A 236,812-nucleotide genomic window follows, 5' to 3' on the forward strand; every position below is an offset into this window, starting at 1 on the left:
TGCATAATTTCCTGTGCCTGTGTTTACATTACACAGGCACAAGACATTCTGTGATTTGCCATAAATCATTGGCCTGGACCTGACGAGTGATTGGTCTGGAAGGAATCTGATCACCAAGGGTCAGTGATATAGAAAAGAGGGAAAGCGCCTCTTGAGTGCGGTATACAATTTATTGACAAAATTTATAATAGTGACTCACATCTTAGTACTCATTGGCATGTGTGGTGTGGTGTTATGGTCCGGTGGCGGGACGTCTGCTCTGTTCTGATGCGGTCTGATAGTCCGGGAGAGGTCTGGAGGTTTTCTCTGACGACTGATTGAGTCGTCAGAGAAAACCTCCAGACCTCTCCCGGACTATCAGACCGCATCAGAATAGAGCAGACGTCCCGCCACCGGACCATAACACCACGCCACACATGCCAATGAGTACTAAGATGTGAGTCACTATTATAAATTTTGTCAATAAATTGTATACCGCACTCAAGAGGCGCTTTCCCTCTTTTCTATATTCATGATACAGAGCCGCTTCGCTCCTCCGGACAGCTGCCCTGAGTGTCCACCAGTCCATCCTCTCATCCATCCCAAGAAAACCTTGGATACACATCTCTCCCCTCTTCCCCTGAATTAAGAGAGCACACCACCACAGTTTGCATTGAACTGGCACACGGACTCTTAATCCCAACCTTGTGCAAGATAATCCATGTATCCACTCATGCTATATCCCCTATGTGCTGGTGTCTCTATCTGAATTATTGTGCCACCGGTTCCCATTTGCAGCTTTTTTAGTGATTAGCACCTCCTGTGAGCGCCATAAAACATTCTCTAATACCAAGGGTCAGGGGGCGTGCGTTGTACAGGTAAGTCGATTCGTGCTGCCGAACCACCTTGCCGCAGTAAATGTGCGGCGGGTGGTTGGCAACTGCTTAACCACTTAAGCCCCGGAAGATTTTACCCCCTTCCTGACCAGGGCCCATTTTGCGATTCGGCACTGCGTGACTTTAACGGACAATTGCGCGGTTGTGCGACGCTGTACCTAAACAAATTTGACGTCCTTTTTTTCCCACAAACAGAGCTTTCTTTTAGTGGTATTTGATCACCTGTGCGATTTTTTGATCATGTGCTATAAACAAAAAAAAGAGCGTCAATTTTGCAAAAATAGCAATATTTTTCACATTTTTTTATATGAAATTCCCCCCCAAAAAAATGTAAAAATCAAAATTTTTTAACATTTTCGGCCAATTTGTTTTATGCTACATATGTTTGGTAAAAAAAATCGCAAAAAGCATATTTTGATTGGTTTGCGCAAAAGTTATCGCGTTTACTAACAAAGGGAAAGATTTTTGTCATTTTTGTTGTTTTTTTTTAACGCGTAATGGCGGCGATCTGCGATTTTTTTTGCGGTACTGCGACATTGTGGCGGACAGATCGGACCCTTGACTGACATTTTTGACACTTTTGGGGTTACCAGTGACATTACTGCAGTAATCAGTGCTATACATATGCACTGTTACTGCAAAATGACACTGGTAGTGAAGGGGTTAACTTTATTTGAGAGGGAGGGGCTGTGTGTGTCCCTAGGGGCGTGATTCTAACTGTGATTGGCTGTGGCTTGAGCTGTAGAAACAGTGATCAACGGTCCTACATAGTAGAACCGTGTGATCACTGTTTCTACACAGGGGAGAATGACAGGCGGCTTGTTTACACTAGCCGCCTGACTTTCTCCCTCTGCATCGACGATCGCAGAGTGACCGGCGGACATCAGGTCTGCCCGTCACACGCGCGGGGGGGTCCGTAACCACGCGGGAGCGGGAGCGCGCCTCCGGGGGCGCGCGCTCACTCCCTAGACCCTCAAAGGCTAGCGATGTAGATCTACGTCACTCTGCCTGTGAGGGGCTGACAGCCGCAGTAAATATACTGTGAGCAGTCAGCAAGTGGTTAAGGACCCTTGGGTGTAAGCCATCTTGTCCTGGTGACCAATTTATGTTAAGTTTTACAAGTCTATTTCTGATAATGTCTTATGTTAGCCATGAGGGTGCATTCTGTGACATTTTATTTAACACTACAGTCTTGGTTATTATATCCCCCTTTTTCCTTTGTGAAAATTGAGGAGAAAAATGCATTTAAAACCTTTGCCTTCTCTTTGTCTTTTGTAACCAAATTCCCTTCATTATTCTTTATGGGGCAAATATGTTATGGTCTAACTTTCTTACTGTTTATATAGTTATAGAATTTCTTGGGATTTTTGTACTCTCCTCAGCTATGTGCCTTTTCGTGTTCTATTTTACCTGCCCTGATTGCGTTTTTTACATTTCTTATTGCATTCTTTGTATTGTTGGAATGCTGACAATGACCCCTCAGCCTCATATTTTGTAAAGGCCTTTCTTTTGCTTTTATATGCATTTTTACATTAGCGTTTATCCACCTAGGATTCATTTTAGCTCTTTTAAACTTATTTCCCGATGAAATGCACTGGCCAATATCTTTATTTCGTATGCTATTACAGCACTCCCATTTTTTCTCCATGATTTTTGTTCCTGGGATTTTATCCCATTTTGTATCATTTAGTAAGAGCGCAGTTTAGGAAGTTGGTCCTTTTGAAATTCAGTGTACTTGGGCTTCTTATTTCTATGACTCTGTGATATATACTAAATCTAATTGACCTGTGGTCACTGTTTCCTAACTTGCCCCGTATTTTCACATCTGCGATAAGGTCTGTATTGTTTGTAATCAGTAGGTCTAGTAATGCGTTATCGCTAGTTGTTGGATTCACCAACTGACCCATTAAATTATCCTGCAAGACCTTTAGGAAATAGCAAGCCTTAAACGAATGCACGGTTCCTTCTGCCCAGTCTATATCTGGATAAATAAAATCACCCATTATCAGTGCCCATCAGTGCAGCCTCTTCAGTGCCCATCAGCGAAGGAGAAAACTTACTTATTTACAAATTTTGTAACAGAAATGAAGAAAAAAAAAATTTTCTGTATTTTTTAATTTGTTTAGAAAAAAATTAAAAACCCAGTGGTAATAAAATACCACTAAAAGAAAGCCTTATTTTTGGGAAAAAAATTATAAAAATTTCATATGGGTACAGGGTTGCATGAGCGTGCAATTGTCATTTAAAGTTCAAACAGCACTGAAAGCTAAAAATTGGCCTGAGCAGGAAGGGGGAAGGAAAGTGCCCTGTATTGAAGTGGTTAAATTGGTCTACTGAAATTACTTTAGGTAGCAGAAGAGCTTGTGACCTTGTTGGAGTTCATGAGAGAAAACAACATGTATATGTATCCGCTGTGTTGAAACTCGGGTGTAATATACTGTATATTAAACACTATTTAATATGTAACACCCTCCTAGTTAGGTTGCTAGTAGTATTGAGGCAAATTTAGTTTTCTGTTCCTCTGTAGCCAGTGGAGCCAAATTTGATTGCTTTTGGCTGTTCTGTGTTCTGCTGGTTGCAGGCTCAACTTCTTCCCTCTGATTATTGGTGAGCTCCAGAATTTAGTGGGTTGGAAGAGGCAGACCCTTAACCTGCATATTTATACAACTTCAGTCAATCCCTGAAGACAGTGTGACCAGTATGGGGTGAGGTGTGTATGAATAGGCTGGAGCCTGGGACAACAAGGTAACAAGGTACTTGTCCTGTTAGAGAAGACCCAGCATGAGGGCTGTGGCCCTCTCAGTCACTTAGCTGAAGTTTTCAAGAGGCCATCAGGGTCCCAGCACAAGGAGCGCTGAGGGACCCAAGTCTAAAGTAGCTGGGAGCAGTTTGGAGGAAGCCTTCAGAGGATCTGGCCTGGAGGCTCACAGTACAGAAGCTGGTTGGTACTGCAGAAAAGCATTCAAGCTCACCAGGCACAGTCAGTGCAGGCCTGAGAGAGATCCTAGAGACTGTCCTTGTTAACCCTTGACTGCTTCAGATTTTCTGGTCCAGGTTTGCTTTTGCATTGAGTCCACTGGTCTAGTCTCAAGAGGCCCAGAGTCTCCTCAATTATACTTTGCATTAAAGACATGCTGTGACTGGACTGTGGAGATGCTGTGTGCCTGGCTGCCGTGTACTTTATGGGAAATGGAACATGGAACAATACTGCCAGCCTGGTCTGGGGTTTGTGCTACAAATATATAGCTAGCATACATCTTATTGGCAGAAAATGATTAAAAACGAAAAATGTTGTTCCCTGTACATTTATGCAAACCCCAAATAAGCAATATCTAGGGAGTTACTGAACCCAGCCAATAAACAAATAAATATTATTTTTGAGGGGAACAATACATAATCCAACAAAGGCCACATAACAACTTATCAGTCAAGTCTTCTTTTCAATTTTAATGATTCAGATGCAATATGATTAGCAAAATATTGTAGAGCAAATGAAACACTTTCACACTTCCTTTGTTGTAGGTGTAGCAATGTATCAGCACCTTTAGAGAGGCGTGAAGAGATCTGTATTCTGCATACAGTGTAATCTGAAATACCATAGCTACTTCCTACACTTTCTCAGGCATCCTCCTCCTTTACTGTGTCAAAATAAATCAAATCAAGCATCTGAAAATTATTACCTTATTTTCACAATTAACAGTTCACAATGACAGAACAAGGAGAAGAAGATACGGAATGTTGTATTTATGAACAATTGTGTTGCTCTCAGCTTTGCAAGGCCATTTCTACCATGAGGAGATGTGAGAATCTTGTCTCAAGTGGAAACCACTAAACCTTTATCCCTCTTGCTCATGTGGTTATACTGTAAATGAAACTGTGCATTGATGATATTGTCTGTATTAATACATTGAGGAAGGTATGAATGTGTGCTCCTAAAGGTACCTGGCCAGTTCCTACACTTGCCCCATTTATGGGATGCAGTAAGACAATGTGTTACGCCATTTATGATATTGTGGTAAGAGGGCATGATATAGTAGGAATGGTTGGGGCTTCATGATCTACAATGTAGCTAAATACAACTCAAACAGGTAAGCAGCAACACAAACATAAACCTTGTTGCTAGTTTTAACAGAAGATGCAATAAAGATGGCATGTTTGTTAGTTGGCATCTTTCTCTCTTCTACAGGGTTTAATGACCATATAGTTCACCCACAATATGGAATACTGACATTTAGATAATGTCAGACAAATGGCAGATATTAAACAAGTCCCACAGTCCTTTGGGACTGTACCATATTGGTACAGTGCAAGTAACCTTATTTATTTGTGAAATGTACTAACAATGGTGCAGTGGTACCATCAACTGATGTAAAATCTGCTTTCACCAGGTTACTTTATTAGTGACCTTATTTATTACTGTCTGTAAGAACTGCCTGTGTTTAACATAGCACTACCAATTCTCTCTTTAGTGTTATAATCTGCTCTGCAAAAATTAAAGAAACAATCTGATTTCTTGCTAGAGGCAACACATTCTTTTTTAGAACTGAGAAATTGGTTTATGCACTTAAAAGTACAGGTGTATTGTTTTATAAAAATCTTAGTATAGGTTGCCCAACTCTACCCTAGTTAGTATACCCAAAGACCAACCTCAGATAAGGTGCAGTCTCCCTTTTTAACTGCCTGGCTTTCCAGTGTGTTAGACAATGTTTCGTTTTAATTTTACGGCCAATGCCTAAATGTTGGTGTTGTGAACTAATTGCATAAGTCATTTATCTTTTACAATATCCTGCTTTAAAAGCAACTGATCATGCGTGATATATAGTACTTTTGGTATAAAGGCAATGCCAGACTGGAGCTGGCATAAAAACCCAGAGACTCATACCTGTACATATACACTATATTGTCAAAAGTATAGGGATGCCTGCCTTTACACGCACATGAACTTTAAAGGTATCCCAATCGTAGTCTGTAGGGTTTAATATTAAGTTGGCCCACCCTTTGCAGCTATAACAGCTTCAACTCTTCTGGAAAGGCTGTCCACAAAGTTTAGGAGTGTGTCTATGGGAATGTTTGACCATTCTTCCAGAAGCACATTTGTGAGGTCAGGCACTGATGTTGGAAGAGAGGGCTTGGCTCACAGCCTCCACTCTAATTCATCCCAAAGGTGTTCTGTCGGGTTGAGGTCAGGACTCTAAGCAGGCCAGTCAAGTTCCTCCACCCCAAACTCACTCATCCAACCATGTCTTAATGGGCCTTGCTTTGTGCACTGGACAAAATCATTTGGTGGGGGGTGGATTATTGTGTGGGGCTGCTGTTCAGGCATTGGGCTTGGCCCTTTAGTTCCAGTGAAGGGAACTCTTAAGGCGTCAGCATACCAAGACATTTTGGACAATTTCATGCTCCCAACTTTGTGGGAACAGTTTGGGGATGGCCCCTTCCTGTTCCACATAATTGCACACCAGTGCACAAAGCAAGGTCCATGAAGACATGCATGAGCAAGTTTGGGGTGGAGGAACTTGACAGGGCTGCACAGAGTCCTGACCTCAACCCGATAGAACACCTTTGGGATGAACTAGAGCGGAGACTGCGAGCCAGGCCTTATTGTCCAACATCAGTGCTTGACCTCACAAATGCGCTTGTGGAAGAATAGTCAAAAATTACCATAGGCACACTCCTAAACCTTGTGGACAGCCTTCCCAGAATATTGAAGCTGTTAAAGCTGCAAGGGGTGGGCCTACTCAATATAAACCCTACGGACTAAGACTGGCATGCCATTAAAGTTCATGTGCATGTAAAGGCAGGCATCCCAATACTTTTGAAAATATAGTGTATATGCTGGCATTGTGTCACAATGTCAGCAAAGCTATAGGACATATTCATAAAGTAGCAAATGATTGGTTCACCCGTCATACACTGTTCATTCATCTCACATTTTCATATAGGGTTGATGGCTGTCGTTCACTGATGACAGGTAAATCTGGATATCTATTTTTTAAAGTTTAACTCTACTTTTGTTAAGTAAAAAAACAATCCCCCTGTGTGATCTATGTACATTGCAAAGATTTAAATAAACTTGCAGAGCAAGTTTTTACTACTTCTCAAGAAAAAAGATGTTTGTTTCACTATGTCCTTGCAAGACTGACACCTGAATGAGTATGTCCGGTCCATTTTCACCACCTAGTGTACCTCAGTGTCCTCATGAGGAAAGCTGAAGTGTCTGTGATGCTTTAAAAGCAAATAATACTTATGGAATCTCACCAAAAATGAAATTACTTATGCAGAGGATGCCTAAATTTGACTTTTATCTTAGTACAGAAGTCTGAGAAAATCAGTGAGCCAATCACACAAGCAGGACATTACATTGTTGGGGGTTTTCTGTGTACTAATGGTGTACAGATACCGCCAAGTTGCCATATTGCATTGAATTTTTGGGCAATTTTAGAAAAGCACAGCTAATTCAGTTTGAAGTGGAAAGGCAATTTGTTTTAATGTTTGATTACAAAATGACTTGCATGGCAATTTTACTGTATATTCACATTTTTTTTCTTTAAAGTGTTAATTCACCTTTTTCAGAAAAACGAAAAGGGGAACTAACACTGTACCCTTCTCTAACCCTAGGCCCCTGCTGTACTTTTAATGCCCAAGCAATCAGTGTAGCGGTCTGAGGATTTTAAATCCTCGCTCTTCTCCTTCTTCATTCTGCAATACTTCTGGGACAGATTTAAATGCTTCAGATCTTGTCAGCACTGGCACATGCATCATCATCTAATGCCCCCTCAGAAATACCCCTGATTTCTCATTATAGAGAACGTGTCTTAAAATTTTTAGATCGCATAGAGGACTTTTTGTCTCCTATGACATATAAATAAAGCTTTAATGAAAGAAAAAAAAATAATGTTACGCTGAAGCACTTAAAAACCTCCCTCAAAAACTATTTAGCCAGCCTTGTCCCACATGCACGCAAGAACGTAAACGCACCCATCGGGGCGCCTATGTATGAAAACCTCACTTGCGATACATATCTTTCATACTGCCATGTACACCGAAGCGGGAGCAATAATTTTAGGTCTATTATTCACAGTTAACTTTAAACTGATGACCTATAGGGCTTTTAAATTGTTCCCTTTAAAAAATATATGGTACCAAAATTCTGTGTCATTTTGCAGGCACATGCAGATTTAAAGCTTGACATGTTGGGTTTCTATTTACTCAGCGTAACCCCATGTTTTATATTTTAAATGTGTGATATAATGTTCTTGAGTGCCCTAAATTAACTTTAGTGTATTTTTTACTTAAATTTTGTGCTTCATAAACTGTTGTGCAAATATTGTGCTACATAGAAAAATTGGAACTACCACCATTTTATTCTACAGGGTCTCTATTTTCAAAATATATATAATTTTTTGGAGTTAAATCTTCAGGCCTAAAATTATTTTTTAAGCATGTGTGTAAAAAATAAATAAAAATGGCTCTGGCAGTAATAAGGGGGTAGAATAAAAGGCTGTATTATCTGACTCCCTACACCAGCAGGCTCCCGAGTTGCCATCTTCTCCCCTAAGCTTTGGCCTGTGGGCACTCCCTCAGGGTCATTATGTGTAATGTGGGGCCAATAGACCCACAATGTATGTGGGGAGGCTAAGTTTTATCTTAATGGCACCAAGAGCAGCTTAGAAAGAAGGTTCCAGGGGACCAGTTGAGCAGGTTGAAGGAAGCCTGCCTGAGCAAGGAGAATTTTAGTAATGTTGTCTCTTCCACAACCCTATGGACTAAATGAGCTTTTAACTCGTACAGAGTGTGTGTGTGTGTGGGGGGGGGGGGGGGGGGGCGGGTTCTGCAAGGGTATTTTTTTATTGTGTCTGGTGTTGGGCTTTAAAGGCACATCCCTTATACATTTAAAGTGGAGCTCCACCCAAAAGGGGAAGCTCCGCTTGTTTGCTCCCTCCGCTGCCACATTGGCCACCTTTCAGGGCGGGGGGGGGGAGGGAGTAGGTACCTGTTTTTGAAAGGTACCCATCCCCACTTCCGGGTGACCTTGCCACGGCAAAGTCCCCCTTTAGCTCCCCTCCTCCTTCCCCTGCTGCCAGGTCATTCACAAAGCACAGCGCACTTCGCGCATGCACAATAGGCAACTGACTTTGAAGCCGCTGAAGCTGTTCGTTTCCTTTACAAGGAATGGCGGTGGCAGCACCCAAGAGCCGATAGACCGACATCGCAGGGTCCCTGGACAGGTAAGTGTCCTAATATTAAAAGTCAGCGGATACAGTATTTATAGTTGCTGATTTTTAGCTCCTCCTTAACTACTTGCCGACCGCCCGTCGCAGATATACTGCAGCAGGCTGACTCGGCTGCGCGAACCGCCGTACATGGGAAAGCCAATCCGCGGGGCCGGCGGCAGCAATTGCTTCCCGTGGAGAGAGAACGACGGTCTGCTGTTGTCAATACAGCAGACGGTTGTTCTCTCTGGAATTAACACAGAACGCCTGTGATCCTCCTATTTGGAATCACAGGTCTCTGTGTTGATTCCACAAGTCCCCCCCCCCCCCATACAGTTAGAAAGCCCTCCCCTAGGCTCACACTTAACCCTTTGATTGCCCTTGGGTTAACCCCTTCCCTGCCAGTGTCATTATTACAGTAACAGTACATATTTTTAGCACTGATTACTGTAGTAATGTCACTGGTCCCCCCAAAAGTGTCAAAAATGTCAGTTTGGGGTGTCTGTCCGCCACAATGTCGCAGTCCCTGCTAAAAAACGCTGATCGCCACCATTACTAGTAAAAAATAAATAACTAAATCAAAATGACATAAATCTTTCCCCTAGTTTGTAGACGTGATAACTTTTGCGCAAACTAATCAAAATACGCTTATTGGGGGGGTTACCAAAAATATGTAGCAGAATACAAATTGGCCTAAAAGGATGAAAAAATTTGATTTTTAAATTTCTTTTTTGGGGAATGTTATATAGCAGAAAGTGAATGAGAATTGTTGCTCTCTTTTTGCTTATAGTGCAATAAATATAAATTGCACAGGTGGTCAATTACCACCAAAAGAAAGCTCTATTTGTGGGAAAAAAAGGACATAAATTTTATTAGGGTACAGCGTCGCACGACCGCACAATGTCCGTTAAAGTAACGCAGTGCCGAACCGCAAAAAATGGCCTGGTCATTAAGGGGTAAATCCTTTTGAGGCTGAAGTGGTTAAGTAACATCCAATGCCGAGACTGTATTACCCTACATACTGGCCTCCCAGGGTGGCATCACTGAGTGTGATGTCAATAATGTAAAGAAGGTTTATGCACTTTTTGAGTCAATGCAAGGTGCAAGTGCAGGCTGGGGGTAAAATTCCAGGTGGTTATGATCCTGAGGTCTTCAGAGTTCTGTGTGTATGTAAGTAAGTTTGGTGGTGGAACCTTATGTTGGATTCTGTAAAAGGAGAAGTATGGCCTGTTGACACCAGTTTTGAAAAAAAACTGAAATTGAGTAAAAAGCTCTGAGCCCTTTGCAGCAGTTTCCCACTCTCCTAATCTGGGTGAGAATCGTGAATCACTGTGTTAGGATTACAACTGCTTTTGTCAGTCACACCAACATACTACCAGTGAGAGATCTTAGTCATGTACGTTCTGACATGATCTATATTTTGGGATGCTTTTTTCTCTATAGCTAGTCAAGCACATTTATATTTACTGTGAGTGCTTTTCCTTCATGATATTTATGCCTTCACTCAGCAACCTTGATATGCCTTTGCTGATCAGACCACATTTAAAAAGCAGCTCCTGTGGTTTTTCTATTGTTTCCACAACAGAAACCTAAAAAAGCACATCCGCAAGTTGGCCTAGATCTGTATTACACTGCTGAATGAGAATGTGAATGAGAAATAAAATGTTGCTATACTTTTACGTTTAAAGTGATATGAAATTGTTATAAAACATTTTTTAAATTCACAGATTTATCAAAGTTGCAATGCTTTGTAGGTTCAAATGCAAAAAATAAAAAAAATAATAAATGTACAAGTTTTCTTTTTTTCAATATGGATGGATTTATTTATTATTTTTTCAAATGGAATTTGCATTAAAAACAAAAACACATATTAATAAAGAAAAAAGGGGCAGCCAAACATGCGGACCTTGCAATTTGGTGCTAGGTCCACATATGTGTCTGCCACCACCTCCTGTTCACAAAATACTGTATTAATTATTATTATTTTTTTTTAAATAATTGTTTTTATTAAGGATTTTCAAGAATACAATATAGAGAAAGAAAAGTTCAGGTGGACATTCAGACATGCTACTTGACATACAAGCATTCTTTTATCAATTTACAACTGGTTATGAACGATACTCAATTAACCTCCCTGGTGGTATTCCCGAGTGTGGCTCGGGGGTTAACTTTCAGTACCAAAAGCGGTAACCCCGAGCCACACTTGGGATTACCCCAGAATGATACTCACCTTCCCCTGCGATCCCCCGCCGTCCTCTCCACCATCCTCACACTCTCTCCCCGCTCTGTGCTCAGCAGATGCCGGCACTTGCCTTCCGGTTCCCTTCCCTGCGAGCGTTGCGGCAAATTCAAAAATGGAAATACACTTTAATTTTGTTTCCATTCCCCTATCACAAACATTTTATCAACATACAAGTTTACATGAACTTACATAAAAACGGGCCCTGATCATCCACAATTAAATGTGTTCTGCTACCCTCTTTGTTGATATGTTGATGACGATCTATGTGGACATTGTTAAACACTGCTCTGTTGATAACACATGTCATTTGACTGCTTTCTGTTTACTATATGTTTGCTTTCCTTAAAAATGTACTAATAGCCATTGTATGAAATTTTCATGCTTGTATAACTTTTTGTATTTATTCAATAAAACTCTATGGAACAAAATGAAAATACACTAAATGACATGATACAAAGCTGTGATCCTGCCTGTGCTTTTCCAGTGCTTTGTGCCTGGAAAATAGAGAACGACCATGGTGTCCAAAAAGCGTTTTTCTTTTTTTTTGAGCAAAAGCGATTTTAGACGAACTGGAAAACAGAGACAGTGAAACGGAGTTACTTGAAGAACTGAGCGATAGCGATTTGTGTGAAAATTCATCATCAGGTACAAAAAGTGACGACAGCGACGATTCTGGTGTCTCTTTCTGGCACACAGCTTGTGGAATTTAAGAAGTATATCAAATGATTCTTCAGAATTTCCAACAGAGCTATGTGCCAGATAGAGACATCAGAATCGTTGCTGTCGTCACTTTCCTTACCTGATGATGAATTTTCCCACAAATCGCTATCGCTCAGTTCTTCAAGTAACTCCCTTTCGCTGTCGCTGTTTTCCAGTTCGTCTAAAAGCATTTTTGCGCAAAAAGAATACTTTTTGGTCGTTCTCTATTTTCCAGGCACTAAAAACTGGAAAAGCACAGGCAGGGCACTAAAAAAGTCACCAAGTGAAATCCTGTGGTGAAATGACATGATACAGTGTAATTCGTTAGGATCACAACTTTATATCATGTCATTTAGTGTATTTACATTTTTAAAATTGCTGCCGGTTTCACCCCGCTGCTTCGCAACGCTCGCAGGGAAGGGAATCGGAAGACAGGATGCCGGCATCGGCTGGGAGGACAGCGGGAGGATGGCTGGAGAACGGCGGGGAAGGACAGCGGGGGGATCGCAGTGGAAGGTGAGTTTTAAAATATAAAACAACAGATTTCCATGCAAAACAATATACCGCTTTTAGCACAGAAATCCTGACATAATCAGACTGCCAGGGAGGTTAAGAAAATGTAAAATAAATTGAAAGAAAATGCATTAAAAATACTCACCTTACTCCCAGGATCTAACCACTTCTTGCTTCCTGTTGCTGATACCACTGGGGATCTTTGATGCCTTAGAGCAGGGATCTCCAAACTACGGCCCTCCAGCTTGCGGGACTACACGTCCCATAAGGCATTGTAAAACTCTGACATTCACAGACATAACTAGGCATGATGGGCATTGTAGCTCCTGAACAACTGGAGGGCCATAGTTTGGAGACCCCTGCCTTAGAAAGATCTTGCGAAAGCTTAAGAAAGTGGGAGCACACTAACGCACTGCACTGTATACTGTACACTGAAATGTAACGTGCATGTTCTCCCACATTTGGGGTCCTCAACTTTCCCAGGGACCCATAATGCTGGGTTTTTGGAGTAGGGGCAGCCAAGCAGAACTTGGGTGTACTAACTAAAATATAATCCGATCCTTTCTTAATAAAAAAAAGTGATTAGAATACACATAACTTTAAAAATGTTCTCTATTTAGGATCCATTTCATTGAGCAGTGACAAAATATTGCCCCCATGCTCCCTGAGCATTACACTTGCTATGGGTCCCCATTGTTAATACATCAGCTCAGCTTCATTACTCACTGAATCTCTTTTCAACATTCAAAATATTCTTGTATTGTATGTAATTGTAATAAATAAGATCATCTTCCCAAATTCAATAGCCAGTCCTCAGCATGTTCTTATTTCTTCTCTTGTACAGGCCATATATTTAACACTGATCTTCATGGGAAAGGTCTGGGATTCAATTTACAGCCCCTGGCCCTCTAGTTTACCACCCGCTGTCTCTTTTGTAATTCACCACTGGCTAAGAGATATAACAGACCATCTGTCATGCTGGACCCAAGACAAATGTCCACTCTGTCCATTAAACAAATTTAGGTTGGCTCACCATGCCATATCTAATAATTTTGCCAACCATTGCTTTCCTTGTTGTTACAGAAAACAACAGGAATTTCCTAAACTAAATGTCCTCGTAGATAATCAAACTTGTTTGACCATTCAGATGGTTTATCATTGTTTTTGGATTTAAATAAACCCTTTTCATGGCTTTTTTTCATATAGAACACCAAATCTTTTAAAAAGAAGGATATTATTTTAAAAAGAGGGATTACCTAAACCATTTGTAACCCCAATAGCTAACATTTCAAACAAGTTTTACATTTATTAATTTATAATTTTTTTTTTTTTAACTTTGTAGCTTTAAAAAATACCTGGTGATTTTGTTATAAAGCTCCTTGTTCATGCAATTATTGTTAAAGGGTAACAATGCTTTGTCCTGTCTCCGAGACTATAAGTGCCAATTTCTACACCCAGTATGCAGGAAGCGTCCACTGTTATATAAAACCTGCCCTGAAAAATGTAATTTAGACATTGTTTGAGTGCATGCATATAGCCAGGATGTGCTGCAAAGTGGCTGCGGAAGATAAGCATCGTTAAGATACAACAAGGAATAAAAACAGATAAAACTAATTATTTTATTTACAAAGGCACACAATCTTTAGGAAATGTTATTTAATCATGGTTTACACCGGTGCCGCTTTGAAATCCCGCTACTTCAGTGCAATTTCAAAGCTGCAGATCAGTGCGATTTGCACGTCCGATTTCATTGTGGCTTGCGACTTAATTTAACAGAAGTCTGTGCAAGTCACAATAAAATTGGAAAAAAAAGGTTGCAGGAACCTTTTTTCTTTCAAATAATTTTTATTGAGCATTTACAAATTACATTTTCAACAACAACAGAAGGTTACAGAAGGTTACAGAAAGTTATAGAACAGATTTCCTTCTTGTACATGTGATCTGTAAACAATATAAACCATAGAGTTTTCTCTGTAAGTCTAGTTGTTTTATAACCAAATAACTCGTAACCTATTTACCGTTTATCCTCAAAGTGTCTATATACTGATAGGTCGACCATAATGCAAGAACCTTTTTCAAAGTCGCTGCGACATGAGTCACGGCAATTTTACCGGTTCCATTGCAGGCAAAGGGGTACGGCTTTGGAACTGTCAAATCGCATGACTAATCACACTGGTGTGATCCAGGGTTTATAGAGGACTTACATCTATATCATTTACTGAATGCAAGAAAAAGATACTTTGTAAATTTTCTTTGAACTTGTGGTTCAATACTCAACACCCTCTCATGCTTTGGGTTTTTGCCCACCCACACTACAAAATCATCCTGATTGAAAGCTAATAGGGATGGGCAGCAGAGACACCCCCTGTTCGGCTTGTGGCAGAACTTTTGAACATCGCAAAAGTTCGGAACTGAATAACGAACCCCATTGAAGTCTATAGGACCCAAACTGGAAAAATCAAAAGTGCCCATTTTGAAGGCTTATATGCAAGTTCTTGGGGGGGGAGGGGGATCAGCAGCAGGTACTAAGTAAAAGTCTTTTTAAATAAAACAAATTGTGCCAAATTCATAAAGAGTGGAAAAAGGAAAAGCAATGTGTTGCTCATAGTAAGCAATCACAGCCTTAATTCTATTTTCTCAGATCTCTTGAAAATTGAACCTGATTTCAGTTTTGCCGCCTTCCAGTTTTTATGAACATTGCCCAGTGAGGGAGATCACTGTGCTAACACACGCGCTGTTAGTACAGCAATCTCCTCCGCTGTGCGAGTGTGTTCTGACAGGGGGACGCCCCCCCCCCCCCCACCAGAACACTGTGGTCAGTGCTCTCAGACATTGGACTGCCTATCACAGGGTGGTGCACTGTAATAGCCAATCTTACTGGGCAGGTGTAACGGGCACCATCTTGTGGAAGACAGCACTCACTGATTTCTTGTTAACCCAGCATACCAGGCAAGAGAAGTGGTACTGTGCAGAGTCCTTATATACAGAACAAACATCCCAACTTTCGAACTTGAGAATGAGGGACATGACAGGAAAGTAGTGACCTGTGGCGGGCGTAGCGCGCAGCTGCAAAAAAGTCTGTGTGGCCAAACATGATAGTGGGAGGGGGTTAAGGGCAGTGGTTATGTAAAACCTGGGCTTCCTCGTACCTATGAAATATCCCGAGGCTAAGTCCTCCATAATTGCTGTCATGTTAGTCTGTTAGGCCCTGACTGTTATGATCTTAAATGTAGCAATTTGGAATCATGGGCAGAATATCGCTGTGATTCTGCCCGCAATTTCTAATCACACTGCAATGCTGGCAAAACCAGCACATGTGTTTGTTTCATTCATTTTAAGTGGCACCAAAACACGGTGTGATAAATCGCTCACCAATCACAGCAAAAAGACACCACATAACCAGAGATAACCAGAGACTGCAGATGGACAAAGGAAGGTAACCGTAGATTGCGGACAGACTACAGGAGGTCATCAGAGACTGCGGGCAGACTACAGGAGATAACCAGAGACTGCGGACAGACTACAGGTGATAACCAGAGACTGTGGACAGACTACAGGGGATAACCAGAGACTGCAGATAGACTACAGGGGATAACCAGAGACTGCGGACAGACTACAGGGGATAACCAGAGACTAGGGACAGACTATAGGGTATAACCAGAGACTGCTGACAGACTACAGGGGATAACCAGAGACTGCGGACAGACTGCAGATGATCAAGTAGCAATTTTCTATCTTTCAGCAATACACAGCTATACAGGGGAGAAGGTAAACAACACTATCAGGGAGACTTTAGCATAACAGTGGGTCTACAGGCAGTCTATATGGGAAGAAAGACCTACCTGGCCAGCTGGGCTCACCTCCTGATCTCAGAGTTCCAGGGGCGGGGCTCTCAAAGGTCCGGGCGGAGCTCTCAAAGGTCCAGGGGCGGGGCTCTCAAAGGTCCAGGGCTCTCAGCTCTTCCACTTGATCTCTCTGCTTTGAGAATACAGGCTGCATGGAGCAGGGTCCCAGCATGAGTGGAGCTCCCAGTCCCGCCCCTCACTGCAACCTCCCTGCTGATAAGGCCTCCTCAGCCCAAGCCGAGTCCAACAGCCTGAGCAGCCCTGGCGGCCAGGCGGTGTAACAGCAGGCCAGGACCAGGCAGCACACAACAGCGTTGGAGAGTCAGTACTGAGTGCGGTGGCGGCACCGACACCTGCATGGCCCACACCACTAAAACACATATAACTACTGCAACCTGCACTGATGCTCTGGGGGGGTTCCAACTATCCAACCCCCCCCCCTTACCTACGTCCCTGTTCGGCATACAATGGGTATATGGGTCTGGGTACTGCCCTTAATTTTTAAATGAGCAGTGATTTCCTGATCTTTAAAGTGAAAGCATCAAAATGAGAAATAACAAAAAAATTAAAAAATCCTCTCAATATAGTGCCTTGGGGGTACCCTTAGTCTACCTGTAAAGTGGCACATCTGTACTGTGTATAGAAGCTGCTGCAGAAATAATTGCATTTATAAAGCCAAAAATATGACATGTTCCCTGCAAGCTTTCTTTATTTTGTAAACAATGGCTTGGGGAGCCAGTCTGTATAATGAGGTCAGCCATAATGTAGTGCACTGGGAACAAGATTCGAGATTTTTTGGATAAATTCTGGTGTCTCTTCTGTAGACTTTGGATAGAAGTAACATGAGCAGAAAAATGGGTCTTTACTTGTTGAAGGTGCCTTTACACCGTAACTTTATAGAGCAGTGGCGGCCGGACTGTGTGCTGGGTATGGGGGAGTGGGGTTTTTGACCCCACCCTCGGCCAGCAGAGGCGCCGATTGGCGCTCTTCAGGGGGTCATCGGGGCGCAGAGCAATGCGCCCCGACACACCCCACTTTTCTGATGTCCGGGCTGTGATTGGTCCAGACTCCAGCCTGGACCAATCACACTGGGACATCATCTGGTGACCTGACGCGTGGGGCGGTGCACTGCCCCGGCGTCACGATCACCGCTTCCACCTTCCGGCTTCCGTTCCCGCGGCCCGAGCAGTGTGTCCAGGAGGAGACGGACACCAGGACTCGGCTCGGAGTCGGATCGGGCGGTGGCGGGCCTTCTTTGTGGACGGACGGCGGCAGAGAGAGAGACCGCAGGGCATTCGGAATCGGATTCAGGCCGCAGGAGCAGCAATTCCGCAGGCCGCGCAAGGTGAGGAGGTGACGGACGGTCACGGTCGGGTGGGAAGAGACGTCTCACAGTCCAGCCCTGTGCAGCAGCAGCCCGGTAAGTGAGTCCTCTCAGTCCTCCTCCTCCTCAGGCCTCCGTCCACAAAAAAAAATGCATGCCAGCAGCCCAGCAGCCATTGCCATTGCCGCCATCCATGATGAAGCACAGCACACTAGTCTGGTCTGGGCCCAGCCTGGATAACTTGATACATCTTGCACCATTACCTGCCTGTACCTACCTGTTCTGGCCTGGCCTGGGTCCATCCATCCATCCATCCATGATGATAATCATATCTGCACACTCTGGTCTGGGCCCGGCCTGGGTAACTTGATAAATCTTGCACCGTGACCTGCCTGTACCTACCTGTTCTGGCCTGGCTTGAGTCCATCCATCCATGATGGATGGATGGACCCAGGCCAGGCCAGAACAGGTAGGTACAGGCAGGTCACGGTGCAAGAATAATATCAAGTTACCCAGGCCGGGCCCAGACCAGAGTGTGCAGATATCATTATATATATCATCATGGATGGATGGATGGATGAAAGGGGCATGTACGCTGGTCACTACATTGGAAGGGGCATGTACGCTTGTCACTGCATTGAAAGGGGGCCTGTACGCTTGGCACTACATTGAAAGGGGGCTTGTACGCTTGTCACTACATTGAAAGGGGGCATGTACGCTTGTCACTGCATTGAAAGGGGGCATGTACGCTGGTCACTACATTGAAAGGGGGCCTGTACGCTGGTCACTACATTGAAAGGGGGCCTGTACGCTTGTCACTGCACTGAAAGGGGGCATGTACGCTGGTCACTACATTGAAAGGGGGCCTGTACGCTTGTCACTACATTGAAAGGGGGCCTGTACGCTTGTCACTGCATTGAAAGGGGGCCTGTACGCTTGTCACTGCATTGAAAGGGGGCATGTACGCTGGTCACTACATTGAAAGGGGGCATGTACTGTGGGATTAGTGCTAGGGGGTCTGTACTGTGGGGTTTGGGCTAGGGGGCCTGTACTGTGGGGTTTGTGCTAGGGGGTCTGTACTGTGGGATTAGTCCTAGGGGGTCTGTACTGTGGGGTTTGTGCTAGGGGCCTGTACTGTGGGGTTTGTGCTAGGGGGTCTGTACTGTGGGATTAGTGCTAGGGGGTCTGTACTGTGGGGTTTGTGCTATGGGTCTGTACTGTGGGATTAGTGCTAGGGGGCCTGTACCGTGGGGTTTGTGCTAGGGGGTCTGTACTGTGGGGTTTGTGCTAGGGGGTCTGTACTGTGGGGTTTGTGCTTGGGGGCCTGTACTGTGGGGTTTGTGCCACTCTCAGTCAGTGTATCCCATAATAGGGTGTCTCTCACAGTATATCCCATAATAGGGCCCCTGCTCCCTATTATGGGATATACTAGTACTGATGGACCCCTTAATATGTGATATATTGGGAGAATTTGTTCACGCAAGCAAAATACAGGGGGCAAAATGGGTGGAGTCTGTAAGGGGTGGGGCTTCTGAGAAATGGGAGGGGTCAAAATAGAAGGGCGGGGTCTTGCCCCCCCCCCATCTTAAAACTTCACCAGCCGCCAATGTTATAGAGGTACTCTTGATGAAAGCAAGAGATGCCTTGCTGTCAAAAATTGAAATGATAAGCACCTGTCAAACAGGTGCCGAAAAACTGGAAAAACACAAAAAAAGTCCAGGTGGTTAAGCCACTGTCCTATCGGGAGAAATATAAAGTCTGCTGAGAGGTTGATGCTATCCCAGATTCATAACCAATGAAATCAGAAGAAAAAAACTAAATAGGGAAAAAAGTGCTATATCAAGGCAGAGTTAAGACATCATTCAGATAATAACATATGTTTATTAAACAGACCAAGGCTTAACAGAGGCAGAAGGTAGCCAAAAGGACTATTGCCAACAAAGATAAAATACCTGTTCCTGGGGGCTGCATGAGTAACAGGATTGTCGTTTTTACATTGTTCTGTTTAATCACAATTCATCATCCCATAGGAGCAACCCAACCAGACACATGTAAGCATGAGAGCATTGGTGTCGTGGTGCCTCCAAATGTATATATTAATGTGTGTATTCATACATATACACTTTTTTTATACTAACAACAACAAACAATGATAATTTTAAAAAGATCCTTTTAATTCTTCCATTTATTATATATGTATATATATATATATATATATATATATATATATATATATATATATATATATTATTTTGGGGTTTTTTTCCTTGCATATTGCATCTCATTTCTTTCTTTCTGTTTTGTGTTTGTATTTTTCTGTATTTTCTTTTTTCTTTTTTTTGTCTTTTCCATTCAACCAGTAATAATAATGTTAATTATCAATATTAATGTTACAGATATCATGTTTGACATTTTTTACCATATATACAGTATACAGGCTCAATTGTTCACTAGAGTCTGTATAACTTTTAAATGTCATTTAAATCTTTTGAGGATGGCCCAGCATAAGTGACATGGTCCTCTGGCCCATCTTCCCCTCCCCTTCCTTTGGCCCTCCCCTTCCTTTTCTTATTTTAACTATTGCCGTCGTTTTTTTTCCAGTTAGCACTGTTTGACCTTAAGAAGGCCATCTCCACCTGCCTTGGGGTTCCCAGGCAGCCGCATTGCCACAGACAGGTCTCCATCAATGGAACCGCATTACCACTGGATTGATCTATGACCTCTTCCCCTTTGGTGTTTGGCTGTATTCATCTTCCACCACACAAACCACCTGGTTTTCCTGGATCAACTTAATGTCACCCTGTCACTCATGCAGCCCCCATGACCAGGTATTTCATCTTTGTTGGCAGCGCTCCTTCTTGCTACCTTCTGCCTTTGTTAAGCCGCGGTCTGCCTTGGTATAGTGCTTTTTTCCCAATTTTGTTTTTTCTGCTGAAAAATTGGTCTTTGATGTCTGTGGTGCCCCCACACCGTAACCCTATAAAGGTGTTCTTAATGAAAACAAGAATTGCCTTGCTGTCAAAAATTAAAATGATATGCACCTGTCAAACAGGTGCCACAAAATTGGTCTTTTGGTGTTAATTGTGCCCATGAAACCTACACCAAAAAAATTATTCCAGATTAAATCAACACCCACAACACTAGGCAGCCTAGAAGTCTTGCAGAGATTCCACATCCCAAAAACACTTAATCAGTGACATTGGAATCAGAGGCTTCCTAACTGCTGGTAATCCAGGACTGATTCATTTTGATTAATGCGTGACGGTCAATGGAGTCTGTGGACAGACGCGTTCTATTATCAGTAACAAAACCTCCAGCAGCACTGAATGCCTGTCAGAAAGCACACTGGATGCAGGGCAGCCCAGCAGCTCAATCGCATACTGGGCAAGTTCTGGCCAGTGGTCTATTTTCATGACCCAGTAACCCAGTGGGTCATCGACTGGAAAGCTCTCCATCTCTGTTTTCACCCCTAGATAATCGTCCACCATATGATGCAAACGCTGCCGATAGGATGCGGAGAGCCCTGGGTGGCGAGGATTAAAAAATTGTGAAATGCATCACTTAGAAGGCCCTCTTCTCCACTGCTCCTCTCTTGACCAACAGAAGCCTCAAAATTAAGTTTTCCATGACACTGTAACCTACCAGAGTGGGGAAAAGTATTAGATAAACTCCTCTTTAAAGTGTCCTCAAATGATTTCATCTTCTGCACCCTCTGTGGGGACAGGATGAGCTCTGAGACTTTCCCCTGGTAACAGTGGTCAAGGAGGGTTGCCAACCAATAGTGATCCTTCTGCTTAATGCCACGTATTTCTTTCGCAGGCTTTGAAGCATGAGGGAGCCCATGTATCGCAAGTTTACAGAGGTATGAGAAGCAGACTACTTGGGGTCACTGAGGATTACAGTATCTGGAACTGCCTTCTCCCAGCCACATACTACTCCCAAGGGTTCTGAGGATGGAAAACCATCTGTTGAGGGTTGATGTGCTTGAGACAAAGTTTGCAAACTGCAACAGTGCGATCAGCTGCACATGTGCTAAAAAATGCCCAGACAGCTGAGCTGTGGGAAGGGTGAATGATGGAATAGGGTGGCTGCTCTCTACTCTTCCATAATAGCTGCCTTGTTGGGGTTGTTCCTCACCCTCACTTTCCTCCTCTGCTCTATCCTGCACCCAAGTCACATCGGTGAGCTCATCATCATCATCTCTTCCATCCTCATTACCACTGGAGACAACTTGGCAAAATGACTGGGGGAACATGACTGCCAATTTGTGTACCAGTGTTCTCCCCTCTCTGTAGGCTCATTTTCCTACTTTTCTCAACCTCAGAACCAACAAATTGAATCAAGTAATGGCTGTGCATCAGCAAGGAGCAAGTGGCTGACACTGTGTTCAAATAACTCAGTGACTCCTCCATGCCTGATGCTGGGGATATGGCAGAAATAGCTGTGGACAAGGGGGCAGATTTAGCCATTCTGGCAGCTGCAGTGGTCTGTGCACTAGTCCCTGCTTGGGTGATGGAGGATGAGGATGGTTTAGTAAGCTGGCCCACCACCTCTTCTGCATGCTGTGGCTGGATAGCACACATAACGTACTGAAATATACTCTGTTAAACATGCAGTAACACACAGAAATATACTGCGTTAAACATGCACTAACACACTAAAGTTTTCTGCGGTAAATGGCAGGTAACGCACTGAAATATACTGCATTAAACGTGCAATAACACACAGAAATGTACTGCTTTAAATGTGCGCTAACGCACAGAAAAATACTGTGTTAAAAGTGCAGTAACGAACTGAAATATACTGTAATAAACGCGCACTAACACACAGAAATCATGCAGATCAGCTTCCCTTGTGGCGAACGGGTGTGTGCGCGCGCCCCCACTTGCGGTCCCGGGAAGCAATGTACAGTTACGTCGTTTTGCAGGACAGAGCCAACCTGCCGCAGTATATGTACTGCTGGTGGTCGGTAAGTGGTTAAACATGTGCTAACGCACTGAGCTATAATGCAGTAAACCTGCCCTGACAAGATAAACTGACACTAAAGTAAAAATAAGTGGTCACTCACACTCACTGAACTGTCACTAGATTCACACTAAAGTGACATTAAAGTAAAAACTACACTCACACTGACTGAGCTATTATTAGATTAACACTAAACTGATATTCTACACTGACAAAAGAATCAGAATAGCACACTATAGCACAATAACTCTCTAGTAGCACTGAACAGAGCCCTGTTCTATCTCTCTTCACACCGATATCACACTACAAATGGCCTCTATTGAAAGTATACTTTTATAGTGTGGGGTCGGACTAAGAGCAATGAGCCATGATTGGATAGAGTCATCATTACTTTCTCCAATCATGCCTCTGACAGTGCTCTGTGCCCTGATTGGACAAAGTTTTCATTGTTTCAGCCAATCAGGGCTTCCAATGCACTGTGCAGTAGCGATAATTCAGGTGTCTGTAGAACGGGCACATAGCCAATGTTCGGCCCGAACTCATGCTCGGCCAAACCGTTTACCCATCCATAAAAGCTAATTAGGAAAAGAATATATGGAGCACTTACTGCATCATGGGAAATTTTACTTACTTACTGGTTCAGACTAAAAAAAGTGCTAAATGGCTAGGGAAAAAAAAAAAAGACATGGAAAATATATACATAACTTGATATTTAACCACTTAAGCCCCGGAGGATTTGGCTGCTAAAAGACCAGGGGGTATTTTGTGATTCGGCACTGCGTGACTTTAACGGACAATTGCGCAGTCGTGCGATACTGTACCTAAACGAATTCCTAAACGACGTCCTTTTTTTCCCACAAACAGAGCTTTCTTTTGGTGGTATTTGATCACCTGTGCAATTTTTTGATCATGCGCTATAAACAAAAAAAGAGCGTAAATTTTGCAAAAATAACAATATTTTTCACATATTTTTATATAAAATCCCCCCCAAAAAATTTTTTTATTGGTTTGCGCAAAAGTTATCGCGTTTACTAACAAAGGGAAAGATTTTTGTCATTTTTGTTGTTTTTTTTTTAACACGTAATGGCGGCGTTATGTGATTTTTTTTGCGGTACTGCAACATTGCGGTGGACAGATCGGACCCTTGACTGACATTTTTGACACTTTTGGGGTTACCAGTGACATTTCTACAGTAATCAGTGCTATACATATGCACTGTTACTGTAATAATACACTGGTAGTGAAGGGGTTAACTTTATTTGAGAGGGAGGGACTGTGTGTGTCCCTAGGGGCGTGATTCTTACTGTGATTGGCTGTGGCTTGAGCTGTAGGAACACTGATCAACGGTCCTACATTGTAGAACCGTGTGATCAGTGTTTCTACACCGGGGAGAATGACAGGTGGCTTGTTTACACAAGCCGCCTGACTTTCTCCCTCTCCCCCGACGATCGCCGAGTGACCGGCGGACATCGGGTCCGCCGGTCACACGCGCGGGGGGCCCGTGACCGCGCGGGAGCGGGAGCGCACCTCCGCGGGCGTGCGCTCGCTCCCCAGAGCCTCACAGGCTAAGAACATAGACCTACGTCGCTCTGCCTGTGAGGGGCTGACTGCCGCAGTAAATATACTGTGAGCAGTTGGCAAACGGTTAATGAGGTTACATTATAGGGGGATTTACTAAAACTGGTGCACACAGAATCTTTGCAACTGTGCATAGTAACCAATCAACATTAGTTTGCTCTATTAAGCATTGATAATAAAACCTGGAAGCTGATTGGTTACTATGCATAGCTGCACCAGATTCTGTGTGCACCAATTTTAGTAAACCTTCCCCTATGTATGAATACTAAAGTACCAAAATCAAAAACAATCAGTACATTGTATAGCCGCTTGCCAACCGCCTCACATAGAAGTAGGGTGGCAGGGTGGCTTCCCTGTGCTGGGTCATGTAGCTAGTTGGGGTGTTGAATATAATTGCAGCATTGATGCATCGTGATTCAGACGTTCGCGATTCTGCATCGATGCTGAGAGTCGGCCGAATCGATTGCCGATTACGTCATTTGGCACTCCGTGCAGTGCTCTGCCTCTCCTGGAGAAACACAGAGACAGAGCCTGCCTGGGGACTAAAGCCCCCTCCCATTTCAGATGAACACGGTAGCAGAAAGTCAGCTGAAAAGCTGACAGCCAGTAGAGTGAAGGAGGAGGAGCTCAAGGAGACCTTGCATCAGCAGAAGCATCACTGAAGGCAGTGGTGTAGCGTGGGGGGTGCAGGGGGGGCCGGCCGCACCGGACGCAACATCTGGGGGGGGGGCGCATCCGCTCCGCAATGTCATGTCAGATGTCACTCACTCTGTCATAGGCTGGCCGCCGCCCGCTGAGTCTACTCTCGACTCTGCCCCCTGGCTCACTGTCACTGTCACTGCTTCTGCTTGGCAGCTCGGCTCCCCAATCCGATCCAGCCGGCATCGCCCACTGTGGAGTGGTGGTGGGGGGAGACAGGCCAGGCCTGCGCTGTGCGGTGCGGAGATGGACTGTCTGGGGGAGGGACTAACCAGTGCAGCGGCCGCCCAGCGCAGCGTGGGAGACGGGGAGAGAAGAACCACACCAGGCCAGCAGAGCAGCAGAAGAAGACGGCGCGGCGAGGAGGAGGGCGACAGGACAGGAGTCACAACAGGACAGTAAGCAATTTCAGCAAAGAAGGCAGGTGAGACGAGGCCAGAGAGCCTGGTGACAGTGGTGCTGCAGCAGCCAGGAGGAAAACCTAGCCTGGGGTCGGTCGGGACAGGTGAAAAAAAGGTAGGAGTAGTGTACTGGCTCTGGCTGTACTAGTCACTGTCTGACTGAGTGACTGTGAGAAGACTATGTAAAGGGGATCTATTTTAAGGGGAACCCGGCCTGCTGTAAGGTGGGAGATCTAAATGGGGAACGGGACCTCACCCTGGCCTGCTGTAAGGGGGGATCTATATGGGGGACCTCACCCTGGCCTGCTGTATGGGGGGATCTATACTGGGGACCTCACCTCATCCTAACCTGCTGTAAAGGAAGATCTATGGGGGACCTGCCCTGGCCTGCTCTAAAGGGGATCTATGGGGACCCTGCTCTAAAGGGGATCTATGCCATAGATTCCCCCTTTAGAACAGGATCCCCATAGATCCCCTTTAGAGCAGGCCAGGGTCCCCATAGATCCCCTTTAGAGCAGGCCAGGGTCCCCATAGATCCCCCTTTAGAGCAGGTCCCTATAGATTCTCCACTTTAGAGAAATGTCCCCATAGATTATATGGGGACCATTCTCTAAAGGGGCATATATGGGGACCCTGCTCTAAAAGGTGATCTATGGAGACCCTTCTCTAAAGGAGGTTCTATGGGGGACCCTGCTCTAAAGGGGGATCTATGGGGACCCTGGCCTGCTCTATAGGGGGATCTATGGGGGACCCTGCTGTAAAGGGGGATCTTTGGGGACCCTGCTCTAAAGGGGGATCTATAAGGACCCTGCTCTAAAGGGGGATCTATAGGGACCCTGCTCTAGCTCAAGTGCTAAATTCCCGTGGGTTAGGGGGCACAAATTACTTGCCTTGCCCCGGGTGCTGACAACCCACGCTACGCCACTGACTGAAGGCACCAGAAGGGAGAAGAGAAGCACAGACACACAGAGCATGGAGGAGGGGGAGTTGACTGACACTGAAAGCAAGTGAGTGCCAGTGTCACTGATCTCATCCCTTCACCATCATCCCTCTGCCTGATCTCATCCCTCCACCACTATCCCTCTGCCTGATCCCTTTCCTCCCACCACCATCCCTCTGCCTGATCCCATTCCTCCCACCACCATCCCTCTGCCTGATTTCATCTCTCCCATCACCATTCCTCTGCCTGATCTTATTCCTCCCACCACCATCCCTCTGCCTGATCTCATCCTTCCACCACTATCCCTCTGCCTGATCCCTTTCCTCCCACCACCATCCCTCTGCCTGATCCCATTCCTCCCACCACCATCCCTCTGCCTGATCCCATTTCTCCCATCACCATTCCTCTGCCTGATCTTATTCCTCCCACCACCATCCCTCTGCCTGATCTCATCCCTCCACCACTATCCCTCTGCCTGATCCCTTTCCTCCCACCACCATTCCTGTGCCTGGGTTTTTTTTTTTTTTACCATTTATTGGATAGGTTTTATAGCTGGAAAGTAAAAAAAATTTTTTTTTTTTTCAAAATTTTCAGTCTTTTTTCGTATACAGGGCAAACAATAAAAAACCCAGTGGTGATCAAATACCGCCAGAAGAAAATTGTAAAAAAATTATATTAATTTGTGTACAATGTTGCATTACCGTGTAATTACTGTGCAAAAAAAATGGTCTGGTCATAAGGGAATAGTCAAGGAAGAAAGGTCTGAATAACAACCTTAAAGTGGATCTTCACAACTACACTACAAACTAAAATTGCTTTTTAATTCATTTTTAGTATTCAAAGCAAACTCCCCCATCCTTCCATATCTCCATGCTTTATTTTGGTGAAAAACCACTTTGAAAAACAGCCCCTAGTATTTCTGGCCGTGGCCATCTAAGTATGGGCAAATGATTCATACAGCATTTACTTCCTGCCCTTAGCTCAAGTAATGCATGCAGGAGAGTGTGCTGAGCTGAGAAAACCCCTCCTCCTCTCCTCCCCTCCTGAAGACTCCTGGGATGTATGACATCATTTGTCTAGGCATAGAAACCAAGAAGTAACAAGAAATTAAAAAAAAAAAAAGTTTAAAACAAGTAACAATGATATACTTTCCTATCTATTTACTAATGCTAACAGCATGAGGATTAAAAATAATAAATGTTGATTGGGAGAGTGAAGTTCCACTTTAAGGGCCAATTTAAATTTTTGTGGTGCGTTAACATACACGTGTTAATGTACATTATGCTGTGGGTTAAAGTGCATTGCATTAAGATAGCCCAATTAAAGATGAGAAGCTAACGAAACCAAAATGTTCTGAAAATTGGATGTGTCACAAAATTTGTAATGCTGCAATAGATGTGAGTTGCCTTGGTGCGTTGGGTTGTCATTCAAAATGAATGGCACCGCAACGCAGCAGAACATGTAACATGCATTACGCAAACATGTAAATGGGCCATAAAAGACAGGGAGCTAACCCTTCTATATTTATTACAATCCAATCTGTTAAACACAACTACATTACTAATGTACAAGTATAGAATTTAATATTTAATGTTCTGTTCATGAAAAGGTAAGCTTTACATACACATTTGTGAAACGTGTTATTAGTTTATTTTAGTTTAACTGGGAGTTTAAGAGTTAAATACCTTAAGAAGATGAAGGAAAGTGTTTAGATCATATCAAGTGTGTCAGGAAGATTCTCTTCCTCCCTTCTGATATCCTGTTTCTCAGGTTTCTATCTAGGTGTCAAGTTTAAATTTGGAAGCTGAAGTCTGCAATGCAATTAGCTAACATACATCAGAATCTCTGATTAAGACATCAGAAGTAGATTTTGTGATAAGTGTGAGTCTGAGATTTCTCTTCAGCTTTCCAAACAGCTGTACAGGGGCTCCAGCAATTTTGGTAACAAAGCTAATATTATTATGGTACTAGGCATGTGTCTGCACAATGGTGGATAACAATTTAACACTATTTATTTAGAGCTTTCCATGGAAACCTTTGGCAGAAATGCCAGCACCGGCAGAGTTGGAGTCAAAGGTGCTTGGTGTGGAATGAAGGCTTGAAATTAGGTAAAATCATCCCCCTCCATAACATTATCCTAAATATTTTACCCCTACAGGTCACCGAAAGGACATAATAATTCAAACAATAAAACATACACATTTTAACATTTATTTACAATATTTAGATGCACATTTCGATTAACCAGAAGGTTAACCGGAAGGATTTGCCCCCCCCCCCCTTAACCACTTTACCACCGGAGGATTTTGCTGTCTTACGTCTGGGCCACTTTTTGCGATTCGGCACTGTGCGACTTTAACTGACAATTGCGCGGTCATGCAATGCCGCACCCAAACTAAATTTACGTCCTTTTTTTCCCCACAAACAGAGATTTCTTTTGGTGGTATTTGATGACCTGTGCGATTTTTACTTTTTGCGCTATAAACAAAAAAAGAGCAACAATTTTGAAAAAATAATAATATTTTTCACATTTTTTATATGAAATTCCCCCCCAAAAAAATGTAAAAATCTAAATTTTTTATAATTTTAGGCCAATTTGTTTTCTGCTACATATTTTTGGTAAAAAAAATCGCAATAAGCGTATTTTGATTGGTTTGCGCAAAAGTTATTGCGTTTACTAACTAAGGGAAAGATTTCTGTCGTTTTTGGTGTTTTTTTTTAACGAGTAATGGCGGCGATCTGAGATTTTTTTTGCGGGACTGCGACATTGCGGCGGACAGATCGGACCCTTGACTGACATTTTTGACACTTTTGGGGGTACCAGTGACATTACTACAGTAATCAGTGCTATAAATATGCACTGTTACTGTAAAAATGACACTGGCAGGAAAAGGGTTCATTTTTATTGGTGATCAAGGGGTTAATGTATGCCTGGTGTTTACTAACGTGTGTGGGGGGAGGGGACTGAGTGACACAGGGACAGATTGCAGGTTCAGCTATGCTGAATCCTGCAATCTGACCCTGCCTGTCACTTAGGAGATCCGCCCTCTTTGTTTACACAAGCGGGCGGATCTCCACACTCGATTCCCCGACGATCGGGGAAGAGCGGCGGTGATCACCGTCGCTCCTCCCCTGGCCCGACTCCCGCTGTGACTGAATACAGCGGGAGCGAGCCTCCGGTGGCGCGCACGCGCCACCGAGAGAGGGGAATGTCTGGCGACGTAGGTCTACGTCGCCAGACGTTATCGAGCCACTTTGCCGCAGTAGAGCTCTAGTGAGCAGCGGTAAAGTGGTTAATGACCAGGCCATTTTTTGTGATTCGGCACTGCGTTATTTAACTGAAAATTGCGCGGTCATGCGACACTGTATCCAAATAAAATTTATGTATTTTTTCCCAATCCCCTCTGCGATTTTTATTGTTTGCGCTATAAACAAAAAAAGAGTGACAATTCTGAAAAAAAAAAAAAAACAATATTTTTCACATTCTGCTATATAACATTCCCCAAAAAATAAAATAAATAAAAATCAAATTTTTTTCACCATTTTAGGCCAATTCTGCTACATATTTTTTGTATAAAAAAAAAACGCAATAAGTGTATTTTGATTGGTTTGCGCAAAAGTTATCACGTCTAGAACCTAGGGGAAAGATTTATGTCATGTTTATTTATTTATTTTGTTTTACTAGTAATGGCGGCGATCTGCGATGTTTAGTGGTTGACAGATCGGACCCCTAACTGACCTTTTTGACACTTTTGGGGGGACCAGTGACATTACTACAGTAATCAGTGCTAAAAATATTCACTGTTACTGTAATAATGACATTGGCAGGGAAAGGATTAACCTAGTGGGTGAGCAAGGGGTTAAGCCTAAGGGAGTGTTTGCTAACTGTGGGGGGGGGGGGGCTTTTGAATTGACCATAGAGACCTGTGATCCTATATAGAAGGATCACAGGCAATCTGTGATAATTTCAGAAAGAAGAAAGGTCAGCTGTGTTTACAACAGTTGCCCATCATTCTCTCTCAGCGGGTAGTGATCGCGGGAAGCCGGCATCCCCATTGCCTAGTGGGGGAGGGGCGCCTCCTAGCACCACGCGCGCGACCGACGTAGTACTACGTCGGTTCACGCAGCCGAGCCGGCCTGCTGCAGTAAAACTGTATTTTTCACTCCATAAGACGCACTTCCCCCCCCCCCCCCAAAAAAATGGGGGGAAATGTATGTGCATCTTATGAAGCTAATACTGGCGAAATCCCTACATGTTGGGTAACGGGCAGTATCCCCGAGGCTCTCCGTGGTGTCCCTGAGGCTCCCGGCGGTGTCCCCACTCCCGGCTCAGCTGTCTAGAACGAGCTGCTACTTCCGGTATAGGTCCGGCTCACAGGCGAAGTGATATCAGATGCAGATGAATGGAGGAGCCATACACAGGAAGCAGCGGCTTTGCTCTATACTGCAGCCGCATGCCTACCGGGCTCAGCCACAGACAGACAGAGCCACCGCCTACAAGCAAATCTCTGCAAGTATCCCCACTATTATTGCTATTACTGTTTACTGTGTGTATGTATATATATATATATATGTACTGTATATACACACATATACATATACTGTATATATATATATTTGCTTCAGAATATTTTTTTTTTCTTGTTTTCCTGCTCTATAACCTAGGTGCATCTTATGGAGCGAAAGATACGGTATGAATATGACCTGGATTCAGTCTCTTGCAGTCCTTGTACAGAAGGGCTCATTGTGAGAGGATGAAGTAGCACAAGGAGCCAATCAGTTCATGTGCTGACAAGGAATGTGCTAATAGGATGAGAAAGCACTCCACAGAAACTTCTCTCCAAAAACTTACAAATTACTTACTAACAGTTAAAACCAATGGTCACTACTCTGTACTCTTACTCTTGGACCCCTCTGCTGCCTTCAATACTGTTGACCACCCCCTCCTTCTCAAAAAACTCAATTTGCTTGGTCTCCGTGACAGTGCTCTCCATTGGTTTGAATCTTACCTATCTCATCGCACCTTCAGTGTCACTTACAATTCCACTTACTCCCCTGCAACTCCTCTTACCGTTGGGGTCCCCCAAGGTTCTGTCCTTGGACTGCTACTTTTCTCAATCTATACCTCCTCCCTGGGTAAGCTAACAGCCTCCCATGGCTTCCACTTCCATTTCTATGCTGATGACACCCAAATCTACCTCTCTACCCCTCAGCTCACCCCATCAGTCTCGTCCCTCATCACTGATCTACTAACAGACATATCAGCCTGGATGTCTCACCACTTCCTCAAACTGAATCTATCTAAAACCAAGCTCATAATATTTCCTCCTCCACGTGCCCCTTCTCTAGAATACTCCCCTTTTTAACAAACGACACCGCCAAGCTTCTAATTCACACCCTGGTTATCTCTCGCCTCGACTACTGCAACTCCCTCCTCATTGGATTACCTTTACATAGACTGTCCCCTCTTCAGTCCATAATGAATGCTGCTGCAAGACTCATCCACCTTACCAACCGTTCAGCCAGGCACGGGCTGGGCCGGGGGGCAAGGTGGCAATTTCCCCCCGGGCCGATCTGATCTGATCCCCCTCAGAAAAGGCCGCTCAGTATCTTGTGTCAGTCGGTAGTCGGTACTCGATTGAAAATGGGAGGTGCTCAGGCACTTACACAGTCACACGCAGCGCTGACACTGTCTGTCACTTCCTGGAAGTTTCTGGCGACTGCCCTGCCCTGGAGACCTAGTTGCTAGATCACAGCTTAGCGTCTAGCAACCAGTGACGTCACGGTCTCCAGAGCAGAGAGGAGGACCCATGTAAAGCGCCGCGGTCAGCCGTCCTCCGCGCCGATTACTGGCCCCAGCCGCTCGGCCCCACCCACCTCCGGCTCCTCCCTCCATCCATCAACGTGGGGCCGATGCAGAAGAGTGGGCTGGCCTGGCCTGGTAAACTTACGGCGGCAAATCGGCAATCCAGATTTAAAGTGAAGTTACCTGCTGGCTGCTGCGGTGGACACAGTGTCTGTGAGGACGTGGTCGGGACTCGGAGAAGAATTTCCAGTGAGTGACAAAAAAAAAAAAAGTGTCATGTGATGTGTCATGTGATGGACAACAAAGTGTCATGCGATGGACAACATGTGGAGCATTTTTTCCCTGTACTTACCCCCTGGCACTGTATACAGCCTGTATATTGATGTCTAGCTGTTCCTGGCACTATATACCTGTCTCATACCTGTATTATACAGGTATGAGACAACTATTTAGAGCCAGGAGCAGCTAGACATCAATATACATGCTGTATACAGTGGCAGTTAAAGAGGTTGTAAACCCTTTTTTTTTTTTCTTTTTGACCCTGCAAGAGAAAGACATAATGAGCTAGTATGCATCGCATACTAGCTCATTATGAAATAATTACCTTAGAACGAGCCCCCGCCGTGCCGCCCGCTTAGTTGGATGACGGGATCTTCCGGGATCGCGGCATCCGGCCATCTGATTGGCCGGAGCCGCGGTGACGTCGCGCGGGAGCTGACGGTCACGGCACCGGACTCTGAAGGAACGGCACCAGCGGCCGTTCCTTCAGAGCGCATGCCCCAGTGACGTCACTGGCTGCATGTCAGGTAGATATCTCCTAAACGGTGCATGTTTAGGAGATATTTACAGTACCTATAGGTAAGCCTTAATATACAGTGGGTACGGAAAGTATTCAGACCCCCTTAAATTTTTCACTCTTTGTTATATTGCAGCCATTTGCTAAAATCATTTAAGTTCATTCTTCTTCCTCATGAATGTACACATCGCACCCCATACTGACAGAAAAACACAGAATTGTTGACATTGTTGCAGATTTATTAAAAAAGAAAAACTGAAATATCACATGGTCCTAAGTATTCAGACCCTTTGCTGTGACACTCATATATTTAACTCAGGTGCTTTCCATTTCTTCTGATCATCCTTGGGATGGTTCTACACCTTCATTTGAGTCCAGCTGTGTTTGATTATACTGATTGGACTTGATTAGGAAAGCCACACACCTGTCTATATAAGACCTTCCAGATCACAATGCATGTCAGAGCAAATGAGAATCATGAGGTCAAAGGAACTGCCAGAGACAGAATTGTGGCAAGGCACAGATCTGGCCAAGGTTACAAAAAGATTTCTGCTGCACTTAAGGTTCCTAAGAGCACAGTGGCCTCCATAATCCTCAAATGGAAGACGTTTGGGATGACCAGAACCCTTCCTAGAGCTGGCCGTCCGGCCAAACTGAGCTATCGGGGGAGAAGAGCCTTGGTGAGAGAGGTAAAGAAGAACCCAAAGATCACTGTGGCTGAGCTCCAGAGGTGCAGTCAGGAGATGGGAGAAAGTTGTAAAAAGTCAACCATCACTGCAGCCCTCCACCAGTCGGGGCTTTATGGCAGAGTGGCCCGACGGAAGCCTCTCCTCAGTGTAAGACACATGAAAGCCGGCATGGAGTTTGCTAAAAAAACACCTGAAGGACTCCAAGATGGTGAGAAACAAGATTCTCTGGTCTGATGAGACCAAAATAGAACTTTTTGGCCCTAATTCTAAGCGGTATGTGTGGAGAAAACCAGGCACTGCTCATCACCTGTCCAATACAGTCCCAACAGTGAAGCATGGTGGTGGCAGCATCATGCTGTGGGGGTGTTTTTCAGCTGCAGGGACAGGACGACTGGTTGCAATCGAGGGAATGATGAATGCGGCCAAGTACAGGGATATCCTGGACAAAAACCTTCTCCAGAGTGCTCTGGACCTCAGACTGGGCCGAAGGTTTACCTTCCAACAAGACAATGACCCTAAGCACACAGCTAAAATAACGAAGGAGTGGCTTCACAACAACTCCGTGACTGTTCTTGAATGGCCCAGTCAGAGCCCTGACTTAAACCCAATTGAGCATCTCTGGAGAGACCTAAAAATGGCTGTCAACCAACGTTTACCATCCAACCTGACAGAACTGGAGAGGATCTGCAAGGAGGAATGGCAGAGGATCCCCAAATCCAGGTGTGAAAGACTTGTTGCATCTTTCCCAAAAAGACCCCTGGCTGTATTAGATCAAAAGGGGGCTTCTACTAAATACTGAGCAAAGGGTCTGAATACTTAGGACCATGTGATATTTCAGTTTTTCTTTTTTAATAAATCTGCAACAATGTCAACAATTCTGTGTTTTTCTGTCAGTATGGGGTGCTATGTGTACATTCATGAGGAAGAAGAATGAACTTAAATGATTTTAGCAAATGGCTGCAATATAACAAAGAGTGAAAAATTTAAGGGGGTCTGAATACTTTCCGTACCCACTGTAGGCTTACCTATAGGTAAAAGTGTCCGAGGAGGGTTTACTTCCATCTTAAAGAGGAAGTAAAGACCCCCAAAACACCAAGAAAAAAAAAGCCCTGTAAAGAGAAAGGCATAATGAGCTAGTATGCATCGCATACTAGCTCATTGTGAAGTACTTACCTTAAAACGAAGCCCCCGCCGTGCCGCCACCTTAGCGACAGGACGGCGACATGTCCGGCCGTCCTGCTTCCGGGTTCGCGTCCTCCGGCCATCTGATTGGCCGGAGGCGCGATTACATCACTCCCGCGCCTGCGCGCGGGAGCTGCCGTTCACGGCACTGAGCTCTGAAGGAACGGCACAGGTGGCCGTTCCTTCAGAGCGCCTGCGCCGATGACGTCATCGGCAGTATGCACTGTAAATATCTCCTAAACGGTGCAAGTTTGGGAGATATTTATAGCACCTATAGGTAAGCCTTAATATAGGCTTACCTATAGGTAAAAGTTTGTGAGGTGGGTTTACAACCTCTTTAAAGAGGAAGTAAACCCTCCTCTGACACTTTTACCTATAGATGATCCTATGATAAGGCTTACCTATAGGTACTGTAAATATCTCCTAAACATGTACCGTTTAGGAGATATTTACCTGACATGCAGCCAGTGACGTCACTGGCGCATGCGCTCTGAAGAAACGGCCGCTGGTGCCGTTTCTTCAGAGACCCGTGCCGTGACCGTCGGCTCCCGCGGCTCCGGCCAATCAGATGGCCGGATGCCGCGATCCCGGAAGACGGGTGACTGGACATGTCGCCCGTCATACAGGTAAGCGGGCAGCACTGCGGGGGCTCGTTTTAAGGTAAGTATTTCATAATGAGCTAGTATGCAATGCATACTAGCTCATTATGGGTTTCTCTTTCAGGTTGCAGCAAAAAAAAAAAAAAATTGTTTCATGGGTTTACAACCTCTTTAAAGGTATTGGGTCCCTGAGGTCCCCTAGGGCTCCCCCTTGTGTCATGGGAGCGTAAGCCGGCCGCAAAGGAGGTCACATGTGTAGATCTCAGCCAGGGTTCATGCTGGGACTTGCAGTCCTTTGCTTTTGGGGATGTAATCCCCCCAAAAGTGAAGGACTACAGGTCCTAGCATAAGCCCCTCAGAGCTCAGCATGTGTCACCCACCCCCGATCCCCCAACTAGTGAAGGACTTCAGGACCCACTCATCCAGCTTAACCACTTCCAGACCGCCCACCACATATATAGTGTGGCAGGGCGGCCTGGCTGTGCAAAATCACATACCGATGCGTGATTTTGTGCACGGGTTCTAGGGGACGCGACACAGCGGGAGCCAATCAGCAGGTCACCTGCGATCATGCAGGAGAATGACAGAACGGCGGTCTGCCTTTGTAAGCAAGGCAGACGGCTGTTCTGTCACAGGAAGATGGAGATCTGTGTTTCAGCTGAGCTGAAACACAGATCTTTTTATTTTCTCTAGTACATCCATCCCCCACACAGTAAGAAAGCATTCCCTAGGAGCAAACTTAACCCCTTGATCACCCCTAGTGTTAACCCCTTTCCTGCCATTGTCATTTATACAGTAGCAGTGCATTTTTTTAGCACTGATCACTGTATTAGTGTCACTGGTCCCCAAAAAGTGTCACTTTGTGTCAGATTTGTCCGTCGCAATGTCGCAGTCCCACTAAAAAGCTGGGCATGGATGGTGAGTTGATTCGGTAGTTCAACGGGCCACTTGACCGGACTTGCCCCCCAGGCTTAAGGCTGCCAGCCCTCCCCTGCGTTCAGCGTCCTCCACCCCTCTGTGCCAATCCCTCCATTGGCTTCCACTCACCCAACAAATAAAATTCAAAGTGCTAACAATAGTTTACAATGCCATCCACAACTCTGCCCCCAGCTGCATCACTAACCTGATCTCAAAATATCAACCAAGCTGCTCTCTTCGGTCCTCCCAAGACCTCCTGCTCTCTAACTCCCTTGTCACCTCCTCCCATGCTCACCTCCAGGATTTCTCCAGAGCTTCTCCCATTCTTTGGAACTCTCTACCCCAAACTGTCCCACTGTCCCCTAATCTATCCATCTTTAGATGATCCCTGAAAACCCGTCTTTTTAAAGAAGCCTATCCGGCTACTAACTAATACACTGTTTCACTTTCCCCATCAGCTCATCCCCCACAGCTATTACCTTTTGTATCAATTGACCCTCCCTTTTAGATTGCAAGCTCTAAGGAGCAGGGCCCTCTGATTCCTTTTGTACCAAATTGTATTGTAACTGTAATGTCTGTCCTTATTTCGTTAAGCACTGTGCAAACTGTTGGCGCTATATAAATCCTGTATTATAATAATAATAATAATAATAATAATAATAATAATAAAAAAGCAGAGTGACAGTATGATGAGTTCATCATAGTGGTGCTTCTTCTTCATTGTCCAGTCACAGTCTGAGGTGGGTACATGACAGCCTAGGCTGAAATGGAGTGGGTTGAATGATGCTGCCACCATTTAACCCAGAAGACTGAAAAAAAAAAAAAAAATATATATATATATATATATATATATATATATATATATATATATACACACATTATATTACCAAAAGCATTGGGACGCCTGCCTTTACACCCACATTACCTTTAATGGCATCCCAGTCTTAGTCCGCAGGTTTCTATATTGAGTTGGCCCACCCTTTGAAAGCAAGGTCCATAAAGACATGGATGAGCAAGTTTGGGTTGGAAGAACTTGACTGGCCTGCACAGAGTCCTGACCTCAACCCGACAGAACACCTTTGGGATGAATTAGAGCGCAGACTGCGAGCCAGGCCTTCTCTCCAACATTAGTGTCTGACCTCACAAATGCGCTTGTGGAAGAATGGTAAAACATTTTTTCCATAGACACACTCCTAAACCTTGTGGACAGCCTTCCCAGAAGAGTTGAAGCTGTTGTAGCTGCAAAGGGTGGGCCAACTCAATATTGAACCCTACAGACTAAGACTGGGATGCCATTAACCACTTGCCGACCACCTGCTGCAGATATACTATGGCAGGTTTGCTCGGCTGCATGAATCGCCGTACCTGTATGTACGTACCTTGCTCCCGCCAAGTGCTCCCATAGCAAGCCACTTGCTATGGGGGCATTTGTGCATGCTCGCTCCATAAGACACACAGAGTGCAGCCTGTCCCCGCCCCCAGCTCCCTCCTCACTGCTGTGATTGGCAGCAGCAGGAGCCAATGACTTCTGCTGCTAAGTCTAAGCCACTGAGAAGGGAGAGAGCTGAGAGAGCCTCTGCTCTAATGCACATCGATGTATCAAGGTTGGGCTCAGGTAAGGGAGAGCTGCACATTGAAGGTTTTTTCATCCTAATGCGGGCAATGCATTATGGTAAAAAACAGCCTTTAGTGCCACTTTAATATTTTTGGGGACCCTAGGTTTCCTGTAGATCTGTTATTTTTCCACTTTCTGTAAAAGGGTGACAGTGTTGTTCATTCTGCAGTGAAATTGTACAGCAGCATTGTCACCTGGACTTCAAGGAGCAGACAAACAAATTAAAGCCCATATCCAGCTAACACCTTTCAAACAGGCACAGAAACATATCATTTTTTTCTATTTATTATTTATATTTTGTTTATTTTATCATTTATTATTTTATTATACCCCTTCCTAACCAGGGCAATTTTCAGCTTTCAGTGCTCTCACACTTTGAATGACAATTACTCACTCAAGCAACACTGTACCCGTATGAAATTTGTCCTTTTTTTTTCCACACAAATAAAGCTTTATTTTGGTGGTATTTATTCACCACTGGGTTTTTTTTATTTTATGCGCTATAAAAAAATGCACTTTTATTTGTTTCTGTTAATACATTTTGCAAATTAGTCATTTTTCTATATACATTTTTGCCAAAAATTACTCTGCTACATATCTTTTGTAGAAATAACCCAAATCTGTGTATATTATTTGGTGTTTGTGAAGGTTAAGGAGTCTACAAGCTATTGTTCTAATCATTGAAAACTGATCACACCTGATTTACAAAAATAAAGAGAATTTTACTGCGCTAGTGAAAAAATACAAAATGAAAATCAAAGCTACTAGAAACACAATCGACCAAAAATTGTATAAACAGATTATAAATACAAGTGCAGAGCTACAAAATATATATTTGTGTGATCATATATACACATTCATGAAGAAACTATATCTCCAGGTTTAAGTCAGTATGTGAAAACAAGCCAAGTAGTCACACATAGTGTAAAACCATTGAAAACACATTTATTTAGAAAATTATAGAACACTTACAAAAATCTGCAGAAAAATAGTGGTTGTGGTATGGAAATACCTCAGCGGGAAATGTACTCCGACGCGTTTTGTCATACATGACATCCTCATAGGGCTGCCCTATTGGTTTTACACTATGTGCCACTATTTTTTCTTTATTTGTTTTCACATACTGGCTTAAACCTGGAGACACAGACCATCTAAGGCAAGGTCCATTCCCATCAGAATTGTGGTGATACATTGTGGATATCCATACTGAAGATTCCTGAGCGATCGGGGCTTCCAAGTTGTTGTTAACATTTACTGTATGGTACCTGGGTCCACAGCTTCTGGTAAGCGCAATACCCTTATCCGTGGTGGTGGGATTGTCACGCTGGTGATCATTTGTATCTGGATATCCTTTTCTTTGTTTGACTTTTAACCACCTGCTGACCACCCACAGTATATTTACTGCGGCAGTCAGCCCCTCCTGGGCAAAGCGACGTAGTACTACGTCGCTTGCCCAGGAGCGTGCAGGGGGCGAGTGCGCGCTGCCGGAGGCGCGCTTCCGCCCCCGCTCGTTCCTGCACATCCCCGCGCGTGTGACCGGCGGACCCGATGTCCTCCGGTCACTCGCGATCTCCCAATGGAGAGGGAGAAAGGCTGTAATTCTCCCTGATGTAACAGCAGAGATCATACAATCCTGCTATGTAGGATCGTATGTCTCTGTGGTTACATCAAAAGCCACACCCCTTTACAGTTAGAAACACGCCCCTAGGGACACACTTAACCCCTTGATCACTAATAAAATTGACCCCTTCCCTGCCAGTGTCATTTTTATAGTAACTGTGCATATGTATAGCACTGATTACTGTAGTAATGTCACTGGTACTCCCAAAAGTGTCAAAAATGTCAGTCAAGGGTCCGATCTGTCTGCCGCAATGTCGCAGTCCCGCAAAAAAAATCGCAGATCGCCGCCATTACTCGTTAAAAAAAAATGACATTAATCTTTCCCTTAGTTAGTAAACGCAATAACTTTTGCGCAAACCAATCAAAATACGCCTATTGCAATTGTTTTACCAAAAATATGTAGCAGAAAACAAATTTGCCTAAAATGTTAAAAAATTTTGATTTTTACATATTTTGGGGGGGAATTTCATATAAAAAATGTGAAAAATATTGTTATTTTTTCAAAATTTTCGCTATATTTTTGTTTATAGCACAAAAAGTAAAAATCGCACAGGTGATCAAATAGCACCAAAAGAAAGCTCTGTTTGTGAGAAAAAAAGGACATCAATTTAATTTGGGTACAGCGTTGTACGACCGCGCAATTGTCCATTAAAGTCACGCAGTGCCGAATCGCAAAATAGGCTCTGGTCTTTGAGCAGCCAAATCTTCCGGGGCTTAAGTGGGCACTTTAATTTAAGCACTTTTCTTAATGTTGGATATTATATGGACACTTTTTTATTTGTGATTATGTGGACTTTTTTTCTTCTTCCTTTTTTTTCTCATGAACTTTAACATTCCTTCCTGAATGTGTATATATTGTGACAGGAAGTCAGGTAAATCTGTGGATGTTGTCACAGACAGGAGATACATGTCTGCTTGGTTTAGACAATTCACCAAATACTATAGGGTGTCGGCTGCAGAGGTAGCCAGCAGGAAGTTGAAAAACATTCAGCTATTCAGAATGAGGAAATTAAGGCCTCTATAATTTGTCCAGAGGAAGTTTATTGATTGCTGCCTCCTGACGCTGTGTGAGTAGAGGAGGATAGTCAGATGTGTGCCTCCTGACGCTGTGTGAGCATGGGAGAGGAATGCCACCTAAAGCGATGTGCGCTGAGGAGGGTAAAAAGAGTGAAGACTTCTCAAGGTGAGATCTTGGACTGTTTTCTATGTGAAGAGAAAAACCAATGGATGTTTTCTATGCGAAAGGAAAGTCCAATGAACACGTGCTGTGTGAAGAGAAAATAAATTGTTTTCTATGTGAAGAGAAAAACCAATGGATGTTTTCTATGTGAAAGGAAAGTCCAATGAACATGTGCTGTGTGAAGAGAAAAGGGACATTCTCTATGTGAAGAGAAAATAAATGGACTATTGATAGTCTGCTGTATGATCAGCCAAGTCTGCCCAACAGTAGGTTGGGGACAGACTCCTTAGGTAGGTTCCTGTGTGTGAGAAGGTAGCCGCCCACAGTGGCAAGGATTTATTTTGTGTTTTATTTTATTTTGGATGTTTTTGACGCTTGCACTTGTGTGAAGAAAATTGCATGAATAAACCAAACTGTTGTTTGCAACCACTTCTTGGCTATCTCCCTGTGTAACGAACCCCCCGAAGGGGTCATCCACACCCGCCACCGAGCTAGTCCCCTCACAATATGATCACACATATATATATAGTTTATAGCGCTGCACTTTTATTTATAATCTGATGTACTGATGGCCTATCTCATTTCTACTAACAAGCCAGAACAAGTACCCCCCCAAATTACCCCTTTTTGGAAAGTAGACATTTCAAGGTATTTAGTAAAAGGCAAAGTAAGTTTTCTGAAGTTGTAATTTTTTCTTACAATTCTTTGCAAAAAAATGAAGATTTTTTTTTTAACAAACTTGTCATATTAACAGGTTATTTCTCTCAGATTGCATCTGCACCCCAAAATACATTCTGCTACTGGATAAGGCGATACCACATGTGTGAGACTTTTCCACAGCCTAGCCACATACAGAGGCCAAACATCCAAGGAGCACTATTAGGTGTTCTAGTCACATAAATTACACATCTAATTATTACACTTTTGAAGGCCCTGGAGCACCAGGACAATAGAAACTCCCACAAAATGACCCCATTTTGGAAAGCAAACACCCCAACACATAATCTGGGAGGCGTAATGAGTCTTTTGAATATGTCATTTTATTCCAATACGTTTTTTGGAAATGTGGAAAGAAAATGAAAAAAGCTATTTTTTTTCCACACAAGTTGTCGATTAATAAGATATTTCTAACATACAGCATGTACATAGCAAAAATGACACCCTAAAATACATTCTGCTACTCCTCCTGAGTATGGTGATACCACATGTGTGAGACTTTTACACAGCCTGGCCACATACAGAGGCCCAACATTCAGGGAGCACTGTCAGGTGTTCTAGGGACATAAATTACACGTCTAATTTCATTATTACCTATTACACTTTTAAGAAGCACTGTAGGGTACTGTAATGGCACTGATGAGAACTGTAGTGGCACTGATGGCACTGTAGTGGCACTGATGAGTACTGTGATGGCACTGATAGCTAGGCACTGTGATGGCACTGATGGGCACTGTGATGGCACTGATGTGGCACAGATAAGCATTGTGATGGCACTGATGAGCACTGTGATGGCACTGATGACAACTGTGTTGGCAATGATGTTGCACAAATGAGCACTGTAATGGCACTGATGTGGCACTGTAATGCCAATAATGGGCACTGTAATGGCACTAATGGACACTGTGATGGCACTAATGTGGCACTGATGGGCACTGTGATGGCACTGATGGGCACTGTGGTGGAACTGATGTGGCACAAATGAGCACTGTGATGGCACTGATGGGCACTGTGATGGCACTGCTGTGGCACTGTGATGGCACTGATGTGGCACAGATAAGCACTGTGATGGCACTGATGGGCACTGTGATGGCACTGATTTGGCACTGTGATGGCACTGATGTGGCACGGATAAGAATTGTAATGGCACGGATGTGGCAGGGATGAGCACTGTGATGACACTGATGTGGCATTGATGAGCACTGTGATGACAATGATTTGGCATTGATGGGCACTGTGATGGCACTGATTTGGCACTGATGGGCACTGTGTTGGCTCTGATTTGGCACTGATGGGCACTGTGATGGCTCTGATGAGCACTGTAATGCAGCTGTGCCACGCTGCTGCACTGTCTCCCTCCTCTCCTGTATCAAACATGATGCCAGTTTGTTGACAAAGTGATCACGCGGTCATTGGATGAAGCGATCACGTGGTAAAGGGTCGCTGTGATTGGCCCTTTACCCTGTTCGTGATGCGCTGGGTCCCGAGGAAGCCCGAGCGAAGCGCGAGCATGGGAGGATGTCAATAGATGTCCTTCCATAACTAGCCAGCCATGCTGTAGCCATCATTCGGCTATAGTACTGTCGGCAAGTGAATAATGTGTAAAAAAAAAAAAAATCCTGATCACTTCCTTAGAGTGGTACAGTGTTACTATGGTAACACTGTATTGCTCTGGTCACTGTTAAAAAAAGAAAATCGTAAAAAAGAAAACATTTTTCTTTTTAAATATATATATATATATATATATTTATATTTATTTATTTTTAACAAACCACCAATCAGTGTCCCTGATCACCACCACAACGCTTCCATGATGATGCTATACTATACTGCACTGGTGACAGTATGTATATATATATATATACTGTGTATATAAATTGTGAAATCTTTTTTTTTCTTTTAAATTTCGACAAAAAATTACAACATCAAAAAACTCGCCATGCCTCTTACTAAATACCTTGGACTGTCTACTTCCAGAAAGGGGTCATTTTGGGGCAATTTTTACTGTCCTAGCATTTTTGGGCCTGAAGAAATGAGGTAGGCCGTCAGTACATCAAGATTGATTTATATTCAGATATCTATGCCATGGTTGTAGACGCTATAACTTTCACACAGACAGATTTATTTGCAAAATATATGTCAGAAACAAAGAAAAACGTGTTTTTTTTAAAAAAAATGTCAGTCTCTTTTTTTAGCAAAAAAAATAAATAAAAAACCAGTGGAGAATAAATACCGCCAAAAGAAAGCTCTATTTGTGTGAAAAAATGAGAAAAATGGAATATGGGTACAGTGTTGCATGACTGTGTAATTGTCATTCAAAGTGCGACAGCGCTGTTAAAGCTTACATGAGATTTTTGTGATTGTGTTTATATCTACTTTAAGGAATAAGGACAGCCAGGCAAATCTGGAAAATTTGGTGTGTGTGTTCACCTGAATTTAACCGGTTCCGGACCGCCCACTGCATATATACTGCGGCAGGCTGGCCCTCCTGCGTGAACACGGTCGCGCACCCTCTAGCTAGGGGGCAAGCGTGCGCCTCCGCTCGGCAGTAGGGACTCCGATGCTTTGGGGTAGGCGGCTCCGATTGCCGCCTGCCACCCGCGATCGTTCCCCGCTGAGAGAGAAGAACGGTCAGCTGTTGTAAACACAGCTGACAGTTCTTCTCTCTGGAATGATCACAGAGCTCCTGTGATCCTTCTATATAGGATCACAGGTCTCTGCGATCATTTCACAAGCCCCACCCCCATACAGTTAGAATCACTCCCCTAGGCTCACATTTAACCCCTTGATCACCCACAGTGTTAACCCCTTCCCTGCCAGTGTCATTAGTACAGTAACAGTGCATATTTTTAGCACTGATTACTGTAGTAATGCCACTGGTCCCCCCAAAAGTGTCAAAAACGTCAGTTAGGGGTCTGATCTGTCCACCACAATGTCGCAGTCCTGCTAAAAATCGTAGACCGCCACTATTACTAGTAAAAAAAAAAAAACAATAAAAATCATTATAAATGGTGCTGAGTATCCAAAGGCTATATTGCAATATATGGCCTTTGGATACTTAGCACCATTTAGAAGGATTTTTATGCACTTCAAGTTGAAAAATATACACACATTGCACTGGTCCCTTTATATTCACCTTGGGATATATTTATGTTAATAGATATCATGTATATCTTATTATTATATCTTTTATTTTTTGAATAAACACATTTATTGATTTATCACAACACCTTACAGAGTAGCGCCATACCCCACAAACTCATTTATACACCTAGACTTCCACTTTGGGGGAGAAGACAGGGTGACAGCAACTCCAGTTTTTTACATTATATTTTATCTAATAATTATCCGTTGCGCGGGATATCATATCTTAATCACAATAAGGAATTTGGAGGAAGCTGAGAGCAATAGAAGGTACTTTTTTTGATGTAAGAATACATACTTGTATGACAGCAAAATGACTGCTACAGAGGAGTTGCCCAGTTCTATTGATGTCCTCCCAGAGCTGCACCTCTCACGCGCCCGCTGCGGCGTGCACCCAGCGCGCTTTATAATCCTTGTGTTCTTCAGATACAGCTGATCACAGATTAAGGTAAAGGGCCAATCACAGTGGCCCTTTAACACATGATGAGCTGGGTCCAATCACAGCTGATCACGATGTAAACACACTTACCGGTTTTCCGCATTCCTTTCCTTACGCTGTCATACCGTGAGAAGAGGAGAGCCGGTAACTGGCATGTGTCAAAGGGGACATCTACACTGATAATCAGGGCACTGATTATTAGTGTCCTGATTATCAGTGCAGCCCCAACAGTGCCTATCAGTGCCCATCAGTGCTGCCTATCAGTGCCTCCTCATCAGTGTTGCCTATCAGTTCTGCCTATCAGTGCCTTTCAGTGCTGCCTATCAGTGCCCATCAGTGTGGCCTATCAGTGCCTATAAATGCCACCTATCAGTGCAGCCTCATCAGTGCCTCCTCACCAGTGTCCTCCAGTGTCACCTCATGAGTGCCGCCTATCAGTGCCCATCAGTGCCGCCTCATCAGTGCCGCCTATCAGTGCCCATCAGTGCCGCATCATCAGTGCAGCCTATCAGTGCCCATCAGTGCAGCTTATAAGTGCCCATCAGTGCTGCCTATCAGTGGCCATCAGTACAGCCTCATCAGCGCACATCAGGGAAGGTGAAAATTACCTGTTTGTAAAATTATCTTTTTTCGTTTGTTTAGCAAAAATAAAAAAACCCAGTGGTGAATAAATACCACAAAAAGAAAGCTCTATTTGTGTGAAAAAAATGATAAAAATTTCATATGGAGTACAGAGCTGCATGTCCATGAAATTGTCAATCAAAGTGCGACAACGCTGAAAGCTGAAAATTGGCCTGGTCAGGAAGGGGGTAAAAGTGCCCAGCAAGTGATTAAATGAGCGAGGTCCTCTTCTTTTTATTTACCATTTCCCTTACATGTTTTGCCCAAGTCTTTAATTTTCACCCATCCACTATGTAATGCACAAAGTGTAATATGTTGATGTTTAAAAAGGAAGGATAATAATCATATAAAATATTTTATCAGTTAAATTAGATGCTCGGCAACAGTTCTTTATTAAATTAGAACTGTCTTATTTATCAGCTATCAATCAACTTTAAACTTTTATTCTCCAGTTGTTATTTTCTTGTGTCATTTCTGCATCTGATTGGTTGCTGAGAGACAAAGCAGGTAGTTCTTAATGGGAAAACAGAAAATAAGTCTAACACACACAAAAAAGAAACAATACACCCATTGCCATATTCATCAAAACAAATACCACTTGAAAGATTTTGCCGATATATTTAAAAATTTTGAATCGCAAATCAAATATTTAAGGAAAAAATATGAAAGGCGCAATGTCAAGTTTATGTCTTTTAAAGGCGCCATTTAAATAAAAAATCCTTTTAATCAAGTATCACACCTGTAGGCAGCAATAACCTCCCTTTCTTTTTTGATAACCAAAAGGTGTGGGATTTCTGCAACAGATAATTAATCTCTGTTGTTATCTATAGTTTCATAGTTAACACTGTCTTAAAAGTGTAAAAACACATTCACACCTCACAAAACAGATGATTAGCTAATCAAATGACAATATGGATATTTGACTAGAGCTTTGGAATGAATTCTGCACTGAGAGATCCAGAACTAGTATTTTTCTTGTAAACTGAATAATACATTTAATTAAAATGCAAGTTAGTATTTTTTTTTTTTCTAAATATATGGCTAGTGATGAGGGAAACTTGGAAGATTTGGTATAGCAAACTGTAAAACTTACTGAGGTAATGGTGGTAAATATCTACCTAGTTTTAATGAACTAGTAAAGCAGTCCTTGGTGCTTGGTTCCGAAAGCCTAGCCCTTAGGTGTTGACTTATGCCCCATACACACGTGCAGATTATCTGCAGACTTTTGTCTGCAGACTTACCTTTTCTATGTAGTGCAAGGGCCTGCCGGATTGCATACAAATTGAAAGTGTTTAGGTTTGACCTCATATTATATGGTTTTGGTAAGTCTGCAGACAAAAGTCTTCAGATAATCTGCACGTGTGTATGGGGCATTAGAGAATAGATTGTAGGCACCCCTTACTGTTGACCTCAGATGAGCACTGAATATGACTTGGTGGGGATCCCATGATTATTCACTGTCAAGAAGTACATGATTTTCAGAGAAGATTTACCCACACCCCCAGGCCAACTGTTTAGGCCCCCTACTAAACTCCAGTCAAATGGCAACCTCAATATCATACTAACAAGACCAAAGCCATACAAGATTGTTCTTAGGCTGGAGGCAGAAAGACCAAACTGGACCAATCCATGTCAGTACACCCAACACCAAGGAGTAGAAGAGTAGCGCACGATGTCAACCTACCTTGCTACTAGTGTAGCTCTAGCATATAAACAAGGTTATTCTGCATAGGGTGCAGAATGAAAGTAGGTTATTATTGTCGGCTGTAAATGAGTCGGGGAACAATATGGTGTGTAATCATAGATATTTATTAGTAAATAATCATGTAACAATATACTACCGTGCAAGTAACAATTGAAATGTGACCAGTGGTGGGTACAAGAAACAAGACTGACAAAACATTAAACAAAAAATAATAACAAAACCGGCCCGTGCACATGGATCATAGTATCAAGAAAAAATAATATCATGATATTTTCCTTCAAATGTGAAATAGTGTGGGATCTTCTTGATAGACTCCTTGGGAAGTTTGGACCCGTCTAAATGACTGAGTAGGTGTACTTGAATGTGACAGGGAATAAATCCAATATGTAATGGATACATGCAAAAAGGAGAGAAAAATGCCAAGTATGGTAAAGTCTGTGGGTACTGACTGCGGTGGTGTGGATGATTGTGACTGGAGGGGAAGTATTGCAGTGTACTGCTGCAGGGTAATAGTTGAGCCGATCGTCTTGTATGTATCCGGTTATTTTTGGGGATTTAAGCAGAGATGATGGCAGGAATGCCTTTCTCTCTGACGGCGATAGTGCCAATTCCTCGCCCCTCCTGTAGCCGAAATACAGACTGATACTGGCTATGTGTAGAAATGACTGCAGCCTAACGGGTTGAAAGAAGATATTTGTGGGGTATCTCACGGTGTAAAGGGACTTGTGCAGAGCCTGGGGAAATCTGCTGCAGAGACGGGTGGAATCCGTACCTTGTAAGTAGCTCTTCGTGTGTAAGGTAATTACTGAATGTAAGCCGGTTGCAGGTGCCTATGGCTCTGACAGCTGTATGGCTGTTTCTTCACCCCAAGAGATAAAGTACCTTAATTGTGATGATACCACGCTGGCTGTCCTCTGGCTGCAAGTCTTTCCCTTTTATCGGTTACCTCCGGTCATCTGTAGTAGCGCTGCTAGTAGGCTTCGTTCTCCGAGGGTTCCGCCATCCAGGTGGAGGTATGGTGAGTGCACTGCCGGGCTGGTGATGTCGTCGCGTTTCGCTTAAGGTAGCGTAGCTTCGTCTGGACGTTTACTAATAAATATCTATGATTACACACCATATTGTTCCCCGACTCATTTACAGGCGACAATAATAACCTACTTTCATTCTGCAGCCTATGCAGAATAACCTTGTTTATATGCTAGTTTTGGTTTAGTTGGCAATATCACACACACACATAGGGGCACCTTCATAGATCCTACATTAATACTCCAAACAACCACTTTATATAGTGTAGCTCTAGGTAAGGACCTAGAATGCATAAACTTTAAGTACACAGTACACTAGCCAAACTGTCAAGCAAGGCGGCAGTTTTTAACAGTTTTTTGGAAACGTGTCTTACTGACAGCCACCTGATGTTTGGGTGGCTAAGTATAACCCCTGACAGCTCTGTGCCTATTTTGGATATGAAGAAATTTGTCAGTGCTCTAATTAGGAACTATGCTTCTTCACTATTAGGTATTTAAAGTAAAAAGGAACATTGTATGTTGTCATTAGGGCAGTCATATCCAGGGAAGGGGAATCAAAACTAATAATCCCCTGCAACCAATTTAATTTAATAAAAGGGAGATTCCCACAGCCTCCTGTTTACAGGTCCGTAGTAAAAGATGGAATAAGCCACATACAGCATGTCCCTTCCCAGGCACTGCTCCTCCGTGACGCATTTCGCATTAAGGAGGAGTGGTCTGGGTGGGGAGGTAGATGCTCTTTGTGGCTGAATGAAGGTTTTATGAAGAGGTGACTTCATTGGTGTAAGGCTTGTGTTATATCATTTAAAGTGTTACTAAAACCACAACAGTAAAATCAGTCTATATTTGCAGTAAAGCATGTTTGTTATATTCACTGTGGAACCTAAGGGGTTATTCCTCCACATTGTGTAAAAATGCTGTTTGATCCTGTCTTCTCTGATCCTCTCCATCTTGTACTGTCCCCAATCCATCTCCTGATAAGACAGAGCCTGTGGAGTCACTCTGCACATGCTCAGTTTAGTGTGTATTGCTAGAGAGTTTTTTTTTTCTTGAGAGGGTGCATGTGATCAACACACAGCCAATCAGAGGGTCAGGGGTCCTGCAGCCTAATAAGACAGTCAGAGTAGAATGAAAACTCCTCCTACAAACTTTAACACTTTCACTGCCAGGTCCGTATGACGTACAGCACTGCTTACAGCTGACCAGGACCATACCGACCTCATTTCTCCCCCTGTTAGAAGTTCATGGGGATTTCAATGACCATGAACTTACAACAGAATTGTTCAGCAGACTCTGCTAAACAATTCTATAACTCTGATCAGCAAGTTTAAAATCTGCTGATCAAAGTTAACCTAAAATGTGACCCCCCCCCCCATGCCGCCGCTTCCCTGTCCCCAGCCTCTTCAACTCCCGCTGCTCCCTGTCACCTAAAAATATTCCCCCCACCCTCCTTTCCTATCCCCTTCACCCCCCTTCCTGCCCCCCAGCACTGATCCCCCCCCACACCTGATCTGACCACCGCAAACCCAATCCTCGGCAGCTACATTTAGAAGCAGGGATTCCTTCCTCTGCTGCTGCCGCCGGCTTCAGGTGCTGCTGGGGCTTGGGGGATCACATAATATCCCCCCCAGCAGGCTGATTCCCCCCTACCAACCCCTACACCCCCATCCATCCCCCCTGGTGGCATCCCTACCTTTCCCTCCGGCCGCCTGCAGCTGCTGACCGGCACTGTGTCCGGCCAGCTGTCATGCCGAGGGGGGGAGGGGGGTTCTGGTGAAGCTGGGGCTTGGCAAACATGTGTTTACCAGCCCCCCTTATTGTATTGCAGCAGACCGAGGCAGTCATCGATAATGATAATGATGGTTCCTGTGTCCACTGACAGCTTAGCTAATCAGCTGATCACACAGTAAACTGAGAGTTTACTAGTGTCACTCAGGTGGCGCTACAAATTTTGCACGCCCAATTTTTCAGTTTTTTATTTGTTAAAAAAGTTTGAAATATCCAATAAATTTCGTTCCACTTCATGATTGTGTCCCACTTGTTTTTAATTCTTCACAAACAATTACAGTTTTATATCTTTATGTTTGAAGCCTGAAATGTGGCAAAAGGTCGAAAAGTTCAAGGGGGCCGAATACTTTCGCAAGGCACTGTATATACAACTATATAGATCAGACCAAAATGAGGGATAAATGAGGAGGAAAGAGGGACAGAGGGACTTTGTTCCAAATCAGGGACAGTCCTTAGAAATCAGGGACAGTTAGGAGCTATGCACTCAGACTCTGGGACTCTAGGCCTAGGATCCATGTTAAAGGCCTAGCTGCCTATTGCCAATAGGGGACTGCTCTGCACAGTCAGACTCATGGCAGATGCTAATGTCATCAGCTCAACTACCTGTCTTCCACACATTGCTGATTGTGCTGATTAACTCACCTATTGTCTACTGTGGGGATGTGTTTACACTAATAATAATGTGTATTGTACTTCAGGAGCTACATGACGGCAGCTCTGCTTGTTATTTAGCTCACGTTAATTAAATCACTGTCATCTATTAGTTGCTAGTGGGAAAGTAGAATACTGTTTGTGTTGGTTGGTCCTTAGATATGTTAACTATATTTCTGTACACAATTTCATCTGCATATGATAATGTAATCAGGCACCTGACCTGGTGGGGTATATATTTGGTGTGAGTTTGTTCAATAAATGTTCCAGATCTTATACAAGCTCGTCGCGGCTAAGATTTTATGGGGGCAGCTAGAATATCTGATATCTATATTCAAGACTGAAGGAAGAGGTATTCTGACGGGAGCACACAAGCACATTGTGGGGGTCGCGGTTCCGTCACAGTACACCTTGCTGGTACCGGGTTGGACCCCCTTTTGCCTTCAGAACTGCCTTAAATCTTCATGGCATAGATTCAACAAGGTGTTGAAAACATTCCTCAGAGATTGTCATCCATATTGACATGATAGCATCACGCAGTTGCTGCAAATTTGTCGGCTGCACATCCATGATGCAAATCTCCCGTTCCTCCACATGCCAAAGGTGCTCTATCGGATTGAGATCTGGTGACCGTGGAGGCCATCGGAGTAAAGTGACCTTATTGTCATGTTCAAGAAAGCAGTGGTGAGATCTGAGCTTTGTGACATGGTGCATTATCCTACTGGAAATAGCCTTCAGAGGATGACTACACTGTAGTCATAAAGGGATGAACATGGTCAGCAACAATACTCAGGAAGGCCATGTTTAAACTATGCTCAATTGGTACTAAGGGGCCCCAAGAAAATATCCCCCACACAATTACACCGCCACCACTAGCCTGAACCATTGATACAAGTCAGGATGGATCCCTGCTTTCATGTTGTTTACGCCAAATTCTGACCCCCTACCATCTAAACTTTGCAGTTGACATTGAGACTCATCAGACCAGGCAATGATTTTATGATCTCCTATTGTCCAATTTTTTTGAGCCTGTGCGAATTGTAGCCTCAGTTTTCTGTTCTTAGTTGTCAGGAGTGGCACCCGGTGTGGCCTTTTGCTGCTGTAGCCCATCCACTTCAAGGTTCAATGTGTTTTGCATTCAGAGATGGTATTCTGCATACCTTGGTTGTAACGAGTGGTTATTTGAGTTACTGTTGCCTTTCTTTAATCTCGAACCAGTCTGCCCAATCTACTCTGACCTCAACAAGACATTTTTGTCCATACAACTGCTGCTGACTGGAAATTTTCTCTTTTTCGGACAATCCTCTGTAAACCCTAGAGATAGTTGTGTGTAAAACTTTCAGTAGATAAGCAGTTTTTAAAATACACAGACTTGCCGACAATGACCATGCCACTTTCAAAGTCACTCAAATCCACTTTTTTTCCCTATTCTGTAGTCCCGTTTGAACTTCAGCAATTCATCTTCACCATGCCTTGATGCCTAAATGCATTGAGTTGCTGCCCTGTTATTGGATGATTAGCAATTTGTGTTACCAAGCAAATAAACAGGTGTACTTAAAAGTGGCCTATGAGTATACAGTATGTTGCAGATATACAATTCCCATAAAGTCTGGTGCCTTTTAAATCATCAGTTGCTAAGATTGTTAAAATCAACAAGATAAAAGTAAGGCATATACTGTTTAGAAACATAGTATGAGAGAAGTACAGTTTCGGACTGGATCTCTAGTTAGGGTTAGAGTTAAAGGATAAGGTCACCTTTAGGGAAAAAATACTAAATACACCTATTTTTGCAGAAAACAAATGTGCAATTGTTATTTTTTCCCCCAAGGAGCCTGCAAAGCATTGCAACCGTGATCAGTGTGTGGGCAGGGTCACTCACCCTTCACGTGGGCGGTACCTTTTGCCATGTACAGTATGTACGCGCCAATGCCCTGGATCAGACGAGAACCACAGTCATGTGAAAGCCAAACATTAAGGCGATTCCCCACCTTAGAGATGAGCCATAACGCTGTGTGCAGGGACACTACTGAGCCTAAGCCCACTCCATCAATCCAGCGTACCCTTGCCAACTCACTCCTAGTGACAGAATGAGGTCCCGCTGAGCACCTAGCGTAGACCTCATGCATGCTCTTACTCCTTCTCTCCTGTACCATGGGGCCAAGTACACGAGGTCTCAATAACATGGGTTCGGTCCCTGTTACTTTGGGGGAACCGACCGTGAGGGAGGGAGCCAGATCACCAACCCCCTCGCTACTAGAGGACCTGTCACCTTCCCCAGGCTGCTTCATGGCCGGCTGCTTTACACTTCCCACCACTTCTTGGTTACACTCCTGCCGAGTTAACCTTCTTCATACCCCCTGTGTGCTTTACAGGCCCAGTTCTTCTGATATGCCATGTACCACCATGCACCTCTTTGAATAACTTCAGACCAGGCATGAAACAGATAACAGCTTTACTGAAGATTCAGCAACACAGTTCAACAGCACAGCCCTAACTAACTAATGCAGGCTGCCAGGTTCATACCCTCCAGAGAAGCAAAGTCAATTCAGCAAAAGTCAAGCAATGGTAGATTCGTAGTCCAGAGAGAGTCCCAGCAGGGTGTCCCAGAAGGGGGGCCATGTGCTCCAGCAGGCCTACGCGTTGCAGCAGTTCTTCCTCTGCAATTCCATGTGGAAGAGTGAGAGCTCTGAGCCGTCCCCTGCTATTTATGAAGCTTACAGCAGGGGGCAGGATTTGGAAAGCCTGGGAAAGAGTCCAGACACAGTTAACCCCTTCCCATCCTGGGCAGTCTAAAGCTGTTTATATAATTACACAGTGCAATGAATACAACAGCAGAAATGCATTCAATGATACCCCAAAAGCACCTGCTTACAAGTGGATCATGGGTGCAATGTCAGACTCCTGCAGACAAGTTCTCCAGCTTTCTGCCCGTACTTCTGTATGACCTGTCAGTTTGAAACCTGCAGGGCTCGTGTATGTGCTCATGTACTAACTAGGAAGAGCTTGAAAAACATTTTCAACAAATGAGGTTGATTGCCAACAGGTCAGTAATATGACTAGGCATAAAAAGGGCATCTTAGAGAGTCAGAGTGTCTCAGGGCAGAGGTTCACCAATTAGTGAAAAGCTGCTTCTAAAAATTGTTAGTCACAGAAGACTTTAAATATATATCATCATCCACAGTACATATCATCAAAAAAATTATTATTGATTCATAACAGAAAAATAAGAACTTCCGCGCTGTGGATTAAGTGGATAGATAAGTGAATAATTAAGTGAAAAAAATGTGTATAAATAAGCAAATAAAAAATATGTAGTAAATGTATGAAATATAAAATATATATATATATATAGATATATCTAAAAATAGGCTGCAGCCTCCCTGGATGATAGTCCGGAGACTATGCACTGGATATAAAAGGAATAGGGGTGATGGCGCTGCCTATATAATTTAGATATAATAAAAAAGCTGTGATGCAAAGTGCCTTAAACTAAAAGCAATAATGTGTAATATTCGAACAATAATATATTTCATAAAAACTTCAATTAAGTGCAAGTGCAAGGTATAAAGTGCCTGCAGAAAGATTGGAAAGTGACTGGTGCAATAATTGTATGAGCAATAAATAATATTTAACATGCAATATTAATGTGCTAAAAAATATGATACTATATAAAGTGCGCTGTTCCACTCATACCACGTGTTGGTATGGGGAATACAAAAGTGCCAACAGAGCAAAAATAGAAAAAAGTTATTATTAATAACAGTTAATAACAGATTCATAACAGTTTTGTTGACAATGTGATCATGTGATTGCATAGCAATCCCATGATCACCAGGCTCCGAGTATCAGGATCTGTGACACAGCGGTCACGTGGGAAGCGTGCAGCGTGACCTTGTGTCTGCACTGGCAAAATGACGTACAGGTACGTTGCTTTGCCTGTACATGCCACCCACCCGCAGTAAATGTAGTTAACCACTTGATCTCTGAAAGATTTTACCACCTTAATGACCAGAGACTTTTTTGCTATTTGGCACTGCGCTGCTTTAGTTGGCGATTGTGCGGACATGCAACACTGTACGCAAATGAAATTTGCATAATATTTTCCACACAAACAGATCTTTCTTTTGGTGGTATTTAATTACCACTGTGTTTTTTACTGTTTGTAAAAGAAATGAAAAACAAAAAGGAACATTTTGAAAAAAAATACAATATTTTTTTACCTTTTGTTATAAATCCTATACAATAAAAATTTCTAAAAATCTAATTTCTTCATGAATTTAGGCCAAAATGCATTTTGCTACATGTCTCTGGTAAAAAAAATCCCAATAAGTGTATATTATTTGGTTTTCGTGAAAGTTATAGCATCTGGTATAGATACTGGAATTTTTATGTATTTCTTTTTTATACTAGTAGTGGCGGTAATCAGAGACTTAAAGTTGGACCGATAGTGTGGTGGGAAATCTGACAATAGCTGAGGCTGGCTGGGGGGGGAACACTAACTGACTGACATCAATAGTGACACTAATACAGTGATCGGTGCTAATACTATACATTGTCACTGGCTGGAAAGAGGTTAACGTCTACGAACGATCAAGGTGTTAAATGTGTGCCTAACAATGTTTACTGTATGTGTTATGTGCTGCTTTTACTAAGCGATCTTGCTGTTTTTTTCCCTGCTTTGCTAGGAATTAAAAAAACAGCAAGATCGCCTTTCAATGTTCGCCTGATAGACAGAACAGATCAGCAGGTGTCGGCGATCATTCGTTGGCTGGTAACTGCTGAATAAATATGTGGGGTGGCTTGTACTCTAACAATCTGCAGCACAGGCTGGGCGGCCGGCCTCCTACGCGGAAGCGCTGATCACGTATCAGATACGTGATCCAGTGCGGAGCGGCCGCCCTACCACAGTAAATGTACGTGGGGCGGTCGCTAAGTGGTTAATTTATTTATGTAGTAACGGTTCTTTAAAACGTGTGGAGGTTTTTATTGCTGTCTGTGTCCCCATTATGGAGATTCACCCTCTCTATTTGTTCTGTTTATCAATTTAATCAAAACTGAAAGTAAAAGAAAATTCCAAATTTTGTTTTGTTCCCAGAACAGTAATAGAGGTGAAATCTTCCAATGGGAACATTAGTGCTGGTGATCCTGGTGAGAACCAGTGATCCTCTCACTTTAGAGGGATTTCCTCCAGCTATGGGACGGGAAGTTAATCATTTGCTGCCAAATCATGCACCTGGTATGTCATTTGACTTCAAGTGGTTGTATCCGTTTTTTAGAGCCAATGGTCGGCTCTCTTGTAAAAGCAACCGGAGCGGCTAACTAGCCACTCCACTGCTATTACAAGCAGTGGGAGGGGACGTCCCCCCTCTCTAACGTCCCACCAGAAAACCCAAGCACATCCGCCGGCTAGTCAGAGACCCATACAAAGCAAGAATCAAGGCGAAAGCTCCTACAGGCGCAATCATGTACCTGTACGTGATTGCCTCTTCTGGGTGATTGGACACAGTGGGAGCCAATCAGTGGGTCCAGGGGACCCGATGTCCGCCAGGACCTGCTGATCGTTCCTGACTGAGGCAGAACGGTGGTCTGCCTATGTAAACAAGGAAGATCACCATGCTATGACAAGAGAAGACAGAGAGCCTGTGTTTCTGCTATGCAGGAACACGGATCTCTGTCTTCCCACAGTACAAGCACATCCCCAACACAGTTAGAAAGCATTTTCTAGGGACACATGTAACCCTTTGATCGCCCCTAATGTTAACCCCTTCTCTGCCTGTGTCATTAGTACAGTGGCAGTGCATATTTTTTTAGCACTGATTACTGTATTGGTGTCACTGGTCCCTAAAAAGTATCCCTTAGTGTCCGATGTGTCCGCCGCAATGTTGCAGTCCCACTATAAGTCGCTGATCGCCGTTATTACTAGTAAAAAAATAAAATTAAAAATTCCATACAAATATCCATACAAATAGTTTGTATACGCTATAACTTTTGTGCAAACCAATCAATATACGCTTATTGGGATTTTTTTTTTTTTTTTAATTCCATACAAATAGTTTGTGGACGCTATAACTTTTGTGCAAACAAATCAATATACTCTTATTGGGATTTTTTTTTTTTTAACCAAAAACATGTAGCAGAATACAAATTGGCCAAAATTAAATTGATGAAGAAATTACATTTTTTTAATTTTTTTTATTGCGTGTGTTTTAACGCAGAAAGTAAAATATATATATATTTTTTCAACATTGCCAGTCTTTTTATAGCGCAAGAAATTAAACTCGCAGAGGTGATCAAATACCACCAAAAGAAAGCTCTATTTGTGGTAAAAAAAAAAAAGGACATCAATTTTATTTGGGTACAGCGTCGCACGACCGTGCAATTGTCAGTTAAACTAACGCAGTGTCATATGGCAAAAAATGGCCTGGTCATTAAGGGGATAAAGCTTCTGGAGCGGTTAACTAAGTGGTTAATCGAGTCTCCACTATGGTAACCTGGAAGCGATGACATGACATCACTTCCGGTTTACCTAGATGTCAACGGCGCTATTTTTTTTAAAATCGAAAGTATTCAAAAACAGTGATCTTGGTGTTTTGAATGCTTTCAAGTGCAAAGGGGGGATTTGGGGTCCTATTGATCCTAGTTCCCTCCGTAATTAGTATCTGTCACTACCTATTGCTGTCACAATGGATGTTTACATTCCTTGTGACAGCAATAAAAGTGATAAAAAAATAAATAAATAAAAATGACAGTGTAGGTTCACACTAGCGCGACTTGTCAGGCGACTTGTCAGCCTGACAAGTCGCGCTCCCTCGCGGTCCATTGACCGCTACAGGACCCGTTCTAATAGGAGCGACACTTGTCGCTCCAACTTAGAAAAAGGGTCCTGTACTACTTTGGGGCGACCTCGGAGCGACTTGTATAGACTTCCATTATGTGAAGTCCCTGCAAGTCGCTCCGAAGTCGTGGTGCATGGTAATGCACAAGTCGCCCCCGAAGTAGTAAGGAGTCGTGGCTCTTAAAATAAAAAAAAATAACATAAATGAATAATTAAAAAAACAAAAAGTAAAGTGCCCCCATCCTCATCGTGTTAGCGCACAAAGGTGAACACGTGCGTCAGTTCTGCATGCATGCAAACAGCGATTGTCCCACACATGTGAGGTATTGCCACGAATATAAGATCATGGGCAGTAATTCTAGCACTAGATCTTCTCTGCAGATATAAAGAAGTAACCTGTAAAGGCTTTTAAAGCTTTGCCTATGGATAGTAAATATTACGTTGTTTGTCACCGTTGAGTGGGCATGTGCAACTTTAGCAGCGTGAAAGGTTAGGTACCTATTTACTCAGCGTGACATCATCTTTTATATTTTACAAAACATTTTTTTTTTTTTACAAAAATTTAGTTTGAAAAACTGTGTGATATAAAAAAACTGCAGAAACCTCTCTAGGGCTTCTGCTTTAAAAAACATATATGACGTTTGGGGGTTCTAAGTAATTTTCTAGCAAAAAAAAAACCCCAGATAAACCCCCCAGATTTTTACATGGAAGAATAAGCGACCCGTCAGATTAGTTAACAGAAGTGACGTTCCGTCAGCTGAATACTTACTGCGCACGCTTAGCAGGTTTGCTAATGTGACCGAACACCTGCAGTCAGAAGGCGGCCGCGGACATGTTACTACACCCAGCTACGTCTTGAATTTCACAGTCATTTTAGCAAGAAACTGAGCGGATATAAATAAACATAGTATATTGACATCTTTTTAAATGCTGTTTAATGTTACATTTTGAAAGAAGCTGGATGCCAGCAGTAGGAAGGTGGCAGAGGCCATCTTGGTACACCCCACACTGCTCAGCGCTAACCCTTTAGGCTTTGAAAAAGTAACATGAAAACAGCATGACAGATCTCAATATACTATATTGATTTATATGCGCTCACTTTATTCTTGACTGTGAGATTCAAGACGTAGCTGGGTGTAGTAAGATGTCCGCTGGCGCCTAATGATTGCAGGTGTTCTGTCAGATTAGCAAACCTTCGCATGTGCAGTAAATATTCAGCTGACAGAACGTCACTTCAGTAACCTAATCTGACGGGCCGTCTATTCTGACAGCACACCGGTCTTCAAATGGTTAAGTGAAATCTTCCGAATGAGACATATATGGAAATAAAATCCTTACAGGGTTATTACCCTCACTCACTCCATCCAAAATGAGAAAAAAATGCCTTAAGTTCTACTTTACATATAAGGTAGACTAAAATGACACCTTCAAGCGCAATTAAAAAAAAAAAAAAAAAGTCCCACACTGACCCAAAAGTAAACTACAGGCAGGCAGCAAAATAAGCTGGTTACATAAAAGGAAGCATCCTGAGCATCTCTTTAGTTGTGCATGCTCTATGCTCCGCCCACACCAGTGACTGCTTTGAGTGCTGCTGGACATCCAGCCAAAGTCTCTGTCAGGTATACTGGATGAGTTACCCCGCTGTTCTTTTTTTTTTTTTCCAAACGTGACCCAGATGTTCTATCAGAATATGGCTACCCATCACAAAATGCAACTGAAGTGACGTTGCCAACAAAACTGCTTACTGCGCATGCGCTTTGCGTTCCAACATGGCCGCTATGTGTTTGAATGGGTTTCCTAATCTGACAGAACATGAAGGCAGCAGCGGACATCTTCCTACACCCAAGAAAGTCTTCAATGTCACACTTATTTTAGCAATAAACTCACCTTATATACTAAAATAGACTATTTCACCGCCACCGAGTGAAATAGTCTAATTTCACTACATAATCAGTTTGGCGATGAGCAGTGTGGGGTGTACCAAGATGGTCGCCCCCACCTTCTGGCTGCAGGCTTGTCGCTATATTTACTATAATACTAATAATTCTATAATAATAAAAATGGAATCTTGTATTTCAGGATAAAGGTGAGTTTACTGCTAAAATAACTGTGAAATAGAAGCCTTGCCTGGGTGTAAGAAGATGTTCTGTCACATCAGGAAACCTATTGGAATGCATAGCGGCCATGTTGGAACGCATGCGCAGTAAGCATTTTTGGCTCACAACGTCTTTTGTTAAATTTTCTGATGAGTAGCGGTGTTCAGAATACCACTACCTATCAGATTCTGCAACCAGAAGTGACGCTCAGACAAGAACAACTTACTGCGCATGCTCCATGCTTTCCAACATGGCCGCTATGCGTTCCAATAGGTTTCCTAATGTGACAGAACAGGAAGCAGGGGCGGACATCTTCTTACACCCACGCAAGTCTTTTACATGTATTTTAGCAGTAAACTGACCTTATAGACTGAATACCAGCATTATATTTCTATTATTATTCTAATATACTAAATATAGCGAGGAACCTGCAGGTAGAAGGTGGCGACGACCATCTTGCTACACCCTGTACTTCTCAGCAACAAACTGATTATATAGTGATATTGACTTTTTCACTCGGTCACAGTGAAATAGTCCATTTCAGTATATAAGGTGAGTTTACTGCTAAAATAAATGTAAAATTCAAGACTTGCGTGGGTGTAAGACGATATCTGCCTCTGCTTCCTGTTCTGTCACATTAGGAAACCTATTGGAACGCATAGCGGCCATGTTGGAACGCATGGCGCATGCGCAGTAAGGGGTTCTAGTCTACGTCACCTCCAGTTGCAGAATCTGACAGGTAGCGATAGTCTGATAGAACAGCAGACACAGGAGTCTTCACTCACTTAGTAACCGTATCACTGTTACTAGCCGTAACACAGCAAGGAAGGAGCCTGCTCATCTAAAGGAATGCCAGGGATGCCATTTGTGTGCGCTCTCTGTCTCAGCGTTCAGGCCCTCCCCTTTCTCTGCCCCGGAAGTAAATATGCAAGCAGCGTGACCCCGGCAAGGTTATGTGCGCTGCTCTGCATGTGTAGGGAGCCTGTAATGTATTGAAGTCTCTCTCCATAGTGTGTTGTGTGTCTTCCTTGTCATGGACTCTGGCAAAGCGGGTAAGCCCTGCTATGTACTGAATACATATCTGTTACAGGGATTGAAGGGGAATGGAAAGGAGTGCTTCAGGTAGTTTGTAATCAAAGCACAGAGTACAAGACTTCATGAGAACTGTCCTGCAGCTCTGTGCTCCCAGCTTCTTCCAATTTACAGCTCTAAAGTAAAGTTTAGCCACTTGATTCCCAAGCCTATTCTGACACCTCCTTCCTCCAATATTACTTAGAACCCCCCTCAAAAAAAAAAAAAAAAAAATATATATATATATATATATATACTGTATGTGTATATATATATATATATATATATATATATATATAAAACCACTTCAGCCTTGGAAGGTTCCCCCACCCCCCTAATGACCAGGCCATTTTTTGCGATTCGGCACTGCATTACTGTAACGGTCACGCTGTCCCCCGAGAAAATTCATGTCCTTTTTTCCCCACATATAGAGATTTCTTTTGGTGGTATTTGATCACCTCTGTGATTTATATTTATTGTGCTATAAACAAAAAAAGAGTGACAATTCTGAAAAAAAAAACAATATTTTTCACTTTCTGCTATATAACATTCCTAATAAATACAAAATCAGCCCAGTTTGTATTCTACTACATATTTTTGGTAAAAAAAAAAAAATCCCATTAAGCGTATTTTGATTGGTTTGCGCAAAAGTTATCACGTCTACAAACTAGGGGAAAGATTTGACTCTTTTTTTTTTTTTTTTTTTTTTTTTTTACTAGTAATGGCGGTGATCTGCAATTTTTAGCAGGACTGCAACATTGCGGCGGACATTGTTGGGGGGACCAGTGACATTACTAAAGAAATGATTGCTAAAAATATGCACTATTACTGTAATAATGACACTGGCAGGGAAGGGGTTAACTCAGGGGCGATCAAAGGGTTAAGTGTGAGCCTAGGGAGTGTTTTCTAACTGTAAGGGGGATGGGCTTGTGGAATCAACACAGAGACCTGTGATCCTAAATAGGAGGATCACAGGAGCTCTGTGTTCATTCCAGAGAGAACAGTCTGCTGTGTTTACAACAGCTGACCATCGTTCTCTCTCCACAGGAAGTGATCGCGGGTGCCCGGGGGCAATCCCAGCCACCGGCCTCGTGAATCGGCTTCCCCGCTGCCTAATGGGGGCGCGGCGGTACAGGTATGGTGGTTTGCGCAGCCGAGCCAGCCTGCCGCAGTATATTTGCAGTGGGCGGTTGGCAAGTAGTTAAGCAAAGACCCTAGAGAATAAAATGGTGGGTGTTTCAATTTTTTTATGTCACACAGCATTTGCGCAGTTGTTTTTCAAATTCAATTTCTTTGGAAAAAAAATACTCACAAATGAATTTTAGTGAACACAAACACAAAACCATTTTATATTTATATTTTGGTAAAATATAAAAGATAATGTTACACCAAGTAAATAGATACCAAGCATGTCCTGCTTGAAAATTGCTCATGGAATGGCGACAAACTACGGTACTTTAAATTATCCATAGGTGACGCTTTAAAAGTCTTTGCAGATTACTAGTTTAAATTTTCATAGGCGTTCTGGTGCTAAAATTATTGTTCTTGCTCTGACAATCGCGGTGATACCTCACATGTGTGGTGTGATCAGTGTTTACATATGCCTTTGCCACTGCGTAGGGGGGATGGGGGCGCTTTAAACATTATTTTTTATTTTATTTTTTTACACTGTTTTTCAAAAAAAAAAAAATTGATCATTTATTGCTGTCAAAAGGAATGTAAACATCCGTTGCAACAGCAATAGCAGTGACAGGTACTCTTTATGGAGAGATTGGGAGTCTAGTACAGTGTTTCTCAACCTTTTTTTCAGTCAAAACACCCTTTAAAATTCTGCACAATCTCGAGGCACCCCATTCTAAAGTTAAAAAATGAAACTAATAGTTTTATAAAAAATTTTGGGTATATTCTAGGCAATTTGTCAACGCACCCCTGAAGGCACCCTGGTCGAAAAAAGCTTGTCTATTAGACCCCCTCATCTCTCCCTTGGGCTCCAATGCAGCTAATGAGACACCCGTCAGTCTGATCGGCTGCTTCACTGGCTGCTATGCAGCCAGTAAACAAAAAACTGGAACCAGAAGTGACAAAATAGTCATCACTTCCAGGTTCTGACATCACACAGTGGGAGGAACAACTTCAGTTCCCCTCACTGTGAGTCCAGAGCTGAATGCTGCCGGCTGCATCGTTACTGAGCTTCCTAATTGCTCAGGAGAGCTCGATAAAGGCGGGGAGGAGGATGGGACCCCTTCTGCCACCTGTAAAAGTATTCCAGCGGGTGCCCAGCCACTTGGATTACTTTTACATGAAAGAGAATTGCCAGCACTAAAAACTTATACCGGGATCATGGTTGTAGACTCAACCATGATCCTGGTTTAACCGATTCACTAGCCGGTAGAGAAGAGGTTAAAGTAGAACTTCAAGTATGATCTATATTGCACCTTCCCCTCACTGGACATCTCGGCCATTCACATATCGCCTTGTATTTTTCTTATTCCACCTCTGATTGGAGGAGGGGGCATTGACCCTCATCTTCACCTTGTCCAATAAGTGCATGGCTTGTATTCATCATAAATAAATATGCAATAAAAGTGGTTGTAAACCTTAGATATGAAATATGAACAAAGCACATCCCTCTATAGTGTGTACTTATCTCAGCTAAGAGCACTGTGTGTCATTTCTGTCTGCTGCTTCCTTCCTCTGTTGTGCAATATGCTGAGTGACTTTAAGGAGGGATGGGCACCCTCCAGACTCACCTGCCCTCTTCCTATCCATTATTATTAATGTGCTTCTACTATGGAGGCTCTCAGAAATGTGTAGCGTTTGGACTATAGATGATACTGGGGTTCTGTGAAGTGGCTCTGCAGCTTCTGCATGTATTTGCAAATGTGTGCAAAACCCCCCCTGTTTTTAACACAAACTGTAACAGGATAATTTGGTTGGTTGCAGGCTGGTTGGTAGGTTGAGCTGGGAATTGTCTTTGGTTTTGTTTTCCTTTCTCTGTTTTCAGCATGAATCGCTTCTGACAAGTTTTTCTGACACCAGGAGAATAAAATGCGACAGGGAGGGAGCTCCAACAGACTAACAGCCTCAGCTCTGTTCCTGTGTGAGGGGGGGTGTCTCTTACCTCCAATTAGCTTTTAGAACTCTTCTCACTGAGCTCTGCGGAATGTAACTTTAGATCTCTGCCCCCCTTTTTTTCTGAATTCTCAGACAAGCTTTTTAAATTCAGCACTTTTTTTTAACCGATGTAGAAAAGAGAAGACTGAAGATAAACATGTACAACTTATGTGAGAGGGTTTGCTTCATCTCAGTGTATCACCTGAGGCCAGTCACTTCACCTAGTAGGGTGTGGGTTTTACACCCACTTTAAAGTGTAAATGCAAACATTTTTTTTTCAGTTTGGATAGAGTAAGGGAGGGTTATAACCCCTGTAATTTTTTTTTTTTGCCATCTGTGTTCCAAAAGGGAGATTTCCCTTCACTTCCTGTCTGATAGCCAAAACAGCAAGTGAGAGGAAATCCCTCCTAAAGTTAGGGAATCCTGGGGTGTCATCAGAACTAGTCTCCTAAGTGGAAGTTTTCCCCTCTATTGCTGTTCTTCTGTCAACCCAAAATATGGAAATTTCTTTTGCTTTCCCTTTTATTTAAAACCGTAAACAGGACAAATCCTCCTTAAAGCAGAGTTCCACTCAAAAGTGGAACTCCGCTAATCTGCTTCCCCCCCCCCCCTCCGGTGCCCCATTTGGCACCTTTCAGGGGGGAGGAGGGAACGGGTACCTGTTTTTGACAGGTACTCTTCCCCACTTCCTGGGAGACAGCGCCGCGGCGCTGTCCCTCGGAAGTTCAGCCCCCTCCTTTTTCCTCCGCCGCTGGGCCTATTGCAAAGCACAGCGCGCTTTGCGCAGTAGGGAACCAGCAGTGAAGCCGGAAAGCTTCACTGCCTGGTTCCCTTACTCTGGATAGCGGTGGCACCCGAGAGCCGATACGTAAATCGTCTTCGGGTGCCGACATCGCGGGCTCCCTGAACAGGTAAGTTCTACTATTTAAAAGTCAGCAGCTACAGTATTTGTAGCTGCTGACTTTAAATTTTTTTTAAGGGGGGCGGAACTCCTCTTTAACAGGAGAACGGACAACAACAAAAAAACTGACAAATGTTATAATCCCTCACCACTCCATACTCCATTTGTTCCAAAATAAAGCTGGTATTAAGCACAAAAATTTTACATATTGCAGCTCCCCAGTTTTTCGTTGTGGTGGCTACATTTGTTTTCTTTTTTTAGGCTGGTTGGAAAATGGTGTCATCCCACGCATGCACATGGAAGTCTGTCATTTTGGCACAGCTGAAGTGTGCTGGGAATGCACGTTGATATATGCATTCACGGCTCAGTGTGCATTTAAAATAAGCCTGTGAACAGGCAGGTAAGTGTTATTGCAGAGAAAACCTATCCTGTCTCTTCCGCAATAAAGAGCGGCATGTTTGCAGTTTTTTATTAGTTACATTTAGTTCTGCTTTAACAGACCAAGCCGACCAGCAATAATGGCAGTTAGAGGGTTGAGACAAACCATGTAAAGTGGAATTAAACTTAAATTATAACTAAAGGCAAAACTTTTCCAGGACAGCTTTACGAGAGAGAGGCACTTCCCACCTAGCCATCAAACATGATCCACATTACTATATAAAGAACTCATTCCCTATCGTCACTCAGTTTTATGTGTTTCCTCCGGCCATATAGGAGCACAGCTTTGGTTTGATATTTTTATCACTATCAGGTGATAGTGCTGACAGAGGCCTCCCAGGCGTAGTATTCCTTTAACCGGAGCAGGAATCTAGGGGAGTTTCTATTACCTGGGACCAGAGTTACACTGGTGGTGGTTACCAGGGCTTGTAGGGACCCCTACTCTCTTTGAATGTCCTAAGTGTCTCCAGAGGGAGGAGAATCACTAGTCAGGGTGGCTACAGAGACTAGGGGGTTTCTCCCTGCAGGAGTCAATACGATGGCATGTGCGGTGCCTTGTTTGGCATTTTTTTTCCTACTTTGCAGGCTTGCAGTGGTGGTGCATGTGGCAGCTTGAGCCGCTGGAGGGGTTAGGACATAATTTCCTGCGCTCGGCCTATGACCTCACTTCCACCATGGGCAGAAAACACTGGACACCATCTTCATTCTGGTAGTTCATCAGCAGTGTGCCGCAATAGAAAGATTGCATCCCAGAGCAGGAATTCTCCTATAAGCAGGTGCCCAAGCCACAGCACCATGCGGGGACCACCAGGACGCACAGGTGTGCAGGCGGAGCCCTATTAGCCTCCTATTTCAGCCGGTCAGAAGGTGGACTGGAAGTCTGCACTTGTTTGGAAGCAATCATGTCTGAGGCAGACCTGGTGGAGCATGGGGAGGCTAGCACCAGGAAGGAGAAAGTTTATTCTCAGGAGCCCCCTCTTCTTCATTTCTGTTTAGCTAGTGGAGGGGGCACAAGCCAGGGGTTACTTTCTATTGCAGGGAAAAGAGAGTATTTTTGTTATTTATATGCAAAAGGTGCTCCCACATTGAGGAGGGCTAGTATTAGGGCTGTCTCTCGCTTTCCTATTTCCTCAGTGGGAGTCAGCTCATTTTGATGGGGGTGATTTTGCTTCTTTGTAGGCAAAAACCCAGGAAAAGAAGAAGGAAAGGGTGAAAGGCAGCGAACCCTCAAAATAGAGATGTGTGCCCTGAGTTCTTGGAGAAAGTGACTGCTAAATTTTCATTGACACTTTGATAAAGAGTGTCTGGGAGTCTTCTAAAAGGATTCATGGATTGAATGAAGGAGGAAATGGTGCTCCATTCCAGTCGTTCAGAAACCTCCTACAGGAATCTGGCCATAATTATGCGCTGCCAAGTACCTCTGCTTCTAGCATGTAAACAGCTACTTTTACCCCCAGGTCAATAGTGGAGGAGCAGGGCGCATCAGAAGAATTGGGGTTAAACTCCAGCAACAAATCAGATTTAGAGGAGGGAGAGCTAAAAACAGAAGGAGAAAACAAGTTGCAAGATTCTGCTTTCCCACTGACGAGACAGAAATACTGTTAAAAGCAATACGTGGCAATGTGGGGTTTGAAGAAGAACAAAAAGTTGGGATTCCTACGCGAATACCTATATGCAGGCTTGCAAGAGAAACAACTGTGAACATTTCCTGTTCATCCCACTCTCAAGGAAACCATACTAAGAGAGTGGAGGGAGCGGGAAAGTAAAGTATTCTCTGCTTTCAAAAAATATACAACCCCAAGTGCAAAAAAGTTGGAACACGGTGTAAAATATACAGAGATTTGCAAATCTTATAAACCCATATTTTATTCACAGTAGAAAATAGCAATATATCTTGGGCATTGATCTCAGACACCAGGCAAACTTGTATATCTCTCAGATTTTTTAAAACTCAACCACTTCCCCCAGATGTCAAAGTATTTCTCGAGGGCATATTCTGCTGTAAACAACGTTTCCTCAATGGATCTCACCCATTCCACCTTTTCAACCCACTCTCCCATCCTCAGGGGTTCTGCTGATCGCCAGAGTCTCTGGATTAAGCTTTTGGCCGCATTTAATAAGTGAGACACTAACATATTCTTATATTCTGTCACCTTTTTCTCCTTGCTGTGAAGTAAACAAGTCCATGGCTCTGCCTGTATGTGTTCTCCTGTGATCTGATAAATTACCTTAATAATCCCCTCCCAATAAAGTTGTATATTTGCACATTCCCACCACAAATGGGTGAAGGTCCTTGGAGCATTACAACAAGTTGGGGGCACATCCGCCCCGAACCTTCGCGCCCTCTGCAGGGTAACATGCCACCTAGCAAAAAGCTTATAACACATCTCCATTGTCCCTGCATCCACTGATGAGTAATAAGCTAATCTCAAAGCTTTCCTCTCCTTTCCCTCGTCTCTAAGGGGTCCTAAATCCTGTTCCAATTTCTCTAGATATGGCGGGTTTATAGGTTCTACTTCGTTTATCAATATCTTGTATATTTTAGATATGCTTTGCTTTAAAAATGAAGGGGGAACAAAAAGTTTATTGGTCTCATATTATCCTTCCCCCGCAGCGATTGCGGTAGTGAATGCACATTGTTGCAATTGTGTGTATCTCCATCTATCCAGTGGTGTACTTCCCCATTTTTATGTTATTTCAAAAAAACTTGCACATTCTATTTCCCTCCATTATACCCTGTGATATGTCACCTCTTTTTTTGCCCATCTAACGAAATATAGGTAATCTTTCCCAGGTTTAAAATTATTTGTGTCTAATAATGAAATTAAAGGTGCATTATAATCCCAGTGATATAGTCTGCAAAGACTATCCCATATCCTAAAAGTGTTCCTAGTCAGTGGATTTGTGCTATTGGCCAGTTCTCCTGGGACCCATACCATCTCACCTAAATCAAACCAACTTTGTGCTCGTTCAATCTCCACCCAGCTCTTAACATCCTTATTGTGCATCCAATCCGCTTTTCGCGCAATGCTGATTGCCTGATAATATTTCTTTTAAATCAGGTGCTGCAAGCCTCCCCTCCCCTTCTCTTTTTTTTTTTTTTTTTCCTTTACCAATACTGCATAAGAGATCCTAGGTCGTTTGTGTGCCCAAATGTATTTTAGTATCATAGTTCTTAATTTTCTAAAATAGACCTGGGGTAAAGAAATTGGAATCATTTGGAAAATCTATATGAGCTTGGGTAAAATATTCATTTTTAACAAATTTATTCTGCCCAGCCATGAAATATCTTAAGAGGTTCAGCTGGTCCATGACCTTATTGAGCATTGGGATATAGTTGGCCTCATATATAGTCTTAAAATATGCAGTTAACTTTATTCCCAGGTATCCTAACTCCTCTCTACACCATACAAAAGGGAATTTGGGCTGTAAAGCCTGCTGTTCTCTCTTTGAGATTGATCTATTCAAAATTTCAGATTTAGCTAAGTTAATTTTAAAGTTTGACATCTTTCCATATCTACCCAGTTCCTCCAAATATAAAATAACACATCATCCGCATACGCGGCCACCTTATACTCCCTATTTCCCTCGCTCACCCCTCTTACCACCCTCTTATGTCTGTGTTTTTACGGATTGCTGCCAATAGGGGTTCATAGGCCATAACAAACAAAATTGGGGAGAGTGGCATTCTTTGCCTCATCCAATTGAATAGTTTTAAGGGGGGGGGGGCTTGGGACAAGCTGCCATTCACTCTAATTCTTGCTGTTGGATGGTGATAGATGGCGGTGATCCATTGCATCATCCTATCCCCAATACCTAGATGTCTCAACATCTCTAGCAGGAAGTGTACCCTGTCAAAGGCCTTTTCTGCATCTATTGACAGGAACACAACTGGGACCCCCTTCTTTTTCGCCTCATGGACCAGGAATAATGACTTGAGGCAGTTATCCCTCCCCTCCCGACCAGTCACAAAACCTACTTGATTGTTATGGATCCATCTTGGCAACAATGGTTTTGAATCTTTCTGCTATTATTTTGGCAATGATTTTTATATGATTTGTATATCTGTATTCAGTAGGGAGATTGGGCTATAGCTGGCAGGAGCCCTAGTATCCTTTCCCTCCTTCAGAATAAGGGTTATATAGGCAAGTACATCAACAGCACATACCTAGTAGCAGGAATGGAAGGTGAGGGATCTTGTTGCCAATAACCCTAATAGTGGTTTGTACGCAGCCTATGCTGTGGTGTGGTGAATTGTAGCCACCTGTGTGCTGCTTTTTATAACCACTTGTGTTACCTACATATGTATGTGCAATACATGCGTGTTTAAAGTGCTAAAGTTGTGCTGGTTGCTATTCTTAAGATAAATTAATTGACATTTCATAATAAAATTTCATAATAAAAAAGTGGATAGTCATATGCATATATTACTATATACTAGTCCATGAATGAAAATACGTATTGACACAGTATCTCATAAATAGATTAAAACCATCCGAAAAACTTTTAAAATTAGATAGAAAAGTGCTCAGTGCCAAAGGAAAATGTCCTTATATTTCCAAGAAATGGTATTAGTTCAAATAGTGATTCAAATATTAATTCAATCTTGAATGTGATGGTGAAGTTCAAAACAATCAAAAGTGCATAAGTGATGACACCCTCTGTGCTCCTGTGTATGAGGGGGGCAATTCAAACTCACCAGATGTTGACCCTCGATACCATATGGCAGGTGGGTCAAAAGTGCTTTGTGGTGAGTGTCCAGCGGGGGTTCCAGCCGTCCGTGCCCGGGTGGTCCTGCATCCTGTTGGGCGTCCCGCACGGCTTCCCAGTACCCAGGCTCCGAAATTTTTCTCCACAAAACACTGTACCACCAACGTTGTATACATATATATTTTTAAGTACTTTTGGGAATTTTATTGGAAACCTTTTTTTATAAATAAAAGCAACATTTTTATTACTACACCATGAGGAGTGCGATTCTTTGGTAACACCCAACAGGATCCAGGACCACCCGGGCACGGACGGCTGGAACCCCGCTGGACACTCACCACAAAGCACTTTTGACCCACCTGCCGTATGGTATCGAGGGTCAACAACATCTGGTGAGTTTGAATTGCCCCCCTCATACACAGGAGCACAGAGGGTGTCATCACTTATGCACTTTTGATTGTTTTGAACTTCACCATCACATTCAAGATTGAATTATTATTTGAATCACTATTTGAACTAATACCATTTCTTGGAAATATAAGGACATTTTCCTTATAACTCTTGTATCTCTGGAATACCTTTAGACCTAGTCTGTTGTTCCAGTACCTGAATATTCCTTAGGAGATTCATCCTTTCCCTTCCCCCCCCCTTTTTTTTTTTGTCTTCCTTTGCTTATTCATATCCCCCTTATGTAGGCCTTATGTGACTCCCACAAGGTAGCCCGCGTGATCTCTGGCATGTCATTAGTAGAAAAAAAACTCTCCAACTCCTGTTCGACCTTCTGGACTACCTTAGGATCCTGAATGAGCGAGTCATTCAGCTTTCAAGCCATTTCTCTAGTTGTTCCTGACACCGCTTCTAACTGAACCATTACTAGCACATGGTCAGAAAGTGTAATGACCTTAAAAGTCATGTCTTTGAGAGTGGATAACCGTTCATGTTCTTTTAAGATGTAATCAATTCTTGAATAGAACCCATGAACTGAAGAGTAATAAGTATAATCACTAACCCCTAATCACTAATGTCAAATTCTCCAAGCATCTACTAACTGGCAGTCCACTAGTAGTCTTTTAATTTCATTCTGTCTTTGAGGTGGGAAACTAAAAGAATCCACCGAGGAGTCCACCTGCGGATCTAAGCCCATATTTGGATCTCCAGCTACAATGAGGCTCCCTTCCTTGAATGCCATCAGTCTTCAAGATTTTCCTAAGAAACTTGTTTGGCTCTCTATTGAGGGAGTAGATATTTGCAAAGGTTCACTCTGTATTAAATAATCTACCCTTAATGTACAAGAAGCTCCCCTCATGGTCTGCTAGCGGCTCCTTCAGAACAAACCTAGTGTTCCTATCAAATCCGATATCCACTCCCCGTTAGTGGTTTGAAGTCGAGTCACCATAAAACCACATAAGAAAAAGATAACAGTCTAAACCCCGATATGGGTCTCTTGTAAGCATACCACGTTTGCCCTATAATGGTACAATACTTTGTTTACCTTATGCCTTTTTCTGGGAGTATTCAGGCCTCTAACATTATATGACACCAAACTTGTCAGGGCCATAATCGATCAGAAGGGCAGCTGTCATATTATTTCCCCAAGTGGAGTCTTCTCAGAGGAGGGAGGGGTGGGAGAGAGGACGAGAACAAAAACTCCCCCATCCTTCTCCCCTCCCAAGGAAGTTATCCCTTCCAAGGGCTGAACAAGTATCCAACTCTTGTTCAATATACGGATCTGGCGGCACTCATCTAAGTGTCACTCGACCCCCACCCCTCCACTAAATATGCAAGCCCTCCAAACCTTCCCTAGCCCCCCCGCCACTGTTGCACTTTCCCCTTCTTCTCCTCTACTTTCGCCTGCTAGTACTCATCTCTCACTTTGCTAGTTCTTAAAGTGATTATCCCCCCTGTCCCCACCTGTGGAGGGAAAAGGTTAGTAGAGAGGCAAAAGCCATTTTAACCCCAATATCCTTAGGTTAATTTTCCCTTTTCTCCTTTTCCTCCTTCCTTCTTCTCCCCTTCCTCCTACTGCCCCTTCCCACCTCCCCTTCCTCCCTGTTTCCATTATTTGTTCCTTAGTGACATTGGTGTTCCCAGATTCTCTTCCCATCCTGGAAGGGATGGAGGTGGTAGATCTAACTTGCTGCAGAAATCTTTCAAATCTTCTGGAAATCTCAGAACTGCAGTTCGGCCTTCCTTTTGCCGGACAGGCCGGGAAAAGCCCCAGCGGTATGGAACATTGGACATCCGCATTTGCTCTATCAATGGTTTAAGCAATCTCCTTCTTGTCAATGTTTCAGCCGAGAGGTCGTTAAATACCTGTAAGTTCTCTCCTTCAAAAGGAATTCCGTGGTTTTTCCCTGATTATCGATTTTTCCTCCGCATAATGAGATCTAAATAGACAAAAGGAGAGACACCTCTAAATTAAGACTGTAAACTTTAATACACGGTAAAGCAATAAGTAACTCACATAGAGTTGTTGAAGATGAGCATGACAAGTAAAGGATCAGTCTGAAAGAATCATCCGGTGAATCCAGTCGTCTGTCACAGCAGTGCCGTGCTATTCGCTTCCCTCTTCCTCCAGGCCCTCCCTCGGGATTTCCCCCGGTACTTTTTTGGCAGAGTTGACACCAGGCCACTAGGCCTTCCAGTTGTAGCTTTTTCTGTGGTCTACTTTTGTCTGCCTATCCTAAGGCCCATGTCGGGGGATACCAAGCCCCTCTTCACACATACTAGTTTCTGCTGTATCGCAAAATACCCCCGGAGCTAGGGGCAGGTTGAGTGGATTTTCCAGTTTTATTTGATTTACCTCTCATCTTCAACCCCTGAGAAATATAAGCTATGGGGTGGGTGGATTGGTGAATGGATGGATAAGTGAGCAACCGCAAATATCTATTAATAAATATAACTGAATGCTCCAGTAGATGGCTTAGTGGTAATACAGAAGAAAAGGAAAAAAGTAGAAAACAGTCCACATGGGCCAAGGAAAAATTCAGCCCCTTCAATAATATTACAAGTAGCCAGTTTGCATTCACTGCTAAATATTAACCACTGCTAAATATTAACCCCTCTCCGTGCTTCGTTCAGTCTTCCCCAGGGAAGCATGTGGAGAGCTAGGGGTTTCCTTATCAGAGTTCCAATGCCCACCTTATTGTGGAGAAAGAGGGGGACTTCTGGTTGCTAGCATGGTGTATAGCCTATGCAGAAGATACAGAGGGGTGATTAGGGTAGAAAAGTGGTCAGGTATAGAGTCAATATGGCAGTCTATAGACACAGATTAAAAACCATCAACCTGCAACGCAGCCTGTCCCTCCTGGTCTAGGTGCGAGGTCTGCCCCTTTCCCCTGTCTCTAAGAATCCTCCAGAGATGAAGCCAGGAGAGAAGAGTGTGTGCTGATGCATCAAACAAGAGCTTCAGATGGCTTTTTTCCTGGCCTCTGTAGACTCTCTTAACCAGTTCTGGACCGGAAGGATTTGCCCCCTTAATGACCAGGCCATTTTTTGCAATTCGGCACTGCGTTACTTTAACGGAAAATTGAACGGTCGTGCGAAGCTGTACCGAAATAAAATTGATGTCCTTTTTTTCCCACAAATAGAGCTTTCTTTTGGGGGTATCTGATCACCTGTGCGATTTTTATGTTTTGCACTATAAACAAAGAGCGATAATTCTGAAAAAAAAAAAAAAGGATATTTTTCACATTCTGCTATATAACATTCCCCCCAAAAAAAATATAAATATCAAAATGTTTCATCCTTAGGCCACTTTGTATTCTGCTACATATTTTAATAGTAATAAAATCGCAATAAACGTATTTTGATTGGTTTGCGCAAAAGTTATCGTGTCTACAAACTAGGGGAAAGATTTGTCATTTTTTTATTTGTTTATTTTTTACTAGTAATAGCGGCGATCTGCTATTTTTAGCAGGACTGCGACATTGTGGCGAACAGATCAAACCCCTAACTGACCTTTTTGACACTTTTGGGGGGACCAGTGACATTACTACAGTGCTAAACATATGCATTGTTACTGTAATAATGACATTGGCAGGGAAAGGGTTAACCTAGTTGGTGATCAAGGGGTTAAATGTAAGCCTAGGGGCGTGTTTACTAACTGTGGGGGGTTGGGCTTTTGAAATGATCATAGAGACCTATGATCCTTTATAGAAGGATCCCAGACCTATGTTCCAGAGAAAACAGTCAGCTGTCCGTCCTTCTCTCTCAGCGGGGAGCGATTGCGGGGTGCCCGGCGGCGATCGAGGCCGCCGGCCCTGTGCATCAGCATCCCTGTTGCTGGGTGGGGGCGGGAGCCCTCCAGCACCAGGCACGCGACCAACGTATACCTACATTCGTTTGCGCAGGAGGGGCTGCCTGCCGCATTATAACTGCGGCGGGCAGTCCGTAACTGGCTAAGAGACCACCCCACAGTCTGTCAGGGAGGCGGGCTTGCTAGTCATCAGGACCCCACCAGTGTTTTAAGAGTATACTCTCCCCTCAGGTGGCTGATAACCTGCCACGTCTCCCACCCGCTTGGACTGGGACGGGAGGGGGGACAAGAGGAAGCCCAGAGAGCTTAGAGACCGGCATTATGACACCTCATCCGGTCACTGCTTTAGCCGACTGCGCCCAGCTCTCACTCAGATGCGGCTCGCTTCCAGCATCAGGCAGCAGCAGGGGCTCGGTCAGCAGCTCACAGCTCCAGCATGTGCCAGAGCTCCACCTCCTCATTTTAATAACACTCTGTAAATGTCTGGGAACTGAGAAGATCAGTTGCTGGAGTTTTGGGAAATTAATGTTTTCCTATTCTTGCCTGATATATGATTTTAACTCCTCCAACAGTTCTGGTTGTTCTTTGTCATATTTTTTGTTTCAAGATGTGCCAGATATTTTCAATTGGTGAAAGGTATGGACTGCAGGCAGGCCAGTTAAGCACTCAGACTCTTCTTCATTGAAGCCATGCTGTTGTCATAGGTGCAGTATGTGGTTTAGCATTGTCCTACTGAAATATGCCAGGTCTTACCCAAAAAATACTTCATCTGGATGTGGGAGTACATGCTGCTCTAAAACCTGGATATATCTTTCAGCACTAATGGTGCATTTCCAGATATGCAAGCTGCCTATTCTATATGCTCTAAGTCTAATGCATCCCCATACCATCCAAGATGCAGGTTTTTGAACTGAGCGCTGATAAGCTGGAAGGTCCTTCTCTTTAGTCTGGGGGACACGGCGCCAATGGTTGCCAAAAAGAATGTCACACTTCAATTGGTCTGACCACAGAACAGTTTTCCACTTTTCAGCAGGCCATTTTAAATTTGCTTTGGCCCAGAGAAGATGGCGATGTTTCTTGATCATGTTCAGATATGGCTTCTTCTTTGCATGATAGAGCTTTTCCTTGCATTTTTGGATGGCATAGTGAACTGTATTAACAGACCATGATTTTTTTAAAGTATTCCTGAGCCAATGCACTGATGTCCATCACTGAATCATGCCTGTTTTAATGCAGTGCCGTCTCGGGGCTCAAAAATCACAGGCATCCGATATTACAATTGGGCCTTGTCCCTTGCGCACAGAGATTTCTTCAGCTTCTCAAATCTCTTGATAATATGTACTGTAGATGATGATATATTTAAAGTCTGCAATTTTATGTTGAGGAACATTATTCTGAAATTGTTTGACGATTTTTAGATGCAACTTTTCACAGATTGGTGAACCTCTGCTCATCTTTACTTTTTAGACACTCTGACTCTCTATTGTTTTTGTACCCAATCATGTTACTGACCTGTTGCCATTTACCGAATTAGTTGTAAAATGTTCTTCCAGGTTTTCCTTGTTAGTAACACTTACTTTGCCAGCTTTTTGTTGCCCTGTCTCAACTTTTCTGAGACGCGTTGCTGCCATCAACTTCAAAATGACCTTTTGTTTCTTAAAATGGTACATTTTCTCATTTTAAACATTTGATATGGGGCCTGGCCAAGCTGTGCATCTGAGTGGATCGGTCTCATGGAGCTTCTGCTAGAAATCCTGTACTTCATCCTTTCCCTGGCCACCGTCGGTTTCACAACTGCCGTCTTCAGCTGCAGCGGGCTCTCCGAATGACAGCGGTGCATCAGGTGACTTGCCTACTCGCTGCCATAACTGGGGGTGGGGGGGGACCAGGATGAAACATTTGAATGTATTCTATTGTGAATAAAGGTTTGAAAATCATTGCATTCTGTTTTTTATATAGATTTTATACAGCGTCCCAAAGCGTTGTATTTGTAACAGTGACAAGGACTCCTTGGGGGAGAGGCAGGTGGATGACATTACAATTTCCACATCAGCCAATTAGAGGAAGCCTTGTATTCATACAAGGCTTCTCCTGAATAGTGGGAAACCATTCAGACCAACTTGATTTAATTCCTCTACTGCTGTGAAACACAGGGAGACTTACCTTATGTAGCTGATGCTACTACAAAATAGTATAGTGGCGACTGCATCAGTTAGTAATGCTTATAGTTCCTTTGGGCCTGCTTTGTTCTAATGAACTGTTTAAAGCAAAGTAAATCTGGAATTCTATTTTAATCCCTTCCAACAGCTTATAGTTTCCTTCCTTTTGCTCACCTGATGTTTTTTTTTTTTCAATTTTTATAAATATCCAGTACTACTAGGTATAGAAAGCTTGTGACTAGTCTGTGTGACAGTGCTGCTCTAATTAGTGCTGTCACACAGGGAGGCCATAACCATGTGTGAACAGAAACAGCAAGGAGTGAAAGGAAAGTCCAGTAGGTGCTTTTGGGATGGCCCAAACTTTAAAATGAACCTGTTCCTTTACTCTTCATTGCCAAAAACGTTTACTTTAAAGCAACCCCTTTCAACCATTCAGTTTACACTACAATACATAATCAGTCACTAAATCTTTGTTGTCCCCTGAGATCCAATTATTCCCCTATTGGGTACAGACATCTTGCCTTTCATACAGTTTAGAGAGGGTGATGCTAGGCTGCAAGGGACATTTAACCCTTACAATGAAAGTGTGTCCTTGCATTTGTATATGCTTGAGGCTGGGAAAGTGGTTAGAGGTTAACTTAGGTTTTAACTTTGGATTCAATTTAGACATCTCTGTATCTGCACGGTTTAGTTAGGGTACACTGCACATTTTTGGCAAAGGAAGAGTGTTTGAAATGGTCAATGAAGCAATTATAAATTTATTACTATTTTTACATGATTGAGCATTGTAAAGGTTTGCTTTAAGATGGCACACATTTTACCATATAGTTTTATGACTTCCTTTAGGTCTACCAACAGCTACCCATTGTGGGGGACTGTCTGATTAGGTATAAATTTAGAGAACTGTTTAGGTAGGCCCTTGTGCTCCATATTTGTGAATCTAAGCCAATAATACATGCTAAAATCTGATTCTGCAAAGTATGATTAAATATTTATTTGATGAAATTTCTCTACCTTCTGAAGAATTGTTTAGTATGGATATAGCTGTGCAGTTCAGCTATTAATGTGTCTCTGTTGTAAGCTGGGGAACAGGTAGCAGATACAGCTCCCTGGGATAAGCAATCTCTCAGGCACAGATATCAAATCCAGTGAGGTAGTGACAAACAGTGCAGTGTTTATTTGTGATATTTACAAGTGCTGTACAGTGTCTTAGAAAAAACAAACCGGAACAAAAATAGCCAAAGAAAAACCTATCTGTGTTTTGGCACTAACTATACAATATATACAGATCCTAACTACCTGACTTAGCAAGACTACAGCTTGTCAGCTTCCACATATACAATGTGTATGTTTTCACCAACCTCTTTCTCTCACAGACAGAAGGTGTCTGATTTCCCAGGATGAGAGCACTGGCTGTCTATCCCAGAAGAGCCTAAATTGGCCTGGGGGAGTGGACCAAGACCTTAACTGGATTGTGGATCAGAGATCCCTAAATATGTAAGAGAGGAGCCTGGGAGATGTATAAACCATGACCAGGACTTTTTCCGGCTCTCTCTGGGATGCTGTGCTACACTGTATAAAAGAACTTTGAGGTCTTTTTTTAATTTCTGCTATAGTTGGCAGTAGGGATGATGACTATTGCCTCACAATCGCCCTGCATGCAGTCAATTAAAATGTCTATCCATTGTTTAAGAGACGTTTGCTATTTATATGGCTCTGTAAGTATTCCTGGTTTGTCACCAAATAAAAGTAACAGTCCTTTGGTATATCTCTGTTTGCTATACCATAAACATAATTTACTGTCTGGTCAAAGAAGGTAAAAATATTTGGGCACTGACATAACTGATGGACTCCGATTAGTCGATTGCTATTACCTTTTGGGCAGTTTGAGGAAATGGGAGAATTTTTGACAAAGAATAGGATATAGGCGTTGTTGACTTGCAGTATTTTAAACTCAGTCTGTTTAAATGTTTTGTTAACGGGTATCTTGTTATAGCCTTCTAGTAATTTGTCCACAAAGTCTGTGTCAGAAAAGTCCTCATTCAATTTTTTTTTTTTTTGATAGTAGTAGGCATGGCCACCTATTGTAAATTCAGCAAGGATCAGAGAGAGCGAGTGATTGCTGTTGTAATAGCTGATCAACCGCATTTAACTTGAAAGCCAGGCGCTGTTGTGGTAGGTGAGACACTCGTGAGACGGCTGAAACATCTTTAGGTTTAAATGTGTTAGCAGAGAAAAGAGAAAAAAAAAAAAACTCATGTTAGACCTTAGCATATCATTAAAATTATCCAGAGTACTTCTGGTCAAAGTGTGTGCTGGGGAGACCACTTGTGGGAGTCCCAAAATTAAACTGTGGACAAGAGACTTGGCCCAGATGGCTTCACAGAGCTATACTATGAAAAAATGTGTAGACATACTTGCACTATGATTATTGACACTCATTAATGACCTCAAAGCAAGTGGCTCTTTGGGTACAGATATTCTCACTACGATCACTGGCGCGACCTACATGCTGTCTAAAGAAAATTTAAGATACTACCTCCTGGCCTACTCTTCGACCCATATCTCTACCTAACCTAGACACTACGATCTTGGCTACCTGCTTGAATATGGGTATAGAAAATTTGATTGGTTGGTCAGGTATGCCATATGCTCAAAAGTCAGACATCGAGAAAACATCCAGTGCATCCTACTTGTTGATCATCTCTCTAAAAAGAGACATTGCCCTGCATTCTTGCTAGGTTTAGATAGTAAAAAAGCTTTTCACTCAGTACTGTTGCCCTACCTCATTTTCTTGTTGGAATGCTGGAGGTTTGGTCCACATTTTAGAAAACTGTTGGGGACTCTATATGCTGCACCCAGAGCCTATATACAATACCTAGGCTAGATTTACTGGATCAACTCATTTCCAGTGGTGGGTTACTAAGGGCTTATACAGAGTTTCTAGTTTAATATCGCTCCAAAGTGCCCTTAGCTTTGCCTATTTATGCAGCTCTTATGCAGCCCCATGCTTGGAGATCTTTCAGTTCTTAAAAACCTTGTTACATCTGCTATGAAAGGATCATCATCGCTTCAGTACCTGATACAATTTGAATGCGTGTTTCAAAGACACAACTGCTAAAGATATATTGACCATTTATAGTTCTTTGTTGCAAGGCCAGGGCCCCAAGCCCCTATATTAGGCAATGCACAAAAAAAAAGGACCTCCGTGAAACCATAGATGAAGGGGATTGGGGGAAGGTTTGGTACACCACAACCCATTGTTCAATAAATGCCTCAGCTATAGAATCAATACTTAAAGAAGAACTCCAGTCATTTCTATAAAAATTCAGTCAGCAGCTACTGTAGCTGCTGAATTTTATTATGCAGACTCTTACCAGCCCAGAGATCCACTGTTGTTCTTTGCTAGTCTCTGGGTCCCTTTTGAGTCTTTGCTTTACTACTCCATCCAGAATGCAGACACCCTTGGATAGGAATTGTGTTAGTGGCTGGATCACCAGGTGAGAGGTAGAAAACCCTAAAAAAGAAAACGAATGCATCCACCACATCGAAGGATTGGTAAACTGCAATATATTACATTTAAGTTTTTGGATTTATTAAAGCTTTAAGATTTAAGTGAAATCCTGTGACACCATACCTACAGAAGCAAAATGCTACAATATTTATTAGATAGGTACCCTTTAAGCTAGTGGTTACTCTGGCTCTGGGGCACCACTAAGATAAATCATTGAGATTCCCAAATATGGTACTGCATAGAGAAGCTATATAATGCATATCAAACAGCAAAGTCAGGCTGCGCCCAGCATCCTTACACCTAAAGATTTTGAGTTTTGATAAGAACCCTCCCCATTAATAGGTCTAAGAAAAGCTTAATAACTCAGCTAGGGGTGTTTGTGCAATCAATTCCTGGGAATGTGTAGGCTATATCCATGTACTCCACCAGGACTCGGTGTTAATGTATTTTGCTCGTCCTGCGTCAGGAGCTACCTCCAGGCTGTACAGGGCATGCACTGCGGTCAAAATATAGCACCCATGCATAAAGTTTGTTTTATAGGGGGAATTCATGTTGACACTGAGAAGGAATTGCTGGACTCTGGCCAATAGCATGCATATTTTGCTGTGCTGTGCCTGCCACAGGATGAAACTGACAAGCGAGCATACAGTATGTGCTTAAAGCGATACTAAAGCCTTGTGTTTTTGAAAAAAACAAACATGTTATACTTACCTGCTTTGGGCAGTGGTTTTGCACAGAGGAGCCTGGATCATCCACTTCTTGGGTCCCTCGGTGGCACTCCTGTCTCCTCCCTCCTGCTGGGTGCCCCCACAGCAAGCAGCTTGCTGTGGGGGCACACAAGTAGGCGCTCTCCTGACCCACGGCTCTGTGTGTTCATTCACACATGAACCTGCGGGTCGGCCCGCCCCCCTCCGTATCCTAAATGGCTAACTGGCTGTGATTGATGGCTCTTGCTACCAAAAGCCAATCCGGAGTACAAGTCCCCAAAAGGCAAGGCTCTCGTGGACATCGCTGGATCGAGAAGGGGCCCAGTTAAGTAATAAGGGGGCTCCTGCACACAGAAGGTGTTTTACCTTCATGCATAGAATACATGAAGGTAAAAAACCTTGTGCTTTTACGACCACTTTAATATCCGAATAAACTCCTGCCTAGGAAAATAGAAGATTTGCTTAGAGTAACATTCCTGAGTCAAGAGGACCTTCAAAAGGTTACTTTCGCTTCTTAATGACTTTGGAGAGAGAATGTGTCTGTAGGTTGACTCCTTCAAAAGCAATTAGGCATCAACCTCCAGCAGCAGTAGAGGCCATATTGCAAATGACCCAACTCCAATACAGGGGTAAGCTAACAAAGACTTATAGTGTTGAGAAATTCTAACATTCTGGTTTATTTAGTCAGTGTTATAAGCCTTCTCAAGCAGTAGGGAAGGTTACAAATTATCAAGCCTAATCGAGTGTGCATAATTCCACTAAAGATTGGAAGGAGAGCATACAGTAATTATTCGTTTGGCAGTCAGGGGTCTCTATATGCTGAGCAAGAAAACATTGATGTTTTGAATTGACCAGGAGAGTTAGGCATAGGCCTTGTATGACCCCATTTGAAGTGACACCTGATGTGGCCAGGTGGGCAAACAAAATTGAGAGCCTTACCATTCTCGCTGAGAAGAGTATCCACATACTAATGCTTAGAATAACTCTGCAATCTATTCAGTTCAGGAATGTAACCCTTTCTGAGGGTAACCACATAGAGCAACTTTAAAAGAGACGTATGGCCACAGCTTCTTTTGGCCATACTTCTCTTCTGGGTCACAGGAGTGCATTTGTTTTCACTCTCCTGTGACCCAGAATCAGCTGACAGACGGCCAAAGCCCGCTGTTGGCTACTGTCACAGAGCCTCACCAGGCCCTGGAAGCATCCTGACTATATTGTCGGGATCCACCCTTGTGCCTAACTGACAGCTGCCTTCCGCTCTCATCGTTTGGATAAGAGCCTAAGCCAGCTGTGCCCGCCCCCTCTCAAGCTCAGTGCTCCAGTGAGCATTGGAGGGGCAGAGCAGTGACTGGTGACTGACAGTCACTGGTCACTGCTCCAAAAACGTAGAAATTAATGGTCATGTTGATTACGAAGTTCATGGTCTTAGACCCGGCAGTACTGTAGCCTTCCGCCAATGATGGGGAGTATGGATGTTTGTTTTTATTAAGAAACCCACATTTCTCCTTTAAGTGGTTACTGGGATAAATGGGGTTTCTTGCATTGTTGGGCATTATTGGGCAGATGTAAATCGGCTGTGCTGAGGACCCTGTTCTTTCAGAGAGTTGGGGGGAAAGACTAGCCAGCCTTTGAAGAATTGTTTCGGCAATCTAGGAAGGGTGAAGCCCAGTCAATACAGCACCTACTGGTGTCCTGACGTAATTTTCACAGCATGTTGCTTGATGGGAAAACATAATCGGAAAGGAGAATCCCCAGCGATGGAATTATTGATGGGGTTGCAGGATATGTATGAACGGTTTCATCTTGCGATGTGTTTGAATTGTGAACAAAGCCAGGTCAGCAAAAAGTTGACAAGTTTATACAGCCTTGAAAATGGAGGTAATCCTTTCCCCTTGCTGCTTGCATAAGTCTGTCTTTTGTGTGGTAATAATGGTGTTTGGACACCATGTCTCTTGGCTGTCCATCCAGGATCTGTGCAGTCATTCAAATGCATCTCAAGACATAGTTCCTTAAATAGTGCCGTGATCTTGGTGTTCAAATCCACTACCTGGTCCAGGATGCCTCTTCTAGTAAGACATGTGATTTTCTAATTTGAGGGAATCAATGTATTTGTCATGGCCATCCAGAACTATATGGCCCCCTCACACAGGAGCAGAGCTGAGGCTGTCAATCAGCTGGAGCTCCCTCCCCTGTCACTTTTTTTCTCTTTGTGTCAGGAAAAATTTTCAGAAGTGACTCATGCTGATAGCAGAGGAACGAGGCAGCAGACAGAAATGACATGTAGTGCTCTTAACTGAGACACGTACTGTTAGGAATGCTTCCTGAGCACACTGATGTGCTGTCATGAGTCTGCAACCTAAAGGGTTAACCTAAAGCAGACTAATTGCAAAAATCTGCAAACAGGCTGCCTTATTTAAACAGCTCAGCAGCACTGTGTCTTTGCTGTCTTGTCTGCAGCTCCTCCTGTCTTCCTGAAGCCTGTGTCCTCTTACCTGTTTGATACCCGTTTTGACCTTTGGCTTGTTCCTGACCTCGTTGACCTGCTGCCCGTCCTGACCCCCGGCTTGTTTGACCATTCTCTCGGATCTCCCTTCACAAGTAACAACAAACTTCTGCAGGACACCTTGGCTAAGGCTCAGATAGCATCCAAAAGAATCTTTGACGGGAAAAAGAGGGGAGAACTGATCCTCCAACCAGGTGACCAGGTATTTTTATCCACAGCTAACCACCGCTTGGCCTGCCCATCCAAGAAGTTGGCTCCCAGGTTTATCGGCCCATTCCCCGTTAAAAGAAGACTCAATGCCTTGTACTATGAGTTATCCTTACCTGATACCCTACGGATCCATCCTGTGTTCCATGTCGCTCTTTTAAAACCCGTGGTTCCCGACGCCTTCCCCGGCAGAAGCCCTGGACCTCCAGAACCAGTGATGGTGGATGGCGACATGGAGTACGAAGTTGAGGCTGTACTTGATTGCCGGAAAAGAGGTAACCAGCTTCAGTTCCTTATTAAATGGAAGGGTTATGGGCCGGAAGAGAATTCCTGGGAACCCGAGAGGAACATTCATGCCGCAGACCTGATCCAGGCGTTTTTTCTTGCCCATCCTCAGAAAAGCAGTTTGTTGGGCATCCGGAGGTTGCCCTTAAGGGGGGGGGCAATGTTAGGAATGCTTCCTGAGCACACTGATGTGCTGTCATGAGTCTGCAACCTAAAGGATTAACCTAGAGCAGACTAATTGCAATCATTTTCAAACATGCTGCCTTATTTAAACAGCTCAGCAGCACTATGTCTTTGCTGTCTTGTCTGCAGCTCCTCCTGTGTTCCTGAAGCCTGTGTCCTGTTACCTGTTTGATACCCGTTTTGACCTTTGGCTTGTTCCTGACCTCGTTGACGTGCTGCCCGTCCTGACCCCCGGCTTGTTTGACCATTCTCTCGGATCTCCCTTGTCTGCTTATTCGCCTTCGGATCTTGACCGATTTCTCCCTTGGTGGGGCGACCCCGAGGACCGCGACCTGGTATGCACACGCAGCAAAGTCCATCCTCACCACTAGAGACTCTGGCATAAACCGGTGGATACTTAGATTCCGCATCTCAGGTTAGCCTGTGTCACTTGAGCCCCAAGCGTTTTTTTGGAGGTCTACATCCTTCCACGGCCTGCGGCAGCTGAGGATACCCAGTGGTGACCCTGGTGGTCCCTCATTGCTTATTGCCCGTGTTTCATAATCGTTTTGTGAGTATAATGTGTATACATGTCTATTACAATAAATTGTTTTAAAGATAATGCGCTAGGCTGGTGCGCCCTCTGTCCATTTCTCTTTTCCAGTAGCCTGTGTCACTTACCTTGGGGGTTCCCGTCTAAGCTCCGCCCTCCGGCACACGTGGGGCCTTCCTCTGCCATCAGGCTACCACTTGTATCCCTAACACATACACACTATAGAGGTATATGCTTTGTTCATATTTCATGTCTGAGGTTTACAACCACTTTAAAAGAGTTAGTTGTTTGGAGCTCCAGTTTCCTTGGCTCAGGCTTTGTGTCTTAATCCCATTATGTACCAAGAGCTTACTATGACATTCCAACTCCTGGGCAGGATCAAATCAAATGTAGGGCAGCACACTTAATTTTGCTTAATATGTTATCATGAGTTTGAAAATGTTTAATTTAATTATTATTTTTTTTTTATTATAGTTGCTATAGCCTACATATATAGACACAAGGACTTATAGCATAATATATGCTGCATGTGATTCACTATCTAGAAAATATGGTTTTCCTTACTTTGTGTAATTGGGCTTTAAAGTTAAATTTCATTAGTATCATCTGACTTTCTCTAATCAACACTTTCTACGTGTACAGTTGTTTAATCCTCATTTTCACAGGCACAGGCTTTAAAGCATACAAGTCATAAATAGGTTTCAATATAGGAATGAATTTGAGCAACCTTAGATTAGATGGGCTGCGCTGACTCCGCACTCTATGGAAATTAATGGATCTAGGTCACCTTGTAACTAAGCCAGGGTAAACTTACTTTTTTTCAAAGTTATGTGTTAATTAAGTCGTCATTTTCTGTTCTATCTCTAAACTGTAACATTTCTTTTTTCCTTTGGACTTGCGGACTATCTGCCTTTGACAGCTTTGCAACAAACCATTGACTAGTTATGTAGACTGGCCTTGAAAGAGTATGTAAAAACTAAAATTCCCAAAATGGGCTCACATAAACTTAGATTTGATCTAAATCGTGCCAAAATATTTATGTGATTATTCTCACAACTTCTGATTTGTGCCATTTTTAATCATGGAGTTTTGCCATACCCCTTGCTACCCATTCATGGACCTGCCTGCACTTCTTCTCTGTCACTTCTTCACGCTCAAGAGGGTTTGTGTTCACAAACCTGACTCCTATATAATACCATTATGTTTCCTAAAATTACCTATAGATCTGGCCATCCTCTCAAGTGCTTTTTTTTCTGCATGACAGCCATACACCTCTATATAAAGAGATTTAAAGCCTCGTCACCCCTACGCCCTCCATGTCTTTCCAATTACTAATAGCAGAGTATCCGTGTATGTGGCCATAGGCACAAAAAGGTTTAAGGTTTAAGCCCTCCCAGCCAAAATAGTTTCCATGTCCTCTGTAGTGTTTTTATTAGTGTCAACAGATGCGATGTGCATGCTAATTACCTGAAAACATTTTGTACTAGATCCTGAGCATTTTAAAATGGTTATTCTACTCCTAAGCAAATGTCATGCCTGTTGTAGAGGGAAAACAAAACCTGTACCATTATTTAACAATATGAGATACAACTTCTATATCTCCTCCACAATAGGCCTGCATTCTCACCCTATGGATAATGTAGTTAGGGACATTTACCAAGCACTGAGACTGTGGCTTTAAACTTTTTTTCTGTGCTTCCTATCCAATTCAGGTTGCATGAGCAATCTCTGATAGTTTCTGTGGAGAAGTCATAAAATGACCCATACTGGTGTAGCACTACCCCTTGGGAGCTGCTGATTACGGGTTCCCCTGGGTTACCATTAGCAACAACATGACAGTTTGATATTTTCCCAAGCGTTTTAGCTCAGTCAGGAAACAGTCCAGTAGCTTTGGAGTATGTGTTTTTATTTGGAACTTGGAAAGGAGAAGGGAATGAGTGGGATACTCCAACTTTTTACAACTATGCACAATTGACTGGGACGACTTGAAAATGCTAAAAAACGCTAGTCACGGCTAGGCCGCTGCTTCACTTTGTACTTAGCTCTGAAGTATACATGAATGAGCTTTCTGAGGTAATCTGTACTGTACTGCTGAACAACTTCAGGGCCCTTCCTAGCACCCCCTTTGTTCCTATTCTTCAGGGTCAACTACACGGCACCCCATTTACTAATAAACTTCCTGTGTGAGCTAGCTCCTTGATCCACTGACTTCTCTGGAGTGGTCCCCTCTCTTAGACAGAACTCCTGGTACTCACAATACTCTTTTTCCCAACAGTCTCTGCCAGCAGCTTCACTTGTCAGCGCTCTGGATCCTCTGCAGCTCAGCTCCACACACCTAGTTCACTAGGCTGACCGCCTGAACCACCTTCCTCCCACCTACAGGAGGAGAGACAGCCGTCCACCTCCTCCTGGGACTTTGCTCCTGCCAAAAGACACATGCCTCATGTGCTCCCCATTTTTATCACCAATCCCATGATGCACCTCTCCAGGTGCCAACCACTGGGACAGTTACAAAAGCTTGTGTATCTTTGGCCAGGTTTCCTCCACTGTCCAACAGTCCTCCCCATTGGACACAGTGGGGACACTCCTCAGACCAAATTAATACAAACTGAGCACAGAGAGCAGGCCTAACTAAAGATCAGGTTCCCCTGATAAGCAGCAGGAGCATGCCTTTACCTAGCACTGATCTAGGAGGGTGCTACACTGGTAAATGGTGTACATTCGTCATGTGAAATCTGTTATTCTGTGTGCATATATAGGAAATATACCGTGGTATATGCCCCACGCCTGGTAAGTAAATAAATAAATGGAAATTACTGTATTTTCTGGCGTATAAGACTACTTTTGAACCTCAAAAAAATCCCCCAAAAATGGGGGGTCGTCTTATACGCCGAGTATAATATCTCCAAGGTTACCTAAGTATAAGTATTACCGGTAGATGAAAATTAGGGGGGGTCGTCTTATAGCCGGAAAATACGGTAAATGTGTAAAATAAATATGTGTACGTTTTTAAAGCAGCTGCTATAGAATGATAAATGAATGTAGGGAAGTAGTCTACTAATTGAGGCTACCTATAGCGCTTGCTTTTAAAATAAACTTTGGTGGTGAATATAAAATTATATATAAATATCTGTGACTAGTGATCAATAAATTAATACTCCTCTATTTATATAAAATATTAAATATTAATAAATTCCAATAAATAGTAATGTACATAAAAATTCTGATTCATATAATAAAGTCCATATCAAGTGACTGTAGTGAGAAAGTTCAAATAAAAGTTCAAATAAATAGTGAGTCTCTTGTGCAAATGATGCTTATCCACAAAAAAGTGCAGGTGCTCAGCGTGGAAATTTTCAATTCACTCTGTGATATCAGTGCAGCTTTGGTTCCTTTTCCACCGTGATAATGGTAAGAGTGAATCACTTACCAAATGATGTGGGTCTTGTTTGCCTTATAGCATCAAGACCAACCAGGCTTGGATAGCCTCCAGGCTAAATAGGGGTCTCCTCGTGGCTCACTTGGGGTAGATAGGACGGTGGACTCCCCCTCTCTCTCCTCTCACCTCAGTCCAATAGGAAGGAAGAAAGACAAAAAGGTGCTCCGGATAGTGTAGAATTTTTAGAATCAAATTTTATTCCCAATTATAGGTAAAAACATCATGGCAATAGTACAAAATAGATAGCCAAATAGTATAAATGCATTATCCCAATAAAAAAGGGCCGCTATCGGCCGCTGGTGAGCGTGTGTGTCAGCACAAACTGACTGCAGAGTGGCGAGCAGGAGAACTTCCGGCTTGCGCTCCACCTGCCTTACACGTCACGTTACGCTGTGCGTTCCAATCTTACGCGTTTTGTCACACCTGGTGACATCTTCACTATTTATTTGAACTTTCTCACTACAGTCACTTGATATGGACTTTATTATATGAATCACAATTTTTATGTACATTACTATTTATTGGAATTTATTAATATTTTATATTAATAGAGGAGTATTCATTTATTTATGTATTGATCACTAGTCACAGATATTTATATATAATTTTATATTCACCACCAAGGTTTATTTTAAGAGCAAGCACTATAGGTAGCCTCAATTAGTAGACTACTTCCCTACATTCTGTGTGCTTGATTGTTTTTTTTATCTGCCTTTAGATCAATGTTAAATATAAAATATAGTAATGGTATTTCACTTTTTTTTTTTAATAGAACAGCAGTGTTAATTTTGTAGACGAAAATATTTTCGTCATGGATTTCGTCCGCTGAATTCAGTGACGAAAACAAAACAAAAATAAAATTAGAATTAAGTAAATTGATAAAAACTATGAAGAACAGTTTATTACTTATGGTATTAAAGTAGTTGTCAAGTCATTGATCCCAATTACTGCCAGCCCCTCTGTTAAATAAAGCTATACTACATAGTGTATGTGTCTTTTTAAAATTCTGCAGCTAAATACCTTTACCCCTCTGACGTCAGCCGGGCGGTCACGTGACTAAACATCATCAATGTGAAATAAGCTATTTAGCTGCAGAATTAAAAAAAGAAAAAAAAAACATACACTGGCGGGAATTGTGATGACTAACCTTACTGCCACAAGAATAGCAGCAGGAGGAGGGGGGGTGGCTTGGGAGATTGGCTCACTTACTAGGAAGTGACAGGCAGGGAGGGAGGGGTAGAGGAGGAGCAGTGGGAAGACAGAGGCATCTAAACTGACCACAGTATCATGGATCACCCATGAGTACTGTGGTCTGCACACCTAGGGGGACACAGGAACAGGCAGGATCAACCAAGTATTTTACAGCATAGAAAGGGACAAATGACACTGCACAAGCACTATGCGGTTTAACATGCTTTAAAGCAGGGGTCCCCAATCCCCGGGCTGGTACCAGCCCGTGGTCTGTTGATGGCCTGGCCGCGCAGAAGGAGGTGAGTGGCGACCGCGATCCGAAAGGGCTATCACAGAACGTGATTGCCGCTCACCTCCTGCTGTGTGGCTGTGTTACTGCCCCAGTGTGTCTTCTCCTGGTTCCCCACCCCACCGTTGATGTTAACCTGCCGGCAGGTTAACATTATCAGCAATGGCGGGGTGGGTGGGGGGGAAGACCCAGGGGAAGATACACAGCTGTATTCACCTCTACCCTGCCACAGGTAGGACTGTACAGGGGAGGCAGATACTGGAATTAGGCAGTTAGGCAGTGAGAGAGGAATGGGGGGGGGGATGGAAGCATGACTTCAAGGGACACTGTGACAGGGGTGCTGTGAGGGTAAGGGGGACTGTGACAGCGGGGATGTGAGGGTAAGGGGCATTGACAGAGGGGCTGTGATGGTAAGGAGCACTGTGACGGGGGGCTGTGACAGTAAGGGGCACTGTGACAGAGTGGCTGTGACGGTAAGGGGCACTGTGACAGGGGGGCTGTGATGGTAAGGAGCACTGTGACAAGGGGGCTGTGACAGTAAGGGGCACTGTGACAGTAAGGGGCACTGTGACAGGGGGGCTGGTATGGTAAGGGGCATTGTGACAGGGGGGCTGTGATGATAAGGAGCACTGTGACAAGGGGGCTGTGACGGTAAGGGGCAGTGTGACAGGGGGGCTGGGATGGTAAGAGGCATTGTGCCAGAGGGGCTGTTATGGTAAGGGGCGCTGTCCCAGAGGGGCTGTTATGGTAAGGGGCGCTGTCAAAGAGGGGCTGTTATGGTAAGGGGCGCTGTGCCAGATGGGCTGTAATGGTAAGGGGCTGTGATGGTAAGGGGCACTGTGACTGAGGGGCTGTGATGGTGAGGGGCACTGTGACAGGGGGGGCTCTGATATAAAGGGGACTGCAGTGTAAAGGGACAATGCAATCATTACAGTGTCCCTTTACAGTGCAGTCCCCTTTTATATCACAGAACCCCCTTTTACTGTGCAGTCCCTGTTACATCACATTGCCCCTTTATTGTGCAGTCTCCGTTACATTACTGTGCCCCTTTACAGTGCAGCCCCGTTACATTAATGTAAAGGGGACTGAGCTGTAAAAGGGGCATTGTAATATAAAGGGGGCTGTGATGTGAAGGAGTATGGAGGACACTGGGACTGCTTTAAAGGGGAAACTGAGATGTAAAGGGGGATTTAGGACACTGTAGAGGTGGGTTGTGGTGTGAAGGGGGGCTAAGAACAGACTCTGTGAATGTCCAGTAGCCTGCTAAAAGGGCGTTGGAGATTTCATTCGACTAAAATGTACTGGAGATTTTAGTCAACTAAAATATAACTAAAACGTAAACAATTCAGATGACTAAAATGCAACTAAAACTAAAATGGCTTTTTAGTCAAAAGACTATGACTAAAACTAAATCAAAATTTGATGTCAAAATTAACAGTGTGAACAGTTAAATATGAAAAACCCTGTTCATTATAAATACTTCAATTGTTATTAATCAGGCTCTGCATAATATCTAATCACCATATTTCCACTGAATATTTATGGAAATTTTAGTAAAAGAATTACCTAGTAGAGTATATTTTAAACCAGTATAACTGCAGCCATATTTTATGGCTGATTGATATTCAGGAGCCATTGTCCTTTAGTGGTGAATCCTGTTGTTTCAGAGTTATTTAGCCACGAGGTATTTATGATGTGAGCGGTATATCATTATTCTTTGCTAGCACATTTCTTAAGTAGAGTCTTAAAGCAAAGTAAAGCCTAACAAATTCAGTCAGTAAAGAAGGTGAAAATTAATTCCTACGCAACAGAAGAGTAATGAAAAACGTTAAGCTTTGACTTGCATGTCTTGGTTTCTTTTTTTTTTTCAGTTGTGTATCCTATATGTAGAAGTGCATTGTTCCCCCTATAAATGCTTTTATCTCATTGCAGAGGAACCAGATCTGCGGCATGTAGAAGAAGATGTTCTTATTCCAAAGCTGATGAGAGAGAAATCCAAAGTGCGATGTGCTGAACAAGTCGAAGGTAATGCTGGAAAAGATAATGCAATAGGATTACGTTGCAGTTAGCCAAACTAGTGAAAAACAACTATCTATGCTGCAACTCCCTGAAATGCATGTCCCAGTATAGGTGTCATACTGCTCTTGGCCTATTGCAGGGACAGATGATATGGGCAACACAGTAAAGCTGAACTAGGAAAGTCATGGTGGGAGATAGTCGATCTGGTGAATCTTATAATTTATAGAAGAATGAAATGTCACTTTTCTTTTATTTATTTATTTTGTAAAAGCTCTTTTTATCACACTTTTATTTACTTTTTTAAATTACCATTTGTTTCTCTTTTCTTTTTGGCAGCATTATCTAATTTATTCAATTTTACTTTTGGTCAGATTAGACGATATCACTGTGCATATAAAACCTGGTAAACACAGGCCGAACATCGGCCTATTCAACAGAAACCGGCTGACATTTGGCCTGTGTGTACACCAGCCTGTCCGACAGAAGCCAGCTGAATGAGCATGCTGTAAAACCAGCATCTGAACGGCTTCCGATCAGCCCTGGCAGCCACTGGCTGTGAGCACTGACCGGTGTGCTCTGGTGAGCGGGGGGGGGGGGGGGCGCAGCAAGGAGATTGCTGTACTAACATTGCATAGTTAGTACAGCAAGCTTTTCAGTTTTTGTTTTGTTTAGCCTGCTGGGTTGAGTGATAAAAAACTGATAGTGTGTACTAGGCTTAAGTTCAAAAGTTGGTAAGCAGCTGTTGGTTGTGCTCATTTACCTTCCCCACCTTTATTTTAGCGGTATCATACTTGCAATTAGAGAGTTGTTAATCTTTGCTGTTAGCTTTGCTGCAGGAGCGTGGATAATAAGCGGCGCTATAGGCATTTTCACAATGACAGTTCAGTTATCCATCAGCTTTTTCATGTCACTGATGACTTAGTAACTTTTTGGGGAGTGGTCATGATTATGAGATAATAAATAGAAGTTTCCCATCATGTCTGCTTTTTAGATAAATGAGGTGTGACCACAGGGAGAAATTAAGTCCAGTAATTTGTTTGTTTAGCTGTCCTCATTCAGGTCTGCTTTATGTAAAATAGGTTGAATTTTACGTAAATATAAAAGTCATAAATTAGTGCAGCTCTGTAAACCTTAATACACCATAAATTTATTTTTGAAATGCAAGCAGTGTAAGTACCTTAAAACCTAAAAGTCCCCAAACTCCTTTTTTTTTTTTAAGACTCCACTCTAACTTGGTCCATCTTATATGCAATCTTCAAATAGTGTTATTAATGTAGTCCTTTTTATTTATGTTTAACCACTTCCCGCCCACGCTATAGGCGATTGACGGCGGGAAAGTGGTTGCATTATCCTGACCGGACGTCATATGACGTCCGGGGGGGGGGGGGGGGGTCTGCACTGGTAATCAGATCATTGATTACCAGTGCAGACCCTCGGGCATGACCCCAGGGATAACCACCATGGCCACCAGGGATGGCAATCAGGGCTCAGGGAGCCCGCCAGTGCCCTCCCCATCAGTGATGCCCACCAGTACCCATCATTGCCATCTATCAGTGCCGCCCACCAGTGCCCATTATTGCCCATCAGTGCCGCCTATCAGTGCCCATCAGTGCCACCTATCAGTGCCCAGCAGTGCCGCCTATCAGTGCCCTCCAATGCTGCATATCAGCGCTACCTATCAGTGCCCATCAGTGCTGCATATTTGTGCCACCCCATCAGTGCCTCCTCATCAGTGCCTGTCGGTGCAGCCTCATCAGTGCTCATTAGTGCAGGAAAAAAATTATCTATTTACAAAATTGTATAACATAAACAAAAAAACGTTTTGTTTTTTTTTCAAACTTTTCTGTCTTTTTTTTATTTGTTTAGCAAAAAAGAAAAAACCTTGCGGTGATCAAATACCACCAAAAGAAAGCTCTATTTGTGGGGAAAAAATGACATAAATTTGATTTAGGTACAGTGTTGCATGACCGCTAATTGTCATTCAAAATGCAACAGCGCTAAAAGCTGAAAATTGGCCTGGGCAGGAAGGGGGTGAAAGTGCCCTGTATTGAAGTGGTTAAATTGAATAAAAGTACCTGGATATTAGAAGCTGCCAGGGTCCATCTCCACTGTGGGCATCTGAAGCCCTCCTGTATCTCTTTCTGGGATTAGGTGCAGCTGGCTACCTAGCATGCATCTCCAGATCTCGTGCCTGTGCGGTAATGCCGCCACGCGGCATTCCTTCCTCCTGACATGTTGCCATAGCAACTCCTCCCGTTTGTGTCATTTCTGCTCAGGAAATAGCGCAAGATTTCGGTATTAGGCGACTCCCATGGACTCCTGAGATACAAGACACCGATATCCCAGGTGGCTGGAGCAGGAAGTGCTCCTCAAAATCAGGAATTACAGATATTTAGAAAAAAATTCAATAAAAATAGTTACCATTTAAAAGTGACTGGAGGATGGGGATTGTATTAAGAGCAAGTAAAAAAAAAATGAGTGGAACTCCGGTTTAAGTCTGTGTTCACACTTGGCAGTTTTAAATCGCGGACAGAATCTGTTATTCCAAGTCACTCTACAATCGTTGCAAAATGCACCACGCGTGTTTGAGATCCATCCATTCTTAATGACACCTCAAACGCGGTGTGATTTTGCCAAGATTGTCGCGCAACAGAATCAAAGCTTCTGCTCTTTTTTGGATGACAAGCTTTGCGCGATGCATTTTGCCGTGATTGCCGTTTAATTCTGTTGTTGTCATCGCGTTAGAGGTGCCATTAAGAATAAGAAAAAGCAATATGATGCTTACTAGGGCTGCGCATCTTTACTTACCTCACGATTCGATGCGATTACGATTATTAGGGTCGCGATTCGATACGATTCGATTCCGCGATGCATCACGATGCATCACGATTACTGCCCATGCCCAGCCCACTGCCCAACGGTTTTCAAAACTTTATAAAAAAAAAAAACAATCAAGCATTAAAGAATCATTTTTATTTTCATTTGCTTTAAAGGACACTCTTGTCACACTACAGGAGAGGGTCAGAGGTGTCACACTACAGGAGAGGGTCAGAGACTGCAGACACACTACAGGAGAGGGTCACAGACTGCAGACACACTACAGGAGAGGGTCACAGACTGCAGACACACTACAGGAGAGGGTCACAGACTGCAGACACACTACAGGAGAGGGTCACAGACTGCAAACACACTACAGGAGAGGGTCACAGACTGCAAACACACTACAGGAGAGGGTCACAGACTGCAAACACACTACAGGAGAGGGTCACAGACTGCAGACATACTACAGGAGAGGGTCAGAGACTGCAGACACACTACAGGAGAGGGTCAGAGACTGCAGACACACTACAGGAGAGGGTCAGAGACTGCAGACACACTACAGGAGAGGGTCAGAGACTGCAGACACACTACAGGAGAGGGTCAGAGACTGCAGACACACTACAGGAGAGGGTCAGAGACTGCAGACACACTACAGGAGAGGGTCAGAGACTGCAGACACACTACAGGAGAGGGTCAGAGACTGCAGACACACTACAGGAGAGGGTCAGAGACTGCAGACACACTACAGGAGAGGGTCACAGACTGCAGACACACTACAGGAGAGGGTCAGAGACTGCAGACACACTACAGGAGAGGGTCACAGACTGCAGACACACTACAGGAGAGGGTCAGAGACTGCAGACACACTACAGGAGAGGGTCAGAGACTGCAGACACACTACAGGAGAGGGTCACAGACTGCAGACACACTACAGGAGAGGGTCACAGACTGCAGACACACTACAGGAGAGGGTCACAGACTGCAGACACACTACAGGAGAGGGTCACAGACTGCAGACACACTACAGGAGAGGGTCAGAGACTACAGATACACTACAGGAGAGGGGCGGAGACTGCAGACATGGTACAAGAGACGGCCAGCAGGTAAGTATGATAGCTTTTTTATTTTATAGAAAAAAAATAATAAAACCCTTTAGTATCACTTTAACAAATCATTGCTGAGTCTTTTGGTAGCAACTTAGATAGAATGCAGGTCAACAACATCAATGAAAAAAAAAAAAGGAAGGCATTCTTCTATCTACAAGTATACTACTTGTAGATAAGTGGATGTTTCCAGGTGGGAAAGTTTATAGGGAAATCTTAGGAAGAACTAGACAGAAAAAAGCCCCAATGTGATAGGCACATAGTACATGGACTGGAGGTACAGCAGAGGTGGGGGATGGGCCACTTCTATGCTGCACTCACTCACTCCACACTTACTTTTAGCATGACAGGCTGGTCTCTCATCTTCCGAGCACTCCTAGCAGTGCACCCCTCCTCCTCCTCCCCTCGCAGCTCATTTCCTGAAGCAGACTGTTTCTTCCGAGGGATGTGATGATAGCTGCAGCCATGTCTGTGTCGGCTTTGAGCAGGACTACACCCGCCCATGGGGGAGGTGAGAGCTACAAATCCTGAGGAAGGGGGAGAGTGTGGTGGGGGCGGCCCGTTGGTGTGCTGCAGCGCCCGCCTCCTGAGGCTACACACCATCCAATGAGAGGGCAACAGCGCCGGATGCAGCCAGGCCACCGCTGCATATTAATCCAGCAATGACACTTCTGTGGAGGGAGGGAGGAGCCAGGAATCGATTATTCAGGGTTCCCGCATCGATGCAGAATTGCGAAGGGTCAAATCGCGATGCATCGATCTTTCGATTATATTCCGCAGCCCTAATGCTTACATAGTGCCTGTGTATTGTATAATTAGACTGTACTCGGGGACTGAGAATTTCCAAATTGTACACTCATTTTCTAGAGGTTTTTGGAACTTTGTACTTAATGCAGTTCTGGGAAGTAAATGTGCTATCATCCCTTTCTAGAAATCGTTTCTCTTTTTGCAATACTTGAACTTATAAAGCTGCTCTGTCCTCTCCATTACGGCCTCATACATGTGGGCTCATGAAAATAAGCAGCAATTTTTAAGCCAGAAGTTAGCAGAAGAAAACCCTCCAACGTTACAATATGTATGCCTGTTTAAGCATAAATGCACTTTATTGACCAGAATATTAATTTATTCTGGCTATTGGAATACATTTACGCTCATGCACACGTGTTTCCATGCATTTTTATTTCTGCTCAAACGCTCCTTTTTTTTCTGCCTGTAACATCCCTCCTGGAAACATACTCCTGTAAAGATGTATGTGTTCATGGCCACATAGGCTAACATAGAAGTGCTTTTACAGGCATAAAAAAAAGACGAACGCCAGCATAAACAGCATTTTTTAAGTGCCGTGTGTATGAGGTCTAGAAATAGTGCTCTCTGAAGAATAAATTTGCAGAATTAATTGGGCAAAAAGATTCTTCGTAAGGTTTTGAGGTCACTGGTGCACAAATCAACTTTACTGTACCATCTACAAGCCATTTCATACCATCACAAAAAGTAACTTCAGTATCCAAATTGTCTAAACATATTCAAAACGAGTATCTACAAAAAAGAAGACTCTGAAATTACTGTCACTTTCGAACCAAGGAGTAGAGCGAATTGAGATGATTCTTTATTTGTGCTTTATTTCTTCATGCCCAGAGTTGTCCTCCAGGGTTATGCTGTTCCTAGGCCCAGATAAATGATGAAGCTCTTGTATCATGAGTTTTTTTTCTTTTTTTTTTATTAAAAATAATGCCAGAATGTGCTTTTGGAAGCTTGGTTGGTTTAGGTTATATGCAGATCACCAAGAAAGAAAAAGGAGAGATTGCTTCAAGTCTCACAAATTACATAGAGCCCCTACAGTTGTCTTGCTGAACTTAGCCACAACAGGTGGACAGAAGAATAAAAGAAGAATAGGTAAAATGTTACCACAATAAGTAAACATTTTGGTTTGCCATCCAAGCATGCTGCCATCATCATGTCTCATCATGTTCCTGTTAGCATGCAATTAACTCAAAATACAAAATTACGGACAAATGCGGGGTCTATATATGAGGATGTATCCTAGGTGAGAAAACAGGCTGGACCACTCCCAAGAGCTTTTTGTGTCTTGTAGTTTGTTAAATAGATAGAGAAATTTGCAGAGCATAACAGGGACACATTGTAGAATAGGGCATAATGTGATTTTCATAATTTTTTCGGCTATGTGTTTTTGTCATATGTGGAACTTAACTATTAAAGCAGTATTAAACCCAAAACGTAATATATTGCAGTTTACCAATCCTTCGATTATTTTTCTTTTTTTTTTTTCTTCTTACACTTTTCACCTAGTGGTCTGGCCAGTACCACACCTCCTATATTGGAGCGCCCCACTCTGGGTGAATGCAGCATTGTCAGTCTGAGGGGTAGGGGAATTTTAGATGCAATAGCAGATTTATATACACTAACAAGTGAAAGCCAAACTCCCAACACATACTGCAGTTTTACAAGCAGTTACAGTCTGTTTTTTTTTTTTTTTCTTTTGGGATAAAGGCTTGTACAGGAATAGATAAAAGCTGCTCATTGTAAGTGTCAATGTCTGTGGTAAATGGTTTGTCTTAATCCTCTGATACATTTGCAAGACAGCTTGTTCTGTTGGAAATCAACATAGTTACTGGCTGATCACCAGATGACAGTAAAGGAAAGAGAGCCTAACAAAGAAAAGGAATATAGTCATCACATTTAAGAATTGGCAAGCTGCCATATAATAAATATTTGATTTTGGGTTTATTACAACATTAAGTCTCTAGCATAAGACAGATTCTCAGTTTTTATCACACTATAACCTTTATGTAGCACACTTGCCTTTCTGCTGTATATAACCAACTAGCATTTAGAAAAATGGTGCCAAAAACGGTTATGTGATACACCTGAACAAAAACGACTATCTTTGGTAGGTAGAAGAATAAAGGTTGTTTGACAACCCCCAGGTTTCCTCATAGAACTTCTCCTTTGGGCACACAATGATATTTAGTAGAAATGATTGGCCACAACATAACTTCAGGCCTCCCTTTTCCAAAGGCTGGCCAGTGTCAAGCATTGTTTCATTAACATGTGTTTGTTTAACAATACTTCACCAATAAGGAGCACTGTGTCCCTCAAGGGTTGCACTGGGTTAAGAGTAGGACATTTTCAAGTGACAAGGAAAGACCCATATGCGATGAACCAATCTTGTTTCTAGCTCCACACCATACATTTATATGGCCCAAGGTCAAATTAAAATGACATTTGATGGGAGTAAGTTGAGGGGAATAGTTATGGTCTATTATAAGAGATGGTGTAACGAGCGAAGTGCGAGATACTTGGCGGCTTTAGAACCTTAGAATATGGGTAGGTTGTGTCTAAGTGAATCAGTTTGTAAAATGTATTTCATGATACCTAGGGCATATTTCTTTGTTGCTTTACTCATCAGGTACTGGTATGTTTTTGTACAGTATGTAGTTAAGCCGGTTTGTATGGTGCAAACAATTCTACCCTTTTATTCCTTTGTCTTTCTCTAGAAAAAATATGCTCCAAAACATATTTTTGGTTAAAAAGGTATTGTAGAATTTATGCACCAACATATCAGATAGAAGTGAGCTTCTGGTGAGTTTTATCAATCTTTATTTGTGGTTGTATCTTTTTGTTCTGCAAAATGTATGGAGTTTTAGGTTCAACAATGTCAAACATTCAGGGCTGCAGTGACCTAAAACCAACTGGCTTCAAGGGTAGTGACCTTTCAAAGAGGTAAAGTAAGGCTGACACCCGATGAACAATGTATAGTTAGGCCTTCTGAATAGCTTTTTGCTTAAATTAAATAAAAAAAAAAATCATAATTATTTGTATAATTTAGCAAATAATGATTCTACAGAGAACTCAATGCTGAAGAACATCAATGATAATTACATCTAACAGTGTATTTTTTTTTTAAATATCCTGAATGCAAACAATATTTTAATGCTGTACAGTATGTAAACATAATTTAAAAATCGACTTCACTTCATGGTGATTCATGTAGCAATGAGGGCAGGAGTTCTAAGAATATTTCAATGTACCCAATAATGAATCTTGCTTGGCGAAGTGGCCTAAACAATAACTAAATTTTAGTCCAAAATGAACAGAGAAAAAAAATTCACAACCTAGGCTTGTCCCTATAAATGCATCACATGGTAAACAATTCCACTATGACCAGTCCGTCAAGCTCAAATAAATCTTAGTTTACATGGCCGCTGCCAGATGGAACCACTGCATGGAACAGGGAATGCAGGCAGACCATACACCTGAAACTTGAATGCTAAAGATGCCACTGAACCAAGATTGAAGCGAGAGGTGGTGGACCTACTTAGAATTATTTTTTTTTTAATCAAATACCTTTTTAACAAGTTTACATTTTTGCACGTATACAGACAAAACATATAACAAATGTCCCTACAAAACAAGAAATTAAAAAAGAAAAAAAAATGAATTAAATAAATATAACCATAATTTGTTACAGTATATAGCAGTCATTCCTAAGGAATGTTAATGTTACAACCCAATCAGTAATTCAGTTAAATTCCTCATCATAGACCCATCATAACACAGCATCACTATCAGCAGAGTCAGGGAAATCGTCCACTCTAGTGGAGACTACATATGGGGAAGCTAAGCAAGAGGTCCGTTTTTTTTTTAAATGTGTTTATAAGTTACTCTTTATCCAGCACAGCATTCACCGCCATGCACCACTGGACATAGGTTGGACGGTTAGAAGACAGCCAAAGTCGAGAAATCAAATAAACCAATAATAGTGATGCGCCAGTCAAATAATGATAACCAGTGATTGGATAAACTTATAAGTCAGTGTACATAAGTGTCCATATAAAATAAATCAGTAAATAAAATAAACTCCCAAGTGATCCTGTGTAGAACTTTCAGTGAACTGTGCACTCCCACCACCAAGTGAATTGGTCTCTCACCTCCAATTCAGACCCTATTATGTACAGGTAGTATACACAGGGATCTCCAGACCACACAGGTTATACAGAACCTTTATACCTCCAGAGCGGTTACCATATGCGTGCTGGATGCAGTTTGTCTTCCTGTTTATGCTGACTGATCTGCGCTGTGGAGCGCCATTCTTGTGAGTACGGTCCCTGTTATTGAATAAAGCTGGTTTGCTTATTAAAATCAGAGAGCACTAGATCTTATTTCTTTTTCTTTGCATATGGTAACCGCTCTGGAGGTATAAAGGTTCTGTATAACCTGTGTGGTCTGGAGATCCCTGTGTATATAACCACGCTGTTAGTGATCTATGATAAGGATTGGAGTGGAGTAGTCGCTCAGGAGGTGAAAAGACTATGTGGTCTGGAGATCCCTGTGTATACTACCACGCTGTTATTGACCCATGATAGGGTCTGAATTGAAGGCGAGAGACCAATTCACTGGTGGTGGGAGTGCACAGTTCACTGAAAGTTCTACATAGGATCACTTGGGAGTTTATTTTATTTACTGATTTATTTTATATGGACACTGACTTATAAGTTTATCCAATCACTGGTTATCATTTTTTGACTGGCGCATCACTATTATTGGTTTATTTGAATTCGTATTGTGAGGTGTGAGCACAGTGAGTGTATGCTGCCGGTCCCTTCATTGATTATTCACTCTATTCAGGGTTCGTACGGTCATGAAAATCCCGGAAAAGTCATGGGATTTTGACACGACACTTTCCAGGCCTGGAAAAGCCCTGGAAAATGGGCAAACTTACTAAGTTTTGGAAAAGTCATGGAAAAGTGTTGTGCAACTATTTATTTTGGTCTCCGGGCCCCCTGTATTCTGTGGGAGCGGGGGACAGTAAGTGGACTATTTTCTGTGTTTCGGGTTTAGGCGGATTAATCAGCCGCAGCGCACTGCACAGCTGAAGCCTGATCACTGGTCTCTTCAATATGAATAGACCGTGACAGGCTGGGAACTCTGCGGCAGATTAATCCTCTGAAACTGAAACAGAGAAATTGTGCATTTACTCCAGTGTTCTCTACTTCCCTTGTGCTCTCCGCCCCCCCCCCCCTAGTGCTCTTCTATCTTCATGTCCGCAGTCTCTGACTATCCCCTGTAACATGTCCGCAGTCTCTGACCATCTCTTCTACCATGTCCGCAGTCTCTGACCATCTCTTCTACCATGTCCACAGTCTCTGACCATCTCTTCTACCATGTCTGCAGTCTCTGACCATCCCCTGTATCATGTCTGCAGTCTCTGACCATCCCCTGTATCATGTCTGCAGTCTCTGACCATCTCTTCTACCATGTCCGCAGTCTCTAAACATCTCTTCTACCATGTCCACAGTCTCTGACCATCCCCTGTATCATGTCCGCAGTCTCTGACCATCTCTTCTACCATGTCCGCAGTCTCTGACCATCCCCTGTATCATGTCCGCAGTCTCTGCCCATCTCTTCTACCATGTCCGCAGTCTCTGACCATCTCTTCTACCATGTCCACAGCCTTTGACCATCTTCTGTATCATGTCCACAGCCTTTGACCACCTCCTGTACCATGTCCACAGCCTCTGACCACCTCCTGTACCATGTCCACAGCCTTTGACCACCTCCTGTACCATGTCCACAGCCTCTGACCACCTCCTGTACCATGTCCACAGCCTCTGACCACCTCCTGTACCATGTCCACAGCCTCTGACCACCTCCTGTACCATGTCCACAGCCTCTGACCACCTCCTGTACCATGTCCACAGCCTCTGACCACCTCCTGTACCATGTCCACAGCCTCTAACCACCTCCTGTACCATGTCCACAGCCTCTGACCACCTCCACAGCCTCTGACCAACTCCTGTACCATGTCCACAGCCTCTGACCACCTCCTGTACCATGTCCACAGCCTCTGACCATCTCTTCTATCATGTCCGTAATCTCTGACCATCTCTTGTCTTTTATCATGTCTGCAGTCTCTGAGGGGGTCTGGAGAGGAGTCAAAAGTGGGAGTGCTGTCAGGATGGGGATCACAGGAGAAGTCAGACATGTGTGGACTGGGGAGAGGAGACTACAGGATAAAACCAGAGCATGATGCACCTAAGAGTAGGTCAGTGACAGTGCTGCCCGGCCAGTCTGAGGGGGGGGGTCACTGATGTAAGGGGGCACTGTTATAAAGGTTCCTCCTTATATCAGGACACCCCCCTCCCTTCCTTAGTGCATTCACTCTGTGGAAAGTGGTCTCTGGTCACCAGAGTCCCACCTACATCAGAGTTCTCAGCTTTTTCACCTGTGTGCCTGAAGTGACACCCGCTCCGAGCAGCGGCAGTGGTGCTTCCATCTCATCCACTGTAAAACAAGGGACCATTTGAGTCGCGCTGTATCCAGAAACAAAACCTTAACTGCAGAGGTACTGTACACTACAAAGATTGTCATTTATTTTAGTAAAAATATGCTGGGTGTGACATGGATTTTCTTCTTATTTAACATGTATACATAGACATTTCATGAAACTTTAGGTCATGAATATTTACGTGAAGTCATGGAAAAGTCATGGAATTTTATTGGTAGAAATGTGTATGAACCCTGTTTATTGTACATTACATTTTGTGAACGTTTAAAAGTCACATTTTGGTTGCGCTGATAGCTCTTCGTTTTATATAAAGTCGAGAAATCAACCTAAGGGTAAATAATAATTTCTGAGAAAATAATTGCCAGTTCTAAGCCCACCAGAGCAAATTTAGGATCAGGCGTTAATTGGATTGAACAAAGTTCCATTAAAATTTGAAATAAATTTGAAATATATTTACCCAGTATCAAAATAACTTAGGACAGTGCCATAACATATTAATGTGCCTGTATGCAAACTACAATGAAGGAAATTGGGTGAAGGTTGGCGACCCCAAGAAAACAATTTTGAGGGGTATATTAGGCCCTATGGAGTATGAAAAGCTGCATTCAAAGAATTAATGTTCTGTTGCAAGATTTTTTTATTTTCCTTTTTAGCGTTCAACTCGCTTTAATATTTTTACAGGGTGCATTAGGGGTATGCAGGAAGTGGGTGAAGTCTAGCCTTGGCTTGTACAGGGAAAAACTGAGATTTGCATAAACCTTCAGCTACCAGTATCTCTTGATCCATCCTGATTATTCTCATTCATTTCTTTTTCTGAGATGCTGTTAATTGCTAGTACTCTAAACAGACTTCAATAAAATCTTAATTTCAGTATAAATTGAAGATAAGCCTTTTCTTCCACTGCTATCTAAAATCGTTCCACTGTATTTTATGTGAAGATAATTATACCTGTATATTGCATCTTAAATGACTTGTTCGCATTTCTCTTGTTTTTCTTTCTAGATAACTAACACACTGTAGTTGAATATAAATTAGTAGACCCCCCCCCAGCACCTATATGTAAATGTATCTATATGAGAGTGATTTAAAATTAGAATCCTTTTATATTGCAAACTTTAAATAAAATAAAAAAAAAAATAAACATAAAGTATCTGCCTTTCGAATGAACATGCGGATTCAGTACAAGACTTTTACTGCAGCATGTAAAATATAATTTGGAAGTGAACTTTTATTCCATTTGATTTTCAATGTCATCTCAACCCAGCTTATCAGCAGAATTAAGAGAGAGGGAGAGAGAGCGCACTAGCACCACCATTACTATGTAGGGTGTTTTTAAGGGGAAGGAGCAGCTTTTACAAGGACAAAGAGACATGAAATGACTTTCAATGAAAGAAGCAGGCCTCATTAAAGCCACCAACAGCAGTTATTGACAGCTACACTTCCTATTAACAAGGAGCATTTAACTAAGAGTTTGGCTGTTGGATCTTTGGAGTTGATCTAATTTGCTTGCATTAATTAGTTTCTTTTGAGCATGGACACTTGGTGCTCACAACTATAGATTCATAGGACTAATTAGGAAACAGAATTGAACAGAATGTGGTAAAGTCTTAACCTTCTACCATAACCAGCTGGGGCTATGATAAAGACCAGAAAGCCCAAATGTTCCCTATTCAGGTAAAAGTACCCTAATGAATATCAATTTCAGCAAGCTGACAGGTTTTCTTTTTACCAAACATGCTTATGCCTTCAAAATGACATTACAAAAATAATGTATTTGTGTTCTGGATCAGTATACTCTATAATAAAGAGCAGCTTTTTTTTTTTTTTTTTTTAAATATATTGCTTTTTCCTTGTGAGGTGGATTTATGTAGACAGAAGGATAACTTTATAATAATGGGCAGCAAAAAAACGGACAAAGGGCTAGATTGCATTCTGCATGTTACACTGCTTTCTGAATTATTTTAAAGGCCAAACATACCTAAACCTGATAATTGGGTTATGGGTCGATTCTCAATGGTCCATCGGCTTATCTCTCAAGGAATCCAGAGTTCCAGGCTATGCTTTTTCAATAGTCATTTTCCGGTGCTCCAAGGGGGTTCTAGGTAATTTTGCTGCATTGTTTGTTATGCAAACTATTTAGGAATGGCTAGAGTTGGTGGACATCTGGGACGTCTAGTGCAGTTAAATCATGCAGTTCAGGACCCTAAAGGGCCCATTCGCACTACTGAATTGTGGTAACACCCAACGCACATTATTGAGGTGCCACTTATTCCAAAAGGCACCCCTTTGCACCTTGCTGATAGTTATGTGTTGCCGAATCCCACAGAATAAATGTTATGAATTATCAATTGTGGTATGTTGGGCAGCCAAGCTTGACGGCGCAGATCACGTTATTGTATAAGAGTATACTAAAAATAGCAATACTGTATATGTTTTATTTTTACTATTGTTTACTTTCATTATATTAATTAATGTGCCATCAAATCATAATCATGGGCACCACGTCCTAAATGTAATATGCAAAAATGTATTGTGTGAGGGAAAAAGGACTTTCTTGGTGCCCCCAGATACTTTACAACACAACCAGTGTTAAACTAAAATTTACAAAAAGATTTTATTACAAAATTTTTTCCTAAAAAAGCTTTATACAGTTATCATGCCTAAAAGAGCTCCTACATGACTGCAGTGTTGTTACCATGCGCATTATACTTAGACATTAAAGGTACCTGCTACTGCAAATGTTACATAGTCAGCTTTACAAGAAATGTTCACATAGTCAAACGCATGGAAAACAATTCCACAGTTGGTATATTTTTACATGTTTCATGGCTTAAGGCAGATTCCTCAGGAATTATGGAATTCACAGTATCTAAGGCTGGAGGATGGATCATCCAATCCAGGGAAAACCACCAGGAAGCCAAACCCTCTTCCCGGAGGGTATGGGAGCTGAATGGACAGATCAGAAATGGCTAAAAGCAGCAGAGTGTAACCTCAACATTCAAAGGTGAATGAAACCGGCAGAGTACATCCTTTTTCATAAGGAAAGGGCCCAGTAGTCAAACAAGTGTTAATGGTAGAATTTCTTAACGGTTGTTTGTAATCTTCAATATCACTGTGCTACATATACAGTATGTTTAGTTCTAAACTAATATTGCATACTAATGTTCATGGACTGCTCAAATTTTGTCTGATTCTTGCTGAATCAAATGAAAATTCACACATCAGTGGTGCTGCAAGCACTACCCTTCTTGACAAAAGTAATTTTAAAATTGGCTGAGCTAAGTAAACAATTGTCCAAACGTCATATCAGTCACTGCATCATATCAGTCACTGCATCATATCAGTCACTGCATCATATCAGTCACTGTTTAGGTATCCAGACATCCGTGGGTGCTACAGCTGCTGAATACAATAATGGCTGTGGAGATTCATCCATGATGTTTGGAAGGGGAAATCAACTGGTTTCTCTTGTTCAGCCTGTAGGCTTTACAAGAGAAAATTTACCTGTGCACAGCTAGCTTAAAGATGGGAAAACATAATGAATTTGAGGGCATGGTAGTATAATGTGCCAGCATGCCTTGGAGAGGAAGGGGAAAGATAGATTGCTACAAACACAAGGTGTTTAGGCCCATCCAGAACACACTCATTCAATCTTCCCACGTGGAAGATGTCGTTTCCCCAGCATGCACACCTCAGTAGAAAGTGGCAGAAGGAAACCACAGAATATTTGATAACCTGCCTTGATATTGCAGTTGCTTCTTTTTACGGAATTTGGCTTCAGGTACACTAGCAGCTCCTAAACTGGAGTTTAGAAGCTTTTGGCATTTTTTTGCCAAAGCTCCTAAACTCAGCTCTATAACTGCTAAAATGTGTACATGGACAGATAGGCTGAGTTTAGGAGCTGCTGCGGTTAGCTGAGTTTCAACCTACCTCTCCTGAATGTGGAAATATCACGTTTACGATAGGAACATTTTGACCGCCGGTCATAGGAAAATGCAAAATGCGACACGGTTTTGCCACAGTAAATGTAGGCAGGGTGTACATTGAGCCTTAGCTGGCTTGGGCACAAGAGTTAGCAGCATAGAAATTGCATTTTATTGCTTCTATTACACATAAAAAATGTTGGTAATGGAAATTAACCTTATGAAGATGAGCTTTAAGGTGGAACTGAACTCTGGAAACTGTGCCCCCCCCCCCTCAAAAGGCAAGCAGAGGGCGAAGAACTAGTTACGAGGTTTGCCTGTGGTCTATCTTCTGCTGATCTTTTCCCATTACTGACTTACCACCTTTTTCTGCACTGTCTTTGTGTTGAGGCAGCCATTTTGGTAAACACTGTTTTGCTTCCCAATGTCAGAGCCTCTTGTAACTAAAACAGTGAACATCATTAAATCTCACTCCAGACCTCATTAGTCTGACAGTCAGAGGACCAGTGCCTCAGATCTTGCACTGCTAAGATATAGCTATTGGGGTATAGGTACATTAGTGTCTAGGCACCCTCATATACCAGGAAGCGTCTTCTCTTTCATGAGTAAATTAAGAAAATGGTAGATTTTTCAAGGTACTGCTCAGGAAAAATCACTACTTCAAAATGTCCCTTTAACATAGCAAGTATTTGCTTTTAGAGTTCAGGTCCATTTTAACAGCGTCATAGAAAATCAGGTTTCCTGCCCTGCCAGATAGGAATGTGCTGTGTGATAGGTCTGTGTAAATCTCAGAATTGGAAAGACAAATATACAGATCATTTGGCAGCTCAATTTTGAGTGTCATGGCAAAGGCTGTGAATACTTATGTGCATGTGATTTGTTTCGGTTTTTATTTTTAATAAATTTGCAAAGATTGCAAACAAACTTCTTTCACATTGTCAATTTGGAGGAAAATAACAAATTTAATCCATTTTGGAATAAGGCTGTAACATAACAAAATGTGGAAAAAGTGAAGCAATGTGAATACTTTCAGGACGCACTGTAGATCGTTCAGTGGCAGATTTGCATTTCACAAGTAGCTCACTTCACTTGATTATCTCTCACAATGAACATACTGTATGTGCTTTTTTTATTACCTAGAGATTCAAAAATGTTGGCTTTGAAGTTTTTATAAAGGACCAGACAGTGTCTAGAGTTTCAAAGGGACTTGCTTTTGAGCAATGTATCATGGTGTGCAACTGCGCCAAATAAACAGAGGTGCTTAAACCCGATATAACAAACTGTCTAAATAGTGAACTTGTGAATTTATCTTGTTTTATGCAATTTGTTTAGCTCATATAAAAGAAAACCTTTAAATTATGGCCATATGGGATCATTCAGTAAAATATATAAAATTGGTGGAAAACCCCTCTACTATGTGTGTCTTAAGGCCCATACACACGATACGAAAATCTGAAGTAAAAATTTGTCCGATGAATGATCTGCCGATTTTCAGATCGTTAGTATGGTGCTTTCGATAGCCGATTACGAATTTTCGTACGACAAAATCTGGATGTGCAGGCTATAAAATTTTTACTGTATGTCAACACAACGTCCGATTTTCAATTAAGTAGTACAGTTTTCGTCCAAAAAAATTGTAAGAGCAAGACTAGGCATGCTCAAAAACTAAAGAATGCATACAAAACAATTCAACACATGACATCACTTCTGAAGTTAAATTCTGTCGTACGGGAATTTTCGTATGAAAGTAACTTCTTCACTTTCAATATGAGACTTACATGCAACAAAAATCGGACGCAAGATCCTTTGATCATCTGATCGTGTGTACGAGGCTTTAATCAGGGTTCGTACGGTCCTGGAAATCCTGGAAAAGTTTTGGAATTTGTAGATTACACTTTCCAGGCCTGGAAAGATCAGGGAAACTTAGGAAACACACTAAGGTTTTGGAAAAGTCATGGAATTATTCACTGTGGAGGAGCGGGGAGCGGATGCTTAATTATTTTAATTTATTATTTTATTCCCTAATGATATTGTATTGCCAGTGCCACATACTATTTACATTTACTTCGCCTTCCGGGTCCGCAGTATGCACGTGCGCTGTCACTGGCCAGCAGCAGCCGAGGAGATGATCATGAACCAATCAGGCAGCGGGGAGGGCCGGCCGCGGTTTGCCTGGAGACACTGTGACTGGCCAGCAGAAGCAATAACACCCGGGAGATAAACCAATCACAGGCAGTGGAAGCGTCACTGGAGGGCGGGCCGGCCGCATGAACGTGATGATGACGCGGAAGGGGGCGGTAACCGTTTCGGTTACCGCACCCCCGCGTTATCACGTTCGTGTGGCAGGCCCGCCCTCCTGTGACGCTTCCTGTGATTGCTTTGTTATCTCCCGGCTGTTATTGCTGCTGCTGGCCAGTCACAGTGTCTCCAGGCAAACCGCGGCCGGCCCTCCCCGCTGCCTGATTGGTTCACGATCATCTCCTCGGCTGTTGCTGGCCAGTGACTGACAGTAAGGGAAAACTACGGACCCGGGAAGGACACCTACCTGTACCAGTGCTATACGCTGAATGTAAAAATGCCCCCCCCTCAGTGCTCTTTAGCCCCCCTCAGTGCTCTTTAGCCCTCCTCAGTGCTCTTTAGCCCCCCCCAGTGCTCTTTAGCCCCCCCCCCAGTGCTCTTTAGCCCCCCTCAGTGCTCTTTAGCCCCCCCTCAGTGCTCTTTAGTCCCCCCCAGTGTTCTTTAGCCCCCCCCCCCAGTGTTCTTAAGCCCCCCCCGTGCTCTTAGCCCCCCCTGGTGCTCTTCAGCTCCCCCCATGTTTTCTGGCTCCCCCAGTGCTCTCCAGCTCCCTGGCTCCCCCCTCAGTGATTTCCAGTTCCCCCCAGACAGTGCTCTCCAGCCCCCCCCTCTCCCCCTGTGCTCTCCATCCCCCTGGTTTTCCATGCTCCCCCCCCGCGCCTTCCAACCCCCCTGCAATGATTTCCAAACCCCCCCTTAATTCTCTCCAGTCTCCCCCCCCCTCCCCCGTGCCCTTCAGCTCCTCCAGTGCTCTCTGCTTCCCCTGTGCTCTTCAATCATGTCCGCAGCCTCTGACCACCTCCTGTATCATGTCTGCAGCCTCTGACCACCTCCTGTATCATGTCTGCAGCCTCTGACCACCTCCAGTATCATGTCCGCAGCCTCTGACCACCTCCTGTATCATGTCCGCAGCCTCTGACCACCTCCTGTATCATGTCCGCAGCCTCTGACCACCTCCTGTATCATGTCTGCAGCCTCTGACCACCTCCAGTATCAGGTCCGCAGCCTCTGACCACCTCCTGTATCATGTCCGCAGTCTCTGACCTTCTCTTGTATCATGTCCGCAGCCTCTGACCACCTCCTGTATCATGTCCGCAGCCTCTGACCACCTCCTGTATCATGTCCGCAGCCTCTGACTACCTCCTGTATCATGTCCGCAGCCTCTGACCACCACCTGTATCATGTCCGCAGCCTCTGACCACCTCCTGTATCATGTCCGCAGCCTCTGACCATCTCCTGTATCATGTCCGCAGCCTCTGACCACCTCCTGTATCATGTCCGCAGCCTCTGACCACCTCCTGTATCATGTCTGCAGCCTCTGACCACCTCCTGTATCATGTCTGCAGCCTCTGACCACCTCCTGTATCATGTCTGCAGCCTCTGACCTTCTCTTGTATCATGTCCGCAGCCTCTGACCACCTCCTGTATCATGTCCGCAGCCTCTGACCACCTCCTGTATCATGTCTGCAGCCTCTGACCACCTCCTGTATCATGTCTGCAGCCTCTGACCACCTCCTGTATCATGTCTGCAGTCTCTGACCACCTCCTGTATCATGTCCGCAGCCTCTGACCTTGTCCTGTATCATGTCCGCAGCCTCTGACCTTCTCCTGTATCATGTCCGCTAAATGTACTGTGTGTGTCGTAAAACGTTTGACATTTCGAACATGGGAGAGGCAGCGTGCTTGACAGCTTCCAATCCGATCGCTGGCTTTTTCACCCATGCGCCTGAAGTGACACCGGCTCCCAGCTGCGGCAGCGGTGCTTCCATCTCATCCACTGTAAAAAAAAGGGACCATTTTGAGTCACGCTGTATCCAGAAACGAAACCCTAACTGCAGAGGTACTGTACACTACAAAGATTGTCATTTATTTTAGTAAAAATATGCTGGGTGTGACATGGATTTTCTTCTTATTTAACATGTATACATAGACATTTCATGAAACATTAGGTCATGAATATTTACGTAAAGTCATGGAAAAGTCATGGAATTTTATTGGTGAAAATGTGTATGAACCCTGTTTAATGACTTCGCTATTCTTACCCTCTTAGTCACATATGTCAGACACAAGGCCTGTCGGCCAAATCCGGGCTGCCAGGCCTTGTCATGTGGCCCTTGCACTCAGTTTTGCAGCTGAAACATGGCAAAACTCCATATCGCCACCTCTAGCTCTCACCTTCCGCTCCTGCTCACATTACCCATTGGCACTTGTAAACCCAGAAGCCTTCTGTGTTTAAAAGGAAACAGCTTTGCTCGGCAGCTCCTGGATCAGTGGAACTTGCACGATTTCAAACCTACATTTAGTGCGAATGAACCCTTAGTTCAGCTGAACTCACATGATTTCAAACTGGCATTTAAATCTGACTTCGGGGGTGATTTGAGAGACATCTGTGCACAGATGTCTATTGAAATAGTCCCCAAAGTTGTCAGAAGTAGTGCAGGAATTACCTTTGGGAATCGGTGCGGCGCCGCAAAGTTGGCAGCGCACCGATTCAGACAGTGCCGTTGCCGACAAGAGGCTCCAATCTGGTATGCGATTTGACATGTCAAATCTGCCCAATGTGAACGGGGGCTTGTTGTTCCAAAGCTTAATTGAACAAGCTGAAGTTAAAAATGGATTGTTTATTATGCACAGCTTTACCAGATTCAGGGTGCACCAGTTTTAGTAAATCTACCCTACTGCAGGTCTCTTCTGCAATGAAAAGCCTGCCAGTTAACAGTTTTTTTCATCTTTAGTTCTCTTTTAATTATATTGTTTCATCTGACAATATTTAAATTAATCTCATTCTTCTATATGCTCCTGCTCAAATTAAAATAATTCCTTCTAATCAATTGTCATGCATGCCATGGCAGTAGAATTAATAAAAAAACAAAGAAAAATGCCTTGCGTCTAACCGAAGAGGCAGAGGTTTTATTATTTATAAGTGTGATTTAAAAGTAAAATCAGAAATATTGATTTCTACTTGACTGGAGACTTGATTTAGTTGGAATATCAGACTGATCCTAATCAGGTGAGAATTAATTGAGTCTGAGGTCTTAGATATTCACTGATGTTAACTGAACCATGATCAGTCTAGGCCAGGCTGGTTTGTGCATTACTATGACAATTCCAAGTAGCTCACGCACCCAGCATAGAACAATACACGGCAGTGTGTAATCTCATTCTCAAGCTCATCATCTCAACTTCCTGGCTCATTACATGCACCCGCTAAAGATTCTCTGAGCACTTGCACATTGCAGGCTGCATCATAGCAAACTAATCAACCTTGATCTGGCACAAAATTAAAGACATGCTAGCTTTGTGACGAAATGGCTTTTTGGAATCTGCATCAGCTTCTTTTACAACTCCACAAACAGTATATGAGAGTGAATTTTATGTGCCAAATATGCAAGTTCCTACTATGTAGCTGTTACCAAACAATTACGGTTTATTACTTCTACTTTTTAAGTAAGTTCCTCATTTATATTTACAATTATTTTTCTCAGTTTTATTGCCCTAGAAAACAAGTTTGCATTCCCCACCCCTCCGCATATGGTAACAACGCTGCGAGAGTAAGCTTCTTATGTAGAATTCATAAACCAATTTAGAAGCTTGCAGATGCATTTAAAAACATGTACCTAAATTGACAACAACAGAAAAGGCACAATTTTGGAGCTGCTAATTCGGCACAATTACTTAAAATGATGTTACTTATATGACTATTTAAATTATCTACATAAATTACTTCTACAAAAAATGTACCCTTTACATGGGGAAGCCAGAGCTTGATGACTCCTAAAAATATTATGTTACATGACATTGATTTATTTCTGATGTGTGTAGTATATATATATATATATATATATATATATATTTTTTTTTTTTTTTGTTCTGACGAAAACATGGCTTTAAAGCAAATCTTTATTAAAAATAAAAAAATATAAAGCTTAACTTTTTCCTTGCAGTGCAGTCACCATAAAAATATATAAAACATATTTTTATTCGATATTGGCGTATTTACCAGCATAGCCATGGCATGCAAGACTTCAATGTTAACCCTTAAATGTTTTACATGCAACAGGTGCCCATTATCTTTGCTCAAAGCCAAAGTTGCATCCAAGTCATACCCATCGAAAGTTGAATCAAAGTTGCTCAACAAAGTCGAGCTACTTTGGAGTGGAATAAGTGTGAATGGAGTCTTATGATCTCTTGTATGGGTCTTTAACAAATGCGTGGTGCTGAAGCCAAACTAGCATTTTAGATTTTTAATACCTCCCTTCAAGCTATTTTTAATACAGCCCTGGTTGCATTTGTAAAGCAGTGAAAACAGTTTACTGATGTTCATAAGTCCACAATTGAAATCCCGTTTTGTGTTTCACTTCAGGATCCAAAAAGTTCAACCGCCTTATTAATTTATCACACACATAAATTTAAAAGATAAAGCAACCTTTGGAATGTGTTACATGTTCCACCTGGTTTTATAGTGGAACATGTAACATGTTCCAGAATCTTCAGCCCCAACCCCCCCTCCCCCTTCTTGCAACAGTGGGCAGGGGGTCCTCTCCCCGAACCCTCTGTCGCAGTTTGAAAACAGCGCGACCATGCGGGGCTCCACCAACACAGCCACATCATTCATTCACTGTTTCCTGTGAATGCATGCCTACAAGTACCGTCAGCCCATTGCAACTGACAACTTGTAGTTCTCAATGAACTACGGGGGCGCTGGTGAGCGTTCTCATAGTCAATTGATCTTCCTGCTGTCCTTACGAGGTTTGAGCAGACAGCTATGCTGAGAGTCTGCAGGAGCTCTGGTGCAATGCTCTGCAGGCTCTAAATAAATAAATGCACATTTTTTTTTACCCGCAAAAAGGAGAACCTATATTTTAATATGCATATAAAATTGTAAAATAGGTTCATATATTCAAATGCTATAACAAACCTTAGGATGGAGTTAGGGCATCAAATGTGAGTACCGCAACACAATTTACAATTTTGGTGCCCTAATGTTTTTTGCATTAATAATTTTAACATTTTATGTAACTTTTTGAGACTTGTTTTTGGTGAATAAATTCATTTTGTGGAATCATGCTATGATTGATGTGAGCAGAGGAAATGTGCCTGTCCCTTTTAACCACAATAATGGAAGCACTTCATTCATTTTTTTTTTTTTTTACAGTGGTTTGTAGAAGTTTTAGTAATCCCAGAATCTAAGGCTGGGTTCACATATATATGCAAATTAGATGTGTTTTTACACCGCATCCAATTCGCATGACGTGAATGTGACCGGCTCTCAATGGAGCCGATACACACATGTCCGGGGAGACTGCAGAGCAAACCACAGCCACACATGTAAACCTGGCTTAATGGTTTTAGCTTCTTAGCTTAACATTGGGACCTGTACTTTTACTTGCAACCACTAGTACCAGTAGTAAACCTGTTGGAATCCTATGCAGCCTCTGAAACTAATCCCAATTTTCAGGCTGATTTCAAAGAATATTTTAAAGACTAATATAATGCAGCTTCTAATGAGAGTCCAGAGAAGGGCAACAAAAATAATTAGGGGAATGGAGGGCATCGGCTATGAGGAAAGACTACAAGCTCTGAACTTATTCTCTCTGGAGAAGAGACGATTGAGGGGGGATATGATATCAATGTACAAATACTGTACTGGCGACCCTAGCATAAGGAACAAACTTTTCAGAGAAAGGGAATACTATAAGACACGTGGCCACTCACTAAAACTAGAGGAAAAACGGTTTAACCTTAAAATACGTAAGGGGTTCTTCACTGTCAGAGCAGTAAGGGTGTGGAATTCTCTTCCACAAGCAATCGTGTCAGCAGGGAGCATCGATAGTTTCAAAAAACTGTTAGATGGGCACCTTAAAGATCACAACATACAGGGGTATACAATGTACGGTTAACAGCAAACACATCATGGGTTGAACTGGATGGACTGATGTCTTTTTTCAACCTCACAAACTATGTAACTATGTAATAAATAAATCATTATTATTATTACTATACAAGATTTGAATAGCGCCAAGAGTTTGCACAACATTTTACAAAGTAAAGGGAGATAGTATAGTTACAGTACAATTCAAGGCAAGGAGGTTTGGAGGGCCTTACTTTTGAATATTAGTTAGTATTGGTCTCCTATTATCCCTCATACAGCAACACTCAGACCGGAAGAGGGAGAGGCAGGACTGGGAGCTAGTTAGGTGTGCTGCATACAGATGTTTGGATAAGGAACCTGTTGATAGGAGAAGAGAGCAGAGTGAGCAAACAGATGTCCTACTTCTGCTCCTTTGCTGTCCAGTCATCAGGCTGGGGGGGGGGGGGTGGAAATATACCACTGTATTTCTTAACTGGAAGTGATGTCATCCACATGGTTGTGTGGCAGAGCTGTGTAAATATCAGGCTTTGATAGAAAATAAATATGAATCATTTGCCAGGTTAAAGAGCTCTCATATACTGTATATTTAACAAAGCCTTGCAACTTCAAGGAGTTTTAAAGTCTCATGGTTTTTCACCTTAGTGCATTCTATGCATTATGCTGAAAAACCTTTTCTGCATCAGCTGCCCCCCGCACCCCGCCTTTTTCTTACCTGAACCCGATCGTTCCAGCGACGAGCACAGCAGCTCCAGCGGCTGTCCCTGCTCCTCATTGGATAGATTGATAGCCAATGGCTCCCGCTGCTGTCAATCAAATCCAGTGACACAGGAGACGGGGGCGGGGCCAAGTCTTTCTGTCTTTGTCAGTGGATGCAGCAGCGGGATTCTTGTGTGTGCCAACATGGGTGCCGCCATGGAAAACAGCTTTCCTTGGGGGCACCCCATTCAGCGGAGGAGCCAGGAGCGACACCGGCGCAACCTAGAAAAGGAGGATTGGGGCTGCTCTCTGGAAAACCCTTGTGCAGAGCAGGCAAGTATAATCTGTTATTAAAAAAAAAAAAAAAAAAAAAATAACCTTTACAATCACTTTCAGCACCATTTTAAAATAACACCTGGGTATCAACTAGTTAACCAGACAGAATAAAGGCTTTTATCGCCTACCTACCAGATTTTAATGCACTGTACTAAAATATGCATTTTGGCTGCTATGGGTTACTGCACTTTGCTGAGTCTTCTAACCTAGGCCCTGTAATCTCACTCTTTTTACGACTAGTCAGCATCAACAGCTGTATTTGGAAAGCATTTGTCTTGATTTTCGAAGACAGTTTAGGCTTCCAAGAAAAAGAAAGTTAACATTTTCAACACGCTGTACCCTGCTGGCAGCTTGCAATGACGCTGCATCCTTCTCAGTGCTCCTATGCACTTAGCACAGTCCTCCACCTCAGCTGCTCTTTGTTTTAACGCCTGCAAATCATATCATTGCAAAGTGTTGAGCATACAGAAATTAAATAAATAAAAGTAGCCCTCCCTATTCATGGCAAACACTTTCATTTATTTGAAGAGTGTGATCACAATATCTTAAGTGTTGTGATAATATACATGGTGAGATGACACCTCAGTAGGGCCAGCTACTAAGTAGAAAAATTGTAAAGATTTTTGAGCTGCAGCCAGGGCAATGCTAGCAAAGTTATGCTGATGTCTGTAGTTATGTTTTAACAAGTTTCAGCCTTGCTGTTATATCTCAGTGGCTGTTGAATACATTGCTTGTAACTTAGAACATGTCTTATGATGCAGAACATGACCTGGCTTACTGGCAAGTGTAGTTTTCTGATGACAGAAGTAACTTGTACACCCTTAAGCAATAAAAAAGATAGCACTGGTACGGAAGTATAAAATCAGTTGGCTGGAACAATAGAAATTATTTGCGGTACAGTAACTAGGCTGCGTTGAACTGTTTACATAACTGATTAAAGGAGAACTCCATGTCAAAACCATAAAGAAATGTAGGTAATGGTAGACTCTTTACTTCCTCCAGTGAGAGATTTCTCTGCCTTCCAACGGGGACAAGAAGCACAGGTAATGTTTTAGTAGCCCCTTTCCACCCGCTGTCCTTAGTGCTTTTCTGTCAAATGCCTTCACTTTTGCTACCTTTTGCATGTACCTAGAATAGAGACGTGTGGCTTTTGTATAAATGCCTTAAATTTTCACTGTGCAATTTCCTTTTGCTACAGACAATCCGAGTACAATATAATTTTGTTATATATGACCCACATTGCTACGTTTTGAATACAGTGCTGTACATCACATACTGGACAGTGCACCATTTTATGCATCATGCTGTTAATTTTATGTTCCACAATGCTGAGCTGCATTGTGCTGTACATGATTAACTCGACATTGCTTGATTGTATTTACTGTGTTGTACATGATACATTCAACACTGCTCAGCTGTATTCACTGTGCTGTACATTGTACACTCCATACTGTTTGGATGTGTATTATGGAGTGTACAATCTGCACTTTCATAATGTACTCTACGTTTCTCCACTGTATAGGCTGTCCTATACAGTCTATACAATAGGGGATATTCTGGTGCCTCAAGCCAGGGGGGTGGGACTTTGCGGGCAAGTGATGGTATACAAAAATTTGTATAAAAACAAATAGATTTATTTAACAGAGTATACATAGTTCAAGCGAATACATATATATATATATATATATATATATATATATATATATATATATGTGTGTGTTAAATAGGTGCTTGGGTTGAGAGCCCAAGGGTGAAAAGAATAGAAAGGAGATTCAGATGAATCTGTGACAAATGTGGGTATGGTGACAAAAATATGGATGTTGTCTCTGTATTTCCTGCAGATGATTTAGGAACAGTTATTCACAGAGGTCATCCAAAATTCTGACTGATGCGTTTCGGCTCATGTAAAAGCCTTTTTCAAAGGTTTAGTCACCCAGTCTGCAATTTACAACAACAGGTCAGTTATTGAAAGTATATACAGTATTGAGTCACACAAAGTGACAGTGGTACATTAATTATACATACATAAGTTTAAGCCTTTTTTCCCTGCAGCCTTCCCTGTGTCCTTAAAAAATCGCAGCAGAAACCGGATTGGATGCGGCCTGAAATAGTACATATACAGGTTATGGGTGATGGAGGTGTGTATTGGAATTGATCAGAAGTCTTTTATAGAGGGTATAAATCGATCAAGTTTTCACTTACAATTAGTGCTGCAAAGTCTATACACAGTCTATACAATGGGGAAAATAATTAATTGAACCCATGTAGATTTTGTAAGTTGGCCCACTTACAAAGAAATGAAGGGTCTATAATTTTTATCATAGGTATTTTAAATGATAGAGACAGAATATCAACCAAAAATCCAGAAAAATAAAATGCATTATATAAATGTTATAAATTGAATTGCAGTTCAGTGAGTAAAAAGAGTATTTGATCCCCAAGCAAAACATGACTTAGTACTTGGTGGGGAAGCCCTTGTTGGCAAGAACAGAGGTAAGATATTTCTTGTAGTTAAGGTCCAGGTTTGCATATATCTCAGGAGGGATTTTGGTCTACTCTTCTTCACAGATCTTCTCAAAATCTTTAACCACCTCCCACCCGGGCCATAGTACATATACGGCCGGGTGGGAGTCTCGTCCTTCTGAATGGACGTTCCGGAACGTCCTTCAGAAGGAGAGAGATCGCGCCGCCGCGGGCACGCGCAGTGGCGCGATCTCGATGTGCCTGAGGCCCTAGGACACAGAGCAACAAGACTCGGCAGGAGGGCCCTGTGATTGGCCCTCCTGATCACATGACGGCTGTGACCAATCACAGCCGTCATGTAATGTCAATACAGCCGTTGTAACGGCTTCGATCTCTTCTCCTCCTGACAGATCCTGTCAGTGAGGAGAAGATCAGAGGATCGATTCTGCAGCCGGGGTGATCAGTGAGTATTTCTAATTACTCACTGATCACAGGGGGGGTCTGTGCTGGTAATCAGATGATTCATTACCAGTGCAGCCCTGGGGGGAGGGGATGCCACTAGAGCCACCAGGGATGCCCACCCATGACCACCAGGGATGCCCACCATGACCACCAGGGATGGCAAACAGGGCTCAGAGAGCCTGCCAGTGGTGCCCCCTATCAGTGCTGCCCACCAATGCCATCTATCAGTGCTGCCCACCAGTGCCCGTTATTGCCATCTATCAGTGCCGCCCACCAGTGCCCATTATTGCCCACCAGTGCCGCCTATCAGTGCCGCCCATCAGTGCCGCCCATCAGTGCCGCCTATCAGTGCCCATCAGTGCTGCCTATCAGTGCCCATCAGCGCTGCCTATCAGTGCCCACCAATGCTGCATATCAGTGCTATCTATCAGTGCCACATATCAGTGCCCATCAGTGCTGCATATCAGTGCTACCTATCAGTGCCCATCAGTGCTGCATATCAGTGCCACCCCATCAGTGCCACCCCATCAGTGTCTCCTCATCAGTGCCTGTCAGTGCGGCATCATCAGTGCAGGAAAAAACGTATCTATTTACAAAATTTTATAACCTAAACAAAAAAACTTTTTTTTTTTCAAACTTTTCGGTCTTTTTTTATTTGTCCACCAAAAAAGAAAAAACCTGGTGGTGATCAGATACCACCAAAAGAAAGCTCTATTTGTGGGGAAAAAATTACATAAATTTGGTTTAGGTACAGTGTTGCATGACCGCGCAATTGTCATTCAAAATTCAACAGCGCTAAAAGCTGAAAATTGATCTGGGAAGGAAGGGGGTTTAAGTGCCCAGTATTGAGGTAGTTAAAGAGGTTGTAAACCTCCGATTTTTTTTTTTTTAAACGAACACCTGAAAGAAAAACACATAATGAGCTAGTATGCATCGCATACTAGCTCATTATGAAATACTTACCTAAGAACGAAGCCCCCGCAGTGCCGACCGCTTACCTGTCCATGGGCGACATGTTCTGTCGCCTTTCTTCCGGATTCGCGTCATCCAGCCATCCGGTTGGCTGGAGCCGCGATGACGTCACTCCCGTGCGTGCGGGAGCTGATGGTAACGGCGCGGGGCTCTGAAGGAACGGCACCACCGGCCGTTCTTTCAGTGCGCATGCGCCAGTGATGTCACTGGCTGCATGCAAAGTAAATATCTCCTAAACTGTGCCCTTCTCCCCTGATCACTTAGTTTGGCCGGGCAACTCGCTCTAGGAAAAGTCCTTAATTTACAGATGATAGAGGCCACTGTGCTCATTAGGACCTTCAATGCTGCAGAATTTTTTCAGTAGCCTTCCCCAGATCTGTGCCTTGATACAATCCTGTTTCGGAGGTCTACAGACAATTCCTTGAACTTCATGGCTTGGTTTGTGCTCTGACATGCACTGTTAACTGTGGAACCTTTATATAGACAGGGTGTGTGCCTTTCCAAATCATGTCCAATCAACTGAATTTACCACAGGTGGACTCCAATCAAGTTGTAGAAACATCTCAAGGATGATCAGTGGAAACAGGATGAGTGTCATGGCAAAGGCTGTAAATACTTATACACATGTGATTTTTTTTTTTACTTTATTTTTAATAAATTTACAAAGATTTCAAACAAACTTCTTTCATGTTGTCATTAGGGGTTATTGTTTGTAGATTTTTAAAGAAAATAATGAATTTAATCCATTTTAACATAACAAAATGTAGAAAACGCGAAGCTCTGTAAATACTTTCCCAATGCCCTGTATGTACTCATGGAATGTTCAGATTTTCATCTCTTTGATCTTATCTCTTTAATTCCAATGAAGGACTCTTAAAGGTGGGAGTAACTGAAAATTGTTAAGTATATGCTATGCCGTTTTGATCTTTTTCATGACTTAATATAGTGTTGTTTTTTTCCTTTTTTTTTTTTTTAATTTTTTTTTTATTCACATTTTGGTTGTTTAGTAAATGGCATTTCACAGAATATCGTCCCAGTTTTTATGCTTACACTATAACTGTTACTTTAAATAAATATATGTCTCACGCTACTATAGTATAGAACAAATCATAAAAATCACTGGTAGACCTATAGTGAGTGGCATTGATTCAGTCACTTTACGGATAGGGAAATACATTGACTTTTTTTTTACAGCCATTGGTGATTGGCACTCCTGCTTATCTTAAGGACACGACTCAGTGTAATAATGAATTATCACAGATTATAGTTGAGGGGGACATTCTGGTGGTGACTGCTGATGTATCACTGGGTGTTGAATAGTGAGTGGTTAGCTTTGGGCACTATCAAAGGCCAAGTGTCGGCTCTAGCTGTGTTTTTCCAATGCCCTTTAGCTTTGCTTGCCCTGATTAGCACTTTTTTCAGGGGGTTCGCCATATGGCTCCCCCGAGACAATCCCCGCTACCACCGTGGGATCTGAATTTGGTATTATCTGTTCTTCAAAAACCTCCCTTTGAGAACATTAGGGAGATTCCTCTGCTTACCTTGTCTCAGAAGGTTTCCTTTTTGGTGGCTATTACTTCTGCCCGCAGAGTATCTGAATTGGCGGCGTTGTCCTGCCGCTCACCTTATCTGATGGTCCACAGAGATAAAGTGGTACTCCAACCTAATCAGTCGTTTCTTCCTAAGGTGGTTTCTGATTTTCATTTGAATGAAGACATTGTGCTGCCTTCACTCTGTCCTAAGCTTAAGCATCCCAAGGAAATTGCTTTGCATTTTTTGGATGTGGTTCGGGCAATTAGAGTTTACCTGGCGGCTACGAAGTTGTTCAGAAATGCAGATGCTCTATTTGTCCTTACTGAAGGATCTCGTAAAGGATTGGCTGCGTCTGCTGCAACCATAACAAGATGGTAGTTCAGGCTTATTTGCTGAAGGGTCAGGTTCCTCCTTTCCCTGTGAAGGTGCATTCTATTAGTGCTTCCTGGGCTTTTTGCCATCAGGCATCAGTGCTGCAGTTTTGCAAGGCTGCAACTTGGTCGTCAGTGCACACGTTCACAAAATTCTAAAAAGGAAATGTGTTGGCATGTTCGGATGCCTCTTTTGGCCACAAGGTTTTGCAGGCTGCTGTCTAAAAGAGAACATTTTTTCTCTTTGAGGGTGTTTGTTTTTTCAGGGTGAGCTCCAGTTGTTCCTGGTTGAGCTTCATTTTACCTAGTTGGCTACGTTTAGCCTTGGGGAGTTATGTTCTTGCGTTTTTTTTTTTCTACCCCTCATGCAAATACTGGTTTGGGACGTCCCAATGGTCAAAAAGATATGGAGCTGCATCTGTCAATGAACGATAGAGAAAACTGGATTTTTGACTTACCACAAAATCTTTTTTTCTGAAGTTCATTGACAAACGCAGCACCCGCCCCTCTAATTATGCGTGGGATGGGTTTTTTTTTTTCTTCTAAACACTGCTTGCAACAAAACTGAGGGCTGTAGCAGAGTGTGTTGGTGTATGCCTGCAGGGACTGCCCCATAGGCGTGGTAAATATTTTTCCTGCCTAGTGTCCTACTCCTGTAGGGGGCAGCATAACCCAATGGTCAAGAAGATATGGAGCTGCGTCTGTCAATGAACTTCAGAGAAAAGGATTTTATGGCAAGTCAAAAATCCAGTTTTCTCTGTCGCTCATTGACAGACGCAGTCCTCTTGATTAATATCAAATTGGGTTATACTGCCCTCTACAGGAGTAGGACTAGGCAGAAGGAAAAACGTTCTGGCCACACCTTAGGGGCAGTCCCAGAGGGTATATCCTCTCTCTCTCTCTGCTACAGGATGTTAGTTTTTTTCTGTCTAGTCAGGAGTAAGGACCTAAGTTCCTTGCTGGGATCTTTGGTCCTGGCAAGATTTTTTTAAGAAAATTTTTTTTTTAGGCAGCTTTTTTCTCCAGTTGTTCCTGTGAGATCTTCAAGCAATTATGCTGGAGCTGGGCGACGGGCTGGATGTTGAGATCCAGTGGTCACCCCAGTCAGCCTACGAGCACGTGCAGGCCCTAGCTCCGCGCTGGGTCGGCCGCGACATAGTCCCACTGGACGGGGACTGACCCTGCGAGTTAAACGTCTTGCCGGGACGCCGACGACCAGTTGGAAACTGAGTCGCGGCGTCCGTATTGGTCGACAGCCCCCCCCCACCTCGGTGGAGAGGGGTTCTGTCAGGAGTTGGCGCCCGCCTGTTCCGGTATGGTGAGTAATATGTTTCCCCTCTCCCCCTGACGGGTTTGTGGGTGGACGCGGGCCCCTCCCTGGGATGATCGGACCCTCATGATCCTGGGTCCCCCCTCTATCCTATAACAGGTGTCACAGATCCCCCTCTGGAGGGTGATTGGGTGAATAAGAACCAGGAGGCTTGGTTTGGGAGCTGACTATCGGAAGTCACTGTATGAGTGGGCACTGTAAAGGGACCATGACTGAAGTCAGTGGCTGGCATTACTGTTAGGATGGCCATGTATCATTTTGCAATTGCCTGGACTACCGCCATCTGCCGCCGCCATCCTCCCGCAGGCCGATGCCTGCCTTCCGCAGGCTGCACGATGTAGCAGGCGCTTCCATCTTTTCACAGGCGCCGCCATCCTCCCGCATGTCGCGCGGGGCCACCATCTTGACGTAGTCTCGTGTCTCCGGCATGGGGGCGGCCATTTTGGAGATGACCAGCTACCTCGAGGAGTAGCATGGGAAGCGCCGGAAGGCGTGGAAAGGGGCGGAGCCGCCTCCTTTACCCGGGAAAACAATGCAAAAGACTTCCTGTCTGTAAGAGACAGCGCTGAGAGCAGGTTGATAGAAACTTCTGTGCATCAGGTGGTGAGCCTTGGGGTCTCTCTCTCTCTCTCTGTGGGGTCCAAAGCGGGTAACACTGAGGGGCGCTGTTGCGCTGGGGGATTACAAAAAAAAAGTTTTTCTTTGCAATTATTTTTTTGTTTGCTGGCAAGTGTCTTGGATTAATCATGGACCCTGCCACACATGTATCCCCACCTGATCCCCTCGAGGTGGCCGCAGGACCCTCCAGTGCCCCACTTATGATTGATGCATTATCAGCAGTTTTGGAGTCTTTGGTATCCCGGGTGGAGGTGGCCTGTCAGGGATGGGGGGCAAGAAAGCGACCCCCGCCTACCCCTATTTCATCTGACACTTAAGATACGGATTCTGAGCTTGTCACTGCAGCTGCAGGTCCCTCTGCTGGGGCTGCTGTCTCGGGTACGGTCTCCTCAGACAGTGAGGAGGACATTTCTGCCTCCGCCATAGTTCAAGAAGAAGCGTTGGTGGACGCACTAGTCATGTCTGTCCGGGAAACCTTAAGTCTTGAGGTTACCCCGGCAGAGGTAGCTGACACTGAAATTCCCTTTGGTACCAGCAAGCCTACCAAAATGGCGAAGGTTTTTCCCTTGCCCAAATGTTTTGGTAATCTAATTAAAGAAGAATGGGCTTGTCCGAAACGAACCCCTGCTATTTCCAAACGCATTGCTAGGCGCTATCCGTTTGAGGAATCCCTCCTTAAAAAATGGACGGTATCACCAGTGGTGGACTCACCGATTTCCAGACTAAATAAAGCCACTGTTATCCCGTTGGAGGACGCTCCGTCCTTTAGGGATCCGGTGGATCGAAAAGTGGAAGCGGAATCCCGCTCCATTTTTTCCCTGATAGGGTCAACATTTAGGCCAGTGGTTGCCATTGGTTTAGTTTCACAAACATTGACAGCAGATTTGCTGGAACAGATTATACAAGGGCTACAGTTCATCTGTGACGCCGCCCTGGACGCCACTCCCTTACTAGGGCGTGCATCGGTTTCAGCAGTGGTCCTCAGACGCGTGTTGTGGTTAAAGTGCTGGTCGGCGGATCAAGGTTCCAAAAAAGCTTTGGCTAATCTCCCTTTTCAAGGGGATCGCCTGTTTGGGGCCACCTTGGATGAGATTATAAAGGATCTCACTGGGGGCAAGAGCACTTTTTTGCCACAGACTGCTAAGGGTAAAGGACCTCGTAACAGGCGAGGACCTTCCTTTTCCGCTCATAAAAAGTTTGTTCGTTCCGCTGGGGCGGGCGATAAGGGGAAGCCCTCCAAAGCCTCTTCAGGGGGTTTCAAAGGGCGCTGGTCGGGTAAACAAAAGTCTGGCTCAGCCAAACCTGAAGATAAGACCAATACAGCCTGAAGGTGCGCCCCACCCATCTCTGGGGTGGAGGGACGTCTTCACCGGTTTCCGGATCCATGGCTTTCCAGAATCCCGGACAAAGGGGTTCGCGAGGTCATACGGTCGGGATACAAGATCGATCACTTCTACCGGTGCGATTCTTCCCTTCCAACATTCGACTATCCCCCGATCGCTTAAAAGCTTTGCGGGGGGCAGTAATGGACTTGATGCAACAGGGAGCGGTAGTTCCCGTTCCTTGAGCAGAACGTTTTCAGGGGTTCTATTCAAACCTATTCACAATACCCAGAGAGGAGGGCAAGGTGCGTCCAATTCTGGACTTAAGAGCACTCAATTATTTTGTCCGGGTACAAGAATTCAAGATGGAGTCCATCTGAACATATCTGGGCTTAACTTTGGAGACATCCTTGGCAAGGACGGAGAAGCTCCGGAAGATTCAGTGAATGATTCGGATGTTACTGTCCGTCAACTGGCCTTCCCTTCGGACTTGCATGAGGATCCTGGGACTGAGGGTGGCCTTCTTAGAGGCAGTGCCATATGCCCAGTCTCATATCCGAATTCTCCAAAAGGAGATTCTTTTCAAATGGAATCGGAATCCCGATTCTCTGGACAATCGGATCCGGTTGAGCGAGCGGACCAGGGAGTTTCTGGTTTGGTGGCTTCGGTCTCCGATGCTCAACCAGGGGAAGTAATTTCCTCCGATAGAATCCAGGTTACCGATAAATGTATTTGAACTGAGAGCGATCAGACTTTGTCTGATTTACTGGACCGAGCAGCTTCAGGGCAGCCCGGTTTGGGTCCAGTCGGACAAGGCCACGGCCGTGGCTTATGTCAATCACCAAGGGGGCACCAAGAGTGCCCTGGCGGCCATAGAAGTGGCCAGCATTCTTCATTGGGCGGAACGGTCTGTTCCGGCTCTCTTCGCGGTATTCACTCCGGGGTTCAAAGATCGGCAGGCAGATTAGCTCAGCCGTCAGATTCTGGATCAAGGGGTATGGCCTCTTCATCCAGAGGTATTTCACCAGTTGTGCCTTCATTAGGGCACCCCGGAGGTGGATCTGTTGGCAGCTCGACTCAACAGGAAGGTGCGGAGGTTTGTAGCCCGCTCCTGAGATCCTCGAGCGGACGCAGCAGATGCTCTGGTCGCCCCGTGGGGACAGTATCAGCTACTGTATGTCTTCCCACCTCTCAAGTTGCTGCCGAAACTTCTTCGCAGGATAGAGGTGGAGGGAATTTCAGTTTTCTCTATCGCTCATTGACAGACGTAGTCTTCTTGATTCTCAAGAGCTGGGTTATGTTGTCTCCGCAGGAGTAGGACTAGGCAGAAAGACAAAACGTTCTGGCTCCACCTTAGGGGCAGTCCCTGAGGGTATATCCTCCCTCTCTCTGCTACAGGGAATCAGTTTTTTTCTGTCTAGTCAGGAGTAAGGACCTAAGTTCCTTGCTGGGATCTTTTGGTCCTGGCAAGACTTTTTTTCTTTAAGAAAAAGACATTTTTTAGGTAGTTTTCTCCAGTGTTTTTTTCCTGTGAGATCTTCAAGCAAAAATGCCGGACTGGGCGACACTTGTGGTCACCCCAGCCGGCCTACGAGCGCGCGCAGACCATGGCATTGCGCTTGGTCGGCCGCGACATATTCAAGTAAGTATGCGGGGCCGGGCGACGGGCTGGATGTTGAGATCCAGTGGTCACCCCGGTTTCTGCCTACGAGCGCGTGCAGACCAGAGCTCCGCGCTGGGTCGGCCGCGACGGAGTCCCAGTGAAGGGACTGACTTTGCGAGTTAAAAGTCTCGCTTGGACGCCAGGTACCAGAGAGTCGAGGCGTCCGGAGTGGTCCACAAACCCCCCCACCCGGGAGAGGGTATTGTGAAGAGAGGGTGCCTGTCGGTTCGGTATGGTGAGTAAACGTTCCCTTTTTTCCTCGTTATGAGGCAGTATGTATTATGGGCCCCTCCATATATGGTCAGTATATATCTGATACTTACAAGTCCCCCTTGTAATACAGCATGTGTTTGTGGGAAGTGGACTTGGTTTAAGAGCTAACACTCTACCCAGCAGACTGTAACATTACAGCAGACATAGGAGGTATAATCCTACCTTATGTGTAGTGTATCTTCTGTAGATCCATATATCGCCTCTTAGCAGAGATGCAGGTGGATGTGCTGGGAAAACGATTTCGGCGGTCCGCCGCCATTTTGCCGTAGACCGAATGCATGTATGTCCTCAGGTCACGCCGGCCGCCATGTTTTTGGAGTCTTATGTCTCTTCTATGGGGGCGGCCATGTTTTGTGAGCCCAGCTACCTCGTGGAGAGCTGGGAACGCCGGAAGGCGTACACAGGGGGCGGAGCCACGCCTTCTACCCGGGAAAAAGCAAACAGCTCCTTCCAGTCTGTGTAAGACAGACGCTGACTGCAGTTGGTTGGAAACTGCACTGCATCGGTTGGTGAGCCTTGGGGGTCCCTCTCTCTCTCTGTGGGATCGAGAAGCAGGTACTCTGAGGGGCGCTATTGCGCTAGGGGGAGACACACAAAAAAAAAAGTTTTTTTGGTTTGCTGACAAAGGTGTCCTGTATTAACATGGACCCTGCCACTCATGTATCTCCTCCGGATCCCCTCGAGGGGTCTGCGGGATCCTCCAGCACTCCATTGACAATTGAATCATTGTCAGCTATTATGGAAACTTTTGTGTCCCGGGTGGAAGTGGCTTGTCAGGGACAGGGCGCAAGAAAGCGACCCCCGCCTAACCCCTTATTATCTGAAACCTCGGATTCAGACTCTGAGCCTATTTCTGCAGTTGCAGGTACTTCATCTGGGATTGGTGTCTCGGGTCCTGTCTCTTCAGACAGTGAGGAGGATGTTTCGGCATCCGCCATAGCCCGAGAGGAAGCGTTGGTAAACGCACTCATTGTATCTGTTCAAGAGACTCTAAGGTTACAGGGTATTCCATCGGAAATAGCTGAAACTGAAATCCCATTTGGGACTAAAAAACGCATCAAAGTGGCGAAGGATTTTCCATTGCCCAAATGTTTTGGCAATCCAATCGAAGAAGAATGGCGTCTGCCAAAACGCACTTTTACTATTTCTAAACGCATTGACAGGCGTTATCCGTTTGAGGAAACCCTTATTAAGAAATGGACAGAACCACCTGTGGTGGATTCACCAATTGCTAGATTGAATAAAGCCACGGTTATTCCTTTAGAAGAAGCTCCGTCTTTTAAAGATCCAGTGGATCGCAAGATAGAAGCTATGTCTCGCACCATGTTTTCCTTGATTGGATCAGCTTTCAGACCTATAATAGCTATTGGTCTGGTTTCGCAGGCTGTAACTGAATGGACCAAGTGGTTACGCCGGGACTTAGAAGAGGTCCCTCAGGCGGTATCAGATTTGTTGGAACAAATGATACAGGGGTTACAGTTTGTGTGTGATGCGGCGTTAGACGCCACTCCATTATTGGCGCGAGCATCAGTCTCAGCAGTGGTTCTCAGGCGTACACTGTGGCTAAAAGGTTGGTTAGCCGACCAAGGTTCCAAAAAAGCATTGGCTAATATCCCCTTTTCAGGAGAGCGTCTATTTGGAGCCAACTTAGATGAGATCATTAAAGATCTCACGGGTGGAAAGAGCACCTTTTTACCGCAAAATTTTAAAGGTAGAGGAACTCGTCAAAGACGAGGGCCTTCTTTTTCTGCTCACAAGAGGTTTTTTCGTCCCGCGGGTGAAAAAACTAAGTCCTCCAAAGCTCCTGCAGGAGGCGTCAGGGGTCGTTGGTCGGGCAAGCAAAAGCCCGCCCCCTCCAGACCTGAAGATAAACCATCCAAAGCCTGAAGGTGCGCCCCCACCCATAACTGGGGTGGGGGGACGTCTTCGCCGGTTCCCGGATCCATGGCTTTCCAGAATCCCGGACAAATGGGTTTGCGAAGTCATAAGGTCAGGGTACAAGATCGAGTTTCGATCTCTCCCACCGGCGCGATTCTTCCCTTCCAATATCCGACTATCCTCAGATCGTTTAGAAGATCTGCGGAGAGCAGTCACAGATTTACTACAACAAGGAGTGGTAGTCCACGTTCCTTGGACAGAACGGTTTCAAGGGTTTTATTCAAACCTGTTTACAATACCCAGGAAAGAGGGCAAAGTGCGTCCAATTCTGGACTTAAGAGCACTCAATTCTTTCGTCAACATAAGAAGATTCAGAATGGAGTCCATTCGCACGGTAGCAGCCTTCCTGCATCCAGGGGATGTCCTAGCGTCCATAGACATCAAGGACGCATATCTTCACATTCCCATTTTCGCAGGACATCAGCGGTTTCTACGCTTTTCCGTAGAAGAGAACCACTATCAGTTTGTGGCGTTACCTTTCGGTCTCGCCACGGCTCCGCGGGTCTTCACAAAGGTGTTGGCCCCAATGTTGGCACTTCTACGCCAAAGAGGCATATCGATCCTTGGTTACCTAGACGATCTTCTGCTTCATGCAGAGTCTCCTCAGACCTTGCTACAAAACATAGAAATTACTATGATTTCTTAACAGGAATTCGGGTGGCTGGTGAACCAGCAAAAGTCATTTCTGGTTCCCACCCAGAGGCTCGAATATCTGGGTCTAATTCTAGACACAGTCAGGACAAGAGTTTTTCTTCCGGTAGGGAAACTCCGAAAGATTCAATCAGCAGTCCAGTTGTTACTGTCCAACAGCTGGTCTTCCCTTCGGACTTGCATGAGGGTTCTGGGGTTGATGGTGGCTTCGTTCGAAGCAGTCCCATTTGCCCAGTCCCATACCCGAATTCTTCAGCAAGAGATTCTTCTCAGATGGAATCGGAATCCGGAATCCCTGGACAATCAGATCCGATTGAGCAAACAGACCAGAGAGTCTCTTGTCTGGTGGCTTCGGTCTCCGATGCTCAGCCAGGGAAAGTCATTTCTGCCAATATATTGGACGATAGTGACCACGGATGCCAGTCTATCCGGATGGGGAGGAATTCTCGGTCAGTTATCTGTCCAGGGACTTTGGTCCCCGGAAGAATCCAGGTTACCGATAAATGTATTGGAACTGAGAGCGATCAGACTTTGTCTGATTCACTGGACCGAGCAGCTCCAGGGCAGCCCAGTTCGGATCCAGTCGGACAATGCCACGGCCGTGGCTTATGTCAATCACCAGGGGGGCACCAAGAGTGTCCGAGCGGCCAAAGAAGTGGCTTGCATTCTTCGCTGGGCGGAACGATTTGTTCCAGCAATCTCTGCGGTGTTCATTCCGGGGGTGGAGAATTGGCAGGCAGATTATCTCAGCCGTCAGACCCTGGATCAGGGGGAATGGTCCCTCCATCCAGACGTTTTCCACCAGTTGTGCCTACGGTGGGGCACCCCGGATGTGGATCTGTTGGCATCACGATTCAACAGGAAAGTTCAGAGATTCGTGGCTCGCTCCCGCGATCCTCTAGCAGAAACCGCAGACGCACTGATCGCCCCGTGGGGGCAATACCAGCTATTATATGCCTTCCCTCCTCTCGCGTTACTGCCAAGACTTCTTCGCAGGATAGAGGAGGAAGGAATCCCAGTAATCCTGGTAGCGCCGGACTGGCCTCGTCGAGCTTGGTACGCCGACATGGTCAGACTGGTGGCGGACGTCCCGTGGAGACTTCCTCTCAGGGAGGATCTACTGTCTCAGGGACCGATCTTCCATCCTGCTTTACGATCGCTGGCTTTAACGGCCTGGCTATTGAGACCCAGGTGCTGAAGGACAAAGGTTTGTCAGCTTCAGTTATTCCTACTCTAGTTGAAGCAAGGAAAGCGACTTCCAGAAAGATTTATCATCGCACATGGAAGTCCTACATTGCATGGTGTGAACCTTTGGGGTTCCGTCCTCGGTCTTATTCGATTAGTCGAATATTGGCTTTTCTGCAACAAGGGGTTGAGCAGAAACTGGCCTTGAGTACTATCAAAGGTCAGGTCTCAGCATTAGCCATCTTCTTTCAGAAGCCTTTGGCTACTCATTCCTTGGTGCGGAACTTCATCCAGGGGGTGCGACATCTGGCTCCGCCAGTGCACGCGCCGTTACCCCCCTTGGATCTTAATTTAGTGTTGTCGGTTCTTCAGAAACCTCCCTTTGAAGATATTAGGGAGATTCCTCTACCCACGTTGTCCCAGAAGGTGGCCTTCTTGGTGGCTATTACTTCTGCACGCAGGGTGTCAGAACTGGCCGCATTATCTTGTCGTTCACCATATCTGGTGGTTCATAGAGATAAGGTGGTTCTTCGTCCGAATCCATCCTTCCTACCAAAAGTGGTTTCAGAATTTCATCTGAATGAAGAAATTGTATTACCTTCCCTGTGTCCTAAGCCCAGTCATCCTCGGGAGTTTGCTTTACACTCCTTGGATGTGGTCCGGGCGATCAGGGTATACTTGAAAACGACAGACTCGTTTCGCAAGACGGATTCACTTTTTGTGATCCCAGATGGACCCAAAAAGGGGTTGCCTGCATCTGCCGCGACCATTTCCAGATGGATCAGACAGACGGTAGTACAGGCTTATTCTATTAAGGGTCGGGAGCCCCCGTTCCCTGTTAAGGCGCACTCCACTCGGGCACTTAGTGCGTCATGGGCCTTTCGCCATCAGGCGTCAGTGGTCCAGGTGTGCAAGGCGGCTACCTGGTCGTCGGTGCATACCTTTACTAAACATTATAAAGTTGATGTAATGGCATCGTCTGATGCCTCGTTTGGCCGCAAGGTTTTGCAGGCCGCAATTTGAGGAGACCAGTGGTCTACCTCGAGGGTTTTTTCCGTTGGAAAATTTTTCTTTAGTCTCATTCTTTGTTTATAATGAGCCTTTAAAACTTCTAGTTTGGCACCAGTTGGGCCTTCTAGATTTGATTTGATTTTGTCAATCCCACCCCTCATTTGTGGCACTGCTTCTGGATGTCCCAGCTCTTGAGAATCAAGAAGACTACGTCTGTCAATGAGCGATAGAGAAAAATGGATTTTTGTAAGATCTTACCGTAAAATCCTTTTCTCTTAAGCTCATTGACAGACGTAGTACCCGCCCCTCTATCATTGAGTTGGGTTGGGTTAAATTCTCTGTACTGCTTTAAAACAGAACTGATTCCCTGTAGCAGAGAGAGGGAGGATATACCCTCAGGGACTGCCCCTAAGGTGGAGCCAGAACGTTTTGTCTTTCTGCCTAGTCCTACTCCTGCGGAGACAACATAACCCAGCTCTTGAGAATCAAGAAGACTACGTCTGTCAATGAGCTTAAGAGAAAAGGATTTTACGGTAAGATCTTACAAAAATCCATTTATCCTGGTAGCTCCGGACTGGCCTCGTCGACCCGGGTACGCCGACTTGGTCAGGCTGGTCGCGGACGCTCCTTGGAGACTTCCTCTCAGGGAGGATCTGCGGTCTCAGGGACCGATCTTCCATCCTGCTTTACAATCGCTGGCTTTAACGGCCTGGCTATTGAGACTCAGGTGCTGAAGGACAAGGGATTGTCAACTTCAGTTATTCCTACTTTAATTAAAGCAAGGAAAGCGAGTTCCAGAAAAGTCTATCATCGCACATGGAGGTCTTATATTGCGTGGTGCGAATCCCTTGGATTTCCTCCACGTGCCTATTCGGTGACCCGAATCTTGGCTTTTCTGCAACGGGGTTGAGCAGAAGCTGGCCTTGAGTACCGTCAAGGGTCAGGTTTCAGCGTTAGCAATTTTCTTTCAGAAACCTTTGGCTACCCATTCCTTGGTGCGGAATTTCATCCAGGGGGTGCGGCATCTGGCTCCACCAGTGCGCGCGCCCTTACCGCCCTGGGATCTCAATTTGGTGTTGTCGGTTCTTCAGAAACCTCCCTTTGAAAATATCAGGGAGATTCTCTTGCTTACGTTATCCCAGAAGGTGGCCTTCTTGGTGGCCATTACTTCTGCACGCAGGGTGTCAGAACTGGCCGCATTATCTTGTCGTTCCCCATATCTGGTGGTTCATAGGGATAAGGTGGTTCTTCGTCCGAATCCATCCTTCCTTCCTAAAGTGGTTTCAGAGTTTCATCTGAATGAAGATATTGTGTTACCTTCCCTGTGTCCTAAGCCCAGTCATCCTCGGGAGTTTGCGTTACATTCCTTGGATGTGGTTCGGGCAATCAGGGTATACTTGAAAACTACGGACTCGTTCCGTAAGACGGATTCACTTTTTGTGATCGCGGATGGCCCCAAAAAGGGGTTGCCTGCATCTGCCGCGACTATCTCCAGATGGATCAGACAGACGGTAGTACAGGCTTATTCTATTAAGGGTCGGAATCCTCCGTTCCCTGTTAAGGCGCACTCCACTCGGGCGCTTAGTGCTTCCTGGGCCTTCCGCCATCAAGCGTCAGTGGTCCAGGTTTGCAAGGCGGCTACCTGGTCGTCGGTTCATACCTTTACAAAATTTTATAAAGTTGATGTGATGGCATCGTCGGATGCCTCTTTTGGCCGCAAGGTTTTGCAGGCCGCAATTTGAGGAGACCGTTGGTCTACCTCGAGGGTTTTTTTCTGTTGGGTTTTCAGTTCAGTCTCATTCTTTTGTCTGATGAGCCTTTAAAACTTCTAGTTGGCACCGGTTGGGCCTTCTAGATTGGATTTTGATTTCTGTTATCCCACCCCTCATTTGTGGCACTGCTTTGGGACGTCCCAATTTGATATTAATCAAGAGGACTGCGTCTGTCAATGAGCGACAGAGAAAAATAGAATTTTGTAAAATCTTACCGTAAAATCCTTTTCTCTTAAGCTCATTGACAGACGCAGTACCCGCCCCTCTACTTTTGAGTTGGGTTGGGTTAAATTCTCTGACACTGCTTTGTGACATGACTAACATCCTGTAGCAGAGAGAGGATATACCCTCTGGGACTGCCCCTAAGGTGTGGCCAGAACGTTTTTCCTTCTGCCTAGTCCTACTCCTGTAGAGGGCAGTATAACCCAATTTGATATTAATCAAAAGGACTGCGTCTGTCAATGAGCTTAAGAGAAAAGGATTTTACGGTAAGATTTTACAAAAATCCATTTTTTGCAGAAGGGGTATGACCCAAGTGATTTGGAACGGTATCTATCTTCGGTTGCCAAATTGGATCAAAAAGATCTACTAATGTCTAAGAGAAGGAATGACAATAATCCTAGGTTTGATACTGCGTTTGTGACAACATTCTCGAACTAATATAGATGGGTTAATAAGGTTATTCATAAACATTGGAAGGTTTGGAAAAGTGATCATGTGTTGGGACCTACCCTCCCTGACAAACCAAGTGTGATTTTTAGAAAAGCACGCACTTAGAGGGATATGGTTGCTCTAACATAGTGGATAAACCTGTACAACTGGTAATGTTTGTCAATTTAAAGGGATTTTACCCATGCTAAGGTCCCGACATAAAAGTTTAGCCCACTCGTCAGAGGTTGCAACACCAGGGCAATAGTAAAGCCGAACCAGCCATAGTGAAACATATGGCTGGTTCAGGAACAGGTGGTTAGGTGGGCATTTGAAAACAGTATTTAACCTTTTCAGTAGTAGCCAGTTCAAAGGAGGAGAGTGTTGACTGTGCTGTTAGGCAAGGTATGTTGAGTGAGGAAGATGTGCACGCAGTGGAGGTGTCCTCACGTATTGCATAAACCTTGTCTTTGAAGTGATTGGCAATCTCTTGGGCAGTGAGTGAGTTAGTGAGTAGAGGGGGTGGGGGACGAAGTAGAGAGTTAAAAGTTGAGAAGAGCCGGTGGGGACTGGATGACAGGGTAGTGATAAGAGAGACAAAGTAGGCTTGTTTGGCAGCATGGAGGCATGAATTGTATGTTTGGAGGGAAGATTTATATAGGAGGAAGTCCTGCAAGCATTTGGTTTTATGCCATCATCGTGCAAGAGCACGGCAGTGTCTTTTGAGATTTCTACTGTTGTCAGTTTGCCAGGGTTGCAATAGCCGGAGCCTGATTCTGCGTGTAGTTAGAGGAGCAAGTGCGTCAAGTGATGACGAGAGCGAACTGTTGTAAACAGAGGTGGCCAGGACAGGACAGGGGAGAGATTACGTCATGTAGGTGGGTTTAATGGAAGGTACAGAGGTTTGTGGCATGGTCTCGGGATCCTCTGGCCGATGCCGCAGACACATTAGTGGCTCCTTGACATCAGTATCATCTGATTTATGCCTTTCCTCCTCTCAAACTTCTGCCAAGACTCCTATGCAGGATCGAGGCAGCAAGGGATTCTGGTCCTTCTAGTGGCTCCAGACTGGCTTCGCCGGTCTTGGTACGCTGATCTGAATCAGTGATTCCTACGCTGCTAAAGGTTAGAAAATCTACCTCTAGGAAGATCTGCCATCGTACTTTGAAGACATACGTTGCGTGGTGTGAGTCTTTTGGGGTTCTCCTTTGCTCCTTTTCTGTGGCTCGGATCTTGGCTTTCCTCCAACGGGGGGTTGAGCAGCACCTGGCCTTGGGTACCATTAAGGGCCAGGTTTAGGCCTTGGCGGTTTTATTTCAACATCCAATGGCCACACATTCCTTGGTGCGTACCTTTATCCAGGGAGCGCGACACTTGGTTCCTCCAGTGCGGTCTCTATTTCCGCCGCGGGTCCTCAAATTGGTGTTGTCAGTTATCCAGGAATCTCCCTTCAAAAATATCGGAAGGTACCCCCTGCTTACGTTGTCCCTGCAGGGTAGCTATTACATCTGCGTGTAGGGTGTCGGAACTGGTGGCATTGCCTTGTCGTTCACGCTACCTTTTTGTTTACAGCGCTAAGGTGGTTCTTCGTCCCTGTCCGTTGTTCCTTCCAAAGGTCGTGTTTGATATTCATTTGAATGAGGACATTGTGTTGCCTTCCCTATGTCCCAGGCCTAAATATCCAAGGAAATTGCTCTGCATTTCCTGGATGTGGCTCGGGCAATCCGTGTGTACCTGGCGGCTATGAAGTCTTTTAGTAAATCAGACTCACTATTTGTACTCACGGTTGGACCTCAAAAAGGGTTGGCCGCTTCTGCTGCGACCATTTCCAGATGGATCCGCCAGACCGTGATTCAGGCCATTTCAATTAGGGGTCAGGGTCCTCCTTTCCCTGTTAAGGCACACTCTATTTGGGTGCTTAGTGCCTCCTGGGCCTTCCGTCATCAGGCATCATTCATGCAGGTTTGAAAGGCGGCCATCTGGTCGTCTGTGCACACTTTTACAAAGTTTTATCAAGTGGATGTGTTGGCATCTGCGGATGCTTATTTTGGCCGCAAGGTTTTGCAGGCTGCTGTTTAGAGGACCTGGTCCTCTTTGAGGGCGTATTTGTTTTTCTCAGGTGAGCTCCAGTTGTTATGGTCTAACTCCTTGTTAACTGGTTGGCTATAGTTAGCCTTGGAAATTTGTTTTCTGCTGTTTTCCCGCCCCACACCTTTTAAGCGTAACTCCACTTTTGTTGAGAAAAAAACATTCCCCTCTGGGTGACCTCTGTACATTAAAAGGATTTTAACAAACTTTGTTGCAGATTCCTACCTTTTGTTATTCTGAAGAAATCCTTGTTTGTTCCTCTGTGCTGAGTGGGTCAAATGGGAGTGAATTCATAATTATCTATCAGCTGTGGCAGCTGCAGGGCTCCAATGAGGAAAGCTGCTGGGCCTGCATCCATTTAGACGTGTTTCTATTGGAAGTATCTCACCAAAAATGAAATTTTTGTTGCAGGAGATGCCAGAATTCGGACTTGTATCTAAGGCAGACTTCTGGAAAAATTGGTGTGCCAATCTCACAAGCAGAAAATGATGTTTCTGGGGTTGTGGTCAGTACACATTCTGTGTACAGAACAGCTGCAGGTAGCCATATTGCATTGCATTTTCAGAAAACTACAGCAGCTGCAGATTGAAAAGGAAAGGTATTTTTTAAATAACATTCAATTACAATATGATTTAGGTCACAGTTGTATACGCTATATTGGTTTTTCTTTATTTGCTATTTTTTCCCCCCACGAAAGTGGAGTTACCCTTTAACACTGCTTTGGGACGTCCCAGTAGTTAAGAATCAGGAGCTGTGTCCGTCAAAGAATAAAAGAGAAAATGGGATTTTTGACTTATTGTAAAATCCATTTCTCTGATGTTCATTGACGGACACAGAACCCACCCCTCTGTGGAGTTGGCTTTCTTTTGACTTGTAACAAAACTGAATGCCTATAGCTGAGTGTGGGTATACCCCCTGGGACTACCTATAGGCATAGTTAAGCTTTTACCTGCCTGGTGTCCTACTCCTGTGGGAGCATTATAACCTAATAGTTCAGAAGAATCAGGAGCTGTGTCCGTCAATGAACATCGAAGAAATTGATTTTACGGTAAGTCAAAAATCCCAATTATTAAAAATGAGTATTGCACTTACATGTAATCCATATATATATATATAGGCATAGTAAAAACACAGGCAAACCCCCATTCTCTAAGATGACGCCTACGTACCGCCCAGCAAGATGATGTCACTGCCATCTGATGTGTTGCTCCCTGATTGGCTTTCTCAGAAGATTTTTTATTGCTATTTGGAATATTAGGATTTGTTTGAACTTTTTTGCACCTTATTTTTATTTTTGCTGCACATAATATACATTACCAACAGGACCCACCCATGAATTGTTTTAATATTTGGTTTTGTGTGTGTGTGTGTGTGTGTGTGTGTGTGTGTATATATATATATATATATATACATACACACAGTGCCTTGCGAAAGTATTCGGCCCCCTTGAACTTTTTGACCTTTTGCCACATTTCAGGCTTCAAACATAAAGATATAAAACTGTAATTTTTTGTGAAGAATCAACAAGTGGAACACAATCATGAAGTGGATCGAAATTTATTGGATATTTCAAACTTTTTTAACAAATAAACTGAAAAATTGGGTGTGCAAAATTATTCAGCCCCCTTAAGTTAATACTTTGTAGCGCCACCTTTTGCTGCGATTACAGCTGTAAGTCGCTTGGGGTATGTCTCTCTCAGTTTTGCACATCGAGAGACTGAAATTTTTGCCCATTCCTCCTTGCAAAACAGCTCGAGCTCAGTGAGGTTGGATGGAGAGCGTTTGTGAACAGCGGTTTTCAGTTCTTTCCACAGATTCTCGATTGGATTCAGGTCTGGACTTAGACTTGGCCATTCTAACACCTGGATATGTTTGTGAATCATTCCATTGTAGATTTTGCTTTGTTTTGGATCATTGTCTTGTTGGAAGAAAAATCTCCATCCCAGTCTCAGGTCTTTTGCAGACTCCATCAGGTTTTCTTCCAGAATGCTCCTTTATTGGCTCCATCCATCTTCCCATCAATTTTGAAAAATCTTCCCTGTCCCTGCTGAAGAAAAGCAGGCCCAAACCATGATGCTGCCACCAACATGTTTGACAGTGGGGATGGTGTGTTCAGGGTGATGAGCTGTGTTGCTTTTACGCCAAACATAACGTTTTGCATTGTTGCCAAAAAGTTTGATTTTGGTTTCATCTGACCAGAGCACCTTCTTCCACATGTTTGGTGTGTCTCCCAGGTGGCTTGTGGCAAACTTTAAACAACGCTTTTTATGGATATCTTTAAGAAATGGCTTTCTTCTTGCCACTTTTCCATAAAGGCCAGATTTGTGCAGTATACGACTGATTGTTGTCCTATGGACAGAGTCTCCCACCTCAGCTGTAGATCTCTGCAGTTCATCCAGAGTGATCATGGGCCTCTTTGGCTGCATCTCTGATCAGTCTTCTCCTTGTATGAGCTGAAAGTTTAGAGGGACGGCCAGGTCTTCGTAGATTTGCAGTGATCTGATACTCCTTCCATTTCAATATTATCGCTTGCACAGTGCTCCTTGGGATGTTTAAAGCTTGGGAAATCTTTTTGTATCCAAATCCGGCTTTAAACTTCTCCACAACAGTATCTCGGACCTGCCTGGTGTGTTCCTTGTTCTTCATGATGCACTCTGCGCTTTAAACGGACCTCTGAGGCTATCACAGTGCAGGTGCATTTATACGGAGACTTGATTACACACAGGTGGATTCTATTTATCATCATTAGTCATTTGGGTCAACATTGGATCATTGAGAGATCCTCATTGAACTTCTGGATAAAATAATTTTGCACGCCCAATTTTTCAGTTTTTTATTTGTTAAAAAAGTTTGAAATATCCAATAAATTTCATTCCACTAAATGATTATGGCCCACTTGTTGATTCTTCACAAAAAATTACAGTTTTATATCTTTGTTTGAAGCCTGAAATGTGGCAAAAGGTCGAAAAGTTCAAGGGAACCGAATACTTTCGTAAGGCACTGTGTGTGTGTATACATATATATATATATATATATATATATGTATAACAGTGTAAATTTGCTGTTCCCTCAAAATAACTCAACATGCAGCCATTAATGTCTAAATTGCTGGCAACAAAAGTGAGTACACCCCCTAAGTGACAATGTCCAAATTGGGCCCAAAGTGTCAATATTTTATGTGGCCACCATTATTTTCCAATGCTGCTTTAACCCTCTTGGGTATGGAGTTTAGCGGAGCTTCACAGGTTGCCACTGGAGTTCTCTTCCACACCTCCATGATGACATCACGGAGCTGGTGGATGTTAGAGACCTTGCACTTCTCCACCCTCCATTTGAGGATGCCCCACAGATGCTCAATAGGGTTTAGGTCTGGAGACATGCTTAACCAGTCCATCACCTTTACCCTCAGCTTCTTTAGCAAGGCAGTCATCGTCTTGAAGGTGTGTTTGGGGTCTTTATCATGTTGGAATACTGCCCTGCTGCCTAGTCTACGAAAAGAGGGGATCATGCTTTGCTTCAGTATGTCACAGTACATATAGATGATATGGAAGGTGAATCAGTGCTAATGATAAAAAACAGCAGCTAGCAAAGAAAGTGTAAAATATACATACACAAGAATATGAACAAAAAGAATATTGCAGCGCTGAAAATATATAAACAAATGAAAAAAATGTTCTCAAATAAATGATATGGATAATATGACTTTTCTCGTGACGAAAGTTCATATAAATTATGTGACAATATTCAGTGGGTGTGATCCAGTGAACCAGTAGAATCAAACGATGAGAAGGAAAAAGATAATCTCCAACATCAGAAACGAATGAAGTGCCAACTCACCAGAGCCAAATGCTGTCTTAAGTTATAGGACAGCAAACGAGTGTTGTGCGACCAATCTCAGGATATCCAGGACATCAGTAAAGTCAGCAACCTCCGGCCTCATATGTGACCTCCAGTGCGATGATAAACTCCGCACATCATGCAAGGATTAAAATTTCAAAAAAATCGGAGAGGCTCATGGTGCAGTATGAAATAAAATCAATTTAATAAAAAAATCTATATTGTGTATCACTGGTACAAATTGCAGTGTACCTATGATATAAAACAAATAACGGTAAAAATTAACTCACATATAAAGTCACCACTAAAAGGAAAAGTGATGGCTGGGACCTTAAGTGTTTGAGAGTTGACCTTGAGTGTTGAGAGCTTGTTAAGCACTTAAGGTCCCAGCCATCACTTTTCCTTTTAGTGGTGGCTTTATATGTGAGTTCATTTTTACCGTTATTTATTTTTTATCATATGTATACTGCAATTTGTACCAGTGATACACATTATAGATTTTTTATTAAATTGATTTTATTTCATACTGCACCATGAGCCTCTCCCATTTTTTTTCAATTTTAACCCTTGCATGATGTGCAGAGGCCGGAGGTTGCTGACTTTACTGATGTCCTGGATATCCTGAGATTGGTCGCACAACACTCGTTTGCTGTCCTATAACTTAGACAGCATTTGGCTCTGGTGAGTTGGCACTTCATTCGTTTCTGATGTTGGAGATGATCTTTTTCCTTCTCATCGTTTGATTCTACTGGTTCACTGGATCACACCCACTGAATATTGTCACATCATTTATATGAACTTTCGTCACGAGAAACGTCATATTATCCATATCATTTATTTGAGAACATTTTTTTTCATTTGTTTATATATTTTCAGCGCTGCAATATTCTTTTTGTTCATGTCACAGTACATGTTGGCATTCATGGTTCCCTCAATGAACTGTAGCTCCCCAGTGTTGGCAGCACTCATGCAGCCCCAGGCCATGAACACTCCCACCACTATGCTTGACTGTAGGCAAGACACACTTGTCTTTGTACTCCTCACCTTGTTGCCGCCAAACACGGTTGGCACCATCTGAACCAAATAAGTTTATCTTGGTCTCATCAGACCACAGGATATGGTTCCAGTAATCCATGTCCTTAGTTTGCTTGTCTTCAGCAAACTGTTTGCGGCTTTCTTGTGCATCATCTTTAGAAGAGGCTTCCTTCTGGGACAACAGCCATGCAGACCATTTATATGCAGTGTTCGGCATATGGTCTGAGCACTGAGAGGCTGACTCCCCGACCCCTTCAACCTCTGCAGAAATGCGGCAGCACCCATACATCTATTTCCCAAAAACAACCTCTGGATATGATGCTGAGCACGTGCACTCAACTTCTTTGGTTGACCATGGCGAAGCCTGTTCTGAGTGGAACTTGTCCTGTTAGACCGCTGTATGGTCTTGGCCACAGTGCTTCAGCTCAGTTTCAGGGTCTTGGCAATCTTCTTATAGCCTAGGCTATCTTTATGTAGAGCAACGCTTCTTTTTTTCAGATCCTCAGAGTTCTTTGCCATGAGGTGCCATGTTTAACTTCCAGTGACCAGTATGAGAGAGTGAGAGTGAAAACACCAAATTTAACACACCTTCTCCCCAGTCACTCTTGAGACCTTGTAGCACTTATGATTCACATGACACTGGGGAGGGAAAATGGCTAATTGGGCCCAATTTGGACAATTTCCCCTTAGGGGTGTACTTACTTTTGTTGCCAGCGGTTTAGACATTAATGGCTGTGTGTTGAGTTATTTTGAGGGGACAGCAAATTTACACTGTTATACAAGCTGTACACTCACTACTTTACATTGTAGCAAAGTGTAATTTCTTCAGTGTTGTCATGAAAAGATATAATACAATATTTACAAAAATGTGAGAGGTGTACTGTAGTGTGTGTGTGTGTGTGTATAATGTAATATTTTGTATATGTATTGCACTTGGCACTTCTAGTGCTTCTATAGTTCTAGATGTGATAGCTCTTGACCATTTTTTGACCATATATAACTGTTTCATGCTTAGTATGTTATACTAGGCTTTTTATTTGAGAATCTCTTGAGATAAAAATTAAAATCTAAAAAGATGAAAGAAAAACTTGTATGCCCTTTTTTAAGGCTGAAATCCAAGCTAAACCAATACCGTTTTATTACAAGAGCCATATGGATTCCTACTGGGCAAAAAGACCAGTCATTGCTGCTCTCTGCCCTTGTACAGAATGACTGGTCTTGTAATCTGCCCTCACCCAGTAATACTGTCAGCGCTGCTTTAAAAGGCAATATCTAGGTTTGCAAAGGCCTTTAGTGCACATAAAGTAGATGTATATTGTGTTTTGTTAAGTAATTTTATTAATATGAATGTTTTTGTTGATGTAGTTCAGTTTTAGGCTCATTTCCATGTTTTAATAATGGAGTTTATGAAAATGAATCTTCTGTTTTAATTTCTCTTGCTTAGACTGGTTACATCCATTAACTGGCTGTCATATTGCTGACAGCTTGCAGGTTTGCAGTTGACTTCTTAAACTTGTAACAGGCTATCCTCATATTATGTAGTAAAATTGTAGTCCATAAATATAGTCCACACCTGATCACCACATTAGTAGTGCTAAAAAAAACTGCATAAAATAGTTTATGTATCAATCCGTCATGTGCTTTTAACCACTGAAGCCCCGGAGGATTTGGCTGCTAAAAGACCAGGGGGTTTTTTGCGATTTTTTTACTGCGTGATTTTAATGGACAATTGCGCGGTCGTGCGATGCTGTACCTAAACAAATTTGACGTCCTTTTTTTCCCACAAACAGAGCTTTCTTTTGGTGGTATTTGATCACCTGTGCAATTTTTTGATCATGCACTATAAACAAAAAAAGAGCGTCAATTTTGCAAAAATAACAATATTTTTCACATTTTTTATATGAAATCCCCCCCCCCCCCCCCCCAAAAAAAAATGTAAAAATCAAAATTTTTAACATTTTCAGCCAATTTGTTTTATGCTACATATGTTTGGTAAAAAATATCGCAAAAAGCGTATTTTGATTGGTTTGCGCAAAAGTTATCGCGTTTACTAACAAAGGGAAAGATTTTTGTCATTTTTGGTGTTTTTTTTTTAACGCGTAATGGCGGCGATCTGCGATTTTTTTTTTTTGCGGTACTGCGACATTGCGGCGGACAGATCAGACCCTTGACTGACATTTTTGACACTTTTGGGGTCACCAGTGACATTACTGCAGTAATCAGTGCTATACATATGCACTGTTACTGCAAAAATGACACTGGCAGGGAAGGGGTTAACTGTATTGGAGAGGGAGGGGTTAAGTGTGTCCTAGGGGCGTGTTTCTAACTGTAAAGGGACATGGCTATTGGTGTAAAAACAGAGATCAACGGTCCTACATAGTAGAACCGTCTGATCTTCATTTTTACACCAGGGAGAATGACAGGCGGCTTGTTTACATAAGCCGTCCGCCTTTCTCCCTTCACCGGAGCGATCGTGAGTGACCGGCGGACGATCGGGTTCACCGGTCACACGCACTGACTTGTCAGTGAACGGGGCGGGCGCGCGCCCGCCCGCAATTGGTTAACAAGTCAGTGACAGGCGAGTGACGTAACCCTACGTCACTCTGCCTGGCCGGGGCTGACCGCCGCAGTATATAGTCGTGCGGCGGTCGGCAACCGGTTAAGGAGACTTCATTAGGTATAAAGGATGTGTGCTGCTTCCACCACATCTTGTGTTTATCCTCTTCCCTTCAGCGTGCAAACTCACCAGCAGGTGATGTATAAGGGCTTTGGATGCAACCACAAATCTTTTCTCCTCCAACTCCAGCCTCCATAATAACTTCTATGTGTTATAGGAGCAAATAGACCCAATACGCCTGATATTCTCAGCCTGAGATCCGAAAAGGGACTCCCCAATAATTAGGTGAATATGCCTCTTCCTCCGATCCTCAATGATCCTCTGCTGTCAGTTCCAGCAACAGGCTATGCCTGCTGTGCTTATTCCCTGTGAAGCTCTTTGTTTGGAGAGAAGGAATTTGCAGGGGATTGCTTTGCCCTCATTGCAGGGGGTAATCTTGCATCATTCATTCCTTTCATGCTCCCAGTTTTGGAACTATATTTCCCATGATGCTCGACTTCACTGCAGAGTGCATAAGCATGATGGGAAATTTAGTTTCAAAACATATGGGATGCCAAGGTTCACCATCACTGCTATAGAGTCACACATGTAGGCGTAAACACAGTGCAAAATGACACCCACTCCCTCCTTCCTCCTCCGTGCAACCTGACCAGCTAAATACAAAGGGGTTGGAACATTACATGTAGATTGATGGAGGCTTCACACAGCCTATGACTGGTAGAATTTTGCCCACACTATTCTATTGCCAAAAAATAATAAAGATTTGATTTCAAATATATATTTCTCTTTCGTTCATTGACGGACACAGCTCCTGATCCTCATAACCAATGGGTTATACTGCCCCCTACTGGAGTAGGACACTAGGCAGAAAAAAATAATCTGGCTACGCCTATGGGCAGTCCCTGCTATAGGTACTCCAGTTTTTTTCTGCCTAGTCAGAAGTAAGGACCTAGTTTCTTGCTGGCATCTCTGGTCCTGGCAGATTTTTTCTTTTTAGATAGAAATTTCTCCTGGATTGTTCCTGTGAGATGTACAGTCAACCCAGTCTGGCCAGCCAGCACGCACAGACCTTAGCTCCATGCTAGGTCACCTGCGACAAAGCCCCACTGGATGGAGGCTGGCCTTCGAGTTAAATGCCTCGCGAGGTCACATACAACTGGGTCTCAGCCAGAGTCTCAGCATTCCTCCTGGCTGACAGCCCCCTATTTCAATGGAGAGGGGTTCTGTCTGGGGCGGTGCCCACCTGGTTCCTGGTGTGGTGAGTAGCTGTCCCCCCCCACTCCCACTGGAGGGTTTGGGGTGGACGTGGGCCCCTCCTTGGGACAGCTGGACCCCCCCGGGTTCCCCTTCTTCACATTAGGCACTCACTTTTATCTGTTCCCCCATCCTACCCCCCTCCACTTTATGCTCGGGCTGTTTGGGTGGTCTGGTCCACCTCCTGGGGTGGGGCAGGGTGCTATACTGGTGATGGGGGCTGGAGGGGGGGTGTGGCACCACTGGCGAGCAAACGATCAGCTATGTGGAGGGGGGTTTTACCTGGTGGGAGCTCTTGCCAGGGCCTCCCCCATCTTGCCTGGGTATGTCCTTAAGGCCTAGGGATCCCTCCTGGGTCCCTGGAAGCCTTGTGCTTCCGCGTGGGGCCGCCATTTTGTTGTAACCTGTGTGTTTCTATGCATGGCGGCCATGTTCATGCAGTCCAGCGGCCATTTTACAGTAGTTTGCCATTATTAATAGCAGCAGCCATGACAGTAGAGCTCTGTGGGCGGCAAGTGCTGACTCCTGGATATTTTCACTTCCTGATCGCTGTGTGTGGATTACAGATTATCCTGGTGGCTGCAGATGCCTGTTTCTGCTGGATGGTGAGTCTGGTGGGCCTCTCTCCCTCTCTGCTGAGGATCGCTTAGTGCCTTGTGCCTGGCGACCGGGGGGGTGCTGCCAGTGCAGTGGGGGTTGTCCCTTTGCAGTGTTTTACACTTTTTGTGGGGTCCCCCTGGTGACTCATGCAGTCTTTGGAGCACATCTCCCCACCTGGTCCCCTCTCTGAGGCTACAGGGCCCTCTGAGTCCCAACCATCCATTGATGCACTGATGGCGGTCCTGGAGTCCTTTGTGTCCCAGGTGGAGATTGCTTTTGGGCGACAAGCTAGCAAAAAAGTATAGCTGAGCTGGCGAACCAGCTGGTCCAGGGGCTGCAGTTTATCTGTGATGCCTCATTGGATGCGGCTCGCCTAGTGGCTCTGCTCTCCGTTTCGGCAGTGGTCCTTCAGCGTGCCTTTTTGCTCAAATGCTGGTCTGCGGACCAGACTGCTAAAAAGGCCTTGGCTGATCTACCCTTTCAAGGAGATCACCTGTTTGGAGCTACCCTGGATGACATCGTTAAAGGTCTGATAGGGGGGAAGAGTACCTTTCTTCTGCAGAATACTTAAAGCAAGGAACCTCGTCATAGACGTGGGCCTTCTTTCTTGGCTCATAGGAAGTTTTTTTTTCGTCCCTCAGGGTAGACTGACAAGGGCTCAAAGCCTTTCAGGGCCTCCTCTGGAGGATCCAATCGAGCCTGGTCTGGCAAGCTGAGAACGGGCTTCTCCAGACCCGCTGACAGGGCTCATTTAGCATGAAAGTGCGCGCTCACCCGTATTGGGAGTGAGGTTACCTCTTTGCTGGTTTCTTGACCTGTGGACTTTACGAAGTGGGTAAAGTGGGTCTGCGAAGTCATTCGGTCCAGCTACAAGAGCGAGTTTCGCTCTTGTCCCCAGGCAAGTTTATTTCCTTCCAACTTGCGCCTATCCCCGTACCGCTTACATTGTCTGTTTGGGGTGGTATAAGACCTGTTACTTCAAGGGGTGATTGTAGCGGTTTTGACTTCGGAATGCAGGAAGGAAAGCAAGGTGCGTCCAACCCCCGACCTCAAGGCGCTGAAGTGCTTTGTGTGGGTGCAGAAGTTCAGAATGTCCATTTGCATGGTGGTGGCATCCCTGTGTCGGGCATTTTTTTGGCTCCATCGACATCAAGGATGCTTGCCTTCACACTCTGATATGTGTCTGTCACCAGTGCTTCCTCCACTTTGCAGTGATAGAGGAGCATTATCAGTTTGTGGTGTTACACTCTGGTCTCGCCTCTGCTTCCCAGGTCTTCACAAAAGTGTTGGCACAGTGCTAGCTTTGTTACGCCATTGGGTGATTGCGCTACTGGGCTACTTGGATCACTTCCTTCTGCGAGTGGAGTCTCCTACTGCCCTGGTGGAAAACCTGGAGATCACCATACAAACTCTGCGGGAGCTTGGCTGGATTCTGAATTTTCAGAAGTCTGCTCTTGTTCAGTTCAAAAAGCTGGACTATCTGGGTCTGACTCTGGACTCGGCCTTAGCCAGAGTGCTTCTTCCTCTGGACAAACTCCAGATACTGCAGGCTGCATTTCGTCTCCTGCTGTTCAGCAGATGGTCATCTCTCCGGACTTGCACGTTTGTACAGTTCCATATGAGGAGCAAAGGGGGATTCTGGCCAAATGGGACAAGACACCACAGTTTCTGGACAATCCGATCTGGCTGAGTCGGGGAACGAAGGAGTCCCTGATATGGTGGCTTCATTCTCCAGTGCTTCATCTGGACAAATCCTTCCTCCCCTTGTATTGGACAGTGGTCACCACGGATGGGGAGGCATCCTCGGCAAACATTCTGCTCAGGGGATCTGGACACTGATCGGTAGACTGGACTCTTTCAATGTCTTGGAACTCCAAGCGATCAGACCGTGTCTAGATCGTTGCACAAAATTGTCTTCAGGGATGTCCAGTGTGCATTCAATTGAACAATGCCACAGCCGTGGCTTATGTTAATCACCAAGGGGGCACAATAAGTGTGCTGGCAGCTCTGGAGGTAGCCAGCATTCTAAGGTGGGCAGAACAGTTAGTTCCAGCCTTCTCCGCAGTATACATTTCCGGGGTGGAAAACTGGCAGGTGGATTACCTCAGTCTGCAGGCATTGGGCCAAGAGGGAGTGGTCCTTTCATCCAGAGGTATTTCATCAGTTGTGTCTCCGGTGGGGCATTGCCGAGGTGGATCTGTTGGCGTCTTGGCTCAACAGAAAGGTGCAGAGGTTTTTGGCCCGGTCACGGGATCCTCTGGCTGACACCAGAGACGTGTGTGGCCCTGTGGGGTCAGTATCGTCTGATTTACACCTTCCCTTCTTTCAAGCTTCTGCCAAGACATCTACGCAGGATCGAGGCGGAAAGGATTCTGGTCATCTTAGTGGCTCTGGACTGGCCTCACCGAGCTTGGTATGCTGATCTGGTGCGGTTGGTCACGACATTCCTTGGAAGCTACCTCTCAGGGAGAATCTGATGTCCCAAGGACCAATCTTCCATCCTGCTTTATAGTAGCTGGCTTTGACGGCTTGGCTGTTGAACGGCAGGTGTTGAAGGATAGAGGTTTATCTGAGTCGGTGATTCCTACACTGTTAAAAGAAGGTAAATCTACTTCTAGAAAGATCTACCATCGTACATTGAAGACCTACATTGCGTGGTGCGAGTCTCTTAAGGTTCATCCTCGCTCAGTTTAGGTGGCTCGGATCTTGACCTTCCTTCAACGGGGGGTTGAACAGAAATTGGCCTTGAGTACCATCAAGGGCCAGGTGTCGGCTTTGGTGGTCTTCTTCCAACGACCCTTGGCCACACACTCCCTGGTGCGTACCGTTTGAGAATCTTGGAGAGATTCCTTTGCTTACACTGTCTCAGAAGGTGGCTTTTACCTCTGTGCGCAGGGTGTCAGAACTGGCGGCGTTATCCTGTCATTTACATTACCTGCTGATTCACAGAGATAAGGTGCTTCTTCGCCCCTGTTCGTCATTCCTTCCAAAGGTTGTCTCTGATTTTCATTTAAATGAAGACATTGTGTTGCGTTCCCTGTGTCCCAGGCCTTAACATCTGAAGGAAATTGCTATGCATGCCTTAGATGTGATCTGGGTGTACCTGGCAGCTACGGAGTCTTTTAGGAAATCAGGCTCACTATTTGTGCTCATGGATGGGCTATGGAAAGGGTTGTTTGCTTCCTCTGCAACCATTTTCAGATGAATCAGACAGGCGGTGACTCAGGACTAATCCATCAAGGGTCAGGTTCTTCTTTTCCCTGTCAAGGTGCACTCTACTCGGGCGCTTAGTGCCTCCTGGACCTTCCATCATCAGGCATCAAGGCCTGATCGTGGGTGCACACTTTCACAAAGTTTTATAAAGTGGATGTGTTGGCATCTGTGGATACTTCTTTTGTCCGCAAGGTTTTGCAGGCTGCTGTTTAGAGGACCTGCTCCTCTTCGAGGGTGTATTGTTTTTTTCAGGTGGGCTCCAGTTGTTTTTGTTGAGCTACTTTTGCCTGGTTGGCTACTGTTTAGCCTTGGGAATTTTTTTTGCTGTTCCCACTCCTCATGTTTATCACTGTTTTGGGACATCCCATTGGTTATAAAGATCAGGAGCAGTGTCTGTTAATTAACAAAAGAGAAAATTGGATTTTTTGACATAAGGTAAAATCCATTTCTCTGATGATCATTGACGGACACAGCACCCACCCCTCTGTGGAGTTGTAATTCGTCTGACACCGCTTGTAACAAAACTGAGTACCTATAGCAGGGAGAGGGAGTATACCCCCTGGGCCTGCCTATAGACTTAGCCAGATTCTTTTTTCTACTCCTGTAGGGGGCAAAATAAACCAAAAGTTAAGATCAGGAGCGGTGTCCCTCAATGAACATCAGAGAAATGGGTTTTACGGTAAGTCAAAAATCCCATTTTTTCTGACAATTTAAAACCATTTATTGATATTAATTATTATTTCTCTGTACTCCAAAGCCTGACTTTTTTTTTTTCAATAATTTTTATTGAGATTTTGCATTTAACAGAAAACATTTAATAAAAATGAACATGCATCAAATACATCTATCAAGAGGACATAGAGTTTGTGAATTTATCAAAATCTTATAAGTGGACAATATGACAGTATACGTCCAATGGACCCATTATAAATTTGTTTCGGGCAGAGGGGGAACTGAATAACCCCCCGGCACCCCTACCGGGAGCTACCTGTGCCAGGTAACGCAACGGCCCACCTGTATACCCAACACTGCACAATATAAAAGTACTGTCCAATAAATTTGAGACTTGAGCACGAATATCCAACATTAAGAAAAAACAGTGTCAATAAGAGAAGTAGAGAGAATACGGAATAACAAGAAAACAGTGTATAAGGATTCCAGGTTCAAGGTAAATTGAAGTGAGTGCACCAGGGTTGCCACGTTACTTTCAACTTTTTTAACAAGCCGTCTTTGGAGGCCATTAATTGTTCATGTATATTTCGTTGATTTGTATAACCAGTTCCTTTACTGTAGGAACATCACTAGTTTTCCATTTCCTCATTGTAATTGCTCTAGCTGCAAATATAATTTGCATGCAGATTGGTCTGAGGGATGAATGACTTCAGTACCAATACCCAAGATGGGCCAAGGTGGGGCTTGGTTTCATAAAGAAACCTGTCAATTTTGCAATCAATTTGTATACTGCTGACCAGAAGCCACGCAAGTGTGGGCAGGACCAAATCATGTGAAGCAGTGTGCCTATGTGTCCTCATTCTGTTCAGAGAATTTTTTCAGTAGATAAGGCGTGAAGTACCACCTTTGCTGCAGTTTTTGGGCTGTCTCCCAGTAATTGGAACATCTCGAATACTGGTAATTGCGTTTGATTGCTTCTAGCCATTGTGCATCTGAAATTGATATGCCAAGGTCCTTCTCCCATTTGCTCATATAAGTGAATTTTACAAAGGTGGACTTGGAGCTGGAGAAGAGTGTAAAACAGCGAGATACCTTTGCAAATAGGTTTTTGTGCAGACCAGTATTGCCATACCTGAGACGGCCTGACTTTTTTTTATTTTGACCATCTGACCAGCAGCAGAGGACTAGAAGCTCCTCCAGCTTATGTTTCCCTTCAGACAGGCTGGGAAGGAGCTGGGTCTTGTGACAGCTGTATATCTTTTAGAAAAAAGCTACTTACATTTTTTATTTTAGTTAAGTGCCATCATCCACACATGGAAATAGAAGGGACAATGTAAATTAAACAGTGTGTGTTTAGTATCACTTTAACCACTTCAGCTCTGGAAAGTTTTACCCCCTTAATGACCAGGCCATTTTTTGGGATTCGCGACTGCGTTACCTTAATGAAAAATTGCGCGGTCATGCGACGCTTGACCCAAATACAATTGATGTTTTTATTTTCCCACCAATAGAGCTTTCTTTTGGTGGTATTTGATCACCTCTGCAGTTTTTAGATTTTGTGCTATAAACAAAAAAAAAAAAAAACAACAATTTTGAAAAAAACACAATATTTTTTTACTTTCTGCTATAAAACATTCCCAATAAAAAAAATTTAAAAATCAAATTTTTTTTTATCAGTTTAGACCAATTTGTATTCTGCTACATATTTTTGGTAAAAAAAAAAAATCCCCAAAAACTTATTTTAACTGGTTTGCGCAAAAGTTATAGCATTTACAAACTACGGTATAGATTTTTGGACTTTTATTTTTATTAGTAATGGCGGCAATCTTCAATTTTTAGCGGGACTGCGACATTGTGGCGGACAGATCGGACCCCTTACTGACATTTTTGGCACTTTTTGTGGACCAGTGACATTAATACAGTAATCAGTGCTAAATAATATGCACTGTTACTGTATAAATGACACTGGCAAGGAATGGGTTAACACTGGGGGTGATCAAAGGGGTTAATGTATGCCTAAATATACTTACTGACTGTGTGGGGGAATCTGGGTTTCAGCTTAGCTGAAACTCCTGATCTCTCCCTGCCTGTGTGACAGAAGACTCGCCTGCTTTGTTTACATAAGCAGGCGGGTCTTCTGTCAGTTTATCTGACGATTGCGGGAGGCCGACGGTGATCCCCGCCACTCCTCCCGCAGCCCACCTCCCGCTGTGTCTAAACAGGCACATAATCACGTCGATATACGTGGTTTTGCGCAGCCGAGCAGCAGTATATTTGCAGTGGGCGGTTGGCAACTGGTTAAGGTTTACAAAAGTGTGTTTAAAGGTTCTTTACTAGGTTTAGTTCAGTACTATCAAAGATTGAAGATAACACATTTAACTTCTTTAATCTCCCCACAAGTCTAAATATCTCTTCCCGAGCGAAGTATCCTGTGAAATCATAACAAAATAAGCTTCATCAAACAATTTATGAAAGGGGAGTAGAGGGAAATAAGGGTCTAGTATAGTAGGGACTTCACAAGGGTCATGGATGTGAGAGGTAAGGAATCCATGGGTCCCAGGCCACTTCCTGATTTGGTTAGTAATTTATTAAAATGCCTATTGTTTTAGACCATTCACTCTTCTGGTGAATGTTGTAAACTGTTTTCTCTTAGGATCAAATTTTGAGAATGTTAGATTCACCCTGTGAAAGACAACTCCGATATCAGAAAATACAATTTTGCACATATTAAAATATTAGCATATTTTGTGCGAATACGAATACCTTCACACAACGATTTTTTTTTATTTATAAATGGGCCCCAAGGAGTCATCTAATTGTCCCATAGGTAGGTTCTGAAGCTGGTAACTGCTTTTCCAAAAGGGTGTTTCTCTTACGTCCTCCGACAGTCGCCGCCTCTTCATATTCGTCACAATGGGGTAATTGACCTTTGCTCCGTAGGAGTAGCTAGGCAACAGAATATGTCAATATTAAAGCTTTTAACATATCCCACCCCCAGGGGGTGGTCCCCTCAGTCAATACCCTCCTACTTCCTGTATCCATACCTCAGTTTCATTGTCTAGCTTGTCAGGAGTAGCTGGATGTCTCTATGCTGGGGCATTTTGTCTCAACCTTTCTCTTCTTTTTTGATTTTATTTGAGTTTTTTTCTCTCTCTTTGCTTAGCTGTTACTTTTGTCAGCATTCTGATGAAGAGGATCATGCGGGCTGGGTCTTGGGCTGATCCCCCTGGTCGCAGGTTGTGGGTCAGTGGCTTCCCAGCCTGCCATCGAGCGTTCAGTCAGGTATTTTTCCTGGCACAGTGAACGACCCATCCCTGTTCGCTGCAGGGATGCTATGGTGAGGTGGCTACCTCACTGGACGCCATGCGGTTTCGCACCGCAGTTCTACTGCGTCCTGACTGCGACTCTCCCTGTCTCATGTACAGCGACTTGATCGCCTGGGCGGGTTCCCCACGCCATTTAGGAGGTAAGTGTATCTTTGTGGGGACCTGTCTGTTTTTTGGGGGGGTGTCAGTCTGGGACTGTGTAACCCTGCCTCTGTTCACACTAATGGACTCCCTATCTGTCTTGGCTGCATTCTGTGGGCTGCAAGGAGGGGGGCTATGCTGCACTATATCTGTGTCAGGCCGTGTGCTATTTTTTACTGTGTGACAGGCTGTGTGCTGCGGGGCATGATTGGATCGTGTTATGCACACTTGCGGCGACCGCTGCTGCGGTCCGCCATTGTTTTTTATTATACTGCACATGTACTGTGATTTTCACAGTGTGTGGGGAGCGGCGTTTTCGGCCAAGCGCCGCCATTTTGGCGGCGATCGCTGCGGCCGCATGCTAGCACTGCGGGCGGCCATTTTTTTGTAGCCGTCCATAGGCTTTAACAGAGCGCCCTGTGTTGCATCACTTCCTTTTCCCTGGGCGCACCGATCGAGGCAGCAGCAGCAGCGGTGGTCTCTCCAGGTTTTATCCTCTCTATCCCTGTTATCCTTGCCTAAGTTTGTACTTTTCCCTGTGGGGGTCGGCTTTGTGCTGGTGTGTGAGTGCGGGGGGCTGCGCTCGCCGCGCTTTTAAAGGGGCAGTTACCCTTTATTCTTCTGCAAACTTTTGGGGGCATGGACTCTCAGGAAAGCAAATTTCCTCTCACTCTGGTGGGAAGCCAAGGGGCTGCTGTTCCCCCCCGGGGGATGATTTGGCTACTGTTGTGGCTAACCTTGCTTCTCAGGTGCAAATGCTTGTGGCTGCTCAATCCACAAAACGGCCCAGAGTTTCAATTTCCTCTGATTCAGAGGGTGATGGTGATGGGGCTGCTGTGGCTGGGGTCTCCTTATCGGGGTCCCGTTCCTCCCTGGATCTTGTGGGGTCTGAGGTGGAGGCTGAGGTTGAAGGGGTTGATGATTCCCCCCCTGGCTCGTCTGAAGAGCTTGCACTCATGGATGAATTGGTTGCTTCTATCAAACAAACACTGCGTTTGCAGGATGAACCATGTCCTCCTGCTGTCCTGGCCTCTTATGGGACGCAGCGAAGACGCAAGACATCGCAAGTTTTTCCTTGCACTGAAGATTTTCAGCGCGCTGTTAGTGAACAATGGCGCAATTTACGCAAGCCTTTTGCTGTGCCAAGTAGGTTCAAGCTGCGTTATCCTTTCACACCCGCTACTGATGAACGTTGGTGTGTGCCGCCTCCGGTGGATCACGCGGTGGCGGTTTTGAATAAGTCCACTGCGATTCCTGCTGAGGATACCCCGGTGTTCCGGGATGCCACGGACAGGAGGCTGGAGTCTCTTGCCCGTCATACTTATTCGGTTACCGGTTCTATGCTGAAAGCTATTTTTGCTTCACTTATGGCAGCTCAGGCTGTCGCGAATTGGACGCAGGTGCTTAGGCGCGTCCTGGTGGCTGACTCTGCCCCACCGGCGACGTTGGATATGGTGGATCAAATCCATCAGGGTGTCATGTATTTGTGTGATGCAGACTTGGATATAGTACCGTTGGCTGCACGTGTGCACAGTGTGGCGGTGTTGTCTCGCCGCCTGATTTGGCTGAAGTGTTGGTCTGTGGACCAATCTTCGTGCAAAACTTTAGCTAATCTGCCCTATAATGGATCTCGCCTTTTTGGCGACTCCTTGGATACGCTGATAAAGGGGATCACGGGTGGTAAGAGCACGCTCTTGCCCCAATTCCACAAGGCTAAGGCTGCTACTGGTAAGAAGCAGTCTTCCTTTAGGCCCTCTCAGGGGTCCTTTCGTGCCTTTCGGTCGCACTATAAGGGCAAACCCTTCAAAGGTCAAGGCTCCCAAAAGAAGCCGTGGACAGGTAAGCAGAAGTCCGGCCAGTCCGGATCCGCTGCCCATAACAATGCGGCCTGAAGGGGCGCCCTCACCCAGTTCTGGGGTGGGGGGACGCTTGCTCGGTTTTCTTCAGCCCTGGCTGGCCCGTGTTCGGGACAGGTGGGTTCAGGAAATCGTTCGGTCTGGTTACAAGATCGAGTTTCTCTCTCGGACGGAGAGCAGATTTTTTTCCTCAAATCTTCAACTGTCTCCGGAGCGTTTGCGGGATCTTCACCTAGCGGTGCAGGACCTGCGGGCTCAGGGAGTGGTGGTCCCGGTACCTCATCGGGACAGATTTTGGGGGTTCTATTCCAATCTGTTCACCATGCCCAGGAAGGAGGGCAAGGTACGTCCGATTCTGGACTTGAAGTCTCTGAACTGCTTTGTGCGGGTCCGAAAGTTCCGCATGGAATCCCTGCGGTTGGTGGTGGCTGCCCTCTTTCCAGGGGAATTCATGGCTTCCATCGACTTGAAGGATGCGTACCTTCACATCCCGATTTTCGAGGGTCACCAGAGGTACCTTCGATTCGCCATTGCGGAGGATCATTACCAATTCGTGGCGCTACCTTTTGGTCTCGCTTCGGCTCCACGGGTATTCACCAAGGTGCTTGCACCGGTTCTGGCCTTGTTGAGAACCCAGGGAATCTCTGTCCTGGGGTATCTGGACGACATTCTAGTTCGGTCTGCGACCGACCAGGGTCTGGTGAAGGACCTGTCCGTCACGCTGCAGACTCTGCAGGAGTTTGGTTGGACGATAAATGTTCCAAAATCGACGCTGTGTCCGTCGGTTCGTCTTCCCTACCTGGGAATGATTCTGGACTCGGTCCAAGCGAAGGTCTTCCTACCGGACGACAAACTCAGGACTCTTCGGGAAGAAGTCAGGTCCCTCAGGGACGTTCCGTGCTCGTCCCTCCGGACGTGCATGCGCGATGTCTGGGATTGATGGTCTCGACCTTCGAGGCGATTCCCTTCGCCCAGTTTCACACGTGGGGTCTCCAAGCGGAGATCCTGTCCAGGTGGGACGGGCGACCGCAATCTCTGGATCTCCAGATTTCGTTGAGCCATCGCACCAGAAGGGATCTTCGGTGGTGGCTCCAGTCCCCGGCGGTGTCGGGGGGCAAGTCTTTTCGTCCTCTTTCATGGACGGTGGTCACCACGGATGCCAGCCTGTCGGGCTGGGGTGGTGTTCTGGGCGTTCTGTCCGCCCAGGGAACTTGGTCGGAGGAGGAATCCTCCCTTCCGATCAACATTCTGGAATTACGAGCGATAAATCTCTGCCTTCGACGTTGGACGGACAGGCTGCAGGGCCGTCCGGTTCGGGTGCAGACGGTCAATGCCACGGCAGTGGCCTACATCAACCACCAAGGGGGCACCAGGAGTGCCCGAGCGGCTCGGGAGGTGGCCGACATTCTGTCTTGGGCCGAGACACGTCCCGGCGATATCGGCGGTTCACATTCCGGGGGGTGGAGAACTGGCAGGCGGACTATCTGAGTCGCCAGTCCCGGGACCAGGGGGAATGGTCACTCCACCCGGATGTCTTCCAGATGTTGTGCGCGAAGTGGGGTCTTCCGGAGGTAGACCTGTTCGCGTCTCGTCTGAACGCAAAAGTGGAAAGATTCGTGGCAAGGACGCGCGACCCTCGGGCAGACGCGTCAGACGCGTTGGTAGCTCCGTGGCATCGGTATCGACTGATGTATGCATTTCCACCGATTCATCTGCTGTCCAGGTTCCTTCGCAGGTTGACCTCGGAACCGCACACGGTGATTCTTGTGGCACCGGACTGGCCTCGCCGGTCCTGGTACGCGGACCTCGTGAATCTGGCGGTCGACGCTCCATGGCGTCTGCCTCTGCGAGAAGATCTCCTGTCTCAAGGACCGATATTCCATCCTGCTTTACAGTCGCTGGCTTTGACGGCCTGGCTGTTGAAACTGAGGTCCTGAAGGATAGGGGTCTCTCCCCTGGGGTCATCCACACCTTGATCAGCGCGAGGAAGTCTTCCTCGGGGAAGGTTTACTACCGTACTTGGAAGGCCTATTTTGCCTGGTGTGAGTCCAGGGGGTATTCCCCTCGCACATACTCGGTGTCTAGGGTGTTATCCTTCCTTCAAACGGGTGTTGACCAGCGTTTGGCGCTGGCTACGATCAAGGGTCAGGTTTCTGCGCTGGCCGTTCTTTTTCAACGTCCTGTGGCATCTAATCCTTTGGTTAGTACTTTTGTTCAGGGGGTGCGGCACTTAGTCCCCCCTAGGAGGGATCCTTTGTCTCCTTGGGACTTGAACCTTGTTCTGTCTGTGTTGCAACGTGCTCCTTTCGAACAGATCAGGAAGATCTCTTTGTCCCTGTTGTCCAAGAAGGTCGCCTTTTTGGTGGCGATCACTTCGGCTCGCAGAGTGTCGGAGCTGGCAGCTTTATCCTGCAGGTCTCTGTATCTGGTCATTCACTTGGATAAGGTGGTCTTGCGACCTAACCCTTCTTTTCTTCCGAAGAGGATTTCGGATTTTCACCTCAATGAGGACATTGTCTTGCCTTCGCTCTGCGCAAAGCCTAAGCATCCGAAGGAGGTGGACTTGCATTCCTTGGATGTTGTTCGGGCGCTTAGGGTTTACCTAAAAGTGACTGACTCTTTTCGCAAGACGGATTCTTTGTTTGTCCTTCCAGAGGGACCTCGGAAGGGCATGGCGGCGTTGGCTTCTACCATCGCCAAATGGATCAGACAGACCATTTAGCAGGCATATGCTTTGAAGGGGAAAGTTCCTCCTATGCCTGTGAAGGCGCACTCTACCAGATCTCTGAGTACGTCTTGGGCCTGTCGTCATGGGGCTTCTGTGGCCCAGGTGTGTAAGGCGGCGACTTGGTCGACCGTTCACACGTTCACAAAATTCTACAAGGTGGATGTTCAGGCATCGGCAGATGCTTCCTTTGGCCACAAGGTTCTTAGTGCGGCGGTTCCTTGGGGTCCTTTGTTTTTGGACCCTTGGCTGTTGGGATATGTTTTTTATCCCTAGGTTATTTGTTTTTTCCTGGGTTGTTGCTCCTGTTGAGCAAGTTCTTTCATGCTTCCCAGCTGGTTTCCTTCCTTTGGTAAGGTTCCTTTCTCTGATGTGGAGACTGCGTTGCCTTGGGCGCGGCTGCGTTTCCCACCCCTCATGTTTGCACTGCTTTGGGACGTCCCCATTGTGACGAATATGAAGAGGCGGCGACTGTCGGAGGACGTAAGAGAAAACGGAATTTTTGTAAAATCTTACCTGTAAAATTCCTTTCTCTGAGTCCTCCGACAGTCGCCGCCCCCGCCCCTCTTTTGAGGTTTGGTTGTATACTCTACTGCTATTCCACTAAAACTGAGGTATGGATACAGGAAGTAGGAGGGTATTGACTGAGGGGACCACCCCCTGGGGGTGGGATATGTTAAAAGCTTTAATATTGACATATTCTGTTGCCTAGCTACTCCTACGGAGAAAAGGTCAATTACCCCATTGTGACGAATATGAAGAGGCGGCGACTGTCGGAGGACTCAGAGAAAGGAATTTTACAGGTAAGATTTTACAAAAATTCAGTTTTAATATCACTTAAAACAAAAAATACCAAAAAACTTTATAACTGGAAACACGTGTTTATTACAGAATGGCAAATGCTCTCTATGTATAATTGTTTGTAATATTCTAACTTAATCCTGTTGGTTGGAAGATAAAGTAATAAAGATCTAATGCAATTAAAAATGTGTGACTGAACTATGGCAATTTGCATTGATTTTTGATGAGACGTTAATAGGAATAAAACCTGCAGCCTTGTTTTATTTATGGTTATAAGTATTGAGTCTGTAGCTCCATAGCATAAGGGTTCATTTTATCACCTGACAATGATTCTGCCGCTCTTCTTGAAGCAGGGCTGTTTTTATCACCATTCTAAAGCAAGCTTGCTGCTGTATCTAAGGGTCTCTTCCTGGGATATCGCACCTTTTAACCAAACAAGACTGGTGACTTAACAAGTGAGAGGGACCTCCCGATGGCTTTGCTAAATAAGAGCAGCCTTCAGAAGCGTCAAGAGAAATTATTTCTTTACTGAAAGCAGTTCAGCAGTCATTTTCCAGTGGGGACCTCACATAACTTCACTAGCCTGCAGCTCAAGAATGTATACTGTACTTTTAATATAGTACTTCTTACTGTATGGGGAATTTATAGCCACTATCCTTTTTCTTTTTGTTTTAAATGTGATATATATATATATAAATATATATATATATATATATATATATATATATATATATACGTATGTGTATATATATATATATATATATATATATATATATATATATATATATATATATATATATATGTGTGTGTGTGTGTATGTATATATATATATATATATATATATATACATATACATACACACACACACACAGTATCTCACAAAAGTGACTAAACCCCTCACATTTTTGTAAATATTTTATTATATCTTTTCTTGTGACAACACTAAAGAAATTACAATTTACTACAATGTAAAGTAGTGAGTGTACAGTTTGTATAACAGTGTACACTTGCTGTCCCCTCAAAATAGCTCAACACACAGCCAATAATGTCTAAACTGCTGGCCACAAAAGTGAGTACACCCATAAGTGGAATAGTCCACATTGGGCCCAAAGTGTCAATATTTTGTGTGGCCACCATATTTTTCTAGCACTGCCTTAACCCTCTTGGGCATGGAGTTCACCAGAGCTTCACAGGTTGCCACTGATGTCCTCCTCCACTCCTCCATGATGACATCACAGAGCTGGTGGATGTTAGAGACCTTGTGTTCCTCCACCTTCCATTTGAGGATGCCCCACAGATGCTCAATAGGGTTCAGGTCTGGAGACATGCTTGGCCAGTCCGTCACCTTTACCCTCACCTTCTTTAGCAAGGCAGTAGTCATCCTGGAGGTTTGTTTGGGGTCTTTATTACACTTGTCTTTGTACTCCCTACCTGGTTACCCCTACACACGCTTAACACCATCTGAACCAAATATGTTTGTCTTGGTCTCATCAGACCACAGGACATGGTTCTAGTATGCAGCGTATGGTCTGAGCACTGACAGGCTGACCCCCCGCCTCTTCAACCTCAACCTCTGCAGCAATGCTGGCAGAACTCAAATGTCTATTTCCCAAAGACAACCTCTGAATATGAAGCTGGATGCGTGTACTCAACCACTTTGGTCGACAATGCCGAGGCTTGTTCTGAGTGGAACCAGTCCTTGGCCACCGCACTGCAACTCAGTTTCAGGGTCTTGGCAATCTTCCTTTAGCCTAGGCCATCTTTATGTAGAGCAACAATTCTTTTTTTTTCAGAGCCTCATAGTTCCTTACCATGAGGGATGTTTACATTCCTTGTAATAGGAATAAAAGTGATCAAAGTGTAAAAAAAAAAAAAAATAATTAAAATAAACAATTAAAAAATAAAACAGTTTTATGAATAAAAAAAAAAACACTAAAGTTAACCCAAGTTTTTTGTATAATGTGAAAGATGATGTTAAGCCGAGTAAATAGATACCTAACATGTCACGCTTTAAAATTGCGCGCACTCGTGGAATGACGCTAAACTTCGGTACTTAAAAATCTCCATAGGCAACGCTTTAAAATTTTTTACAGGTTACATGTTTAGAGTTACAGAGGAGGTCTTTGGCTAGAATTGTTGCTCTCGGTCTAACGTTTGTGGCTATACCTCACATGTATGGATTGAACGCCCGTTTACATATGTGGCCGCGATGTATGCATGCGTTTGCTTCTGCGTGCAAGCACCCAGAGATGGGGGCACTTTAAAAAATATTTTTTTTTTTCCAAAAAAATCGCGTTTGAAAAATTTCTGCACAAATACCGTGTGACATAAAAAGTTGCAATGACCGCCATTTTTTTCCCTAGGGTGTCTGCTAAAAAACAATATGTAATGTTTGGGGGTTCTGAGTAATTTTCTAGCAAAAAAATGATGATTTTTACATGTAGAAGCTGAGTGCCAGAAAAGGCCTGGTATGGAAGTGGTTAAAAACCTTTTATAGCTAATTAATTCACAGTTTGCCGTAAATAATGGCCCTATAATAATTTCTCTCATTGGCATGTCCTGCAATACCTAGTATGTGTTGCATAATCATTTAGGTACTTGTATGCTCTGCATAACTGCGTTTGTGTTTGTATGTAGGTGTGCAGGGGGACTTTTTTCTGTGTTTCAATTTTTTCACCTAAAGAGGTAGTAAACCCCTGCAAGTTTATGCCATAACGTGCTAGTAGTAGTCATTTTGCATCTAGGATTTGCATAGCAAATAGAGACAAATAGAATGAATACATTTGTGTGTATGGACAACATTATACTTTGCATTTACTCCAGTTTTTATAATTTTTTCAATACATAGCCTATTTGGATCTATAATGTTTTTTTGTATGCATTTGTTGGCTCAGAATACCAATATAAGCAGTAAATCTGTCTATATTTTGCCCCTCCTGGTTTCTCGCCTCATCAACATGAGATTTTTTTTTTTTATTAGAACCTTTTTGTTATCAATACACGTTATTTTAGTCCCTTAACTCCATCTTTGCCTCTCTATGCTACACAGGCAGATCATGGCTGGTGGAAGGTGCCAGCAGGGGGCTCTGCATAGCTTCCAGAAAACATTACAGCACATTGCCTCAGTTCTCTTTTCAAGAGCTCTAAGTCCAGATGTAAGCAGTGGGCTGGCTCTTTAGGTGTCACTAAACCCACAACCGTAAAATCAGTCTGTATATGCAGTAAAATGCTTGTTATATTCACTGTGGAACCTAAGGGGTCAATCCTCTGAATTGTGTAAAAAGGCTGTTTGATTCTGTCTTCTCTGATCCTCCCCTTCTTCCACAGTCCCCAAACCATCGCCTGATAGAACAGAGCTTGGGGGCAAGCTGCACATGCTCAGTTTGGTGTGTATTGCTAGAAAGTTTTTTTTATTTTTCTTAGGAGAGTGCATGTGATCAGCACAGAGCCAATCAGCACTCTCCAGACAGAGGGTCAGGGGTCCTGCAGCCTCATAAGGAGGGAAGAATGAAAACTCCTCCTACAAGCTTTAACCAGACACTCATAGAAGTCGCAAGACTTCTCTAACTGCTGAAGAGAAAAGGTATTTGGTATTTAAAATGTTTCCATTTCCGTGTTCTGTGTACTGTGGGAGACCAGATATAGTGAATGCAGGGTCCTGGGTTTAGTAACACTTTAAGATAAATTATATAAATAAAAAAAAATGCTTTGAGGTTTGTCTGAAGAAATGGGTGTTCCTAGGAGTACTACATTAGCATGCAGACTGCCCAAGGTAAAGACTTTGTGATGCTGAGCCTCCAAAATGAGAAAAATGTAAATCCAGTAAATGAAAGAAAAGGACCAGCGATGGTCAAGCTAGGATGCTTGGCATTCTCCAGCCAGAAAATTAGGTACGTTTCATCTAACTTGTATTAGCCTCCTATGCACACTGCGAGAAGCTTAGAGTGTGCAATGAAATCAGAGTAAGCAATTTCAGTATAGGAGGGGGACCTGTTCAATGGTGCAAGGCTGGAGTTCAGCTTTAAAAGTAATTAGGTTCTGCACAATTGTTGTGCTTTACTGCCCCTTCTGCCACTGCTAGTCCAAAAGTCAGATGACTCCTTTAAAACCATGCTGTCGCTATCTGAGTGGTATCTTAGCTCACTTGTTAAGCAGGATACCTTTATAGAAATAAATGAATGAAAATTAAAATCTAAGGTAAATAGGATACCATAAAATAGAGAAAATGAAAATGCACTGTAATTTCCCTTTACTCTTCTCAATACATCATTGCTAAAAAATGGTTTGCAGAATTTTAGCCTGTCTGATGAATAAAACTTCAAGTAGGGTTTGCTAACAACTAAGTGTAAACTGTTGTAAAATACTTCTCCATTATACTAATAAATGGTGATGATTAACACTTCATCACGTCTAACTAAAACAGTGACTTAGAACTAAAGGAAAAACTTTTCTTTTTCTCATTTTGGATAGATTAAGTAAGGGTTCTACCCCTGTCAGATTTTTCTGTTTTTTGCTATGTGTGTATTTTCGTTCACTTCCTGTCCCACAGCCAAAACAGGAAGTAATAGGAAATCCCACCAAAGTGTAGGATTCCCTGGTTGTCACCAGGGTCAATGGAATTAGTGTCCCTATTGGAAGATTTCCCCTCTATTACTGTTCTAGAGACAACCCACAATTTGGGATTTTCTTCTACTTTCACTTAAATTGATAATGGTAAACGTTAAAAATAGAGAGAATGTTCCTTATAGGGAGCACAGACCGCAATAAGATTGACACTTTATTTCCTCTCTCCACTCTATCTAAAGCTAAATAAAAGTTTTGCTTTTCGGTAGAAGTCATTTAACGGAAACTGAACTCAAAAAGTAGAGTTCTGTATTATAGGGAAAAAAATAATAATGGTGCCAAAGCTGCACCCTGAAAATGCACTTTTTGTCCTAAATTTTTCCTGAAAAACAGCAGTCTGCTTCCATTTGTGGCGGTTCCTAGGCACTCCTGTGCTCCAATGCTGTATACAGTATGTACAGTGTGAAATCTAGGGTACTGCTGCCTCTGTTTGCTAGTTTCAGGACATTTTCAATGAGTTTATGTCACTACTGTGCTAATTGTTCTTTTTGCTGGAGGTTCTGACAATAGGAAGCAAAGCCCTGCCTCTAAAGAGATAGATGCCACCACACAGACACAGTGCAGAAAAAAAAGCATTGTAAATCTGTAAAGGGGACAAGATCAGTTACAGAAATCCCACAGGCAATGGTCATGACTTCGCCCTGTGCTTGCTTTTTTCCTATGCACGGCTTCCGAAGTTCAGTTCTTTTTCAAAGGCCAATTGAAGTTGCCAAAAAAGATATTCAGATAGACTTTGGGGTTTATTTACTTAAAGGCAAATCCACTGTGCACTACAAGTGCACCTCAAGTGTAGTTGGAAGTGTAGTTGCTGTAGATCTGAGGGGAAGCTCTGCTGATTTATATCATGCAATCATGTGCAATCAAAAATTGTGTGTTTTTTTTTTTCCTTGCATGTCCCCTTCAGATCTATATCAACTGCACTTTCAAATGCAGTGCACTTGTAGTGCACAGTGGATTGGACTTTAGTAAATCAACCCCACTGTACTGTGAACAAGAACACCAAAGGCATTAAAAACCCAACAGGTGTTTTGTTCTCTCTCCACACCATCCAAATCTAAATTAAAGCTTTGCATTCAGTTATACATTAAACAAGTACTGATTACTGTTGTCAACCACTGCCCTACTGTAGAAGAAGACAAATTTTTCCATTTTTCAGAGATGCATGACCTTGCTGCATTTATCAAATTAATCACTAATGAGCATTGATATCTTCTCTTGGATAAAGAGCTAAGGTGCAAAAGGCAAGCTGCTAGATTATCTCCTAAAGATAGGCCAGTGAGATCATGATTCATTTTACAGATCACAAGCCAATAAGGCCTGACTCACAAACAGGCCAAGAATATATGCATACTGTTCCTTCAGTTTCCACACACCTCCAGCAAAAAGGATTCATCCAGAAATAAATCCTATGTAGTCCCGCAGGGACCCTATACTATCTGGTAAGAATCTTATATCTAGACTCTTGAAATTTGGAAGCAATTGAGAATTTATAAGCAATATAATCTTTATGTGCACATTGTTCACCTGTAATTTGCTGATTCAAGTCTTGTTCACACTTCAACAGAAATGGGGGGAATCGTTTTCTGTTGGAGCAATACGTTTAGGTTTTAGAGTAGGTTATCGAGAGACAGTGCTAATTCAGAGATGGATGTCTACATAAAATGTCATATGCAGTCAACTTAGGGAGATCAGAGTGTTTGATGTCTAGGGAAGTAATAAGGTGTTTGAGCTGTAAAGCCTGCCAGAATGGCAATTGTGAGGAAATCATGGCTTGTATGTCAGGTATTGATTTCCAGTTTTCCTCTGCTAGGAAATTGTTTAACCTGGATATATGATTACGAAGGAAAAGCTAACATTTGGGTCTTGTATCCAGTATAGAAAACCAGGGTTTCCTGCAGTTGGCATCATAAGAGAGTTCTTAGTTGAGGAAAGGACAGTTCTTCTGTTCTTTGTATAACCTTTGTTGTTGTTCCCATCAGAGGATGGTTTAAGTGTTGGGCAGTTGGTTATGGATGGCCGTGTGAGTGTCTGGAGGGGAAGGGGTGAGAAAGCTTGCTCAAGGGTCACCCAACGCTTTTTTTACGCATGTTTGCACCAATCCAGTACTCTTGCTAGGTGGATCATCTGGAGATAAAGGGCTGGGTTGGGGAAAACCCACACCTTTTCTATGTTTTGGAAGACTCAGAATATCTGCTTTTATTCTGGATGTTTGATCTACCCACAGAACCTGACAGAATTCACATTTCAGTTTTTCCCCAAAAAAATGGGGAGGGGGGTAAATGTAGTGTGTAGAAATCAGGAGAGTTACAGAAACCCCCCTTGGGGGGGGGGACATTCATTCTTAGAATGCTATACCTCCCAAACCATGTTTGTGTAGAGTGTCTCCAATTCTTTAGATACTGTCAGAGCTTTGCTAGTAAGAAGGGAAAAAGTTTACTTCAAATATATTTTTGGGGTAACAACCCCCTGGTACTTAAGTTTTCCTTTTGTTCACTTAGGGAAAATGTATCTCTAAGGCCTTCATACTGATAGATGGGATAGTCATTTTTTAAAGCTTCTGACTTGGTTAGATTGATTTTATAGTTTGAGAATTTTGAAAAAGCCTTAAGTCCTTGTGATAGGTTAAGAAGAAAAATAAAAAACAGCAGGTCACCTGCATAAGCAATGACCTTGTGCTGTGTGTTGTTCACCTCGACCCCCCCCCCCCCCCCCATTATGTCTGGGGTCTTTTTACACCATCTGATTAGATATAGGCTCCATTGTCAGAATAAAAATAAGCAGTGAGAGCGGACAGCCCTGTCTGGTGACATTAGAAAAAAAAAAAAAATCTGATGAGATGACATCTTTACCGCTGCAACTGGATGTGGATACATGGCATTTATCTATCTTCGCATATTATTGCCTAGGTCTTAAAGGTCTTCTCTGCATCTGTTGAAAGAAGCAACAGACAGAGGGACTTGACATGGCCAAAATTAAAGTGATTCTAAAGTTTGTAATTTTGTTTTAAAAAAATAACAAACCTGTTATCTACCTGGTCTGTGCAATGGTTTTGCACAGAGCAGCCCTGATCCCCTTCTTTTTGGGTCCCCCACCGGTTATGGCTCATACCTTCGTGGAGTGCCTCAAATAGCAAGCCTCTTACTTTGGGGGCACTTTAGCAGGTTCGCTCCTGTGAATGGACATTGTCCATTCACACACACAGAGTGCAGTTCAGCCCCGCCCCCACTCTCTCCTCATTGGCTCACTAGCTGTGATTGACAGCAGCAGGAGCCAATGGGTCCCACTGCTGTGTGAGCTAATGAGAGAGAAACCTGCAAGAGCCGCTGCTCTTTTGCTCATGCAGGGCTTTTTTTCCTCAGAAAATAGGTACAGGAACTCAACCACGGTCCCTCTTTGGCCTTTGGAAACCATATTGATAAGCTCTGCTGAAAAGTTTTTTAGTAATAGAGAAGCCATCTGGCCCAGGGGCTTTTCCTGTTGCCATAGGTTTGATAGCCTTCGATCGTTCTTCTGCAGTTAAGGGATCCTCCATGGAATCCCTTGCCTGGGGTAATAATTTGGGTAAATCTGCCCTTGTAAGGTATTGATCTATAAGATCCTCCCTTAACTGATGTTGTGATTCTGGTAAATACTTGGGATTTATAGAATTCTTTGAAACGATCCACTTGCACAGTGACAAGTTGAGTTGTGAACGTCTGAGTCATGGTAGTGCTAATTGAATTGATCTCGCTAATAATCTTCCTGATTTATTGCCAAGCTCAGTGTAGGGAGAGCATCTTGTTAACCTGGTCCTGCTGTTGGCGGAGCTCCACCACCTTTGACGCTGCCAATGATTGTGTGTAATTTACAATGACTGTATTTGGGCTATTAAAGTAGAACACTTATCTAGTCTTTCTCTAGTGTCCCAATATTTATTAGTGTACCTCCTATAACTCTCTTGTGAGAAATTAATATGCAAGGTGTGAGGCTCAACTCGAGACATCCAGGAGGGGGGTTCAGGGTTACATTAAATTAACTTCCCAGAATCACAAGTTCTTTAGAAAAATGTGATAAATCCGTTAAACATGAGTCTAAGAATTTGTATAGAGATGTATTCAGAAGGTGCACACTTACCGAAGTACAGGCCTCCCTGCAACTCTTACCCTTCAAGAATAGATATCAGCCTTGAGAGTTCACCATCTGATCTTCATAGGTCCACTGTATAGATCTGGAAAACAAGATGGATGCACCACAGGATTTTGAATTATAAGAACTGTCATATGATTGAGGAAATCTAGAGTCTAAAGCCTCGTACACACGTGTCGAAAATCGGCAGGGAATTTTCGTCCAACGACCGATCTGCCGATTTTCGGCTTGTTAGTATGATGTTTCCGACAACCGACTCCGACTTTTCAGCAGAAAAAAATCTGGTGTGCAGGCTATAAAATTTTTGTCCGCCGTCAAAACACGGCCGATTTTCGTGCAGTCAGTACAGATTTCGACAGGGAAAAATCTAATGAGCAAGACTGGGCATGCTCAGAGAAGAAAGAACACAAAGAAAGCAAACCAACACATGACATAACTTCTGAAGTAGAATTTTGTCGGGCGAGAAAATTCGTGTGCAGTCTAGGCACATTCCAACCAACAAAACACCACTCTGGACAAAAGACGGACGATTGGTCGGCCGATAATCGTTGCGTGTGTACTAGGCTTTAGTCTCGGGAGCTTATATTTTAATATCCACTTGTGGATATCAAATCATCGCTATAGTTAATGATATATCTGTGATTAACAATCTGTGTGATATAATTGATTGGACATTTATCTTTGGACTATATTTTTATTATATTTATTGAGAGTTTTTTTTTATTATATTTATTGAGAGATTTTGGATATTTATCTTTGCAATTTTTTTATCCCAGTTTCTATATGTGGTTCCCTGCTGTTTTTATACTACATATCTCTTAGATTATTTATAGATTGGTTTATATGTGGTATTCTGCTGGTTTCACACTGTGTAATTTTAAGTTTTATTCAGCTATACATAGGAAGCGAATACACAGAGGATTTTCACTTATTTATATAATTTATCAATTTTAGTGATATCAATATTTTTTGTTATATATACCTTGAAACACCATTCACATTTGCCCTTCACTTTACACTACCATACCAAGTTATGGCTTATTTACTTGAATTTTTTCACTATTAATTTAATTGTTATTAGATTCTATATAGGTCCCATATAGGACTACAGAGCACTTTATAACATTATTTAATTCATCATTATTCAATGATTATTTTTTAACCACTACCACTAGGTTATTCACCATTTTATTCATTACTTATTTATTTCACTTTCACTATTAATTTAAATTCTTTAAGGAATTACACAATATTTATTTGCACTGCTGCACTTTAGTGTAGTTTTTTCTTAACCAACTATTAAGTAATTTACAGGCAGCGCCATACACCTCCCTTTTGTCTTCTAATAGAGACAGTGTTGAATAGGGAAAAAGGGGGTCAGGGCAAAAGAGCAGCTGCAGGATGCCTACTTAGGTGTTCTATCATACACAACCGACTTCTCTCATATTGCTTGTGGAATAAGGTTGCCTGATTCTAGGTCCCCTTAATTGTTTACCGCAATGACAACCTTTGCAGTATCTGAATGCCTCCACTTCTAATTAAGAAATACCACATGGCACACCCATCTACACTGCCAGCACCCAGCTAGTAGGTGCTATTTACAAAAATGCTCACTTTTTTCAGTTTTGTAGTGTTGCAGCCTGATACTACCATTGTTTAAATTCATTTTCTTTTCTTATTATTCTACACTCAGTACCCTATAGAGACAAAGTGAAAACAGAATTGTAGAAATGTTTGCAAATGTATGAAAAAGGAAAAACTTAAATATCACATTGGCATAAGTATTTAGATCCTTTGCAACAACACTAGCTCAGGTGCCTCTCATTTCTCTTGATTGTTGCTGAGATGTTCCTTGATTGATGTCCACATGCGGTAAATTAAATGGATTGGGTATGATTTGGAAAGGCACATACCTCTCTATAAAAGGCCTCCCAGCTGACAGTGCATGCTATATCAGAGCAAAAGCCATGAGGTCAAAGGAACTGCCTGCAGAGCTCAGATACAGGATTTTTGCAAGGCACAGATCTGGAGAAAGCTACAAAAAATGTCTGCTGCACTGAAAGTTCCCAAAAGCACAGTGGCCTCCATTATTCTCAAATGAAGAAATTTGGCACAAATAGTCACAAACACAAATTCTCCTACTCTTCGGAGTAAGCCTGCTTAGGATGAATATGCTATATCTCCATCTTGGTTCAACACAGATAAGCCACGCCTTGCTGCTCTCTAAAGACTGGGGTATTCTGATATTCTAGAACCACAAGAAAAAGAAAGAAAAAGCACACCGACCTAGTGGCCTAAAACCAAAATTTTATTGTTAAAAGGTAGTAAGTATTATACTCACAAAATCACAATTGATTTAAAGCTCATCGCATGGTACAGCTTTTTGGCTCTGAGGAAGAGGATTAACCTCGAAACGTGTTAGCTTATTGGGCATTCACCTCCTGCCTGAGATTTTGATGCACTATGGACTAAACAATACTGTACCATGCGATGAACTTTGATGCTGCACCAAATGATGAGCTTGAACTCAATTATTAATTTTGTGAGTATAAAACCACTTTTTAACAATAAAATTATGGTTTTAGGATAATGCACTAGATCGGTGCGCCCTTTCTGTCTTTTTCTTGTGGTTCAAGAAGTTTGGCACAACTAGGGCTCTTCAAGAGCTGGTCACCTGGCCAAACTGAGCAATCGGGGAAGAAGAGACTTCATAAAAGAGTTGACCAAGAACCCTATGGGTCACTCTGAGTGAGCTCCAGAGATCCTGTGTGGAGACAACCAGAAGGACAACCATCACTGCAGCCCTCCACCAATAAAAATTTCAGTTAGTGTGTTCAATATATTTTCCCTGTCATTCTATTTTATTACACATAACTTAATTTCTCTTATTTGTTTGGGTTTCTTTGTATGCATGAATTGCATAGGTTGTTAACGGCATGTGGTGAAAATTTAATGTCAATAGCACCTTTAGAAATATAGTTACCTAGAAAAATGGTGATGTGTTCAATTCTTATTTTACCCGCTGTATTTGGCAAAAATAACAGAACTTTTGTGTTAATGTAGAAAAATACAGTATTTGTGCTTTTTTTATCAGCAAGCACATTAATAAATGTTTAAGTAAAAGTAAAATAATGTGACACATCGTACGCCCAATCTAACATAAAGAAAAAAAAAAAAAGAAGAGTAAAAGCCCCGCATCAATCGAAACAAATAAGAATGCAGTTATTATCTGATATGAAAGGAAAGATTCTAATTAAATCCTTGTGCTAAATAAACGAAAAAGACCTTACAAACAGTATGTGGCTGCAGGCCAGCCATGGCGAGACTTGAAGATCCGATTTGGTCAGTGAGTGAGAAAATGCTTACAAGAAGGATTAATTTGTTGATCACAAAGCTATAACGTTGTATTAGAAGCCCTAGTCATGTGTAAACCAATTTCAGAAGCTATAAATTCAGCTTGTGCCATCATGCAGAATGTATTGGTCCTTCCATTTAATTGCATCCTATATTTGTATTTTGCATTTCTTACATATGTTTTGAAGGATATCAAGAGTATAAAGGTTCTATTAGTAAAATCTTTTAGGTTTCAAAAAAATAGAGCTGGTTTTCTTCAACTTCAGAATTTTGGGGTTTTATTCACGGTTGCGAAAGGAGTCAAATTAACTTAGTTATAAGATGTTTTTTTTTCAAATTTTAAAGACTAGAGTCTCAATTCACAAAGCATGAACACCAGAATAACGATCTTTGTTGTCAACCATGTGACTGTCATTTTTAAGCTATTGGCATTAGCCTGCAACTAACTGTCTTTTTTTAAAATAGGGGTACTTATCCTAGTGTGTGAGCTTTGTGAAAAGAGCCCATACACTTGGCCAACTGGTCAATAAGTTTACAGTTTATTGAAGGATTGTAATGAAAAGGGTAAAAAAAACACTAGAGTACTTTCTTCAAACGCAATTGGACTTGTCCCCCTGATTTCGTGAGAACCAATATCTATCACATACAAATCTCTATGCTTGATTGCCTTGTGATTTTAACAGAAACTGGAATCAAAAGTTTGATTTTTTTTTTTCAACAACCTGCCACAAGTATGGCAAGTTTTAGACATTGTTTTTTTCAATTGAACATCTGGGTTATGCAAATAGGCTCCTGATGAATAATAATCAGTGGAATTAGGAAGGTACGCTTGCGATACATTACAGGATCTTCCTGTTCAATTGCCTTAAGTGTCCGTTCACACCACAAAAACGACCTCCGTATCCGTTTCAGATGCTTTTCTGCATGTGTGTTTTTAGTTTTACTGCATTCCAGTACAGTTCTTTGCAGGAAAAAAGCAGCATATTGTACTTTTTTTCTGGAACTGAAAAGCACTGGAACGCACTGTGCTGGGGTGAACTATGTCATTGGAACCCATATAACCTACTTTCCATGCTCTTTTGATACATAAAGAAAATGCACTGCATGTGGTGTGAATGGGCCCTTTGATTTACCTTCAACTATGTAGTGCAAGGGCCTGCCTGATTGCATAGAAATTGAAAGTGTTTAGTTTTGACCTCATATTATATGGTTTTGATAAATCTAGGGTTTATGCTCTTTTTTTTTTAACTGTGGTGATGAAATCACCTCTTACAGCGCTGCAATCATTGATTTACATATATGCTGAGAGCAAAAGCTGTTGCTGTCAGAATAAGCAAATCAGTGCTGCAGCTGAGGGGCATACCTGCAAAGCAAGTAATTGTTAACAATAAAACACAGTAACAATAAAACATTACAATATAATAGTATACATGCAGTAAAACAGTAGATTGATGGTATCTGCAAAGAAAACTGTGGTTAACAATGAAAAACACAGTAAAAATAAAACATTACATTATAATAGCATACAGTACAGTAGAATGGTAGTATCTGCAAAGAAAAGGTTAACAATGAAAAACATTACAGTATAACCCTATATTATAAAGTACATTAAAAGTAGAGTAAGAACAGAAAATTAGCTCAACAAAACAACTGTTCGGCTTTTTTTTTTTAACTCTTTTTTGCACTTTTTTTTGTAACTGTAAGAAAACTTTTCCAGGCTAGGGTCTCTCAAAATGCGATAGCCAATATCTTTTGAGACCCTGTGTGAAAGTGTGCCCTAGACTGTGCCGTGCTGTACCCTATACTAATGCTCTACTAGTGTGTGGTAGCGACAGAAACAGTCCCCGATGCAGAAACCAGGTTATCCAGGACAAAAATAGCGGGTGTCCCACCTATGTCCGCATTTTCTGCAGACGCGACATCTTCTTTGGGGTGCTCTTTGGGTAGGGTACCAGGGAAGACATCCGGAAAATGCCTCTCGTGCAGCCGGCTCACTGCATCTGGATTGTGAAGTTGGGCCACAGCACCTTCTAGACACAGAAGGGCTGTGATGATCTCTTCCTGGATTTTTAGGAAGGATCCACTTCTTCCTGACACTTTTTATAGCACATAAGCATTCAGCAGAGCCAATTGGAATAAGTATACAGACACTTTTTTGTACCAGCGTCTGGCCTTATAGGCAATTAAGTACGACGACATCATCTGGTCATTGAAGTCCACCCCTCCCATGTTAAGGTTGTATTCGTGGACACAGAGGGGCTTCTCAACAACATCAGTCGCCGTTGCAATATGGACAGTCGTATCTGCGTGAATGGAGGACAGAATGAAAATATTCTGTGTCCCCCTCTTCACTGCAAGCAATTTATTACACTTCAAGCAGGCCCTCTCCCCCTGTCTAAGTTGAGTATCTATAAGCCGTTGGGGGAAGCCCCGGCTATTGGGTCGCACGGTGCCACATGCGTCAATTCCAAAATCAAAAAGGTGACTAGAAAGTGGCACGCTTGTGTAATAATTGTCCACGTATAAATGGTACCCCTTTCCGAATAAGGGTGACACCAAGTCCAAAACAATCTTGCTACTGCTCCCTATGTAGTTTAGGCAGTTAGGGGGCTCCACATTGCTATCTTTTCCCTCGTAAATCCGAAAACTACATGTATAACCTGTTGCCCTGTCACAGAGTTTATACATCTTTACCCCATATCTGGTACGCTTGCGGGAGAGAAACTGTTTGAAAGCAAGGTGGCTAGAAATTTTATTCAGGGACCCACCAACGTAAACAGCTTGTTGGGGGGTATACAAGGCTGCAAACTTCTGGTAGAAGTGATTTACGAGAGGCCAAATTTTGTGGAGCCGATCATATCCAGCGTCACCTCAAGGACAACAGATCACTGAAGTGCATGAACCGCACAATTTGCTCGTATCTAGTCCTGGCCATGGCAGCAGAGAACACAGGCATACGATGAATTGGGTCAGTGGACCAATATGACCGCAACCCACTCTTTTTAGTAATACCCATGAGGGGGGGGATAGGCCCAGGTTCTAAATTTGGAATCAGTGATATATTTCCATGCAAATTCTCTGGCAAGGGTCAAATTTGGATTTGTGGCGATGAATTGATCGGCATATCAATTGCTTTGGTCCACAATAGATCTGTACAGATCTTTTGTGACAAACAGCTCATAAAATCCAAGGGGAGTAAAATCAACTGTTTCCACCTGAATTTCGGATTGGCCAGTAAATGGGGGAAGTATGGGCGCTGCAGAAGTGGTGGGCTCCCAATCAGGAATTGCAAGCGCATCAGGAAGCCCACTATGAGCTCTACGGGCCTGTCTTCAAATTATTGGTGGCAGCAGGACTCTACTTGTGCTAGCCACCGCCCCAGCTTGAACTGCACTTATGGGACTCACCACGTCACCAAGTATTACTGCAGTGCTGGTTTGACTATGACCAGGATGTACTAGGCCGCTGGTGCTTGCCAGTTCACCAGAAGGTTGAGCAGCACTAGTACCGACACTCTGCTGCATACGAGAACCCTGCGGTTGTTGCACCTCAGCAACAGAAGAACGGGGTCGGGTACGCCTGACCTTAGCAGAGACTACATTCCTTTGTCAGAGCTGTCTGTCAGGATGCCGCTGCTCTCTACAGGTTCTAATACTGAGCCAGATTCTAACAGTGAGGCTTCCCCATTGCTCTCATCTGTCATGCTTAGCATCGTGTAGCCCTCTTCACTAGTGTATCTGTTTCGACATTTTAGCCAATAAATTTATAGGTATGTAGTGTGACTCACAGGTAAAAAAGCACCTGGTTGTCAAGGACTGTTTGAACTGCTACCAAAAAATGTAACTGCTAGTGCTAGCAGAGATCAGGCCTGACTCTTGGGGACGCTAGTATAGTACTGATCAGATCAAAGATATTGATCCTTTCAGACACTATACTAGTAAAGGAGGTGTTTAGTGTGTGTGTGTGTGTGTGTGTGTCACTGCCAATCAAAAGGTTAAAATGTATTACTAAATATGCGGGAGGCAATCTGACGTTACCCTGTATTGACGCTAACTAACGTTAACGCTAACTGATGTCCGCTGTGACACTAATACAGTAATCAGAAAAAGATCTGTACACTATAATAGTAATACCGTGTCGGGGCAATAAAGGGGTTAACTGGGGTGATCAGGGGGTTCAATCTTAGGGGATATATGGCAGGTACCCTAAACCTATCTGGGATTACCTCTACCACTAACTGTCTTTCACACTAACTGAAATCACAGGTGACACTAATACAGTGATCAGTAAATTGTATACTGTATATAGTGTACACTGTGACAGGGAGTGAAAGGGTTAACTGGGGGTGATAGGGGGGGTTAAATCTTTAGGGATGTATGTGGGGAGCCTAAACCTATCTGGGACTACCACGAACTGTCTCTCACGCTAGCTGAAGTCACAAGTGATACTAATATAGTGATCAGTAAATTATCTGTATACTGTATATAGTATACACTGTGACAGGGTTAACTGGGGGGTGATAAGGGGGTAAATGTGTGCCTATGTGTACTGGTGTCAGATCATCAACTGTGAGTACACAAGCACTACACTCTCTTCTCACGCTTTAACCGAAAAGGGCTCCAGGAGAGAAGATTGCATAATTTCCTGTGCCTGCGTTTACATTACACAGGCGCAGGACGTTCTGCAGTTGGTCAGAAACGATCACCAGGTCCAGGCCAAAAATCATTGACCTGGACCTGATGACTGATCGGTTCTGAACTGAATGAGAACATTGCAGAGATTACAGGCGCTCGCACGCGCGCCCCCTAGCCCCGCTTGCGACCGACATACAGTTATGTCGTTTCGCGCAGCCGAGCCACCTTGCCGCAGTAAATCTGTGATGGGCGGTTGGCAACAGGTTAAAGAGCAACTATGATTGTTTTGGTTCAGTTGTGTATAAGTTACTTTGCTAGCCTTAAAAACTTTTACATTTTTTTGGTTTATATTTGATTTTACTTTGGTTTCTGTGGGCATTTGCTCTACTTTTGTTCCATTAATATATTCATTTTATGATCAGTATTGTGTTTTTAATAGCTTTTTAAAGTGGTGAAAGAAAAGAATTATCTTCACCTCATGCTTTAGGTGTGAGAGAACATATCCCAGTTTAGTCCTCTTGTTCTGAGGTTTGTAACAAACCAGATGCAAAATTTTAACCACTTCAGATTGGAAAGGCGTGACAAGCAATGGAGATTTACCAGATATGAACCAACTATTTATTGTGGTTTTTTTATCTTTAGCTTTCACAAAATGCTGTCAAGAAAGCGGTTTTCTCATGGTGGTAAAATGTCGAGATGAAAATGCAGCACTGAAAGAGTGTCTCACAAAGCAGTAAGTGGTTCTTTCCTTTCCTCTCACCACTCAAGTGTTTTGCTGATTTGAAGAATGACTGCCCTACTATCAGCTACACGTGTGGCAGTTGTCTTCTAGGCTTCAGTTACTGCACATCAACAGGACTGAGTCAGCCTACTTTAATTTCCTAACTGAGAAGAAGCAGAGAGCATAGTAGAAATATTATATGGTAGACACTGTGTAAGAGGCTTTCAAATGGAAAAGGGACTGATCTTCAAACAGATATTCTCTATCGTTCATTGACGTTTGCAGTCTCTGATCCTCAAGTAGGGTTATGCTGCCCCCTACAGGAGTAGTAAGGACACTAAGCATAAAAAAGTTCTAGCTATGCCTATGGGCAGTCCCAGGGGGTATACCCTCTCTACCTGATATAGGATGTCAGTTTTAATCTGCCTAGTCAAGAGTAAGAACCTAGTTCCTTGCTGGGATTTTTCTAGATATTTTTTTCTAGTTAGCTTTTCTCTGGATTTTTTTCCCGTGAGATCTTCAAGCAACTAAGCCGGATCTGGGCGACGGGCTGGATATATAGATCCAGTGGTCACCCCAGCCGGCCAGCAAGCGCGTGCAGACTCCAGCTCCACGCTAAGTCGGCCGCGACATAGTCCCATCAGACAGGGACTGCCCCCCCCGAGTTAAACGTCCCGTCAGGTCGCATACGACCGGGTCTAGGCCCGAGTTGCAGCGTTCCTATTGGCCGGCAGCCCCCCCCCCCCACTTTGGCGGAGAGGGGTTCTGTCAGGAGATGGCACCCGCCTGTTCCTGGTATGGTGAGTAAATTTCCCCCCCCTCTTCCACTTGTTGGTTTTGGGGTGGACATGGGCCCTTCCCTAGGACGGTCGGACCCTCACAACCCCGGGTTCCCCTCTGTCCTGTCACACACCCCCACACCTACCTGTCCTCTCCCTCCCCCTCACTACTGGGGTGATAGGACGTTTGTAACTACTCCGGGGGGGGGGTGCCGCCGGCAACGTATGTATGATCGTGCGGGGAGGGTTAACCTGTCACTCCCAGGGCCCCCTTCCTTTCAATCCCGTCCAGGAGGCTGGGAGGGACTCCATTTTCTTGCAGCCCATGTGCTTTGCAGGATTCAGCGGCCATATTGGTACACCCAGCGGCCATTTTGCTGTGGATATCTATTGAGAATCACTGGCAGCCATGTTCTGGGAGCCTCTAGAGGCATTTTTTCTGAGTGGTGGAGCCCCTCCCTTTACCCTAGTGCTGACACTCAGATCTTTCTCTGATGATCGAGATCGCTGCAGACACGTGCTGTGCAGAGGTTCTGGGCCTTCCTGGTGCATCTTTGGTGCAGGGTGGGACTTTCTTCAAAAAAAAAAAAAACATTTTGCTGGCGGGTTCCCCTGGTGCAACATGGACCCTGCAGAACATGTGTCCCCACCTGACCCCCTCAAGGAGGCCACAGGGCCCTCCTGATCCCAGCTCTCCATAGATGCACCTTCAGGGGTCCTGGAATCCTTTGTGTTCCGGAAGGAGGTGGCCTTTAAAGGGCGAGGTGTCAAAAAACGCCCTCCACCTACCCCGGCCTCATTTGATGTGACAGATTCTGAATCTGATTCAGCCACCGCAGACGTGGGTCTCCCTGCCGGGTCTACTACCTTGCGCCCTGTCTCCTCTGATAGTGAGGATGACATCTCTACCTCCACTACCACGCAAGAAAAGGCACTGGTGGACACACTGGTTGTATCTGTGCATGAGACCCTAAAAATGGAGGACGCAGCTGCGAATGAGGCGCAGGTTTGACACTCACAAGCCATCCAGAGCGGCAAAGGTTTTTCCCTTTCCCGCGTATTTTGGCAACATGCTCAAAAAAGAATGGGGCCGCCCAAAGCTTTCCTCTGGAGTGCCAAAGCAGATTGCTAAACGCTACCCCTTTGAAGGAGTCCCTTATAAAAAAGTGGACGGTGCCACCTACGGTGGACCCTCCGGTCTCAAGACTGAATAAAGCTACCATGATCCCAGTGGAGGATTCCCCGTCCTTTAAGGATCCGGCGGATAGAAAGGCGGAGTCTGTGGCCTGCAATATGTACTCCCTGGTGGGGTCTGCACTAAGGCCGGTGTTTACAGTTGCCCTTGTCTCGCAAACATTGACTGTGGGCTGAGTTGCTACGCCGTGACTGGAGGGGAAACTGTTCCCCCCTACCTTTGCAGAGCTTTTGGACCAGTTGGTGCAGGGGCTGCAATTTGTTTGTGATGCTGCGCTGAATGCTGCTCCCATTTTGGGCTGACTGTTGGGTTCGGCAGTGGTCCTCCGGCGTATACTTTGGCTGAAGTGCTGGTCTGTGGATAAGACCTCAAAGAAGGCCTTGATTGATCTACCTTTTCAAGGAGATCGCCTGTTTGGGGCTACCCTGGATGACATTATCATAAGTCTCATAGGGAGTAAGGGTACCTTCCTCCCACAGGCTAACCAGGGTAAGGACCCGCGTCGCAGATGGGGCCCCTCCTTTTCAGCACACAAGAAGTTTTTTCCTCCCTCAGGGTCAGTCGATAAGGCCAAGTCCTTCAAAGCCCCCAGAGTTTCTCCAGACCTGGGGACAGGGCCCCTTCAGCCTGGAGGTGCGCCCTCACCCGTATCTGGGATGGGGGACATCTTTGCCAGGTTCCCGAACTTGTGGCTATCCCGGATACAAGACAAATGGGTTCACGAGGTCACACGGTCCGGGTACAAGATCGAGTTTCAATCCGTCCCACCGGTAAGGCTCTTCCCTTCCAATGTGAGGCGGTCCCCTGGATCGCTTACAGGCTCTCCTTGGGGCGGTACAAGACCTGCTACATCAGGGAGTAATAGTTCCGGTTCCCCTCATGGAACGTTTTAGGGCTTTTATTCAAACCTGTTTACAGTCCCCAGGAAGGAAGGCAAGGTGGGTGCAGCCAATCCTGGACCTGAAGGCACTGAATTGCTTTGTACGAGTTCAAAAATTCAAGATGGAATCAGTTCGCACGGTGATGGCTTCCCTACATCAAGGGGATTTCCTGGCCTCCATAGACATCAAAGATGCCTACCTTCACATCCCAATTTGTCCAGGACACCCAACGGTTTCTGCGCTTTGCCGTGGGAGAGGATCACTATCAGTTTGTGGGGTTACCCTTTGGTCTTGCCTCTGCTCCTCGGGTGTTCACAAAGGTGTTGGCTCTGGTCCTGGCACTGTTACGACAGTGGGGGATATCGGCTCTGGGTTACCTGGACGATCTGCTTCTTCGTGCCACGTCTCTCACTGTGCTGGTGTCAAATTTGGAGATCACCATGATAACTCTGCAGGAGTTCGGGTGGATTCTGAACCTTCAGAAGTCGTCCCTGGCCCCTTCCATGAGACTGGACTATCTGGGCCTGACTTTGGACTCGTCCTTAGCCATGGTGTATCTTCCCCCGGAAAAACTCCAGACTGTATTTCAGCTGTTTATGTCCAGCAAATGGTCATCCCTTCGGACCTGTATGAGTGTTCTGGGACTGATGGTTTCGTCCTTCGAGGCGGTCCCCTACGCTCAAATCCACACGAGAATCCTCCAGAAAGAAATCCTTCTCGAATGGAACAAGAATCCTAATTCCCTAGGCAAGCTGAGCCAGGTGACCAGGGAGTCGCTGATCTGGTGGCTTCGGTCCCTGATGCTCAAACAAGGGAAATCCTTCCTTCCTTATATATTGGACAATTTTCACAACAGATGCCAGTCTGTCTGGGTGGGGAGGTGTTCTCGGCAGGTTTTCTGCTCAAGGAGTCTGGTCCCTGGAAGAATCCAGGTTACCGATCAATGTTCTGGAGCTGAGAGCGATCAGGCTTTGCCTAGAGCACCGGACCGAGTACCTTCAGGGTTGTCCAGTGCGCATTCAATCGAACATGGCCATGGCTTATGTCAATCACCAAGGGTGCACCAAAAGTGTGCTTGCGGCCTTGGAAGTGGCTGGCATCCTCAGATGGACAGAACACCTTATTCCAGCTCTCTCTGCTGTTCACGTTCCAGGAGTGGAAAATTGGCAGGTGGATTACCTCAGTCGACAGACCTTGGATCAAGGGGAATGGTCTCTCCATCCAGAGGTGTTCCAGCAGTTGCGCCTTCATTGGGGAACTCCAGATGTAGATCTGTTGGCGTCTCGGATAAACATAAAAGTGCAAAGGTTTGTGGTCTGTTCCCGGGACCCTCTGGCAGACGCCACAGACGCGCAGGTGGCTCCATGAGGTCAGTATCCACTGATGTATGCCTTTCCTCCTCTCAAGTTGCTGCCAAGACTTCTTCGCAGGATCAAGATGGAGGGGATTCCGGTCATTCTTGTGGCTCCGGACTGGCTTTGCCGAGCTTGGTACACCGACCTGGTCAGGCTAGTCGCAGACGCTCCTTGTAGACTTCCACTCAGGGAAGATCTACTCCCTCAAGGGCCAATCTTCCATCCTGCTTTACGGCCGCTGGCTTTGACGGCTTGGCTGTTGAAAGCCAGGTGCTTTAGGACACGGAGTTGTTTGCTTCAGTGATTCCTACTCTGCTTAAAGCGAGAAAAGGGACTTCTAGAAAGATCTATCATTGTACGTGGAAGTCGTATATTACGTGGTGTGAGTCTCTTAGGGTTTCCCCACGCTCTTACTCGGTGGCTCGGATCTTGGCTTTCCTTCAACGGGGAGTTAATCAAAAATTAGCCTTGAGTACTATCAAGGGTCAAGTTTCGGCCTTGGCAATTTTCTTCCAAAGGCCACTAGCCGCCCACTCCCTGGTGCGTAACTTTGTCCAGTGGGTGCAACACTTGGCACCTCTGGTGCGACATCCGTTGCCACCTTGGGACCCTAATTTGGTGCTGTTGGTTCTCCAGAAAGCTCCTTTTGAAAGTATTCAGGAGATTCCTCTGCTTACCTTATCCCAGAAGGTGGTCTTGGTGGCTATTACTTCTGCATGCAGGGTGTCGGAACTGGCGGCGTTGTCCTGTCATTGTCCCTATCTGGTGGTTCACAAGAATAAAGTGGTACTTCGCCCGGATCCGTCCTTCCTTTTGAAAGTGGTTTCCAGTTTTCACTTGAATGAGGACATTGTGTTAACCTCTTTGTGTCCTAAGCATAAACATCCTAAGGAAATTTAACTACATACTTTGGATGTGGTTCGGGCAATCGGTGTATTTGGCGACTGAGTCTTTTCGAAAGTCAGATTCGCTCTTTGTACTCATGGGTGGCCCATCTGCTGTGACTATTTCCAGGTGGATAAGACAGACAGTTGTGCAGGCTTATTCAATTAAGGGTCAGGTTCCACCTTTCCCTGTTAAGGCGCATTCTACTCGAGCGCTTAGTGCTTCCTGGGCTTTTCGCCATCAGACATCTTTGCTTCAGGTTTGCAAGGTGGCTACCTGTTCACACTTTCACAAAGTTTTACAAGGTGGATGTGCTGGCATCTGCAGATGCCTCTTTTGGCCGCAAGGTTTTGCAGGCTGCCGTTTAGGGTGTTTTGGTCTCCCATGAGGGTGTTTAATGTTTTTTCAGGTGGGTCTCATCTTGTTGTTCTGATGAGTCCTATGTTGGCTGGTTGGCTATGGTTTAGCCTTGGGGAATTATTTTTCCCACCCCTCATTTTTATGGCACTCCTTTGGGATGTTCCTACTGATATGAAGATCAGAGACTGCGTCTTTAAATGAACGATAGAGAAAATTAGATTTTTTTGTCTTAAGCCCCGTACACACGTTCAGATAATTGGACGACTTATTGTTCTCATTTTGTTGCATGATACTAACATCAAATTCAACAATGCGTACAAACCGTATGATTTTTGTTGTACGATTCGGGAAAAGCTTCCTGGTTGCTTAGCTACGTTTTAGATGGTGCAAAACAAAAACAATGGCAGCCAGGCTTTTTCCGTGCTATTTTAGTGTTTCTGATGATGCGCGGTCTTTGTCGATCGGTTTTTCGTGAACGCATAGTGTACTGATGAAACGATTGTCGTTCGCGGGGCTATCGTACGACAGAAGTTTTCCTGTTTGCCCCTTCGGATTTTGTTGGAGCAACTGTCGTGATAGGCTGTCGAAAGCTGTGTACTAACGATCAGATTATCGTGCGATCAGATCAAAAGCGAGTTTTATCGTACGCTTATCGGATCGTGTGTACGGGGCATTACCGTAAAATCCTTTTCTCTGAAGTTCATTGACGGACGCAGTACCCGCCCCTCTATTTGAGTTGGGTTGGTATTGTTTTCTCTGACACTGCTTTGATACAAAACTGACATCCTATAGCAGGGAGGATATATATCCTATATATACATCCTATAGCAGGGGTATATATATATATATATATATATATATATATATATAATGTTCCAAGTAATTTTCTAGCCGAAACAATAATGAATTAAACTTGTAAACCAAAAGTGCCAGAAAAAGGTTTTTGGTTAAAAGGGAACATTTTCCTTGTGTTTTATTCAGGTATATCACTTGTAGGCACTAAAGGTCCAGTATCTGTCTGTATAAATGTGTTAAAAAAAATCTGGTCTTTCGGTGTCTCCCGTAAAATTGGGACTTGGTTTTAATTTTTACCTGTAATCTGTTTAGTATTATAGAATACATTTTTTAATTAAAACATTAATGTTCTTACTTTATTTCCTAGCTTTAAAGATCCTGTTTTTTATGAAGAATGTAAGCAAGAATATTTAAAGGAAAGAGAAGAATTTAGAAGAACTGGTATTCCTGCCAAAAAAAGAGAACAGAAATTACCAGCTAGCATGTAACCTTGCCCTTCTGATTAATATGATGTGTACCTAGATTACATAGTGATTCTGTGATTCCTGTGTATTATTATTTTATTTTTTTTTTTTTAAATAAAAAATGGAAGATATTGGAATTTTGTATGTGAAATAATCTTGTGGTTTGTACAGGTGTGCCTTAATCTTTTGTAAAGTAGTGCCTGATCTATTACTGATAACTACTTCTGATTTTCTAGAGAAGAGTTGGACAGCCTGAAAACCAGTACCCTGGTCATTTATGGTGACCCCTGATAGTATGACACAAATAAAGCAAATATGCCGCATATTACCAACGCCCCAGTGTTGCAGAAAAGCCTCACACTATTCAAATTTCACTTTCATATTTTAAAAGTATGATGCTTAAAGCTGGCAATAGATGGATTGAGTTTTGATCAACGTGTAGCCGTTCTTTTCTACATCCACCGTGCTTTTTTTTTTTTTTTTCTGTTGAGCCCACTCGCTGAAAAACAAAAATTAAAAATCTCTAGCCAGCTTTAGTTCTTAACCAACAATGGACAATAAAAACTTTCTCTTTTGTTCATTGACGGACACAGCTCCTGATCTTCTTAACCATTGGGTTATATAGGGATATACTCCCTTTCTCTGCTATAGGTACTCATTTTTTTTCCTGCCTAGTCAGGAGTAAGGACCTAGTTCCTTGCTGGGATCTCTGGTTCTGGCAACATTTTTAGATAGAAAATCTTCTCCTGTTTTTTTCCTGTGAGATCTACAATCAACTGCCGGACTGGGCGACAGGCTGTATAATCTATATCCAGTGGTCACCCCAGTCTGGCCAGCAAGCGAGCGCAGACCTCAGCTTGGCACTAGGATGGGCGCGATATAGCGCCACTGGACGGGGGTTAAACGCCTTGTGAGGTCGCATACAACTAGGTCTTCACCCGAATCGCAGCGTTCCTCCTGGCTGACAGCCCCCCCATTTCTATGGCGAGGGGTTCTGTCTGGAGCGGTGCCCGCCTGGTTCCTGGTATGGTGAGTAGCTGTCCCCCCTCTCCCCCTGGAGGGTTTTGTGGTGGACGTGGGCCTCTCCTTGGGACAGTCGAACCCCCGGGTTCCCCTTCTTCCAAACAAGCATCCCCCTTCATCTGTCCCACCACCTTTCCCCCCTCCACTTATACTGGGGCTATGTGGGTGGTCTATTCTACCTCCTGGGGTGGGGGCAGGGGAGTGCGCTGCTGGCGACCGGATGATCGGCCGTGCGGGGGGCGGTTGTACCTTGTGGGGTCTCCTGCCTGGGCCTGTCCTTGTGGTCTAGGGATCCCTCCTGGTGCTGCCATTCTGTTGTAGCCTGTGTGCTCATGTTTGTGTAGTCTGGCAGCCAGTTGCAGTGGTTTGCCATTTAAAATAGCAGCATCCGTGACTGTGGAGCCCTGTGGGCGGCAATTACGGCAGTGGGAACCCCTCCTCATCCCCTGGTGCTGACTCCTGGATTTGTTCACTTCCTGATCACCGCACGTGGATTGCAGATTATCCTGGTGCTGCGGCTGCCAGTTTCTGCTGGGCGGTGAGTCTGGTAGGGTCCTCTCCCTCTCTGCTGAGGATCGCTTGGTGCTTTGTGCCTGGCGACCTGGTGGTGCTGCCAGCGCGGTGGGGATTTGTTCCTTTGCAGTGTTTTACACTTTGTGTGGGATCCCCCTGGTGACTCATGCAATCTTTGGAACACATCTCACCTGATCCCCTCTCTGAGGCTGCGGGGCCCTCCGGGTCCCAACCATCTATCGATGCACTGACGGCAGCCCTGGAGTCCTTTGTGTCCCGGGTGGAGGTGGTTTTCGGGCTACGGGCCAGCAAATGGCGCCCCCCGCCTCATCTGTTTCCTCAGATTCTAAATCTGATTTGGCCGCAGGTCTCCCTGCTTGGTCTGCGACTACGCGCCCAGAATCCTCAGCTAGGATGATTCCTCCACATCTGCAACCACGCATGAAAAGGCGCTGGTGTAAGCACTGATTGTATCTGTGCATGAGACCTTGAAGATGGAGGATGCAGCTGTGACAGAGGTGGCGGTTCCCTTTGGCACTCACAAATCATGCAGAGCAGCAAAGGTGTTTCCTTTCCCTGCCTATTTTGACAGAATTGTCGCTAAAGAGTGGGGGTGACCAAAGCGTCCCCTAGGGTCCCTAAGCAGTTTGCTAGGCGATACCCCTATGAGGAGTCCCTTTTTAGGAAGTGGACTGTTCCACCGGTGGTGGACTCTCCTGTTTACAGATTGAACAAGGCGACAATGATTCCGGTTGAAGAGTCCCCGGCCTTTAAGGATTCGGCTGACAGGAAGGCGGAGGTTGTGGCCCGCAATATGTACACTCTGGCTGGTATGGCACTGAGGCCGGTATTCACTATTGCCCTGGTGTCGCAAACTCTGACTGAGTGGGGTAAGCTTTTATGCCGTGACCTGGAGGGAGAACAGCTCCCCCCTGCCTTTCCTGAGTTGGCAGACCAGCTGATCCAGGGGTTGCAATTTATCTGTGATGCCTCTTTGGATGCGGCTCCCCAAGTGGCTCAGCTCTCTGTTTCGGCAGTGGTCCTTCGGCGTGTCTTGTGGCTCAAATGCTGGTCTGCAGACCAAACTTCTAAAAAGGCCTTGACTAATCTCCCCTTTCAAGGAGATTGCCTGTTTGGAGCTACCCTGGATGACATCATTAGGGGTCTCACATTAAGGGGGTAAGAGTACCTTTCTTCCGCAGGCTATTAAGGGCAAGGACCCTCATTGTAGAAGTGGGGCCCTCCTCCGCTCACAAGTTTTTTCGTCCCTCGTGGTACTGGGCTACTTGAACAACCTCCTTCTGCGAGCGGAGTCTCCTACTGCTCTGGTGCAAAAACCTGGAAATCACCATACGAACTTTGAGGGAGTTCAGCTAGATTCTGAGTTTTCAGAAGTCTGCTCTGGTTCTGTCCACAAAGCTGGACTATCTTGGTCTGACACTGGACTCGGCCTTAGCCAGAGTGCTCTTTCCTCTGGACAAACCCCAGAAATTGGAGGCTGCCATTCGTCTCCTGCTGTCCAGCAGATGGTCACCCCCCTTTATTTGCATGCGGATGCTGGGCCTGATGGTGTCTACATTTAAGGCAGTTCTGTTTGCACAGTTCCATACAAGGTCCCTGCAAAGGGAGATTCTGGCCAAATGGGACAAGACTCTGCATTCTGGACAATCCGATCCGGCTGAGCTGGGGATCAAAGGAGTCCCTGATTTGGTGGCTTCGTTCTCCGGCGCTTCGGGTGGGCAAATCCTTCCTCCCCTTGTATTGGACAGTGGTCACCACTGATGCCAGCCTGTCCAGCTGGGGAGGCGTCCACAGCAAAAATTCTGCTCAGGGGCTCTGGACACTGGAAGAGTCCAGACTAACGATCAATGTCTTTGAACTCCGAGCAATCAGATTGTGCCTGGACCATTGGACGGATCATCTTCAGGGATGTCCAGTGCGCATTCAATCGGAAAATGCCATGGCCGTGGCTTATGTTAATCACCAGGGGGCACAAGAAGTGTCCTGGCGGCTCTGGAGGTAGCCGGCATTATAAGGTGGGCAGACCGGTTCTTTCCAGCCCTCTCCACCGTACACATTACCAGGGTGGAAATCTGGGAGGCGGATTATCTCAGTCGGCAGGCATTAGACCAAGGGGAGTGGTCCTTTCACCCAGGGGGGGGGGGGTTTCATCAGTTGTGTCTCTGGTGGGGCATCCCCGAGGTGGATCTGTTGGCGTCTCAGCTCAACAGAAAGGTGCAGAGGTTTTTTGCTCAGTCACGGGATCCTCTGGCGGACGCCAGAGATGCGCTGGTGGCCCTTGTGTGGTCAGTCTCGTCTAATTTATGCCTTTCCTCCTCTCAAGCTTTTGCCAAGACTTTTACGCAGGATTGAGGCAGAAGAGATTATGGTAATCTTAGTGGCTCAGGACTGTCCTCGCCGGGCTTGGTACACCAATCTGGTGCGGCTAGTCGCCGACATTCATTGGAAGCTTCCTCTCAGGGAGGATCTTCTTTCCCAAGGAACAATCTTTCATCCTGCTTTACAATCACTGGCTTTGACGGCTTGGCTGTTGAACGCCAGGTGCTGATGGATAGAGGTTTGTCTGTGTCGGTGATTCCAACGCTGTTAAAAGCTAGGAAAACTACTTCTAGGAAGGTCCACCATCATACGTGGAAGTCAGTCGTACATTGCCTGGTGTGAGTCTCTTGGGGTTCATCCTTGCTCTTAGTGGCTCGGATCTTGACCTTCCTTCAATGGGGGGTTGAGCAGAAACTGGCCGCGAGTACTATCAAGGGTCAGGTGTCGGCCTTAGCGGTCTTCTTTCAACAGCCCTAGGCCATATACTCCCTGTTGCGTACATTTCTTCAGGAAGTTAGGCACTTTGCCCCTCCAGTGCGGTCTCTGTTGCCGCTTTGGGATCTCAATTTGGTGCTCTGTCTTTCAGAAGCCTTCTTTTGAGAATCTTCGGGAGATTCCCCTGCTTATGCTGTCCCAGAAGGTGGCCTTCTTGGTGGCTATCACCTCTGTGTGCAAGGTGTCAGAATTGAAGGCGTTATCCTGTCGTTCACCTTACTTGGTGGTTCACGGAGATAAGGTAGTTCTTCGTCCTTGGCCGTCGTTCCCTCCAAAGGTTTTCTCTGATTTTCATTGTAATGAAGAATTGTGTTGCCTTCCCTGTGCCCCAGGACAAAACACCTGAAGGAAATTGCTTTCCATGCCTTTAGGGCAATTAGGGTGTACCTGGCAGCTACCGAGTCCTTTAGGAAGTCAGACTCACTATTTGTGCTTACGGATGGGCCTCGGAAAGGCTTGTCTGCTTCCTCTCTGACCATTTCCAGATGGATCAGACAGACAGTGACTCAGGCCTATTCCATCAAGTGTCATATTCCTCCTTTCCCTGTCAAGGCGCACACTACTCAGGCGCTCAGTGCCTTCTGGGCCTTCCATCATCAGGCGTCAGTGATGCATGTCTGCAAGGTGGCCATCTTGTCGTCGGTGCACACTTTTATAAAGTGGATATGTTGGCATCTACGGATGCTTCCTTTGGCCGCAAGGTTTTGCAGGCTGCTGTTTAGAGGACACTGTCCTCTTTTAGGGAGTTTTGTGTTTTTTTCAGGTGGGCTCCAGTTGTTTTGGTTAAGCTCCTGGTTAGCTATAGTTAGCCTTGGAAATGTATTTTTCCCTGTTCCCACCCCCATGTTTAACACTGCTTTGGTACGTCCCAATGGTTAAGAAGATCAGAAGCTGTGTCCGTCAATGAACGAAGGCTAAAATGGGATTTTTGACTTGCCATAAAATCAGTTTCTCTGATGTTCATTGACGGACACAGCACTTACCCCTCTGTGGAGTTGTAATTGTTTTGACACTGCTTCTGCTTCACTGAGTACAGTACCTATAGCAGAGAGAGGGACTATACCCCCTGGGACTGCCCATAGGGGTAGCCAGATTCTTTTTCTGCCTAGTGTCCTACTCCTGTAGGGGGCAGTATAGCCCAATGGTTAAGAAGAGCAGGAGCTGCGTCCGTCAATGAACATCAGAGAAATGGATTTTACGGTAAGCCAAAAATCCAATTTTTTTTCTCTCTTTATTGCTTTTTACACCTAGTGTATGCAGAAAAAAAGCTGCATACATTTAGAGATGTGAGCAGTGTCCCTTCCCTGAATTTTATAGGGTACTTAGCAGTTTCTGGTATGGTTGAAATAAAGTGTAACTAAAGGCAAAACCTTTTTTTTTTGTTTAGGATTAAGTGGAGAGGGATTATAACACCCTGTCTGTGCCCCATTAGGGAGATTTATTCTCTCTAATTGTACTGTTTACCATTATCGTTGAAAATGAAAGCAAAACAAAATCCCAAATTTTGGGTTGGAATCAGAACAGACGAAATCTTGCCTATGGGACACATATGGGAAAAAAAAGAAAGGGGTTGTAACCCTGCAAAACTCTTTAAAATGAAAAAAAAAAAAAAAAAAAGGTTTTGGCTTTAGTTACACTTTAACATTTTACTGGGGTCTCAGCATAATGTCATAACTTTGGAACCAGAGCTAAAGAACAAAAAGCTGTAAGTTTTCAATTATTAGTGCTATATGCAAATTTAAGGTTCAGTTTAATGTGTAATCTCAGAACCTTTCTCTATTATTAAAGCTATTTCTTGAATACAGAGTTATGTGATGGACCACTCTGAATATCCTACTAGGAATATTATAGTGTATAATATAAAGATTAAGACTTGTATTAAGACATCTTCTGGAAATGTATCCGTTTTAAAGAAAGTGTTTACCAGTGTGAAATGGTGAAAGAAGCATAAAGGATAAAAAATTAAAGGGACACTTCTAATCAGAGTATAGCATCAAGTCAATTAAACTCCTGGGATATTGATCTGGTCAGTTAAGTAGCAGAGGGGGTTGTTAATAAGTATTAGCTGCTTTGGTGTTAATGAAATTAACAGGTGCACTAGTTGGGCAACGATGAGACAACCCCCCAAAACAGGAATAGTTTTATAGGTGGAGGCCACTGCATTTTTTTTTCCCTACTCATCTTTTCTGACTGTTTTTCACTAGTTTTGCATTTGGCTAGGGTCATTGTCACTACTGGTAGCATGAGGCGATACCTCGATCTTATAGAAGTTGCACAGGCAGTCCAACTCCTCCAGGATGGCATATCATTATGTGCCATTGCCAGAAGGTTTGCTGCGTCTCCTTGTACAGTCTCAAAAGCACGGAGGAGATTGCAGGAGACAGGCAGTTACTCTAGGAGAACTGGACAGGGCTGTAGAAGGTCCTTAACCCACCAACGGGACCGGTATCTGCTCTTTTGTCCACGGAGGAATAGGATGAGCACTGCCAGAGCCCTACAAAATGACCTCCAGCAGGCCACTGGTGTAAATGTCTCTGACCAAACAATCCGAAACAGACCTCATGAGGTGGCTGGAGGGCCCAATGTCCTCTAGTGGGCCCTGTACTTACTGCCGGGCATGGAGGAGCTTAATTGGCATTTGCTATTGAACACCAGAATTGGTGGGCCTACCACTGTGCTTTTCACAGATGAGAGCAGGTTCACCCTGAGCACGTGACAGACATGAAAGGGTCTGGAGAAGATGTGGAGAATGTTATTCTGCCTGTAACATCATTCAGCACAACCGGTTTGGTGGTGGGTCAGTGGTGGTTTGGGGAGGCATATCCATGGAGGGAGGCACAGACCTCTACAAGCTAGACAATGGCACCCTGACTGCCATTAGGAATTGGGATGGAATCCTTGAACCCATTGTCGAAACCTACGATGGTGCAGTGGGTTCTGGGTTCCTCCTGGTTCACGACAATGCCTGGCCTCATGTGCCAAGAGAATGAAGGAATTGATACCATTGAATGGCCCCCCACGCTCGCCTGACCTAAATCTAATCGAACATCTCTGGGATATTATGTGTCTGTCCATCTGACGCTGCCAGGTTGCACCTCGGTCTGTTCAGGATCTCAATGATGCCCTGCTCCAGATCTGGCGTCTCATTAGGAGCAGGCTTGCATACAAGCACATGGTGACCAAACAAACTACTGAGTACAGTTTTGAGTTGCTGCAATGAAATTTCAGCAAAATGGATGCCTGCTCCCTAATTTTTTTCTTTAGATTTTTGGTTGTCTTTGATTTCAGCGCTCTGTAGGTTGATAGTTTTCATTTTCATCAAATGATGTGACATCATTTCGTTCCTAAAATATTACCCATTCCATATCAGTATAGATATCCAGTATATTTTTCCCATTCAGATCTGATGTGTTTTCAGAGTGTTCCTTTAATTTTTTTTAAACAATGTATTATGTTTAGGACTAAAACAATTATTGAAATATCTTCATTTTTTTAATTGGGTAAATAAATATTTCAGAGAAATGCTTCATATGTACTATCTCCAGCCAGCAGGTGGTTCGCTACACTTCTCACATGTTTGTCAGGATATTCTTAACTGCTTTAAAAAAGATAGTCTGTTTACAGAGCTGAATAGCTAAAGTTCAAATTGAAAGCTAAATGATCAGAAGAATTACTTATCACATCCTGTTTCAAAGGAAAAGCTACTGCTGTGTTTTCTTTGAGAAACTAAATGTTTGTTGAACACTCCTATTAACCCACACTCTTGAATTTTTCACAGACCTGTACCCTCCTCCCCCCCCCCCCCCCCATTCAACGATTTGTCTCAACTATTATTTCTGTTCCTGTCCTTTGTGATAATCTTGCCAAAGTGTCAAAATCTAAGTTGTGGTTTTAATCACTCTACCTGAGACACTTACACCCTGGTCTATTCCACACTAGTTTCCAACATCCTCCTTTCTCTGTCCTACAATTAATATTCTACCAACTTGTTCTGTATTTTACTTCCTATGTACAGCCCCTAAGCGGGCAACACCAATGTTCAGCTTTTTTTTTTTTGCTTTTTTTTTGTGAAACACAAAATCTATTGAAAGGGAAAACTAAATATTTGTTAAAAAAAAAAAAAAAAAAAAAGATTGTATATTAATAATAGAGATATAAGAATGTAAACAGCTTGTAAACCTAAAAAAAATATAAATATTGACTCTGAACCATTATTGTTTTCCTTTGGATTATTTATAGTTAATCTGTAGGACTGATCCTGTTTTGAGGTATAGAACTGGTATGCTGTGGATTAGCAATTAGAAATGCAAACATGAATCAGAAATCAGGGACAGGCACAGTACACAGACAGTGGGGACAATGAGGTAGTTCAGGGGAAATTACATGCTAGAGGGGTGCGTGGATGATGGTCTCCAAACGGATTCAAAGCTATCAGGAAAATAGTGGCAGCGGTCAGGCTAAAACACACTATCTGGCAAATGCTTGTGTGCGTAGACATAGGAGAAACGAAAAAAATCTCTCTTGCTTTTGCTACCCCTCCAATGTGGGAAAACTTATCTATACCCACAATTCCTTATGAGCTTGGATCTTTACTATAATGTAAATATTGTTTAGAAAAGTTATGACCTTTGAATCCTTTCCTAATATTAGCAATATGTTCAATAATCCTTTCTTGGAGGGCTCAGGTAGTACACCCTACATACTGAAGCCCACAGGGGCATTGAAGAAGGTACACAACAGCCTTTGTAGAACATAAAATTAATTCTCTAGTCTCATAAGTTCTCGGAGTATCATTAGAAGAAAAGAGCTTGGACCAAGAACAATTCCTCCCAAGGATGCTGCACATTTTGCAACTCCTACAGAGATATACAGTCAGGTCCATAAATATTGGGACATTGACACAATTCTAATATTTTTGGCTCTATACACCACCACAATGGATTTGAAATGAAACAAACAAGATGTGCTTTAACTGCAGACTTTCAGCTTTAATTTGAGGGTATTTACATCCAAATCAGGGGAACGGTGTAGGAATTACAACAGTTTGTATATGTGCATCCCACTTTTTAAGGGACCAAAAGTAATGGGACAATTGGGTGCTCAGCTGTTCCATGGCCAGGTGTGTGTTATTACCTCATTATCCCATTTACAAGGAGCAGATAAAAGGTCCAGAGTTCATTTCAAGTGTGCTATTTGCATTTGGAATCTGTTGCTGTCAACTCTCAATATGACATCCAAAGAGCTGTCACTATCAGTGAAGCAAGCCATCATTAGGCTGAAAAAACAAAACAAACCCATCAGAGAGATAGCAAAAACATTAGGTGTGGCCAAATCAACTGTTTGGAACATCCTTAAAAAGAAAGAACACACCGGTGAGCTCAGCAACACCAAAAGACCCGGAAGACCACGGAAAACAACTGTGGTGGATGACCGAAGAATTCTTTCCCTGGTGAAGAAAACACCCTTCACAACAGTTGGCCAGATCAAGAACACTGTCCAGGAGGTAGGTGTATGCGTGTCAAAGTCAACAGTCAAGAGAAGACATCACCAGAGTGAATACAGAGGGTTTACCACAAGATGTAAACCATTGGTGAGCCTCAAAAACAGGAAGGCCAGATAAGAGCTTGCCAAACAACATCTAAAAAAGCATTCACAGTTCTGGAACAACATCCTATGGACAGATGAGACCAAGATCAACTTGTACCAGAGTGATGGGAAGAGAAGAGTATGGAGAAGAAAAGGAACTGCTCATGATCCAAAGCATACCACCTCATTAGTGAAGCATGGTTGTGCTAGTGTCATGGCGTGGGCATGTATGGCTGCCAATGGAACTGGTTCTATTGTATTTATTGATGTTGTGACTGCTGACAAAAGCAGCAGGATGAATTCTGAAGTGTTTCGGGCAATATTATCTGCTCATATTCAGCCAAATGCTTCAGAACTCATTGGACGGCGCTTTACAGTGCAGATGGACAATGAACCGAAGCATACTGCAAAAGCAACCAAAGAGTTTTTTAAGGGAAAGAAGTGGAATGTTATGCAATGGCCAAGTCAATCACCTGACCTGAATCCTATTGAGCATGCATTTCACTTGCTGAAGACAAAACTGAAGGGAAAATGCCCCAAGAACAAGCAGGAACTTAAGACAGTTGCAGTAGAGGCCTGGCAGAGCATCACCAGGGATGAAACCCAGCGTCTGGTGATGTCTATGCATTCCAGACTTCAGGCTGTAATTGACTGCAAATGATTTGCAACCAAGTATTAAAAAGTGAAAGTTTGATTTATGATTGTTAATCTGTCCCATTACTTTTGGTCCCTTTAAAAGTGGAAGGCACATAAACAAACTGTTGTAATTCCTACACCGTTCACCTAATTTGGATGTAAATACCCTCAAATTAAAGCTGAAAGTCTGCAGTTAAAGCACATCTTGTTTGTTTCATTTCAAATCCATTGTGGTGGTGTATAGAGCCAAAAAGATGAGAATTGTGTCAAAGTCCCAATATTTATGGACCTGACTGTAACTCCTATATCCCTCCAAACAAAATTACTTTAGAAGGAGGTTCTACTGTATTGGGTGAGATATAATCTCTCAAACTTTTTTGTTTTTCTTAATAATACTGGTACAAGCTGGAAGTAAGGTACAAAGAATTTTGTCATTCCTAAATATCCTAAAGATCACTTTCAAAGGCTTTTCTTTACCTGGAAAAAGTGGTAGTAGAAGCCCATTCAAATTTATCTTTATTTAGATGATATAGAATCCATACTCCTATTTTGGGGTAGATGTTTACCTCATTAATATCAAAATCAAGGGCATCTTCTGCATATCCCTCGTCTAGAATCCTAGTTTTATAAATCTCATCCTGTGTCAAAAATGCATCTTTCTCGGAAAAGTTATGTCTAATGCGCAGAATCTGTCCCTTGGGGTTCACCTTCAGCCATTGAGAATGGTGGCAACTCCCATGGGGAATATAGTCATTTCTATCAGTCTTCTGATATGTGCGAGTGAATAACCTATTATCTCGCCTAAAAATAACCAAATCCAAGAAACTAATATTAGAAATAATCCATTCATAAAAGAATGTATAGCCCCTATTATTCATGTTGGGTTTTGCCATGAACTCAAGGAGGGAATCTACCATTCCATTCCAAAGGATGAGTACATCATCAAAAACAAAGCGTTCTGGGATAGATCGTCCATATATGGTCCCCTCTTCCCACCAAGACACAAACAAATTTGCAAGGCTGGCAGCAAACACCATCTTTTGATGAAAAAAACAAACATTACCACTTCCTGCAAATCGACGTACCTGTACGTCAGCTCGGAGAAGTGGTTGTACTGGGATGATGCCTGCAGCTGCAGGCATCAACCTGGTACTGTTCTTTGGAGTGGGCAGTCGGCTTTCAGAAGATAACAGCTGATGCGGCTCGAGATCCGCTGGGCCGTTATCCCAGCATGCAGGAGGAGACACCCCCCCCCCCCCCCCACTGCCTTCCGAATTCTGCCCGGGTCTCCCGTCCCACCGGGAGACCCGAGCATCCAGCCGGCACGTCCGCCGGCTGGTTAGAGTCCCGAACAAAGCCGGATTCGGCTTTGATTGGGTCTCCGATGTAGTAACTGGGAAACAACATCATGACGTCACTTCTGGTTTACTCGGCAGCTAACGGTGCGGAATTTAAAAAAATTGTCAGTATTCAAAAATGCAGATTTTTCTACATTTTCTTATAGTCCCCCCGATTCCCCCCCCCCCCCCCCATAGAGAGTACCGATCACTGACTATTACTGTCACAAGGGATGTTTACATTCCTTGTGTCTGTAATAAAAGTGATCCGATTTATTTATTTTTCAAAAAAACAGTGCTAAAAATAAATAAAATAGGAAAAATAAAAAATAAACTTCAATATTGTGTATTTCCGATGCTCAACAAGGCACAGTCAACCCAGAAAAGACAGATAACTTAGTGTTGCGTATTTCTGATGAGCAGTAAAATAACCAGAAAAGACACAAACTTGCACATTGTGTATTTCTACGATGCAGCCAGACCAGACAGAGTCATGGTGAATTCAACTAAAAAAATAGCCAGCAGAGGGCAAGCTTTATATAGGCATAGCTTGGACTCTCGATACTAAACCTTCCTCCGCCAGAGGAGAACCAGGGTAGTTCCAAATAATGGAAGTCTAAGGTGGGTGCATACACCACAGTAGTAGTAGCTGTTACCCTACCATTATATGAGTAAGTGTAGTATATATTGATTTTATTGCTGATCTTGCTACACTTCAGAAATACACAACATGGATGTTTTTGTGTCTTTCTGTCTTTCCTTTTGGCTGCGCATCTGAATACTCAACAGTGAATACGGTTTGTGTCTTCCTATTTATATTATATAGCCCTAGCTTATTGCACTGTTAAAATACACAACTATGAAGTTTATTTTGTGTCTTTTCTGGGTTTGTCTAGCTGCACTTCAGAAATACACAACATTGTTGTCTAAGCTGATGTCCTCTGTCTGCATTTTTTTTCTGATGCTGTGAGTCAGTAACGCACAATATGTGATCTTCTATATTTGTGATATTAGTTATACATGTATGACTTTTATTGCAGACCTTATTTTCCCAGGGACATGGAAGGGCCAGGAGTTCTGGCTGCAGAAACGTCAGATGTCAGAATACGCAGTCCCTTACATTCGGGCATACCAGAGGCATTCCCTCTGCTTAAAACCTGGTAAGGTTGTAGGACACTAGAAGGTTATAAAATATCCTCCTTTTCCCTTTAAGAACTTTGTTCATAGAGGTATTGTTGCCTAAAGATGCAGTATCAGAACTTATCTGACCTGCATACCCAACTCAATAGGTTTACAATTCTTTATGTATCCCTCATTTCACTCTCTTAGCATAACTGGTTGCAGTTAGCCAATGTGAGTGTTCTGCTACTGCTATGAACTTACTCTGAAGTAGGGATATCCTTAATGTATCCCTCATCAGTACCAAAAGGCACCCAATGGTATTGAAGTGGATTATGGTTTCAGACATCAGGTAGGACACCTGATCTCTAAGGTCTGGTTAAAAACATTATTTTACCTAGCTCTTTTCCGCTTAATTTTATTATATTTGCAGACAGATCTATAGGGAATGGATTATGGTTCCAGGCATCAGGTAGAACACCTGATCGCCACGATATGGTTAAAAGCATTCTTTTAACAAACTCCTTTCTGCTTAATTTTATTGCATTTGCGGGCAGGTGTACAAGGAGTTTTCTGGTATATAGAGCATTTTTCACAACTGACATGCCAACATTCAGTTTTGAGGAAAGTCATAGGTTTGGTGTACTTTGGGTACATACCAGTCCAGCTTCTGAGCCCAGGTAATAACCTTACTTTAATCTATTTCCCTAAAGCGGACCTCCCTTTAACCATCACTATGAAAGATAAATAGTAATTTAAAGGGGACCTGCAAGGGGTGTCTGTCAGGGAGCCTCCTGTAAATCATGCTCCTCAACAGAGTAGTCTTTAAGCCAGATCCACTTTGTTAATCAAAGTAGTGTCTTTGTTTCACGGAACAAGTCTTGGATTAGTCCTGTTAGTGACCCTAAGATGAGGTACGGACAGGATAGATTACGATTGCTAGATGATTTAGACAGTCAATCTTGCTAACCTACTGATTTCACAGGTTTTTCTGATTTCATCTTTAAGTTCCACTCCAGATAAGTCCTTCATCCGAAGCAGAGAAGGCAGAGACTTCGGGGGGACAAACCTGCTGATCAGCCTCTCGTTCCAAGATATCTGCATCACTCCTAATAGAGTGGAGGTAAAACGTGCTGCAAGCCTGGCATTTGGCAGAAAGATCTTGCAGGCAGTAGTCCCACCCTAAGGTAGGTCTGTGGTTACTTTATTATCCTCTCATGTGTTGTCGTTCTGGAAGGTGAGAGGAGAAAACCGTCTGTTAGACTTACCAGTAACGATGTTTCTACGAACCTTCCAGGACTTCAGGCCTACTTTCCGTCCTGTTGAAAGGGTGAGGAAAGAATGTAAACAATAAGTGGTAAGTACCTAAGGGATTATTCATCCCTTGTGAATCGGTTGGAGAACTACTTTTGTACAACTGAGGGACAAGGGGAAGGATGGGGCCTTTTAACAGCTGTGAACTGATTGTGTTTCCTGTAGGGTGGAGCCTCTTATCTCTCTGTGTTGCTGTCCTGTAAGGTTCGTACAAACACAGTTACTGGTAAGTCTAACAACGGTTTTTCATTATTTCTATTGATGTACACACAGCAGAAATATATTTTGTTGCACACAGGTATACAGTTGTGTTCATAAGTTTACACACCCTGACAGAACTTATTTCTTGGCCGATTTTCAGAGAATATGAATGATAACACAAAAACTTTTCTTTCACTCATGGTTAGTGTTTGGCTGAAGCCATTTATTATCAATCAACTGTGTTTACTCTTTTTAAATCATAATGACAACAGAAACTACCCAAATGACCCTGATCAAAAGTTTACATACCCTGGTGATTTTGGCCTGATGTACACAAGTTGACACAAAGGGGTTTGAATGGCTATTAAAGGTAACCATCCTCATCTGTGATCTGTTTGCTTGTAATTAGAGTGTGTGTATAAAAGGTCAATGAGATCTCGACTCCTGACAGACCCTTGCATCTTTCATCCAGTGCTGCACTGAAGTGTCTGGATTCTGAATCATGGGGAAAGCAAAAGAATTGTCAAAGGATCTGCGGGAAAAGGTAGTTGAACTGTATAAAACAGGAAAGGGACATAAAAAGATATCTAAGGAATTGAGAATTCCAATCAGCAGTGTTCAAACTGTAATCAAGAAGAGGAAAATGAGGGTTTCTGTTGAAAGCAAACCACGGTCAAGTAGACCAACTAAAATTTCAGCCACAACTGCCAGGAAAATTGTTCGGCATGCAAATAAAAACCCACAAATAACTTCAGGTGAAATACAGGACTCTCTGAAAACATGTGGTGTGGCTGTTTCAAGATGCACAATAAGGAGGCACTTGAAGAAAGATGGGCTACATGGTCGAGTCGCCAGAAGAAAGCCATTACTACGCAAATGCCACAAAGTATCCTGCTTACAATATGCCAAACAGCACAGAGACAAGCCTCAAACCTTCTGGCACATAGTAATTTGGAGTGATGAGACCAAAATTTAGCTTTTTGGCCACAATCATAAACGCTACATTTGGAGAGGAGTCAACAAGGCCTATAATGAAAGGTACACCATTCCTACTGTGAAACACAAAGGTGGATCGCTGATGTTTTCGTGATGTGTGAGCTACAAAGTCACAGGAAATTTGGTCAGAATTAATGGCAAGATGAATGCAGTATGTTAACAAAAAGTACTGGAGCAAATTTTGTATTCATCAGCCCGGAAGCTGCGCATGGGACGTACTTGGACATTCCAACATGACAATGATCCTTAACACAAGGTCAAGTCGACCTGCCATTGGCTACAGCAGAATAAAGTGAAGGTTCTGGAGTGGCTATCTCAGTCTCCTGACCTCAATATAATTGAGCCACTCTGGGGAGATCTCAAACATGCAGTTCATGCAAGACCGCCCAAGAATTTACAGGAACTGTAGGCTTTTTTCCAGGAAGAATGGGCAGCTTTACCATCAGAGAAGATAAAGAGCCTCATCCACAAATACCACAAAAGACTTCAAGCTGTCATTGATGTTAAAGGGGGCAAATCACGGTATTAAGAACTGGGGTATGTAAACTTTTGATCAGGGTCATTTAGGTAGTTTCTGTTGTCATTATGATTTAACCACTTCCATACAGAGCAGTTAGACACCCTTCCTGCCCAGACCAATTTTCAGCTTTCAGCACTCTCACACTTTGAATGACAATTGCTCAGTCATGCTACACTGTAACCAAACAAAATTTTTATAATTTTTTTTCACACAAATAGAGCTTTCTTTTGGTGGTATTTGATCACAACTGGGTTTTTTTTTTGTGATATATGCAAAAAAAAGAGCAAAAATTTTGAAAAAAAAACACTTTTTTTTAGTTTCAATTATAAAATTTTGCAAAAAATTAATTTTTCTTCATACATTTGGGCCAAAATGTATACTGCTACATGTCTCTGGTAAAATTAACCCAAATTAGTGTATATTATTTAGTCTGTGTGAAAGTTATTGAGTCTAGAAGCTATGGTACCAATTACTGAAAATTGATCACACCAGATCACACCAGATGTACTGATCTCCTTTCTTGAGGCCCTGAAATGTCAGGACAGTACAGTACAAATACCGCCCAAATGACCCCTTTTTGTAAAGTAGACAGTCCAAGGTATTTAGTAAGAGGCATGGTGGGTTTTTTGAAGTTGTAATTTTTTCCCACAATTCTTGGGAAAATGAAGAAAAAAAATTTTATTTCTTTTTTTTCCCACAAAGTTGTCAATTTATAAGCTGTTTCTAACACATAGCATGTACACAGCAAAAATTACACCCAAAAATACATTCTGCTACTCCTTCCGAGTATGGCGATACCACATGTGTGAGACTTTTACACAGCCTGGCCATAAAAAGAGACTCCACGTCCAAGAAGCACCTTCAGGCGTTCTAGGAGCATAAATACACATAAAACTTTCTTACTACCTATCACACTTTTCAAGGCCCTAGAGCACCAATACAATGGAAAAGTCCACAAAATGACCCCATTTTGGAAAGCAAACACTCCAACGTATATTCTATGAGGCATTATGGGTCATTTGAACATATCATTTTTTTCCACAGGTTTTTGGAAAATGTGGGAAAAAAATGAAAACTTTTTTTTTTTACACAAAGTTGTCAATTTATAGGATATTCCTAACACATAGCATGTACACAGCAAAAATGACACCCCAAAATACATTCTGCCACTCCTCCTGAGTATGGCAATAACACATGTGTGAGACTTTTTCACAGCCTAGCCATATAGAGGGGCCCAACATCCAAGGCGCACCATCATGCATCCTAGCCACTTGCCTAGGCCTATTTTTGACATTTGGTGTTTACAAGCTAAAATCAGTTGTTTTGCTAGAAAACTGCTTAGAACCCCCAAACATTATATATATGTTTTTTTTAGCAGAGACCCTAGAGAATAAAATGGAGATTATTGCAATATTTTTTATCACACCGTATTTGCGCAGCGGTCTTCCAAACGCAATTTTTTTTGGAAAAAATTCACTTTTTTTAATTAAAAAATAAGAAACCAGTAAAGTTAGCCCAGTTTTTTTCCATAATGTAAAAGATAATGTTACGCCGAGTAAATAGATACCCAACATGTCATGTTTCAAATTTGCGCACGCTCACGGAATGGCGACAAACTTTGGTACTTAAAAATCCCCATAGGCGACAATTTAAAAATTTCTACAGGTTGCCATCTTTGAGTTACAGAGGAGGTCTAGGGCTCAAATTATTCCCCTTGCTCTAACGATCGCGGCGATACCTCACATGTGTGGTTTGAACACCGTTTACATATGTGGGCGGGGTTTCTGTATGCGTTCGCTTCTGCGCGCGAGCTCACAGGGACAGGGCGCTTTAATTTTTTTTTTTTTTTTTACTATTTATTTTATTTATTATTTTTTATTTTTACACCGTTTAAAAAAAAAAATGATCATTTTTATTTCTATTAAAAGGAATGTAAACATTCCTCGTAATAGAAATAGGCACGACAGGACCTCTTTTTTGTGAGATCTGGGGTCAAAAAGTCCTCAGATCTCACAAGTACACTAAAAGATAGAAAAAAAAAAAATTATTATATAAAATGAAAAAAAAAAAAAAGGACCTTTAAACCGATGCTAGGCAACAACATTTTCCGTAGCTCCGGTCCTCCAAGACCATAGAGTCAAGTGAGGGCAAGCTTGCCCTCACTCGACATCCTGTCTGTGAGGATCTGGGACCGGATCGTTTTCCCCGCTGCCGGCGGGTCCGGTAAGCGGAGAAAAGGACCGGAACGTGGCGGGAGGGGGGGGCGCCTCTTCCGCCATCCCGGAAGGGTGATCCCACGGCGAATCCGCCGCTGGGACCACCCTTATCGGAAAGCCAACCGTCCACCGTTTAAAAAAATACCAGGGTTATGGCAGCTATCTGCTGCCATAACACCGGTATTTAGGTTTAAACGGAGGACGTATATAAACCTTTTTGGACTTGGACATGGTGGCTGTATGAAGGGTGATAGGTACTCGGGTACTTTGTTGGGCAGGTGACAGGTACTCTGGTACTGATGAGCAAGTGGCAGGTACTCGAGTACTCCGATAGGCAGGTGACAGGTACTCGGATACTCTGATGGGCAGGTGACAGGCAGGTGATAAGTACTGATGAGTAGTACTGATACTGATAGGTGATACTGTACTGATGGGTACTGATGATCAGTACTGATACATGATAGGTACTGATGAGTACTGATGAGTAGTGATGGGTACTGATGAGCAGGCGGCAAGTACTCGGGTACTTCAGGCGTCAGGTACTCTGATGAGCAGGTGGAAGGTACTCGGGTACTCTGATGGGTAGGTGACAGGTACTCAGGTACTCTGATGACAGGTACTCCGTTGACAGGTACTCAAAGTACCCGAGTACCTGTCATCAGAGTACCCGAGTACCCGTCATCAGAGTACCCGAGTACCCGTCATCAGAGTACCCGAGTACCCGTCATCAGAGTACCCGAGTACCCGTCATCAGAGTACCCGAGTACCTGTCATCAGAGTACCCGTCATCAGAGTACCCGAGTACCTGTCATCAGAGTACCCGAGTACCCGTCATCAGAGTACCCGAGTACCCGTCATCAGAGTACCCGAGTACCCGTCATCAGAGTACCCGAGTACCTGTCATCAGAGTACCCGAGTACCTGTCATCAGAGTACCCGAGTACCTGTCATCCGAGTACCTGTCATCAGAGTACCCGAGTACCCGTCATCAGAGTACCTGCGTACCCGTCATCAGAGTACCTGCGTACCTGTCATCAGAGTACCCGAGTACCTGTCATCAGAGTACCCGAGTACCTGTCATCAGAGTACCCGAGTACCTGTCATCAGAGTACCCGAATACCTGTCACCAGCCCATCAGAGTACCCGAGTACCTGTCATCTGAGTACCTGACGGGCTGGTGACAGGTACTCGGGTACTTTGATGGGCTAGTGACAGGTGCTCTTTATTGGGGGGGGGGGCAATCAGTGTGTTTGGGGTGCACTATGATTGGTAACTAGCTGTTACCACACTCTCTTACTCACACAGGATCAGTGTGTGAGGAGGAGATTTCATTGGCTCTTTACCTAGATCGGGGATCGACTCTGTCCGAGGGACGAGCCTCGTCCCCGATCGCTGCATTGCAGAGAGAACGAGCGGCTCGTGCGGGAGCCGCTCATGTGATCGCCTGTGATTGACACAGCCGATCACGTGGTAAACAGCCAATTTCTATTGGCTGTTTACCTTGATCAGGGATGGGCTATGTCCGAGGGACGAGCCTCACCCCCGATCGCCGCGCTGCGCGCCCCCGGGGGCGCGCAGTAGAGAGGAGATCCGGGCGACGTCATATGACGGCGGCCCGGATCCTCACAACCACTTTGCCGACGTCATTTTACATGACGCGGTATGGAAGTGGTTAAAAAGAGTAAACACCGTTGATTGCTAATAAATGGCTTCAGCCAAACACTAACCATGAGTGAAAGAAAAGTTTTTGTGTTATCATTCATATTCTTGGAAAAATGGCCAAGAAATCATAAATTCTGCCAGGGTATGTAAACTTATGAGCACAACTGTATTTAGTCACAGACAAACTGTTTTGGGTTTATACGTAATATTCCTGTATCCGGATATACATAGTAGTATGTACACCAAACGCATTACATTTTCTGTTTTTAATCAGTCCCAAAGCCAAATGGGGGTTGTCAAGCTCTATATTGGATTTATAGTTCAATAAGTCCCTGAGTCACTGAACAGACTTCTTCCTGTGATTAAATGTATAATTACGGATGAATCTGATCAATGTATGGCTGCTGCCCCCACAAGGACTAACCACCTGGGTGGCGTCTAAAATATATATATATGCAAAAAGAAAGTGGGTGTTGGCGCTGCTCTGTGTTACCTCCAGATGTTAACTACTATATCCAGTCTAGACATATGCCGGTTTTCGGTAATTCGATATATCGCGGTATTGCATAGCCACGGTATTGTTATTGTGGCATTTTTAAAATACCGAGTTTCTCTGCTCCTGGGTCTGACTTGTGAATTGATACATTTCAGTGAGCTGGATGACTCATTCACTCACACAGCTAACGCCTTTCAGCATTAAGGCTACATTCACACCTGAGTGTAGCGTTTTCACGCGTTTTTTACCGCGATTTTACCGCGATTTTTACCGCGATTTTCAGGCGTTTTTTGTGCAGGCGTTTTTTGATTGAATAGATACCAATGGAAAACGCCTGTAATCTGCCCAAAAAGAAGCTCATGTACTTGTTTTGTAAACAGCGTCAAAACGCTCAGATGTGAACAGGGGCCATTGAAATGAATAGGATTTGTCTTGTTGGGCGTTTTGAGAGCTGATCCTAGAGCAGAAAAACTCCCCAAAAACGCCCCAAAACGCCTAGATGTGAACAGAGCCTTAGTCTCCCAGTAACTATAAACAAAAATGATTACATTGTATCTTTTCCTTCCCTTTGCCAGGGAGAAAGGAAGTTTAACCTCTTAAAGACTGGACCTTTTTCTGACACTTGTTGCTTGCAAGTTAAAATCAGTTTTTTTTTTGCTAGAAAAGTACTTAGAACCCCCAAACATTTTATATATTTTTTTAGCAGAGACCCTACAGAAAAAAATGGCGATTGTTGTAATATTTTATGTCACACTGTATTTGCGCAGCAGTCTTTCAAACGCAATTAATAGACTTTAATGAATAAAAAAAAAAAAAACGTAACAGTAAAGTTATCCCAATTTTTTTTTTTGTTACACAGAGAATCGTGAGAGAATCGTGATCTTTATTCCAAGCTAAAAAATCGTGATTCTCATTTTGGCCAGAATCGTGCAGCTCTAATATATATATATATATATATATATATATATATATATATACACACACACGCATAGCAGCCCACATTACATTATTATATAGCCATCAAGCAGTGTCTGGCCTACCTGGTGATGACTGGTCCTAGCGCTCTGATCCGATGGCCTGGTCTTTAAAGGGGCAAATCCTTGCGATCCAGAAGTGGTTAAACCTGCAGAGGACCGGTGTTTTTATCTATTAATGACTTTACTATTGCTTTAGGCCTGGTTCACATGTATGCGGGTTGGCGGTTCACATGTATGCGGGTTGGTGGTTCACATGTATACGGGTTGGCGGTTCACATGTATGCGGGTTGGCGGCCCACATTTGCACAGGCATAGCAGCCCATTGATTTGAACGGGCTGCTATGCCCTCATTTTCCGCAGAAAAAAGGTGCATGCAGCATTTTTTTAAAATTCAGTGGCCTTGAAATCCATCCTGCTTTTGCACCATGCGACTAACCTGCAGTTCCTGCTCTGGCAAGCTTTCTGCATTTTTTGTATACGTGGGCACGGCATTTAAAAACAGTTTGCATGTGCAGCAACGGCAGGTAAGTCGCATGGTGCAAAAGAAGGATGGATTTCATGGCCACTGCATTTTTTTAAATTCTGCATGCACCTTTTTTCAGCTGAAAACGCAGGCATAGCAGCTCAAGCCCATTCACATCAATGGGCTGCTATGCCTGTGCAAATGTGGGCCCCCAACCCGCATACATGTGAACCAGGCCTAAAGCAATAGTTTTCAGCTATGCCTGCGTTTTCAGCTGAAAAAAGGTGCATGCAGAATTTAAAAAAATGCAGTGGCCATGAAATCCATCCTTCTTTTGCACCATGCGACTTACCTGCCGTTGCTGCACACGCAAACAGTTTTTAAATGCCGTGCCCACGTATACAAAAAATGCAGAAAGCTTGCCAGAGCAGCAACTGCAGGTTAGTCGCATGGTGCAAAAGCAGGATGGATTTCAAGGCCACTGAAAACCCGCATACATGTGAACCGCCAACCCGCATACATGTGAACCACCAACCCGCATACATGTGAACCAGGCCTAAAGCAATAGTAAAGTAATTTATAAACAACACCTCCTTCAGGTTTAACCACTTCTTGACCACAAGGATTTGCCCTCTTAATGACCAGGCCATCGGATCGGAGCCGAGCGCCAGGACCAGTTATCACCAGTTAGGCCAGACACTGCTTGATGACCTATTTTAGGCCTGGTTCACAGAGTCTGTACTGACTGACTATATAATAATGTGCATAAGTGAACCAAAGCCCCTAAATTCAGCAATGAAATTGAAGTGAGGTGGAAATTTAATAATAGAATACCGTGATAATACCGTATACCGTGGCAAAACCTTAATAAATTAATCGCAGCATGAAAATCTGATACCGTCACAAGCCTAATCCAGTCTGCTTAGATGTTTCATACAGTAATAAAAAATGAATACCAATCTGGCTACTATAAGTAAATGTGTGTATATCACCACACTCTATATAAAATAAATATAAAGTGCAATGTCTATATCTAAAATTGGGCATGTGCTATATGTGCAAAAAATCTATGTGCAAAATCTGCTAATGTATTGTGCAAAAAGCATGTAAAACAATAATGTGCAAATTCTAACAATTCAATTAACATATAAATACACAACCTGTGCAAAACTTTACTGGTGCAAATCTGCCAAAAAAAAGTACAAGTGCTAAATTGCAAGTACATAAAACTCAGCTTCCAGTGTTGGATAAAAGTGAAATCTTGGGGGCGTGACCGGAAGCGGACCAAGGTGGACGTCTTTGTGAGGAGCTCCACCGCTCACATTCAATCGTCCGCAATCCTCCTTCCCTGCTCAGCCCAACGGCTCATCCGCACCCCATCACGACTCCCCAGACCCTGGGGGACCCACCGGACTAAAATTTTTTTTTGTCGGACCAGGATTTCCGCTCGTGGCCTAACTAGGCCTGAAGCCGGGGACTTTCCTGCGGACCGGACCCGAGGCCTGCCATCCAGCGCTTCAGAGGGGAGGTAGGCACTATTAAAGTACCCACTCACCATCCTGCCCTACGGATCTACCCCCCTCTGCCCTAATCTGCCCCGCTGTGCCTCTGGGACCATCTCCACGGCCGGTCGCGGCCTATCAGTCAGCACCCGGCCGCCATCTTCCCGACCCCCTCACGCTTGCTGGGCACCCCTGGGTCCCCACCCCCCGGCCAGGACTCCGGACCCCAGACCTCACCTTCACCCTGGGAAGGTCCGAATGACCGTTGGCCCCTCTGAGCAGGACATGTCCGCCTAGTGCTCCGCATCTCTGGGGGCATTACAGCCTCTCCGCAACGAGTCACCGCTGCTAACCTAACCACCTACAGACCCACCGGCTGCCAGGAACCTCTTGGGTCAACCCACGATGGTCTACGGTGGACCGAAGAACAAATTTAAGAATAAATCCATCAGGGACGCTCTCCTGAAAACCGCTCCTAAGATGGTGGCGGCGCCATCTACCCGCTCGCCTCACGCATCTCCTCACACCAAGCCCGTGGCGCTGCACCCAGACGGTGAGACAGACTATGATTTTGGCCTCACACCTCTAACTTTAAGGGGAGACACACTGCAGCCAGACCTGCTCCAGCAATTTGAGCGGATGCTCACTAGAGCCCTCAAAAACACCTCAGATGCCATTACTGACAAGCTCACCAGGGAAATCAGGGAGGTTGGCCACCGCACTACTCTCTTAGAGCAACGCACTGAGGAACTAGAACTCACAGCAGGCAATCATTCTGAGGACTTGGAAGCCCTTCGAGAGGAAAATTCATCCCTACACTCCCGCTTAGAGGACTTTGAAAACAGGGCCAGAAGATCCAATGTCAGGATCAGAGGTATCCCAGAGTCTGTGGAGGACCTTCGATCCACCATCACTGCCTTATTTCAGGAACTAGCCCCATCAATTCCTATAGAGCGTTTGGAAATGGACAGGATCCATAGATCACTGGCCCTGCGCTCAGATGACGGTCCTCCCAGGGACATCATAGTGAAACTTCACTTTTTTCGCACTAAAGAACAACTTATGGTAGCTGCCCGTAATAGGGATTCCCTAATTTTCCAGGGTCACCGTTACCAACTCTTCCAAGATTTATCCCAAGCTACTCTGGCTAAACGTAAGGCTATGAAGCCACATCTCCTTGTTCTTCAACACCACAAGATTACCTACAGATGGATCTTCCCCTTTGCTGTCCGCTTCTCCTATAAAGGCTCCTCTTACCAATGCAAATCTCCTGAGGATCTTCATGGTACTATTCGTGAACTCCACCTGACACCCCCTGATCACTCTCCTGAAGGCTCCAGGCGACGTGCTGCATCATCCTCTCCACAGAAGACCCAAGCTCACCAGGATCGTGTCTCCCAGCACGGGATCCACAAGAGAGGTCGAAATTCATCACCAGCTCCAGCCCCGGCTCCTGAGGACACCATGGACTGAGGACACCCCGCGGTGTTCACCTGCTCTTTGTTACTAGGACGGTTGTATAGCTGCCCTGCTGATCCCTTTCTTTGATGCCACCATTTTTGGTATCCTCCTGGAACCGTAACTATATTGTTTTATATTGCTATTTATATGTATACATATGTGGTTTTTTTTTTTTTTTTTTTTGTCTTTTTGGGTACCCTCCAGGATGTACCACTACTGTAGGTGAGACTGGTGGCGGAGTTTCTCTAAATTGGACTTTTTCTTCAATTTTTTAGCTCTCTCTGCCATCACCCTCCCTTGAGTGCTATATTTTGACTCGGGTCCTGACCCGAGTGAGAGCTATACATTATACACTTTCAGGTACCATGAACGGTGCTGTGGCCTTCCTGGGTTGCTCCACCACTGCAAACGCTTACGGGATGAACGGGCGCTTCCATTGGCCTGTTCTCCTGACTCCGCCGTCATACTGCCTGTTCTGAGCATCCTGGTTCGCATTTCCCAGTGGGAGTCCCCACGTCCCCTTCCCCCTTTTTTTTTTTTTCTCATTGTTGGGTCCACCATATTGACCTGATTTGTTTTACTGTTTGTGCTCTGATATGTTATTGACTCGTTACCTCCACTTGCGTTAGGCTTGTTACTAGGCTGTCCCTACCCCAGAGACTGCTCACTGCACCCCACTTGTAGTCCTTCATTACCAGACCTTTTTGGACTGGTATCTCTTGGACGAGTTGACTCCTCCTGGCGGGAAGTTTACTTCCTTCCAGAGGATCCTTTTCTCCTTTTTTCCTTCCTTCCCCTTCCATTCTTGAGTTTTTTTCTCCCCCCCATTTCCCTTCCTCCCCCCTTTCCCGCCCTCTTGCTTCTGCTCCTCCTGTCTCCCATCCCCACCCGGAGAGAGTCCCCCGCCCGCCGTTCCTGCCTCCTATCCCTGCCACGCTACTTTTGCGCTCCATTATGTCCACCTTAAACGTTCTTACTCTTAACGTACAAGGCCTAAATTCCCCCTCCAAACGTGTGAAGGCATTCCGATCATTCTCTTCGCTATCGGTTCATGTGGCTTGCCTTCAGGAAACGCACATTTCCACTCACTCGACTCCCAAATACTTTGGTCACCAATACCCACAAGTCTACACTGCCTCTGCTCCCACGAAGCAACGGGGTGTGCTGATAGCTTTTCACAGAACTACCCCATTTACTCTACAGAAGGAAATAAAAGACCCCGAGGGTCGCTATCTCATACTGTTAGGACGGCTTCTTGACTCGGATGCCACTATAGTTTCATACTATGCTCCTAATAAGAAACCCCAGGCCTTCCTTACCCACCTATTGTCTGTCACGGACACCCACAAACAGGGTACCCTCTTGCTTTGTGGCGACTCCAATCAAGTACTCTACCCCCTACAGGACAAATCTCCCGCTCCACTATCCGTGCAGCGCCTCTCTTTCCAACAACTCCTAACTCAACATTCATTAGTGGATACGTGGCGTGAACACAACCCATGCCGACGACAGTACACGCACTATTCCCATCCAAATAAGCTGTTTTCGCGAATTGACCACATCTTCATCCACATTGGCACATCTCCTCTCCTTTCCACCTCCACTATCATCCCCTGCGCCTGGTCTGTTCATGATGCGGTCATCTCCTCCTTCTCTTCCTTGGTACCTAAACCCAACCTTCGCTCTTGGCAGATCAATGACGGTATGCTGGCTAACCCGACCCACCGTCTCGAATTGGAGCACGCAATTTCTGACTATCTGTCCACCAACACTCATCCGGACACGTCCCCACTCATGTTGTGGGAAGCCCACAAACCAGTTATACGGGGGGTTTGCATTAGCCGAACCTCTCACCTCCGTAAGGAACGTCGCCTCTTACTACAAAATTTAGAAGCTGCCTTCTATAAGGCCTCCGCAGACTTCCAAGCCACCCCCTCGCCCTCCAGGAAACAAGCCCTTGATAAAGCTCGACTTGAGCTGGATCTTCTCCTTTCAGAATCGGCGGAACAAATACTCCGAAAGTCGAAACATACTTTATATATGAAAGCTAACAAACCTGACACCTTCCTTGCCTTGACGCTTCGCAAAGCCGATTATACTCCCAAACCTATACGCCTTAAGCAGGCTAAGGACACATACACCTGTAATCCCCATAAAATTCTCCGCATCTTCCGTGATAAACTCTCCACGCTCTATAAGGACCCCTCCACATTTGACCGCACTCACTTAGACGCCCTCCTGTCTTCTGTCCACCTCCCTGCACTGTCCGCCTCCCACAGGGAGAATCTTGATAAACCCATGACTGCTGAGGAACTCTTACAGGCAATTAAGACTTTGAAACCACGTAAGCGTCCGGGCCCTGACGGCTTTTCTGCTACATACTATAAACGCTTTGCCTATGTTCTTATCCCCCGTTGGTTGGGGCACTTAATTCCCTGCTGGACGGTCACTCCACACGGATTCGCTCATGGCTGCCATTTCCATGATTCCCAAACCCAATTCAGATGAAACCTCCTGGTCCAACTATAGACCCATCTCTATACTCAACATTGACATTAAACTGCTCGCCAAAGTTCTGTCCTCTCGCCTCAATGTGGTCATAGGCACTTTGGTCCATGCTGACCAGACGGGTTTCATCCCATCCTGCCAGGCTGGCGATAATATTCGTCGGGCCACCCTGCTGGCACACATTGCCAGGAAACGCAGAATTCCCCTTTTTGCTTTCTCTCCCTAGACATTAGCAAGGCATTCGATTCTCTGTCTTGGCTATACCTCACCTCCATCCTTGATCGCTGGGGTTTCGGCTCCCACTTCCTGCAATGGGTGAATGCCCTCTACAAGAACCCTAGAGCGTACGTCTATTATTCAGGCTACAGGTCAGACCCCTTCCCCATAGAGCGCGGCACGAGACAGGGTTGTCCCCTTTCCCCCCTACTATTTGCCTTGGCCTTTGAGCCCCTTGCGATCCTCATACGATCCAGAAGAGGAGGATCGGGGCTGCTCTGTGCAAAAGCATTGCACAGGGCAGGTAAGTATGACATGTTTGTTATTTTAAAAACATTACCTTTACAATCACTTTAATGTACCTTTTAGAAATATCCCCTGGTATGGCTGCCTGGTGCAGCAGTTCCCCTAAGAACCAGTTGGGAGCATGCACACTATCTCTCCCCAAAGCTTTGTGTAGTTCTCAGTGGTGGGGGGGGGGGGGTGAGTCCATGTTGTGGTGGCTACAATAGGCTTCCATAGAAACCCCATTAGTGAACATAGCGAATATTAGTGAAATGTTGGACCACTGAAGAAACGAAAGTCTTGGTAGGGAATAAAAGAAATCGATACTATGATAAAATAAAGATAGCGACAACAAAATTAATATGCATACAAGAATGCAAGCATGTGGCTAGAAGGTAATACAGTTCATTAATTTGTTTTAATAACATTTTATGCAGTTGAAGAATTTTGCTGTGAAGAGTCCAGATTAATGTTACAACATAAATTTACATCATTTCTTTATTGCACAGTCCTTTGCATATTCCCATGCAGTACACACAACCACTGACTGTTTTCAGCTGTTAGCAAAATGATGAATGTTTAAAAATTTTTTACAAAAATAGGCAATTCAGACTAAGCATATGATAAGATTTGCAAAAACCCAGGTTACCTTCACTGAAAAATGCATATCGTCTGTAGATTCTCCGTGCAGAAATCAAACAAGGCACAACCCCTTCAGGCTCCCTGTTGGCATTGCTAATTTCTGAAACTATTCATGCATCCTATGTTTATTAAAATTGCCAGGACTGGTTTACTAACAGCTGCTTTTCTTTCCATACAAGTGAATGGGAATGTAGAAAAATCTTGATGCTGCTTAGAAAGAGGTCAGCAGCAGGTTAACTGCAGGTAAGATGCATCTTTGCAAGAGTAAGCTAAATGCATCTGATAGCATGCTGCATTTGTCTATCCACATAAGCCCTAAAGCACGCCAATGCCACTTCAGCTCTCATACCTTATACACCTTATGAACCAGAGCACATTTTACGATTCTACAATGGGCCTGTTTTGTCCCATTGGTTTTGACAGGTATCTTTTCCCTCCTCCCCCTCATCTGGGACATGTTACAGATTCCAGGAGACTGTTGGACCATTCACAATGTGCAGCGCAGCTCGTTCATGTTCGGTGGGCAGCCGGATGTAAAGCTGCAAGCTGTCAGAGCTGGGTGCCCACCATTAAGATACCATCTCTGGGGACCGAAGACTGGTTGAAAATAAAAAGGCTTGGTGAACACAGCGCTGGATCCAGGGACAGGTGAGTATCTGTTTATTAAGTCAGCAACTACAGTTTTCGTAGCTGCTGACTTTAGAAATATGGCTGGAGCTCCACTTTAAAATGAAAGCCAGGAGTTACTGTGTAACTCTAGCAGCTGTTGTTGATGGTCTGACACTATGTTTATTAACACTGTTCTGACGTGAAATACAGAGATACAAAGTAACATTGTTGTAGATACTTTTGTATCTACTTTGTTCTTTCATCTGCAGATCACAGGGATGAGCATTGATCTACATATGATGTCAGTTAAATTGGTTGTAAAGGCAGAACATTTTTTACCTTACTGCATTGCCTGCATTAAAGGTAAAAAATGTCCCAGAGTTCTATCTCGATCCAAAGCTGTGCCCGTCTGCAGTAGCACTGGTCTCTCTCCTCATAGGACAAAGATGCAGCAGTGGGAGCCATTGGTTCTGGTCACTCACTTAGTGGAAGCGGACATTTGGGGGCACCCTTAAGTTAAAGGGGACTGCCAGGTTATGATAAGGGGAAGGGTTGTGAGAGAGGAAGCCCTTCTTCTCATCAACATGCCTTCCATCTCATGTTGAGAGCATGTGGCCTGGAATGGAGCCAGGGTCTGGTATTGATTTTTAGGGACCCAAATCAATTACATTTTTCTTGCAGGAGGTTCCTCCTTTAAATTCATACCAGATCCAGAGGGTCTGGTGTTGTTTTTTTAGAGGGGACTGTACACTTTTTTTTTTGTATTCCTACCTCCCCCAATTTTTGTACCAGACCTGAAGGTTCTGGTATAGATTGTGGAGGAAAAGCAAACTTTTTTTTTTTTAAAAGCAAACTTGACATGAAATAAAAAACCATTGGCTGATAACTTAATAATCCCAGATGGCTTCCTTTTTTGAAAAAATAAAAAAAAACGCATTCTTGATGAGCGTCTGGTATGTATTTTGTGGGGTCCCTATTCTGTTTTTTACAACATAAAGGACATTTGCAGAGAAATGTAAATTACCAGCAATTTAAATGCAGCTCATCTTAGGATTGCTTTTTAGAGCCAACGGTCAGCTTTCTTATAAAAACAATCCTAGTGGCTACTTAGCTACAGGATTGCTTTTACAAGCAGCAGGAGGGGGGTGTTCATCTCACCTGCACCCCCCACACTGCCTTGCACAACTTTCTTCACCGGCTGATCATAGAGGCAATCAGAGACCAGAATGGCCCTGACCGTCTCTATGGTATAGGAAACTGGAAGCAATGAGCATGCATCACTTCTGGTTTCCCCAGGTGTAAACAGCGTCATTTATAAATATGGGAAATCATTTGATTACACCAGTCTTGGTGTAATCAAATGCTTTTAAGGGCAGAGGTGATATCTGGGGTCTAATAGACCCCGTATCTCCCCATAAAGATTACCTGTCACTGCCAATTATTATCACAGGGGATATTTATATTACCTGTGATAACATTAAAAAGACTAAAAAATGAAAGGAACAGTGTAAAAATAACCCCCCCCCCCCCCAGGCTTGCGTGCAAAGGCAAACACACACGTCAGTCCCGTACACACACAAACATCCCCACTCATGTAAGGTATCACCGTCAACATCAGATCATAGGCAGTAATTCTAGCACCAAACCTTCTGTGTAAATGTAAAGTGGTAACCTGTAAAAGCTTTTAAAGCATCACCTATAGATGGTAAAATGTATGCCATTTGTGGTCGTTGCAAACCGTGGTTGCAGGAAAGAAAATTTGCACTGTCTTTGGCCAGTATAGAGCTGGCCCTACACTGATAGTTGCCCATTGATGTCAGTCACCATCCCTGCCCCTTTGTTTACTTCAGATGACAACACAGGGAACTGTGATTAGTGGTGAGGAGTGAGGCAAATCAACAGCACCTTCGTTTCCCCCCAATTAGCAGGCGTCGGTTAAAATAATTGACAAGCATCTTACGATGTGATCAAGGATAGATATACCATGCCAGATCTTTTTTCTTTTTTTATTTAATACAGACCTTGTCAGATATTTGTGTGTGCTGATTCATTATTGTCATTTTTTTTGGTGAATAAATAGGGTTACTATGTACCCCCTACCCACTATTTACATAGACCCATCCCAAACATAGGTTTTCATGGCACCATGAACAGTAGAACTCCCAGTTATTATATAAAAATATATATTTTATTTATAAGTTTAAATAAAATATGAAAAAAAACAAACATTAATAATTTGGACAGGAAATCATTGCCCCCATCAATGCTGCATTCAAGCTCATACCCTAGATGAAGCCTATGTAGACAAAATGTACATCGGGTTTGAGTGAGTTTATCCCATGTCATTGCGCATTTTGGAGACCATTTGTCATCACAATTGAATTTCCTGCTATTTGTACAGAAAGTGTAAGTTTTCTACCTTTTAATAAAGTCTGGTTTTGATGATATTACACTATGGAGACCTTTTGTAATAAACCTCCCGCCTGTTTGACTCTTTGCTACTTGCAGTAGAGTCCACGATTTCTGCTAAGCACTTCTGACTTCCCTTATGGTGATGGTCACACATGTGGTGACATCCTTTTACTTCCGAACATGGATTGTTCTTTTCTTCTTGGATACGGACTTTAGGCTTGATTTGATCACTATTTCAAGGATTTTGCATTTTTTTTACAAATTATTTTCCTTTTTGATGTGTATTGGCAGCAAATTGTTTGCAATTTGCACAAATAGCATTTTGCACTTTATATATATTCAATATACAGTTTTGTACAGATTCATAGTCGTGATGAAGCATATGTTAGTATTTTTTGACACTTTTTTATTCCACCATTTATTGTGATGTTTATGAGTATTACATTGTCTGTATTTTGCACATGTAGCTATTTGCACTTTATCCAGTATTTGCACATACCTATGGTATTGTGATGCATCATTTTTAGAGTTAGAGCATTCTAACACTTTTTTTGTAGCGCGACACCTGTTTTTTGATTTTTCAATACCACATTCCCCTCATCATCTATCACAGATCTTTTGTCATATACAACATAACCAAGTAACGGCTGACAGTGTACAGAAGTACAAATCACTCTCAGAGATGGGGTCTATGAGTAATCGGAGAGAAAGGGGAAGGGAAAAGTGGGCGCTAATTCTCTATACGTTTTGCAGCCAAATCAAGACCATTCATCAGGCTTACAGAATCTCAGAATCAAAATATATGTGATAGTCTGGATATGAAGGCTAAAATTAAAATGTGACGATTGGTATTGGCGCTACCTCACGGTGATAAAATGTACAATGCCCAAAGGGGTGAGTGAAAATAATAAAACACACGAATGTCAGAGTGTCACCAATTAATTGTGAGTGAACTCCTTAAGAAATTATTAAATAAACAATGTGTTTATTAAATTATATCAAATATCAAATCAACAGCTACTAAAGTGATATATGTACAGTGGGTACGGAAAGTATTCAGACCCCCTTAAATTTTTCACTCTTTGTTATATTGCAGCCATTTGCTAAAATCATTTAAGTTAATTCTTCTTCCTCATGAATGTACACATAGCACCCCATACTGACAGAAAAACACAGAATTGTTGACATTGTTGCAGATTTATTAAAAAAGAAAAACTGAAATATCACATGGTCCTAAGTATTCAGACCCTTTGCTCAGTATTTAGTAGAAGCCCCCTTTTGATCTAATACAGCCAGGAGTCTTTTTGGGAAAGATGCAACAAGTCTTTCACACCTGGATTTGGGGATCCTCTGCCATTCCTCCTTGCAGATCCTCTCCAGTTCTGTCAGGTTGGATGGTAAACGTTGGTGGACAGCCATTTTTAGGTCTCTCCAGAGATGCTTGATTGGGTTTAAGTCAGGGCTCTGGCTGGGCCATTCAAGAACAGTCACGGAGTTGTTGTGAAGCCACTCCTTCGTTATTTTAGCTGTGTGCATAGGGTCATTGTCTTGTTGGAAGGTAAACCTTCGGCCCAGTCTGAGGTCCAGAGCACTCTGGAGAAGGTTTTTGTCCAGGATATCCCCGTACTTGGCCGCATTCATCTTTCCCTCGATTGCAACCAGTCGTCCTGTCCCTGCAGCTGAAAAACACCCCCACGGCATGATGCTGCCACCACCATGCTTCACTGTTGGGACTGTATTAGACAGGTGATGAGCAGTGCCTGGTTTTCTCCACACATACCGCTTAGAATTAAGGCCAAAAAGTTCTATTTTGGTCTCATCAGACCAGAGAATCTTATTTCTCACCATCTTGGAGTCCTTTAGGTGTTTTTTAGCAAACTCCATGCGGGCTTTCATGTGTCTTACACTGAGGAGAGGCTTCCGTCGGGCCACTCTGCCATAAAGCACCGAATGGTGGAGGGCTGCAGTGATGGTTGACTTTCTACAACTTTCTCCCATCTCCTGACTGCATCTCTGGAGCTCAGCCACAGTGATCTTTGGGTTCTTCTTTACCTCTCTCACCAAGGCTCTTCTCCCCCGATAGCTCAGTTTGGCCGGACGGCCAGCTCTAGGAAGGGTTCTGGTCGTCCCAAACGTCTTCCATTTGAGGATTATGGAGGCCACTGTGCTCTTAGGAACCTTAAGTGCAGCAGAAATCTTTTTGTAACCTTGGCCAGATCTGTGCCTTGCCACAATTCTGTCTCTGAGCTCTTCAGACAGTTCCTTTCACCTCATGATTCTCATTTGCTCTGACATGCATTGTGATCTGGAAGGTCTTATATAGACAGGTGTGTGACTTTCCTAATCAAGTCCAATCAGTATAATCAAACACAGCTGGACTCAAATGAAGGTGTAGAACCATCTCAAGGATGATCAGAAGAAATGGAAAGCACCTGAGTTAAATATATGAGTGTCACAGCAAAGGGTCTGAATACTTAGGACCATGTGATATTTCAGTTTTTCTTTTTTAATAAATCTGCAACAATGTCAACAATTCTGTATTTTTCTGTCAGTATGGGGTGCTATGTGTACATTCATGAGGAAGAAGAATGAACCTAAATGATTTTAGCAAATGGCTGCAATATAACAAAGAGTGAAAAATTTAAGGGGGTCTGAATACTTTCCGTACCCACTGTACATAACAGAATATATACAATGGTGATGAACGTGAAAAAAAGGGGGGTTTTCCCCACAACCATAAGTGTATTACCAGGTTTACACTTTCCTGATATATGTGCCACACATGTGATAGAGAAGTGAATATATGCTGCTGAATAAAGTCCAAGTTGGCCACTAGGTGGCGTATTCAATACAACCTGTGCAGCAGTATGGAGGGGGTCTCTTCTCCGTGGCGGGGGAGCAGCTTTGAGCCGGTAACTGGCGCCCTAGATGCTCACACAGAGAGAAGGCCCCATAGTGAATAGTTAATCCATACAATAACGGCAAAAGGCGCAGTACACTCACTGTTTGGTTACGATGATCAGGATCAGAAGAAAGTCAGTGCGCGCCGGGATGCTTTCCGCGTTCCACGGCCGACAACCGGAAGTGACGTACTTTGACGCAGTGGTGGGCTTGAGCACGATATGGCCATATGGTGGGACTAAACCCCCATTTTTATTTATGGATTGTCTCCATATTTAATAGTCATTTCTTTTGCATTGTTGCGCTATTCTTTTTTAATATACATGTTGCTTGGTCCATAGCTGCACCGGCTTTAGATATACATGTTCAGGGCTTGCTCCCCCAATTTTTTGCTTGTTTATTATGTATTCAGTCTGACCAGACTTCTGTGGTTGAGCATCCCACCCCCCACACACACCTGTACTCTATCAGAGTCCACCATCAAGTAGATACAGGAGGAGTCCTTTGTAGTGCATTAGCACATCCATCCCAGCAAGGAGTGTTGTCTCCAAGGGTTGGAGAGGCTGGATTCACCCCTTTTCTATGGATAGTGTAGGACCCACTGATAATGGGGTACTTTGACGCAGTGGTGGGCTTGAGCACGATATGGCCATATGGTGGGACTAAACCCCCATTTTTATTTATGGATTGTCTCCATATTTAATAGTCATTTCTTTTGCATGGTTGCGCTATTCTTTTTTAATATACATGTTGCTTGGTCCATAGCTGCACCGGATTTAGATATACATGTTCAGGGCTTGCTCCCCCAATTTTTTGCTTGTTTATTATGTATTCAGTCTGACCAGACTTCTGTGGTTGAGCATCCCACCCCCCACACACACCTGTACTCTATCAGAGTCCACCATCAAGTAGATACAGGAGGAGTCCTTTGTAGTGCATTAGCACATCCATCCCAGCAAGGAGTGTTGTCTCCAAGGGTTGGAGAGGCTAGATTCACCCCTTTTCTATGGATAGTGTAGGACCCACTGATAATGGGGTACTTTGACGCAGTGGTGGGCTTGAGCACGATATGGCCATATGGTGGGACTAAACCCCCATTTTTATTTATGGATTGTCTCCATATTTAATAGTCATTTCTTTTGCATGGTTGCTCTATTCTTTTTTAATATACATGTTGCTTGGTCCATAGCTGCACCGGCTTTAGATATAGATGTTCAGGGCTTGCTCCCCCAATTTTTTGCTTGTTTATTATGTATTCAGTCTGACCAGACTTCTGTGGTTGAGCATCCCACCCCCCACACACACCTGTACTCTATCAGAGTCCACCATCAAGTAGATACAGGAGGAGTCCTTTGTAGTGCATTAGCACATCCATCCCAGCAAGGAGTGTTGTCTCCAAGGGTTGGAGAGGCTGGATTCACCCCTTTTCTATGGATAGTGTAGGACCCACTGATAATGGGGTACTTTGACGCAGTGGTGGGCTTGAGCACGATATGGCCATATGGTGGGACTAAACCCCCATTTTTATTTATGGATTGTCTCCATATTTAATAGTCATTTCTTTTGCATGGTTGCGCTATTCTTTTTTAATATTACCAGGTTTACACTTTCCTGATATATGTGCCACACATGTGATAGAGAAGTGAATATATGCTGCTGAATAAAGTCCAAGTTGGCCACTAGGTGGCGTTTTCAATATAACCTGTGCAGCAGTATGGAGGGGGTCTCTTCTCCGTGGCGGGGGAGCAGCTTTGAGCCGGTAACTGGCGCCCTAGATGCTCACACAGAGAGAAGGCCCCATAGTGAATAGTTAATCCATACAATAACGGCAAAAGGCGCAGTACACTCACTGTTTGGGTACGATGATCAGGATCAGAAGAAAGTCAGTGCGCGCCGGGATGCTTCCGCGTTCCACGGCCGACAACCGGAAGTGACGTACTTTGACGCAGTGGTGGGCTTGAGCACGATATGGCCATATGGTGGGACTAAACCCCCATTTTTATTTATGGATTGTCTCCATATTTAATAGTCATTTCTTTTGCATACTTTCTTCTGATCCTGATCATCGTAACCAAACAGTGAGTGTACTGCGCCTTTTGCCGTTATTGTATGGATTAACTATTCACTATGGGGCCTTCTCTCTGTGTGAGCATCTAGGGCGCCAGTTACCGGCTCAAAGCTGCTCCCCCGCCACGGAGAAGAGACCCCCTCCATACTGCTGCACAGGTTGTATTGAAAACGCCACCTAGTGGCCAACTTGGACTTTATTCAGCAGCATATATTCACTTCTCTATCACATGTGTGGCACATATATATCAGCAAAGTGTAAACCTGGTAATACACTTATGGTTGTGGGAAAACCCCCCTTTTTTTCACGTTCATCACCATTGTATATATTCTGTTATGTACACATATCACTTTAGTAGCTGTTGATTTGATATTTGATATAATTTAATAAACACATTGTTTATTTAATAATTTCTTAAGGAGTTCACTCACAATTAATTGGTGACACTCTGACATTCGTGTGTTTTATTATTTTCACTCACCCCTTTGGGCATTGTACATTTTATCACCGTGAGGAAGCGCCAATACCAATTGTCACATTTTAATTTTCACTTTCACCCTTGCACTTAAGGGTTAATTGGTGACAGCTTACACCTTCCATTTCACACCCCCCTCATATATTATAGTCCATAGCGCTGGTCACCTTTCTTTACTATTTGGATATGAAGGCTGCCCGCAACCACCCACCAGAGCCCTATCCTGAAGCGCTGTGTTTGCCTCAGATGGCAAGCCACTGGAGTAACTAGAAGAGCACAAGGTACCCAAGACAGGGTGTCCAATCGTGCAGTCACCATAAAACAAAATGGCAGCAAGGTCAAAAGAACACCACCATAATGGTGGCCGACAGTGCCAGACATCTTGGGTAGGGTCTCTGTATATATAAAGATATAAGGGTGGGGCACCTTATTACAACTCATATGTATTACCCTTATTTACTCACTTAGGGAGGCAGACATCTGGGGGCAACCTTATCTTAAAGGGGGCTGCCAGATTCTGATAATCTCCCCCGAACCCCCCACAGCCACTGGGGCAGAGTTTTGGGGGAAGAAGCCTTTCTTCTCATAAATATTCTTCCCCCACCCCCCCCCACCCTATGTTTAGGGCATGTGGCCTGGTATAGTGCCAGGGTATGGATGGATTTATTTGGGGGCCCAAACCATTCTTTTTCTTGCATTGGGCTCCTCCTTAAAATCCATACCAGATCTGGAGAGTCTGGTATTGATTTAAGAGGGGCCCTCTACTTTTTTTTTTTACATGCCTATCCCAAAAAATCCATACCAGACCTGAAGGGTTGGATTTTGGAGAAAGGGTCATGCTTTTATTTTACAGCAAAAGTGACATAAAACAAAAACCATTGGCCAGTAATTAAATTATCCCATTTTGGCTTCTTTTTTTTTTTTTTTTTTTTTAAACAATAGCATATTTTTTGATGAGGGTCTAGAATGTATTTTGAAGGGACCCCATTGCATTTTTATTTTTTATAAGATAAAGGATGTTTGCAGAGAAATGTAAATTACCAGCAATTTAAATGTCATTTTTTTCTTTGTAAATATCACTTCTGTTATAGTACTTTAAACATTGTAGAAAAGCACAATTTCACAGGCAGGTTTAGGAAATTCCATAGGCAGGGTGCAAGGAATGGTGCATTTTGAATGTTCACTTTAAGCAATATTAAAATTATCTCTCCAATGCAAAATGGTATTTAAAAAAGAAAAGTTTACATTGGTACATGTCTCCCAGCACAGTGCCCAGCCCCCTGTGCCTATTTTTACTAATCTCTTGCCTATTGCCCTTGAAAATGGGGTAATTGATTTCATAGATTCAGCTCCTATTGACTTAAATGGGGTTCGAATTCGGCATCCAAACATTTATGTTCACTGAATGGCATGCAAACTAAACCCCGGTATGTTCAGCCCATCCCTTCTCTTTATCTTAACCCCCCACCTCCCAAAGTTTATACTCGTATGCCCAGGATGCTCCCAGATTCAGGGTGTGCAGCCAAGAAGAAGCCGCACAGCAGCCACAAATTCTCATGGAAGGTTTCCTGCTTCTTCTGTCCATGCAGAAAAATTCCCTTTTCCTATAGAGAATAAAGAGACTTAGTCTCTATACTAATACAAATACATATTACAAAGGGGTTTTAACTTGTCCACTGAATTGTACTTGAAGGATATTTGAAAGAATATGAGAATTTGTACTTGTGCAGTCATACATACAACAACGCTTTAATCATAGAGCCATCAAGGTTTATTTTCTCATTACCTTTGAAAATTGTGGCCAGTATATTAATTAAAAAAAAGATACATTAATGATCAGAGGCAGAATATTTTCAGCCACAAGAGAAAAGGCTTCCTCTGCTTTGTTATTACACAGGTAGTTGATTCTATCAGCTAAAGCCTAGTGAACAGGATTTGTTTTATGCATATTGAGTTCTGTTCTATTACTTTGTTGGAGATTGCAATCCCCCGAGTCTGCCGTGTTCACTGGTCACAATACGTTTGTGCCTGATACGGCTCCCATTATTTACAGACTGTAGATGTGAGCAAGATAATGGAAAGCTACAAGATATCAATAGAACAATAATGTATGGTTTATGAATATCATTCACTTATAGTAAAGAAAACATTGGTATTTGATAACTATACAGGATCACAATAACTATAAATTTCATACCTAGTATGGAGAACAATGAAAAGTTATCTAGCCAATAAAAGAAAATATATTTGCATTTTTACTACCTGAAATATGATGTGAGTTACGGATCTGTTCTTTGTATTGTCTTTATTTTGAGCTGCCATACATCTATGTCACTGGATGTACTCTGAGCCAGCTAAGCAGCATTTAAAGCACTGATTTACAGCACAAATTCCATAACATTTGCAAGGGAAGTTGCATTGTGCAGGGGAATTTTCCCCAGAGTTTAGTGGTAAAAGTTCACTTTGCAAAGAATAGCCAATCACACGCAAGAAAAAAAAAAAACAAAAACAGCATTTTGCTTGCACATGATTGGATGATAGAAGTTAGCAGAGCTTGACCTCATTCACTAAGCTCTGGGTCAAATTCCCTTGCAAAATGCACCTTCTTTTAAAAGTGACCAGTTTATTTGTCTTTAGTAAATCAAGTCCCATGAGTACACAGAACCACTTAGACCAGTCCTTTCTAGTTTGTGTGCTTATCATTTAAACTACCCACTAATGAGCAGGCTTTAATATGGGTAATCCGGGATTGCACATATTTTAATCCACCATAGAGTGAGCATTAGGAGCACAAAGTGCAAACTAATGCTGAAATGTTTAACTACTTTAACACTAGCCACTGTTCTGCTACTGCGGCACAGTGGCTCGTTATCGTCTAGCGACGTAGACCTACGTCGCTAGACTCCTCCCCTGTAGGCGGCGCTCGCGCACCGCCGGAGGCGCGCTCCCGCTGTTTTAATTCACAGCGGGAGTCGGGCCAGGGGAGGAGCAGCGGCGATCGCCGCTGCTATGCCCCGATCGTCGGGGAATCCAGTTTGGAGATCCGCCCGCCTGTGTAAACAGAGCGGGCGGATCTCCTAAGTGACAGGGAGTGACAGATCACAGTGTTCAGCATAGCTGGACATCCGATCTGTCCCTGTCTCACTCAGTCACCTCCCCCCCCCCACACGTTAGTAAGCACCAGGCATACATTAACCCCTCCCTCTCCAATAAAATTAACCCCTTCCCTGCCAGTGTCATTTTTACAGTAACAGTGCATATTTATAGCACTGATTATTGCAGTAATGTCACTGGTAACCCCAAAAGTGTCAAAAATGTCAGTCAAGGGTCCGATCTGTCCGCCGCAATGTCGCAGTCCCGCAAAAAAAATCGCAGATCGCCGCCATTACTCGTTAAAAAAAAAAAAAAAACACCAAAAATGACATAAATCTTTCCCTTAGTAAACGCAATAACTTTTGCGCAAACCAATCAAAATACGCTTATTGCGATTTTTTTTACCAAACATGGGTAGCAGAAAACAAATTGGCCAAAAATTAAAAAAAAATTGGTGTTTACATCTTTTTGGGGGGGGGGGGGAATTTCATATAAAAAAATGTTAAAAATATTGTTATTTTTTCAAAATAAATGCTCTTTTTTTGTTTATAGCGCAAAAAGTAAAAATCGCACAGGTGATCAAACACCACCAAAAGAAAGCTCTGTTTGTGGGAAAAAAAGGACGTCAATTTCGTTTGGTACGGCGTCGCATGACCGCGCAATTGTCAGTTAAAGTCGCACAGCGCCGAATCGCAAAAAGTGGCCCAGACGTAAGACAGCAAAATGCTCTAGTGGTAAAGCGGTTAATGTTCAGCTAAGATGCTATACAGGCACCGACACAGGTTCAGTCAGACCTAGCCATGTGGAGAACAGAGTGTTGCCTCAGATCAGTTTCTACCGCCACCAACATTGGGGCATGATTCTTCCTCCCAATGACACCAACAGTAGGCATTCTTCTTCTCATTGACACCAGTGATGGAGTATTCTTCCTCCCACTGATGAACCAATGCTAAATTATCCTTTATTCCACTAACCAGTAATGTACTGGGTAGTATATTACAAACTCCTGACCCCCTGACTGGTGCAACTAGGAATGTTTACTTTAATGTGAATCTGTGACCAGGCTATGGACATCCAAATGTTTAGTAAATGCTCTTTAAAACAATAACTTACTGACCTGCGTAACATCAGGCACTGTGGTGAAATCCATACTTTGAAACAGCATTTCATTTTTCCTGCTGCATCTGGCTGTATTGACTTGGCAGCTTGCTAGCCTTCCTCTGTTAACAAACAACTGTTACAGCAGTGCCCCCCCCAGGTGAGTGATGTCAGCTTACTCAAGGAACGAAGTCCAGGCATCAGCTGATAGTGGAGATGGATTTTATTGCATGATGGTACCAGGTTGCAACATGCAAGATCCCCCCAACATGAGCGGGGACAAGTAGACTACAAATATGGAGATAAGTGACTAAAGCGTAGTCGAGATCAGGCAAAGGGTCTTGGCAGGAACATGTAAAATATTATGCATTTGTTCAATCAATAGTATAAAATGACAATGTAACTTTAAAAAAAGTGTTGCTCTTGGGTATCCAAGTGGAAAGGGTAGACACTCAATATGTTTTATGGATAAACCCTGCTTCATTAGGAGAGAGGGCAACCTGGAAACTACATAAAAAGAAACCATAGAAAAAAAAAAACATATATACATAACAAACATAAATCAAAATAATCATGTAATAAAAGTACACATAGGGTAATATTGGCCCACTGCACCCACAAAACAGGGCCAGGTTTTAATTTAGCCAGGGAACTCCAGAAGACTTTCCCTACCAGCAGGGGCAGGGGCACACACAAGGGTCAGGCTACTGTTTGTAATGTATATATGTTTTTTTCTGCAGTTTCTTTTTATGTAGTTTCCAGATTACCCTCTCTGCTGATTAAGCAGGGTTTACGTAGATCGTCTACCCTTCCCACTTGAATACCCCACGAGCAATACTTTTTTTGAAGTTACGTTGTCATTTTGTGTTTTTGATTGAACAAATTCATATTACATTACAGTACATATATATGGGGTACCATTGTGAAAGCAATAATTCTTGTAGGTATTTGGAACATACCTGTCAGGGAAGGCTTGCCCATAGTGAAGATGAAGTTTTCAGATGCATACATCTATGCAGGCCGGCGACTGGCTGGGCAGATGTGCACAGACATGGGCATATGCATAGGCCCAATACTGGTGTCAAACGGGCTATTAAAACAAGGCTGCAGCACTGGCTCATTTCTGTTTAGTCTACAGCTTCTGAGTGCTTGTTCCTGATTCCTGTGTTTGACCTCTGATCGTGACCCGGCTTGCTCCTTGACCACGCTTGTCTGCTACCTGCCCTGACCTCGGCTTGTCCCCAGATTCTGCGTCTGCATCCTTTTCTTTCCTGATCTGCTTCACCGTTGCTGACACTGGCCTGTGACCTGATTGCCTGCCTGTCGTTTAAGCTTGATTTGCCCGACTGTTACTGACCCATCTTGTCTGACCCTGCATCCTGCACATCCTTTTTTAAAAGAGAAGAAACCAGCCTGCTACAGCATCTTCAGTCCAGTGCGCTCATATTTGGCTCCTGCTTCCTGCTTCACAACCACAGCCTGTCGCCAGCCAAGCTCTGTGCCAGCACATCTTCCACCAGCCTATCCTGCTGCCACATCTGCCTGCTAACAATTGCTACCATGCAGACTACTGGACTGATCACAAGCACTCATACCCTGCCATACTCTCCTGACAGCTATCTCACTACCAGTGGCCCCCAAAGCTACAGCGGTACAAGAGACCTTCCTCTTCACATCAGGCTAACTAACCAGGTACATGACAATACCTGTCTGTGATAGGGGGGTTTAAAATTGTTTAATATGCTATTTTTTTTGTAGAGGGGGAGGAGCCAACATGGCGCGCGAGTGAGAGCAGGGAGCAGCAGCAGCGACGCCATACAGTTATGAGGCAACGGAGCTCCGCACTATAGCCAGGCCTGCCTCCTCGCCTAACTCCCCCTGCTCCCCCTCGCCACAGCCATAGCTGGCAGTCAGTTGGACTCGGCTACGCCAAGCGATCTGAGAGAGAGCGATCTTCCCCCGACCAGACTCACCGTCTTACTAGCTGGCACTCGTAGGGAGCCTCACTGCCGGATCAGGCATGACAGAGTAACATGGATGAGAGCTCCGGGCACCATTCGGGAGGTGAAACTCTGCCTCCTGAACCATCTTCCACCCGCCTTGCTGCCGTGAGTGCTGGAAACCTGAACGGGAGCAGCGGTACCAAGTCACAGCAGTGCAAGACTTCAGCCTAAGACAGCGCCCCCCCCCCCAAGATGGAAGGAGGTGCGGGCTGCCTTGGATCACGAGCCCTGGAGGCTGTGGTGAGAGCCACAGGGACAGAGAAGGGTTGGGCAGAGGCCAGGAGGATCCCGAGGGGACACTTAGGAAAGCCACTAAAAATCCAAACTGAACACTTCCTGACTGACAGCCATTTCCCTGCTGACACTAACAACAAAGTGGTGAGACCTATTTTTTTTTTTTGGGTCTCTTGTTATCGCTATGCTCTTGTGAATCATATCCATGTACCCCGCTCAACACAGCTGGAGTTAAAAGATTATTTGTTGCAGTGACTCTATATTAACTGCGTGCAAGGGCTGCAATCTTCTAGGGGAGCGGAAAACATAAGTCGGGAATTATGAAAGGCAAGGCAGCAAGAGTCGGCGCAACCACTAAGTCACCTAAATTGAGTGCCAGTCCTGGCACAATCAAGAAATTTATGGAACATGAAGACACCAGAAAAAAGTTGACCCTAGAGAAACCACAAGGTACTAGTTTAAAACAAAAAGAAGCAAAAGAAAAGAGCGACCTAAATAGGTCATTACTAGGTCTGATAACCACAGAGCAAAGTAGAACAAGTCTCAGATGACGATGTTGGGCTGGACCACAAGGAAGAGCAAATAGCGAGAGATCAACTATCCACAAAGAGGGAAATGGCTGTCATGCTCGAAGCTTTAGGAAAATCTTTAAAAACAGAACTAACAACAATCCATAATGACCTGGGCCATCTACTAACATGAGTCGAAGACTTAGAAAAGAGACAAGACAGCTACATACAGACAATAAAAATATCTAAAAAAGAGAGATGAAAGAGCTAAAACTGGAACACAGAAGTCTGGCTTATAAAATGGAAGATCAAGAAAACAGGAGTCGGAGGCAGAATTTGAGAATACACGGCTTGCCAGAATCGACGGTGTGGATTTAACAGATAAAATGAGAAAAGAAAAAAAACGTGGTTAAAGAAAAATCTTTAACCACGTAGTTGGGCAGAGGAGAAGTGGACCTGATAACGATTGAGAGAGTACATTGGATCAGAGACCAAAAAGCATACCAGTGGATACCCCCAGAGATGTAATCATAAGATTTCAGAGCTATTCAAAGAAGGCCCAGATCTGGGAGAGTTTGAAAAGAAAGTAACCTATAAATTATGAAAAAGCAAATATTCAGATCTTCACAGATCCATCACAGGCCACATTAGGAAGAAGGAGATTATTGAAGCCACTAGTGGATTTTATGGAAAAACAAGGAATAAAGTATAACTGGGGCTTCCCAGCCTGCCTAATAGGCAGGAGGGATGGTCGTACGGCAAGATTAAAATTCCCAGAGGAAATACAGGATTTTTGTGAAAAATTACCATACCAAAAATACCAGGCTGGTCCAATGATTCTGTAATGGAAGCCTTAATACAGAAAGAAGAACAGTGGCGACTGGCCTAAAAGAAAAGAAACTGAATTATGCAGTAGACCAAAAGTGGGGCGGGGGAGGGTTGTTGAACCGGGAGGCTGGTTGGGGGGGGGGGGGTCGGGCATGAGGGAGCAGGAGGATGTTATCTGATATTTCTTTCTGCAGAAGGGGAGAAGGAGGCAAGTAGAGCACCACCCTGAGGTAAAGAAGTAGAGGGCAGGGAGGGTCCCATGGGCACATTTTCCAATTACTTCAGGACCATACGATGGTCAGATCAACATCATGCAAAGGGCAAGGGAAGTGAGGGCGGGGGGGGGGGGGGTTGTGGAGAGGTTTGGTGGGAGGGGAAAACAATGTAGTGTCAACTCCATGGTGATATTTGCTGATGTCGCCTCTCCTACTGAACTCAATTTTAAACCCTTGCAGAAGTCTCTTAGAGGATGCCTCCATTCCCTCACTCGGCTTAGGCTAAGTGGGGAATGGGAGGCAATAAACTGCAGGAGGTGAGAGGGGAAGGAAAGACAAAATAATTTCTCTAAAATTACTGACATATAGTATAATGTCAAAGGATTAAACACGCCAACTAAAAGACATAAAGTATTAGAAGAGCTTAGACATAACTTTGCCAGTATAGTATTTCTACAGTAGACATACATTGCACAAGATACAAATGTGAAAATATATTCAAAATATTAGGTAGTAATCGGTATAGTGAAGGACGTGAGGTTATCCCTTGAGGGGAGATTGGCCGACCCAGAGGGCAGATATATTTTCCTAAAGGGACAACTACAGTGAATGGATTGTACTTTGGCAAACATCTATTGCTTAAATAATAATCCAAGAGGGTACTTGAGAAAAATATGACTTCCGTTAAAAAAGGTAACTTGTTTCTAGCAGGGGGTTTTAATTTCTGCATGGACCCAACTCTGGGCTGTACGTCGAGTGCACAAGTGATGGGAGGACATCAACTCAGGAGGGTAAGGAACACGCTTTTTCAGTGTCACTTGGTAGACGCTTGGAGAATCCAACACCCTGGGGAGAGAGATTATTTCTTCCATTCCTCAGTGCACTCTATGTACTCAAGACTAGATTATATATATATTGATAGAACATAGGTTGCTAGAAGCAGTAGTAAGTACATCAATAGGGATAATGACCATATCTGACCATGCCTCAGTTATTATGGAAATACAACTTCCAGGGTCTCAGAGAAAAATAAATATCTGGAGAATAAAAGAAGATCTGATACAGGATGAAGTAGGAAATTGCATTAGTATTACTGCATTAGTTTAACGGACAATTGCGCGGTCGTGCAAAAAATTGACGTCCTTCTTTTCCCACAAATAGACCTTTCTTTTGGGGCATTTGATCACCTGTGCGATTTTTATTTTTTGCGCTATAAACAAAGAAAGAACGACAATTTTGAAAAAAAAAAAACCTATATTTTTCACATTCTGCTATATAACATTCCCAAAAAAAAAAAAAAAATTTAAATCTCAATTTTTTTTTACGTTTTAGGCCAGTTTGTTTTCTGCTACATATTGTTGGTAAAAAAAAATAGCAATAAGCATATTTTGATTGTTTTGCCCAAAAGTTATTATTGCGTCTACTAACTACAGGAAAGATTTATGCCATTTTTATTTTTACTAGTAATGGTGGCAATCTACGATTTTTTGTGGGACTGCGATATTGCGGCGGACAGATCAGACCCCTAACTGACATTTTTTACACTTTTGGGGGTACCAGTGATATTACTACAGTAATCAGTGCTAAAAATATGCACTGTTACTGTAATAATGCCATTGGCAGGGAAGGGGTTAATACTATTAGTGATCAAGGGGTTAAATGTAAGCCTAGGGGAGTGATTCTAACTGTGGAGGGGCGGGGCTTGTGAGATCATCACAAAGACATGTGATCCTACATAGCAGGATCACATAGCCTCTGTGATCACTTCAGGGAGAATGACAGACGGTTGTGTTTACATCAGCCATCCGTCCTTCTCTGTCAGCGGGGGGAGATCGCCAGTGGCCGGCGGCCATCGGAGCTGCCTGTCACATGGCCTGGCCCCCCGGCTGATGAGGGGGGGCGGGAGCACGCCGTCGGAGGCGCGTGTTTGCCCCCTAGAGTCTACTGAGCGAGCGACGTAGTACTATGTCAGTTTGCCCAGGATCGGCCGCCTGCCGCAGTAAATCTGCAGTGGGCGGTCGTCAAGTGGTTAACAGAGATACATGAGCTAGAACAGAAACATAAAAAGAGCATGGCGGACGGGATATAAAAAGCCCTAGTATCAAAAAGAGATAAATTGAGGGAGCTGTTGGAGGAAGAGACTAGATGTAGTTTTAACAGAATTACTAGGGAAAGATATAAATGGGGAAATAAACGAGGAAAATATTTAGCAAGAATATTAAAAGAGCAAAAAATCAAATAACTACAATGGAAAAATAATAAGCTACTACAACACTTTATAAAATGTATGGCAAAATGTATCACAAAAAGTAGAACAATATAGAAAACAAAAGATGGGAAGAAAGGAATCAAAATACCTAAACTAGCAACTGACAAACTAGCAATATTAGAGACACCAAAGGAGATACTGAAGGCACTAAACAATTCTCAGACTGGGAAAAGCCCAGGACCGGATGGGTATACTACCCGTTAATATAGGAGGTTCAAGGAAATATAAGTCCAAAAACTTTGCATATATATGAATGGGATAGGAGAAAGTGAGAAGATGGGAGTAGAATCACTGCAGGCTCATATAACGGTACTACCTAAATACAGGAAAGTTGCAACCCTATACTCCAATTACAGGCCAATAGCACTGTTAAATGCCGATACAAAATTATATGCAAAAGTGTTAGCAACCCGATTAAAAGACTTAATGGCAGAGTGGATCCATGCAGACCAGACAGGATTTATCCCAGGAAGAGAGGGAAACGACAATGGGATAAGAACACTATTGTTACTACACAAAGCTAGAGATCCTAATACCCCAGCCCTCTTGCTGTCAATAGATGCTGAGAAAACTTTTGACAGGGTAGACTGGGAGTTTATGGTTGAAACAATAAAGGACTTGGGTATTGGCCCAAGGATGACCCAATGGATAAGAGCACTGTATAGGAATCCCAACAGCATTGGTAAAGGTGAATGGTAACTTATCACTCAGTTTGAAATGCACACTGGGACGAGACAGGGATGCCCTCTCTCGCTCCTGTTGTTTGTCCTGTTGTTAGAACCATTATTAGCGACTATAAGGAATAATACAGACATAGGGGGAGTGAAGGTCGGACAGGAGGAACATAAAGTCGCAGAATATGCAGACTTGTTTTATTTTACATTGCTAACCCTAGAATAACTCTCCCAAATGTCAATAAGGAGTTAACCACTTTACCACCGGAGGATTTTCCTGATTTTTGTCCAGGCCACTTTTTGCAACTTGGCACACTGTGCGACTTTAACTGACAATTGCACGGTCATGCAACGCCGTACCCAAACTAAATTTACGTCCTTTTTTTCCCACAAACAGAGCTTTCTTTTGGTGGTATTTGATCAACTCTGCGCTTTTCATTTTTTGCGATATTAATAAAAAAAGAGCGATTTTGAAAAAAATAACAATATTTTTCACATTTGTTATATGAAATTCCCCCCAAAAAATGTAAAAATCTAATTTTTTTTAACATTTTAAGCAAATTTGTTTTCTGCTACATATGTTTGGTAAAAAAATTGCAATAAGCGTATTTTGATTGGTTTGCGCAAAAGTTATCGCAGCTACTAACTACGGGAAATTGATGTCATTTTAATTGTTTTTTTTTTTAACTAGTAATGGCGACGATCTGCGATTTTTTTTGCGGGACTGCGACATTGCGGCGGACAGATCGGACCCCTAACTGACATTTTTTACACTTTTGGGGGTACCAGTGACATTACTACAGTAATCAGTGCTATAAATATGCACTGTTACTGTAATAATGACAATGGCAGGGAAGGGGTTAACTTTATTGGTGGTCAAGGGGTTAAATGTATGCCTGGTGCTTACTGACGTGTGTGGGGGGAGGGGATTGTGTGACACAGATCGCAGGTTCAGCTATGCTGAATCCTGTAATCTGTCAATGTCTGTCACATAGGAGATCCGCCCGCTTTGTTTACACAAGTGGGCGGATCTCCTCACTCGATCCCTGACGATCAGGGAAGAGCGGCGGTGATCACCGCCTCTCCTCGCCTGGCCCGACTCCCGCTGTGTCTGAATACATCGGGAGCGAGCCTCCGGCGGCACGCACGTGCCGCAGAGAAGGGGAGGAGTCCAGCAACGTAGGTCTACGTCGCTGGATGATAACGAACCACTTTGCCGCAGTACCAGCTCAGTGAGCGGTCGGCAAGTGGTTAAAGAAATATGGGGAATTATCAAACTTTAAGATCAACCCAATAAAGTCAGAAATCTTGAACATTGGGTTAAATAAAAAAGAAGAGCAGGCATTACAGAGGGAATTTCCTTTTACCTGGGCAAAGTCAAAATTAAAATATCTTGGGCTAAATTTAACTCCATCATTAGAAAACCTGTATCATGCTAATTATATACCTATGCTAAATGAAATAAAAGCAGACATTAGAAAAACATTGAGTTGCCCACTCTCATGGTTGGGGAGAATAAACATCAAGATGGTAATACTGCCCAAAATATTGTATAGATTTCAAATGCTACCACAATCACTATTCCACCGGCATATTTTAAAACTTTAAAAACAATGATGTTGAATTTCATCTGGCAGGGGAAAAAGTTTAGAGCACAATATGTGGCTCTCAGTAGAGATAAATCACAGGGGGGATTAGCAGCACCAGACATTAAAAGATATTACACTGCAGTTATAATTTCACGTATGATAGAGTGGACGGAAACAAATTCAGACAAAATATAGGTTAAGATCCAAAACTACACTAAGCAGAACACAATTAAATAAGAATATCTGGATTCCACCAAAATCTAGGGAGATACATGAAGACACCCACGAAATGATGAGAATTGTATACAAGATCTTGGACATGATTCACAGACAATTTAATTGGGAATACAATTCTCCTCTAATACAAATAGAAGGCACAAAATGAGAAACAATTTGGTAAATTGGTAAAAAACACGCAGTTAAAAGATATAATATTTAGCAGAAAGATTAGGCCATATCACGAACGCAACATTAGGGGAGGAAACATGATTTTGAATGAACGGAGATATCTTCAGTTAAAACACTTTGTGAGATCTCTGCCTCAACCTATTAGATCTGAGAAAAACTTGAATTTAGTGGAAAAGCTCTGTAATCCTTTAGCAAAAATAAAACATAGTATATCTCAGATATACAAGATGATAACTGAGAAGGCGGGCCCGAGGAAACCTCCATTCATTGTAACTTGGGTAAAAGAGATAGGTTTATGATTTAAAAGAGCACGAAATGAATGTTGAACTGAGAGCCATACATTTCTCTGCAATAGATGTGAACACCATTGAAACAAACTATAAATGCCTGTCGAGATGGTATATATTGCCTAAGTGCATAAGTATCAGCCAGAGAAATCTGAACTGTCCTGGAGGGGTTGTGAGGTGCAGGGCACAATGCTCCATATTTGGTGGAACTGCTCTAAGATCTGTATATATTGGTTGAAAGTACAACAGCTCTAGAGCAATACCAAAAAAAAAATGGTTAGATATAGAAAGCCCTACCCTCAGGGATTGGTGTAGCAGAATCAAATATATATTAATAGAATTTATATAATATGCTTGGTTTTATATTTTCCATGAAATAAAAGTGTTTTTTAACATTTACATGGTTCAGCACCTGAAAAATCCATTCTTTTTTATATAAAAACATCTATCTAGTTCCTATGAGGACATGGTGCTGCCTTAGTATCAGCTCAACTAACTCAGATGTATCCATATATGCTCCTTGCTGTCATGAATATTCTAACTTTACTTGGAGTGTCTTGATACATCTCTTTGCACTCTAGTATGTTGCTAAGAATTATGTTACTGGCATATAATGTATATGTTTTAGCTACAGGTACTTATATAGCTCTGACAATGCAACGCTTTACATATATATTGTACATTCACATCAGTCCCTGCCCTCAAAAAGCTTACAATCTAAGGTCCCTAACTCACATTCATACATACACATACTGGGGCCAATTTGGACAAAAGCAAATTACCCACCTGCATGTCTTTGGAGTGTGGGAGGAAACCCACGCAGGCACAGGGAGAACATACAAACTCCAGGCAGGTAGAGTCGTGGTTGGGATTTAAATCGACAACCCTGATGCTGCTAACCACTGCTTTGTTGTTTATACTTTTTCTGCATTAAACGTTTTTATGCAGGAGCCATTTCTGTATAGTTTTTTTTTTTTTTTTTTTAAAGCTAGGATGTTGTATATTTTATCAATGCTTATAGGCATTCCACACCTGTTAATCACCGTGGCCACATCCTGCTAGGTTTGCCCTCAGCAAAGAAAAGTGACTCCATTAAGAAAACTTTTTTACCCATCTACCTATGTTTAAAAAAAAATGTTTTTAGGCGGATATAAAAAACACAAATTAATGATCTTTATTCGATAAAAAAATACATTAATTTTTTAAAAAAAGAACTATGTAAATACCCAAACTTGACTGATTTTAAAGTAGAGTTCCAGCCTAAACCTAATTATTCTTAAAAAAATTACCCCCCCCCCCCCAACACCTATGCTGATTAACCTGTATAAAAAAAGTTGTATATACAGGTGCATCTACATCGGGTGAGGTTTCATCACTGACTGTGGAAACTTTACACTCTACCTCATGCAACATTGATTCTGTGCCTTTTCACTCTTCCTCCAGACTCTGGGACCTAGATTTCCAAAAAAAATGCAAAATATTTCACAGTCTGTGATGATTTGGGGAGCCATGCCATTTGCTGGTGTTGGTCCACTGTGTTTTCTCAAGTTCAAAATCAGTGCAGCCCTATACTAGGAAATTCTAGAGCACTTCATGCTTCCCTCTGCTGACCAGCTTTATGGAGATGCTGATTTCATTTTCCAGCAGGACTTGGCACCTGCCCACACTGCCAAAAGAACCAATACCTGATTTAATGATCATGGTATCACTGTGCTTGATTGGCCAGCAAACTCGTCAGACCTAAACCCCATTGAGAATCTGTGGGGTATTGTCAAGAGGAAGATGAGAGACACCAGACCCAACAATGCAGATGAGCTGAAAGCCACTATAACAGCAACCTGGGCTTCCATAACACCTTAACAGTGCCATAGGCTAATCGTCTTCATGCCACACTGCATTGATGCAGTAATTCATGCAAAAGAAGCCCCGACCAAGTACTGAGTGCATACTTTACTGTACCGGGACATTCTTTTCAGTAAGCCAACATTTCTGTATTAATATTATGCAATATTCTAATTTTCTAAGATACTGAATTTTGGGTTTTTACTAGGTGTCAGCCATAATCATCAAATTTAAAAGAAAGAAGTTAAATATTTCACTCTGCGTGTAACGCATCTATATAAAATATATGAGTTTCACTTTTTGAATTACTGAAATAAATGACCTTTTTGATGAGATGCACCTGTACTTACCTATTTGCAGCCCACTCCAGTCCAGTAACATGAATCAGCTCTGATTTGTGAGTCAGCAATTGCTGTAGGGGAAATGAGGGAGTGCCAACAATGGCTGGTACATGGGAGCCTAATGCCTCGTACACACGCAACGATTATCGGCGGACCGATCGGCTGACTTTTGTCCAGTGTTGTTGTGTTGGTTGAAATGTGCTCTAGACTGCACACAAATTTTCTCGGCCAACAAAAACCAACTTCAGAAGTGATGTCATGTGCTGGTTTACTTTCCGTGTGTTTTTTCTTCTCTGAGCATGCCCAGTCTTACTCATCAGATTTTTGTCTGCCGAAATCTGTACTGACTGACGGAAAAACGGCCAACAAAAATTTTATAGCATGCACACCAGATTTTTTTCGGCCGAAAAGTCAGAGTCGGTTGTCAAAAGCATCATACTAACAAGCCGAAAATCGGCCAATCGGACCTTGGCCGAAAATTCACGGCCAACTATCGACGTGTGAGTACGAGGCATAAGGGTAAAGTCACATGCTCCCTTTACAGCTATTGTTGAACGTTCTCTTCTCTCCACATATTTTTACAAGCTTCCCCCTCCCTTTTGTGATATTTTTTTTAAGCCTAAAGATTGAAAGGAAAAAGGTAAGTACATGTTTTCTTTAAGAAAGATTGGAGGGAGGTTTAACAGGGAAGTGGGGAACATTGGAGTTTCCCTTTATAGGAAAAGTACAGAGCACTTAATAGGATTATCCTAATTGTATAGTACAGTGCACAGGAATTATATTCATACACCATGGGTTATATGCAAGCTTCAGGTGACTGAAAACTGGAAAAAAAAATTCCAGAGTGTACGGTTATGACCCTGCCCACTCCGTGAGATTCCAGAGGTGATGGACCTGTTCTCTGGAGAACTTTGTTTCCTTTTTAACCATTCTTTTTTTTTCTCTTAAGCTTCCATCAAGATCTGACTACTTACTGCCTCTGGCTACCAAAGCAGTTTCCGGATCAGTAACGCTCAGTGTGTACCTTGGGGACTGAACTTGGACCCCACTATGTGGGACCTGCTGTAACGCTCATGCGTTTTTGTTAGTGGATGGATTTGCAGCTGCAGAATTGTCACACTCAGTAGTCGTGTAGAGATTCTGTTGAACAAACATATCCAACTCTCAGGACTTCATCACTGTGCACAGCCTGTTTATGCAATATACATACACTCAATCTGATGTTAATGGAGGGATAGAATATGTGAGAGTATATAGGTGAGAGACAGGCTATAGTATGGTGAGCACCTAGGAGTAGTATTAGGAGAGTGTTTAGGTGATGGTAGTAAGCAGATAGGTTATAATGTCAAGTATAGTGCAGATGGTAGGGGACAGCAGATGGAGTATACAAGACAGAGTAACCTAGTGCAAGGATAGTTGATGGTAGTCCCAAGAGCTAACAGTCTATGCAGATGATAGGAAATAGCTTAGATAGAGATAGTCCTGGTATATGCAGTAGATGACAGTAGAAGTGCAGGTTAGTAAGGAATCCCCTGTGGGGTACTTATCACTAGATAGGTAGTAGTAACAAAGTTCAGTAGTGAGAGGTGATCCAGTAGCGAGATATGGATCGGCAGCGAGGTTCCGGTTCAGTTCAGGCAAAGGGAATAGCCAGCAGCTCCAGCTTCACAAGAGAAGGTGCAGTGAACATGCGGTTTGAACGAGCAATGAGTGAGAGAAAGCCGGCGATTGAAATAGCCGCTCATAGCGGCGCTCGGCGATGATGTCATTGCCCTTAAAGGTGTATGCGTCCCATTTGGATAGCAAGATGGGACGCAATATTAAGAGAGAAATGTGGAAATAAGGGTACCAGAGGTACCAGAACATTACAGTACCCCCCCCCTTAAGGCCGGCTCCGGAAGGCCTCTAGAACTGTTTTTTCCGGGTATTTCGAGTGGAAATTGCGAATCAGTCTAGGGGCATGTATATCGGAGGTATCCAGCCAGGTGTCATCTTGGGGCCCATAGTTCTTCCATCGTACTAGATATTGGAGTCTTCTTCTATGGATACGGGAATCCAGAATCTCCTTTATCTCAAATTCTTCTCCACCTTCAACTTGTACAGGAGGTGGAGGTGATATGGTAGGCCTTATTCCTTGGTTAGGAACATGGGGCTTTAGTAGCGACACATGGAAGATGGGATGTATCTTGAGGTCTGTTGGTAATGTGAGTTGTACTGCAGCTTTTCCAATAAGCTTCTTTATTGGGAAAGGTCCCAAGAATAGAGGTCCAATTTTTTTACTAGGGATCTTTAATCTCAGATTTTTTGTAGA

General features: G+C 43.7%; 1 protein-coding gene across 1 annotated transcript; it reads left to right on the forward strand.

The window, feature by feature from the left end:
- Positions 1 to 60,653: 60,653 nt before the first annotated feature.
- On the forward strand, positions 60,654 to 182,343 carry CMC1 (C-X9-C motif containing 1). The gene is made up of 4 exons (XM_082257539.1): positions 60,654 to 60,772; positions 91,154 to 91,246; positions 175,347 to 175,437; positions 182,043 to 182,343. Exons 1-4 carry the CDS (start codon positions 60,754 to 60,756, stop codon positions 182,161 to 182,163), a joined length of 324 nt encoding a protein of 107 aa, XP_082113665.1. The 5' UTR covers positions 60,654 to 60,753; the 3' UTR covers positions 182,164 to 182,343.
- Positions 182,344 to 236,812: the final 54,469 nt, after the last annotated feature.

This window comes from Pelophylax lessonae, assembly GCF_965119305.1.
Source record: "Pelophylax lessonae genome assembly, chromosome: 5".
In the NCBI taxonomy this organism is placed as follows: Eukaryota; Metazoa; Chordata; class Amphibia; order Anura; family Ranidae; genus Pelophylax; species Pelophylax lessonae.

Coding starts and splice junctions, on each gene's coding strand:
- CMC1 (XM_082257539.1), top strand. Junction 91,247..175,346: donor ATGTGCTGAACAAGTCGAAG/GTAATGCTGGAA, acceptor TTTTATCTTTAG/CTTTCACAAAATGCTGTCAA. Junction 175,438..182,042: donor AAAGAGTGTCTCACAAAGCA/GTAAGTGGTTCT, acceptor TTTATTTCCTAG/CTTTAAAGATCCTGTTTTTT.